Genomic DNA, 243,793 nt, shown 5'->3' on the forward strand with positions numbered 1-243,793 from the left:
CTACCCACTACACCAGACTTGCAACTAAACAGAAATTGTGCTCTAAAATGCACACTACTTTTGTTCCCTGTAGATGATATATTAATCTATTTTCACTTACAAGGCTAATACAGCTAACAAGCTAGCATGGAAGATTTTCTAGCTACAAATTAGCATAACTGCATGCCTAAATCATTACATTCTTGTCTCAAACCATGTAGAGTTGTTCAGTAATTTCTAATAGACTTGATTATGTGGCTTCAGACTCTGTATGACACAATTTTTAATAAATATGGACTGAAGTTTGTTAGCATAGCTAAAAACAGTAGTTTCTTGAAACCTGAATTTTATATCTGACAGATTTGTATACATTTGATTTTCTGTTATTCCTTTAAAAGAGGGTTTACTACTCTGTGCTAAATCTGGATTTTGCTGTTAAAAGGAAAATGATCTTGATAACATATGCTGTATAGTGGCAGAGAAACTAAAAGTAAAAAGTGAGCCAAAATGGCCAAATGTTTATCTGCGGTCGGTTTGGAGCCATTTTTGCTGATGCAGTCAGTTTGTTAGAACTACTGCCCAAATCCAAACGTGTATATTCACCAACCAGTTTCATCTCAACAATATGAAAGGTCCGAAATCCAATGCCACTTCCTAAATGTCACAACACACCCGGCTTGTTTGAATATATTTCTTATGAGATATCAGCTTGCTTGCATAATATTTGCAATAATTACACCTTAAAAATGACCCAAATTTTGTGAAAGCTTTCAACTATAAAAGTAGCCTCCCACAAATGCGCTGTGCTTGCATACCTCGAAAGAGAGCAGAGAATGGTAGACTGCTGTAATCGACCTGCACACGTATTACTTCTATTCACATTTGACTAATAAAACACTATGCACAAGGTAGGCTTTAACACATACACTGTCAGGGCGCCACCTACTGCCAGGATGACAAACACTCTTGACCATGTCAGGTATAAGAGTATGTAGACAAATTCACTCTCAGCTTTAGCCCTTTTCTCCACCTGGCATTAAAGACCATGTGAACATGGTTTTAGATGTTTAAATCTTTTTAAACATCTAAGTACAGAATAGGCGTCTACCAGTGGAATCTTCAAGAAATACATGATAATTAATATAATTAAATAGCAGATGAAAAATTCTGAGCTGCTGCCTGCTCAGAACTGATTGGGCATGTTAGGTTCAGCCCTACAGCCCTTTGTTCGCCCCATCTGTAAAGTTCCTACAGTTAAGGTGGACCGCTAGCCATTGAGTTTTCATAAATGAAGTTATCATAAGTGGTTAGCACAAGTAAGAAGCAGCGTCTACAACACTACAAACAGCGATATAATATACCTTCATAACAAGCACTTTTAACACCTATAGAAAAGCTGAAATAAGGTATTGCTGGGAGTTTTGGCAGGGACTAGGAGCAGCAGGAGAGCATTCCCTTTATGCGAAGGAGAGGAACGCAGGCAAGACATGTTTGGTCTCCAAATGTTGCCTCTTTCTTAGTAAACTAGAGCTACGAAGCTGCTAACAAACACTAGAAATCAATAGTCACCCAAACCTTTTCCATAAATACATCCCCAAAACTTCTCTCAACCTGTCCAAACCACATCCAGCTCTTCATTAAAATGGCACAGACTCATAGATGTGGTTGAGGACACACTATGACTTATTGTGAGGTATATAGAGGCACAAAATCTTACTGTATTGCTGAACACTGCAGGTAGCTATTTTAGACAGATGTTGTGCTGGATTCCGCCAACACTGAATCCTACACCCCTTCGTGTGCACACATGACATGCAGCCACATGGAGGCTAGATTGCAAGATATTTTTTATTATATAGTTTCAAACAGTATATCACCTTATCACCATAGATCCCATATCAACAACCTAGCAACACCCTAAAAACCACCTTGGTCACAATAGCAACCAAATAACAAAACCCTAGCAACCACCAGAGATACCACAGCAACCAGTTAGCAACACCCTAACAACTGTGTGGGATACCATAGCAACCATTTTGCAATACCCTAACTACCACCTAGCAACCACCTGGAATACCATAGCAACTGCCTAGTAAATGTCTAGCAACACCATAGCAACCACCTAGCAACACCCTAGCAAACACCTAAAACACCATAGTAACCGCCTGTCACCACCCTAGCAGCAGACTGGAAATTGTTGATCACTGCATTTTCTTCAGGAAATGCACTTTTTCTGGCTGTACCATATTTGGTTTAAAAGGGGAATTCCACCAATTTTTCAAAAGTTCTGCATAATTTAGAGGCTGCGATGTAAACCACTGCTTCATAATGTTTTGGTGAGAAATGGTTGACTATAGATACACCTACCATCCAGGGGTCGTGATGTCTACAGCACACATATAGCCATTTTATTTACTATCCAAAACCATCAGTGAACCTACATGTGTCTCCTGAGTTTTGATGGTGGTAAATCTGAAAAAAAAAATCTGTTTTCTTTGCTTAACAACGACCTGCATATACCCCTCTGTCATGAATCAGGCAGTGTATTCATAATTATTTTATAATAACTTTCTCTGAGGGAGCTTTTAGGACGTCTGGTTCTTATCACCACTACTGTAAACAATTCTGTCTCATTTCTGTAGAATAGAGAATTTAGAATAGAGCATTTCAGACCAAACCACTATGAGTTACTTTGTTTACACCTTTACCATTTAATTATGCAGAGGTTTTCGTTAAAAAAAAGGGATCTGGGGAGGGATAAGATTTTGGATTGGCACAAAAGGAGCACTACTCTATATCTACTTTGAAGCAAAGTAGGTGTCCTCTACACTGTCTAGTAGAGGGGGAAACTGCCTTGCAGACAGACGGTGAGGAGGGAAGGAGAGAAGAGATTTTGGCTCGGAGAGAAAGGTAAATATCATCCCACAGCTCAGAGCAGCGGCTGTCCAGTCTCAGAGTGGGTGGGGTTCATGGAAACTTCCAGGGAGATTTGTCAAGGCAATACATGCTGAGAGAGAGGGGTAGGCAGAGGATCCTTGTTCTCCATTGCAATGTGTGAATTACACAGTGTTTAACATTATCCATGTTAATATGGCTACAGGAACCTCTGTAGACTTTTTTCAACTGATCTCTCCAGGCTCTGCCCATAAATGTATTCTTTCATAGCTACTGTTCTGAGTTTGGACAAGCTTTACAACACACTGGTAAAAATCCCATTCAACCTAATGAGAAACTATAGAACACAACTCAGTTTATATCACAATACCTACATTTAGAGTGAGTTATTATTCAACCTAATGAGAAACTATAGAACACAACTCAGTTTATATCACAATACCTACATTTAGAGTGAGTTATTCATTCAACCTAATGAGAAACTGTAGAACACGACTCAGTTTATATCACAATACCTACATTTAGAGTGAGTTATTCATTCAAACATGACTTTATATCACAATACTTTTAGTGTATCTTGTGCATTAAAATGTGTGTGCTCTCTGCAGAGATGTGTTAACCCCATAAATGGACAGGGCCCACCAGCGGGCCCAAAGTGTCTAGGAGTTTCTATAACCTAAGAATTGTTCAGCCAGTTTGCAGTGACGTCCCTGTAGTTACTAAATAATGGGCCTTAGAATGTTATGTGCCTGGGATTTTAAGGGGTTCACTTATTATCACATAGAAATTCAACAAAACATGTAATTTGACCAAACATTTGCATATGACTATATGTAAATATTTTCATTTTTGTTAAATCACAAAAAGAACACCCTGTTTTTGTAGTTCAAATTTCACATGGACTGGGGAGTGAGAAGCGCAGTACATTTTGAAACTTCCGTAATGTCTTCATGTTACATGAAACTTTTTTTTTTTATCAGTTTTCCATGATATGGGCTCTTTAAAGTAACTGGCTCTGTGTAAAGGTATTCTGAGAAAAAGCCTTTCTTCCAGAAAGCCTTTCAGACTGTGTTTTATGGTATTTGCTGATTGGACTGTTCAGACTGTCCCACTCTGTTGACAGGAGGGTCCAAATGGCCCTCCTGCAAAGTTTGCACATCACGGGTTTATGATGAAATCTGCTGCCATCGTCCATTTGACCATGTGCTTCTCAAATGTTTAGACAGGCTCAGCATAAACATGAGCGAGCGTTGAGCTATAACACTGTAAAGTCTTGCTTTACTTTAGCCAAGCCAAGCTCACTAGCTCATTTTATACCTTTAATGAATATTCTGGAAACCTGAGATGGATAAAACGTACAAAGTGTCCGACTATCGGATAATCATTTCATCTCAGTTTTATAAAAACCTTAATAGGGAAAGGAATATTTTTCCTTAAAGGAGAACTCTATCGATTTTTCAGAATCTCTGCATGATTAAATGTTTAAAATATAAACAAAGTCATTCAGGGTGGTTTGGTGTGAAATGCTCTGTTCTATAAAAACTCGCCAAGTCAGAATATTTCACAGTGGTGGTGACAGGAACCAGACGGCCACCTCTAAAAGCTCCCTCACAGAAAGTTACTACATGAAATGGTTGTGAACACAGTGCCTGAGGCCAGAGATATCGCCTTATGATAATTTTGAGAAACATATTTTTAAAACCATTCATGATCTACAGGCTCCCTGAGTACATGCAAGGCGCTGTACATGCAGGGCGCTGTGAAAACAAGAAAAATGAAGTTGTGAACTGCACTGAAATTAAAATTAGTGCCCAAAACTGAAGTTCAAAAACTAAAAACTAAAACAAAATAAGCATTTGTTGTGCATAATTTGCAATTTCATTTATGCTTTTAGATTACAGTAATGTTGGCGATAATTCAAAGGCATGATGTTGGGAAAGAGAACTGAGAGAACTAATTTAGTTTTAAACAACTTGTTAAATAAAAATTCAATGGTAACACTTTCTATGAATGTCGCATTTGTAAGCATCTATAAGCACATTTATAACATGTTATAATGTATTCATAAGGCATTATAAACGTGGTTATAAATATTTATGAAAAAAGATTACACTGAATTACACTTTATAGCCATGTTTATTATACATTATGAATTGTTAATATAATGCATTATAAATAGTTTTAAAAACATGTTATAATGTCAGTGCCAAAGAAGTCAGTCCCAGCTTGGAGAGCGTAAAGTAAAAACAAATACCAAGCTAACGGTGGTGTACATTACCTTTCCCACACTGGGTAAAACACTGGTGGCAGCACTAGTTTAAAATCTGACATTTGAAGCCTGTAATGTGCTTTATTGTGTATGTTTTAGTGTTTCAGTAAATCCTTCAGGAAATACTTCAACTTGAAGCCTCACTCTTAACACTGGAGGTGGCTTTAGTACAGTATGCTTCACTTTACTTAGAGCGGACAAATACGACTTATGAGCTCTTATAATTTGTTATGATCAGTACTTATAACGCATAATGTTAACAATTCATAATGCATAATAAACATGGCTATAATGTATAATGCATTTTTATGAATATATATAGCTATGTTTATAATGTCTTATGAATGCATTATAACATGTTATGAATGTGTTTACAGATGCTTACAAAGGTGACATTCATAGAAAGTGTTACCAATTCAATGTTTAAAGTTGTAAAATTATGAAAATATAATATGTCATGGCTTCCCAAATGCAACCAAATTCCAGAGCACCTCTGCTATCACAACAGAAAATACCTCACTATCTAATATGTAAAAAGCACATGAAAGTGACCCTGGAAATGCCATCTAGCAGTTTCTCCAGCAGGGGGTGCTATTAGCACACAAATTGAAGAAACTGCAATGAACCCACACCAGCAGGATCTAGTAAACGCATGCATTTACAGTAAAAACTTTCAAAAGCAAAAATGAAAAAACTAATTACCAAAATATACTGAGTTACTCAGTGTTATTTTGTGAATTTCATTAAAGAACTTTACTGTAGTCTAAAAAGCATGTAAATTAAAGAGTGTATTGAGTGCAGCTTTTAGTTTCACTATTTATTTGCTGATGAAGCTGTTTGAACATGTTTGTGCTTACCGGGACAAAACACAGACAGAGTTTTAATCACTATTTCTCATTTTCATCATCATTCAGATTACTTGTGAAGTGACCCATTTTGATCAATTCATTGTAGACAGTGTTAGTATTTTGCTTCTTTTCAAACAAACCTATCTGCCTGTTTTCTCTCTGTGCCAAAAACTGAAAGTGCCACTTTCAGCTGCAAATTTTTAGTGGCCAAGTTTTCGGTGCATCATTATGTTGCACTTTCATTCTTAGTCAGGAATCTACTGAATTAAACTTAATTAAGCTAAGAAAGTTCATATGTAGGCTGGGCTGAACTGGGAACTAAATTCAACCCTGGACTTTTTTGACCTGCCCACTTCAACCACAGTGACCTTCTGCCTACCACGACCCCCGAAAACCACACCTTCTTGACCCTTATGCTTTTTGGAGATTTCTTTCATCTCTCTTTTGCTAGCCTTCATTGTTTAACCTCTCCTGGTTGTTATCACTATGCTTTGCTCTGGAGGCGGCGGCATTTGCATGATTGGCCAATAGCCACATGGGCAACTAACACTTGTAGATATGTACACTCCAGTATTTGCTGGGCACATGCCATTTGTTCCATGTGGTCTCTATTAATTTTATATAGGTCCACATTAGAAATCATGCATTTCTCTCTTTCTTACTCTCTCTGAGAATTGTCCTGGTCCTCCCAATGGCTTGTCCATTCCTGTATTTAGGCTAATAGAAGATGTCCTTCTGATGTCTATCAGTTTCTCTGATAAAGGATTAGCATTTGGCTAGCATTAGTTTCCAGCATGCAGGCTGGCATCAGTGATCTTCCTGGAGGAAGAGTTTGTTTTATTGCTAATTATGAGTTCAGTTATTTCACTGTAGAAGCAGGAGGATGCCTCAGTGATGTTTCTTATGAGGTGCTGATTCTTTCAGCTCTTCCTGGCCGGCTTTGAGTGTGTGTGTGTTTAGTCTCCTTGTCTCCTCTCACCGCTCTGTGAATACTCGCGTGTTTGCTGCACAAACAGGCCAAAGCAGTCAGCGCTGAAGGGCTTTGATCTACAAGCACTCGGGGCATATGAGGATGCAGAGCCACCACACTCCAAACCTATTTCAGCCCCCACACATGCCAAAACCTATCTATATTCTGTATTTCTTTTGTTTTCATAGCTACTGTTGCTGGGTTGGACAAACTTTACAGAACAGTTGAGAAATTCCCATTTAATATGATGAGAAACTGTAGAACACAACTCAGTTTATATCACAATACCTAAATTTAGAGAGAGTTATTCATTCAACTTAATGAGAAACTGTAGAACATGACTCAGTTTATATCACAATAACCTACATTTAGGCCCAATCCCATTTCACCCCTTGCCCCTACCACTTAGCCCATAGCCCTTTGTTTTGCGTATTCATGTCTAGGGTTAGGGTGTCCCAATTTTTGTTGAGATAGAGGGGTAGGGTGAAGTGTTAGGGCTACATGGCCCTCCAAATGGAGGTTTTTCAGAGGCACACTCCAAACAGAGTGTTATGAGAAAAAAAGAAAAACCAGCAAGATGGCTGCACGTGTGACCAAAGAAACCCACAAATGTGAGTATCTTCTCCGTAAAAAATATGATAACCATTGTATTATCTTAGTTAAATGTCATTTTAATGCATTAAGGTCATTTTTCCTAACAAGCATAAGAAAATCGCTAATAGCATGATAATGTCTCGGTAGCTAACTAGCTAACTTTCCTGTTCCACCTGAAATAGTCCAGCAGTATTGACGCCTGAAGTGCTAGAATGTAACTGCTGCACCATTTAAGGTGGAAATTCTAACAAAAAGCTCGTGAATAACTAACTTCAGCTTCATATCACCAAAGAATTAGCGGTGGGTGACAATAAATAATTGTCTCATACCCCTCTTTGAAGGCATATGATGCCCTAAATGTCACGGTTGCTGAACTTTTCCCTTCTCTGCTATCACTAAAGATGGGCTGGGTCACCTACAGAGCACTGCTAGTAGCCTGTTAATGAAGCAATTTTGTTTTTGTTTTTTTTTGTTTTTTTTTATTTGAGGGTTGTCCCATTTCGTAAGGCAAGATTTCAACCACTAACCCTTGTAACTCAGTTCCAATGGGTTAGGGTGGTACTCGAAAGCAAAGGGGTAGTGGTAAAAAGAAGAAATGGGATTGGGCCTGAGAGTGACTTGTTCATTCAACCTAATGAGAAACTGTAAATTATAACTCAGTTTATATCACAATACCTACATTTAGAGTGAACTATTCATTCAAACCAATGAGAAACTGTAGAGCATGACTAAGTACATATCACAATAACTACATTTAGAGTGAGTTATTCATTTAAACTAATGAGAAACTGTAGAACACGATTCAGTTTATATCACAATACCTACCTTTAAAGTGAGTTATTCATTCAACTTAAGAAGAATGAATGAACCTGTTGAGGTTTTAAAATATACCATTAATATATATACCATATATATGGTATATATATTAATGGTATATATGGTATATAAATATACCATAATAGTCCATATATGGAAAGTAAGCTGCAAAAACAACCCATTTTCAATTCATTTTTGTAATGTCACAAAAACCAAAACATTTACATGTGAGTTACATATTACACTGAAGTTAGGTGTTTCAGCTTGGGCTGCTTTTTGAATGAGACACATTCATATACAGATCAGCCAATCAGAGCAGAGCTTATTTACATATATCAGACTTAATTCTAAGTAATAAGGAGAGGTTAGAAAATGTATATATGTTATGCATAAATTACTGACTTTACATGATTTACATAGGATATAAGCCCTTTAAGAAATAATTTCAATGTTGATGAAAACATTAAACCAGCTGTCATAATGTTACACTACCTTTCAGCACATGATAGAAGAGTCATGTGATTTTCCAACCTAGGTGAAAACATGTGGGTTAGAGTTCTAAACGTTCGCTTTTAACACATTCAGGCCATCAGCGGCTAACTCCCGCACAGCTGGGCTGAAGCGTAAACATTCACAGACTCAACAGTCACATCACATGGATCCACTTTTCATGCACGGCTCGATGAGCCTTCAATGAAGCATCAACAAGCTAGACGCTAAACCCAAGCTAGCATGGAACAGTTAGACACATGCCAGACAAACGCCTAGAGGGCAAAGTTCATTTCAAATATGACACAGAAGGGATTTCCTCACGCAGAAGGCAGCCATGGAATTCACCTGTCGGACAAAAACAGGTTTCTTGGACACCTCCTTCAGTTCACAGTACGTTGAAAGATTCAGAAAGGAGTTCTACCAGCATGGCATCATGGAAAAAGACGACTTACAGTATGTTGTCATGATAAACCGGTAAATCTCAGTGCTGAAAATACACATTTCACATGTTCTTAAAAGAGTTGAGCTGTGGTGTCACATACAGGCCTGGCCCAGTTCTCTGTGCTGTTATAGACATCTCAGTTTCTGTTACAGCAAATCATCACTGGCTTATTAATCAACACTATCACATGTAAATATTCAGGCCAATATTAATGACATGCTACCTTGGGATTAAAGCCAAAGGCCACGTCCATTTTCTCCCCTTGCCGTGATATCAGCACTCATCAACACTCAAACCTTTCAGATGTTAAACCACCTTTGGACCAAAAAGAGGTTCAGTATGTACGGAAGCCCATACCCGCCAGGTAGAGGAGATAAATATCACCTGTGTTCTCTCTGTTTCTGACAACAATATTGACTTAATGTCTCAAAATAATGACTTATTTTTCAAAATGTTGACATAGTATCTTGAAATAATGACTCATTTTCTCGAAATATTGACTTAATATCTCGAAATAATGACTTCTTTTCTCAAAATATTGGCATAGTATCTGAAAAAATGACTTATTTCAAAATATTGACTTAGTATATTGAAATAATGATATATTTTCCCACGTTATTATTTAGTATCTAAAACTAATGACTTACTTTCTTGAAATATTGACGCCTTATATTTGAAATAATTACATATTTTATAACTATTGTCTTAGCATCTCAAAATAATGACTCATTGTTTTCAAAATATTGACTGAATATCTCAAAACAATGACTTAGTTTTTCTGAAAGTTGAATTCTTATCTCCAAATGACTTATTTTCTCAAAATATCTACATTTTATTCCAAAATAATGACTTATTTTATCAAATTATTGATTTAGTTTCTCAGAACAATCACTTGTTTTTCAAGACTTTAAGATACTATGTATAAATTTTATTTTTTTTCAACAATGTAAGTAATTATTTCAGAATAGTAAGACATTATTTTGACACAGAAAGTAATTTTGACATAAGTCATTATTATGATATAATAAGTCAATATTTAGCGAAATTTCAAAATTCTACTAGAATTAGACAAAAACCTGGAGGGAATAGGACTTTAACAAAAGTTTGGAAATCATTATTTAGACAAAACCTGCTCTTCATACCAAGGAAGACACTGTGATGAACATGAAGCTGAGTGTTGAAATAAGTATAAAGCATCAGGACAGAGCTATGTTATAATAAACCTCTACCTTTAAAGGGGCTTTTCAGTTTTCAAAAGAAGGAAAACTGTCCTTAAAGTTTAGCCAGACAGTGTAAAGAAACTTATACTCACTCCCACTCCCACAGCACTGCAGCCAGAAACCTGAACTTGACCTTAATGTTCTGCCAAAGCAAGGACAAGAATAATGTGAAAACAGATTAACCAGACATCTTCCTAGATAGTGCAGGACTGGGAAGGAAATGCATTAGCATAATGGGCAGTTACTGTCCAGCATTGTTTAATGAGTATCCCAGAGTTTCTCCTCATGCATAAAATTTCTTGGATTCATTACAAAATGGTTGATTTGACATAAGGAAATACAGGGCAGTAGATGTATTACATACATTCCTCTATATTCTCTACATACATATCTATATGGACTTTTATGCCGAATTAAATCAAATTGTGGTCCCACAGTACAATTAGATATTCAGATCTTACATATTTACAGGGGCTATGTAATAATCTATTTAACCCCAAGGCATTAATTGAGATAGTAATGAGTTAAACATATACAAAATCATTTTCAACTTAAAAAAATCAAAGAGACTGCCAAAGCTCTGCTCAGGTCATCATTAATGTGTTAGTGGTCATTATCACATGACAACCTTTACATGACAATGTTACCTAATGAAAAACTGTAGCAATTCTATTTAGAGCCTCTACATAATGTCGAGTTTCCAGTTTAAAATACTATGCTACTGTGCTGGACTGTGTTGTAGCCACTGAAAACTTGACTGGTACAAAACAACATAGAATTAGATACCATAGGGTTAATTTGCAAATGATGAAGGTATGAGAACACTGAGTAGGTCAATGGTGTGGGGGGAGGTCTTAGAACAGAAAAAAGGTGCATCAGCTCAAGAGTTTTATAGAGAGTTATACATAATAGAATTATATCCCCATAATGTTGGATCATATGACTAATGAGTCTGGTGCTGAGTAGTTCATAAATCAATGTCACAGGCAAGTGGTTTATCTCAGAATTACTGAGCTCCATTGAGGGATGAGCAATCACAGCAGTAGCAGCGCAATTGCGAGTGATAAACAGTGTTAGTGTTGCTCTTATCACTGTTTTTGTGACCACGTGGGAGCTGCTACATCAGCATTCTACTTTTTAGTTTTTCACATTTTGTTTTGTTATATATATATATATATATATATATATATATATCAAGCTAATTGTAGAAAATATTATTAATTTTCTTGATACATCTCTACAGATTGCCCCTTGAATGTATTTAATAAGTGAAAGATTCACTAGTAGGTGTCAGCTTCAATCTGGGAGGTGCTGGATTTGGATCCAACTTGTTCCAACACAAAATAGCTTTGGCCACCATGCTAATATTAGCTCAATTACATGACAAAAAAACTCACCTGATCTATCCACAAATCACATTAGCCTCATGAATTTAGATTGAGTTTAGAGTTTAGGTTTGCTACAATATGTTTATGTTGAGTTACCAGCTAATTAGCCACCATGCAAACATTAGCTTGATTGTGTAATAAAAAAAACTACCTCTGATTAGTTCTAACAGTGTGACCTTATACACTTCTGATTAGGTTGAATGAATAACTCACTCTAAATGTAGGTATTGTGATATAAACTGAGTCGTGTTCTACAGTTTCTCATTAGGTTGAATGAATAACTCACTCTAAATGTAGGTATTGTGATATAAACTGAGTCTGTTCTACAGTTTCTCATTAGGCTGAATGAATAACTCACTCTTAATTTAGGTATGGTGATATATACTTAGTTGTGTTCTACAGTTTCTCAATAGGTTGAATGAGTAACTCACACTAGATGTAGACAGAACACCGTTGTGGGCGGAGCCTGCATAGATCAATCACTAAGTATTAAAGGAAAATTATATACTCATCTCCTATCTGTAGTTATGGTTCTGTTTCCACAACAAGCCCATAGCCCACAGCACAGCTGATTAATTTACTATTTGCTGATTTCGGTTCTGCTTGAGGAACTCTTGGTCTCAGAAACAAATAGAGTTTGCTGAGGCTCCAAAGATAACAGCCATGCTTTCTTGGCTAAACTGGCTCTGGGCCCTTGGCTGCGTGCTGTGTTTGGCAGGAAACCCAGAATGCCTTTCATGGGCCTTTCATTATAGCCCATCAGTTCGTAATGAGGCTAATGACCGTGTGGAGTCCGACTCAAATCAATAGCACACACAATAGGCCGGGTGTGGAAAGCCTGAACTATGAACTGCACCCGCATTTGCGATCCATCAACATTATGGAGAAAGATGCCTCAGTGTTGATGTATGTAGCATTTCCCCTTAGCTTTGGATTAACTATCAAAATAGCTACCCTGAGGGGAAGATATAATGATGTAAATGTGGAAGACAAAGAAAAGAGAGACAGAGAAAAGTGGGTCAGTCTTTAACTTTGCATTTAACCCCTAGAAGTCAGGCTTAGTGCCAGTAATAACAAAACCATGCTGACTCATAGTTCATTGAAACAAGTGGAGAAATTGTGTGGAAAGTGCAGATTCTAAACGTTCAATCCATACCACGTGTGTTTGTAAACAGAAGAGGAAATACTTTTATTATGATTTATATTTGATAAAAATGTTATGTTGTGTGTACAGTTTTGTTTTGCAGAAAGACAAAAAGAAATTGTGCTGTTTTGCCTTTTTTGATGTCAAAACAACAGAAAAAAGTAAGAAGTACACACTCAATCCTGTTTATACAGAATCTAAACAAAGTTCATTATGTGATTAACAATGTGAAGAATTATGTTATTAAGTACTTGTTATCAGTTACCAGTATAGCAAAACAACAACTAGAAAAGGGAAAGTGTGTAAAAAAACATTATTGACTTGACAAATCCAGCTAAAAGCAAAAACAAAGCAGTTGCAGAACACTGTTGATTGTTTTTGATAACTTAATTGGGTTTATAATAATAACAATAATAAAAATAATAATAATAATTAAAAAAAAATAATAATAATAATCCATATAGTTGCTTTGGTGTTGCTGCAAGGTTGCTATGGCATTCCAGCTTGTTGTTAAGATGATGCTTGGTGGTTGTTAGGTGGTTACTAAGGTGTTGCTAAGCTGTCACTGTGGCATCCCAGGTGGTCGATAGGGTGTTGCTAGGCCGTTGCTTTGCTAGCTAAGATGGTTGCTAAGGTGTTGTCAGGCTGTTGCTATGACATCCCAGGGGGTTGTTAAGGTGTTGCCAGGTCATTGCTATGGTATCCCAGGTGGTTGCTGTAGTATTGCTAGGCTGTTACTGTGGTATCCCAGGTGGATGCAAAGGTGTTGCCAGGCTGTTGCTGTGTTATCCCAGGTGGTTGCTAAGGTGTTGCAAGCATACTTGTATGATGATGACTTAAAAAGTAGAGCTACAAGCATTATATACAAGTGCAGTCACTCAGGTTCAGGATGCTAAGCTTTCTCCAATGCATTACTAAGCGAAAAATGCATTTGAATGACGAACACTGTAGGTCAACTCAGTTAAAAAAGCACAAGCTACTTATTTGTGTATTGGCTCTACAATCTTGCAAAGTTTTGTGGTTCTAGTTTGAAAGCTGTAGGAGGAGTAGCGTTGCAAGTTTTTATTCTTTGATATCAACTTAATAATGACTCTAGACTTGTACAGGTTAAAGAAATGTGGGAGATTTCAAAATCAAGCTTTGGTCTTATTATTAAAACTTAGGTTTCAGACCTCTTAGCTAGTGAACAGTGCAGTCAACACAAACTGCAAGGGACAGGTGGAGGACAGATCAAAGAGAATGGTGCAAAGAAATCGAATGGAGCTGAAATCTCAGAAAACATGGTGATTCATCTTCGCAGGTTCGCTGGGTTAGTTTGATGTTTTGTGTGTTGAACTGCTCTTTTTTGGGTGATGCATGATTATTTTTAAGTCGAACGTGAGAACTTCTGTAAATATCTCTACATCTTCAAAGTTCAGAAGCACATTCCTGGACCTGTGGAAGGTCAAAGTCTCAGGCTTCACGGCTCAGTGTTAGAAATTCGGTCACTATCCTGAACGGAGATGAGATTTCTGTCATGACTCAAAATTTCTCATCAGTGACAGAACCTTTAGATTGTTTGTCAGTCATATATCAGTGTTACAATGCGTATTTCACTATTATGGTGAATATTTCAGTTACTGTGCATATTTTATCATTATAGTGTATAGTTCACCATTATAATATATATGTAGCATATTTCATAACTACAGCACTCATTTCACCATTGCATAAATTAGCGAAATGATGCATATTTCGTATTTATTTCACGGTTATAATGCAGATTTTGTGTTTATAGTGCACATTTAATAGTTATAATGCATAGATACATATTTTGCCTTTATAGTGCGTATTTCCCTGTCATAATTAATATTTCCACAGTATATAGTTCACCAATATAATGCAAATTTCACCGCTATAGTGAATATTTTACCTTAATCACGCACAATCGATCTTTATAGTGCATATTTCACCTGTTTAATGAGTAGTGCATTCCAACAATACAGTGCAAATTTTAATAATATTAATGTATAATTCACCATTTCAATGTATAGTTCACCATTATAATGCATAGTCCACGATTATAGTGCATATTTCGCTATTATAATGCGTAGTTCACTCTTATAATGCAAAGGTCACCATTATAATGCACATCACTGCCATTATGTATACTTCATAGTTATGAGGCGTTTTTCACTGTCATTATGCATATTTCAGCGATGAATTGTATAATCCTTAAAAATACTTTCTCGAGAAATCTTTCTTGATATTATTTCAGAGAAAGTTTAATCTATTGTAGAGATGATTCATATATTACATCAGCATGTGTATATATTTTACTCATGTGCAGTTGCACATACATGAATCAGGTAAGTAAGTCAGTGCATTATTTTTCTATTGAAAAGGATTGATTATGAGAGTGTTTTTTACAATTCATTTAAAAAAGATTAGACAAATATTATTCAGATTATTAAAAGAACAGACAAATGAGTCACTTTTTTATATGCAATTGAAAGCAATTAAAAAGGTCAATTATGAGCAATTATTTGCAGAAATAACATAATTTATCTGCCAATACAGTCTGAAACCACAAAAAAAATCCTTTTGGGTTTAAAAATATCCAGAGTCCTCCCACCAGTAAAATGTTTTACTTGATGTGCTCTGCATTATTAGTAAAAGGTTGTAAGCTGTTCTGATTCAGACAAGATCTGCTCTATAGGCCTAAAATGAAATACTCTATACTGAATGAAAATACTTATTATATTTTTTAATTATTAAATTGGCTTGAAAAGGCCAACTTAGCTGTTCTTTTCTTCTTCTTCTTCTTCTTATCATAATTATTATTATTATTATTATTATTATTATTATTATTATTATTCAACGGTCCAAAATTTGCAAATTCTCTTTCAACAGCTTTAAAACTAGATTTTTTCACAGGAATGAATGCAGGAATGTTTAACACTCTGAAACTGAATCATTCCAGTTCTATAATATATCATGTTTATATCTCTACCTCTTATTCCACCACAGTCAGTATACACTCTGTAGCCAAATGTTTTGGTACTCCTCTTATGTCATCGTTATACAAGTATGCCAGCAACACCTTAGCAACCTCCTGGGATGCCAAAGCAAAAGACTAGCAACACCTTAGCAACCATCTGGAATACCATAGCAACAGTCTAGCAACATTTAGCAATCACCTGAGATAAAACAGCAAAAGACTAGCAGCACCTTAGCAACCACCTGGGACAACATAGCAATAGTCTAACAACGTCTTAGCAACCGATTGGAATACAACAGCAACATCCTAGCAACACTTAAGCAACCAACTGGAATAACAACAGCCTAGCAACACCTTAGCAACCACCTGGGAAACCACAGCAATAGTCTAACAATGTCTTAGCAACCAGTTGGAATACAACAGCAACATCCTAGCAACACCTTAGCAGCCACCTGAAATAAAAACAGCAAAAGACTAGCAACACCTTAGCAACCACTGGGATAACATAGCAATAGTCTGACAACACTTTAGCAACCAACTGGAATAGCAACAGCCTAGCAACACCTTAGCAACCACCTGGGATACCACAGCAATAGTCTAACAACACTTTAGCAACCAACTGGAATACCATAGCAAAAGACTAGAAACATCTTAGCAACCACCTGGAATACCATAGCAGCCCACCATGCAACGTCCTTATGCCAAAAGGTTGGAATACCATAGCAACCTCATGGTAACACCATAGTAACTTCCTGGAATTACTATATAAATTACTATATTGATAAGTTATCAAAAACAATCAACAGTGTTCTGCAACTGCTTTACACTTTGAACTTTCTAATTTATTTATTATTTCTATTTAGTTCACTTTGTTGTTTTGGACAATAGACAAGCACAATATAGTTAGTTTAGTAAATATTCATATGTTTTTTTTCCAAGATATGCACATTATTCAGCATTTATAAAAGACACAGCTTTGCTGAAGTAGATGTTTTCTGATGACCTTTTTTAAGTGATTTAACTGCGTTCCAACCATGCTGACAACAAATGCTGAGTATATTTGCTTCCATGCTGGTTCTGTTCATAATTTAACTCATCAAAATCCCTTCTTTCAGCTTTTTTAGCTGATGCAGCGTTGCAGGAGGGCCACTGCGTAGGTAAGAGATTATTGTGTGGGTGTTTATATAGGGCAAGTTGGAAGCTTTGAAGCGCTATAAATGAGCTGAATGCACCTCTGAGCTGTAGTTAAAGTGGTTTAACAATTATTCACTGTAGCATTTGGATATTAAATAAGATGGCAGAGAGTTTTATTAACAGAAGGTATTTTCAAAGGAATACAATGTTTTCCTGTCACTTCGGCAATTTAGAACCCAACTTTTCCACTGTTGAACGTAAACCACCTTTTTCAACTGAATTTCTGTGTGAGTGGAGCTCAGAGACACCAACTTGCTAAACCAGTGGTTTAGCAATGTTATGTTGGGCCTTATTAACTGAGCACAATTGATCTATCTTTATCTTTATCTATCTTTAACCTGCCCAAATATGCATTCTTTACTTGATACTATTGCAAGGTTGGATATGCTACACAAATTATTCCAAATCCCAATGAAAGTTGGAGTTTAGAATCATTATAATGTCAATTTTCCTCTTTAAAATGCTGCACTACCAAGCTGAACTGTGCAAAAAACAATAACAGATTAGCCACCATGTTAACATTAGCTTGGTTACACAACAAAAAAACTACTCTTGGTCTGTCTTAACAGTATGATTTTCTACATACATATAAAATAAACAATCTTTTAAATTAATAACTAATAATCTAGGTATTGTGAAATAACTTAAGTTGTGTTCTACAGTTTCTCATTAGTTTGAATGAATAACTCACTCTAAATGTAGGTATTGTGATATAAACTGAGTTGTGTTCTATAGTTTCTCATTAGGTTGAATGAATAAGTAAGTATTGTGATATATAATCTCAGCAAGAACTAAATGCAGTCATTAGTCGACCAAAACATCAGTTTCTATTACTTTCCACCAGTTCTGGTCGGCTCCTCCGTACTGATATCCCTTACACTGGAACAGTGAGCTCTTTCTAATGGAAACCCAGATTAACACAAAGTTCTGCATAACTCACACTGTGTCAGCCTGCTGGCTAAATCAGAAGAGAATTAAGTAGTGCAACAGACTCCAAATTTCATTACACTTATAGCAAAACTCTTCTTGTTGCATGTGATTGATTATGGGTTTAGGTTTCATTCAGATCGTTCCGATTCAAATATCATTTAGGAAATGATGAAAATGTATGATTACTGTCATATAAAAAACTAATTTTGCTGAATTGACATTATATAATGAATCAACCAATGGTCCAACATTGCTTGTTACATTAACATACAGTACTGTGTAAAAGTCTGATCACTCTTCATTTACTTAATTCCCAGTCAAAACTGCCATTAGGTACAAGTTATTCATTTTTCAGGAGATATTTCTGGGGAGATTAGATGTAACCTCATCCGCTTTTATCAGGAAGGACAAAGTCATAGGAAAATAAATGGAAATAAAACAGGAGTTTTCAAAAAACGATTAAACCACCTGCAAGACCTGGTAGACCACCAAATTTGCCCCATCAGAAAAACAGCACTTAAAGATTTCATCTTTAAGAGACATGACTGAGAGATGAATGATTTTTATATTAAAATCATTATCTGAAAGAGTTCAGTTTTCAAATTGCAAGAGCTGCAATTTAGTTTATAGCCTATACTATCAATACTGTCATCTTTTGTTTCAAGTGGGGAAATTTAACCTAATAACATGGCACCTGTGAATTGCCTGTAGATGAGTCAGACCAATCAGAACTAACCAAACACCCACGTGCTGTGTATGTGACATCACTAACTTGCAGTGGCAGCGGTCAAAAAAGTGGATATCCAGTCTTCTTGGCCAAAATAACAGGTCTGGATCTTCATGATAAAAAAAATTAATTTGCAGTCACAATATTGATCAGAAAAATGGTAATTAGATATTTTCCCCAAATCACTCAGCCCTGTTTTGAGAGACTTTGGGAGAAAATCAAGCTCCACACCTGCTCCAGATCTGAAAAAATTCAGTTTTGTGTTTCTGTCCACCCTTCCACTGTGAGAAGACAACTCAACACTATGAGTCTGAAAGGATGCATAGCTGTCAAGAAGCTGTTACTGAGAAAAGGAAATAGACACATCAAACAAAGAAGCTGCTAGTGTTCTTAGAACAATGGACTGACCACCCCAGAGTCCAGACCTCAACATCACTGATTGTGTTTGGTATTACTTGGATGTTGAGAAGCAAAAAATGCAAAACCAAACCAAGACTGAACTATAGAAGTGTTGAAAAATATCCCTGCAGATTTCTTTGAGACACTGAAAGCAAGTCCCCTGAAAAGAATCAAAGCTGTAATGAAGATAAAGAACGGACATACTGAAAAATGTGATATTATATTTAGTTGATGAGCCCTGTGTAATTTTCTATTAAATGTATGATCCTTTTTTTCCTGATACTGAAACATTAATAACCTGAACTTAATGGCTGTTTTGACTAATAATTAAATAAATTTGGGATTGTCTGATTTGTGTACAGCACTGAATAGATAGGGGTTTTACAACAGCAGTGATATAGTTTTTGTTTCTTGTTTGTCTAACTTTTCAGAAGTTTGTTGATTCAGTGAATCAGAAAGTCCTATAAAAACACAGCCCACCGATTCGGGTTACTGAGGCTGATTGTTCAGGTTTCTTCACTAAAACATTCACAGCACATGCCAAGCTGGACGATCCTGGACGCAATTCCTCTCCTCTTTCCATCTGAAGGCAGTATGTCAGAGTATTTCTGTCTATTCTCTGCAGATTGGCACGCAGAAATATGGAGCACAGAGATTCCTAGGCAAATAAAATCATACAGAGGATTCAGACGGGATAAACTGCAGACCCTCTGAGGCCCACTGAGGATATACGCATTAACTGTGACTCATATAAACACTACTTATTTAACCTGTTTACACAAGAGCTTCAGGCACAGCAAAGGACATATTCAAAGTAAACAGTATTGATGAGGTTTAGATAGGTTCATATGTTTATGTTGCTTTTTAAACTTATTTATTAGGGGTGTATTGATTCACAATATTCATAATTCGATGGCCACTACAGCCATGGGCTAACAAGGTCTTAGTTCTAAGCAAACCACAAGCTGAAGGATGTAATCACATAAAATTTCTAAATATTTATTAATATAAATCAATTTTAGCAAACGTAAAACTGATGAAATCTTGCACACCAAATGTAATTTTTTTGATGGCAAAAATGCAACATTATTTTGTTCTCTCTCAGTTTGATTTTTGCAAACTTTGCTGGACTGATGACAACCAAGATGATGAATTGGCTGCGTACCAACAACTAGAACTTTCCCTTAAGTCAAAAGGACAATAATTTCCAAAAGCAGCTCAAACAGGGCTCAAATTGGGCTATAAACATCTGAGCTGCATGTGGAATCACTCAAAGTCTAATCTTCTGAATGAAGCGATGAAGCTCTTCATGTTACTTTCACTTTTCCAAAATGAAAATTAGCTCAATGTCACTGTTTGCCTGTTCTGTGAGGAGCAACACATACTTACACTTGAAGATATTCCGCCTGTTGGTTTTGTGCTTCGTACAGTGTGAAGCTGCATCACCTTTATGGAGGTTTCTTTTTCCGCGGCATGAATAACTTGCTGAAATTCCTAAAAAATCTGTCCAGTGTGCATTATTTTGACGCAAAGAAAAAAAAAATCCAAATATTTTGCATTTTTGGATCAAATTATTCATGTCGTGTTTGGTGTGTAACGGTCTTAAGGCCGTAGCCCTGAGCTAATACACTAACTAACTAATGCCCTAACCCCAAGCTAACACACTAACCATGTACAAAAACTCCAGCCCCAAATTGACATGCTAACCACAAACTAAGGCCCTAACATTAGGCTAACACGATAGCCATGAATTAACATGCTGGTTCCAAGCTAATGCCTTAACCCTGAGCTAACACGATAACCACAAATTAACACACTAGCTCCAAGCTAATGTTCTAACCACAGACTAACACCCCAGCCCTGGCCTAACACGATAACCATGAATTAAATGAATGTTTATCAGGAGGTCAAGCAGGCTGGTTGTTTCTGTTAAGAAATGCTAATCAGTGGAGGCACTGTGCAAACTCACATTTTGCATAGAACTTTTACTATGTATAGAGACTAATTACTTGAGTTTAGTTCACAAACTTCATTGTCGGCCAAACCAGTGGAAAATGATGTGTGGAGTCATTTATCTCAGGCCAACATAGTTTAATAATAGTGGCAAACCATGACGCTTAATGCTAGGTCTTCAATTCGGGCCATAAGCAACAAAACTCTGTCAAAAACCAAGAATAAAAACCCATTTCTATGATAATGCTAATCTCTGTTAGCTCACCTGTGGAAGTTCTAATAGTAAGTTAGCCTTAAGGTTTTTTTGGTCATTCTAGATTAAACATGGGCATTTTTGTAAAAAGACATTCCATATATTTTACTTGAAGCTTGTAACAGACATTAACATCTATTTTAGATTGTATGTATCAGTTTTACAGTGACTCTTTCAGTAAGTCAGTAAAAACTGACTGAAATCTGATTAGTCTAGGGCTTCTACTCACAGTCAGTAATGTATCTAGACCTTCCAGAAGGACTAGAGTGATGTTTTTTCTCATGAAATTGGTCTCACCCATTGTAAATTGATTGGTTGATTCCTCTGTCACTAATTGTGCTGGTAGTTTATCTAATGTATAAGGCCTTCAGTGCAGCTCATGAAGTTCTAATCAGTGGGAGAGAAAAGAAGCTTGGATAATTTTCTTTTGGACATTTAACACTTTTTTGTTCCCAGTCAAAACTTAACGATGAAATAAGACAATTACTATAACGCTTAGATTCTAATCAAAACAAGCATGATGATTCTACTAAATAAAAAATGAGCTAAAAATTACAGACTTGTATGTTTCCCAGCAATCATTTGGCCTTCTCTAAAGGCCTAGACGGCCCTGAGGGTTGCCAATAGACAGGAGTTAAGCTGGAAATACACAGTGAAGGCATAAAATACTCCAAAAACACATTCCTACTTCTTCCTATAGACATTTCATCTACCTTGGTCATAGGAAGATAGCAGAAAACCGCTTTATGCACTGTACTGCAGTTTACTGTTCCACAGATATTCAATGGCCTGTGCTATGTTTCAGATCACATGATCTGATCTCAGGCATGATTACTGCTGCAGAACGGTTAGCAAGCTGGGAGCTCTTATAACAGCAGGTGGTACTGTTTTTAAGTTTGACTACAAAATAACAGGGTCATAAACTGTTTCCCTTTATGAAATAGCAGAACACTCCATGAACAATTTGAACACAGATCATCTACACATCACATAATTTAAGCATTTGCTGTTTAATTAATTAAACATTTTGTTCAAATTGTTTAACAGTCTCAGAGAACCCATGTGAGGGCAGAAAGTAATATTGTGCTGATTCAGGATGCAGTGGCAATCTGAATAAACTCTGTGCCCTTGTGTTGACCACACTGCCAAGCTAGCTTTCAGTATAAGAGCATGCTGCTACTGCCAAAGAGAGCATGCTCATTAGCACATACACCTTTACAGCTGTAAGAGGACAGCAGCTCATTACTTCAATGAACATAATAATTCTGTTCATTTTAGCACATTTGGGGGCAGTGACACTGACCACAGTAATAGTACCCCATTCAGAGAAGGCCACAGACCAAACATTCGGTCATCTCCTCCCTCCTCAGTTTTTCAGCTTTTCCTACTGACACATCGCCCACACCAGCCCACAATGTTGTAGTTTTGGGTTCAGAAGACTGTGAAGTTGGAGCTAATGTTAGCTAACTGTCTCACCCCAATTCACTGTTTATCTGGTCATGTATAGCTAGAAAACTGTAATGTTATTTAGGTTAGTGCTGACAGAATGGACTGTCCTCTCATTAATGCCTTCCTTAATTCTATATCTGCTTTACAGTTCTGAATATTTCAAACTAATTTCACTGCCTCTTCATCTTCACTGTAACAGCATTCAGCTAGTAATGGGGCATGTCTTAGCCTTACCTAAAAACATGGACCAACTGCATGTTTCATTACAAAGAGAGCATAATTAGTCATGTTTGATTAGATTCAGTGAAAAATGAAATAAAAATCATTGCATTCATAGTATTTTTAAGGCTCTGCTGGCTCTTTTTTGTCTGTTCCAACTTGTCAAACCTCAGTGAAATATTCAACTCATTATTTCAATGAAATATTTTCATGCATATAAAAACATATCTTGATGTGACATGACAGAATCACTCAGATGCTCGCGGATAAAAAGACCAAAAAAGGCTTTACTGTTTGAATCATCAATCAAAATCGTTGTCAGGAAACAGGCACAGATCAAATCCAGAAAGGGCAGCAAGTAAAGAAACACAAACATAACAACAAGCAAAAACAATCCAAAAGGGGTCAGGCAAAAACGGGTGAGTCAAAATACAGATGAATAGTCAAAACCGGAAAACACAACACAGCAATACCTCGCACTGAACTGTTCTAAAAGCCCAGGCTTTATACTAAAGCTAATGAGAGGTCACATGTGTAACAGATCAGTACTCAGGAGAGAGAGACCTGTGATAGGAGCATGGTGGAGGGTCAGGAGTCATGTGATCCCCCAGAGGATTCTGGGAGATGGAGTCCAGGGAAACCTCTGAGCCATAGGGATGCATGACACTTGATGTATCATAATATGTGCTATATGCATCTTACAACTCATTACTGCTAGTGCAACCATGGAAATGGATGGAGCTTAACTACGGAAATAGGTGTAATGTAAACATGGAAATAGGTGGAGTGTTATAATGGAAATTGGTGTAGTGTAAGTATGGAAATATGTGTAGTACTGTGCAACCATGGAAATTGATGTAGTGTAACCATTAAAATGGGTTTAATGGTTGGGGGAGTAGTTAAGTAAAGTGCTACTTTTTGTCTTTTTCAACAAAAATCAAACCACCTTGAGAGCAACATCATTTTATGTCTGTTTTACCATCTTGGCTGTAAGTATGTCTCAGTATGTGCTGATGTGCTAGTACAGACTAAAGATATAATATAAACGCAAACGCAGACTTACTTCGCTCTGCTTTAACCTTTAGCTCAGCTATAGCCGCATTTCTTGCATCTCTGGCAGGAAACTTTTTCTCAGAAGTGAAATAGTGTCTTGTAAAATGTCTCTCAATGTTTGACTTTTTACGAGGTTGAAGTCGCTTCTTATTCGCCAGCTTCTTGTTCGAATTCTCCCGTTCCACCTTAAGTGGCGCCTGACGCTGCAGATCCGCCATTTAAGGTGGAATGAGAGAATTTGAACAAGAAGCTGACTTCAGCTTCATGACTTTTAATGTTTGACAGTTTCTTGTTGCACATTAAACATATCAGGAAAAAAGCTGGAGTGCTTATAAATGCATTAATAAGTCCATTCATCCCCAAATTATCGATGTTAGTCTTAAATCTTTCTCTATGCCATTTTCTTAGCTACTAGCTAGGCAAGACTCTTACCTGCATTGCTGTGACCAGCAGTCTGCGCATCAACCTTCAGGGTAAAAGGTCGGTGAATTAGCAGTTATGCGTTAACTCCAGCGTTTAAGACCATTTATTGTGAAAAGTCTCTTAGAACTGTGTGTTATAATGATCAGCAGAGCTTTATTTTACAGCAAAGGAGGATTATGTTATTTTACCTTTAAATCTAGTTCTGCTGCGGAGCCGCAACAGGGCAGTAAAAGAGTCGCATGTTGCCAACCCAAAGCGCAAAAAACATTTTCGTAATAGATTATTACTAACAGTACTGTGCAGAGCCAGGGTCACTGATGAGAGTTCTGAGTCTAAAGTGTTGCTGAAATTTAACAAAGGACTCTGAATATCATGTCTGTACACATCTTGCTGAAATGTTTAAATTGGAGCATTTTTATTTTAACAGTTGAAAATGCTTTGCACAAAATTGTTCGGTTTGTTTACAGTTATTTTTGTTGATTTTTGTTAGGAAAAACCTGGAATGATTGACTTTGCCTCAACTTAGTCTAAATTTTTTTGTTGGATATCACACCTTTGGTTGTGTAAATTTGATTGTTGGTTACACTTTTTGGTGATCTTTTTGTATATTTGCAGCTTTTCAGTCGTATGTTTCTTTCTAAATACAGTGTCTTGTTCACACTGTCACTTCTGACACTTCTGTCACATTCTGACAATCGCGCTTTGAAAGTAGCAAAAAAGTAGTGCACTACTTTTCAAAAAGTAGCTAAAAAGTATCCACTTCTTCTTCTGGAAAAGTAGCTAAATTGTAGCTAGCTACACATTTTGGGATAGTAGCTACAAAGTAGCTAACTACTAATTTTTCAGTAGCTATTCCAACCCTGATGTAACCATGGACATGGGTGTAGTGTAACCATGAAAATGGGTGTAATCATGGAAATTGTAGCATAACAGTTTACACTGGGAATAGTGTAACAATCATATAAACAGGTGTAATCCACTGTTCCATATATCAGTGGTGTAGTTCTGTTTCAGATTAATTTTTATCATCCAGCCCATGTTATAATTCTATTTCTATTATCCAGATTATGACTGCTGGTCAGTATGAGTACTGCACTATTTAGAGATATCCCCTCTAGATCACGTTCAAACCGTGACCACTTTTGCCACAATCCTGACCATTTTTGACCTCAGTGAGCTGGACAGAGACAAACCTGGAACCAAACTCCCTCTATAAAAAATGGTATGAAAAATTTACATTCACACAAATAACAGGTCATTGTACACTATGCTAGTGTTTTATGATTTGTTATTGAGTGAATGTTACAATACCTTATTAAGGTATTAAATATTAGAACAATATATTGTGGGGCTGGAAGTAGCAAGAGAAAAAGTGGACTGTTTGAGAGCCAGCAACATGTTTCTTTTACAGCGGTGTGGAAAAAAACTGGCCTAGCACAGTCCTTAGGAGAACAAATAAAATTACCTACAAAATTGATGTAACATTTTAAAATATGTTACATTAGTTTAAGTTGCAAATCAACAGCAATAAAAGCATTTTTTTACCAGAGGAAAAAGCTGTGACGTTAATTAGTGGTAGTGGGAATAGAACTTATCTGGGTTTTTGACAAGTGGCCATGATCTGCCCACACATAAAAGGTTCTCCAGATAACAGTGGATGATGTATTAAGTCGTGATGATGTCAGAGAGGTTCAGGCCAAAGGAGGGAGGATTATATTGAATAATAAGCCTTGGATGATCGTCTAATCCAACTTGTACCTTGAGCCCTCAAATTTTAAATCTAAAAGCCAGTCAGTTTCTCTATGCATTACCTACTGACATCCACTAAAATTATAAGGACAAAAACTCTGCACAGTTTGTTATTAATAGGATTAATTGAATTGTACTCTCATTTAATTTATGAAAATAAAACATGTTGGCAGGGATGGTGCCACACCTCCAAAAGTGGTGGGGCAAATTTTATTGGTGGAACAGCTAACAACCTGACAAAAAATAACTGTCACTGACTGACCTATTAAACTTTCAGCACTACATCTACACTATATCACAGCTATAACATATAATAACATCACTCTGTAAGATATTACATGAAAAGTGTCAGTGCTTGTTTTGGTCTTCAAGTTAAGGACTTCCCCATTCAGATAGCTAAGGTTGTTGCTAGCATCCCTGAACAAGTTTAGGTTAGTAAGGTAGGAAATACCGAGACTGAAATTCAATAAATTTCACACAATGTGGTAACAAACTACGTGCAAAAATTTGAACACCCCCAATCAAATTATGTGTTTTAACAATATATAAGTTGTTTAAAAGTGGTGGGTCATTGTTTTGGTGGCTATTTGTGTTTGTTATGTTTTATAAAAGCATACAGTCTCCTCATTTGTTTTCTACTCTTTCTCCTTTCGTTTTTACTATACACTGAAGATATTTGAGTATGAGATCAAAGGAAGAATATGAAATGACAGATCAGAATTTTAGCCTTTATTCCTTATATTTACGTCTAGATGTGTTAAACAACTTAGAACATGTCACTTTTGGTTTGAGGCCATCCATTTACAGAGTGAACAAAACTATCAGAAGATGTGACTGATAGATGTTTCTTGTTGCCCAGGTGTGATCTGTTAGACTGATTGTTTAAGCAGTTAATAGCTCTGAATGTCTACTTATGCCCTGGGTTTCACCAGTGAAGACTGCATATGCTATTAAAAAGGATAAATCAACACAAAGACCAAAGAGCTATCTAACTGAAAAAGAGAAAAGAGGGAAAATCGATCAGAGCCATCGCACAAGCATTGGGCATAGCCAATACAACAATCTGAAATGTCCGGAAAAAAAAAGAAACCACTAGTGTGCTAACAACCAGACATCAAACATGTCAGCCAAGGAAAACAACAGCAGTTGATGACAGTAACACTGTGAGCGCTATGAAGAAAAACCCAAAAACAGCAGTCAGTCACCAACAACCTCCATGAGTCAGCTGTGAAGATATCACATTCTGCCATTCAAAGAAGACTTTGAGAGCAGAGGACATACTACAAGATGCAAACCACTCATCAGCAATAAGAATTGAAAGGCCATGGTGGAATTTGCAAAGAAATACAGAGATGAATCACAAATGTTCTGAAACAGCGTTTTATGGACTGATGAGACCTCTACAAAAGTGATGGAAAGCCCAAGGTGTGTAGAAAGAAAGGACCTGTTCATGGTCCAATGAAGTTACTCTTGATTAGATTGGATGCATTTCCCTGTAAACTGGCAGACAGAATGTTTCTGTAGAAATCTGAATTTATTCTGAATTATTCTTCTGAATTTATTCTGCCCCTACCATCATCAATAAAGATTAGCAACCATACAAAGATTAGCAACCATGCTAATTGGTTAAGCATGGTGGAGGTAGTATTATGGCTTGGGCTTGCATCGTTGCTAATCTTTATTGATGATGGTAGAGGCAGAATAAATTCAGAAGTCTACAGAAACATTCTGTCTGCCAGTTTACAGAGAAATGCATCCAATCTAATCAGGAGTAACTTCATCATGCAGCAAGACAATGACCCAAAACACAACACAACAAAGGACTTCATCAGGGGAAAAAAGTGGAAGCCTTCAGAATGCCCAAGTCAATCACCAGACCTTACTAATGAGGAGAAACCCCTCAAAACAACAAATAAAAACAGAAAAAAGCTATGAGCTGGTGGCAGGGTGTTGGGACCCAAGGCTCATCAATGCACATGGGCAACAAAGGCTGTCCTGTCTGGTCCGAACCAACAAAAGACGAGTGCAACGAGTTCTGTTTTCTTTTACATCATGTGGAGGGCCAGGTAGGTGTGTGCCATTTACCTGGGGAAATGATGGCACCAGGATGCACTGTGGGAAGCAGACAAGCTGGGGAAAGGAGTGTGGTGCTCTGGGCAATGCTCTGCTGGGAAATCCTGGATCTGGGCATTCATGTGTATGTCAATCTGATACATGCCACCTTCCTAGACAGTGTTGCAGACCAGGTCCACCCCTTCATGGCAAAGATGACCCCAGATGGCAGTGGCCATTGCTCAGGAACGGTGTGGGGAACATGATGAAGAGTTTATGGTGTTGCCCTGGCCTCAAAACTCCCCAGATCTCAATCTGGTCAAGCATTGTGGGATGTGGGATGATCTATAACCACAAGTCCGATCTGTGGCTGCTCCGTTTCGCAACTGAGCCAGATACCACACAGGACCTTCAGAAGTCTTGTAGAGTCCATGCCTCGGCAGGTCAGAGCTGTTTTAGTGGCATGTGGAGGACCAACAGCATAATCAGCATAATGTTTTGGCTCATTGGTGTGGAGTTGTATCTACTTAGTTTGCTAAATTTCTTTATTTAATCCTGAATTACCATTTGGCTACTATTCTCTGGTAAATAGGAAAATATAAAATAAACATAGAACTATAAAATGTGCCATAACTGTTGCAAAGGCCACACTTTTTTCCTACAGACCAGATATTTCTATCCACAGTCACACTGGGCAAGATTTTTTGGCTTCATATCACTTTCAATGTTATTTCATTGTTACCCTGCTGAAAAAAAAAAATTGCTGGTCTGGTGCTGGTTTAGTTAGCTGTTTTTTCTAGTAGGGTCGGTTGATTGTTTCCATGCTAAAGTGTTTGCTAACCTGGCTAATTCCATTCTTCAGCCTATGATGCTAGCAGTTCAGAAATGACACAACTACAGTAAAATCAATGTTGATATATGTTTGGCAGCTCCACTGAGATACCAGCTGCTTTTCTTGTAGCGTTTTAGTGAAGCTTCTCTGCAGTTTGAAACTAGCTGTGGTTACCATCAATGGAGGTCATGGAGCCAAGGAACAACAGCTCCCATCAAAATGCCCTTGCAAAACAACAACTGTTCACTTTTACAACTCCATGAGGAGATTAAACAATGTGGGAATTCATTATCAAACACAATGAATGGTATTCACTATAGGAATGTAATAGTGGTACATTGGCATTTTTGAAACTTACATGTGAAAATAGAGTGCAGTTCATATGTTATGCACTATATGTTGATATACTGGGTTATTCAAAACGATTAATGGTGATGGTGTTGGTTAGGTCAGTAGCAGTTATCCACATTACATGGTGAAAGCAAGGGGGTTCAGAATGAATGGAATGTTGTTTTGGGGGGGTTAATAGTACGTTCTTTCAGTTCTTTTTACGTCACTGCCACCCACAGCTTTCCTCCACATATGGAGGAGTAAAGGCAGTGCGTTTTCTCGCCTGCCTCTTGATGACAAGGGTCACTTCACTCACAGCCTTTCTGCTGAAAGCACATGGTCAAAGACCCAGCAATGACACAGGCCTACAACAACAACAAAGGCTGACGGTAAAGAATGGCTGATTTTAGAGCATTTGCTGTGTCCCAGCTGTGTGCTAAAGACAAATACAATAGGGAACATATTGTCTAGTAATCTTGATAGATTTTGGTAGTTTAGTACACACAATATCAACATGCTGCAAAGTATGAATAAACATTTAAACATTTAACATATATTGTTTGAACAAGCTTTGAAATAAAGCTGTATGCTTTTTAATCTAAGCTGTAACTATAACATTTTTAAAAAAAAAATCCTTGAGAACAGAGAGAAAGGTGAAATAATGTTTATTAAATCTTCCCTGGATCTGTTTGCTGGTAAAAGTGAAGAGGTGTAAGCACCAGATGGTGAAGAAGTCAAGCTGGTAAAACAAAGAGCCAATCAAAACAAAGAGCCTGTCAGAGTATGTATTTCAACACAGATGCCAATTTTAAGCACTTGCTATTATTTATATTACTCTTACATGAATTACAATGCTGTTATATATTTACACTTCACTAAAGCTATGGCCATAGTGTAATGTTAGTAATAGACTTATACTCTTCAGTTTTTTGTTATTTTAGTCATTGGTCTGTTTTACAGTTAGTCATTGACTGTATGTTTTCACTCTGTTTTTCTGGGATGAGGTGGCGGAGAGAGTTTGGAGAGGATTTATTTGCTTTTCTGTAAGCAGAGAGGGATCTGAACAAACGAACCTGGACATCACTCAAATCGCGATAGTGAATTGGGATGATTTAAGCAGTTATTTTTAAGAGGGAGTCCTTCAGAAACGTGTGCAATGGATTACAGTTTTCCAGCCGATATGCCAGTGTTATGTGCCATTTTCAACAGCACACTCTGTAGTGAGTGATTGCTGGCACCTGCGACACGCTGTGTGTTCCACTAAAATCGTCTCATCCTGATTAATGCATCTTTATGGAATTCATGCTGGAAAAATACACTTTCAGAAACGACAAAGACTTAAGTCAAGGTCTACTATAACGATGCATGGTGCATCACTTAAGGCTCCTGCACGAGTGTGAAATGCGTGTAGAAATCTTTTTATACTCCAAATCCTATAAGGAGGCGTTTCTGAGCTGGAAAGACTAAGAGCTTGTGACTCAACTCAGCCTCACCCTTAAGTGATTCACGATTCCACTCAGACTCACCTTTAAATGACTCATGACCAGACTCACCTTTAAATTACTCTCAACTCAGACTTAAATGAAATACTTAAATGACTCAGGACTCAACACAGAAGTGTCTTAAATGACTTGCGACTCAACTCAGACTCACCCTTAAATGACTCATGACTCAACTCAGACTCACCTTTAAATGACTCATGACTCAATTCAGATTCACCCCTAAATGACTCTCAACTCAGACTAATCCTGAAATGGCTTATAACTCAAAACAGAATCGCCCTTAAATGACTTGTGACTCAACTTAGACTCACCCTTAAATGACTCAGGACTCAACTCAGACTCACCCGTAAATGACTCTCAACTCAGACTTACCCTTTAATGACTTATGACTTAACACAGAACTGCCCTTAAATGACTTGTTACTCAACTTGAACTCACCATTCAATGACTCATGATTCAATTTAGACTCACTCAGAAATAACTCGCAACTCAACTCAGACTTACCCTTAAATGCCTCATGATTCAGTTCAGACTCACCCTTAAATGACTCACAACTCAACTCAGACTCACCCTTAAATGACTCGCAACTCAACTCAGACTCACACTTCAATGACTCATGATTTAATTTAGACTCACTGTTAAATGACTCGCAACTCAACCCAGTCTTACCCTTAAATGAATTGTGATTCAACACAGAATCGCCCTTAAATGACTTGCAACACAATTAGTCAACGCAGACTTCAGTGACTCACAACTCAAGAGCTCAGACTCTGAGTTCTCTGGAGTGATGGAGCTCCATCAAATATGATGAGTTAAGGTGACGTTTGCGATCCAGAAGTAATCATCCAACATCTGTACCTGACCTCGATGATGCTCTTGTGGCTGAATGCAATCAAATCTTCGCAGCAATGTTCCAACATCTAGTGTAAAGCAGAGTAGTGGCTGTTACTTCAGCAAAGGGGGGAAAAACTCTTTTTTAATACTCTTGACTTTAAAAGAAACATTGGACGAGCAGGTGTCCGCAAACTTTTGGTCATATAGTGTGTCTTATGTAAACAGGGACACACATCTAATCTAGTAAATAATAGGTTTAATAAAAATTTAACATTTATTTTGTGATATTTTTGATGCAAATATGATGTCAGTCAATATGGACATTTGAAAATGGTCATGTGCGAACAAAAATAATTTAAAATATGTTACTTTTTAAGAATAGTATTTTCTCATATTTCATGTTAACAATTTGAATCAGTAGCTTTAAGCTTTGATAACACACTCTGTCACATTTTTGTGACTAATGCATCTCATCAAATGTTGCGAACACAAATGGCACCCATTTCGTAGAATGACCCAGCTAGCTTATTTGCTGTATAAACTATAGACTGACCAACTGTTTCAAGTTCTTTTGGCTCTTTCCTTATAACACTGCATTTACTGTGTGTAGCCCTTCAGTTCTTTCCTTCAGAGTAAAGGTTTTCTATAAGGCTTGTTATTTGAAGCCGTGTTGAACCTGGCAGGGTTTTAGGAGGTTTACTGTTGTAAAATGCAGCGCCTGCAGTTAATAATGAGACTAAACTAAAAAGCTCTAATAAGGACCCAAGACTTAGTTCACACTCACATGCTAAAGACTCAAGATGATCGACAACATACCAGTTCACCAAGAACTAACAGTGCAAAAACATGCTAAGGCTAACCCATTTAGCTGGATGACTCAGGGATGTTTTAGCAATCACTCACCTCTGGCTGTGTGGTCTGTCTGGGGCAACAATAATCGAACATTAGAAAGATATATAGAAGGAATGGTCTGTCTCTTGGGGTTAGCCTGTAGCTTAGCACAGACACAAGCCACTTTCTGCACTTCTGTTCCCTCTTACACCACTCACATCTGGGACTGAAAATATGAATAATGTGATATTTACCAAGCTCCACCAGTGTCTGGCACACATTCAAGCACTCCTTATTTAAGTTGTATTGAAAATTTGCTGTATCGAGATACCAAAGTATTGTATTGAATCTTTTAACACCTGGAGTATAGTCAATAACACAAGAAAAGCAAGCTAGCTAGAGACAGTTTCATGTGATGTCAGTCTAGTTTCAAGCCACTGAAAAGTGGCCAGCTTTGGTTTGATTTCATTGCTGTGTTCGTTTGAAAAAAAAATAAAGAATAATGGCTGCTGCAATGTTGAACCCTTCCTCCAGCGTCCTTCAAGAGCCCGGGGTAGCATAGGGCATGCTACACATACTTTCTTAAAACTTATCAAAATAATGACAAACCTTTCCATATTTTGTTCATCCACCAAGGTGGTTTTTCCCAGCCAAATCCAAGCCAAATCTGACCAATTTGTCAGGAACCCAGCCAATCTGGCAACACTAGTTGCCAACCGCACCAGTGCCCCCTACTTTACTCTCTGCCTTCACAAGGCCTTCGGACTGGTTTAGAAATCTCACACTCAGTTTGTTCTCACCCTAATAACTCTACGTTCCCGCACACATTTAGCCCAAATTTTCTCATGGTTGTACACACACACATTCTTGTTACAAGACCACAAGGCCCCTGGAAAAAAGCAAGCGAAAGTGTATTATTGTTATTTGTATTTAATCTAACACTAGTGTTTTTTTGTGCAAATAAACACTTACCAGAAAATAGATTTTTAAATAAAATGTACTTTGTCAACTTTTGCATAGTATTGCATGTAAAGAATAACCCCGAGCTTATGATGAGACAATTCATTTGTCTGTTGTAACCCACTATGTTGAGTCGTATTCAGACATGAGTTTGTTCTGCTGGATCTGAATGTGCTGAGGGAGTTTTCAACATTTCTCAACTGTTTTTCATTTATTTTTTTTATTGCACTATGGATCATAAGCAGCACAGATAGGGACTCCACTCCAATTACACCAAGTTCAATATTACACAGATGCTACGCAAGTGTGTTTATCCAATGACTAAAGCTTTTTGGGAAAGTCTCTGTTTGTCATGGGGTGAAAGGTCACCAGTAAACGTCAGTTTGTATGCCATTCAGCAAATTATGGGCCAGCCTCTGAAAAGGAACAACTCCCAAACCTTCTCTTATATTCCCTGATGAGCTCTTTCAATTTTATTATTGTGCTTTTACCATTTTTGGAGCCGCTTTCCTGGCACTGTGGAGGAGTACAGTAACCAAAGGTTTATTTAGCAATGGGAATGAGTTCAGAGAGCTTCTGCAAACGCCATCAACCGAGATAGCATCACCAGAAGGTCAGAAAGTGCTAGCTTTTCCTGAGAGCAATTGCTAATCAAAATATTCCACATGTAGGAGAGTGTCTAGTGCATAATGACTTCTGTGTTTTAACTCACTGGCTTACTTAAATCCTTTAATGCCTTTTTTAACCTTTAAATCTATGTTTCTTCTTTAGCAACATCATTTCCCATTGCTGTTGACAGATTGATTTTCATTTGTAAAGAAGATGATCTAAACAGAGCCACGATCTAAACAAAGCCAAATATTTGTAGAGTTTGACTTTGTTTGAGAATATATGTCACATTTACATGGCCTTCAATTGTTTCTCTGATGAAACAGATCAGTAAGTCATTTCTATAGTGATGTGAATTGAATCTCAGAAACTTTCGCAAACCATCCAACAATAAAAGTAGCAGCTTCTGTTATGCAGTGATAGGAAACAGTAGTTCACAGAAAGCTCCACTTCCACATGCTGATCCATTTGACTAAAACTTTGACATGTACGAGCAGTAAGGGTTGCATGGACTAGTCATCTACAGTCCCTGAAACAGAGCAGCAGAGAAAACAGCACTGAACAGACAGGAGAAGAAAACAGAAATCAGTTTTTTACTGAAAAAACCACATAAAACTGGTAAGTTAAGTCGTTAGATCAAATTAGGCTTAGTTAGCTGGATTGACGATAAATCCTGCTTTGAGAGATACATGTACGAGAAGTTTTATTAGGGGTCTGAGATTAAAAACCAAGAGAACAGAACAAGGTCCCAAAATACTAGAAAACACTAGAAACAGCCAAGAAAGTATGAAGAAGGAAACAACACATCAATGCACAGACTTCGCAAAGAGTGACACCAAACAAATTAATACATGCTAGAGTTAATCAGTCCAGAACAACTCAAGGTGATTGTGACTGTGAGTGGGTGGAGTCAGGCTGGAGCTGTCTCTGTGAGGTCCTAATATTCTAATGAACATGCTTGATTGACAGCACTCACCTCTTCTACACCACTGAAGCAGGACTGAACACAACAGCAAGAATGAAGTGGGGAGAAATGAGTAAACTGGGATCTACATATACAGGTGGTGTTAAAGACGCTGCTGTGTCCACTCACTAAAAAGATACACCAGCTTTTTCATAAAGACACCTGATTAAATGCACTGCTGGATGTGCATCCAGGGAATGCTGGCTGAACAAATGAACGGACGAACAAAGTAACAGTCAGATGACAGGCTGACAGATGAGCTGGTCTGATAGCTCAGTTATACCTCCTAATTTAGCTTTCGCTTGGTGGTTAGCTTTCTCTCAGTAAGTTCTTCCAGCTCGAACACAGAGAGGTTGCAGCCTTGTGATTGGACAGGATTGGACTGTGGGGGCAGTTGAATCAGCCTTGTGCCTGGAAGGTCGCTGGTTCGATCCCCTGAGCTGACGGTACATGACTGAGGTGCCCCTGAGCATGCGCCCAATCCCCAACTGCTCCCCGGGCGCTGCGGATAGGGCTGCCCACCACTCCGGGCAAGTGTGCTCACTGCCCCCTAGTGTGTGTCTTCACTAGTGTGTATGTGGTGTTTCACTGCACGGATGGGTTAGATTGCGGAGGTGAAATTTCTCCATTGTGGGACTAATAAGGGTCACTTAATCTTAATCAGATACTGCTTAAGTAGGCCCTACTCAAGATTAGTACCACCCAGTTTACGTCAAAGGTGAGAATTTTGGCAAAATACATCGGCCATTTGGTGGACGTAGGAAAGTCCAAGTCCATTCCCAGGACATACTTCGTACCTGTACATGGTGTACCACCAACAGTAAGATTAGCCTACTTAGAAAGATAACACAGATTTAGTCAGTGATGATTGTTAATAATACAGTGTGAATGATCAGATATAGCAGCCATGTTCCTGGAACTGCTGTATTTGCACCAACACTGATAAATCTGCATTGCTTGAATATCAATGGATAAGTTGGTCAGTGCTGCTAATGGATACTGACCCAAGTGGATTGTTTTTAATAAACATTTTTGTATGATGTAGGTGATTTAGGCAGAATAAATTCTTGTTTAGTTTAATGAGTATTCAACAAGCCCCAAAATTCTGCAAATTTATGTTTATTTATAGTTTAAGTTATTTAGGTAAACAATACTATAAAGTGCACTTTCTCTTTAACTGCATCAAATTTGCTATATATTCTGAGGGACTCCTCACATGTTAAAGGAATGAAGAGACACTGCAGTGCAGGAAAATGAATTATAACCACATGTTCTGGTGGAGGACAGTACAGACTGGAGTTTATATTCTACTCAAACATGCACTCATCCTATAGAGGAAATACCCTACTGCAGGCCTCAACCACAGAACGACACAAGACACTGAAATCCCTGCAGTTAGTCACCTGATCCCAATATACTATCCTGCTGTCACCTTCTGTCCACTTTATCTTTGGCATTTCCAATAAAATGGTCCTCTTTGCTTAATTAAGAGTGCCTTTAATATATAACAGTTTGCCCCACCAACATTCCAACTGTGTTGTTATATCTGACTTCTTTTTCAGATCTGATATAATTTATTATCAGCCAATGTTTGGAATATTGTTTGAGGATTGTTTGGTTTTTGCCTAACTTTGTATACATCTTAACCATTTAATTATGCATAAATTCTGCATTAAATATGCAGAAATTCTGTTTCGTTTTATAATGCACAATGATCTCCACTGTTTTTGATGTATTGAGCTCTCAAGAAGAGTACACTCTTCACTCGAGAAGAGTACACTCTTCACTCTTCAGTCTTTCTTTAACCAGTAAAATAAGTAATAATGCAATGCTGAAAACTAACCTGTTTATAATAACAGACAGCAATATGATAACATTGAAAGGGCAGTTCAGTTTGATCTAATAAGCTGATATGATGAAAACAGATGGTGTAATAATGGTGTAATGTATTGTGAAGCAGTAACAATGTCTGGCTGTTGACACAAGACTCAGGAGTCAGAAGGTGAAGCCGTGACACTGAAAGCTTATTGGCAGAATGAAGTGTTTTTCGGCAAATTGACGTAAGGCTGGTCCGCTAACTAACACAAAGAGAGTGGAAGCTTTTAGTAAAAAGTCCAAGAAGATCAAGTGCACTGCACACTACACAGATGTGATAAGATGATGCAATGTTTTTCAGTCTGCAAGACGTTAGAAGTCAAAATAAATCGGCCTAAGTAGTAAACTCTGAACAGAGAAACACACATGCAAATTCGTGACTACAAGTGATGCGATATTTCCATTCTCCTGAGTGAAGATTGTGGAGAGGAAATTACAGTCTAAAAGCACATTGTGCGTGAATAAGTGGGTGCTGTCAACCTTTAAATCCATTAGTAAATCCATTAGCATCTAAAATGCATTTGCAACCAGTCCAACAAGTACTGTTTCTGTTTGGCACAATGTTTAGAGAAGATTATTACAGTTTATTACACTGCTGTTAAAAAGTTGTCATATTTTCATATTAATAATGGGTTTTTAAAGATTGACTTGTACAGTGTGGATTGAAATGTTCAGTCACCAAAATGTAACCCAATAGTTTATTAACAAATTACATTATTTTGTGGAACAACAAGAATGACAAGGTGAAAATTAGCATTTTTTTTACATAATAAGTCATAACTATTTAGTTATAGTAATTTCTTGTCACAAAATTAGCTATTTGATCAGCATTCTGGATATTAATCATCTTATACAACAGTTAGTTCCGACCACACAATTTGATTGGTTGAGAACCCATTTTTCACAATAGTTGTATCAGTCCACTGAGCACTTGTTGCTAAGTAACAACTCACTTAACTCTGCAGCTAATTAGGCTGACTTTACACTGTGACACTTTCCAGCAACTTTAGTTGCTTGAAACCAAATGAAACTAAATTGCGCTTAAGTTGCATAGTGTAAAACATTCTGCAACTCATATAAAACTCAGCTGCAACAACTGCAACTGTCTCAACTTCATGAAAGAAGTTTCATGCAACAGCAAATCAAAACACTGATAACGCATCACAATGAATGACATACTTTAATCCTCTGGGGTCCACAAACTTGCCCACTCATCAAATTTGCTGTTCCTATATATGTTTCTCTATTTTTGGGATAATACAGTGGAGAATTACAGTTCAAACCTTTCCTGAACCTGTAAAGTCGCCCTTTTGATTCTATCTCATTGCAAGATCGTACATGACTCATATCCGGAGTTATGAGGCTATGAAGAGGGTTGAGAAACATGTCATCTGTCTCTCACCATGTTATGGTGGATATGTGTGTCAACATATTTTTTGTGTGAAAGTGACCAATGGACACTCAGGAAATCACTAATCATGCCGGAAACCTTCATTCTTCATTCAGTCGACATCGGAGACACGTGAAATGGCGGGCAAAGAGTTTACAACTGCTGAAGTTGCTGCAACAGTTTTGGAAAGTAGCAATGATGATAACAGAGCATTTTGATGTGAAACATATGGGTATCATGTTATATACAACTGCCTTTAAAGGTAAATTTAAGTCTGAATTTACACAGAGACATTCATGCAACTTTATTTGCTTGAAACTTACAATAAAATAAATTCCGCTTGAGTTGTATAATATAAAGCGTCCAAGAATGCACTTAAAACTCAGTCGCAACAGTTGCAAGCTTCACAACTTTTTGAAATACGTTTCATGAAACAGCCAATTAATATGGCAATCACATGATAGCAAAAAATGACATACTTTACAAACAACTGATATCATTGGCTCAGGACACAAGAAAATAAAAAAGAAAATTATTTATTGGGCAGGACAACGCTCCACTTAACTGACTCAAAGTTGGTGGTTTTCATTTCACAACAATAAATGTGAGTTTCTCAAAGCTAACATTTCTATAACCAGCTGCGTTTACTAGCCAGCTAACATTAACAGCTATTTAAACAACTTGTGCAGCATTTATTCTTCTTTAGCTGCAGTTATCGTGATGATTTACATGGCTAGATTTATTGTCTCCTCTTTCTACTCCCTTACACCAAGTACAAATTTATTTGGGACCCATACAATGAAAATTATTACAGAAAAGAAGACAGAGATGCGCTAATTGATGACTCAAATATACAGTAAAGAACCCTAGATAGATAGGTAAATAACATATCTAGGGAATATATATATATGGAGAGAGAAAAAAAGGAATAGCTGGAAAAAATGTACAAAGATGAATGCTAAAAATGCTAAATTGCGGCAAATATGTAAATTACACGATTTTATAGAGAGAACTATGCAGTGTATGTATCAAAGAATAGAAGCTACTAATATGGCTAAGTGGTTTATGTTTCACAAACATGTTAAATGGACACTCGATAACTAGATAACGTCAATAATACAAAATTTTACCTGCATCCCATTTGGTCAGATTCTGAACACTGACATACATCACATTCCGAACCTGTCAATCATAAGCAAACTTTTTGGATGGCAGCTGTGATGGAACAACTAAACAAACTGGAATTAAACTATTTTTGGGCATTTTATACATTGAGGGGCCCTCTGTTTACAAACATCTGGAATTGTTCTGTAGTGTCCGTATTACCTAATACCCAACTACTGCAAACAGTAGAACGGTAAACTTGCATTGCAGCTTGCATGACTACGCTTGTGCAGATGGCTTGGGTAGTTGGGTGTTTCATAATGGTGTTTGATAATTAAAACAGCACACAAACAACTGATTATGAACAACTGATTACAACTACCATGTAGACATGACAAAATATTGTGCTCAGAATGTGTCAACCACCCAAGTAATATCTGGTCAACAGCAGTCCTGTAGTCAGAAACTGACCGCTGATGGACAGGGTAGAGGCTGATGAACTGTGCAACAGCTGGACTACAGTCTGTAACTGTACACCTACAAAGTGCACTTATATGGTTAACTTTATAACCTGGAAACTCAGTGTAATGTAGGTCATTTGAGTGGGCGCCACCTTAAAACCCGCGCCATGTTCATGTCTACAGTGGTGAGATTCCAAACAGAACAGATGTGAATTAACAGCCTCCAGCCAAAAAGAAAGAGAGTGATTAACTTTAGCAGGAGTTGCATCAGACGGATGCCTCTGTGGTCATTTCTTTCAACAGTGAGAGAGAGAGAGAGAGAGAGAGAGAGAGAGAGCCATCACTGATAAGCAAATCCTGGCAATTTCTCCTTCACCACCGTCGGATCGTGATTGCGATGAAGAAGCGTGAGAACAAACCCTGTATGTGTCAGGGAGCATGGCTGAAAGCTCAGGACCTTTCAGCCCAAACCTGAAAAAACATTCTCATGTCCATCTCTGGCTTTAGGCCCATTTGCCGTGCCCAGATTTACTCGTCTCGTTAAACAGGCCAGGATCACAGCTTCTGTGTGATAGAAATTGGAGACAGAGAGACGCCCTGTCTGCTGTTTGTTCAAATGAGATACAGGGAGACTCCTTTATTTCATACAAAAACATTATCATATAGCTCAGGGAAGGTCAAGCAAGAGAGAAATACATGAACCACAGTTAGGACATCACCTCTAGGTAAACACGCTGCCTTGTAATATAGTTGTTAGGTCAACTTTGCTACTCGGTAGAACGCAATATTGTAGTAACTTCTCAATAATGTAATTACCCCACAAAGGTCATAAAATTGAAAGAAACATGAAAACATTTTGAACAGGCAGGTGCTGAATACAAGTGTGCAGGCTGTGGGCTCCGTATTTGGATTATAATTGTAAAATTGCACTAGTGATCTTACAAATGTACAGAATGTCTAGTTACAGTTTATGCATTTATTATTTATTATATTACATATTATTATTGTTGTTATTATGTTGTGTTTATATGTTTAATAAAGGCCTAAAATAGCATCGCATAGTGTTTTTGTCTGTTTTACATCCCCCAAAGACATTAATTTTAGGAAGAAAAAATAAATATAATGAATTCCCAATAATGTAATAAGGTATTACAAATGGTCAACCTGAAAAGTAATAAATTACTAACAATGTAATAAGGTATTACATTATTACTTTATCAGAAAGTTATTACATTATCAGTAAAAATATCATATTTAAAATATTGGGGAAATGATTACATTACTGGATTTTATTACAATTTGATGTACACACACACACAAACACACACATCATCTAAACCGCTTATCCTTCTGGCTAGCGGTGGGGTGCTGGAGCCTATCCTAGCTGTACAATTTGATGTAGTTATGTGCAAAATTTTATTACATTTCTTACCTTACATTATTGATAAATTACTACAATATAAGGTTCAACATACCTTTCAGTTTATCGATAGCTGATGTGAATTTTCATGAGATAAGAATGGACATGAGCATACTTGTTGGCCTTGATAGGAATATGGAGGTGGGTGACAGGGAGCCTGTACAATTTGATAAAAACCATGAGAGGTGTATAAAAAAAGCAAGGGGTTCTCACCCCTCCCTTTTCACCTATCACTACTCACTAGCAGTCACAACATCTCAAACAGAGAGAGACAACAGTGTACTAGTTAATCTGAGGGATAAAATATGTATTTGCTCATATTAACATATGAATTAAACATAATTTAAGTATCAGAGTAGACCTGCAGAATGGCCACTAGGAGCCAAAAGAGTTTCAATGTGTGCTTTTAACAATAGTTTGGAAAAGAAAACTGCCCAATCATTCTTTAGCGCAGAGCTGCTTTATGATCAACGTTTTACTTATCAAACATTATAGAAATTATAAAAAGAAGCCAAGATCAAGGTTGCTTTTATAGTTTTCCGTCAACCTATTAAAATACATGAAAAACTGCACAAAAAGCACATTGCATTAAACAATATACACAGCATTTTACTAACGTGATATTGCCTTTGAAAAATTGCAGACAAGTATTTAAGTTGTCACTAGATTGCACTGTAGATCTTTTAAATAAATGTGCTTATTTTATCACTGCTATGAACCAGTTTTTAACATAATTTTTTTGTATCCATTTCAAACATCTAAGAAATAGACCAATACAATAATTTCAATAAGGTAACTGTATATGATTTGTATGTGAATCTTATTTTAAAAATTTGCAAAGCTCATATAAACTCATTAATGTTTTCAGAGTATTAATATTTTCTACTGCGATGTATACAATAGAATGCCATGCAATCATAAAGGTAAATGAACAGCAATAACATAGCAAGCATAATTATTCCTCATACACATTTGTAAAACTCGTTTACCTTTATATTCTTTGCTTAACAGATCATGCATTGTTCCAATTTCCTATTATTACAGAACTACTATTACAGTACAGTCAGTAATGCAGAGTGAACTGGATAATCTATGACGTGTTCAGCCCAAATGCACATCCATTACACGAATAACAAACTGGGTATCTTAACTGCTGATGTCAATTACAAACAATACAGATGGGCAGGAAAACAGCCTCCTTTGAACAGGAGCAACTAAAATGTTAGTCATTCAAAGCTTTGATAACTGGTAGAATGAAAGCATTTTTTCCCCACCAAATGCAACCATTTGAATCCACCCTGTCTGGCAACACTGAGAAGGACGTCCCCAAACCTACAGGGTGAGACAATTCAGCAGTATAAGTCCAGTCTCATTCTGCCTTTCAGAGCTGGACCTGAAACAAGTGAAATTTCTGTTCATAACAAAGGCCTCTCAGTGCTGCTAAAAGCCCAGAGGAGTGTTTTTCTGGTAGCAGATGAGTCGGGCCATAAACTCCAGCAGGCACAGCACCTGTTCTGAATTACAGCCCACATTTTGGACGACTCTACTTTACACAAATTACAGCAACCCCAAATACCTCCACACTGGGATTGCTCTTACCACTAACACATCGTAAACCCAGATTGAGTCTGCGGCCAACCACAGTAACAGTTACAAATCAGCCGAAAAAACAACCCAGGAGGCTTTGACAAAAGTTTACTATGTTAAAAACGTACTATGTTAAAAGTTACTATGTTAAAAGCTTAAATTGAGTTACTGGAACTGGAAAACTATGCTTCAGTAACAAAGAGATACCATGTGGTACATTAATCCCATCACATTTTAACAGATACTGATGTCGACCTTTTATACTTGATTGGCCCAAAACAATCTTAACTTCACTAAAATCAATGTTAAACAAGTAGTAAGAGCAGAAAATTAAAGTAAATGTTTGGAAATTCTATGTTTGTTCTAACATTTGCAAATTAACTGATTCTGTGTTTGTATATATATATCGCTGCTGTCAGAACAAAACCTCGTATCTCCATTTTTGTCATACAGAATTTGAAAATACCAGCTGATCTTTACAATGTGTCAAAATTTCATGATGAACGGACCAACAGAAATGCTCCAAAAGTGCTTGGAAAAAAAATTAGTTCCATTAACTTCCATTCAGAATTAAGTATGTGTGTATATATATAAACATGTATGTGACAACAAATTCAATTTCTGTAGCTGTATTTTAGATGGATGTTCATCAATCAGCTAACGGATTTTGAAAAAGTATCCAAGCCGAAACAAATGGTTAGAACTAGAAAAGCAAAACTGTGCGGAGTAGGAGGGATCTGGAGGAGTGGAGGTGGGAAACCCCACAATACAGCAACTGTTCTTCCAGTTATTCTTTAGTCATTTGTCTTTCTAACTCTCCAGCTCGTAAAAATCATACGCAAAGCAAGCGGTTGCCTGGTCTGCAACTTCCCACAAAAATTTATATCACTTTTCTGCTGAGATGAATCATCTGGTCACAGCAAGAACCAGCTGTAAACCTCCACACTTTTCATTTCAACATTTGAAATACACTCTTTGCTAACTCTAAACCATAGCTCACAACACATCAATGCATATAACAATCTGTAGAATGAGCTTTCTACTTTAAGACTATTCTAAAACATTCTGATGCCGCTTTCAAGTGGTCTCAGTTTTAGAAAAAGCAATTTTTAAACATGAAGCACCACATGAGTGGCCTTCAACATCAAATGATGAAGTTGAGTACACCATAATTTTCAATGTAGTACGAAATGGACAGGTTGCAATGTTCACGAATCATCATGGCAGAAAATGGACGCGAACCATCATATAACAGAAAGCAATCATAAACTTTACAAATACAATAATTGGTAATGGTACAGTAAATTTTAAATGTTTATCTTAAAAAAGATGGTTCTGAGCGTTGGCCCTATCATCAGGAGATCGCGAGTTCGAGCCCTGGTGATGCTACAGCCATCCGTAGCCGGGAGTCCGAGAGAGCACAACTGGCCTCGCTCTCTCTGGGTGGGTAGGATGGCCCCTCCTTCTCCCCCCATCACTCAGCGCGATGCTAGTCAGCGCAGGCGTCTGTTAGCTGACGTAACAGATCTGGCGGTTGGCGCTTTCCTCCGAGCGCGTTCGGCTGTCCAGTGACGTTGCGTGAGCGGCAGTTCGAAAAGAAGCGGTGGTTGGCTTCACAGGTCTCGGAGGAAGCCTGTGTTAGCCTTCACCCTCCTAGCGTTGATAGCATCGTGTGATTGGGGGAGTCCTAACTAGCGGGTGGAATTGGAGACGACTAAATTGGGGAGAAAATCGGGTAAAAATAAAAAAAATGATGGTCCTTCAAAGATTCTTGTGAAGGGAGTAGTTCTATTTAGAACCATGAGTTCTATTTATCACCACTTCATGCTTAAATAGTTCTCTGCATGGTGAAATTCTTCTTCAGATTGATGGAGAATGTGTGTATATTTTTGAAAATGGTTCTATATAGCACCATAAAAGGGTTCTTCTATTGCCATGATCTTTTTTTTTTCAATAGAACCACATACAACACATTTTCCACCAATCTGAAGAACCATTTCACCCTGCAAAGAAGCACTAAGCATGAAATGGTTCTATATAGAACCATTACTTTTACTAAAGAACATTTGAAGAACCATCTTTTTTAAGAGTATAGATCAAAACCGACAGATGCCAGCTAGCTAATAAACATCCATTCCACAAACTCAGGGTTATGTTTATGAGAATGAGTTCCTCCTCGGAGAACCCTAGTAGAAACACCAGTGTATGTTGTGTTTTGGATGCTGATATGCTGGTCAACCAGCATGACCTTGCTGGGGGACCAACTAAACCAGCATCAGACCAGCATAAATGATACCAGCATGAATAGAATTCATGCTGGTCCAAGTTATTTTTTTTCAGCAGGGAAAATTATGGTCAAACTCACACTTGAATGCAGCATAAACAATATTGCAGCCAAATCAAATCAAATTAACACAAGTTACAATAAAACAGTAGCAGCAGCCAGAGTCAATACTTTTGTCCATTTTTTTAGATAACAATATGCCATACAGTGTCAGAAACCGAACATGCATATCTATTAGAGATTACTTCACAACTCCACACGGTTTGAGGCAAGCGTGTGATGATCTAAACCTACTGCTATTAGCTTTCATTACTTGCTAGCTAGCTTTGTATCTCCAATGTAAAACCAAACATGTTGTGGCTGGTCACCTAACATTTCTGGTGAGAGGGAAACTGAATACATTTGATGTCTGGCAGAGGTATTGCTGTTATTTTTTGCTCTTTATCTAGCTAAAGCTTAAAGTACAAGCTAGCATACATGTTACAGCTACATTCTTCTGTAGGTTACACTGAATAAGAGTGTCTGCTGAAATAATCAAGGCAAAATGTGAATGACAATCTCAATGCATAAATTCTTATGTCTTTCTCAGACAATAAGACTGACCAATGAAACCCAACACAGGATTTTCTTTGCCTTGCAAAAAGCCTAAAAAAATCCATAAAACATGCCAAATCAGCAAAGATGGATTTCAGAACCACCCACCGGTGTCCCTGCACAGATCGTTCTCATTGCCGCTTGTGCAGGGGCTGCCTGATGAAAAACACAGTGGCGGCATAAATCTCCAGAAACATTTGGACTATAGGAAAAGAATTTATGCAAGTCATGATTTTAAGGAGGAAAGGCCCATTCAGGGTTGAACCGAGGAGAATCAGCAAAGAGCAACCACATCTGCTGCATCAATCACTGCATCATGTAAATTAATTTCCAACTGAGTGAGAGAAACAGCAGGAACTTACATGGAAAGTTTTGGAGTGTGTTTTTTTTTCTGTCTAACATTGTTATCTCCAAATTATCAACCTTTATAACCCTCTCCGCCCTTATAACAGGGTCGTATAATCAGTCTGGGATGATAAAAACTGTAGGATTGGAGGTGAATCCTGCTGCTGCTGTATCTTTTATAGTTACACAAGTATTTCAGCATGATTAGAGGAGTCTCTTTAAAGTGATAGTTTGGGGGAAACTAAAATGTCACACTTTTCCCTTTATCCCTGTAGTTTGCCCTTTTAGTTTTGCAAGCAGCTCCATGATTATTGGCAACCTGGATAAAAAATGCATGGAAAGCATGGAAAATGTCTTTGTGGTTAATTAGATCAGTCTCACAATGAAAATATAACAAAAAATCTAGTTCATTAAAACAAAAGGTTTTTATTCTGTATGACATACTGTTATCTATAAACATACTCTCTAAAAAAAAAGGTTCTAAACCGTCACTGGGGTGGTACCCTCAAGGGTCTTCAGTACCTTTAGTTTGGGAACATAATTGTACCACATTTCTTTGCAATTATATTTTCAAGGTTGTATTGACTATACACACCCTGTCTAACCTCCAGCCTTTTTATTGTATTGTTCTGTTTTAAAACACAAGGTTATGAAAAGGTACCAATATGTACTTTTCCCCTGGGAAAAACCTTATTTAAGGTACATAGTCGGACCTTAAAACCACTCTTGTCCCTTTGTACATTTTTACATTTGTACCTTGATGAACAACAAATGTACACAGTACTTTATTTCCTGACAGCGTGTGGACTAAAGTGAAGATTAAATTTGGTCTTCAAGTGTGACGTACTTCAGTCCATTTATATAGATAATAGTCTGTCTTTGTGTATTATATCTGCAGGAGTGTGATTCAGATTTATTAAACCAAGAGTTTCTTGATTTCTTCTGCAGATGTTCCTACATTAATAAATCTCCTGCCTCTGGTTGAGATTCAAGACAGATTATTTTGGGTTAGCTGTATTAAAGCGACAGTTCAGCGAAAAATCAAGTTTACACAGTTATCCCCCCTACACCAAATGTAGTCAACTGTGTGATGATTTAGGTATACAGTTTTCACAATGCTAAATTGACAATACTAATAAGCTTCAATTACTTGTTAGCTACATTATTCTCATAGCTCCAGTGCTAAAGCTAAAGAAGTAAAATCCAGACATCAAACATATCTTGACTGATCAACTATATTTGAAGCCATGTAAATGAGATTTTACACCAAGCTATCACTTTAAGACAAATCTTTGGGCCTACAGAGTTCACTTTGTGTATAAGTGGTAAAACAATGGTAAAAAGTGGCAAGTGAAGAAGAGCTTGGGTCAAGAATGTGGTCAGAAGAGCCAGACTTGCACTCATCTTTCATCTGTCTAGACAGCCGTTCTCTTTCTACAGCCATAGAGCGCATTCACAACCGAGAGTGACCTGCAGATTCCAGCAAAACCCAAAGAGTGGCCATTCATACTGACCAAAACCTGTCCCAAGAGGAAACACATATGTTTAAAAACACTCTGGAGAACAGAACGTCCTGTCTTTTTACTCAGTGTACTACCAGAGTAACGCACCATGCAAGAACAGGACATGATAAACATTTCTGGATTCACTATTATAAATCTATTACTTCACAATAATTGGAATCGATTATGTTCGTTCAGAAAATGATTTAATGCATCATGAAATCTCATCACAATTCAATTTGATTCAATTATTTTGGTACAAGTTAGATGAATTGTTTAAAAAAATGTCTATATTTTATAAAAGAGAGATCTGTTTGTGCTTGTTAACCTGACTACCGTGGTTTAATAACATCTTCCAAAAAAAGCCCGGACAGCCAACTTTAGACCCGCAGTGCACTTCATGTTTGCTTGTTTCTGTGGCGTTTACATCAGAACCTCTTGTGAAATGTCTGAGTGAAGCTGCAAAGCTGACCGCCCTCCCTCACTTATAAGGCCCAGGCATCAAAGATGGCCATAAATGTCTTATATATGAGTGAGAATGTTTTGGTGGGAAAGGAATGTAGCATGTTAGAAATAGATACTGTACTGTGTGGGTGTGGTTGGGGGAGGGGATCTGACTTACTCCTGAGGTAAACTCTGTCCAGTAATGCATGGCGTAGCTAGAACATTTAGAATGGCGGGGTCAGGTAAGATCCAGAGTGGGGTGCTGCACTGCTGGGAAAAAACTATATGAATAATAAAATAAATAAAATGCTGTTACTGTATTAAAATCACGTAGAAATTGTGTTGTTTTTTTCTTTGTACATACTTAAATTGGTCCATCATTTTCACATAAAAAATATAAAATATTACAACTATTGCCGAAAGTAAAATGAAAGACAAAACTGTGTTGATGTACCATATTTTAGTCATTCATGAGGAAGTGATGTATATGAATCACCAGCCTGTTTGCTGAATAATTTGGTCTAATCACAGCAAGATATGCTATTTATTAAATGCAGCATCATCACACTCTCATGACTGAGTAGCAATGACCCCGATAGCAGATTTTCACCATAAACCATGACTGATGCTTTATTAATGATGTCTGACTGATGATGTCTGACTGTCTCACTTTTCATAACTGGGCTGGCCAGAAGGGTAGCCATGCTTCATTCCCTGGCCACCCCTTGGTTAAATTATGCTTATATTAGCCATATATTAGACTATATTAGAGCAATAAATGTCATGTTAACTGTTAGATTAAAGCAATTAAACCTGTGTGACATTATTATCTATCAAAAAGACCAAGTTAAGACTTCTAGATAGTTGCGTCTATTGTTGTAGCTATGCTAACATACCTTAGTCAATGTTTATAGATAACAATATATTATACAGTGTCCGAAACCGCATAATCAAGTATATTTTACTTAACAAGTGGACGTGGCAATCAGTTAGCTGATTCCAAATTCTAGCCATTAGCATAGATTACTTGTTAGCTACATTAGCTTTATAGCTCCTGTGCAAAACTAAAACAGCAAACTTGGCTAAGGGATTGAATTTAAGGTAAAGGAAAAATTCACACGAAGGCAAGTCACTTGATTGCATGATTGTCTGTGACATGACTGTTAAAAAGTGATATTTGTAGCAGAAGTCTATAATCTGGTAAAATGATGTGTGGCTTGATATCTGACAGCTATTTTTTCAGATTTCTCTCAGTGAGCCCAGGCTGCGGCTGCAACAGACACTGTGGCCCAATGTTTGCACTCCAGGGCTTCAATTTGTTTTGTGTACTTGACAAAGTAAAGCACAAAATCTCCTAAAGACCCCCCAGTGGGCTTCAAATGTCCACACAGGACACTGTATCTAGACAACAGAGTGGGAAAACATGCAGACTACTGCAAGCTGTGCATGTTTACTAATGCTAACTTTTAAAGGGGTGCTAAAATGCTTTAGAAAGAAACCATGTACAGCGCTAATACTGATTTAACAAGGCACCAAATTTTAGGAGTGCAAGCTAGATTTAAAAACGAAGTGTTAGCATATGCCTGTTGGATTTCTTTTTACTCTATCATTTGTAATTGTATTAATATTATTATTATTATTATTATTATTATTATTATTATAGACTTTCACAACAATAATATAGATTATTTGGATCACCAAATTCCCGTTTAACTAATTAATATGACACTATTAGATAACAGCCCATATGTGCCTTATAACCAAATATTAATACAGTCTTTACAAAATTTGCATGTTCTGTTGATTTTCTAAGTGAAAATAAGTTCACATCCTCTACAGAGAGCAAAATGAAATGGCATTTTTTCCTGCAAAATTTAGTGCACAATGGCATTTATTTATTTAGTTAGTTATTTATTTAGTTTTAGATAAAAAATGAAAAATAATACAAAATGCCATAATGTTTGGACAGGCTACGTTTCATGTTTAAATTCCCCCCTAAAATGTTAAATTCAGGAAATTAAATTCAGTGTTTCCCTTAGAAAATCAACAACACATGGAATTTGAACAGGGCGCCCAAACTTTAGCACATTGTATATTAACTAACATTATGTACTTAAATACCTTATTAGTCTTAAATACCTTAGTTTATCTTACTTAATTATAATGTAAACACTCCAAGATGCATTATAAATTGGCATTACTATGTGTCAATGACATAAGGAACCACATTTAAATCTAACTTATGTTCTAAATGTTTGATTTTACATGTTCGTTTGTGTATTTGCATATACTTCACATATTTCTGTTTCCAAATAGAATCAAAATGTCTCTATCTTTGTTCAAAAGGGGGCAGAATGTTTATATTTGGAAAAAGAGGTGTAATCTTTGAGAGTTGATGGGAATGCTATAAATTTGATGGCTTTGCGATTGCCTGCCTGTGGCTTTGAGGCTGAGCTGAAACTTTTACACTGCATTGTGAAACATACAAAGTCTGCACATCAATCTTATAGTGTGTTGGCTTTGATAGCGTGTTTAGCCAGAGGTTTCTGGTAAAGCTGAAGACAGTGGCTGGCAGGAAGCCACCATAAACCACAGAGGTCAGTCACACGGATTCTTTTTTGTTGCAAGGCCAACGACAACAAATAAGTGACCTCACCGGTTCGCTGTTAAGTTTCCAACAGACAAAGTCCCACAGTCTCCTGCAGAAACTCTACAGATGTCAATAAGACATGCCATACAGGGAGCAGAGGCTTACGGAGAGATAGAACAACTGAAAAAGACACAGATGTTGGCAGTGAAAAATGAATAAAATGTTTTACCAAAACACAGTTTTGTCTTTCAGCTTGATTTTGGCAATAGTGGTACTGATATAAAATATTTTATCCTTGATGTGCATATTTGAATCATGTAAATTCAGTGCACTTTTTTCATTTGCTCCATAAAAATATTTTTTTAAAAGATGATTCATCTCACAAACTTGCAATTCCCAATATCTTCTACACTTCTAATGGGAAGGATGCCTTCACCATTTCCTTACGTTGAAAAGTAGTTAAATTAAACATTTGTTTAAAGATGATTAATCTCACAACTAAGGCCTTATCCCATTCTTATTTTCACCCCTACCCCTTGTTTTCGAGTGTCACCTTGTCCCTTACAAGGCGTAGTGGTTGAAATCTTCCCCTATGAAATGGGACCCTCAAATAAAAAAGAACATTACTTCATTAACAGGCTGCTAGCGCTGCTCTGTAGGTGACCCTGCCAGTCTGCAGTGACAGCAGAGGAGAGTGAATTTCAGCAACCCCGCTGCTGGCCTTAGTTAAATTTAGGGCATCATATGCCTTCAAAGAGGGGAGATGAGATAATTATTTATCACCCACCCGTAATTCTTCCATGATATGAAGCTGAAGTCAGCTATTCACCAGCTTCTTGTTTGAATTTTCCCGTTTCAACTTCAATGGTACAGAAATTTAGCTAGCTAGCTACAGAGACATCAGCATACTACTAGCAATTTTTTATGCTTGTTATGAAGAAAAGGACCATAATATATTGAAATATATTTAAACTAGGATAACACAATGGTTATCATATTTTTTTGATGGAGAAATTACTTACATTTGTTCGTTTCTTTGGTCGCTTGCGCGGCCATTTTGCCCATTTTTCTTTTTTTCTCACTCAAAAGCCTCCATTTGGAGGGCCATGTAGTCTTGACACTTCGCCCTACCCCTCTATTTCAACAAAAATCGTGACACCCTACCCCTAGGCCTGAACACGCAAAACGGAGGGCTAAGGGCTAAGTGGTTGGGGCAAGGGGTGAAATGGGATCGGGCCTAAGACTTTCTGATATCTTATACATTTTTAAAGCTTTGGGTATTAATACAACTCAATTTCCCTTTTATCCTAAATGTAGTTGATCAACAACGACATGTTTGGTGTCTGAAGATTGCTTCTTTAGTTTTAGCATCGGAGCTATGAGGCTAATGTAGCTAACAAGTATTCAGCTAACTTAATAGATACCAGGTTAGCATTGAGCATGTGCCTCAAACCGTGTCCAGTTGTTAAGTGATCTAACATAGATTTGTTTATGTGATTTATGGCACTGTATCGTCTTGTGTGATCTGGTCATAAGTGGACAGTGAGATGTATAACTGTTCACACCTGGCATTTCCATGAGTCTTGAATGCATCTTCAGTGAACACTTATGATCAGATTTCATGACTGGAGGAAGAGTACCGCCCACATGTACTACGTCAGTCTAAAACAAAAATGTACCGCGGGTCCTTGTTGATGTAAATATACAAGCTGTTACAAAAGGTACTAACATAACTGATATGGACAAACACCTCCCAACAGAAAGTACCATATAAATGATGATTTAGTATATATTTAGCTAATTAATATCTCTATTAATGCCTTCATGGTTTAAATAGATCATGACATAACCCTTGTGAACATCTAAAGACTGAAGACTTAATTTTTTTTTCGTTTTTTATTGAGGGAAGGCCATTTGAACTAATTCAACTTTAGTAATGTCAGAGTAATGTCCTTCATCAGTGGTCACAGGATATTGCCCACAGGACACTGTTGGCTGGATACTTTTGGTTGATGGATTAGTTTCTGTCCTGCAGTAACAGTAAGGTGTTTAATAACTCCAGCACTGCTGTGCCTGATCCACCTGTACTAGTGCAACACACACTAACACTCCAGCACCACGTCAGTGTCACTGCAGTGCTGAGAATGATTCATCACCCAAATAATACCTTCTCTGTGGTGGTCTTGAAGAACAGCATAAAAAGGGGCTAACAAAGTATGCGGAGCAACAGATGGACTACAGTCTGTAATTGTAGAGCTACAAAGTGCACCTATATGGCAAGTGGAGCTGATAAAATGGACAATGAGTGTAGAAACAAGGAGCTGGTTATGGCTGATCGGTGTATATTTCCATAGCCTACATCAACAAACTTTTTAAAGAGTTAAAACATCCTATGGATGGAAATATATCTGCATTTTAGTGAAAAGGCTAAATAATATTCAGACACAACCCAGGCATGAAACCCATGTTAATGCAGCCTCATTGGACCCCGTTCATACTTAGCACTGTCCACTTATGATCAGTTAACCCAAGATGCATGTTAATGCCAGGTGTGAACAGGGTCTATAAAAATGGACTAACATACATTATATAGCCATCACACCTATATGAGCTTGTTGGACATCCCATTCCAAAACCATGCGTATTAATATGGAGTTGCCTCCCACCCCTTTGTGACGAAAACAGCCACTTTTCTGGGAAGTGTCTGTGGACATTTGTACCCATTCAGTCAAAAGAGCATTTGTAAGGTCATGCACCAATGTTGGTCAAGAAAACCTGGCTCACAATCAATGTTCCAGTTCATCCCAAAGGTGTTCAGTGGGGCTGAGGTCAGGGCTCTGTGCTCTGTCCACACCAAACTCGTCAAACTATGTCTTTATGGACATCGTTTTGTGTTCGAGGCAGAATCATGCTGAAACGGGAAAGGGCCTTCCCCTGTTGCCACAAGGTGAAGCATATAAATGTCTAAAATGTCTTTGTGCACTGTAGCATTAACATTACCCTTCACTGGAACAAAGGGGCCCAAACCCTGAAAAACAGTCCCAGACCATTATCCTTCCTCCACCAAACTTTACTGTTGACACTATGCATTCTGGTAGGCAGCATTCTCCTGGCATCCCCCAAACCCAGATTTGTCCATTAGACTGTCAAATAGTGAAGCGTGATTCATCACACCAGTGAACACATTTCCACTGCTCCATTGCTTGGCATTGCACATAGTCATCTTAGACTTGTGTGCAGCTGCTTGGCCATGGAAACCCATTTCACGAAGTTCCTGACGCACAGTTCTTGCGATGATGTTTCGCATGTTGTACCATGCCTTGTGGCTGAGATGTTGTTGCTAGTAGATGCTTGCATTTCTCAATAATAGCATTTACAGTCAACTGGGCCAGATCTAGCAGGACAGAAGCCTTACAGACTGACTTGTCACAAAGGTGGAATATTATGACAGTGCCACATTTAAAGTCACTGAGCTCTTCAACATGACCCACTCTACTATCAGCTTTGTCTATGGAAATTGTATGGCTGTGTATTTTATACACCTGTGAGCAATGGGTGTGGCTAAAACAGCTGAACTCAATAATTAGGAGGGGTATCCACTTTCAACCATATAAAGTGTACATTAGTATCGCTAAAACCAGTGGTGGCCATCTTGAGGTAAAAATTTTGTTAGTACTTTTCTCTATTTTTATAAAAAACAGTATGTCATAAGCAAGTTTATTTGAGATTGTTTAACAACATCAGGTCTTCATGATGATCACAAGCTTTGACTATTTGTTAGCCTCTGGTCTCAGGTCAGTGCTAAAACTAAAGGAGCAAACTTCAGACACCAAACATGGCTTGGATTATCGACTCCATTTGGGGAAAGTGGGGAGGTTGTGTAAATTTGACTGATGGCCAAACTATCAGCTCTCTTAAACAATTCTGTAAGCTTTGGCTTTTTAGTGGCTTTTTTGGCTTTTTAGTAGCAAAAAAAACAACCCCAACACGTGCTCAAAACCATAAGAGCTAAAACTCATTTCTGCTGATTTCTTTAGAGCCAAGGTTTTTCACTGTTCACACACGCAGATGACTCTTAAGTGATTTTCCTAGACACACTGCTCTGTGCCAGAAGAGAAAGCAAAACCTTCGGGTGGAGCTCACAGCTGTGAGTTTGGGTGAGTTCGGGTTTGATTGCTCGAGCTGATGGACGTTGCTGGAGCTGGAGATGTGTATTCTCTACGTCTGTTCTGTCCATGTTGGCGTTTGCTGGCCTTTCCGTGAGGCCACAGAGAGGGAGCGGGGGGTGAAATTAGAGCTGCGCTCCAAGTAAATAAATGTTCTGACTGAAAAAAGGCCTTTTTTACAGTGGAGCTGCACTCTTTGACCAGGCCTTTCCAATAAGAGCTGGTCTGGTCGTTTGTTTCTTTGCATGATAACACATGGCCTGTCAGGTTACTTATCAAGCAGAAGTGAATGCTGGTGTCAAAAACACACATCTGGATGTGAGAGTCAAGACAAATCGACTTGTTATGCTAACTCTAGGGTTCAGAAACTCAGATTAAGTTTGGAATCATACCAATAATAATTGGGGGAGGTCATGCAAAAACACACTAATAGAACCTCAGTTTATGTCCACTTTATTAGAAAATTACCTTGTAGTCTCCACTCACTGGCCACTTTATTTGACCTTGTACTTCATCTCTGGCCACTTTATTAGAAACCCCGACCTTATAGGTCCACTACCTAAGTGTACAATTGACCTATCACAAATACGTAAATTCGTAGCAACTGTTGCTAGGTTGGACAAGCTGTAAAATCACATTCAACCTAATGAGAAATGCAGTGATCTTTGTTTAGTTGCTATGTGGTGTTGAGCCTCCACTTTAAAATGATGCAGCACTGAGCTGGATTGTGTTCTTGTAGCTAATCGAAACTAGACATGATGAAAACTACATAGGATTTTCCACCATGCGATGTTAGATCAATTAAACGACAAAAAGAACTACACTTCATCTATCCAGTGTGACCTTTCACACAAATATAAAAGTTAAAAACTCACTGTAAATGTAGGTACTGCGATAAAAACTGACTTGAGTTCTACAGCTTCTCATTAGATTGAATGAATAGCTCAGTCTAAATGCGGTATGTTGTGTATAATGTGATTACTATACTATATTAAATCCAGATGGAGACCATTGTGGATGACATGTGACTTCAAATTTGTACTTAGAAAGGTGTCTAAAGTCTTTAAGATAAAAAGCATGTTAGACCTTATTTCACCATGTTTAGCTAGAAAACAGTGAGTATGTGAAGAGTTAGGTAGCTGATACATAATAATTCACCAGATGCTGAAAGTTTTATTCCATTAAATCAATACAAGCAAAAAGTAAAATGAGCTTGAGTTTTCTTGTTTATTGGCACTGCTCTGAGACACTTCCTATGTGCTACAGCTGTGCTTCTTGTCCAATGTGCGGTAGCCTTTAGACGGCTGCAGTAGTCTTCTTATGCTTCCTTCTTTGGAGTCAACAGATAAGGAACTCTGACCAAAATGTGAGATGCAGACTCTGCCCTCTGGAGCAGTATAGAGTTCAGATATCTCATGTTTCTGAGCTAAGCACATATAACCTTAGAAAAAAAATGATTGTCTTGAATTCTAATTCATATTCGATTTTTAAACTTCCATGACTTTTCACAACCATAGGCTCTGATAAAGTGGCCATGCAGTGTTTCAAGCACGTGCAGTTTCATTTGACATTGTCCTTTATTAATTTCAAGAAACATTCTGAAATCACGCCACACATCCTCTGTTTAGCATCGGGACAAAATCTCCTTAACATTTATTGAGCTGATCAAAACCATCTGGAGTTCATTGATCAGAATCAGAGCCTGTCCAGGTGTGTGCATCAGTAAAGTCGGAGCAGGTGTGGAGAGGTCAGAGAGGAGACAGTTTATGATTATGCTTCAGAGGGAGCGTGTTACAGGGTCAACCTGTCAGCGGAATAATCTGAGTTGGTCCACTGCTACAGCAGACTTGTTTTGAAGTATAAAGTGTAGTCGCATTATGACATGGAGTTATGCAATAAATGACTGGACCTGAAACTCTTTTTAAGGGATAATTTCTGTGAAAGCTGATGCACATATTAATAATGATAAAGCCTGTCGACAGTCAGATGTCTCTAATTCTAATTCTCTAATTCTCTAACTCTAATTCCAAGATACACTCACTTTAGACACAAACCACTCACCCCAATCACTCTTTACCAGGCTTGGCGAGGTTAATTTAATGTAAATGTAAATGTATTTCATTACAGATTACTAATTACCTGTAATGTAATTTGATTACATTACAGGCAATCAGGTAACTTTCCATTACTTTTGGATTACTTGTCTATTTAAACTCATATAATTAAAGACTGCACTGGTTTGTGAAACAGAATAATAGATTATTGATAACTTAAATATTGTGCCTCACACAAACTGATACTGATTTCACGTTAAGCAAAATAGCCAAATCTAAGTAGAGCAATATATGGAAATACTTCAAACATAAAGGTGCCAAAATTGTACAGTATCAATTGTTTGCGTTTAGACATGTATACTTGCGAGCAGTTAAAAATGTGGCAAGTTCAGAAATCAAGGCACAGCTCCCAGGAGAAAATCTGAGTGATGTTACCAGGATAATGAACAAATTTAACACAGACACTAAAGGCTCTGGGACAAAAACACAAGGAAAGTAGTAATCAACACAGAATGATCCAGTTCATTGAGTTCAATATGCAAATGTCCTGGGATTTTGCCTTATTTGTTAAAATCTGTTGTTTACCATATCAAAATCAAAAGATTAACTTGGTAGACATCTTCTTTTGAGACTCCTCATCAACAATAATTATAAACAGAGGCCATTCTAAAAACTTTTGACTGGCCATCATTTGTGTTCTAACTGTTAAAAGGCCTGTACTAGTTCAAAAGGATATTGGCACGTTGTGCTTGGATTTTGATGACCGTAATTTGTAGATAGTCTCTTAGCTCTCATCGGGTTCGGTAGTACACATAAATCTATGTGTCCTGAGTTTAAAAAGGGTATTAATTTCACACAAAAACTAAACAGGACCTGATTGTCTTAAATACAAATAATGATCATTCACACATATTAACATTTTGCACAAATCATTCAAAAACTATTGAAGAAAGAAATCATACACGCGAAAAAGAAACTTGAGACTTTGCTTTCTTTTCACATTGTAAAACTGTTAATGTCAGTTCACTTCAGCAATAAAATCTTGCATGTTAACATTAGCAAAGGTTAAATTTATAACTAGTCAAACTGTAGAATTTTATGGAGCAAATACAAGAATAACAGAGTTTACTTTCAGATCAGGTCAGTTTGATATTTTTCTGTCAACTGTAAGGGAATACAACGACAATACAACTTTTTTTATATCATAATTACGTAAAGCCATTGTAAATGTTCGTATTTAGGTACTGCCCAATGCTGCTACTTAAGAAATATAACTCCATTAATGTTAACTACACAATGAATGTAGCTTCCAACAAGGTATTTTTATGTGTGTATATATATATATATATACACGTACACACACACACACACACCCGTATATATATATATATATATATATATATATATATATATATATATATATATATAAAATGTAAATTTACTTGGGACAAAACCAACTAAAACCTTGTGCACTGAGCATCAAGCTAGCAGTGTAACAATGAAAATTCTTAAAACTGTTTGCATGACCCTAAAATTGGGTGTTATATTAAGTTTGAATGAAAATAAAAACAAGATAAAAATATAATAAAACACAGCTTTAAAAACACTGAACAGGCCTATCTAAGAAAAATTACAGGTGTGGCCTAAATATTCCCATATGCATACATGATTGACAGCCCTCAGTCCAACACTCCCAGCCTGTTACATCGCTGAAGCACAACTAAACATTGTGCTGAACTAACGAACAGACATTCTTGATAGCCCAGTTATGATTGCGAGGTTAGCTTCTGCTTGGTGGTTAGCTTTCTCTCAGTGGGATTCTCTAACTTGAACACAGAGAGACTGTACTGGAACACAAATGTGTGGGTGGGATAAAGCACATCAGCCTTGTGATTGATGAGGATACTCCTTATGTAAGATTAGGAGTGCTCAGTATAAATTAAAAATGGAGAATTTTGGAAAAATACACTGCTTATTTATGGGTCATTAGAAAGTTATTCACAAGACATACTTTGTTCATGTATATTGTGGCCCACAAAAGCAGGAATAACCTACTAAGAAAGCACACAGAGAGAAAAGAGAGAGTCTAATTATGTTATTACACGCTGAAGCATAAATCTTAGTACCGGTTTGTAAGATCATATGTAATGCTACTGTAACTGATAAAGATTCATTAATATGAAAGAAGGCAAATCTGTTGTCTTTTTTGACAGAAGTGAATAACGTTGCTTAATTTGCTTGTTGATTCTTATTGGTCAGCTTGCTTACCTGCTGCAGGTTCTCAGCTTTCTCTGGTATTCAACATGAGCAGCGATGGTAATGTGTTAATCCCTATACGGCAAGCATTTAGGGACTGATCAAAGAAGAATGCATCACTTTTTTGCATTTATCTACAGCTAACTTTTGAGGAGGCTCAGCCTCCCTTGCCTCCCCTGATGAACAACTGTTCATTTCCACATATAATTTTTCCGTTATTTGAAATCGCCAGTTTCCCATTACATTGTATGAACATTTCATGATGAATGGACAAATAGAAATGGTACAAAATGACTCAATAAATTGTCCAAAAGTCTCTAAAAAAAGTGTTTTTTCTTCTCCCTGAAAATTTCCATTTTGGAGATTGAGTTTCATCTCTTTGGTACTATGATGAATTTTCCCACACTGCCACCTCCCGTTCTCCTGCATGTTCTCCATCTTTCCACTCTCTATTAGAGTAAAACAGAAGCCCCCTGAAACATAGGCCCAAGTTCTCTCTGTTCTTTCCACCTTTTACAGTTCCTGATGCTAAAATTATTACTTTAAGGAATCGTTTACTTTTGCAACCACAGCTATGACAAGTGGCTCAACAGCACAAGTGAAAAACTGGCTTTGAAAATAGGCTTTCAGACTGACCACACAGATTCAGCCAACACGCTCACCACAACGTGTGTGTACCGTTACATTACTTCTCTTGGGATGAACCACTTTTTTAAATAACGCAGCTACAAAAGCAATAAGATATGGTACACAGTGTTATGTCTTGAATAGTAACTTTAAAGTACAATAATGTATTGCGTTGAATCATTCCATTTTGAATTCTGAGAAAATTCACAGTACAGGCAGATTATTGTCTTATTATATGGCTAATTTTACTGTAACAGTATTGTAATGCATCAAAACATTCAGTATCATCAGCTTTGCTGCAGAATAAAGTGTCAAAAGCACTTTTCTGAAGCAGCAAAGGATTATTGTCTCCGCTGCAATTTAATTTTTCTTCAGTTTTCCATTATTTTAAATGTTAAAGAGCTGCTGAGTTGCACTAACATCTAGAGTAAATGCAGCAAGTTTATACTTAACTCCTGGTAGTTAACTTTAGCCTCACTAGCTAACACTTGCTAGCTTTCTAATAGCATGCTAGCATACTTTACCATCATAAAAGCACAGGATATTGAAGTGATTTCATTTATATATATATATATAGATTATATGTGATTCTCACTGCTACGATAATGCTAACTTAGTTAGTTACGGGATTCAGTCTCAAGTGTCATGTTAGCACCAAGCTAATAGTTGTGAATATTACATAGTTGTGAATATGAGTACTTTACCATAATGAGTTTAAACTTAACTCTAGCTTCTTGGAATTTGTAAGACATGCATGTTACACATTTTTTACTTTGTATATCGCTATTTTATTCAAAATTTCAGTAAACACTTCAGAATAAAGCCTAACTTTGAGTATTATTGGAGAAGCTTGTCAGCTTTAAAATTTACTGAATAACTCATAGTCATGTTCTACAGTTTCTCATAAGGTTGAATGAATAACTCACTCTAAATGTAGGTATTGTGATATAAACTGAATCATGTTCTACAGTTTGTCATTAGGTTGGATGGGAATTTTGCAAACATTCTGTAAAGCTTGCCCAACCTAGCAACTGTTGGCATGAAAGCATGTGAGAGTGGATCATAAATAGGATGATTAATTGTGTTGCGTAAGCATTTGCACAATGATTAATTTTCATTATGTTCTTTCCCGTTGCACAAAAGCAGACATTTCCCATCAACATACAGATAAACTAATAGGCTGTAAGGCTTCAGTATACAGCAGCACAGAGAGTTTTCATCCTCTAATGGCCTCACTCCAGCGCCAAAAGTCCATCACTTCCAAGAAGGTTTGGAAACGGCTGTTTTTACAGAGAGAAACACACAGGGGGGGAGAGAAATCCTGCGTCACATTGTTTTAATTTGTTCGCCAGCTGCCAAAGAAAATGATGACCTGCTGAAGGGGCTCCACTGCTGGCACCGCAACCGTCCTGGCAAAGCCACAGCTGCTGGAGTCCAACACCGAACAAGTGTAATCTTTACAGTACAGTGAATTATAATAAATTCCACAAAGAAAATAAATAGAGGTGAGAGACCCAGCTCTAACCCCAAAGCTGTAAAAGCTGCTCAAATTTCTTCAAGTGTCCACAAATATTCAAATAACTGTTGTCTATTACAGATTTGTTACATTACTGAGTGATCATATGGAGCTTTATGTCATTGTGGGGTTTAATAAAGTTAACTACATCACAGCGTACCTAATAAATACAATCCAAATGTCATTTTCAGACAATTCCATGATCTTTACTTTGCACTGCAGCCTGTATGGAGGCATTTATGAAAGTGCAGACTAAGGGGTTGGCGATATGGCAAAAAACATCACGATACTTGAAGGCACGATACATGACATTTAGCTTGTGAAGAAGTTGGAAATAACAAAATTGTTAATTCGACATTTGTAAAATGAGAAAGATGATGTCATAATGGGCTGCCATCCAATCAGATACTTGTTTCTAGGCATTTTATACAGTGACTCACTGATTGTTGTTTACAAGCTCTCTGTAATTGGTCTAAATTTCTCTCTGTATGATCCATGCAGTTGTCCAGTGTTCTTAAGTACTGCTCATATACCCATCATATACATCATGTAATTTAACACCATAATGAGAATATATTATCATATCACCCAGCTTCAATGAATCCACTTGAAGGGGAACTGATTGCTCTTAAAATTTTCGGCATAATTAAATGGTTAAGATGTAAACAAAGCCATTCAGAGTGGTTTGGTATGAAATGCTCTGTTTTACAGAAACTTACCGAGTCAGAATTGTTTACAGTGGTGCTGATAGGAACCAGACATCCACCTCTAAAAGCTCCTTTACAGAAAGTTATTACATGAAATGGTTATGAATATGCTGCCTGACAAGTACATGTCTTAAGTTGAATGCCAAAGTGTGTGGCCCACAGCAAATGAGCTCCTTTTGCATCTTCTCCACAGTGTCTACACTTGTGCCATTATATATGTCATAATAAATGGATTACAAGCCATGCACAATGCACAAGCTTTCTTTTCTGTTCTGATCTTCACTGTCACATTTGGCACAAACTCAGCAAGTCTATAGTGCTGCTCCCTGTGCTGATCTGTACTTTCAGGGTCAACGGTTTATTCTCTTGCTTATCTTATGTTTTCTTTTCTAGTCTTGCCAGCTGTGCAAACCAAAAGCAGATGTTTTGATTAAGTCCACTCAAAATCTGCCAGGAAATGGATAAAAGAAACAAGGCATTACGTCTCCAAATGATGTGTTTCAGGTGATGGGGTGGGACTCCGTGCACCTTCAAAAGCAAGCCAAAAGACTTCCTGTGACCAGTACCTCGGGGGTATATAAAGCCTTCAGTCCCTCTCTGAAGGGGGAGTCATCCAGAGCTGTAGGACAGGAGGAGCTTTGCACAAGCCTTGCACATACACAGAGAAAGAGGAGAAAGAGATTGTATTCCTGCAAAACCAACAGACCTATCAGCATTTTAGTGAAGGTAGAGACTTTTATTTTGTAGCATCATTCATTATCCACAGATTAGGCCAATGCATGACATTTATTACTAATTAATTACTACTGAAACGATTTTGTCTTTGCACATTTATGATACATTTTCACAAAAACAGTACAAATGTCACAACACTCTTTCGTTTTGTATTGCATTGCAACACAGGCTTTTATAGAGCGGTATTTCAGTGATGAACTCGCAGATTAGATGCTTTTTTTGCAACTTTGCAGAAAAGTAAAGAATCCCTCTGGAGTCAAATCCAATGAAGCTGATGATGAATGAGACGTGTCTGGCTGTGGACGTGCTGCTCTTGTGCCTGTGGTGTGGAGTATGTGGAGCGTACGCCCTGAACTCCACCGCGGCTCCCTCGCTGACTCCGGCCGGCCTCGGCGCACCCTTGGCCGCCTCGGACACGGCGCTTTTCCCGCGCGGCAGAAAGAGGCGCGCCATCTCCCAGGAGGACATGCTAGCCATCCTGCACTACCACAACAAAGTCCGCGGAAAGGTTTTCCCTCCTGCTTCTAACATGGAGTACATGGTAAACAGCTCTTTTAGAGCTTTTTAAGCCTTTTTACTGAGGTTTATTTGCCAGTGTTGTTAGCTAAAATGAGACGGTGACGATTAGCACGTGTGCGCGCGGAGTGCTTGGCGACCTCGCTAAAGTTCACCGGGTTCAGATTCCTCCCATAGTGTGTGTGCCTTCGCGTTTGTATTTATCACTTTGTAGGGACCACATGTTCCAAAGGTGGTGAAAACACGAATGTTTTGACATCGTGAGGCTCTATCCCAAAAAGTAAAAGCTTTTAAGAAAGTTATTTATATATTTATTTGTTTTATTTTATTTATACATAGACAGGTTAGCCCACTGTGTCCAATGTCTCACGTAGGGTGCCCTGTAAGACACACAATAAAAGACAATGTAGTAATATATTAACAATTCAAACATCAATGTAAAGAAAACAAGGTAGAAAGTAGATATAAAAAAAATAAACAACTATAATAGAAAAAGATAAAAGATGAAGTAACAGCTTTCATCTAGGTTCAGGTTATTTGAAATGATTTTACATTGACTGGCAGGTGAAAGATAATGCATTTTAGGATTCTATGGGCATGAAAATGCTTGCTTATCTTGTAAATCCTGTAGTTGAGAATAATACATTCAGAACCAGCCAGTCATTTGTTCTGACTGTAAGGAAAGATGAAATGTAGGCTGGAAACTGTTTCAAACAAAGCTTTGTAAATAAAAACCAAATGTTGTTTCCTTTTTATGTACAAAGATGGCAAGCGAGCTTTGCAGTACAGCTCACAGTGATGGGCTTTAAGTCTAAGTGATAAAAAATTGCACTGTGATAGACAGTAAATATTTGCTGTAAAGCTGAATCTCAAATGGCTCACTACTTCCTATATAGTGCACTACATAGGTCAAGGAACTGTGTCAGTCTACAGCCACACAGCATACTAAATGTTAGACAAATGTTAGACTTGTGTGGCTTAGGCTGAATACAAATTTCTTTCCTTTAGACATATAATTCACTATTTGGGTGTCAAAGCCATTATTTCATGGCCTACATAGTGGGAGCAGGGAGCCTTTTGAGATTCAGCCTGGTTGTTTAGGTTTTGGTTTGGTTTGGTGCTACTCCAGTTATCTCGGCATTTGGAAGGTGCCTTCACTAATATCTCCTGGACTGTTGGAACAAGCAGGTAAATTTGGCATGCTGAAGTAGGCCTGGCCCACCATGAGAAAGTCCTTCCCTACAGAGATCTGATAGACTAAATGTAAATGTTGGAAAGCTGTGCAGTGGTGGGCTCTACCAACCATGCATTTACTTTATTAGTCTACGTTGGTCTTCACTGGAAAACCAATGGTGCAGATGATATCAGTGGATTTGGATTTTGGGAAGCAGTGGTCATTTCTTTTCATTTCATTGCTGTTGACTGTATTTTCAATCTCTTGGCCACATGTGGCTGATAATACAACCACAGGCAAGTTTTTAGGTTTCATTTTAAGGCTTGTGAATTTGGTAATGGTGAGGGCATGATTAAGTTACTCTAAGAAAGTAAGGTAGGATAGATTTAGCATATCCAGATGGTATCCTTTTCATCGCATAGCCAGATGCTGCCTTTTCATTTTGAGCCCTCCTGTGTCTACTAATGGTATATGTCTTGCCAATTTTGTCAGACTAAGCTACTAAGCTTGCCGGCTCCGCAACAGCTAGCATTACATCCTTAAAAATGCATGTCCAGACATCTACTGTAAGCAACGACACAAATTATCTTACTTTACACATGAAAATCAGACATTAGAATGTCTTTAATGGAGCAATGCTAAGTTTAAGGGCTAATACTGTATGTCAGTAGTGATTTCCTAATAAATGTCCACCTAGCAGTGCTGTTGCTAAGATTCTAAGCCGTACCCCTTAAAGCCTGAGCTTATTTTTCAGGTAATACATTTCTAAGGGCCCCATATCACTTTCGAAATAAAATAGTTTGATATAGTGTGTAACCATTGTTAAAGTTTTAAAACAAGCCACTCACTTTTCAGGTCTTACAGTCTATATCCAGAAGCCAAACTGCAAAAACAGCCCGTTTTGAATTGTTTTCCTACAGCAGTTTAGCCCCGCCCATTTATACTGAAGTTAAAAGGAGTGTTTCAGCCTGGACTGCTATTTGAACAAGGCACAATCCAGGACAGTCAATTAGAACAGAGCTCATTTACTTATATCTGTCTTAAAGGCACAGTAACAAAAACAAAAATTTGGAAAATGGTGATGTCAATGTCACATGAGCCCTTTAGGGCTTATAATTCATTAACTACTATGAGATTAATTTGTAGTTTTTGTAGTTATAAGACTGGGAAAACTCACATATGGACCCTTGAGTTTAAAGAGTTAAGAATCTCAAATATTTTGCATTTTATTTAGCTAACGCATTTTTTTTTTAAGGAACCCAAGAAACACGCATATAAAAAGTAATCAAAGTTACTGACTGCTCCAGTCTGAATAACTCTTAAGGCATGTTTTGGTGTATCTCATGTCTTTCAATACTTTCAGGTTTGGGATGAAACCCTGGCCAAGAGAGCAGAGCAGTGGGCCGCGACGTGTCTTTGGGAGCACGGACCTCAGAACCTTCTCAGGTTTTTGGGGCAGAACCTTTCTGTTCGAACCGGAAGGTTTGTGTGACATACTTACATAATTCCATTCATCCTAAAGAGATACTCATTTTTTCATAAAAATACATACATTTTAAGTGTAACGATATTATGTGTGAATGGTCTCTAGATTCGGTTTTATTTGGCGTGTAATCAAGGTTTCAGGGAAAAATGTGGTAAACAGGAACTAAAATAACTTCATTACCAGCCTGCTGTGGCCGAAGAAGGAGAATTGTCAGTGAAGTGGGATATTTGTCAATGTTCTGTAATGATTGTCCAATCTTGCTATTATTTTTATTATTATTTTTATGATGAGGAAGAAAATATGGCTCCATCAAGTAGTAATGGTGATTGGTATAATTTTTCTTTAAGCCAGTGCGGATTCTGTGTGAAAAGGCCTTAAGATTTTGTCGCCCCCCTTTGGCACAAATGGAAGCTGTCCTAGAGATACTGAATGTTACTGTTAATTACTCAAATCGGACTCACATATCCTTCAGCTGCAGAGACTTGACTTGGACTCACACCCCAGAGACTCTAAACTATGACTCGAAGCCCAGAGACTCAAGACTTGGACTCACACCCCAGAGACTCAAGACTCAGACCTAGAGACTTGACTCAGACAGTGACTCAAGATTTGGACTCGAACCCCAGAAACTTGACTCAGATTTGCACCCCAGAGACTTGAGACTCAGCTTGGACTTGCATCTTAAAGGCTCGAGATTAAACTGGGACTCGACACTTGACATTGACTCGCACCCCAGAGACTCAAGACTTGGACTCACACCCAAGAGACTCAAGACTCATCCTCGAACCCCAGAGACTCAAGATTCAGACTCATACCCCAGAGACTTGAGACTCAGCTTGGACTCAAAACCCCAGAGACTCAGGACTCAGACTCATACCCCAGAGACTCAAGATTCAGACTCAAACCCTAGAGACTTGACTCAGACAGAGACTTAAGATTTGACCCCCGATTTCGAACCCCAAAGCCTTGAGACTCAACTCGGTCTTGCACCCCAGAGACTCAAGACCAGACTCAGGCTTGCACCCCAGAGACTCGAGTTGGACTCGCACCCCAGAGACTTAAGACCCAACTCAGACTTGCACCCCAGAGACTCGACACTCCACATAAACTCCATATAAACTGAGTTGTGTTTTACAGTGTCTCATTACGTTGAACAGCATTTTGTAAAGCTGGTGTAACCTCACAACAGTAGCTACAAAAAAAAACATAGTTGTGGGGAGGGCTTGGATAGTGCAGTACTATTAAATGAACATCTGTTTCCTTAGTGGTGCTCAGTAACATTGTGGTTTGTGGATTGGATATAGGTACAGATCCATTCTGCAGCTGGTGAAGCCTTGGTATGATGAAGTGAAAGACTACTCCTTCCCCTACCCTCGTGACTGCAACCCCAGATGTCCTCTGAAATGCTACGGGCCCATGTGCACGCATTACACTCAAGTGAGTTGATTATGATAGTCTGTAACAAGGGTCTCAAACTCAGCCAGGTGGTCTTCTGTAAGGGTTGCCAGTTGGAAAAATGCAGGGAAAAGAAGCGTTCTGTATTTTTTTTAACTAGAAATTTTAACTACATAAAGTTTTCAAATGTGATTCATAAACAAAAATATGGGAAAAGGTGTCCAATATTTTTTTTACCAAGCATTAATTTTAACTACAAAACATACAGTCCTTTAAGTGCATCTTTGACTCTTATTTTGATAGCATTATCATTCCTGCTGAACATGAGTGAAGTTATTGTGAGTGAAGTGTTGAGCGGTTAAATCTGTGTTTTGAGTGAATTTCAGTGAGTTTGATCATTTTGTTCATTTCTTAATGCTGACATGCTGTATCGGTCCTGAGTGAATCCACAAATACATATTTAACTATTGATCTAAATTAGAATAATAGCTAAGTTAGTTGCAGCTAAATTAGTCAGGCATGCTCAATGTGCAGCATTCATGCTGTGTCAGGTTTTCATTTGAATAGTTCCTTTTGCATGCAGCACTCTATTTTTGCTTTTAACATCGTAATCATCAGTCTAAGCTGATTTTATAGAGCTTATATTATAATAACATTTGTTGTATAGTAGCCTCCATTGTTTTCCAGTGGTCTACAATTAATCAACTTTTATTCATGACTGTTTTTCTGATTATGTTTGGACAGATGGTGTGGGCAACATCAAATAAAATTGGATGCGCCATCCATACATGTCATAATATGAACGTGTGGGGTGCGGTATGGAAAAGAGCGACATATTTGGTGTGCAACTATTCACCAAAGTAAGTGTACACACAGACAATAACTTCTCATTAGGTTATATAGCAGATACACAGTTCACTTGTACCTCAAGTGCTCAAGTATAGCTCCAAAGCAAGATGAAATGACTTACAAAACACTTTGGCACAAACTTGTACAGCATGCTTTGGACTGAAAGCTCCTGGCACGAATGGAGTATCAGTGGAATTTCACCCCAGTTCTGGAATCACACCAATATTTATGTATAACCCCACTTATGACTGACTTCTGGCCTACTTATTTAAATCCCACTGAACTGCAGGCTTGAGAAAAGCATTGCAAAATAGTTTAGTCTGACTAAGAGCTTAGCCCTAGAGCAGAAAGCACCATCCAGTCCAGGGAAAGGCTGGACAATGTGGACGTTTGATTAGGTCCGCCAGAAAGTGTCCCCCTTCGCCCAATAAGAGAGCAAACATATTTTTATACTTGCTTATTTAAACTTTTTTTACTGAAAGTGTATTTTATTAACAAAATGAAGACAAACTGTAATGTCAAGTAAAATACCTTTTTGAAAACACAGCCACCATCACAAACATTAGCTTTAGTGCTCTCTAAACAAAAGGTTTTGGCACTACTTTACTCTATATCCAAAAATAAACATTACATGAAGAAGCTGTTTTTAAGTTTTTGAAGCTGTAACTGCAAGGACATTGTTCTAGTAGTAAACAGTGTCAACAACATCATAAATGAGCTTGACTAACTGTTAGGAGGCACCCTAAAATAGCTTACATTAAAAATATAATTTAATACTTAGAACATACACAATAGCAAAATATCTAGTAGAGCACATACAGTTAACAGTTAAATTATGCACAAAAAACAGGTAATTATTTTCACCTCAAGCTCACGTTGTTAACGTTGTTGCTGCTTCTGTGATTGTTTGCAGGGGTAACTGGATTGGTGAAGCTCCATATAAAGTTGGCGTGCCATGCTCCATGTGCCCCCCCAGCTATGGAGGGTCGTGCAGCAATAACATGTGTGTCCCTGCTGTGAACTCAAACTACCTGCACTGGTTCAAATAAACCAACAAGCAGGACGCATGTCACAAAGACGCTCTCCAGCACGGAGGTTTTTTTGCACAACATTCCTGAATTACCCTGATTTGTATATATGGTGCTATTTAAAATATACCCTTTTATGTTTTTTTTATCTTTTTTCAAGATCATAAATTATTTTCTTACTTTTTATACCAGGTACTGAGATTCATATCATTTTCATTCATAGGGATAAAACTGTCAGTTAGGGTTATGTGTATAATAACATGAACGGTGCTCATAGGCTTATTCATCATCATACTCTGTCATCATTAGCTCAGTTTTAAGGGTTGGTTTAAGTTTTTAATGGCTGCTTCAAATATTAAGTGGTGCTATGGACATTATACATGAACTCATTCTGATCAGTTCATTTTTTGGGGGGGTCCTGACAGTTCATGTTCAGTGAATGCATAGTAAAGTAGTATTAGTAGTATTAGTAGTATTATAGCGCATCTTGTCAGTCAGTCCAATTAGTTTCATAGTGTGTGACTTTAAAATGGTGTTTTGTTGCTCTAATGTGATTGCTATACATCTCTGCACTTAAACATAAAATGTTTAGATGTCAGCATAGCCATCCTTAAAGAGTAACGCCAATGAAATGACAGAAGAATGTAAGGAAAATACAGTCTGATACTTTATTATCTGTTCTTTTGATCACATAAACAAGAATACTGTCTTTACTGTAGTTTAATGCTAAAAAAGAGTTTTAGGGGTAGTGTTTGATTTAAGTCATGTGCTGTGACATCAGAACAATTTAAAACCATTATCAAAATCTCAGTAGGTAACATTAGCTACAGTAACTTGCTCCAGTTTTGTTTTGCTAATCTTAGCAAAACATATACCAGAAAAGGTTATATGACGTGTAAGAGTAGCAAAACCCTTTTTAGTGATATATAGAACCATTTTTTAAAAGGCGTTTTCCATCATAGCGAATAACCATTTAGCTGTACAGAGGAACTATTTATGCATTTGAGTGGTTCTTTAAGTTGTCATGGTTCTATATTTAACCATTGCCTTTAAAAAAAGACGGACTGAAGAACCAATTTTTATGGGGGTAGTGACTGTAGCTTGCCTAAAATTAATAGCAATAGGCAAGCTAGCTGGGTAGCTAAGGAAGCTAGCTAACTTGCGTTGCTACCTAGCTAGCTATTTCTGTGGTGCTGCTAGCTAATGTTAGTGCTAGCCAGTCATGTTATGGTTGTTGTAACCCAGAAAATGTGTCAACTGGTGTTGCTCTTTAACAACCTGTAACACCTATTATTTGAAGAACGCTACTGTGCACATTCATAGCATATACATAACTCACACATACATAACTCAATCATATATAGACATTTATGGCTACTTATATCAACAGACAACCCTGTCTGTGGTTAAGCTTATAAATATCTGTATATGCGTTCTAAGTGTTACACATTGGAGACAAAGGGCAAAAATAATAATAAAAAAATGTTCAAACATAAGCTAACTTTCCAAATACACACATCTTGTATTGTCATCACTATATATGGTGTTAAGAAGATCGTAATGCTTAACAAAACTATAAACCTATAAGTGCAATCTGATGTTTAAATCTAACTGCCCCGAGAGTTCAAACTATTTATCAGCTAAAATCACATGTAAATAGAATTCTGTATGATTTTTCTTTAAAGAATCTTTTATATGTATTTTGACATAAGCAAACTGATTGTGTTTCCATTCCTTTGTTATTTAAGTGTCTTTTTCATTGTAAGACTAGATTGTATTGTTACTGTTATAGCTATAGCACTCCCACAATACCTGTGACTAAGTGGAACAAGCTGCTTCGTTGTTCAGTCATTTCTGGCTTAGAGACATAGAAAAGGCCCTGTTTGCCCTGCCGTTGGACTCCAGTCAGAATCGGAGGAAGAGCTGAAAGGAAAACCGAACCAACACGTGCATCTATCGTTAATTGTGATTTTAGATTTTGTATAATGAAAGTTGTCATAGGTTCACTGGCACTGACTGAATTTCGATTCATTTTGTATTTATCATTTTATATCAAACTGTGCTTCCTGTTGTATTTTATACTGCTGAATAAAGCCAAAGATTTTTTTTGCTTATGCATTTGGCATTGTTTCTTGCCGAAGTGCTGAACATAGCGTTTCAAGAAATGTACTCTACCTTTACTGTGTTCTATGTAGTAAAAATTTACAGAAAAAAACGTAATTTGCAGTTTTTACCAAGACATATTTGCTTTCTAGATTTTCACAGGAGCTACAAAGCTAATGCTACATTCATGTTTGTGCATTTGTTTTGAAAAAAAATCTTCATTCCTCACCTTATAGCAGTACACAGCCAACAATAGCATGAAGCCACGCAAACGTTGGCCGGGGGCCCATGGTGTCGGTGAAAAGGGCTGATTATCAGTGGAGAGCTATAGTAGAGTAGATCGTTAAGGTGGAAAAAGGTATTTAAGGTGGAAAAAGGCAGGATGTGTTGTTTAATACTGTATTCTTCTGGAATTCAACAACGAAACGTTTGGCATCCATGGCTCCCAAAAAATCGACATCCGGTTTATTCCACTGTTGCGGTCAATGGCAAAAGATAGGAAAACGTAACTCTCGCGTGTTCCATGGAATGCTGCCAGTTGGGGTTCAACTGAAAACAATGGAATTTTTGGTTTGCCGTAATCCATTTACTGCACACATGTGAACGCAGCATTACCCCCAACCAGTTAGCATTAATTGCATTGACTTTTAACATTATAAATGTTAACTTTAACATTATTAACTTCAACATCATTAGTTTACCTGTGATGAAGTGTTTGCCACAGACGTGTGTGTTAACTGGCCAGTCCCTCAGTTTCATCCTCTCTGTGGATGGCCTGATGCCAAAGATCTCTCCTTTTACTGTCTTTCGCTCTTTGCGTAAGTAAAGAAAATCATAAACTGTGGCTGTGTTCAAAATATTATATTGTGTACTTTATACTGCATCAGTATATACTGTGTACTGCACACTACTTTTCCTCAGTACTATACAGTACATTATCCATTATACGATACATGCCATGTGCTGTGCTACTGGAAAGGGGCGGGATTAGCCTGCCAACATCAGGGACTGAGCCAATCCCATTTCCCCCGTCCCATTTTCCTCAGCCCTCCAGTTACTGCTTAGTAACCGTTGCTAACTACAAATAAACTTTTAAAAAAATGTCAGGTTTGGGCTCATCTGTGTGGTAAACCTTTGAGGTTTCCAAGCACATGTGTTTTTCTATGTTTGTGAGTCAATTAATTTTCATTACGCTTGTAGTTGGTAATATGAGCTAGTTTGACTGAATATAAATTCATTGTTCCATTTTTAATGTATAGAAGAAAAATAAAAAATATCCAGATGGGTATGTGGTTACGGTCGCATTGCATTTTGGGATGCAGTATATCTCGGAGATAACTCTGGCAGCGCACTGGAAAGATTTCCCAGAGCAATACACCATCCAGTTATCTTTGGTGTACTGCAGAATTTCATGTTGGTCACATACTACATACTGCTTACTACTTTGGGGCACATTCAGTACACGATCAGTACGTAGTAGGCTTTTTCGAACACAGCCTGGGTCCTTTTTTATTGTTAGATGGGCAAAATGTGATGCAGCAGCTTTTAGCCATGGTGCTACTAGCATTTTAAAATGGGCGCCTGCACTCTGATTGAGTTTTTCACATAGATATACATACATACGTACACCTGTTCAGTTCAGGCTACCTGGGTGCATCTGTAACACTTCTGCTAACAAACTAAGAGTTCAGTAGAACAGAGAATGAGGTGTTCAGGGCCGAAATACATGTTGAAGAAGTTGCAAAATGTGAATGTAGGTAAGTTTAGAGCTAACAAAAAGAGTTCTCGAAGGTTTACACTAATCAAACCAGGGAAATCATTTAGTCAGTCAACGTTAAAGCGGCAGGTTTTCATGTCTAATAAGGAGAACATTTTAGTGACAAAAGATAACCTAAGACGATAATGATTGGCTGAGAGGCATGTCGGTCATTATTTTGCAAATGGTCAATAAGTGCACAAGCTTTCACTATTCATGGTTCCAGCAGAAAACTGGAGAAGCAGACACCAAAACATGTCCTGGCTGATTGATTACATTTGGAGAAAATTGGGAAAATTTTTGCTGAACCGTTCTTTTAAACAATCAAATACTGCCTTTGTTTTCTTCTTCTCTAATCCATGTTTACAGTTGACAAATCTGATCAGAATTTTGCAAGCTGTTGAAAGACCTGGGAGCCTCATCTCTGCTTCTTCTATCGCCTGTTCCAGTTGAGCTTTGCTAACATTAGTGCCTGTCCTTGACATCTATAACTGGCTACAACTGAAAGTTATTAAGAAAACATTGGCTTTGGTAGATTACTGTCTAAACAAAGCACATTTATGTGATCCAGTGGAAGAACTCTACGACCCTTAGCTCCAGTTTTCTTTCTTTTGGGCGTGTCAGATACAGGCAGCACCCTCAGATACCTCAGTGTGTAAAAATCAGTGAGGAAATATGATGACAAATGTGATGACAAATATATTGATCCTTTGGACAGACATGACAGTTCTCCATTAGGTAAAATTAGTTAAGTTACTAATTTTGATTAGGTTTGTTCAAGCTTATAGACTTCTGAGGTCATGTTGTCATACTGTAGTTGGTGTCATGCCCAAATAAGGAGCTCCTGTTCTAAGCTGTTTTTCTCTATGCAGAAAAACAACCACTATCACACCCTGTAATGAAAACCCTTGAGGGTGCTTTCACACCTACCTTCTTTGGTCCGGAACTTTGGACTTTTCAGTTTGGTATGAACCAATGTAGCAGGTGTGGCCAAAGGACCAAAATTTCATCCAATCAGGAGAGGTGGTCTCAGTCTGGATCAAACTGCAACATGGTTTGGTTTGTTTGGAACGTGAAAACATTTTTTTGGATGGTTTGGACTTTTGGAACAATTATAGGAAGTTGAGGCAGGCTATCATCACCTGCTAAGCAATTTAGTAAGAAAAAGAACTGAAAGAGAAGTAAAATGAGCTACAGTAGAACATGGGGAGAGAAGAAGAGGAAATATTTAACTAGTTGCAGTTGAGTCCAATGAATAAGTCAACTTGAAAAAACACATAAAAATGCTGAAACATATACCTTATTTTCTGAGAGAATGATTAATTTTTTTTCATTCACACGAAAAAGGCTACCCCGCTGAATAAACCACTGTAGTCATGTGTCATTCTGTAGTCCCTTGTTATGCCCATATTAGGAACTCTGGGTCTAAGATCAATTTCTCTATGGCCAGAATGAATAGGAAATATGCTATTCCAAAATACATGGAAATACGCTACCACACTGGCAAAGCGTGCTTAAGGAGGCACAGTAGCATTAGCCTATGTGTGGCAATATTCACATTTCAACTCTTTAATGACCATCCAGTGAAGATCCAGTGATATTTGACCCTACCACAGGGTCGAGCTTTGACCCGGAGTTCCTAATATGCGCATGAGAGCATGGTGCTGAATACAAAATCACGTCATGACTACAGTGGTGTATTGACAACACGCTGTTGTCAGATGCATGCTCTTCTACAAACCAATTGGTGTTAAGTATAGGGAGACGCAGCATCATGCAGGTGATGACGACAGGATGTAGGTTTGTCATGCAAAGCTCTTTAGTGCGGTCACTAAATTGCAATGTGAAACCAAAACTAACTAGACCAAATGTATACAATGCAACAAGAACATGAAACCTGGTCCGGACTTTTAGGTGCGAAAAAGCCCTGAATTACGAGGTCATTAAGCAGATGACATCTTAGGATTGACCTCACCAAAATACCCCACACTGACAATGCTTCAAAGGCAGTAATTACCATGTTGCAAAATTGTGGAAATATTATCTGGCATGGTTTTCCAAATGTTTTTAAAGCTGAACTCCAGAGCTCCTCCATTATAATGATAGAAAACAGCTAGTTTTTTAATGCGTAAAGTGTGTGGGCTTGAAACTCCCATCAAGCAGTCTGAAGTTTCTCCAGCAGGGGGCAGTATTAGCACACAAGACACTTTAGTGTTCATCATTTTAGAGAAGAAACAGCCATGAACCCGCATACAGGATCTGTCAAACACATGTATTTACAAGAACAGCTTTCAAAACCAGACATGAAAAAGCTTGTCATCAAAAGGTTTTGAGTTACTCAGTCCTATTTATGTGATTTCTATTAAATAATTTCATTAAATCAGTTGCTAGAAGTTGAAGAGCATATAGAAGGCAACTGCAGTTTGAGTTTCACTATTTAGCTGCTGATCAAACTATTTAACCGTATCAAATATATCTGTGCTGACTGATGCACAGTTGTCCCTTATTTTGTCATTGCTAATTCTACTCACTAGTTAGGGCTCACACTTTCACACACGATGCTACCAAGCGGGGAGGATGAAGGCCAGTATATGCTTCTTTTAAGACATGTGAAGTTCCACTGCATGTGCACCTCCCACTTTGAGACTGCAAGTTCTCCTGCTTGAAGAAGAGTCATTGTTAATTAATAATTCTGCTGACATTGAGTAATTGGTCAGTAAGTGGTCAATATGCTCAGAAGAGAACGCTAACTGCTAATTCTGTTACCTAACAAAGGCCCATGCCAATTGATGAGGGAAGAGGGAGATTCACCTATAGACCGTGAGGTCAATATACTCTCAGCCATGGATGGCCGAGGCATCACCAAGAATTAAACTCATGATCTCCTGATGATTGGGCCACTCAGGAGCCCCTAGCTGATGTCAGAATCGGGCAGCACTCACAGCTACCTCAGACTGAGGAACAGTGTGTGAAAATCAGCATGAAATATGATGCCATTAATGTTTTGATCCGTTGGACAGACGGCAGTTCCTTTGCAGACTTGCAGCTGGGAAAGCAGCCAGCACCATACCAGGGCTAGCAGACCATCATACTGGCTGGAAACACGAAGGAATGCAGGGCCTGGGATTAGCATTTATGCAGAAAAAGAAGATAAAAAGCTGTCCATCATGAGAAAAGATGGTAATTATGTCCAAAAAGATGATTAGTAAGCATTCAGTGCACCTGGTCTGGGATACAGCAAGTGCAGATGATCTACCTGCTCGGAGAAAAGTCATTATTAATGAATTATTAACCTGAATTTTAGGCTCATTTCAGGCCTGCCTTGATTCCTCTCTTTATGCCTTATTTCACTTGCTAGTTCAGTCCTGTGCTCATTAGAGCTCTAATGAAATGGGTAAATTGAGAAATAAGCCGTGTAAAAACACGCAAATCATCTGAAAAAGAATGACCTTTTATACTGATACAATCTCAAGAACAACAACAAATTAATAGTGTAATTAAGCATTTACATTGACAGCTAATTATATTCTCCTAACCCCAAATGTAGTCAGTCAGCTGATTTGAGAAGTTTGCTTCTTCAGTTTTGCAGTGAAACTATGTTAATGTAGCTAACAAATAACAGAAGCTTTTACTCCACCAATTGGCATCAATCGTAAATCATCACAAACTGTGTGTTGTTAAGTAATCTCTAATAGACTAGTGTGGTTTCCAACACTGTATGAAAATGGACAAAAATATATACAAAATCCAGGCTTCAAGATGATAACAGTATTTCTTATAGTTTAATCATTTTAATATGGTGGTTTACACAATGCCAGTCTGGCGACTATCAGTTTAGTTTACTTGATAGATAGCTACATAAGCCTTGTAGCTCCAGTGCAAAACCACAAGGCTACAAAACTTTGTACAAACTTTGTACAAATGTTATACAAGCCACAAGCCTCAATTTCATTCATATGTTTGTCTATAATGAATCCTGATTTTCCTATCAGCTAATGTCAGCCATACAAGAGATACATCTGATCAGCTAATGTCAGCCATACAAGAGATACATCTGATCAGCTAATGTTAGCCATACAAGAGAGGTATTACTAACAGGGGTAGAGTGATGTTTCTGATTTTTTTCCTTCTGTGCTGCTAAATCAAAGCCAGGAAATAGTAAAGAAAACTACACAAAAGAGTGGCTAACTAATAACCTAATACCTACACACACCACAAAACATGTTTGATTCCCTCTGTTAATTCAACAACAGTCTCTCAACATGCTCTCAGATTCTTTATCTTCTAAACGGCTGTTATTTTGAGCAACAGTTACTGAAACTGAGCCTGTACTACAGTGGGTTGCACCTGTAGCTGGCTATATGCTAGCATTAATGGAGCCCAGCATTTTTTATCTTTCTACCACTTCAGCACCAGACATTTGAATTTGTGCTCTCAGACATGAGTTTATCCTGTAAATGGGTGTTTATTAAGCATCAGTTAGTTAGAAACGAGCCTGTGCTGTGGCTCTAAGCATTATACACTCCCGTTAGCCTAGCCAAGCAGTCTACACCTTAAAACAGTACAAAACAAGTTTGATTTCAGCTTTCTACCACTTCAGCACCAATCAGTCGACTTTGCTCTCGCTGATAAGTTTGACGTCTATACTTGTGATAGCAGAGCACCAGTTAGTCAAATTGAACCTGCATTGGTGTTTTGATCTCACTAGCTAAGTTAAGTTAGCTAGAATAAAGGAGCTGGCTAGCATTACCATAGCTAGGAGGCTGCAGGTCCAAACACCAGGTTTAATTTCAGCTTTCTGGCCAGGCACTGGACTTCGCTTTCTCAGATTTCAGCCATTATCACCTAAACTTCTGTCAGTAAGACTTTTATATACAATAGCTACTGCTAACAAGAGGACAGATCCTCCTGATCAGGTAAATCTTATTGCAAACATGTCCTGGCTCATCAATTTGGGGTTAAGGGAAATATGTCTGAATTAGACTTTTCACCAAACTATCACTTTAAAATGCCCATTGCAAAAAAAACTATACCACAGGTGAGGCACTAACTCTCACATTGAACTGTGGTATCAGTTAGCTTTCTAATTAGTGTTCTGTTAAATAAACTGTGAATGCTGAATCTATTACACAGCGTTCTCTCCGGTGAAAAAGCAGGCGAAGAGACATCTGTGGTTCCAAGCCGCAGAGAACAGGTGAATAATTGCCATGGGAGTACGTCAGCTTTCAGCAGCCCCTTTTTTTTCTTTTGACCCATGGTTCTTCCAACTAAACGTCAGGTGAACGTGGCTTATGGACGGCTGAGAGAGAAAGCCAAAAGAGAGATGGTGTCATCCTTCAGCCAGCCAGCAGACTGAGCCTGGGCTTAGGCCTGGATATGGCACTGCAACAGCTTACTAATGAAAACTTGGCTGCTATGGCCTTTTTTTCTCTCAGTCTCACGGGAGCTATAGCTAATATCGTTCTGCGGGTCTTTCTATGCTTCCTCCCTCTCTTTCTGCTACTCTTGCTCTATCCTCCCTTTTCCCTTTGCAAGAACCCACAACAAATCTGTTTGTCCGACACCCCCTCCCCCCAGCCCAAAAGCTGAGGTGTCTCGGTTCAGCCTGGACTCTGCTGTCCTCAAACTGCCCCTACAGTCTGACTCTTCTGTGTGAGTGTTGTGTATAAGAATATGACCACTGTTTGGTCAGACAAGACACTGCAGCTAAAGCTCAGTGTCTAATTATCTTGTGCCTACTTGCTGGGACGTGGGAATACTGTGGGTACAGCTAGCAACAGCCAAAAAACTTATCATTTTAAAGTAAATTAACTTAAAAAATAAAGTATTTTGAACAAATAATAGAAATGTGTGCTTGTATATTGTAGTGTAAAGGGGCTAAGCTGCTCCTTTGCTCCCTCCCATATTAGTAATGTATTCATGCTGCTTGCGTATTGATTGGTCAAGTCAGTTCAGTTATATGACTCTGTAGTAAGTTGCGGGGGAGTAGAAAAAGTTAAGTTGCTCGCTGCTCAACTGCAAGACCATAGAAGTTCTCTGTCACTTATCCTAATGTGTTGGTGAGTGCTGGCTGTTCTGCTTACCTGTTCTGAACGAAGATTTTCAGTAAACACTCGAGCTAATCGCATCTAAGTTGTCTTTTCGTGGCTGCTGCTTCACACATGCAAATATACTCCACAATATACTCCACAAGTAGTCAAGACCATGACAATATGTTTTATTTGTTCTTATTCTAACAAGCTCTACAACAGCTGTTCCTAACGAAAGAGGGAACAAAGTGAGCCTCGCGATCAACTAGCTAATGTTAACCCAACAAAAGCTGCTCGTAATGAGAGGGAGCAGAGTGAGCCTCCAGATCAGCTAGCTAATGTTAGCTATACATCAGCTATTCCTAACAGTCGTCTCGATCAGTTAACTTAAGTTAGTCAGAGCAGAGCGTTCCTGATCAGTTGACATCATCTAGCTAATCAGCTATTCATTTAGTCACCTCAATTACCATGTAACAGCTATTCCTGACAAATGAGAGTAGATTGATCATCCTAATCAGTTAGCTAACGTTAGCGCTACATCAGCTATTCCCAACGATCCTCTCGATCAGCTAACTTATGTTGGCCATATAACAACTATTCTTAACATAAGCACTGACGTTGTTTTGTTGTCTGCGTTATACCATATTTGGAACTCCGAGTCTAAGCTCAATTTCTCTATGGCCAAAATGAATGAGGTTTATGAAAATTATGTCTACATTTACAGTTACGTTTTCTTCTGTGTACAATGTTCTCTCGAATATCACTGGATCCTCTGAATTATGAGGTCCTTAAACAGTCATAATATTAATATTGCTACATGCAAGCTATCGATACTGTGCATCAATTCCACGTCACAAAGCTACACAAAAGTAAGGCATGGGCTATACCGGTGTTTTGACGGATTGTGCTACATTATTATAATGTCCTACCGTAGAGTATATTCATAGGTAGCTCTGTACAAACCTGTTGGCAAGACATTTTGATAGCCTTCAAAAAATACTACCAGCATTAAAACTATGAGACTGAAGTCAGCTTCCCCTTCACCAGCTTCTTGTTTGAATTTTCCTGGTCCAGCTCAAACGGTGCTGCAGTTGTGATTAGCTATCACAAACTGGACAAAACAATACTGACTTGTTGGTTCTGTAAAACAATAGCTGTAAAGCAAAAATAAGTTAATGTTACCCACGTGTCAATCAGAAACAGAGCAGCCTCCTCATCCCTTTTCATGCCTTTCAACTCGCCATGAAGCTGAAGTCAGCTTCTTTTTCGCAGCTGCTTGTTTGAATTTTCCTGTTACACCTTAAATGGCTCAGCTGCCAGAATATAACTGCCGCACCATTTAAAGTGGAATGGGAAGCTGGCAAATGTCCTTATCAGAAAATGTTACCAGCGTTAAAAGAATTATTAGGATGCTCTGATTCTGCCTAAATCAGCTTATCGGGGGGGTAAGTAGTAATATTCAGCTGAGTCTGTACTGAATTAGCCTGAGTGCAGGTAAGCTTGTAGAGCTTGTCAAAGCAAACTATGAACAGAAGTGAAAGATCTATCGTGTTTCAGTATCAGATGAAGAACAGATAACTGCATCGTAACCCTTTTTCTGTCTTCTTTTTATCTGCTCTCATTCTGCACAAGGACATACACTACTACACTGGCAAAGCATACTGGTTTGTGTGTGTTTTTAAGGAGTCTCCCAGTCTAAAGATGTCAATTCAGTGTGTAGTAGCATTAGCTTACATGCAGCTGTATTCACATTTCAACTCTTCAACGACCTCGTAATTCAGAGGATCCAGTGATATTTGAGAGAAAATGTTCATAGGACAAAACGTATCAGCTTTGGAAAATTTTTGATCACCAAAGGACATGACAGATGCAGTTTTTGAAAACTTGCGAAAACCATTCATTTTCCTTTTAGACCAGAAGTTCTTTCTATGGGCACAAGAGCATGGTGCCAACTACAGAATGACAACACAACTTCAGTGGTCTATTATAAAGAATACTAAGTTCACTTGTTGGAAGCAGAATGGAAAAGCTCATTATCCTCAACACGGCATCTTGTTGTCCTGCCCATCAATAAAAAGAGCCTGTTGACTTGCTGATAAACACTAATGGCACTTTCAATTTCAGGTCTCTCCCAATTCAAAGAGATAGGTGTATGTACTAGTATGACTAGATAATAACTGCTTGGGGGTGTTGCCAAGGACTCATCCTCATGATCAGCTGACTAACGTTAGCCATATAAGAGTTATTTTTTAATGAAAGAGAGTATAGATAGTGTTTGCAAAACCTGAAAAAAGCGTCTCACGGTTACATTGTTGTCATTTTGTCAGCATAATGTAAATAGGCAGTCATTGCCAGCTATGGCCTCCAAATCAAGATTTAATCTGTTTTAATCGGAGGTGTTGATCTGTACCAAATCACTAAGTCATCTTTGAGTACCAATTGTTTATTATTGCCTTTGACAACATATCCAGATATCTGTAATTACCTTACAAATACTGCATCAACATACACATAAAATTAGTTAAAAGCATATAAATTACTAGAATCATATGGAAGGGTCAGCGATATTCTTTCTTTACCATCAACTACACCATCAAATGTCATTGTGATCACAAACAGGAATAACAGCTATGTATCTATGTTTGATGGGGTTAATCAGTGTTAGCCTTACATTAGCATAAGTTACATGAGCCCTGCTAGTGTACTGTCAGTACCTGCATTCATTGTCTAGCTAAATCGTGAACAACTCTCGACACAATGATGAAAGACACTTTATCCTTCACCAAACTGTCTACCTTTGGCAGAATGATGAGAAAAGGAGAGCAGACTTTGGTGTGGGAGATGTTTTTTCTGTTTATTCTCACTTTCTTTATCGTTCACTGGCTCAGCTCTTAGGCCTCTTTCCCCTCATGATGTCACACAACCACATTGCTTAAACCATTTTGTTTTTTGTTGCTGTTGTTACTACAACCATGAACCACACCATGGCTATATATATGTATAAACAGTGGCTCTATGAGCTCTGCTGTTCCAGTGTCATAACCGGTGGTCAATGTCAACAATATGGCGGTGCCGATAAGTGTGATGTCAGCCAAATACTATCTAAGGTGTGTCTTCAAATCAGCCTTCTAACGTTAACTCTATACGATCAGAGTAATCCTTCAGGTCAGCTAGCTAACATCAGCCATATAAGAACTATTCTTTTACCTCTAGCTATCTCTAACTATTTACCAGCCTGCAAATTCACTCAGGGCTGCTGTCAATACTCACATCCTCATTCTTGAGGAAGGGCTAATATACAGCTCTTGTTGAAATGGAGGGTGACCACGGCTGCAGGGGAAACGTCCTGCATTTGGTCCACTACACACGCTGGATTCGGTTTGCAGCAAAGTAAATACACACCGTGAGCTGCTGAGAGCTGCCGCAAATTACTTTGGGTTCCGTCTTCTTGACTGCTCACTGCTGCTTCTTAAAGGAATAGTTCAGCAAAAAGTCAAATTTATGCAAATTTTCACCACACCCCAAGTGTAGCCAATCAGCCAATACATGTTTAGTGTTTATGTGTGTGATGATCCGTTATTAATCTCAGTGTTACTGAGCTCTGCTCAAGCCTGAGTAGACTGATAAATCAATGTGATGATCAGATAGTAATTTCAGTGTTACTGAGCACTTTGGAGGGATGATCAAACAATTAATCTCAGTAGTGGACATGTTTGCAAGTGATGAGTTTAGCATCATGTATAACTGGACTTCTGCTCGAGAGGTTGTGGGAGTAGCAGTGGACTGAAGTAAGCAATAAGACAGAAAAAAAGTTATGATAAAAATGATAAGCAAAAATTTTCATGAAACCTATTAACAGAAGAATTGCAGGAAGGAAACTGCCAGCGAGTAACAGTGTGAATTAAGTGAAATTTTTTTCACTTGTGCCTTATTAATATGTATTCTGAAAATATTGCTTTTTTATGTATCATGAATTCTTTACTGAATACATTTGAGACAGCGTGTTCAGTATTTGGCCATTACTATTAAATATTTTGCAGGACCCTGAGTGTGACTTTCTGGTTTAAAGACTACAAAAACCCATTTCTGATTATGCATTTTGAAGAAGGGAGGATCTTTTATAAAACTACAGCTGTTTTGGGGTGTAGAGGGAAGTTTTGATTTTTTTTTTTCTTTTCATTTGCCGACTAGTGTACAAGGAAGCCAGATAGCTGTCATTACTGCTAGGAAGCCCAATATCTCACAAAAGAGTGTGTACGTTGTTCAAATCATTGCTACAGTAGAGAGAGTAGATTGCTGACATAACAGAAATGATTGTCGTATGACATGGATGGTCATGTGAAGATGTTTTTTCAGAATACCCTGTTTGTTATCTAATAGACTTGTTTGTGTGGTTTCTAACACTCTATGACACACTTTTATCTTTAAACGTGGATCAAAGCACAGAGAAAATTCAGGCTTTGGTTTTTTTAGCTATGCTAACATATTTTAGTTCATGTTTATAGATAACAGTATATCATACAGTGTCAGAAACCACATAATGAAGTCTATTAAAGATTACTAAACAACTCTACATGGTTTGAAGCAAGTGCATGATGATTTAGGCATGCAGTTAGCACCATGCTAATTATTGAAGTACACCAGCTTCCATGCTAGCTTGTTTGCTACATTAGTTTTGTAGCTCCAGTGCAAAACTAAAGAAGCAAACTTACAGACTACATTTGGATAAGGAGACTGCATTTGGAGAAAGCAGGGAAAACTATACAACACTAATCATTTGCTGAACTGTTCTTTTAAAGAGGTGATGAGCTGCTGAAATCATAGCAGTGGAGACGTTTTCTTACAGTTTGAGTTTGCACTCACATCTGTTGGACAGAATATCTGATTGTAAGCATGTTTGGAGATTCTGACAGATGTTGGCCTGTGGACATTATTGTATTTGCAGCTGTAAATCTTTGGGATGTTGGTGAACCACCGGTTGCAACGAGTCTGGAGACACTTCCGAATGAGTTGGGTCAGTTTCAAACAGAAAAATAATCTGTGGCGGTGGCATGCCGAGCTCACATGATGACATGGTGTGTAAGTGAAAGTCTTGTTTATTTAGGCCAGATGTCCCATTGCTTTAAAGGAACTCCCTCGCCAATGTACTTTCTATAGTAGAAACAGCTCAACCTGCAACGCTTATCTACAATCTGGCTGTAGTTTTTATAGAGTAATATCAAGGGCATATTGAGGAATACTTAAGATTTTTTTTTTGCACTTCTGTGTAGTCTGTGTGGCCCACAAGTGCTTTATGTGTCTAAACGTACATTAAAGGGCCCATAATTTGGAAAAGTGAATATTCCTTGCATTTTTAAATAAAAGATGTACTATGTAAACATTGTTATAGTTTATAGTTTCAAAGTGTACTGTTCATACAGTCCATATATGGAAACTGAGCTGCAAAATCAGCCCACTTCGATGTCATTGTGGTTGTGACATCACATTCTTGAACACATTTAAATATGACCATATATTTAGCCTAGAGCAATTAGCCCTGCCCATTCAGCCTACAACAATTTAGTCTAGCCAATACAGGCTGCAGCAATTTAGCCCAGCCCACTCGGCCAACAGCAGTTCAACTCCATACTTTCAGCCTAGAGCTCTTTGGCCCCACATATTCTGTCTACAAGAGTTCAACATTTATCCTACAGCAGTTTAGCCCCACCCATTCAGCCTACAGTAGTTTAGCCCCACCCATTTAGCATACAGCAGTTTAGCCCCACCAATTCAGCCTACAGCAGTTTAGTCACACCCATTCATTCTACAGCAGTTTGGCCCCACTCATTCAGCCTACAGTAGTTTAGCCCTGCCCATTAAGCCTACAGCAGTTTAGCCACGTCCATTCGGCCTATGGAAGTTTAGCCCCACCCATTTATTCTACAGCACTTCAGCCCCACCAATTCAGCCTACAGCACTTTAGAGCTCAGTCTTAAAGACACAATAACAAAAAACAGCTGGTTTTATTTAAAACGAGTTTGGAAAATCATCACATAAAATGAATTAATTACACTGACTGTTTTTGTGTAATGTAAAACTACACAAATTATGAGTGAAAAAATTACAATGTGAAAAATGTAGAATATGGGTCTGTTAACATTTTTTTTTCATATTAAATCTAATGATTTTGTCTAGTAAAGGATCCATATTCTACATTTTCTTTGTACTAAAGTTTCCCCCCAATGTCCACTTATAACATTAGTGTGGTTTTATGTACCAAAAGCAGCCATAATTCATTTCACATGACCATTTTTCAATCTCTCTTTATCCCTTAGAATTGACCAGGCTGTTTTTGTTACTGTGCCTTTAAAACTGATATATGTAAATGACGGCTAGTGTTTACCTTGAATGTCTGCTGTATTCTTTGTCTTGGACGGCATTGTAGAGAGAAAAAACAGGGCTTACATTGGGAGAACATCACAGGTTTCCTGAAGTAACCAATCGCGCCAAAATCAATGTTCACGTAGTAACACTACACCAAAAGAGCGACAGTGGACCCTCATCATGCCTCTATAACGGAAACACCCTACGCTGGACGGCTTTGATACTGAATCTCCACATATGGTGTGGTGTCGCACGCTCGGCCTGTCACCTCCGAAATACATTCCCAGGCAGTATATCACATGCTTTAGATGAACAATACTGTCTCTGTGTCTCTTTGGATGGACTGCACTGGCAAAAGAAGTGCAGGTCTAAATACTTTCACTCTGCAGACTTTTCTGAGTACTGTGAGAATTTTTTTGTCATTTGAAGACCTCAGGATATCAGCCTTCATTTCAAATTCCAGTGTAATAAAAGCTAATGTGTCGTGGTTAATTAGTAGACTGCTCTTCTTACTCTTCTTGAGGATCAACTGTTTATTGTAGAATGTGTCAGTTTCTAGAATAAATTGTCCAATTTCCCCCGTTTTACTCCAGATGTAGTCAACCAGCCAAGACATGTTTGGTGTCTGAAGTTAGCTTCTTTAATTTTAAACTCTGGAGTTATCATTTTGATCAGGACAATAAAACATTAAAGAACTACATACAGAAGAAATACAGTAATTATATTGTATATGGACATAAATTAAGTAAGTATGTAAGTGAATAAATAAACAAATACTGCATGCTCAGGGGGGCCTAAGCGACTGCTTACACAGCTTATAGTTCTGAATATTACGTCCTAAGGGCCCACAAAAAGCCTTCTTGAAATCAAAAGTTTGCAAACACTGTTAAAATTTCACAATGTACCGTTCATTCCCCAGTCCATATATGGAAACTGAGCTGCAAAAACAGTCCATTTTAAATTCACTGTTTCTGTGATGTCACAAAACCAACACATTTATATATATATATATATATATATATATATATATATATATATATATATATATATATATATATATATATCCTCCTGTTCAGCCTACAGCAGCCACAATGAAGTTATAAAGAGTGTTTCAGCCTGGACTGCTTTTTGAATGTGGCACAACTCAGCGTAGCCAATCAGAACAACACTCATTTACATATACCAGTCTTAAAGCCGCAATAAGAAAAGCAGCATATCTAATTCCAAGGGACAAAGAAAGGTCAAAAAAAGAGTTATGACTGTTTTTGGCACATAACCGTACACAGATGTTGTAAGTGGAAGAATGCAAATGCAAGACAAATGTGGTGGCCCTTTAAGATTTACAAGGTGTTAGCAGAGCTAGTAATGACCAATCTAACTAAACTACACTCAATATACAAAATCTAATCTGGTATCAAGGTGACTAAGTACTGATTAATGCAGCTGAAACTAACTGCAGGGACAGAAACTGTAAGGCCTGTCACAGAAGAACCATGTCTGGAGAAAGACTGCCATCTGGTGGTGTTTTTAACATCAAATCTTTAAAAAAGTGGCAACAGCAAATTTGAATGTATAAAACTCATATACAGGATTTATATCCTATGTTTTTTGACATTCATTTTTATGAATGTTAATTTGTAAGAATAACTACATTTTTCTAACAACATAAGAGGAGTAGGCAATCCTGTGTTGTTTAGCTTTGGTGAACAGTGTAACGCCTGCCTCAGCCAATCATATCAGACCTCGTATGTTGTAAGCCAATCATATCAGACCTACTCGCCCTAAAGTAACATCAGAAGACAACCACTGAATTTGATTCAGGATTTCCTAAAAGCCAACTAAAATAAACATTAAACCTTATTCAGAAATGTGTAATATATAGAGTGAAACGGTAAGTATTTACAGAGTGAAGATCTCAACCTGCAGTATGGATTTGTGACAAATTATGGTAAATATAAGTTAGATGGTTAGGGAGTTTTTACTTGTTGCTTGTTAGCTAACCTAGCTAACTAGCTAGTTTTAGGTTTGTGTGAGGTTAGCTAATGAAAGGGGATATGCTAAGCTAGTTTCATTAGCCGACAATTTTAATACCGTTCACAGATACTGAGATTGTGAATGAGAAAAAGAGAAACAACGTTAATAATAGCTCTTTATATTCTTTGTTTTCATATATCTTTCAGTATTAGAAACGATCAAATTAGTAGACCTGAAGGTGTTTAGGACCTGCAGCTTATCTGAGAGGAGATAAATTGCTTGACCTCAGCATTTAAGTCATATTAGATCCATGCCTAATACGAACTGAAGAGACATAGATTTACCATATACTCATTTTTTTAATCAATTTAATACCTAATGCTACTCTAAAAGTTCATGATGGACATTTTGGGGCCATTAAAAATCTGTTAAAGGCTTAGCCCTTACAAGTGTCCGTCAATCTCTAGCGATGCCCCTGGTCCATATGGAAACTAAGCTGCAAAAGTGGCCCATTTAGAAAACAAGCTGTTTCGAAACATAATTAAGAATCTCAACTCATTTTAAAGATGAGCTCCAATTTTTCAAAAATTCTTTACATCAAACCACTCTGAATGACTGTTTACATCACAACGACAAATGGAAAGAAATCGTGCTCTCCATTAAAGTTTAGCTGTGCAGCCCTAAGCCCACCAGCAGGGGGCAGAAGTGAGACAAATGTGTTCCTGTTTAAGTTCATCCAGTACACACGGCAGTAAATAGACTCAGGACACTTATTTAAATACTTCACTGTCCTAATAGTCCAACATCATGTGCACACGTGCCTATGGTGCGGGGAAAGTTTGGGTCAACCAAAAGGACAGAAACATAATGACAGCATAAACTTTAACTGCAAAAGTTTGTACAGAAGGGCAGCCAGTATTAGTTACATATTTAATTAGTATTATAATGTTTCGCTGGCATTCAAACACAAAACATAATCAGAAACCCCCTAAACAGTAGATTAAAGCATCATTTTGAAATGCATCTCAAACTGTTAATACTGTATTATTTTTTACTTATTTAATATAACCTCATACTTTGCCTTCATCATTGTCTTTTCAAAAGGAATTCCATCAAAATTTCTGCATAATTCAGTGGCTCAAAGTCATTCAGCATGCTGGCTCGGATTTCTTTACAGTGGTGTTGATAGGAACCAGGAGTCACAATGTCTATAACACAAATATAGATATAGAGTTTTTATACATAATGTTGACAGTAGTAAAGTATTGTTGAAAAAAACTTTTCTTTGGGGACTGTTTCACCGTACAATACCCTGCATGTATCCCTCTACCATGAACTGATTTTGCAAATTACGTTTTAGCCTAAAACCATTTAATGTAATAACTTTCTGTGAAGGAGCTTTTAGGGGTGGACATCTGGTTCCTATCACCGCCAACAGTGAACAACTCTGGCTCAGTTTCTCTAGAGGGAAGCATTTCACACAAAACCACTCTGAATGACATTCTAACCATTTAATTGTGCTGAAATGTCAAAGAATTGGTGGAATTCCTCTTTAGTGTGTGTTACATTTTCCGGTAGGTGCCTTTTACTGCCTTTAAGTGGAACTAAAATGTTTGGTGGCTCTTATTTGGAAGTAAAAACATGGTGATCAGTCTGAATATACATATATACACTGTCCATCAAATATTTGGGGACACCTAGCAATACAAATGAGCATGTTTTCTTTATCGGTTAGTAATAAATTACCATATTAAAGCCTAATCAGGTTTATTTAGAGGAAATTCATACCACACGTGTAAATATTTGTGCCAATATTAGTGACAGTGGACAGTGCTACTTTGGGAATAAAGCCAAAGGCCACACCCACTTTGTTGTGATGTAGCTCTCATTAGCACTCAAACCTTTCAGGTGTTTAAACCAAAATTTGGCCAGAGGAGTTTCAACATGTGCTTTTAACAAGAGTTTGGAAAATAAAGCTGTCAAATAATTATTTAAATTTGCAAGTCAATACTAGAACCGATACTCCTGAAGTTGGTTCTCTGGCTGAGAGAACTGTGGTTGGATTGTAGGCTGAGTTTAGAGTTTTGTTAGTGTTATAGAGGACTGCAGAATGTAATCAAAGAGTGCAGCGCTCATAACTTAACATTTCCAAATCCTACTAGTCTAAATACAAATACTGTTTTCATTGGGGTGAACTGGCCTTTTGGTTTTTCGGAGTGACCGCTCTGCCTGGTTTGGGCACACATTGATCATAAGCGCTTGTGTGGAAAGATTCTGCAGTGGGAAAGGCTGATCATTACACTTTCCATCTTTAAAAATACACAAATCTGTTCGCCACCTTAAATAATGAACACAGACATTACACAGCTTTGGTTTGTTTAGAAATCCGAAGTAAATTTTGTGACGGCTGCAGCCATGCGTAAGCTACAGTGTGCACTGTAGTATAACTTATAATTCATGATTTACTGGAAATAAAGAACAATAATAATCACACTTTTGCTGAAATCTCTCCATTTGGGTCAGTTTTCAGGGTTCTTTGCATCTTGCATAGCAGTGCATGCGCCATTTGAGACTTTAAAACTAATAATAGTAGCAGATCATGGAGAATTATTTTACTACAAACACACAGAGTGACTTAAATCCAGCATACACACATAGACTTGTTTTAATACAGTTTCAGGATGTGAGATCATATATATAATAAGTATGTATCTGTAATTAGAATAAGAATCTAAACCTAATTCTAATCTTAATTCATTCATAGACAGGACATTTTTTGTCCCAAAAATATATGAAAACAAACACACACAAACACGTATTCCAGGTCAGTAGTGCTGTTGGTTTTAGTCCAGCTGAAGCCGAACAGGGTGGATACAGGGGCGTGGTTTCCATAGCAATTTGACACCAGAGGCACAACTCCAGCATAAAATGCAAACTTCATCCAGTGCTACTTTCTGAAGCAGTAACCGTGACTCTGAGCATTTTTTTTAGCAGATCAGAGGAGAACAAAGACCGTTTATTCACCTCTCCATTTTAAAGGCATCATTTAAATCTCCTGCCAGTCTACAGAACTTCTGTACTCACTGCTGGACATCAGATATTTGCTTCTAAGCTGCAAGCTGTTTCTGCTCATTCACTGAAGAGATAAGTGAGTATAATGTTATATACAGTCTTATAAATGGTAATTTTAGCAATTAAACACATCTGCTGCAAGAATGGACCATATGATCATGTTATTTCCAAACTTGCATCAGTTTCCTACATTATGATTCCATTGTAATGTTAACTGTATTAATGTCTCAACTCTGCAAACGTTTTTCACTGGGTTAGTACATGAAAGGATTCAAGTGGATGCAAATGCACATTTTCATTACATATTATGGCTGTTAATAAAAGTAACCGAAATTTAATGTTTGAAAAACAAAACTGGTAACTGGTAAATGTAATTAAAAAATGCATAGCCACCTGCTTTGACATTAAATCAGTATTCTACTTCTGGCTACCAAGGCTTTCTGTAATTGAACTCCAAGATGAGCCAAATGCTCCTCATACTCTTAGCTATTTTGAATAAACTCACCATGCACTTTATTAGAAACCCCTACCTTGCGCTTTCACTCACTTGCCGCTTTATTAGAAACATTAACATTGTACTTCCACTCACTGGCCAGTTTATTAGAAACACCCCCCTTGTGCTCTTAATCACTGTCCACTTTATTAGAATCACCAACCTTGTGCTTCCACTCACTGGCCAGTTTAGTAGAAACACTCACCTTGTGCTTTTACTTACTGACCACCATCCAAAAATATCCAGCCAAGAGCAGCTCTGTGGTCAGAAACTGACTGTACATGAAGGATCAGAGAATGGCTTATGGAAATTGTCCAGCAGCAGATGGACTACAAGTCTCTACCTGTACATCTGTAAGGTGGAGCTACAAGAGAGGGGTTTTCTGATAAAGTGGGCACATGACTAAATTGGCTGTGAATACTTTCAGTTTGTGCTTTGGGCCATTTAGAAATCTGTCTTCTCCACTTTCATCCACAGCTCTTGAGACAACTCCTTATCCAGTTCATCTCCAGGAGGTCAAAGATCACTCACTCATTATGAGTCTCTTAACACAGACATGGCTGACAGGACTAGCTTTAGTGTTTTTGTCTCCGAGCGTGCTCCTCATGTCCCTCTTTAACTCCACTGACCTGAGCGCTCTGCTGGAGAAGTATATGGATGAGGATGAGGATAGAGAAATTAGGCCGAGAAGAAAGAGAGCCATCGGCTCCAGCGATATGCAGGCCATCCTGGACCTTCACAACAAACTGCGGGCTCAGGTCTACCCTCCTGCATCTAATATGGAGTACATGGTAAGAAAATGCAGCAGAAACGTGAATGCTATTGTTATACTGTAGCTTAATGCTTAAATCAAGCATACACAGCAGTTAGCATCAAGCATCAAACTGTATTGAGTTGCTAAAAGGGCCTCCTATCCTCCAATTTTATTATATTTTATTTTTTTAACGTCCGTGGTCCATTTATAACAAAACAAACAAAACAGTCATGATTAATTTCTGCATGTCCTCTCTTTATCCTTTATAATAAAACAGGCTCTTTTTGCTGCTGCACCTATAAGGCTGATATATGTAAATGACCACTGTTCTGATTGGCTGCCTCATTTAAGAAGCAGTTCAGGCTGAAACATCTTTGTAACTTCAGCGTGAGTGGGTGGAGCCAAACTGCTGTAGGCCAGATATACAGATATATGTAAAGTGTTGGTTTTTGTGACATCACAAAAACAGTGGGCTTACTTTTTCGTATATGGACTGAATGGCACATTTTGAAACAACAGTGTTTACAAACTACATCAAACTCTTTTATTTTCAAAATATGGGCCCTAACAGATTTGATTATATGGTTTCTGACACTGCTATCAGCAAACAACAATAAATAGACTAAAGTATGTCACATACATAAAAACAGTATCAGTCAACTTTGAAGCCCGAGTTTAGTCCATCTGAATTCTCATAGATATAAGTGGTCAGAAAGCACATTTGGTTTGAAAGAGTTAACAGAGACATGGAAATAGGTGCATAGAAGTAGTGGCATAAGTATGATCTTATGGGCTCCACTGGAAAAACAGTGAATCCTCTCCCCTGTATAAAAATTGCTTCCAGTTAATAAAAAATGCTAATGTTACTTGAGTGTTTACTCGCTATTGCTATGTCTCATCCCAGTTGGTGCTTTAATGTAGTGCTTCTCAACTATGGTCCTGGAGGCCTACTTGTTTTTTATCCACGATATTCCTAAGCCCCATTTGCTTTGCACGAAATATGTGCAAAATGTCAGACGATCCATAAACAAATGCACTCGCTAAGAACAAAAACGTTGGGAGCATACCAACACAACGTTAAACCAAGGTGATTTTGTTTTACCTTATCCTTCTACTATAGAAGGATGGTAGGACGATATGAAAAAGTTGCAAGGCACTTATGGAAGTGTCCAACTATTTACTGTTAAGTGAGATTAAATCTTTATTTAATCTGCCAGCGTTTATTGGCAATGTTTATTGGCAGAGCTGTCGAATTTGTGATCACAGGATGTATGCAATAGGCATTACAGTAAATGGACTAGAGGAAGTTACATAAATTTGTATTTTGAACAAATCAATCAAAGAATGAACACTCGTAGTGGGCCAACTTTTGTACAATTGGGAAGCAATAAGTTGTCCTGTGATCTGAGAAACTGCTTTCACTACCGTTTTTGCAGTTGACAGTTGATGGAAGCAAAACCACTGTGGGGGGCACTGCGCCTCCTAGAGTGGTTTGTGATCGAAACATTCTGTCTCCAGCCACTGATTTAGCTTTGCTTGACTGTGGTGACAACCACGAACCGAGCGTGTAGCCCCTGAACTTCTAAAAGTCATTTAGCCTAAAATAAAACAACCATTTAACAAGCTAGCATTGCTACACTGGCTTTGCCAAAACAATGTTTAAAGATTTTTTTGTTCACAATCGTATGTTTCATACATTTTCACACATCTTGAAAATACAGAGATCACATGAAAAATATTGTGTATAGGCCATATCAGAATGTTTGTAAACTGTAAGCTGTACTTCTGGGTGAAAAACTAGCATCCAGTCAAAATGGAAACAGCTCAATTTATAATAAACACAAACATAGCAGACAAAACATTGGTAATGACGGTAAAATCTTGGTGTGTTTAAGGCTGTAATATCAAATTGACCCAAGTACGTAATAAATCTTACTTACATGTTTCCTGTTTTCCAGCTTTCAAAAGCAAGTAGAGCTGCTATAAGTAGTATTAACCCCACTGAAAGATCCTCTGTGTTTAGTAACACTTACAGCTGAAGATACTGACAATTTAGCAAATCCTTTACTCTTCCAGATGAAGATGAAGTCACCAAGCACTGTTACATGACCAGTAAGAGCACCAGAATGTAAATTAGGACAGTATGTTGATGTGTTGATTGCTGTTTTTAGAGTTATTACTTGCTGTTTGACATAAGAAGCTAACGATAGCACTTATGCTAATAGACAAGGATGAGTGTTATTACTCATATTTTTACATTTGACAGAGAAAATGTGAAGCTTCTTTTGATTCTGTACCTGATTGTGTTACTATAGACATTTATGTGAGTGTGTGTGCAGAACAGTGCAGTGCATTATTTCATATCAGCCAGTAGGTTAAACTAACTAGCAAGCACAGTAGCTACTTAGCCAAATTAGATGCTTTAAAGCAGGGATGTCCAATCATATTCACAAAGGGCTAGTGTTTTTGAACGTGCAACACTCTTTTAAAGCAAATTCTGTTTTAGTAACCCTACAATGAAATGTGTGCCTGGTGCAAGTTCATGATTATATGACATAAATTAACCACAGTGACCAGGGAAAAGTTTTAAAAAAGCTTTCTCGTTTTTTTCAATATCTTGGTTAAATAACTCTCAGTATTAGTACAAAATCCAGTTGTATCAGTGCAGTGCTACCAGTGTTATCCACACAGCATAGTAAGTTCTTTGCTGATGTGAGGTAACGTTGTCCTGTAGTGTTTTCCTGTTCTAACACACCCACTTTAACTCAATAAGGGCTTGTAAATTGGCTAATTAGTCGGATTAGGTGTGCTGAGAGGCAGAGGTGTAACTAGGATATTATGGTTCTCAGTGCATAAAAATAAAAAAAAAGTCCTTTTGGTGAATGCCATTTGCTTGTTCACTTACTATTGTTATTGCCTCAAACAAGTTGTTCTCCACCATACTACTTTCGAGTTCAGTGAATGAATATATGAATGTTGCAGGTTGTGAATGATCAGTTTGAGAGCAGTTATCATGGATGAGCTGCATTATAAGAATGAGGTAAAAAGACAGTTCTGTCTGGTAAAGATAACTGGTGAACAATGTTGGTAAGAAATTGAAGCTTTCTATTAGTCATGGGTGTGTAGTTCATGAATTTTTCAGTATCTATATGAGGGGCTAAAGATTTTAAGAGGCCTCGTCATCATGGACCCATCTGTGAATACCCCTCTCCACGCTACTAGTAGTTACAGCAGTGAACCTCTGGGATTATAAAGTTATTATAGCTACTTTGCATTACATAAATAGTGATATATTAGCTCCAATAAAAAAGATGTGTGGTCTGGTATTCCCATTCTGCTGGGCTGGTACCCACTGCGAGACACTTATGCTCATGCACACAGGTGTGCAGAGGTGTTCTCACAGAGCTGCATAGACATTTGCTTACTGAGATTTCTGTATCAATGCATCTCTTGCCTCTATCAACCCCTGCTTGCAAATTAAAGCTATTGTAGTACAGTTCGGAAAACCTCTATTGGCTTTGTGCAAAGCAAAGTAAACCCTGGCTCAGCACTCATGAATGTGCAGTATTGCATAATGTGGGTCATGAAACATTTAAAGACATACTCCTTGCCAAATCTGTACATGAATTAATAGAACAGATAATATGGCCTTATTCGTTTGCTCTTAACGTTGCTGTTAATAGTCTCTATTTAGCAGGCCAGGCCGTGCCAGAAGAGTCTGTTCTTTTTAAATGGGGAATTATCACACATTCATAACATAAATGAGCTTTATCTCCATTATGGGATGTTGTAAGAGGTGAAGAATAGCAGGGCCGGTGTGATTAGGCTCCATGGCTAGGTTAAATGGCTGCTAAAGGTAATGAAGTTGTAAAGGATTCTGGCTGAAAAGGTGAAGCAGCTTCAGTGAGAATTCTGCCTGTTATAAAGACTCTGAGGGGAAAAAAGAGAGGAAAAAAATGCTGAGTCAGCAAACCTCCAGTGATTTGTCTCCTATTACAACCGCTGGGATTTTTTTCCAAAAGGGTGGAGGAGTCAGTGGGGAAATATGGGCCATGATGGAGAAAAGAAAGAAAAAAAGGAGCGCATAGAGAGAGCACATCTTAAATGTAGGTCATATGCCTATTTTACTCATTGTGAGACTGTTATAAGAATAGGAGATTATTATATACACTGTATGTCCAACGGTATCTGGACAGTCCTTCTAATGAGTGAATTAAGCTAGTTTATAGTGCACCCATTACTGACACAGCTCATCTTCCAGAAAAGCACTGACCAATAGAATGGGACGCTCTGGTGCATCTGCACATGAGCCTAAGTTCACCATGCCTAATGCCAAATGTAAGCTAGAGAGGGCTGTGGAGCAGGAGAACTGCATTCTCTGGAGAGATGGAGCTCCATCTAGTGAGTTGGAGTGGCGTTTGTGATATAGAAATAATCATCCAACGTTGGTACCTGACCACAATAATGCTCACACTATCGAATGCAATCAAATTCTCACAGTAGTGTTCCAACAGCTAGTGTAAAGCCTTTCCAGAACTGTTAAGGCTGTTACAATGGGGCACAGACTCCCTAACACCCATAATTTCAGAAAAAATGTTGGTGTCTACAAACTTTTATAGACATATATTGTTCTGTGAAATTCTTGTGAGATTATTGAAGCCCATCACTGGCAGATAATTTTACTCCTGGAAAATACTATTTATAGAAACAATCAAAATTATCTGCCAATTCATTAAGATTATTTTACCTGATATCATTACTCAGTGAGTGAAAGTGCCATTATGCACAATGTTTAATGCTAGCCTGATAATAGGGATTTGCCTGTTACGTTAGCACTAAGCTAATTGTGGTGTGTTTGGGCATTTTATAGCGGTATTTTTTTCATTTCTTAATGCGTGAAATGTATTCAGTGGGTGACAGGTCTGGACTGCAGGCAGGTCAGTTTTGCACCCAGGCTCTTAATACAGAGCCACCCTGTTGTAATAAGTGCAGAATGTGGTTTGGCATTATCTTGCAGAAATAAGCAAGGCCTTCCCTGAAAAAGATGTTGTCTGGATGGCAGAATATGTTGTTCCAAAACCTGTACATATCGTTTAGCATGAATGGTGCCTTCACGGATGTGCAAGTCACCCATACCAAGTGCACTAATGCACCCCTATACCATCACTGATATGGGCCTTTGGACTGTGTGCTGATACTGAGTCAGATGGACCCTCTCCTCTTTAGCTTGGAAGACGTGGTGTCCATGATTTGTCCAACCACAGGACACTTTTCCACTTCACCTCAGTCCATCTTAAATGAGCTTGAGCCCAGAGAAGGTAGCAGCATTTCTGGATCATGTTTATATATGGTTTCTATTTGCGTTTTAGAGTTTTAATTTGCATTTGTGGATGCAGTGTTCACAGACAGTGGTTTTCAGAAGTGTTTCTGAGCCCATGCAGTGATTTCCACTACAGAATCATGACTGTTTTCAATGTAGTGCCGCCTAAGGGCCCAAAGATTACGGCCAGCCAGTATTAGTTTTCGGCCTTGTCCCTCACATACAGAGATTTCTCTGTTTTTTTGTTATACCCAATCATGTTACTGACCTGTTGCCAATAAACCTAATTAACTAATGCAAAAAAACACCTGGTGGAGCATCTTTACTTTGCCTTTTGTTGCCGCTGTCTCACGTTTTTTGAAACGTGTTACTGGCATTGAATTCATGACATGACATAGCAAGATCTTCATGATTTTACAAGTTTCACAGCATAAACAAAACTAAGCTGGTCATTAAAAAACACTGTAATATCCCATGATTTATGGTCAGTTCTGTTAGATCCATGCTAGCCCATTAGCAGTTGCCCTTACTCCTGAAAATGTCACTCAGCAGGTTTAAAAACAGGCTCATGTATGCTAAAATGTTCTCTCCTGCTGTTGTAGAGTAGGAGAACCAAGTGGGGAAAATTTCTCAGACAGTAGATACAATGACAAGTAATGTCTTGGTGAACTAGTAAGGAAAAGTGCATTTTTTTGTAATTCTCCTTTAATGCTGAACTGTGGATTAATATATTTAAGCTCGAAATACCCTTATTATAAGATTTTTGTCTCTTATTCACAGCATCAAATGCTGGGACTTGAACCACACTCTTTTCGTGGAAAGACTGTAGTCAGTCAGCTCGACTGATATCAGCTTCTCTTAAATGTTTACAGCTAATGGCTATGTGTGCTTGTGTTTAGTTCAGGGTGGCAGAGACCACACATACTTGTATTTTGACTGGTCTCCAGTCTCTGTGTACATCATATATAATAGCTAAGAATAAACAATATACATACACATACAGTTTATTATTTTAATATACACTAGGTTTACACATTGGTTTATGCAATATAATCTATGCTACACATAATACAGTATTCAGAACATAATAGATACACAGTATAATGTATGCCAGGTTTATACACAGTGTGGTTATTCAATGTAATGTGTGCTTACACATTGAACTGATTATGTATATTTAACATATACAAAGTGATTCAGGCGCTCAGAGGTTGTTATATTCTGTGGTTAACCAGCCATTTCAGCGCTGGCAGGACATTTCTAGATTTCACTGATAGCTTTGAACTGGTTCACCTCTCAAGATTTTCTTCCTGCTCTCTGCCCATTCTTTGAATATGTGTATATAAATGAGACACTTCTGGCTCTTCCAGTACAACAGAGGAATTCACTCAGCGAAATTACAAATAACCTGTTACTGTAGATGCGTTGTGGATGCTTTTAAAGGGGAATTTCACAGTATTTTTAAGATTTCTTCACAATTCAGTGGTTGAGATAGAAGCAAAGTGTTTTAATGTGAAGTAGTTTATTGTAGAGAAACATACTGACTCAGGTTTCTGTACAGTGGTGGTGAAAGTCTACAATGCAAATCTAACTGTTTTATTTATTATCCAAAGCCATTATATGTAATGATGATGATGGTAAAATAGTGGTCAATCTGAAAAAAAAAACACCCTTCTTATGTCTCTCCGCTATGACTGGATTAAAGGGAATTGATTAAAATTTATTTAAATCAAAACTTAAGCAAACAGAGTCTCGGGCATTGTATTCATAACCATTTCATGTAATAACTTTCTGTGAAGGAGCTTTTAGAAGCATTAAACTCCTCATCTGGTCCCCATCATCACCACTGTGAACAATTCTGACTTTGTAAGTTTCTTTAGAACAAAGCACTTCACATCAAACCACTCTGAATTACTTTGTTGACATGTTAACCGTTTAATTATGCAGAAATTTAGACAAATCAGTGTTCCTCTTTAAATTGACATTATACTACCTTTTAATCTAAATATCTAAATTATATATTAACCTATGCACAGTGCTGCACATGGAGATGTAGCAAAAACATGTGGATAACTCACAAAGTTGGTGGAGGTGGGGTAACCTGCATGTGCTTAACCAAAAGCTAACCTAGCAGTTAGCGTGCTGGCTAACTCTGCTTCCATATACAGTAAAAACATAAAAGTAGAGATAATAATACCAGGGCTTGACATTAAGCTTTCTAAAGACTTGTCCTTTGGACAAATAAATCAACATTTTACTTGCCCAAATGCCAAATTTACTTGTCCAGCTACTTAACAACTTCACATGGTTTGAGGCAAGTGTCTGATGATTTAGGTATGCGGTTAGCACTGTGCTAGTTGGTATCTATTAGCCAGCCAGATTGCTTAAACATAATTACTTTTAATGGGCCAATATAATAGAACACAGCATTATTCACACATTTCTTTTAAGTTTCAAAATGTTCACTTCCCAGTCTGTTCAGTCCATATGTGAAACTAAGCTGCAAAAACAGCCTGTTTTTAATGAACTGTTTTTGTGATGTCACAAAAACCAACAGTTTTGCATAATCCACTTATATCGTCTACAGCACTCTAGCTCCACCTGATCACTCTGAAGTTAGTTAGTATTTCAGCCTGGACTGCTTTTTGAATAAGCCACGATACAGGATAGGAAAACAATTTAGTACAAGAAAAATGTAGGATATAGACCCTTTAAAATCCATCTTTTATCTCTTTATATTTTGGCTGCTGTGTGGCTTTTTTTTACACACCTGCGCAGACACACACCTGTTCTCTCTGTGTAACTCTCATTCACTGGCTTGCTCACTGTTTCCTCTCTGAATGGAGAAACAAGCTCCCACGGGCTCTTGGGATTTTTTTACTTTCTTGGAATTTGACCAGACGACGAAACACTCGATGCAAATGAGGTGTTAAATGAAATAAACAGCAGTGTGTGAATGAGTGTGAGAGCCTGCAGTGAGGGGTTTGTTTTCTTTATAGTCCCAGGATAAGTGCCGGCAGGTTTTGGGGGGCCTCCCCTGCTGAGGCTGTGAAAACAATCATTTTACATCCACATTTCACTGTACAGACCGGACTACACGAACACTCATTCAAATCCTGTTCTTCAGACCATAAGCCAAATATAAAGCTGATATGAGCATTAAAATAAAGGTTAGCTATTAGCTATTGCTATTAGCAATCTGCAGTATTTGTACTGTTAGCAGGCTCATTTGAACTGTATTTATGTGTAAAACATCCAGTCCTTTTGCATTACTTCGCTTCCATTAACTCAATATCCAGATTGCAAATAAGCTATGTACATTAAAATAACTATAAACAAAACCTGTCTCAAAGACTTCACAGAAACCCTCAGAGGGAAGGCTGGTGTCAGAATTTGTGATTGAGGGGACAGAAATAGGATGAAGCTAGCATACATACAGTAAGTGCAAAAGTCAGAGACCACCCTTTATTTATGTAATTTTCAGTCAAAGCAAGTAAAAGTTATTCATTTTTCAGTGTTAGGACATGTATTTGGGAGAAAATTACACAGAAACCTTAACAACTAAATATATTATCAAAAATTACATTCCTTTATTCCAACTTCCATTCTTTTCAGGAGACTTGCTTTCATTTTATTCAAAGAAATGTGCAGGAATATTTTTCTACACCTCCAAAGTTCAGTCTTAGAAGTTGGTTTTACATTTTCTGCTTCTCTCAGTCACCAAGTAATCCCAAACATGTTCAGTAATGTCGAGGTCTGTACTCTGGGGTGGTCAGTCCATTGTTTTGAGAACACCAGCAGGTTCTTTATTTGATTTGTCTGTTTCCTTTTCTCAGTAAGAGCTTCTTAACAGCTACACATCCTTTCAGACCCATAGCATTGAGTTGTTTTCTCACAGTGGAAGGATGGACAGAAACACTTGCAGATTTTTTCATATCTGAATCAAGAGTGGAGCTTGATTTTTCTCCTCTCTCTCAAAGATGAAAGCTTTAAGTTTATCTAATGGGGAAAGTTTTGGTGGTCTTCCAGGTCTTGCATGTTTGTTAGTAATCTCATTTTGTCTGAAGCTTTTAATCATTTTTTGAGCTCCAGTTTTGGAAACACAAATTTTTTTCCACTTTGACTTTCTCTTTCTTTATACAAGTTCATTACCTTATATCTAATCTGCTCAGAAATGTCTCCTGAAAATAAACAATTGGTATTAATGGCCTTTTGACTGGAAATGAACTAAATGAAGGGGGGTCTCTGTCTTTAGCACAGTATTGTAGCAATAACATTAACATGAGCTACCTAGCTAACTTAGCAAATTCCTTAAAAAGTGCTTAAATGGTGCATATGGATGTGTGACACACTGAAACCAGAAAATATTTTATAATAAAAGTGAAGGCTAAAGAGAACCATGTTCAGTTTTTTATTTCAACATACAGTGCAAAGAGATGGTGTGAAAATGTAAAACTCGTGTTATAATAAATACAGCATGGAGTCGTTATTGTCAGCACTCGATTTAATACGTTCTGGTACAATGGAAGGCACTCAGCAGTTGCCACTTATGGTTGCAGTTGCGAGAGTGCAAACCAGCAGATTTCCTGTTACTAGGTGCTGGCTGCAGGACTAATGTTTTACGCAGGTCTTTATGGGGGGCAACAGCTATTTTAGAGAGAGTTATTAGCGTAGATTTACAATTGGTTTATGGTTTGGGACGTTAAGGGCCAAATGTGTGAAATTTGCACTGGGTGACCGCTCTGGTCTCTGCCTGCTCTGAAGAAAGTAAGAGTTTACCTTTAAAGTAAATGATCCCCAGAATAATTACAAGAACTCTTAAAACCTAAACGTTACAAATTGATAATATAATAAATGAGCAATAATAACTTTGGACTTCTAAGGGTTAATGAGGAAGGAGAGTGTTGGTCAGCTGTTTGAAGAAGCATATCTGTTCTTGAGTGGACCTGAACAGGAATGTGAAATTTACTTTTCAAAGAGAATCTATGCTTACAGAACAAACAAAAACTCGGAAGGACTCTCCATATGGTTAACATTAGAGAAAGGAAAGCTGCAGCGCATCTAAAATCAATGTGCAGGAAAGCTGAGGTCCAGTTTAAGGTGGACAATACAGATAGTACAGCGGCCTGGGCGAAAGATGCAAGTGTGCGCTTAAGTAAGTCTTGAGATTACTCAAAGAGACACTTGGCCAAAATCAAAAACAATTCTTCAGTGCCAGAGTGACCCAAATGCTTGGCTCAAAAACTGAATCAATCCTGAACTACTAGACTGAGAAAATGCTTAAAATGTGATGAGTCTCATTTCCAGAGTGAAGCAGTTTGCTTAAAGGAGAGGTTATTTAGATTTCTGTAAAAAGTCTGTACTTGCTGCACAACCAGTCAGAGCCACACTATTTTAATAATAATTTATCACTTATCACTTATAGTATTATTGAGATATCCAACAGGTTTATCAATGTATGTCCTTATTGGGCAGCCCTAATCTCATTGTTAGAGGTGAATCCCAGCGATTTTTAATGCATAATTAAATGGTTAAGATGTTAACAAAGTCATTCAGAGTGGTTTGGTGCAAAATGCTCTGTTTTAAAGAAACTTACAGAGTCAGAATTGTTCACAGTGGTGGTGTGACATAAACCAGACATCTGAAGTACGTATTGCCTGTTAAAGCTTCCTCATAGAATGTTATTTTAATTGTTTCCTGATATCAAGATACTCTTTTATGAAAGTTGAGAATATTTTAGCCTAAAAAGTATTTTTCTTTCTAAATAGATTCATGACAAAGGGGTGCACCCAAGGCAAAATGGTACTGAACAAAATTATCAACATTACATATAAAAGTCAGACATGTGCAGGTTCACTGGTGGTTTTGGATAGTAAATTCAGTCAGTCAATAAGTTTCTCTACAATTAACTATTTTACATCAAACCATCCTGAAAGACTATTTATCACAACCAGTGAATTAAACTGAAATTTTGAAAAATGGGTGGAATTCCCCTTTAATAAGTTGTATTGTTTATTGTATCTGGAAAATCTGCCTGTGAATTTAGGGCAGCTACATAATAAAAACTCCTTTTATAGCTTTACACTAGCAGATCTATGGTCAAGGTCACCACATTGTTGTTCTTAAATCACATAGCGTCCCCTTAAATAAAGTCTGCAGAGGAACTTGCTCATTTCCTAGCCTAACTGCAATAAAACCCGTCACACCCCAGCTGTCCTGGATAAGATTCTAGGGATATTAAGGAGAAATCAGGCTGGAAACAGTTGTTCTGTATCAATCTAGTGTCAATTTCTGTTTGTTCAGTTTATCAGTGGCACCCGCCAAATAAATATAACCTTTTAGCCTCCAGCTTTCTCTTACTGCCTTTCTTTTTGTAAGAGTAATAGCCTATCATCAGTAATATCAGGTGACGCTGTGCAGGGCTGGAACAGATACAACTGCAGCACTTTCCTTGATGGATCACATTAAGTGCCAGATACTAAACCACTATCTGCCTATGAGGAATGCATTACTCTCAATGTTACGCATGCTCAGCGCAAATCTACCAGCAAACTTGGTAGAGAATTTGATGATTTCAAACAATAGTCAAATTTACATGCTTTTTCCCCAGTACAACAGTAGCAGCCTTTTGAACTCTTGTCCATGTTTATAGTCAACAGTGTGTCATAGTGTCAGAAACCACATAATCAAGTCTATTAGAGGTTACAGCAAGGGGAAGTCCACTGATTTTTCAGAATCTCTGCCTAATTTAATGGTTAAGATGTCAACAAAGTAATTCAGAGTAGTTTGACGTAAAATGCTCTGTTCTTGAGAAACTTCTCAGAAGTGTTTCCAGTGGTGCTGATATGAACCAGACGTCCACTTTTAAAAGCTCCCTCACAGAAATGATAATGAATACTTTGCCCAATGCCTAAGACATTGTTTAATGATAGTTTGGATAAGATTTTGGCCAAAAACAATCCATTTATGGCTGAAAGGTACATACAGTGCACTGTGAGGCAATATAGTTCCCAAAGAATTTTTTTTTCATGATTTATCAATATTTTACCATCATCAACATTACATATAAAAAGACATGTAGGTTTACTGGTGGTTTTGGATAGTAAATGAAGAAATAATAAGGATTTTGACACAGTTTGAGGCAGGCATGTGGTGATTTAGGCATGCACTTAGCATACTGCTAATTAGTGGTGCCTAGGCTTCCATTGCTTGTTAGCTACATTCATAGCTCCAGTGCTAAAACTAAAGAAGCACATTTCAGACACTAAACATGTCTGGTCTGATTGACTACACTGGGGAAACTGTACTATGTTCAATGACTCTTCTTTGCTGCAGCTGAATTAAAGAAAGCCATTGTGTGTGTATGTGTGTGCAGGTGTGGGACACTGAGCTGGAGCGGACAGCGGAGGAATGGGCTGAGACGTGTCTGTGGGAACACGGCCCAGCGGGCCTACTGCCTCAGATTGGACAGAACCTGGGAGTTCACTGGGGGAGGTCTGTGTTACGCGCGCACAGATATATGTTTAAGTATATATATACAAACAAACACATACACATGGAGCTATAAATGTGTACAGTAAATGTTTTGCCACCCCTGGCAAAATTATATATGTTCTTGTATGAAAAAAAAAAAAGAAAACGTCTGCACCAAACTATTTATGTGCAATTGTTAATGCACAGTTACAATATTATAGATGAACTAAAGTCTCCAAACTTAATTAATCCGTTAAATAGTTCATTAGTCTACACACTTTATATTGTACCTTTGACAGACTAGCAGCACTACAAAAACTGACCAACGGTTCATTCACAGTGAATCATATTAATGAAACTAATGCAAGTACAAGATTAAAATGAATATAAAATAATGTTTTACTTTTATAATCCATGTAGAGCCCATGTGAACTGTTCATACTGCAGTGCTTTGAACCACTTTGACAACATTAAACAGTGTAATTTTGCTGAATTCTGAGGCTTATTTCATATCAAAGGCTCTTTGAAGTAGAACGCCTTTAGTAACAGTGAATTAGGAGCTCCAGCTGTGAGACAGTCAAATGTGCAAGCAAAAAAACCTTCATTTCTCACTCGGTATTCTCACTCATCCAGAATCTAAGGACCTCACTGGTGTTTTGCCAGAGCACAGGCACAACACTTCAGTTTCGGTGTTGCATGAGATGATGTGTTTTGTCTTTGTTTTCTCCTGGAAAAAAAAACCTAAAACTGATTGCAGTTATTTCCCACAGAATACACTGCCCTAAATATATATTTGTATGCAATAGTTTGAACATGTCTGGTCAAATGGCATGTTTTTTGTTGGTGTGAAAATAAGTTAACACATCCCCTACAAAGAATACAGTTAAACGCCATCTTCTGCATTTTAGTACACAATTTCTGTTTATGTTTTCTTCAGTATGTTAAATTTAGCAAACAGTAAACAGTAATTGTAAAGGATGTGTTCACTTATTTTCACTTAGAAAATCAACAAAACATGGAATTTGACCAGAATGTTACACAACTGTATTCAGTAACATATAAAAAAGTGTTCAGTTTGCATTTGCCATACATTAAGAATACATTTTGACATGAAAAAAAAAAACTTTTTACTTGAACGTGAAATTATATATATTCTTCTATACTCTTAATGCTGTAAGTTGAAATATTTGCTCATTTCAAGAATTCCGAAAAACAAGGATGTTTACTACACATTGTTCACAATTTTTAAAATAATACTTATGTTGCTTCTTTTAAAGAGTGTACTTTTATAATGCAGTATATTCTAATGGTATTTTTGCAGAAAAATGTAAAAAGTAACAGTATTCTGAATATGGCATTTACAAGAAAACCATGACCGAATACAGATACTTAAAGGCCAAAATTACAATTTAACCGTTGCTACATCTATTGGAACCATGCTTACGCTCCTCCTACTGTGGTGATGCAGTAGTCTTTCTGGTTGAAAGACTAGTAAAACCCTCTTCTGATGACGTATCTTGAAAGCGAGACACATATCTTATTGTATACCTGTTTTAACTGTCTTCAAACCATCATTACAGTTGACAGAATGGATTGCTCAAATGACAGAAATGATTTAGATGAGAAGGATAACAAGATAAAAGATAAGTTAACATAGTAGTTACCTGGCTGTGTAGATATCTCACCTCAGTTGTAGCTTCTTCTCTCTGACTTAAAGGATAAAAAGTAATTTTGTGCTGGATAAAGACAGAATCGACAGACAAAAGTTGAAGTGAATAACACCTTACACAAATTGCTGCTGTATATTTGGTAATCTAGGCTGTAGTGGACCTAGTGGAGGAAGCTAAACTTCATTTTGGCATGGCAATAAATGAATGAATGAATGAATGAATGAATGAATGAATGATTGATTTGAGCAGGTGATCAATGTGTCTGATTCATTATGTCATTTCTTTTGTGTGCATTTCTCTGCAGGTACCGCCCCCCCACTTCTCATGTTCAGGCATGGTACGACGAAGAGAAAGATTACTCTTTTCCTTACCCTCAGGAGTGTAACCCTCACTGTCCGTTCACCTGCACAGGCCCGGTCTGCACGCACTACACTCAGGTATGCTTTACCTCTTCAGCATTAAAGTGTGAGTAATCCCATTAGGGCAGAAATACAGCACTGCTCCACCTCATGTCAGTTATAACACCACAAATAATGCAGCGATTACCACATTTTAAATAAGATTACAGCATTATACACAGCTAAAAGCATGAGTAATCACACCGCCCACCAAGTGTTCTTTTGTATAGCATGCACCATGCCCATCAATAGTTTGGGACATTTTCAGAATGTTTTAATACAAATTAGCATGTTTTCATTGGCAGTTTGCAAAGTTAACACTAAAAAAAGCTGTTTAGATTTTGCTATTTTTCTTTGCTGAAGGAACAGCTGCCAAAATCCCCTTGTTGTGATGTCAGCACTCCTCAGCACTTGCACCTTTCAGATGTTTAAAACACCACCCTGGGATCAAAAGATTTTCGATATGTGCTTTTTTTTTGTTTTTTCTAAGTGAAGTATATTCCCATTGAGATTTTATGTTTTAAAGTTCATCTAAGTGATTAGGGAATATATATGGGATGAAACACAGGCCAAGTGCCCATCCATCCATCATCCAGAGAAAACCGCAGTGATGTGCCACAAAAGGTTGTCAAGCTGCACAAATCAGGAAATGGCTACAAGAAAATAACTAAACAGTTGAAGATGTTAAGAATCTGCTAAAAAGAGGACATATGTCTATACTGACCCCATGCACAGTGAGGAGGTTTGAGTGGACAAAAAATCTCCAAGGATCACAGATGGGAAATCAACATGTCTCAAAAATTAGTTATGTCTAATTAATAGAACTAATAACTAGTATTAATAATTTTGATGGCTGTTTTCAAATATGGTACTAATAGTGCACTATTAGTACCATATTTGAAAACAGCCATCAAAATTTCTTGCCACAATTTTATTTAGCATGGTACAGTTTGAAACTGTAACAAAGTACTTACATACATCAAAATCAAACTTTTAATGAAAAAAGTGAGGAAAATTCCTCTTGATATGGATCATTTATTAAGAATAGTAACAGTAAAATTCAATCATTATTGGCAAATTTTCAAAAGAAATTTTTATCTTCAAACTTTTGACAAGCATTATATGCCTAGAGTGAACAGTGTTTGACTTCTCTGCTGTTTGTTGTTATCCGCAGCTGGTGTGGGCGACAAGTAGTCGGATTGGCTGTGCCATCAACGTGTGCTACGATATGAACGTATGGGGACAAATCTGGGCAAAAGCTGTTTATTTGGTCTGCAATTACTCACCGAAGTAAGTGATTTTCCTGATTTGTAATGATTATTCATATCATTATTGCACTTTTATATTTGATTAATGATGGCGAATGATTAAAAATATAAAAATAACAGTAGGCTGGGGTTTATAATGAAGATAATTCAATTCATAGTGAAAAGGTTTTTAAAAAGTTGGTGCATTAATTGAGAATTCAGTTTATATGTGCAGTTTTATGTGTGTATTTTGAGTAATTTACCCACATAATTTGAATCTGAGCTCAGCTACTCAGAACCAGAACTATTTGTTTTTATAATGTACAATGAAACGTACAATCCCTTTTGTGGTTTGTGTAGAGGGAACTGGTGGGGACATGCACCATATAAACATGGCACCCCATGCTCAGCCTGCCCACCCAGCTACGGAGGAGGATGCAGAAACAATCTCTGTTACAAAGGTATGTTACTGCAGAATGCACTCACTGGCCACTTCATTAGAATCACCTACCATGTGTTTTCACTCAATGGCCACTTAATTAGAAACAACCACCTTATGCTTCCACTCACTGGCCACTTTATTAGAAACACCCACCTTGTGCTTCCACTAAGGACAATTGGGTTAAAAGAGAGGAAGTTATACACATTATGTATGTTTCATGACTTTGCTCATAACAATATTTGAATGAATTAAGTAAAGTTGCTCCATTTGGTTTGTATTTGATTTATAGATGATAGCAGATCTATAGAACGCTCTCGTGTTGAGACTGAGGAAAATAACTCTATAGAGCCTGAAGCCCCCCACAGCCCAAAAACACCCAGATGGCCCGAGACAGAGGGGGACAGGAACGTGGTGGAGAGCACAGAACAGATGTGTAAGCTTTGCTTCTCTAATGTATGTTTATTCTGTGTTGTATTTCAGCCTGACGGGGGGCCAACGCACCCCGAAACCCGAGCTGTTCAAACCCTGAACCAAACCTGAACCGTGCAAAAGCACAGAAACTCGACACATTCCTGGAAAGCAATTTTCTTTCAGCCAGAAACTGCCCCCCTCACATGTTCAGAGTGCCAGCTTGCAAATGTTTGGAGAAAACATACTGCCAGATCAGCACACATTTCCTTGATGTTTAGCAGTCATGCATCTGTAAAAGCTCAGTGGAGTGACATTATTCAAAAATCTTCTTTAACATTTAGAAATCGAGAGTTATTACTGTACTATAATATTCAAATTATAAGTAAGTTGGCTAGAAAAAGCCTATTTACTGTTTTTTATTTTCTTCTTATTCTGATTCTACTGTCAAAAATCCAGCACTAATCCTCTGACAGCTTTTGAGCTATATAAAAATTTTGCAGAATCTATACCTGAATACCTATACCGCCGTGTGTTATGAACTGAAAGTTTGGAATCTGCACTTCATGTACAAGTTCTCTGCTTGTTTCAGTGATCTATAATAATTTATTATGTATGTAAACATTGTTAAAGTTTCAGAACGTGACATTCACTCTCCAGTCCATACAGTCCTGGGTATATGGGAACTAAGCTGCAAAAACAGCCTGTTTTAAATTTGTTTTCTTGATGTCACAAAACTATACCTGCCTATTCAGCCTATAGCAGTTTTGCCCTGCTCATTCATATAGGGTTACTGCAGTCTTTGAGTAAGTTGAAATACAGCACAGCCAAACATAACAGAGATTTTTTACATACTGTATGCAAAAGTTTGGGCAAGTCTGGTCAAATTATGCATCGTTGATTTTCGAACTTAAAATAAGTTAAAACATCCACTACAGAGAACACACTTCTGCACGTTTTAACACACAATTACTGTTTATTTGCTGAATGCAACATATTGAAGAAAAAAATGTAACATAAATGTCGCCTGTGCAAACATTATGGCATATTTTATATTTTATTTCTTTCCAATATGTTAAACTCAGCAAATACATGGTAATTGTGCAATAAGATTTGCAGAAAAATGCCATGTTTGAGTTTGTTCCAGGTTTCAAAATAAAGGAAAAGAAAAGTAAGATATGGGCCATTTAATGCTGATCTCCTTGCACGGCGTGTTTGCTTGAGAAGTGGATTTAAAATTACTTCCTGCAAGACTGGATGACTGAGCGGCCTCTTCTGGTTTGTTTTGCAGCTCAGCTTGTTTCGTGTGATACAAAGCTACGGGACCAGTGTAAAGGCACCACCTGTAACAGGTATGAGCAACATTTCATCCTCTTTTACAAAAGCAGATATTTCATATACAGTACCAGTCAAAGGTTTGGACTAGGAATGTGGCAATTTAAAAATCTGGTAGCACGTTAAAATAAAGTGTTGCAGTGACAACACCTTAATCAAATGGGCAACAGTGACCTGTTGTGTGCCTACTAGTGAACCCTCATTCATTTATACGTTTAACCTTAGATTTTGACGCTTACTGATCTTACTTTGTCTTCTTCATCGGTCAGCATTAAACCTGTCAGCTTCATCACATATTCATAATTCATCAAATGTGACAGCTCACATTTGCCCTCTTTATTGATGTGTTATAACTGCTTATTAATGTTTTTTTAAATGTTTATGACCTAACTAATAACCATCAACAAATTTATTTTAAACCATTCATACATGCTTTATAGGGAGTCTTACTTAAAGTGGTACCAGAATTTGTATATCATTATATCTACTTAACCTTTTATCACATTTTACGATATTGTATGTAAAAAAATATTACTCTTCCATGAAATAATTCAAGCTGAAATTTTACGTTTCTGTGTTGCACTGTAACTTCTCTGTATCAGAGAATGTGTTGTGACGAGAATTACCAGCTAACAAACTCTAGAGGGCACTCCCGAACGTGTCAAAAACGGCTGCTATGGAGCCTTTGTGCAAAATCTGTTTGTAAATGCTTGAACATTTTTACAGAGACAAATACACTAATTTTCAGCACTCAGTAGAAGTAATGCCAGCCAATCAGCAGTCAGTAGAAGTCAAGCTAACTAATCAGCACTCACCAATCAGCTTTACTTAGCAGTTTTGCAAACCAATCAACGCTCAGTAACAGTAAAGCAAATGAGTCAGCGCTCAGTAGCAGTAATGCGAACCAATTACCACTCATTAGCAGTAATGCTAATTAATTAGCACTTAGTAGCATAACTGCAAAGCAATCAGTGCTCAGTAGCAGCAATGCTAACCAATGAGCATTCAGTAGCAGTAATGCTAACCAAGTAGCACCAAGTAGTATTATTTGTAGCAAATGAGCAGATTTGACAAGATTAGACAACTTTAGTGTCTATTTCTCACCTCATTTATTTAAGTACATTTAAGTGTACCATTTACTTTAAAAAGTACTGATAAATGTACAGCTCTTAGTCAGTAACCTCTACCACAGTGAATGATAGGACTCTCAGGTTGTTCTTGAAGGCGAGTCATGAAGTGATGCATCCTCAGTATTTGAGACGGATCAAGAACACATCCTGGTACTTTAACCCTTCTTGGTACACGTGTTCTTGAATATTGGAATGCGATTTGGGCAGTGGAAGATGACATTGAGCAAGTACATGAGGATGCAAGAACACACAAGAACCCCTATTGAAAAACAGCCTGTCTCTGTCAGTGTTTCCAAGCACACGCTGCATGCTGGGTAGTTTACTTGTCACCCCACTGCTAACAACTGCAGCAGAGAACGCTCCAGTCAAACAGGATTAAAATAGAAAACTGCACCTTCATTATGAGAGAGTGTATCTAGCTCAGGGCTGCCAACTTTTACATTTTGGAGATTCAGGCAGGCTTGATTAGGAGGGATTGGGGTGGGTCAAGTGTGTAGAGTAGAGAAAACACAGAAACGTGCCCAGGAGTCTCCAGGACTGAGACTGGGAACTCCCCTGTAAATCTGCAAATGCTATATTGTTGATGAAACAATAACTTTACAGTTTCAAAGCATGATATAATTTCTTGTGTTCTACTTAGAAACACAAATGTGGAATGAATTGAAAGTTTATAATCTGCTTTCTACACAATTTCTCTCCTTATGTCAATGAGCTACCAGTCGAAAGTAATTGATATGTATGTAAATACTGTAGTATGCAAGCAGTATAGTCTGTAATATGCATACTCTGTTGAAGTTTCAGAACGTATCATTCACTCCCCAGTCTATACAATCCTTATATGGAAACCAAGCTGCAAAATCAGACCGTTGTGAATTCACTGTTTTTGTGAGGTCACAAATACTGATTAATTTACATAAAAACCTTTTCAGCCTACAGCACATTAGCCTCACCCATTCATATTGAGTTACTATTTGAAGAAGGCTCAGTATAGGACACAATCAGAACAAAGACCATTTACAGTTCTTTATGTTTATTAATATTTAAATGTACAATAGCAAAAACGGCCTATGGGATATAGAGAGCTTAAAAAGTTAAGCTGCAAATGTTATATTGTAGAGTTCTCTCTTTATCTACAGATATGAGTGTCCAGCTGGATGTTTGGAAAGCACTGCGAAAGTGGTCGGAACGGTTTACTATGAAATGGTGAGCAGCTTGCAATTTATGTTTTTAAAGTCCAGTTTTCCAGAAGCTTTTTAACTGAAAATGTTGTTTTATTTTCTAGCAATCCAGCATCTGCAGAGCAGGCATCCATCACGGAGTGATCGACAATGAGGGAGGCTGGATGGATGTCACAAGACAAGGCAGGAAGGAGTTTTTCATCAAATCAAATAAAAATGGAGTCCAGTCTGTTGGGTAAGGCAGTCAGAAAATGATATTTAAAACAAGATATTTAAAACAAGTTGTTAATATGAGGCACTGTAATTTAATATAATGAATGTGCCACCCGCAGAAAGTACCAGAGTGCCAATGCCTTTACAGTGTCCAAAGTGACTGGTAAGTTTGATGTGACTCAGAGTCTTATTCAGATCCTTACTGTAGCTTATTTTACTCATTATACTTTTCTTATTCAGCCCATTATTATATTGATTTTTTCCCATAATTGTTTATTTTCCCTTTCATATCATTACTATATGTATATATTTATCCCCACAAAAAAGTTTCATTTTTCTGTCTTTTTTTGCAGTAAAAGTGATCACGTGTGAGACCACAGTAGCCATGCTATGTCCCTACCAGAAACCTGCCAGACACTGTCCCAGGTAACCACCTTTTAACCTGCTGTAAATCCAGTTCAGTAATAGTTCCAGTTCATAACATAAATTCATCATAGAAATAACATTTTTTTTTAGCTATGTTGTTTTTTTTAAAAGAAACATGAGAAGCCCATTAATATCTGCACCACCTCCTTCTAGAATCTACTGTCCTCAACACTGCCTGCAAGAAAATCATCAGATATCCAGAGTAATTGGGACCAGAACCTATTCAGATGTGAGTATTAAATAATATTTTTCTCTAAAATAATAAAACCAAATTGAAAAATGTCCATGACATCACTATCTTGTGGACCCTGTTGGTGACAATCCTTCTTATTAAACACAGTGTGGCCGCGCCTTACTAAGACCTGGGAGCGGAATTTTAGTGTGGGAGCTGTATAATTAAGGTGTAGCCACAACTTAGTAAGGCACAGGAACAACTTCATTATTACGACATAATTGTGACAAATGTGGCTTGACCAAAAATGACAAAAAACTGACAAAATTTGTGTCTGCTAGGGTGTCGCAGACCTTGTCGCGTACATCAAAAAAAATTGAAAAGGCGCAGACGTTGTCACGCACTCTGATTGGATAGAAACTGAAAGTTCTATGTTATGGATTGTTGCCATGGTCACGGTGTTCGGCTGTGTTTTTTTTTCTTGCTGCTCTGCTGCTTTCAGAGACAGACCAGTTTGCCAGCTACTAGGAACAATATACATTTCTAAGATGATTTGTTTTCATTTTCAAACCTTTTTCAGCAACTGTGATTACTTTAAAAAGTAGTCCAAGCAGAAAACACACCCCACAAAAGTGTAATTCCCCCCCGCACTGCACTTTCAAGCTAACTTGAATTTTTGGGAAAACCGCGAATTCGGCAACACTGCGTGACAGAGAAAGAACTTGTGAGTGAAACATGTATGTGAAAAACAAGTAGTATTTCTGGTAGCCGTCGCAACCCTGCAGCTTAAAATTCTACTGTTAATGCAGTTTCACTACAGCAGTTTTCAGGCTGTTCTGTGCTGTTTCACTGCTGTTTAATTAGCTGCATCGTCATACAAGTTTTCATGTAAACTACAGATAACGTTCTGACATTTTGTCTACAGCACTGCGACATCTGTCGACCACAGTTTCATTTGTCGAGTGACACTTGTCACCTAGATTAGAAACTGGCCTTATGATGTGGCTATGACTTAATTATATTGTTCCAACGGCTTACTAAGTCATGGCTACTGCTTAATTATATATTTTACTAGTCTTGTGGCTGCAACTTAATTCTGTTGTCCTCACACTTTACTAAGTTACAACTTAACTATCATGTTCGATCACCTTAAGTCATACATACATACATACATCATCTAAACCGCTTATCCTACTGGGTCACGGTGGGGTGCTGGAGCCTATCCCAGCTGTCATTGGGCGGAAGGCAGGATACACCCTGGACAGGTCGCCAGTCCATCGCAGGGCAGACAGACACACACTCACACCTAGGGGCAATTTTAGCACGTCCAATCGGCCTGACTGCATGTCTTTGGACTGTGGGAGGAAACCGGAGTACCTGGAGAAAACCCACGCAGACACGGGGAGAACAGGCAAACTCCACACAGAAATGACCCTGGTCGCCCGGCCGAGAATCAAACCCAGGCCATTCTTGCTGTGAGGCGACAGCGCTACCCACTGCGCCACCGTGCCGCCCACCTTAAGTCATGGCTTCGATTAAATTATTTAGTTCCCAAGCATTTGGATCCGGTATCGAGGCCTTAGTAAGCTGTGACCATGCTTTATTTTTATTAAGAAGTTATGTCACCAGTGTGGCTCTGTACTATTCTCATTTTATGGAACACAATCTGACTGGATTTTATAGTTGATAACAGCACGTTTTTTTCACCATACCACTAACATTCCACTGACCACAAGTAGCTAAACAACAACAATGTTCACTTTATTTTAAGCTGCTGAAACTAATTTTTAACAAAAGAAACCAGCAATATTAAAAATACATATTTCATCTCCTTGTAGATTGTGAATTCTGCTTATTTTCTCCAGAAATCCAGCATATGCAGATCAGCAGTGCATGCAGGTGTGATAAAGAATGAACTGGGAGGATACGTGGACGTGATGCCCACCAACAACAGAAACCAGTATATCAGCTCCTACCAGAATGGCATTTACTCAGAAAGGTAATACAGTAGTCTACAGTTAATTTAGTATTTAAATGTCATTAAATTTATATATATATATATATATATATATATATATATATATATATATATATAGTCTATCTATCTATCTATCTTATTTAAATGTCATTATATATAAAATATCTTCTACTCACAAACACCAATGTGGTTTGGATTGAAAGTTTAGAATCTACACATAAATTCTCCACAGTCAGAAATAATTCATATAAAATTACAGCAAGATTTTATTATTCTTAGGGTTTAACTCACAGACCATGTCTAACATTAAACCAGCAGCACCATAAGCACGTGAGGGCCTTCAAGGCTTTATTTGTAGTGCACTGTAAGTCAGGGTACAGCGTGGTTTCTTCTCTTAAGCCTCTGAAAGCACAGCTCTTTACCCACAAAGCTGATTAGAAAAGAGCAGTACCAGCCAGAGCAGCGGAGTAAAGCCAGAGGCCCAGTGTGCCCATATCACTGAAATGCCAATTCAGCATATTTACACCGACGGTCACAAGTTTGGGGACTTATCAAAAATTAAGTGAAGTAGTGAAGTAGTTCAAAACATACTGTTCACTCCCCAGACCATACAGCCCATATATGGAAACTAGTTATAAATTCAGTGTTTTTATGATGTCATACATTGGCCTATTCAGCCTACAGCACTTTAGCACCCCCATTCATGCTGAAGTTATAAGGAGTGTTGAATAAGACTCAATAGAGGGCAGCCAATCAAAGCTTATATATATATTCTCTTTACGTTTACTGACCTGCTCCACTGCTCTGGGTCAGATGTCACTTAGAGGTTGTGAAATGTTTGTAAAGTGTATTAAAACATTGTTTCTCTCTCATTATCTTCTTTCTCTCTCTCCATTTGTTCTCTCCAATTTCTGTCTCTGTCTCCATCCCTCTCTTTCCATGTCTCTCTGTCTTTCTCTCTTTTGCTGTCTCTCTGTATCTCCTCGCTTTTCTCCTCTTTCAATCCTCTTTTTCTCCTCTTTTCAATCTCTCTTTCTCCTCTCTCTCCTTCTCTCTCCTCTTTCAATCTCTTTCTCTACCCCCCGTCTCTCTCTCAGTCTACAGAATCCTCCCGGAGGAAAAGCGTTCCGTGTATTTGCTGTGATCTGATGTGCGTCTGTGCTGGATTCTCAGACTGCTGTTGATTAGACTCTTATTGTTCCAGTAGAGCATTTGTGCTGGAGCTGTAGATCCAGTCTGGGGTGCATTAACACAACAGCTTATTGAGCTAAGTACACTTAAAACACAGCAGGAGACTGTGTAGTTTTGCTTCATAGACGTTTTGTACCTGTTTAGTGATGCACACTGCTGTAAGAACTGGCAGTTTTGATTTATCATCTTCTTACCTTTAAGGCATGTAACTAGCGGAAAATACAGGGAATATGGTACGGAGATGTGTACATTAAATAACTTAAAGGAATAATTCCCTTTGTAGAGCTTATTATTCACTTACATGGGCAAGAAACTTTCAAAGTTGTAGTGAACAAGCATGTTACTTATAAACAGAAACAATTATACATCTATAGGATGGGGAACCCTCAGGGTCTTCTATTTCTTTAGAGAAAGCCCTATGATTTCTAGGTACTAAAAAAGTGGCCCTCATTAATATTCTTATTCATCATTATTCATAAAATGGGTGCACACAGATTTCATAGACAGTGTTATTATTCATCAGTTTCATCTTTGGCAAATCTGTACAACCTCACGTCTACTAGGAGTGCATGTAAATTTTAAGCATAATAGTTCAAAGACCTAAAAAAAAGTGTGTTTTGTGGTTAACTAACCAAAACTATTACCACTATCATCTGTAATGCCAGTAATAAGAATAAAAATAGAAAATAACAATAATACTACTAATAATTCCACATGGCAATCCAGTACAAAAGTGCATGTACTTGTTTTACATGTACATTAGTTTGAACAAATGCTGCAACTACTCCATGTTCTATTTAAAGATGAATTACACAGCGCTTTTGTTTTACACTACTGACACCGCCCAAAAAATAAACAATACAAAACACAGCTAGGGCAGAAACATGTCATACACTGCAATAATGCAGCATTTAAATATATTAATTTAGGAAAATAATCATATCATTCTACTAAGATGTTTTGTTTATTTCACATTTTATTCCTTTCCTTTTGCTGTAATTTGAACACTATAAAGTTGGGGCAGTAGGAGAGCAGTGCACTAACTGCCTCCCCTTTAAACTCCAACTACGAGCACAAGGCCTTAGACATTAGATTAAAGTCAACCTGAAATACTTAGTTCATCAAATCTTCATGGTATGGAAGAAAAACATGTTATGATTTCTCAGTTATGTTACCAACATACATAGGAATCAGCCAGTCATGTTTTGATTTATAATGGATGGAACCAATTTCATGAGAAAAAGCATCATTCTAGTCTAGGGCTGAATGATTGTTTTTATATTGAAATCGCAATTTGAAAGAGAGCAATTTTTAAAATCGCAAAAACTGCAATTTTAATTATATGATCCAACAATTGCATGATTCAACATTGTCTTAAGTTTTAAGTGGGGAAATTTAAACTAATAACATAGAGCTCATGAACTGGCAGTCTGGCGCACTACAGTCAGTGTTTCAAACCTCAGACCTGAACAAACATACGGGCCGGCCTTCACAAAAGAAAAGAATAGAAAATTAATGTATAAAAAATCACAATCACATTTAATTCACAATCGCAATATTGGTAATAAAAGTCAGTATTAGATATTTTCCTCAAATCAAATACTTTAGGCCTTCTGGCAGTTTAGTGAGATACGTCCCTGACTGTGAATAGAAGCTGCAGTCTAACCAGGTCTTTGTCAGTTGTTAAGAATGGAAAACAGCGGCGGCAGCTCTATGCCAAAACTCTATATTGAAAGAGTCACTGTAAAACTGATACATATGTTACCATCAGTTACAAGCTTCAAATGAAGCATATAGAATGTCTTTTATAAGCTTTAAATGATCGTGTTTAATGTAGAATGACCCGCAAATGTTCATGTGAATCACTGTTAGCTCAGAGCTAACATACTATTAGAATCCCACAGGGGTCCTACCAGAACTAAGCAATATTGTATAACGTGTGTCATTTTGAAAATAAAATGGACTTTTTTCTTACCTTGTTAATTCATGAGCTTATATTAAGCGTGATTCATTATATTTCACTTAACCCCTTAAATGGCCATAGCCCACCAGCAGGCCCAAAGTTTTATTACACACTTCTATAACCTAAGAATCGCTCAGTCAGTTTGCACTGAAATCCCTGTAGTAACTGAATAATAAGCCTTGGTATGTAATAAGCCTGGGATTTTAAGGGGTTTAAAAACTAAATTCTTGTTTTCCTTTAATCTATCAAAATGTAATGATTTTTGCCCCACCTCTAAAACATCATCTGATTTTTGATGACATCATCATGCACCAGTAAAATAACAATCTTAATTCTCTACAAGGTGAAGTATTCCTCTTACAGGGTTTGACTTTTTATATCAGATTGTATCTGTACAGATTGTAAAGTTTTTCTCTGTTGCTTTTGATATGTTAGTTCATACTTGTATTTTGGAGGATGTCTGTGTGGCACTCCCCAATTTCGGCACATGGTTAGAATTATTCTTAAACATACTTTGTCAAAAACTTTTGAATTTTTTTTTGTCATTATGTCATTGTTTATATATTTTTATATCAGGATAAGAAAAGGACAGCTGCTGAGATTTTTTTGTCTGGGGACTTTTGATTTTGAATATTTTGTATAAAAGAACATATTATGACCTGCAGGGCAGGATTCTATAGTTCAGTAATGTTCATCAATATAGAATTGGATTTCAAAAACATTAAAGCAATTGTAAATAATAGTATATATAATTATAATCTTACTTACGCGTTTTTATATGGTCACATATAATGAGGAAGAATTGCTCATTTATACTACAAACATTTGGTATTGATGTACTTTTTTACCCAATGCATATTCTACATAGCATTTTCTCACATGATGTTGTTCAATAAATGTTTTGTAATAAAACTTCAGTAATCCCAGGCATGGGTAGTTTTTTTTTTTCATTTAAAATATGTACACAACTGAGCATGATTATATATCAGAAATATATAGTGCTTAGAGAGGCAGAAGTGCCAGAAATGGGAAAAAACAGAAAACTGTTAAACAACAAGCCTAAAGTTAAAAGGAGCAAAACAGAGCAACAGCTTGCCAAGCTGTGGAGGAAAAGCTACTACATTTCCCCATATATTAATCAGTGTTTTGTCCACTTAAAGCAAAAGCTGGCCAAAATCGGTTTTAAACTTCCCCTTTCTTACTCCAAACTGATCAGCCAGGACTGTTTGAATTTTGCTTCTTTAGTTTTAGTGCTGGAGCTATGAGGCTAATGTAGTTAACAAGTAATGGAAGCTTAAACGCCACCAGCTAGCATTGTGCAAACTGCATGCCAAAATAACATACTGTTATTCAAGGTGTTTACTTTGCTAATATATTTTAGTTCATGTTTATAGATTACAGTGTGCCACGCAGTGTCACACGTGAGGACTCACTTAATCAAGTCTATTTGTAATTACTGAATGACTCCACATGGTTTGAGAACCTATGGAGAGGATTTAGTGCTGAAAGGGAATCATTACAGAAGAAAAAACATGAAGTGCAACACACACTTGATGTTACTTTTCAGTAGCAACATGCGGAACGTGCCACAATGAAAAGCAAAACCCCTATTACACTGTTTTCATGCTGCTTGACCTTTATACTGAAAAACAATACATGAAGATTTGCATTTCAACAATAAAATGCTGATTTGGTGTCCGAATTTAATCAAATTTACAATCATGAAATGTGATAAATACATAACTATATTTCCTTCCACCGCATGGCCAGTCAAGCAACATTAAATCAATGTATTGGATTTTTGCTTTTCATTTTGGCACATTTTCCACATATCACTGTTTAAACATAATCCTATGTGTGCATTGCATTTCACTTGTTTCACTGTAATGATTGCATTTAATACTCTTTTCTAGTTTAGTAATGCACTCTTCCACATAGTAAGATCTTACACATCTCTCTAGGAAATGAATTAAAATTCACTCTTTTTACCAATCTCTAGGCAAAATGGGCACGTTTTCAGATTTACAAATATGCATATTGTAAAGTATTTTAGATGTATCCTGAGCATAGTTACAGTTGCTAGACTATGAAGGACCAACTGGGTGAACCAATTTGCTACAGCGCCACCCTGAGGCAGAGCAGTGCTGCAGCTCTAGTTAGTTCAGAATACCAAAGATGAAGTTTGCTAATTCTGGGTGAAGCAGCTAAACAATGACCTTCCCCTGAATTTGTGTTTCAGCGTCTATTTTTCCCTAACAGATGAAAGATAACATGATTATCTATAAACATGGACTAAAGGGTATTATTTATTACATTTGGCGTAACTCTTTAAATCCTAACATACAGAAGATCTGTAGAATAGAAAGTTTACATTATTGAGTTTTGCAGTTCAGTAAGGAGGGCAGCCTAGATCTAACATAACTATTAGGTCAAACCCATAGAGTTCAGGGCACTGAGTTAAATAAAACAGCCAGCTTGTTTCATCACATAGCTCAGTCACATGTGGCATTAGAATTACAGTTCCACATTACTGCACTCGGTGGCCCTTTGTGTTTCCTGCTAAGCCATATCATATAAGACCACACTGCAAGACTGACCTCTGCTGACCTCTACTGAGCTTTCGTTCATGTTCAGTCAAAACACTGACAGCAGGGTTGCCAGATTTTTAGTTTCCAGCCAAAAAATGTTGAAAAACCCACCAAAATTCATGAAAAAATGGCCAAAAAGTACACATCAGAAATGGTCATTTTAACCATAATATGAAATAATACATTATTTATCTAACATGTCATTAATAATAAACATCAGGTTATGTTAACCGCTCATGTTTTGCTTACAAAAATTTGCGGATAAGTATTAGGGTTGTCACGAGATGGCACTCTCAGACCTCTAAACAAATGTGTTTATTGTATTACTGCTACAAAAAGCTTTTTACATATAATTTTAGATTACATGTTAATCATCTAAGAAGTGCCTGGACAAAGAAACTATACATAATTTCAATAAAGTAATTGAGCAAAGCAATGAGCAAAGCAAATTAATAACAATAAAAATATTTCTTCCTCATACACGTTTTTAGAACTTGTTTATCTTTATAGGCTCTGCTGAGCAGGTCACAATTCCATTTTCCTATTAAAGCAGAACTCTGTACAGTCAGTAATGCAGAGTAAACTGGATGATGTACACTGTGTTGGGCTGAACTCTTATCCATTACATCAATAGACTGGGTACATTACAGGGTTATTATAGTTCTGAAATTTTCCTTAGTTTTATTTTCATTTAGAATTATATTTTGGTTTTTGATTTTAGTTTAGTTTCAGTTTGTTTGAAGGGATGTTAGCTGTTTTAGTTAAGTTTTAATTTAGTTTCAGTGTTAGTTTTTCAGTATTATGATGAACACTGTGGGAGTAGGTACTTGCCCACTCAAATTTCAGCTGCATTATTAACTAATAGTATCGATTGTATGTTTTTTATAACCTGCCAAAATCACAACAAACCAGCCCAAATTTTGTTCACTTGCCAAAGCCATTTTTCTCCCTAGCCAAATCCATCCGACTCAGCCCAATTTTGTGGGAACCCTCCTAATCTGGCAACACTGACTGACAAGTACTGCACGGCCTTTCATAGATTTGAAGGAGAAATTCTAATTCGATTTTTCACAGTTTCTGCATTATTTAATTATTACAATGTAAACAAAATCACAACACAAAGTTTGATGTGAAATGTGCCATTCCAGAGAAACTAGAGTCAAAACTCTCCACAGCGTTGGTGATAGGAACTAGACATCTGAAGAATTTATTGCCTCTAAAAATGTCCTTACATGAAAAATATTACAAAAAATATACCACATGAATGACAAGCCTCATCTCAGCATGTCTCCACTTAGGTATAGATGTGCAGAAATAATTGCACATCATTGGGCATTTTGGCCTACAATGGAGTTTAATACGCTATTTGTCATGTTCTGCAGGATTCTGTAGAGCAGCTTTTCAGAATTTCATGTTTTCATTCATCAGTTCACTGACTACAACACCCAGCATGCATTATGCAAATACATCATATGACCATTGGGAATCTTTGTGGAGTCAACCAATTCTGACTGCTAGCCACCAAACTATAGGCTTATAAATACAAGAAAGCTAGCATTGTGGAATGCTAGCTTTGAATAAAACTGTAAAGAAAACAGCGATTCTACCTTTATTCAGCATAAAATGAACACTATGGATGAATTTTTACCCTTTCAGTCAGAGAAAAGGAGCCAAACTAAGGTAAGATATCTAGATAGCCAGGTAGCTCCTTACCAACTTTAGCTTATAGCTTGCTATCCTTTCTGTTAAGTAATCCCATTTTGAACGGTCCTCAAAAATTCAACCTAAAGCAGTTGTATTTTGCAGACATTCCTCCCACCTTCAAGACACGTCATCAGAAGGGAGGTTTTCTCATCTTTAAACAAGAAATCCTTGCTGCACCACTTAGTGCAGCACCACTGTAGGAGGAATCTAGGCATGTTTACGTCATATGTGATGTGATGGTTACATTTTTCATTTTGGTTGGAGTGTCCCTTTAATGCTAACACTTAGCTGGTATGATCACAGCTAAAATCTGCAGAGTTGCATTTATGCACACTGTGTAACTCACTCTTGTCACTGATTCCAAACAGCCCCAAACCGTGCTTTATTTTTATTTAATGTTTGCACTCTTGTATTTATTTACTGTGTTGACCTCAGCGTTAGACATTGGGCTGTTTGTGACGCTGCCTCAGAGCTGTCAGCACTGAGCTGAAATACTGTAGCGGCTTAAAGGTAATGTCTGCCTTTTCACTCCGGCCTTTACTTTGGCATCAGCATTCAGCACGTGTTTGAGGTGGAAAGTGCTTTTTCCCCTCACAGCACTAAAAATATCACACATGCTCATTGAATATATTTCATGTGGACAGAGAAGCTACTTTTGAATTTTAAAACGTTTACTCAGTCTCCCCCAAATGAGACATTATGCATGAGTTATTCTGGCTCTTTATGATATTTAGCTTTGAGCTTTCTGACAAATCTGAGTTACTGTAGTCATTTGAAATATCCTTTAATTACCACCTGGATCTCTTTTTCCTGGCCTTTGAAACAGCACTTATACTTGTTTCCAGAAAACCTGGTACAGGATGAATAAGAACTGAAGTAAGCTATTGAGTTTTTACTGTCTGACATCTGCCAATATGTTCAGTCTGAATATATGCTGCATGCAGTGGGGAACCTAATGACTCCTGCAAAAGACATTCATCTGCAATTTTTAGTTCATTTTTATTTAATAGAATCATCATGTCTGTTGTATTTAAACTCTGCAAGCATTGTATTAATAATAATAAGTTTTGGTTAGAAGCAAGTTAAAATCTTGAAATGCCTAACAAAACATTATCCAATCAGAATAGTTTTCTCTTCGCTATCTAAGGAGATGCACCCAAGCGAGCTCTCCCATTGGTTAGGACTTCAGAAGCTGCACTGAAGGCCTTACACTTCAGATTGACTACCAACATAATTAGGAAGTGATAGAGAAATCCACCAATCATGCTTTGGGACCAGTTTTTTTAAGAAATAAAGTCCCTGTTAAAGCCGTTGCAAGCTTCAAATAAAACATTTTTACAAGCTTCAGATGTTTGTGTTTAATCTGGAATGGCCATAAAATGTTCATGTGCAAGAGCAATAGCTTAGTGCTAACATATCATTAGAAATCCCACAGTAGTACTAGCAGAAAGTAGCATTCTTGCAGGGCTGTCTTTTTTCTTGTTTTTTGAGTTTTGATATTTATGGCTCAAATTGAAGGCCTAGATATAATAGTCACGGTTCGCCACTGACTATATGTACATACAAAGATGGCACATCAAAAGTAAAGTGTGAAAAAAAAAAATCCAAAACAGTGGACCACATTTAACACAAGTGTAAATGAAATGTGTTTCCGTTATCCATATACAATTACGTGAGCAAAAATGCGTCTGCTTAGTGCTGACTAGCAAGTTAGAGAATAAACAAGGCAAAGAAACATGGACGATATATGAGGCTGGGGTTCCCTAAACCAAGTGTCTTCTTGCACTCCGGGCCAATGAGCATGTCTAAGCCGAGCTTGTCAACTCTTATCGTAAAGGAGAAAAAATGAAACAAAACTAAAATGGAAACAACATGTGTTTATTTGATTTTACGTGGGAACAGTACAATCAGATCTCGTATGACCAAACTGGGGACGCATTTTAGTGAAAAGTGTAAACAGAATCCAGGCAAAGTACATCTAGATGCGATCCGGACACAAAACACATGGTAATGCAAGGTGTAAACAGTTCTACAGTTTCTCATTAGGTTAAATGAATAACGCACTTTAAATGTAGGTATTGTGATATAAACTGAGTCGTGTTCCACAGTTTCTCATTAGGTTGAATGAATAAACTGAAATTTGTGGGCGGAGCTTAGAGAGGTCAGTTGGTTGACAGTTTAAATGGTCTCTCTCTTCATTAACATGTCTATCAGTGTTTCTCTCTCTATGCATTTGATGTGATACAAAACACAAATGCATCATTCACTTTACAGAACCACATGTAAAGTTTGAGCACACAAAAGCATTTACTGAGTGGAGTTACGTTGAGAGTAATGTAGCATCCTGTGACTGGACGTCAGAAACTCTTACAAGCCTTGGTTTCAGGTGTGCACCACATGTAAACCCTTCTTAAAACAAGCAAGCTGGAATGCTAATGGGGCCGAGTCCAACTTTTGTGAAAACTGGGGCACGGCACAGTGAGTTCTGTGCTGAGAGCCATGCTAGCATACAGGCTAGGTAAGTAGTATTAGCAACCATGCTAGAAATTTGAATTTCTTGCTAATTTCAATCGAGAAGATAGAAAATGTGTACATTTTCACCCACACTAGCATGGCAAGCTATTGAAAGCCAAATACATTTTCAATACTGCAAACAACGTTCAGTTCTTTATTTGAACAAGCTAGCATATCATGGAAAACCGAATTTCCCTTGCTTTTTTTAAAAATAATGTAGTGTGTAAACATGGTTAAAATTTCAAAATGTGCTGTTCACTCTCCAGTCCATTCAGTCAATGAAAGCTAAAGTGAAAAAACAGTCCAATTTGAATCCATTGTTTCTGTAATGTCATGAGAACCATCTCATTTACATATATCTACCAATTCAGCCTACAGCAGGTTAGCCCCACCCACTCATGCTCAAGTTCTAAGGAATGGAGGGCAGCCAATCTGAACTCATTTGCATAAATGCTTAAAAACACAGTAACAAAAACATCCTGTTTAATTCTGAGAGATAAAGAGAGGTCATGTAAAAATGAATTCTGGCTGTTTTAGTATATAAAACCACACAAATATTGTATGTGGCCCTTAAGGAAAAGATAAAATACAAGAAAATTGTAGTATATGGCCCCTTTACAGTACATATTGTGGTGTAAATATGAAATCTGTAAAATCTCAGAGGTAATGTAACAACAACAAAGACTAAAAAATACAACACATTATACTGAAATGTGTGCAGTAAACTTTTTCAGTGAGAGGAAAATAGGTCACGTAAGAGCTGAACGTCTTCAGGCAGGTGGAGCTTCACAGAACTGCAGTGTTTAACCTTCTGCTTCATTAAGCACACCTGATTTAGCTCTTCAAAAGGCCAAAACATTCAGGAGCTGGATTCAGTCTTAGAAAGACAATATTCATCTGTACAGGACTCGAGCTTAGACTCTTAAAGGAACGGTTCAGTGGAAAATCAAATTCACACAACACTCCACTTACTCCAGATGCCATTTATCAGAAAAAACATTTTTGGTGTCCAAATTTTGCTTCTTCAGTAATAAGCTAGAGCTATGAGGCTAATGTAGCGCACAAACACTAAAAGTCAATAGTCACCCAAATGTTTTCCATAAATGCATCCCCAGAACTTCTTATTTCACATCAAACCACTCTGAATGATTTTGTTTACATCCAAACCACTGAACTGTGCAGAAATTTTGAAAAGTTGGTGGAATTCCTCTTTAAGCCTGTAAGGCCTAGATACTGTGTGTGTGTGTAGCCTGTGTTTGATTAGATTTTCACTTCAGGGCCCCCCCAAGCTCACACACACACACACACACACACACACATACGGTTTAAATTGCCCGTGCAGCTCGCTTGTGGTTTTGGGCCCATAGCCACGTTGTCCCCCATTTCCAGAGTCACAGCTCTACACACAGGGGTCAGGCAGTCTCATCCCACGTCATCACTGACCTTTCTGTGTTTGGAGAAGTTTTTTTTTTCACTTTAGCTCTTTCTTTTTTCTGCGCTGTGTAAGAAACAGGGGGGTGAAAGAGCAGCTTTGTTTTACTGAAGCTGCTCAGCTGAGCCGCTGCGTTCCCGCCTGCGGCCACCAGAGAGCGCCCAGCCTTCAGCTACATCACTTTAAAGGGGAATTCCATTGCTTTTTCAAAATTTATGCAAAATTGAATGGTTAAGATGTAATACCTTTAAACGTTTCTTTCATTAGTCTCTGCTTCATGACCATCTAAAAGCATATGCTCTTAAAAAATAAAGGTTTCTAAATGATTCTTGGCTTGGACATACATTTCTAAAAAAAAGTGGTGTAGAACCTTTACGTTGCGTAGAGGTGCTTTACATGTTTTTAAGAAAGGTGCTTCACCTGCATTTAAAAATATGGTCTGTTAAAGAACCATTCACTGAAAGGTTGTTTAGATAACCCAAATGAGTTCTTCTGTGGCATCGCTCCAGCGAATGTGACATCATAACCCATTCACCCTCACTGAACATCATGCTTACATGAATACAAAACAGATTTTTTTTCCGATAGTTTTAAGAAGATTTTGGCCTAAAACATATGTTAAGAATCCATTCATAGTGGAGGGGTACATACAGGAAATTGTGAGGCAAAATAGTCCCCAAAGTAAACATACTTTTTCAGATTTATGACTATTTTACCATCATCAACATTACATATATAACGGTTTTGGATAGTAAATGAAAATGGCTGTATTTGTGTTGTAGACATTACAACCCCTGGTTCCTATCACCATCACTGTAAAAAAAGTGCATCTACAATGAACTATTTCACATGAAACCACTTTGAATGACTTTGTTTACATCTCAACTACTGAATTATGCATAAATTTTAAAAATCATTGGAGTTCCCCTTTAACTCACACAGTCAGTAATTAATATACAATCCTACAAGAGCCGGTTCACTTTTCTGTTACAGTTAGTTCATTTAACTCATTCATACTCAACAAATACATTTAGCATGATGAGAAAATTGGCACATTGTGTTACTCCTCTCTCTCTTTCTCTCTCTCTTTCTTCCCTGTCTTTCTCTCTCTTCCCTTTCTTTCCATCTTATCCTCTCTCTCTCCCCCTCTCTCCCTTTCTTTTTCTCTTCTCCTCTCCCTTTCTGTTTCTCCTCTCACTGTCTCCTCTCTCCCTTTCTCTCTCTTACCCTCTCTCTTCTTCTCTCATTCTTTCCTCTTTTTTATCTTTCTTCTCTTTATCTTTCTCTTCCCATCTCTCTCTTCCTCTCTCTCTTTCCATCTTCCTTTCTCTCCCCACTCCCTTTTTCTTGCCTCTCTTTCTCTCTTCTCCTCTCCCTTTCTGTTTCTCCTCTCACTGCCTCCTTTCTCCCTTTCTCTCTCTCTCTCTCTCTCTCTCTCTCTCTCTCTCTCTCTCTCTCTCTCTCTCTTTAATGATAAAGTAAGTGACAAAAACTCACTTTTGGTTTGGTGTAATTGAAAATGTTTTTCAGATTTCTGCACATGCTCAGAACATCCAGATTTAAAATTTGGATATGAGTTAATCGTTTTATTTCCACATGTGATTCACTATTAAATCAAGCTCCATAATCTACTGCCCTGAAAATCACTTTTAAACTGACAGCTGTAAGGCACATTTACAGCAGCCGTCAGAATTTGAATGTTTTTCATAATCTTAATGACATTTTGATCTAAAAGCTTGAAATTTGTTTCTAAGACAAATATAAGTGGTGAATTTGACACCTCTGTAGTCATTTATTTCCAAAACAAACATTTTCAATGAAAGTGAAGGAACTGAAGCTGCTGCATATGTAGAGAGCCCAAGCAAAATCAGCACCACAGCACCCTCTGGTGGTCGCTTTCTGTGCTTGCTGTCTGCACTCACAACTAATTCAAACCTTTCGTTAAAGGGCCCATATCCTACATTTTTCCCCTGTTGTCCACTTTTAATGTGTGTGGGTTCATGTACCAAAAACAGTCATACTTCATGTTTCTGAGTGTTTTCCAGCCCCTCTTTATCCCTTAGAATAAAATAGGCTGCTTTTAAGACTGATATATGTAAATGAGCTCTGTTCCAATTGGCTGCCCTATATTGGCTCACATTCAAAAAGCAGTCTATTTCTTAACTTCAGTGCGAGTGGGCAGAGCCAAACTGCTGTAGGCTGAATACGTGGATATTTGTATATGAGATTTCGTGACATCACAAAAACACTGAATTCAAAACGGGCAACGTAGTTTTCACATATGGACTGTAAGTTCTAGTGACTAAATGAACCTTTGAAATTTTATGAATGTTTACAAACGACTTCAAACTTCAAAAAAGCGAGGAACATGATGTCAACCCTTTAACAGTCCTTTCATTATAATAATGTTCTTTAAAAGCAGTTACAGTAACTTTGTCCTTTATTTCCCCACATAGGAAAACAAAATGTTACAGTGTCTCATATATTCAGTCAGGTGTCATCAGTGATCCATAAAAATAAAAGACATTTAAAAAAAAAGAGAAGAAATATCACCTCACCACTTTCTCCTTTCCTCCCTCTCTCTCTCTCTCTCTCTCTCTTTTTCTTGCCTCACTTTCTCTCTTCTCCTTTCCCTGTGTCGTCTCTCATTCTGTCTCCTCTCTCTTTCTCTCTTCGCCTCTCTCTTTCTTCCCTCTCTTTCTCTTTCTCTCTCTTCCCATCTCTCTCTTCCTCTCTCTTTCTTCTTTCTTTCTATTTCCCCTTCTCTCTTTACCCCTCCCTATCTCTCTTTCTCCCTCTCTCTTTTTCTTCCCCCTCTTTCTCTCTTCTTCTCTCCCTTTCTGTTTTTCCTCTCTCTCTTTTTCTCTTATCCCCTCTCTCTTCTTTTCACTTTTTCTTCCCTTTCTGTCTTTTTATTTATCTTCACTCTATTTCTTTGTCTATTTCTCTTTTTCCCTCTCTCTTTTTCTCTTTTTCTCTATTTCCCTCTCTTTTTCTCTTTTTCTCTCTCTCTTTCTTCTCTCTTTCTCTGTCTTTCCCTCTCTTTGTTTCCCTCTTTCTCTCAATTCCCCTCTCTTACTTTCTTTCTCTTTCGTCCCTCTCTTTCTCTGTCTTGCCCTCTCTTTTTCTCTTTCCCTTTCCCTCACTTTTTTCTTTCATGTCTCTCTTCTTTCTCTCTCTTTTTTCTCTCATTTGCAGCACTTACAAATAAGATCACACAGAAGTGGCACCTGAGACTTTATCAGTGGTGAACGAAGACTATTAGAGCTAGGCCTTCAGTTCAGACCATAAATTTCAAAACGCAGCCAAAAATCAAGAAAGAAGCACCTCTATAATAATGCTAATGTCCGCAAGTGTCTAATTGTACTGTAGCGTGTTCAGGAAATGTTGACATGTTAGGTTTAGGTTGGTGTTCTTCAGCACTTTTTCACTGGGTTTATTTTGCTAAGGTCTCTTATTGAGAAAGAAACTCTGCTTATGCACGGCGTAGCCGTGGCCAAAAACAGCTGAAAAACAAAGCACCACAACTTGTGCGAAGCTGTGTGTTTTTATTAGCAGTGAACACTACAGTATGTTAGCGCTAAGCTAATGCTGCATGTGAACAATTTTTGGCCATTCTAGATTAAAAAGCTTTTGAAAGTCTTTACATATATTTTATCTGAAATTTGTTTTCACAGTCACTGATGTATCTTGAACTCCCAGAAGGTCTAGAGTGATGTTTTTTGGTTCCTGCTATAAATCGAAGTGTGATTGGTTGATTCCTCTGTCACTTCCTAGTTATGTTGGTAGTTAAAATAACATGCAAGGCCTTCAGTCCAGCTCCTGAAGTCCTAACCAATGGGAGAGCTCACTTAGCTGTATCTACCTGGATACCACAGAGAAAACAATCCTGATTGGATAATTTTCTGTTGGGCGTTTTGTTTCTGACCAAAACTTGGAAACAAGTATACTTGAAACAAGTATTACTGCAATACTTGCAGAGTTTAAATACAAAAAGCATGATGATTCTATAAAAGATGATTCTACAAGCAGTTGGACATATAGTGCACTTCATATAGTGAACAAATTTTCTTGAAATATTTACTTATTATCTCAAAAAAATACTATTTTCCTCAAAATTTTGACTTTCTCTTTCTCACATCCCTTCTCTCTCTCTCTCTCTCTCTCTCTCTCTCTTTCTCTTCACTTCTTTCTGTTTCTCTCTTCCCTTTTCTCTTTCTTTCTCTCTTTATGCTCTCTCTCTCTCTCTCTCTCTCTCTCTATCTATCCCTCTCTTTCTTTTTCTCTCCTTCTCCCCCCTCTCTTTCTCTCTCAAAATGCTGAAATAATGAGTTATTAAATTTCAAGAAACTACGTAGTGATTTTCACATAATAATAAACATATTACATCATTATTTTACATAGTAAGTCAAAATTTTAAGAAAATAAGTCATTATTTTGACATACTAAGTCAGATTTTTGACATACTATTGCCTGATTCAGAGAAGAGGAAAAGACGCTGATGAAGGGCTGGAGGATGACTGTGCATCTGTGTATCAGATGAGCTACAGTCTTTCACTGAACAGCAGCAAAGTGGAGCTTAAAGTAAGGGGTTTCTGATAAAGTGGCCGGGAATGAGTAGCAATGTTGTCACTTCTTCTCTTACACTGAGTTAAAGCCATCTTCAGAGAAACCTGTGGCTCTAACAGCTGACTTCAGTGCTGAGTGTGAACGGTTTGCTCCCATTTCCATCAAACCGGACCCTCAGACAGACGCCATGTGTTTACACCATTCACTCTGTTCTTAAATTACATCTTAAATAAACACACACACACACACACACACACACACACACACACCCACACCACACACACACACACTTCGCTGGTTGGTTCACTCTGACAGGACGAGGACGGGAGTGTGCGTGTGTGTGTGTGTGTGTGTGTGTGTGTGTGTGTTGTACGATGGGATTAAACAGACAAAGCAGCGCTGACAGCTTCATAACTGGAAGAGACCCCCAGGGAGAGATGACAAACAAGCCTGGCTTTTTATTCTGAGGAAACATCCGGAGATACCAGCAGACAGAAGACAAGAAGAAAAGGATAAAAAGAAGAACAACAACAAAAAAAATCAGAATCAGGGCTGAAAAAAGGACAACAAATTAATAAATAAAACAAAACAAAACCAAAAAAAAAACAAAAAACAGAAAATCAACCAGACTCAATGACCTGATGCTATTTTTAAAATAGAAATTTAGAAATGATGAAATAGCCCATCCTTGGACAATCAAGGATGTGAAAATGTTGTAAAGTAGGGGAGAAAATGGGATATGATTACATTGGGATGTTTATTTCTGTTTCTTTTTCTTAGATTAATGAAAATGTTTGAAAAAAAACAGGAACAGAACCAAAAATGGACAAACAGATACATGGCTGGAAAAAGGGCCAAAAATAAACAAAAACTGAATCAGGGACTTTAAAAGGAGAAAGGGAAAACAACAATGACGAAATAATGGAAAAGGGGACAAAATAACAGAAACATGGAAAAAACAGTAATGGGGACAAAAAAAAAACAAGACTAAAAATGGAAAGGGGGACAAAATAACATAAACAAGGTGGGAAAACAAAAACACTGAGCTTTCACTGTCTTCTTAAAGTTAAACAATGAAAAATTACACTTCTCAGTGTCAATCAAGGAGAATTCCAGCAATTTTTCAGAATTTCAGCATTAAACAGTTATTCAGAGTGGTTTGAGCATTTAAATATTACTGACTATTCATACTGAAGCTATAAGGAGTGTTTCAGCTTGGACTGCTTTTTGAATGAGGCTAAACACAAGAAGACCAATCAGAACAGAGATCACTTACATATATCTGTATTGAAGGTACAATAACATAAACAGGCTGTTTAATTCTAAGGGGTAGAATTGGTGCATAAAACCACATAAAATGTTGCAAGGGGGCTTCAGGGGAAAAAAATAAATACAAGGAAAAGGTAAGCTATGGGCCCCGCAGTGGATACGTTTAAAAAAAGTACGGAAACAAAGTTAAGGTCTACATTTTAATTTACAATTATGGATTTTTTCACTTTTCACTCTGAAGAGAAATGTTTAAAAAAGGAAATACTTAAGGCCAAAGTTCACTTAAGATGTTTTATGCAAGCGGCCACTGATCCTTATTCACATGCAGAGTGAAACAGTTTGCTCTCAATGGTTGAATTCTTATTTTACATATTCATCCCAGGTGCTATAAAAAATAGAACTATAGCTTTATATATACATGTAACATACATGGGCGGCATGGTGGTGCAGTGGTTAGTGCTGTCGCCTCACGGCAAGAAGGGCCTGGGTCCAGCTGGGCAACCAGCGTCCTTTCTGTGTGGAGTTTGCATGTTCTCCCCGTGTCTGCATGGGTTTCCTCCAGGTGCTCTGGTTTCCTCCCACAGTCCAAAGACATGCAGTCAGGCCAACTGGACATGCTAAATTGCCCCTAGGTGTGAGTGTGTGTGAATGTATATGTCTGTCTGTCTGCCCTGCAATGGACTGGCGACCTGTCCTGGGTGATTCCTGCCTTCTGCCCAATGGCTGCTGAGATAGGCTCCAGCAACCCCCACGACCCAGAAGGATAAGCGGCTTAGACAATATGTCTAATATATATATATATATATATATATATATATATATATATATATATATATATATTTATATATATATATATTTATATATATATATATATATATATATATATGTATATATATATTCTTAAATACATATATTCTTAAACAGTTAGACTACATGTTAATGAATTTTTGGCAAAGTGCCGAGCCTCGACCCATTTTTGCTCATTAAGTATTATGCCTTTCCTCAACGCTACTTTCATACTGAAGCATGATTATATTGTTTAGGGTGTTTTCTCAACATTTCACAATGTTCCTAGTCTTAAACTGCCCCTGTCCCAACTTTTATGGAGCATGTTGCAGGTGTAAACTTCAGAATAAGCATGTATTTACAAAAAAACAATAAAGTTAATAAGATAAAACATTACATTACATATCTTGTACTGTTTTTATTCAAAAATAAGTCAATTTATAAATCACTGCTCTATGTCTTTATTACCATTTCACATACTGTCCCACTTTGTTTGGAACTGTATTTGTAGTACAATTAGCTTGAAAACTGTAGGAAGATGTTTCAGGATGTTTCAGGATACTTGAAAAATAAAATAAAGCTACTCTTTTTATTGATGTCGTTTCCATCAGAGAGATAGAAGCAGATTTTGGAATGGAGAACAAATGAGCAAGCGAATGAATTAATGCAAACGCAGTGAAATCAATAAAAACAGTGAGCTTGAAGTTGTGCAAAATAAAATAAATGTATAAAATGTGATGTATTGTAATAAAAGATACAGCATGTATGGTTTAAATACTAACATTAGTCGTGATTCAGTTTTACATGACCATTTTATAACCTCTGTTTATCCCTTAGACTTGTTAGAGGCTGTTTATGTTACTGTGCCTTTAAGACTGATATATGCCAATGAGCTCTGTTCTGATTCACTGCCCTGCATTATATCTCACTCAGAAAGCTACTGAAACACTCCTTCCACACATAACTTGCATGAACGGACAGGGCTGAACTGCTGTGGGATGAATAGGTGTTTATATGTATATGTTGGTTTTTGTGACATCACAAAAACAATGAATTCAAAATGTGCTGTTTTTCCCATTTAATTTCCATATTTGGACTGAATAAATGAACTGTATTTTTTGAAACATGAAACACTTTTACTTGAAATAAAGTTTCATGATACAGGCCCTTTAAATCTTATTGTACGTTTACAGCACAGAATCAGACACGCTGGAAAAGATTAGAGTGAGGAAAGGGAACCGAATCCCTGGTAGATTTTTGCTTTTTAAGGAAAACCCCTCAGCCTCCAACCAAAGCAGAGCTATCAGAGCTGAAGAGAAGAAAAGGAAGTGTTCAGAGAGTTCCCATGCACTGGGATTTAATGTAAGATATTTTTTACCAGATATATGATATAACTTTGGTTATGCAAAAGACTTTTATCCTCCATAAACCTCTACACAGTATATACACCATCTGCTAGCTTTCAACACTCAAGTGTAAAAGGCAGGATTAGACACATCAATATTATTTTATTCCAGAAGGATAAAATGGCTTTAACTTCTGGTCATCGTCATCCACTTCTCCGCCTCCCCTCATTCGCTTCTGATTCACGTCACTCAATAATTTTAATCCCAAAGATCCAATCACAAAGCAGCGCAGAAGCCCATGAGCCCTATTCATCAACACCTTATTACTGAGCAGAGTGAACACAAGTGCAATTTAATATGAATAACAGGAAGCTCAAAAGGGTGGAAATGCAAAGCAGATTCAAGCAATAACACAATGCACAACAAAGAGTTTAAATTAGAGAACTGAAATTGCATTGGCCACTTTGAGCATGTTGGATTTGGGAGGGAAAATATAATAAAGGAGCTTAAATGTGTTCATATCTGGTTACAGTTTTCCTTTAAAGGGCCCATATCCTACATTTTTCTTCTATATTTCTTTTTTGTGAGGTCCACTCGTGATATTTATATAGTTTAATCTGCCAAAAATCATTCATCTTTCATGTTTATGTGAACATTTTCCAAAACAGGCTGTTTTTATTACTGTGCCTGAAAGACTTATATATGTAAATGAGCTATGTTTTGATTGGTTGTACCTCATTCCAAAAGTCTGGTTGAAACACTCCTTTTAACTTCAGCTTTTATGGGTGGAGCTAAACTGCTGTGGACCTAATAGGTGTTTATGTGTACATGCATTATTTTTGTGACATCACAAAAACAATGAACCACTTCCAGCTCTCTACAACTAAATATAGTAATACTTATAATATGTTCAATATATTCTTCTAAATTCATCATGTTTAGGCCAGAACTGGCACTGAAATCAATTATAAGGTATACTTTCATGTTATAGGATTGCTGAACATCATACATGAACATTTTATGTTCACATTAAGTTATATTCTACAAGATTCACATTCAGACCTGCATTTTGTGACCCTTTATTATGTTAATGTTCTTATTCTAAATACAAATACAAATAATAAATATATTACCTAATATAAATATATTACCTTTTTATCAGAACTGGCACTTTATCTGGAATAGTATTGTTATATAAAATCCAGTAACATATAGGCTATGTTCATTTTTTTTTATTTTACATCCTTGCTAATACTTGCTAAAACTCTCTATTTGAATTTTTAAAAACAAATAACAAAAACAAAACACATTTTAAAAGCAGTATTTGCTTTTCAAAACCCCCCTCTGATGCAGTGAGAGTAGTACGATCCAGGAAACTGCGCTCTACTGAATGAAATCAGCTGACTGCTTTTATTCCCACTTGTTTTCAGGACAGCCACGCCCACTACCACAAAGATTGGATAATAGCATTGTCCATCGTGCTGGGATTGGCTAATAGGAGTGGGATCCCGCCTCCTGTACCACGATTGGCTAGTACTTCATGAACTCACGAGCCAATCCTAACAGAGTTGGGCGTGGTTTATCGGAATACGGGTGGGAAAGTTAAACCCAACGCTTTCCCTTCAAATCTTCGGATGGAATAAACCACTGGAGCCGGTTTGCTCAACAGTGTCTGTAGCAGGTTTGCCTAAAGGAGACCGGGACTGACTTGCAAGGGACTTAACGACCAGAATAAAGCTAGAAAAAGCAAAAGAAAGACATGGCTTCTAACTTCAACGACATAGTGAAGCAGGGCTACGTTAGAATCCGGAGTAAGAAACTGGGGGTGAGTTACCTGTTTGTGTTTTTTTTTTGCTTGCTTAGCTGGAGACCAAGTGCTCGCAACAGCTGCCGCAGTAGCATCTGGATTTAAAAAAGCCTTAATGGGTCTTAGAGGCATGGGCATCCCGCTGGGCATCCTGCTGGGCATCCTCAGTGCCAAAGAAAATGCCCTCAGCATAAGCTACACAGGCAGGGGTTCGTTTTATTCATTTCATTACTGGGCTTCTTTGGTAGCTGTTTTTTAAAGACTCATAACATATATATGTATATAAACCAATACCTTAAAGCCAGTGAACAAATAGCAAACTATCTTCTGTCATATTTCAGTTGTGGTTGCCTGTTTTTTTGTCATTTTTATGGTGCACATAGGTAAGGCTGGCATGGCAAACACAGCAGAATTGACAGAAAACAGGTTGTGAGCTTGGCTTTTGGTTTTATAGCACCCATGCAATTAAAACTGTAAAGTCTACTCATAGAATTAAAGTCATATGTAACCGTGAGTTATTTTCATAATTTATTTTCATAATTTACAGCAGAACTTTGAGTTCACTCTGGACTGAAATTTTTCTGAAATGTGCATCCAAGCAGCACTAGCTGCGTTTGAAAAGACCGATCAGGACAGGAAGTCTGATAAATCTGATGCTGGATCCGTGATTACAGGGATTCATTTGGGGAGAGGTTTACTTAAAGAAATACTTCCTGACCTGTTTATTACTTTAGTTACTGATTGCACATTGATCCCTGGGCTTATTGTTTAGTTATAAATCTTAACACAGTATGTACTGAGAATTATTCAGTTACCACTATGTATTATTCAGCATCTACTATGAATTATTCACTGTCTACTATAAATACTTAAGTAACAAATATGAATTATTCAGGAACTACTGTGAATTATTAAGTTGCCACTATGATTTATTCAGCATCTACTTTGAATTATTCAGTAACTACTATGAATTTATTATTTAGCAACTACTATGAATTGTAAGGTTACCAGTATGTATTATCCAGCAACTACAATGGATTATTCAGTAAGTACTATAAATTATTCAGTAACTACTATGAATCGTTCAGCATCTACTATGATGTATTCAGTATCATCTACAATAAATTATTCTGAAACCACTATAAATTATTCAGGAACCATCCTGAATTGTTACCTACTATGAGTTATTTAATATATATTATGAATTATTCAATAACTGCTTTGAAATATTCAGTTACCATTATACGTTATTTAGCATCTACTTTGAATTATTCAGCAGTCACTATAAATTAAGTTACCACTATGTATTATTCAGTAACTACTTTGACTTATTCAGTAACTACTATAAATTTATAACCACTGTGAATTATTCAGCATCTACTATGAATTATTCAGTAACCATTATGAATTAGTCTCTACTATGATTTATTCAATATACAATAAATATTCTGAAACCGCTTTAAATTATTCTTATTATGAATTGTTATCTACTTTGAGTTATTTAATATATATTATGAATTATTCAGTAACTACTATGAAAAAATATGCAAGTTATGTTAGTGAGGGTTTGAAGTTGGCCTACCCTTATGACAACAGAATATATTGCAGTAATTGTGACGCTCCAAAACTCCAAAGTTTAATAGTGATGGTATAATTTTTCAATGTTTTACTGTGTATTTGTATGGGCACATACAGGACTTTAAGGCGTTACATAGTTCTGTGTCATTAAACAAGAATGTTTTGTTTTTAGTTTGTTTCCACAAGTGAGAAAAGTTAGCTAATAATAGCTGAGGGTAGTAGATGCATGCTGGGTAATAGATCAAAGCTTCAGCAGCATCATCTGATCTATTTATCATCCACTCAGTCTGTTATGAATGGGCTGCTGCAGTTACACTGGCAGGGTACCGCAGGCTCTGGAGCTGAACTCAGCTGTCTGTGTGCTCGTACGTGAACTGGCTTCCTTGGCTGCTACCACTATTCACTCTGAAGAAAAGCTGTTGCACAACTTTGAGCTATTCTATTCACTTTTAATACAATATAGCAGAGAAAGCATAAATGAGGAGGCGCAACTGCTGCTCTAATCCAGCGCTGCCTCAGCTGCCAGAGATTTTATAACATACATAAGAGGAGACAGCGATCCTCCGATGGGGACAGTCCTGGCTCAGCCAATCATATAAGATCTCAGAAGTTGAAAGCCAATCATATAAGACCTTGTATGTTGTTTGCCAATCATATCAGACATATCAGGGCCTCTGTTGCTGCTCGCTCTGCAAAGTAATGTCGGTCGGCAACTGCTGAAATTGATGACAGGATTATATCTAACAGCTAACTAAATAAACATTAAACCTTATTCTATATGTACATATATGAAGAGTTCATTAGCAAAAAACAATAAAAAACAAGCTGACAGTCGTGAGTTATTTTTAACACAAATACGGTTTAACACAAATACGGTTTGTCAGTCCTGTACTTGAGCAAGACCTAATAAATCTGTTCAGCGAATCAGCACGTAGTATTCAGGTCCGGTGACGCAGCACTGCCACAAACTTTTTTAGGCGTAATCTACGAAGTGCAGTACGTAGGTCTTAAAATAACTGCTACTGCATCTAAACAGAGCACAGTGTGTCCACTTTGGATTCAGCCATGTGAGCACAATTCCATACTGAACTTAAAAATTAAAACTTGGGAGTCAATTTCATGACTCACTCAGTGCACTATATGAGGAGCATTATGCCATTTGAGATTCAGCTTTAGGATTTTCCAAGGTATGATCTTATAGATGTTTAATATTGCCTATTTTTGTTGCAACTGTCAGCACTTTACTTGCTTGTTTTATGTTAAAGAATGTTAAATATTGCACTTAAAAGAACTTTGTGTCCATTAAATGGCTTTGTTTAACATGAAATGACCATTGGAGTTACCCGCTTTTGCCAAAAAACAAAATTTAAATTCAGTAAAGTTACATTTTGTAAGTTACTTGTATTTTGTTTAGTTATTTATACTTCAAAACAACCCAACTGCAGTTTGATTGATATTACAAAAAGAAATATATGATTTATGAAAATTCATTAAAATATCTTCAAATATATACATATATGTATAAGTAGTTTCAAACTGAAGATCCCTACGTACAGTATGGATTTGTGAAACATTCTGGTCAATATAGCTGTTTTTACTTGTCGCTTAGTTAACTAAATTAACTAGCTCGTTAATATTTATGTGAGGCAAGTAATTGGGGATTAGGCTATATTTACTAAAGGTAACCAGCTGATGAGCTACTATTTTAACCTAGTCTAAGGCTGAATCTCAAATGGCTTCTTACTCCCTACGTAGTGCACTATGTAAATCATGAAATAACAGTTTCTGCTCCCAAATAACACATTATATGTCTAATAGAAAGCCATTTATATTCAGCCATAGGCTTTAAGGCTCCATATTTAACATTTATTGCGCTATTTGGGTGCAGAAGGCACAGTGTCAAGACTAATGTGACTTATGCAGCTAGTGCACTATATAGGGAGTAAGCCATTTGACATTGAGCCCAAACATAAATTAGCTTATCGCCTTTGGTTTGTGCATGTGACCAGATTTCAGTCGTGATGTTATTCGCTAAGATCTATTGCTTAATTTTCCTTCTGTAGATGGAGATATGAAATTAAGAGGAGGCAGCTCCCGAGGTGAGAGGATTTAGCCAGTTCAAAGAAAAAAAAGAATGCTTTTAATGTTTTTAATTTTTAATGTCTTTAATTAAGCCCAGAGCTCTTGTAAATCTGAGTTTAATAAAACATAAGCTGTTACTAAACACAGGCAGGGGGAGAGAAAGAAGCTGAAGGAGACTGACAGGGCTGGAGGAGCAGGTCTGATGAATGGTAATGGTCAGGCAGTAAGCGAGTGTGAGTTGTTTAAGCGTTCAGTTTAAATGAATACTTTATTTGTAGAAACATTATTTCCGTCTCAAGTTTATACTTAATGCTAAACTTTAATGAGGAACAGATATTTTGGGGGTATTTAAAAATGAAACATTCTCCATGGGGCCATGCCCCCCAGACCCCCTTACTCAAGGCCCCCCTGTCTGTTAATTTGCTAGTGACACCCCTGTTGCGACCCCTGGTTTCTGTCATTACCACTGTAAACAAAGTTCTTTTCTCTACAAAGAACTATGTAATTATTTAGATATTTTGAAAAAGTGGTTGAATTCCCCTTATGGATGGCACAATAGTATTGTTATTCCTGCCTATGCCCAGTATAGTGCTACAAACTGACTATGCGAGATAAAATATGTGAGACATTTCTGTGTTATTTTGCCATATGTTATCATTTTAAATGCTATTTTTTTTCTCCTAGCGTGTAGCATTCCTGCTAATATCTGTGGCCTCTATTTCACGACTGCATTAGCTCACACGTATTCAGTAAAGGTCACATCTGACAGAAACTGAGATGAAGAAGAGATGAGGAAAGAAATCTGTACATCAGTGTGATATTTAGAGCATTTTAGTTATATAATGACACACATGGGGAGCAGAAAAGGGTTCAGTGTCTGTAGTGTAAATGACTGATGACACTGCCTTTACTGTAATTAATTGGAGAAAATAAATGCTCTTTTTCAGTTTTTTTTTTTTCTATTTAAAATCCTGTCATGGTGCGTTTACATCTCAGCGCCCGTGACATTAACTGACCTTCTCACACAGACGTTACTGCCCTTTCAACCTGCTGTCCGTCCACCTCTGACATTTATTTACTTCACTCAGTTCTGTATTTAAAGTGTAATATAGTACGACAGCACTCAGATCAGTGAAATGAAAAGTGCGTCATTGTGCATGTTGGTCTAAAAACTGGCTTCGTATCTCCAAAATGATAACTTTACAGGAGAAGGAAAAAACGTACTTTACTTTTAATGTAAGTTAATGGAACCAGACTTCTTTACAAGTAATTTTGGGCCATTTCTTTTGGTCCATTCTTCATTAAATTTACACACAAAGTAAAGGGCAACATGTATTTTCAAATTATGTCAAAAACTGAAAAATGGCAAAAATGGAGATATGAGGTTTTGTTCCAAGAGCAGCAATATAAATCTTTAAAACTCAGTAAAAAATAATGTAAATTGCATATACATCTTAAATATGTGGTTAAAAATCTAATGAAACTAATAAACTCAAATAAAAAATCTCATAAACCCATCAACAAGCATAACATAATATAAACCAGCAAGATTTGTCACCTTTAAAGGGCTAATAAAGGCTTATTACGGTACAGTATTAGTAATAATGATAATAAAAACAGCAGTAGAATACCAACTATTATTATTTTTTAAATTATTACTATTATATTAAGTGTATATGCCATTTAGAGTTAACAAATGAAACATGATAATAATAATGTTTTTGTATATCATAATATCATATTGTTATTGTCCATATAGTGGAAAATATTGTGATATACATTTGATGATATTATTTTCACTATTTTCAACACATTCAGCAAAGATATACATTTTCCATGTGTAGTTAAAGAGGTAATCTGAACTTTTTTTCAGATGTTGTTTGGATCTGTCACTGTTTTCTCCTCTGTTTTGTACAAGTGTTGTCTCGGATTTACAGATCAATAATCACCTTCAGCAGCTTCAGCAGCGAGATTAGCTTTTAGCTTCCCTCTGATCTCTCTCTCTCGCTCTCTCTCTCTCTCTGTCTTCCCCCTCCCCGGCATGTCTCTCGTCTTTCGTTCTTTCAGATTTGCCTTTTTTATGTCTGGTTTTGAGAACAGTAGAGTGGAGATGGAAAGCTTCTATCCATCTGAATAGTTTATTGTTGAACTGATGAACTTTTTCTCCTTGTAGATCAGTTTTTTGCCAGTTTTTGACAGTTTTTTTCAGAAGAAAAGTTTGTAAATGGGTCCACTATTAAATTCCAATAGTGAAATAGCTTTCAAACATTATGATGTTACTCGATATTATATTATTTAATATGTTATTTTCATTAAATCAGCTAATGTAACAACAGAGACTCGAACATAGTTGGATCCAATTGCGGTGTTGTATTTGAAAATCCAAAACAGTAGTCAAGAACAGTCCAGGTTGAAATGTGTAGGGTAACACCCTTTAACATGGCAGCCAAAACAAATCCAAAAGACCCTTTCCACATTTCTGCATTTTTCTGCTAGAAGTACTCGTTGCATGGTAATGCTGCTTCCACTAAAGCAACACCACTAACAACGAAGGCGAGTAGAATGTGTACAGCTTGACGACCTGGCACTCCCCCCCGCAGGTATATGTGTGCGCGTTTAGCTTTTTGCCAACTAGTTGTTAGCAAGCTGTTTCAATATCTCCAGCTAACATGGCTAATTTAACATTTCGGTTATAATTATTTTCACCATTCATCGATTTATCACTCTGTAGACGATAGCTGACGTGATTGTACTCTGAAACTATGAAGGAATTTTTCATAAAAATATCCTTTATTTAGTTTGGACTCCCACATTGTTGTGTGTTTGATGTTCTTGGCAGTATTTCTGAGGATAATAACTGTCTGTAAGGCATTAGCGGAACTTACAACATCACAACCTCTTGAATTTATAAGCTCTTCAGAAAAAAAGAACAGTGTGGATGTGTCCATAACGTAAGTCCCACCCCATCCCCACCTGCATTACTCTGTTACGCTGCACTCAGCTGCCCAGTTTTGATCGCTGACAGTGGAAAGGCAGCGAATAAGAGACACTTAGATGAGAGTGAGGGGTGTATCAGCTGTACAGATTCACATTTCAGTGCACTGTTGCAAGTGTTCATTTTTTCAGCAACTGCCCATTGCTTTGTATTATAAGCAGAGGAGGCAGAAGTACACAAGTTTCTTACTCAGCTCATCTGCTGCTTCTCTTTTCATAATTTTCCTATGTTCTTGGTAGCTGTGGAAGCAGCCAGTCACAGGTGATCTGCAGAAATGTGCAGACTTATCTCAAGGGATCACCTGCCCGCCCCCGTTCTGGTTCACATCCTGTTGGATTTCGATTTGCGAGCACTTTGGCACTTGATGAGGCACCTGAATACAATGTCTGGTTGAAAAAAATATACATATAGAAAAAAAGGAACAAGCCTGGTTTGAAAATATAGTGAGTTGAAAGTACAGATTTTTCTTCTGGAATGTAGTGAGTAAAATGAAAAAGTATTAAATGCGAGTAATCTTCAAGTAAAGCACAGATTAGGGCCAGGGACGTGGGAAGTGGGGGGTGCAGAGGGTGCGACAGCACCCCCAGATTTCAGAGTTGGTTGATTTCGCGATTTGCATGACGTCATCATTCACATCATACATATGCTGCTCAAAATTTCAGCACCCCAACTTAAAACACCTTCCCGCATCCCTGATTAGGGCTGTCACCATCATGAAATTTTAGCTGTTGATTAAGTGATGTATAAATAATTGTGATTAATGATTTAATTAAGTTTTCTTGTTCATTATTTGCAAGTATTTAAATACAAGCCTAAAGTGGCCAAACCTTACTTGCTAGCTGTATTTATTTAGTAGTTAACACTGGTTGTACTGTCGAATCAGCACTGATCAATACTGCACACACACAAGTAGCTACGGTTACACAGAATTATGTGTTGAGTGCAAGTATAAGCAAAACAGCTCATTGTTTTAGCATACATGCTAAACACATTAGAATTAGCTACCTAGCTAACAAATAAACAAGTATTACTCAGTGTTGCCCTTTAAACATCTAAGCACCAAGTTAGAAAGTTTTTTTTTTTGTTTTTTTAAGCCTCATAATGTCTGAATAAATGCATTCTCTGCTTCCATTTATTAACATTTATTTCTCGCATCCCATCAAACCCAGTGCACATTGTGGTTGTTGTAGCATAATATGACTGTGAAACCTAATGAGTGTGAAATACAATGTTTGTAATCAGCTTAAATAATTGCAATGACCTCAGAAAACTGTTTGTGATTAGGCAATTATGTAATAACTGTGACAGGCCGAGTACAGACGCCTAAAATTTTACTTACGTACAGTAGCAAAGTACTTATACTTTGTTAATTCCCACCCTTGATTATGAGTGAGTTTCAAAATAGTGATGGGTGATATGGCAAAAATATATCACTTCAAGACATTTTTACAATACACGATATGCGTTGCAATATTTAGTTTTTCTGAAATTTAATATCTTGGAACAGATACAATAGAAGCTGTAGTGCCTCTAATAATAATAATCATTTTATTCCAGATTTTAAAAACTAAGTTCAGTTAAACAGGCCTATAAACTATGCTCACTTCTCAGAAAAGTATATTGTGACATGATTTATCAAGATAACGATAAAATATTATCATATTGCCCACCCTTATTTCAAAATAACAGGTTTCTGTTCTTCTCTAAGTTCAGAGCACCTAAACTATTGTCCTTAAAATTCACTATATGCTACAGATGCAGCAGACAGATATCAGGCTGAAAAATGCTGTAGTTTTCCTTTAACGTGAACTCAGCACATTTTAGCACATTCAGATCGACGCGAGTGCTCTAACTCCACAGAGACTAAACTCGGCTTACCCACGAGAAGACAAGTTAAGCCCTGCTTGCTTCTTAACACTTCTGATGGAAGTGTAATCTTATTTGTGCCGTTGTTGCTGGCCTGCACTTGACCCACATTCGGTATGTTTTATCACCATGCTGTAAAAGCAGATGCTATACATTCAGCCACAGATTAATGCAGAGCAGAGATTTACCGTCTTCCATCTATAAAATAAAAACGTCAGCACGAGTAACAAAGCCCATCTGCCTGCTGTGAGCTGATGTAGTCCCATTTAATGCTTATTAGTGGAGAATATGTTGTGTTTCGTAATGCGTCTGCCGTTATGCTGTCACCATCAGAGGCTTGTGATTGGAGAACAATTGAAGTATTGAACTCTTTTGGTGCGCTTTTGTGCTTTGGTGAGTTTTAATGATTGTAGTGCTGATTGTTAAGGTGCCCAAGAGAGAAAATGAATAATGCAAGAGGTTCTTGAGTTTGGAGAGATGAAAGAATGAAAAATGATTTTGATGAGGAAAAAGGTGGTATGTGCTTGTCTTTTGGTGTCCACAAGCTACAGCGTTTGTTCTGAAATGAAGAGTATTAATAGTGAGTTTGGCCCTCTTTGCTGTAGTAACAGCGTCTACTCTTCTGGGAAGGCTTTACACTAGATGTTGGAACATTGCTGTGAGGATTTGATTGCTTTCACCCACAAGTGAGGTCAGGTACTGAGGTTGTATGATTGGTTCTGGATCACTCCAACTCATGCCAAAGGTAATGGAAGGAGCTCCATCACTCCAGACAACGCAGTTCCACTGCTCCACAGCCCTGTGCTGGGAGGCTTTATACCCCAGGCATGACCTTAGTCTTCAGCTGCTCCAGAGGGTCCCATTCTACTGGTCAGTGCTTTTCTACGGAGTATATTGAGATGTCAGTGTGAGCATTTCCAAACTTCTCCTTAAGGAAGCCCAGTATAAATTGTAGTTATCATCCAACGCCTTGTTTCTCTAATCAGTCCTCTTTTTAAAGGGAAATTACACCAATTTTTAAAATTTTCTACATAATGTCATTCAGAGTGGTTTGGTGTGAAAAGCTGAATGACTTTGTTTACATTTCAATTATGCAGAAACTTAGAAAAATCAGTGGAATTCCCCCCTTAAATTAAATCAGGTTTGCGGGACCTGGATCTCAAACCTGAAACCCAGTTTTAGAACAAACATCTGCTTTTACTCAATAAAATCTTCTGACTTTTGCATATATTTATTTGTGGCTGGCCAGGAGACCCATCATTCATCGTGGCGCCAGCGCTGTGGATGCATAGGCTGCCCGATAGCAGCTGTTGTTGTTAAATGTGAGTGACATTCTATAATCCAATCGCTGACGTTTCTGCCCATTAGGAACAACTGGATTAGACTTTGGAAAAAAGAATTCAGCCTTACCTTCACTTTCATAAATAAATCACTGCTCAGCTGCTCTTACATCACTGAGACCAAACCCTCTCAATCATTAGGAGCCCAGCCCACAGAAAACCGAATGTTCTTCACTTTTTAAAAGAAGGGTTTATCATATGTGAACGTTTTAAAACTGACCATTTTCTTTTTTTCATTTATATGACATTGTAAATGATTGTGTCAGGGCTTTGAGAATAGAACTATACATTTGTCCAAAAAGTCTTGAATTGAATTAAGAGAGAGAGTAGAGAGATGGAAAAGTGAAAGAGCAGTAGGGAGAACACTACTGAAAGAGGAAAGAGAGAGAGAGAGAGATGGAAAAAGATCAATAGGGAGAGAGGGACAGAAAGAGAAAAGAGAGAGAGCAATTGGGAGAGAAAGAGACAGAAAGAGAAAAAAGAGAGAGAAACGCAAAGATAGAAAGAGGAGAGAGAGATATGCTAAAAACACAGCCTCCCTTAGCTAGAAGATAGAAAACACACCAAGCCCCCCCACCACTCCACTCGTATTAGTGCCTTTCAAAATAAGAGTCATTGTCTAAACGAACCTAAAACACCCCAACATAAACATTTTTTTCATTGAACTACAAACAGCAGCACGTGATGCCACAATATGAATGAAAGCAAAAGTCAAAGTAATTATATAATAATTTATATTAATTAAAAACTAATATTAAATGTTTTTAAATGTTATGTTGGACACTGTATACTGTCAGATAAAAATATATGGTTATAAAAATAGCAATCACTAATAATACTACATTAAAAGGTTTGTACTTCATTAACAAACCAGCTAAGTAAATTATACTCTTATAAATAACATTTTAATAATATTTATTTATAACTATTACGCAACATACCAGTGAGCTTAAACCATACATACATCAACGCAATTAAGTTGATGACATCATAATGGATGACACTTCTGTTCTGTAGTCTGTTAGCCCAAGTGCTACAGATACTACCAGGTGGCCTGACCTCGAAGTTTGACTGGCAAAGCAACATTAACTAGGGGAGACAGATCTTGATGACATCACAATGGATGACACGTGTATAAACAGTGTGGGCTGTGCTGGAAAATTCATTTCTGTGTTGAGCAGAGCGCGAGAGGTTTGTGGAGATTAGCGGCATTAAAAAATCATCTACAACAGCAAAAGAATTTGCTTTCTATGGTAAGAGTAAGAGGAAAAAGAATCAGCATTGGCTAAAAGTAAGTAACCTCTTTCTTAACTGAAGTTCTTTTTTTATCGTATTGAAGTTTTGCAGGACAGTTTTTTAAAATACCAAATTTGTTTCTCTTTAACCAGAGATGTCACACGATAAGCTGCTGGTTGAGAATCAAATTAAAGAGGTGAAGACATGGGTCCTCACGAAATTGCTGAAAGAGAGAGAATTTAACAGGACTGAAATTGAACTCCAGTCCAAAGAAATTCTCAAAGACTGCTACAGAGAGAGTGAGAGAAAGATGACAAAGGAGAAAGACTCCTGGATGGAGGACATGAGAACAAGCGCAGACTCCGTGAGGGATGTGAAGAATGAGATGATGATGATGAAAGAGGAACACCTCAGAGAGAGGGAGAAGTTGATGAAGGAGAAGAAGAACCTGAGGATGGAGGACGAGAGACGAAAGAAAGATGAGAAAATCTGCAGGAAGGAACAAAGGGCGCTGGAGGAGAGGTTGAAGGAGATGGAGAAAAAGATCTCTGAGATAGAGAAAGCCAGGGAGAGGATGGAAAAGGAGAGAGAAAGAGAGAGAAAGGAGATGAGAGAATGCAGGAGCAGGCTGCAGATGGAGCGAGAGAAAGAGAGAGAGGAGATGAAGGAATACAGGGAGAGGATGGAGAGAGAAAGAGCAGAAGAGAGAAAGGAGATGGCTAAATATTTAAAGAAAGCAGAGGAGAAACAGAGGGAACTGAAGAAGGAGAGCAGGACTATGATGGAGGAGAGGAAACAGATGGAGGAGGAGAGGATGAAAGAGAAGAAATGGTTGGAGCAATACAAGCAGGAGGAGGAGGCTGAGAAGCTGGAGCTGAGGAGAATGATTTGGTGGATGAGGACAGAGAGGAATGAGTATAAGAAACAACTAAAGGTCCACCAAGAAAGTCAGGAAGTGTGGATGAGGGAGATGGAGGAGCTGAGGAGAGAGGTGGATGAAAAGCTGGAGATACAGAAAGAGAAGATAGAGAGTGAATTCAAAGAGAGAGAGAGCAGGCGAGAGTGGGAGAGAGAGAAAGAGTTGATAAGGATGGAGAGTCAGATAGAGGTGGAGAAGATCAGAATGGAGGTAGCGAAAGAAAGGAGGAGGATGAAGGAGGAAAGTGAGAAAGAGCAACAGAAACTGGCGAGAAGCAAGAGATTACACCAACTGCAGCTACAGGCAAAGTTTGTAAAGGTGTTTACTGAAGTTGAGGCAGACACTGAGGAATCACGCAGACGAATGCTGGCGGGATGGAGGGAGAGAACCTGTGAGAAGCAGAGGAGAAAAGAGAGGAGGATCAAAGAGGACAGAGAGAGCCCTGAAAGTGTGAACCTCAGAGCAAGAGAAGACCAGCAGAGCCAGAGCAGAAGCTCCATGGAGGCATGCAGTGGAAAAGATAAGAAAGAGAAGAATAAGTGGAAGAATGTGTTCAGAAGATGGTGGAGGAAGTGAGATGTATGAGGAGAGAGGTAGAGGGAGTGAGAGCAAGAAAGTATCATTATTATTATGATTATAATAAGAAACTTGTTATTAATAAATAAAACACGTTTTAGCCAAATCATTTGTACTTTCTTATGGCCTGACATTCAAACACAACACCATTTAAGAAAGATTTAATTTATTTAATTTGTATTCTGAGATGTTGCACGGTGGTTGCTATTGTATCCTAGTTGGTTGCTATGGTTTCCCACATGGTTAATAGGGTGTTGCTAATAGACTTGTATCAACATAAGTTGGGTGCACAAACTTTTGCACCCCATTCATTGCTATGGGAAGATATTTGTCATTTAGGCTCACGATGATTGTTTGAAAACCATACATCAAAAAGCTGTATGTAACCCCACCATTCTGGAGTTGGAATGGTGTTAATATCTCGAAAACTGCAGGATGAGTTAGTGAACAACCTGGCAGAAAAGTAATAAGAAGAAGCTGAAGAAGAATAATATGCCTAACATGCTAAGTGCGAACTAACGTGCCAAGCGCGAACTAACGCCCTAGTTCTGACCTAACGTGCTATTCGCGAACTAACACCCTAGCTCTGAGCAAACATGCTAACTGCAGACAAAACCAGAGAACTTTTTACTTTTTAAAACTTGTAGTGAATAAAAACTCAAAAACCGGCTCTGACAAAACCCCTGGCTCCGAACTTACATGCTAACTGCAAAGCATGGACCATGTAACCAGAGAATTTGTAGAGATGAGAATTACCACTCTGCAATGCCGGTTTTCTCAAACGCTAGAGGGCGCTCCCGAGTGAGTCCAAAATGAATGGGTTGATAGGGAGCATTTGAGCAAAATCATAGTTTATAAATGCTTAAACATTTTTAATGTAAAAGAATGCAGTCATTTCCTGAACACTGAATATCATAAAACATTTTAACACTGCTGATATATTTTTAAGAGCTTTTAAACTGGAGTTATAGGAGTTTAAAACAGCACCTCATGTATGTTCATGACGTCTGTGAGCACGAACAATCATCACGCTCTAGCAGTAATGCAAGCCTTCTGCTGCTCAAAACCTGTTTGCTGTAGAAAAAAAGAAATATATAAGTAAGATTTCTTAGTTTTCTTTGTGAAATACATCCTTCTACTTTCTAAAATTAAAGAAACGTTCTGGGCGAGTGATTAGAAACTATTTTAACTTTTCGATTTTAGCCGTTGAGCACCATTTACTCCCATTCATTGAGGACTCAGTCACAGGCGCCCTCTGCTGTTTAGAAGTCCTGTTTTGGATATAACGGGGGGAATAGGAAGTGGCCAGGGTCCTCATAAACCGGCTCTGGTGTAACACCCTTTCTCCGAGTTAACGTGCTAACCGCAAACTATTGTTAGTTACGAGCAGTTTGATTTACTCCAGCCTGTTGAGTTTGTTATTCAATGGTTGTGTGTTTTGACCTGAGTGTGTTCTCCTGAATGCTGCGCTATGCTGTTACTGCTTGTGTTTTGTACTGAAAACATATAGCAATATATTTATTTTTCATAGAGGCAGTCCTTGAATGTCATGCAACGTGCAGGTAGAAGTTACTAAATGTTATTGTTTGGAATTTAGGTATGGGGCCTAAATGGGACCTTAGATAAGGTCGGCACAAAAGGTAAGTTAAACTTTTAAGTAGTTACAGCCTGCCTCTGAGATTTTACATTTAGAATCTATTTAAAATCATTGTATGACATTTATAAGACAAAACCGTGTGGAGTTGCTGAGCAATCTCAGGCTTATGCGGTTTCTTCACGAGACACTGTTTTCTATTAACTAAAGTTTCTCTCCTTAATCAGCGGTAGCAGCATCATGGAGGCTGAATTTCCACACTTTTTTTTTTTTTATAAATTTAGGGGACTAATATACAAGGTTTCCCCCAGCTTAGTCCAGATCTGTCCTGCTTCCAGGCACTGAGGACACATCAGAAGGATTGAAGGTGAAATTGCGTGCCTTTGCATAATAAATAGGCCGCGCTGTGATATAATATGGACACACTTGAGATTTACATGGAAAAAATCCAACTGCAGATGAATCTATCATAACTGCATTTACTCAGCCTTTTATCCCCTCATCATTCGGCAGATATTAATCATCAACCAATCCCCTGGACTCTATTCCCCCTCTTCTTTCTTTCTCCCTCTCTCTCTATCACTTTCACTCTCTCTGTCTCTCATCTCTTTCTTTCTCTCCTCACTTTCTCTTCTTTCTCCTTATTTCTCTCTTCCTATTCTCAATCTTGCCTTTCTTTTCTCTCTCTCTCTTCTTTTGCTCTCTCCTCTCTCTTTCTCTCTCTGTTTTTTACTATATCTCTCTCCTCTCTCTCTATGTTCTCTCTTCTGTTTCTATGTCTTTTTCTCCCTCTCTCTTTCTGTTTTCTCCATCTGTCTTTCATTCCTTCTTTCTCTCAGGCATGCCTTTCCCTCTCTTTCTATCACTTCATTTTTCTCTCTGTCTCTCATCTCTTTTTTCTCTCTATCATTGCTCTCATCTCTTTCTTTCTTCCTGTCTCTCTGTCTCTCTCTCTCTGTCTCTCTCTCTCTCTCTCTCTCTCTCTCTCTCCCGTTGACCTCAACATTAGGTTTTATTTTAGGTTTTATTTCCTAGGTTTTATTTCCTCTCTCTCTGTCTCTCTCTCTCTCTCTCTCCCGTTGACCTCAACATTAGGTTTTATTTTAGGTTTTATTTTAGGTTTTATTTTCTCTCTCTCTCTCTCTCTCTCTCTCTCTCTCTCTCTCTCTCTCTCTCTGTGTGTCTCTCTGACAAGTCACTTACTTTCTATTTCATGCTCACGTTTTATTTTATTTTCCAGGCTAAAGAGATTTCTTCTTATTCTTAGTCACTGAATCCAGCTTCTCCACTAACAGCAGTTTAGCCTCGCCTATTTAGCCTCTCCCATTCACACTGACGTTATAAGAAGTGTTTCAGCCTGCTTTTTGAGGCACAGCCAGTCAGAACAGAGCTCATTTACATATATCAGTAAAGGCACAGTAACAACAACACAGCCTGTTTAATTCTAAAAGATAGAAGCTGGAAAATGGAAAAATGAATTATGACTGTTTTGGGTACATAAAGTCACGTAAATGTGAAGGAAAGAAATAAGTAGATATTTAAGAAATGTAATGTAAAGTGACTCCAGTGCTGCTGAGTATATATAACGGGCACAGTGAATACTTCTAACTGAACCCCTGCATGGATAACAAAAAGACCCAATTATAGACAGCCTGTAAACACCATTGTCATTGTCTTGTTTTATTAAAAAATGAAAATAACGATAATAGCAACACTTTTTTTGAGACAGTCTCTAGTGTTTATGGTTTAACCGTTTATTTCCTGTAAGTTTCCCCACAGAGGACTCGCAGATCTAAATCACTGTTTTCAGGTACTGTGATAACATTTTCTTACGACATCGCCCACGCTTTAATTTGCACCATGTTGAACTGTATGTAGAATCCTGTTAATATTGTTTTTTTTGCATTTGCTAAAGTGAAATGTGTTCAGTAATGTGGTGTAGATTAGTGAGAGAGTGTGTGTGTGTGGGAGTTCTCCAGCTCTGCTGTAATTGGAGTGTGTTCACTAAGCACCTGATCCCTCAGTAAGTTATGCAAACAGCTTTTCTCCAAATCCATAATGCTGTCAGTAAGGCTCGGATTTGAGGGCGCTCTCCGACGCCCTTACTCACGCTCAATAGAAGCCTAAACCAGCTGCAGAAATGTTGTCCAACCATTTAAAACACATTATTTACACGCAGCAAGGGGCTTTGTGCCTCTTCAAGGAGTTCACAAGCGTTCAGCAGCTTTTTTTTACATTCACAGCCCACACGGAAACTTAACATAAAAACATAAAAATTCAAATTCCCCTTTAATTTCTCACTGCACATTTTATGGAGCGTTCTGCAGTGTAAAGAAAGTGTGGGGATGCCTGTTTTAATGCAGACGATTATATTTTCGTTTGTCATTTTGCAATAACGTAAAGGGCCAATATCATGATAAACTGAATTTGCCTCCCTGTTGTGAAATGTGTTGTTGTAGCATGTGAACATTATTAAAAGTTTAAAGCATATCGTTCACTCCTCAAACAATATAAGGAAACTAAGCTGACAAAAACAGCCTATTTTAAAATTATTTCAAACCGGTTTGTTTACATATATTCACATATTCTGATTATACCAGTTTAGCCCCACCCATTCATTTACATATATCAATCTGAAATCTGAAAGTTCTAAGGGATTAAGAGAGATTGTAAAAATAAATAATGACCGTTTTTGCAGCATAAAACCACACTAAGTTTGTAAGTGGACCTCAGGGGAAAAAAATAAAACACAAGAAAAATGCAGGATATGGGACGTTTAACATATTCAATAGAAATCTGGCAATTTTTGTTTGCAAAAAATTGTTAAACCTAAGGTTCATCTTAGACATAATCCCAAACGTCATAGTTTAATCCCCTTGTTGTCATGCAAATACTTTGAACTAGTTTCCCTTAAATCCTCAGGGAACATAAACCGTGTTTGTTAATTAGATTAATCTTGCATTGTGGAATGCAAGTATAATACATCCATCCATCATGCAAGTATAATACAGTACTGTGAAAAAATATCTTCTAGTTTTGCTAATTATCAAATTTAAATGTTTCAGATCATCCAACTAATTTTAAAAGAAGACAAATACAACGTGAGTAAACATAAAATGCAGCTTTTAAATGATCATTCCATTTATTGAAGATAAAGATTTATTCAAAACCTATATCACAGCCGATATGAAAAAGTAATTGCACACCTAAACCTAATGACCGGTTGGGCCACTCTTGGCAGTAACAACTGCAATCATAAAATTTGCGATAACTTGCAATTAATAGTCTTTTATATCACCGTGGAGGATTTTTGGCCCACTCTGCTTTGTTGAATTGTTTTAATTCGGCTACATTGGAGGGTTTTGAAGCATGAACTGCCTGTTTATGGTCTTGTCACAGCATCTCAATGGGATTCAAGTGAAGACTTTGACTTGGCCACTTCAGAACCTTAAATTTGTTTCTTTCATTCACTGAGTCATTCAGTGGTGGACTTGCTTGTGTGCTTCGGATCATTGTCCTACTGCATAACCCAACTGCACTTCAGCTTTAGGTCACAAACTGACAGGCGGACATTCTCCTTCAGGATTTTCTGATAGAGAGCAGAATTCATGGTTCCATAAATTGTGACAAGTCGTCCACGTCCTGCAGAAGCAAAGCAGCTCCAGACCATCACACTACCACCACCATGTTTGACAGTTGGTATGATGCTCTCGTGGTGGAATGCGGTGTTAGCTTTACGCCAAATGTTATGGGACCCATGTCTTCCGAAAAGTTCCACCTTTTACTCATCAGTCCACAGAATATTATCCTAAACGTCTTGGGGGTCATCTAGATGTTTTTTGGCAAGTGTGAGACGAGTTTTTGTGTTCTGTTTGGTCAGCAGTGGTTTGCAACATGCAACTCTCCCATGAATGCCATTTTTGCCCAGTGTCTTTCTTATTGTGCAATCGTGTATAATAACCTTAACTGAGGCAAGTGAGACTTTAGATGTTCGACTTTGGCAACTGTATTTTAATCTCTTTAGAATGTGGAATCATGTATTGCTTTTTGAGAAATTCTAGCCTGCTTCACATTGCCAGACAGGTTCTATTTAATTGATGTTTAGATTCAACAGGTCTGGCAGTAATGTCTGGGTGTGGCTAGTGAAATTGAGCCCAGTAGTCAATTGAATTTGATTAACTGGTTGATTTAGTCACTAAGGGGGCAACATAGGGCCAGGTAGGGCTAAATGTAATTGGGTTATCTTTGCCTAATATTAAAAGTAAGTGATCTGAAACATTCAAGTGTGACAAACATGCAAAAATAGAAGAAATTGGGAAGGGGCAAATACTTTTTCACAGCACTGTATATGCTCAGTAAATGCTGTTCCATTTAATAAATGATTGCTGACTGTACAGCTTTAGCAAAAATATGCGTTTCACTACAATCATTTTCTGTTCAAGTTGGAGAAACTTGCTGCACAATAGCTAACAACTAAGCGAAAGATAACCTAGGTTGCATAACCACCTTGGATTCCATGATAACAGCTTGGCATTACCTTAGCAACCTCCTGGGATTCCATAGCAGTGGCTTAGCAATATCTTAGCAACCACCTGGGATAATGGATCAACACCTTGGTTAACACCTAGAATTTCACAACAACGGCTTTGCGAAGCCAACTCAAAGTTTGTGAATTTCTCGTTTACTCTGTGTTTACTTGGACTTTAAAGGGCCCGTATGATAAAAAAACGAAATACAGAGTGGATATAAAATTGATATAGTAGTGCTAAAGTTTCAAAACATACCCTTTGCTCCCAGTCCATATGGAAATGAAGCTGTAAATACAGCCCTTTTTGAATTTATTGTATTTGTAATGTCAGAAAAACCAACACCTTTACATCTGTTAAGCCCTGTCCATTCATGACTAGAATAGAGCTTATTTACATACCTCCATCATAAAGGCTTAGTCTGTTTAATTGTACTGGAAAACAAGGGAATGAAAAATGGTCACATAAAAATGAATTATGACTGTTTTTGATACATGAAACAACATAAGTGTTATAAGTGGAGCTCAGGAAAAAATAAAATAGAAGAAAAAATAAAACATGTGCCCTTTAATTGCAGAATAACAGAAAAATAGTTAGATAAAAGGCAGGTTGTCCCCAAACTTCTGACAGGCAGTGTAAGCTTACTTTAAAAAATGATGCTGTGGTCAGACACGTATCAGACTGTTCAGCTCTTTAAAAAATGCAGTGGGCTCATTAAGTACGTTGTATCCTCAGGAGTGGAGTTTTCATTCAGAGAAATGAATTTTGGAGAAAGGTTCCAGCTGAATAGGCTGTAAGTGCAGAGCCAATTTTGGCAGAAGCACTTTTGAAAATCACTTTTTTTGTCATAAAGGTGGAGAAGAATTGCTCTTATATAATAATGACAACATGCAATTCATGGGTCCATTCTGGAGAATGAAATGAAATGTTTTGCATATTATGAAATAGATTGTCTAGAATGGAAATCATTTGAAAGTATGGTTTGCAGAAATTTAGACATATAGACCTGGAGATTTTCTTTAAAGAAGGTTATGTTTTTTGTGGGGTCGTCTCTCTCTCACCGTCCATCTTTCTGTCTTCCTCTGGCTGCGTATCTGACCGCGCTGCTCTTATTGATAAACAGATGATTGCAGTGAATTGCCCTCATTGTCTTTTGTGTTTTCTTCCGTCGGCTTTCAGAGCCTTTCAGCTGTGCTCGCACTTCCATTCTTCCTGATGCTGTTATGTCAGAATTGTCAAATCTGTCGCTTTTATTTGAATGCCTTCCAAATTAGTCACAAATGATACTCAATTAAAACGTCTCTCAGTGTGTCACTACAGTGTGTTGTGAAGCTGTAAAAAACAGCTTTCTGTTGCTGAATGTTAGTGTGCACTGTAAACTAACATTTTATTTGGTTTACAGTCAGCAGAACTCAAAATAATGAAAGCAGTCATTTACCGTAAAGGGGAAGTCCACCAGTTTTTCAACATTTTTGCATAATTAAATGGTTAAGTCATTCAGAGTGGTTTGGTGGGAAATGCGTGAGCCAGAAGTCCACCTCTAAAAGCTTCTTCTTGTTACTGGGGTGGTACCCTCAAGGGTACATCTCAGTACCTTTAATCAGGGAACATAATTGTACCAAAATCCATTGAAATTATATTGTCTAAGTTGTATTGACTCCACACACCCCGTCTCGTGTCCAGGCTTTTTATTTTATTGTTCTGTTTTAAAACATTAAGTTATGAAGAGAAAAACTTATTAAGGTACACAGTTGGACCTTCAAACCACTGTTATACCTTTGAGGGTACATTTACATTGTTTGTACCTTGATGTGTATGTTTGTGTACAGTGTATGTATGTGTTGTAGACATCATGACCCCTGCTTCCTGTCACCACCACTGTATAAAAAGCTCAGTCTAAAAGTTTCTCCAGAATTCACGAGACAATTCAGAGTGACTTTGTCTACATTTGAACAATTTAATTATACACAAATTTAGAAAAATCGATGGAGTTCCCCTTAAATATTTTTAAGTTCTTAGAAGTTTAATAATCTTTTGAACTCCAGATCAACTTGCACTTAATGCCCATTTTAAATGGAAATTAAAGCTGTACTTTGTAAGATGTGGGGATTTGGAGACCTCTCTGGTGGAAATGTGTAATTGCAGGCAAAGTGCGGAAGGACATTTTGTAAGGGGGCTTGTGCTTTGCGCTCCCTTCCCGGAACAGATTAATTTAATGATTGCAAGGACATTAAAAGAGAATTAAAAAGAACTCAGTCAAAACTTGATGAAGCATGTGTCTTCAGAGGATGCAGGTGAATTATCTATTATTGTCATCATATCTTCATCAGTATAATGTTGTGGTCCAATAAAACTCATAGCCCCTGACTTTAAAATTATTATTTCAGGCTTTACAAAGTCACAGCAGCACACACACACCATATTTTAGCCTGTTTCTATTCTCCTGACTCAGTAATGCTACTTCTTTTAGTTTTAACAAAGAAATCTTACAAAGCGCAGCTTTGACTTTTACACAATGCTGTAGGTGTAGTATTTATCAAATAAAGAAGCTGCTGGTGTTCTCAAAAGCATAGACTGACCACCCCAGAGTCCAGACCTCACCAACAATGAATGAACCAACTTCTAAGACTGGACTTTGGAGGTGGAAGAATATCCTGAAAAGAATGATGGAACCTGTAATAATGGCAACGAGTGGACACACTAAGTACTGAAAACTCTGATATTATGTGTAGCTATTGAGGCTTCTGTGTTTCTTAAATATGTTTTCTGCTTTTTTCCTGCCAGTGAATAATGAATAATTTGCCCTTAATGGCCATTTTATGGCTAATACTGATAAATTATTGAGAAAAGTAAAAAATTCAGTTGATTCTTTCTGCAGTTACCCACTGACAGACATTTTAACTTTTCATTTATGACTGAACTCGGAAGGTTCTCTTTTATTTATCTTTTATTTTTCAGAGCAAAACTGATCTGTGTAGCATATAATTACAGCTTCGTTGCAGAATCACAATATTTTTAACACAGAAAATAATTCTCGACCTCAGAATGGAAAATCAAACCTGAAAGAATGTGTATCATTAACTTAAGTTACCCAAATAAACACGACTTGCCTCACGCTCTCCTGTATCACAGTCAAAGACATTAAGTCTAAGGTGTTAAGGGTAGAGCATGTACAGCTGGTCCAAAAATAGCATGAACAGCCTCGTCCCAGTGCACCTCGTCAGCACTAACATCTGATCACAAACACAAGGGAAATGAGTGTCATAGCAGCGTTGAAACAAACAACATCATTATGTTTGAACTTATGAAGCGCACACTGCTGACTGTTCTACATAAAGACGTCTTCAAAATTAAAATGTTCTCCGTTCTCAGACTAGAACTGATACTATTAATAAAACAATATTCAATAGCACAATATTTTCCAAATATATTACTGTATCAGACGATGTTTCAGTTAACATTAGTAAACTTTAGTGCACTAATAAAGTTAAGTTAGCAATAATGAAGTTAATATTGAGTTAGTATTGATAAATACTTGTATGGCTGGAAATAACTGCCCGGAGGCGTTGCCAAGATGGCCATTGAGTGGACAGAGTTTCCCATAAGGACTTTGGCTGTTCATTCTAGGTCATGTAGTTCAACAAACAGTGTTCTTACATGGGGTATGTTTAGCTTGTCTTCAGCTGTTTACCTAATATGTAGGTAATTTGTAGCTGCAAAACATCAGTGAGATCCCGCTGGTGTATCGTTTTCTTCTATGTCAGTGATGTACAATAAAGATACTTGAGTGCTTAAAGCTCCTCCTTGTGGGGAAAGTTGTCAACCATCTGTGTTGAGCATGCGAGTTATATGTTTTCTGAGGTGCTTTATACACAGTTTTACTTAGAGAGAGAGAAATTGTCTGCAAACACCCATGTTTTGTTCATTTAAACCACCTGTTGAAAGTTTAAATTTATCATTGAATGAAGTTCAAATGTTAAGTTTAAAGTAGTGGTAAAACAGGATTAAATTTATATAAAATAATCCAGGATTAAAACCTTGACATAGTGGTGGCATCTCAAGCACATTCTTGATTTATAAAGTTAATAAGTTAGCATTAATAAAATAAATGAGCCCTTTTGTTCTGAGTGCTGCTACTCTGCACAAATGCCTTATAATGTCTTAGAAACCTGACAGAGGTGTTCTGATGGGACTGTTTCCTTCTGTTTTCTTCTCTCAGAATTACACTAAAGGGAATCATATGCAGGACTGTAAACATTAACCAAGCAGAATGCACATTTAAAGAAGGAAAACACTGTTTATTTGTTTTTAATGATTTTAAACTGATATTTTAATACTATCTGAAGCTCCCTGAAAATGACACAGTGCAGTTTACTATCTGTTATTGATCAATAATGCTAACTAAAATATTGTCAATATTGTTATGTGACACTAATACCTGTATACCAGCATAGGTAACATAGCTCAGATTATTCAAGAAACGAGTCTTAATTCTGCTTTTTCTTCTCTAAAAACTCTTTTATTATGGATGATTTATTTGCTTTTGTTTTAGTCACTGTTTATTTAGTTCAGACAGAGTGGAATATATTATTCATAAAATTTCTGTAAACCCTTGGCCTGTGTATTTTGTCGCTGATCTGTGAAATCTTAGCCTGTAAATTAAAAGGAGATTGGGTTTTTTTGTGGGATTACAGACCAAAGACCACTTCACTGAGAACAGTGGGAGGGAGAGAAGCAAATTCCACTGAAAAAGAACCTCTATGGTGCAGATATACTAACAACTCATGGATTTAAAGGGGAATTCCACTGATTTTTCAAAGCTCCTGCATAATTCAGTGGTTTGGATGTAAACAGAGTAATTCAGAGTGGTTTGATGTGAAATGGTTCATTATAGAAAAACTTAACAACTCATTTCTTTACAGTGGTGGTGATAGGAACCAGAGGTCATGATGTCTACAGCATAAATATAGCCATATTATTTACTATCCAAAACCACCAGTGAACTTACATGTGTCTTCTGAGCTTTTATATATAATGTTGATGATTATAAAATAGTGTGGAATCTAAAAAATAAGAGTTTTTTGGGGACTATTTTGTCTCACAATGTACCTCCATGTACCCTTTGACCCTGAATGGATTATTGGTTTCATTCATTGGCTTTTTGAAGTATTTTCTTGTGAAACCTCTTTTCAAGTGATTGTGGACTAGTGTGATATATTTGGAAGCAGAGGTTCATGATGTTGACCATACACTTGTATTGTGATTACATTGCTACTACGGCTGAAAAATTGATTGTTTTCATATCAATATTGCAATTTGAAAAAGTGCAATTTTCAAATCGCAATAGCTGTCATTTTTATTATAGTCGTATAATCTACCATCAACACCATTGATTCGTTGCAAGTTTTAAGTAGGGAAATTGATCTGTTAACATGGAGCTTGTGAACTGCTTTTAGATTAATTTGACAAATCAGAACCAACCAAACACCCTGGCACACTGTGTTAAGCACTCAAGCCTCAAGCCAGAAAAGTTTACACTGGTCTTCTTAGCCAAAAAAGGCCTGTACCTCACTTTATAGAAAACAGTCACAGTTTAAATCGTAGTTGCAATATTGGTCAGAAAAATCGCAATTAGATATTTTGCCAAGATCGTTCAGCCCTAATTGCTACACAAAGATAGTATTACAGATAGTAACCTGGAAAAAAGATCCCACAGGCGTATTGTTGATATTTTGTCAAAATGTGTGTCAAAATATGTCAAAGTTCTCTAATTCCATGTTCATTTCCACCCACTAGCCCCATCATGCAAGGGTACCCACGCTGAGGGTGAAGGCCAGCACATGCTTTCTCTGAATCATGTAATGCCAACTGTATCTTTAGTCACTAACACAAAGTCCTTAGAACTCAACACACTTGGAGGAGAGTGTTTACCGCCAATTCTGTTACGTCAACTAACAGACACCTGTCTTGGCTAGCATCATGCTGAGTGACGGGGAGAAGGAGCGCCATCCTACCCACTTAAAGAGCGCGAGGGAGGAAAGTCACTTTAATCTGAGGTTTTGATCTGAACCCAAATGATAAGTTATCTTTGAGTCTTGATTATGCGTTATTGCCTGTGACAATATAACAGGACATCTATAATGCTCTATAAATACTGAATTAGCATACACATTTTTGTATTTTATCTGTCAGGATGTTAATTAACGCTGTACAAACGTTGGCTCTATAAGTGCCGCTGGTGCAATAAGTTTGATGTCAATTAAAGACTATCTGTTTGACTTTTTCAGGCATTTATTGAAAAATATCAAAACAAAACATAAAAGTCCCACATACTCTTAAGAGGCCGTAGGATAGCGCATGCTTCAGGAAGATGACATACACTGACCAAAAAAAGCACTATTCAGCATCTATCATTGCATTATATTAAACCCAGAACTAAAATCCACAGTAGGTAATATTGCTTGAACATTACCGTTACTAGCCTAGCCAACACAATTGGAATCAACCAGGTTATTATTTTCATTTTGGTGTTCAGTTTTATGAGGTAAATTAATGAGGCAAGTGAATGCTGCTGCTACAATTGCACCGATGTGTCATAATCATACATAACTAAAGAGCCAGTCACTTCTTATTTTAATGTAGGACTTCAATTCAGTTAAGAAATGAAAACAACATGATGGCTTATTACAGAGCAAAAAATATTTATTTATGTCGTGATTTTGGCTAATGGAAAGTTCTGGAAATGTGCTGCTGTGTTTCAAATCTATTTCACACAATGTGAGTTGGATTATAGAGTTCAGACATCTCATGCTTCCTAAAGGTGCAGTATGTAAGTTTTGGGGAATTTTGTCACATTTTGTATTTGATGATTGCGAGCCTGCTGAAGGAGAATTCTAAGAACTTAGTCTTGGTGAAGGATGTGTCTTCTGAGGATGTGAGTGAATTAGCTACTATTCTCACCATAACTTCATCAGTAGGATGTTGATTTTGTGTTTGAGACCTAAACATTGATCCAAACCCTCTTTTTGAGTCTGTGCATGTGACCTAATCTGAATCGTGGTCCTAAAAATCTGGCTCAGCAATTCTGACTTTTAAATTATTATTTCAGGCTTTACAGGGCGACTCATGGCAGCCTGTTTTTATTCTCCTGACTAGTAATGCTACTTCTTTCAATTTTAGCAAAAAAAAGGAGCATACATTCATATTTATTCATATTTATTCATTGCCTCGTAAAAATTCAGATTTCTATTTCCTTTTCATGTTCATGACCATTTGAGAATTCTGACTCATTCCTAATTGCGATTGTGAAACCTTTGCAGTACATCGGAAACACATTGGTGAATCAGTAATGATGTGATGTGGTTGCCATTAATTTCACCAAAATAGTTTCTTATTGTTGAATTACATGAATACACTGATTCATCAAAATGCCCAGAGAAACTCATTTGGAGCTGTGATTGTGATAAAAACTTTGTGATTGGTTCGAGGCTCATTTGTATACAATCACCAGTACCGCAATAACAATTAACAAATGATGTATTGTGCAGCTCTTATTATTATAATATCTGTTTTATTATAACATCATAACATTATACCACCAAAATATCTCATAATATCCTTTATTTCTCCCTTAATGATGACATGCTTTAGCACCCAAACATTCTCCAGCACTGCTGCTTTTCCTTTAATATAGAGAAACTCCAATATTGACCTACATTTGCTTTTTGACATTATTTTTGCTGCTATTTTTGTAATGTGCCTGTGTGTGCAGAGCCTGCTTCGTATTTGACATTTTAACTAATGTTCCTTGCAAAAGGTTATTGTGACCTACATGCTCCCTGTAGAGTATTTTTTTTAGCCATGGGCTTCGTCTGCAGCTAAACAATTCGTTACAGTGGAGGGGGGAAAAAGCTACTTAGCATTTAAATTAAGTGGCTCTGTTGAGGGTGTAGTAGAACAAAATGCATGAGTGTTGGTTCAGGTAGAGTGAATTTAAGCCCTCCGTGCTTTAATAGGCTGGACGGGCCATATAACATGACCTTCCAGTAACGACATTAGCAGCAAGGAAGTGGGTGTAATATCAGAAGTTAATGAGTCATGCTTACCTGCTGAATGTGACCTGAGTTTCTGACCGCCGTGGCCACGCCCACTTTGGATGAGAGAGTGCAAATTGAAACTGAATACCATTTGTGTTAGCGTCTACAATTAGTGGCCACTTTATTAGAAATTCCTACTTTGTAGCTCCATCTTGATGCACTGTGTAATTGTACATCTATATAATGGAGCTGCACTAAGTGTACAGTTTATCATGTCCATAGCCCCTACCATGTACAGACCACAAGTATATACCTATATATCATTTTTTAAGTATTTTGCACAATAAAAATATTTTGCATTTACTTCAGTTGTTAAATATGGTTCTTATTAATAATTACATAATAGTGTAATTGTGTGCTAATTGCTACTATATATATATATATATATATATATATATATATATATATATATATATATATATACACATACATACTATGGCAAGCCAAACAGGAAATATTTAATGAACATTGATATATATACAATGAACTTTCATATATATACAATGAACTTTGATACATATGGAATGAACATTGATATATATTGAATGAAAGTTGCTGTTGAAGGGTTGAGAATGGCCAAGAAAAACTGTACATCAATAAATGGGCATTAACAAACTCCAGGTGGATCTTAAAGGAAGGGAATTCTGATAAAGTGACCAGTATGTGTACACAGTGATCCCTTGGACAGAGTGATCTGAGAGTGGCGGATATATGATGTGAAGACACAGATGGGTGGAGCTTCAATATATGCATAATTTGACATGGTGCAGAAGAAGAGTCAGATGAGGCCATAACTTCTGTTTGAAAAATGCTCTTTTATTGAGAGCAAGGGAAAACAGTGCCACTTGAAAAGCAACTGAAAATTGGGGTAGGTCACTCCTAGCCCTACTTTTTCTTCTGATGGTCACCAAACACAAACACACTCACTAACTCTGAGCTGGACACAAAATAACACAGTAAACACAAACACACACTGAAACTGAAGAACAACAACATAGCAACATTACGTAACATTGTAAACAGTCTGTTTGGGAGCCGGGGGTGCAAGGCCACAACACACACAACCCCAAAAGTCCCTCTCTGTCTGAACAAAACATTTCATGAATTATATTATTTATTTTTTTAATGTGTATATATATATATGTGTGTGTGTGTGTGTGTGTGTGTATATGTATATGTGTGTGTATATATATATATATATATTTACAGTGGTATGAAAAAGTGTTTGCCCCCTTCCTGATTTCTTATTCTTTTGCACTTTTGCATGTTTGTCACACTTAAATGTTTCAGATCACCAAACAAACCTAAATGTTATACAAAGATAACACAAGTAAACACAAAATGCAGTTTATAAATGAAGATCTTTATTATTAAGGGAAAAAGAAATCCAAACCTACAGGGCCCTGTGTGAAAAAGTGATTGCCCCCCCGTTAAAACATAAACTAACTGTAGTTTGTCACATCTTTGGAAAGCGAGTTCAATTTCCCCAGCCACAGCCAGGCCTGATTACTGCCACACCTGTTCTCAATCAAGAAATCACTTAGATAGGACCTGCCTGACAAAGTGAAGTAGACCAAAAGATCCTCAAAAGCCATCATGCTGCAATCCAAAGAAATTCAGGAACAAATGAGAAACAAAGTATTCGAGATCTATCAGTCTGGAAAAGGTTATAAAGCCTTTTCTAAAGCTTTGAGACTTCAGCGAACCACAGTGAGAGCCATTATCCACAAATGGCGAAAACATGGAACAGCGGTGAACCTTCCCAGGAGTGGCCGGCCGACCAAAATTACCCCAAGAGCGCAACGACGACTCATCCAAGAGGTCACAAAAGACCCCACAACAACATCCAAAGAACTGCAGGCCTCACTTGCCTCAGTTAAGGTCAGTGTTCATGACTCCACCATAAGAAAGAGACTGGGCAAAAATGGCCTGCATGGCAGAGTTCCAAGACAAAAACCACTGCTGAGCAAAAAGAACATAAAGGCTCATCTCAGTTTTGCCAGAAAACATCTTGATGATCCCCAAGACTTTTGGGAGAATACTCTGTGGACTGACGAGACAAAAGTTTAACTTTTTGGAAGGTGTATGTCCCATTACATCTGACGTAGAAGTAACACAGCATTTCAGAAAAGGAACATCATACCAACAGTAAAATATGGTGGTGGTAGTGTGGTGGTCTGGGGCTGTTTTGCTGCTTCAGGACCTGTAAGACTTGCTGTTTTAAACAGAACCATGAATTCTGCTGTCTACCAAAAAATCCTGAAGGAGCAGGAAGCAGCAGGTCCACCTCTGAATGGCTTAAGAAAAACAAAATTCAGACTTTGGAGTGACCCAGTCAAAGTCCTGACCTGAATCCGATTGAGATGCTGTGGCATGACCTTAAAAAGGCAGTTCATGCTCGGAAACCCTCCAGTGTGGCTGAATTACAGCAATTCTGCAAAGATGAGTGGGCCAAAATTCCTCCACAGCACTGTAAAAGACTCATTGCCAGTTATCGCAAATGCTTGATAGCAGATGTTGCTGCTAAGGGTGGCCCAACCAGTTATTAGGTTTAGGGGGCAATCACTTTTTCACACAGGGCCCTGTAGGTTTGGATTTCTTTTTCCCTTAATAATAAAGATCTTCATTTATAAACTGCATTTTGTGTTTACTTGTGTTATCTTTGTCTAATATTTAAGTTTGTTTGGTGATTTGAAACATTTAAGTGTGACAAACATGCAAAAGAATAAGAAATCAGGAAGGGGCAAACACTTTTTCACACCACTGTATATATATATATATCTCCATTACATACATACATATTCATTACATATAAAAACTCAGATGTGTAGGTTCACTGGTGGTTTAGAGTAGTAAATAAAACGGCTATATTTGTGTTGTAGACATCAAGACCTCTGGTTCCTATCATCACCACTGTAAAGAAATCTGAATTAGTAAGATTCTCTACATTGAAATATATCACATTAAACCACTCTGAATGACTTTGTTTACATATTACACATTACATTCTGAATTATACAGAAATTATAAAAAATGGTGGAATTTCCCTTTATCAGGACAGTAGTACTGATGGTGGACTAACTGTCAAATGTTCAGTGATTTCCTACAGATCTCTAGTGACTCTCCAGCCGTTTTTGTAGATGTTAGAAAGTCTTGGTGTTGTATTAGACCTTCGCTGTCACAGCGTGACCTCATTAGGCTGTGTGTGAGAGTGTGTGTAGTGTAAGATAGAGGCACAGAGTGTCTGGTGTGTGTATGTACTGCTGTGTCACAGTAACTTCTTTTTTCCCCATCATTTCTATTAGATTTACAGCCTGGTTGGTGAGTCTGTGATGGTTTATTAAATGAAGAGTGTGTGCTGGAGGGAATACTGTGATTACGGATCGCGGAGGTGCAGCAGTTTTTTTTTTACATTTAGAATGCCCCAGATACTGTAATCTGTGATTAACTCTGTTGAATCTGTCACACTTTCCACAAACAGCTGTAGATACAGACCAAATAACTCAATAAACACTATACACACTGCTACCGCACGCTCTCTCTCTCTCTCTCCTCTCTCTCTCTCTCTATATATATATATATGTATATATATATATATTTATATATTTATATATACATAAAAATGTGTGTGTGTGTGTGTGATGTATGTGTAGGTATTTTATTATTGTCATGTCAAATATGTAATATATATTTTTAGAGAAATGGACAGGTATTATACATACATGTAAATAAAATATGTTGCACCCCCCCCCATCCACACCAAACTGACCTTCCACAACAAAACCACAGACCCTCCCTCTACCCACAGCTGTTCTCATTGCATTTCACAACTCTTTTTATTATCCACTGAAAAAAAAAAGATTGGTATTTTTCAAATAAAACCATGCTTGAATGCTTAAATAAACCTTTAATAGAACCTTTTGTAGATTAACAATGGTGTGTTATTCTGAATGTTCCTTTATGTTTAATAAGAACAAATACTATTTAAATATGAAGAATTAATAACTTAATATTTAACAACTGAGGTAAATCTAAAGTATTTTTATTGGGCTAAATAGTAAAAAGAAATGAACAATATTTAGCCAGAAGTCAATATTGCTTTCTAACCCTAATGAGATACAGGTGAGCAAATGTATAGCCCATAGCGGCTTCTGTGAGTGTGGCAAAAATGGTGCTGAATATTGTTTAACGTCCGAAAGTCATTTGTCTTGTATGTGTGTCTCTTATACTTGAGCTTTATTCTACAACCATCAGACGCTGCTGGAATTTAGTAAATATTACAAGCTGATCACACTATCAGATTTAGCTGAGAAGGTGTGGAGCCTCTTGGCTTGGAGGCTGAGTCCGCAGCATCGCCTGAAGCAGCTGACGGAGTGAGGAGCGCCATAGGTGGTGCACACGGAAAGCCAGCTGGTATTCATGCTAGGCTAATGGCTAACAGCTAACCCCAAGAGACTGGCTTTTCCTTCCACTCTCTTTTCGCCCTATTAACAAATAGTAATGACAAAACTAATGCCTTAAGTATAATATATATATATATATATGTGTGTGCTGGAGGCCTTTACATCCCTCTAGCCCAAGCATGGCATTGGACAGGGTAACCTTGGGCTCATGTGCGACTGCTCCAATGCTTTTCTATGGAGATTGTACAAGCTGGGTGAGCAATGGGTACACCTTAAAGTTGAATCATGCTTCTTTTAAAAAAATGAATTTTAGACATGATTGCACTAATGATAACCGTTATTACTGCCCTACTAGATAACAAATCAAATTATGCCCCATGCGTGGTTGATCAGAAGAAACCACAGGCTCGCTGATGAAATTTTGGTCAGTAAGACAGCACCACACGCATACAATCATGACTTACTATTTATCAACCATTGCGTCCAATAATCGGTGGAAGCTGGACGTGTTTCATGTTTTTAACACATCTTCTGCATTACTGGTTGTCTGTGTAGTTCCTTTCATCCCTCCCTTGTTGCTTCTCAGTTAACAAATTCTCACTTCAGTCGTAAATGCAATCTATTTTAAGAGCTGGGGTGATTCATCTTGGCTGAAAGGCTTTGAAATATATGAATGTGTTTAATAGGTAATGCACTGTATTATAGTATAATAATAAATGACTAATTCAATCTGGGCATATCCTGGTGATTCACTCGCTGTTAATTTATTTTCACAGCTATGTTTTCTCATTGAGATTGTAAAAAATGTGCCACTCTATGCTGTTGAAGCTAAAAATTCTCTCGTCTTTTTGACTATCTGTGTGTCTGTGTTGCTATGCCATCTTCTGTTTGCATGTCTGCAAAATAATGAGTATAAATGTACGAAAGGGAAAAAAATATTGTCTTTATGAAATATTTAAATAGGATACAACATATTTGCTAAAAGTGCATATTTTAAAATATAATGGCACTACATTAAAATAAAAACAGTGCAAATACATTTACATTCTCCATCCACTTTAGAGACACCTACCTTGTGGTTCCACTCAATAGCCACTTTATTAGAAACATCTACTTTGTGTTTCCACTCACTGGTCACTTTATTAAAAACACCTACCTTTTGGTTCCACTCACTGGCCACTTTATTAGAAACACCTACCTTGTGCTTTCTCTCACTGGCCACTTCACTAGAAACACCTACCTTGTACTTCCACACGCTGGCCACTTTATTAGAAAAACTGACCTTGCTCTTCTACTCATTTGCTACTTTATTGGAAACAGCTACCTTGTGCTTCCACTCACTGGCCACTTTATTAGAAACACTAACTTTGTACTTCTTCTCACTGGCCACTTTATTAAAAACACCTACTTTTGCTCTTCCAGTCAATGGCCACTTTATTGGAAATGCCTACCTTGTACTTCCCATTGATTAGGACATCAGAATTTGGTCTAAAGGCCTTAGTTAGATTAACTACCAACATAATTAGGAACAGACACTCTGTCACTCTAATTCTTCTGGAAGTTCTAGATGCATCACTAACTGTGAATACAGTCAAGCTGAGTCTAAGCAGGTTTCAGTCAGTTGTTAGGAATGGAAAACAGTGTCTGCAGCTGTCTGTTACAAGCTTCACGTTAAACTTATGGAAGCTTCAGACATCCTTCTTTAATCTAGAACAGACAAAAAAATGTTGATGTGAATCGCTGTTTGCTTTGCATAAAACTAACATCCCACAGAGGTGCTAGCAGGAATTAGCATTGTCATAAAGATGTTTTGACATTTATGACCTAAACTGATGACCTAACTCTAGTAGTCACAGTTTGCCACTGGAGTAGATTATTAAAGACAGTAATTAATGATAACAGCTCTTTGTTCACCAGATGTGGGCGAGGTTGAGGCTTTCCACGTTATAAGAAATAATGTGAGGACCACTGCTGTTCAGTGTAGAGTGTTATGTAACTAATGAGATACGTTCACCTGTAGCAGCTGGTGGATCACAGCACACACAGGTTTGCAGGTGTTGGCAGATGCAAAGGTCATTCAGCTCCCTCGCTGTGTGCTGTTATCTGTCCATTGGCAAAAAATATATCTTAGGAAGTGAAATGATCTTAAAGGGCCCAAATCTTACATTTGTATTGTATTTTATTTTTTTCCCCATAGGTCCATTTATAAACATTTGTGTGGCTTATTTACCAAAGGCAGTCATAATTTATTTTTACATGACCATTTTCCAACCTCTCTTTATGCCTTAAACAGGCTGTTTTTTTACTGTGCCTTGAAGACTGATATATGTAAATGAGCTCTGTTCTGATTGGCTGCCTTGTGTTGTACTTAATTCTAAAAGCAGTCCAAGATAATACACTCCTTGTGAATGGTTTGAATAAGCAGGGGCTAAACTACTATTGGCTGAATAGGTGGGTTTATGTGAATACTTCACTTTATGTGACGTCACAAAAACAGTGGATTCAAAACAGGCTGTTTTTGTACAAGCCCTTTTCTAAAAAAGTTGGGACAATTTTTAAAATGGAAATCAAAACAGAAGGCAGTGATTTGTAAATTCATTTTGACCTGTGTTTAAACATATTTTCTTTTCTATTTTCATTTAATGTTGTACCTTTGATTGATGCAACACATTCCAAAAAAGCTGGGACAGGAGCAAGACCAGGAACGCTGTGAACTGTTCCTAAAACCATTGTAAATCGTGCTTGGGTATTAACGGAGCATCCAGGAAAGGCTTCGTTCTTTATGAATGAGGATGGGTCGAGGCTCACACTTTGTCAAAAAATGTATCAGTAGTTTAAGAATAAAGTTGCTCACTGAATTTGCCAGGATTTTAGGTATTTCTGCAAAGTGGAAGTCTTGTGCGTCATTGACATGATGTGCATTTTTGTGTCCAAGTCCATTATTTTCCCAAAAAACAGTTTTAATAAATACATGACATAAATTATTCAGCAATACCTCTTTTATGTGAAAAAAAGGTTTCTGTGCATCCATATAAAATTAATTTTAGTTTTTGCCTCCAAAAGTATAAAAATGTGAGGTGGTGCAACCCAACCATATACATTGATTAAGTAATCTATAAAAAGGGAAAACTTTAAAAAGAAAGACCATGTTGCAAAATTGGGCAACTTGAAAAGTGCTCAACTCACTGAAAAACTTTTGTACACAAAGTTCTTACTACTTCAAATGTCAGGTGGCACAACCAAAAACAAAGGACCTTTATTTTGACATGCTTTTAAGAAATCAGGGAATTACATTATAAAAAGACCCCAAGTAACCTTGTAAAAATGTTTATTTGTTTGAAAAAATGTATGTCTTAACTCATGTTCAAGGACAAAGTTTTCTATGGGTGTCTAAGTAGATGTCTGTTTAATTTGAAATTAGTCTGAAAAGTCAGGTGGCACAACCAGTAAATGTCAAATGATTCAACCAGACCAGTACAGTTTTAATAAGTGAAATAGGCAATTAAAAGCTTTGATAAAACTAACTATATTTACAATTTAAAATGCACAGATATAAATTATATAAATACAAATATGTATGCAGATATACAAATGCGCATCATTTGTCCATTTTAATAAGATTTTTAAAGAACTTAGTTTTTGAAAACCTTATTTGTCATTGTCTCATATATCAACAAGATCCAGAAACGCCACCAAGTTTTCTGGACTGACACAAACTAAAAGCATGTGCTGTGGTCTAGCGAGTCCACCTTTCAAATTGTGTCTTGGAAACAATAGGCATCATATTCTTCAGGCCTAAGCAGAAAAAGACCATTCCAATTGTTGTCACCACAAAGTTCAAAAGCCAGCAGAAGACATCTGTCATGGTATAGAATTGTGTGAGATTGTACTGCTGAGGGGTACATATGCATTTTGGAACAGCATATGCTGCTTTCTAGACAGGTTTTTTCTGGGATGTCCCTGCTTGTTTCAGCAGGTGCTAGACTGGCCTGCCTGCAGTCCAGACCTGTCTTCCATTGAAAACATGTGGTACATTATGAAGCAAAATATATGACAACGGAGACCCGGGACAGAGCAGCCGAAGCAAGAATGGGGAAAAAAGTCTACTTGCACAACTACAACAATTGGTGTCCTCAGTTCCTAAATGATTACATCATTAAAAGGAAAGGTGATGTAACACTGTGGTAAATATGCCCCTGTGCCAACTCTTTTGGAACATTATGTAGGCTTCAAATTTAGGACTGAAGGAGTGTATACAAAAAAAAGTGAATTCATTCAAACATTACATATCTCATCTTTGTACTGTTCTTAATTGAAAACAGGTCAAAAAGGATTTTGAAATCATTCCCTTTTTTGCATTTTACCTCTCTCATTTTATTTTGGAGCTGGGTTTATTGTTTAGTTTCCTTAGGTAGACTGTATGGACTGAGCTACTCTGTGGAACTTTAGACATCAAACTCTGTATTTATAAAAAGTGATATTTTCCATGCCCTTTAAAATCTAGTCAGGGATAATATTGATTCTGTTTCAAGACATTCATTCTTAAAACAAAAGTATCTTCTGGTGGAATGAGATCTTTTTTCTTGATAAATTTACTCATAGAAATAAGTGGAATAATGAGAAATATTACATCACCTTTTTTGTTTTTGTTGATTCTTTTTCTTTTGAAAGAAGACAGTGTGAAAAATCCAGCTGCACTTTACATTAACAATTACATTACACTAATCGAATACAATTACTTGGAATTAAAACTTCTTACATTTCATTTTACGTCCATTAAAAGTTAGGAAGTTTTATTTTTCCTTCTCCTGTAAAGTGACCATTCTGGAGATATGAGGTGTTATTCCGACAGTGACAGTATGTTGGGTGAATTTAAGATGATTTCTCTTGGAAAACAGTGTTTTGTGCAGTGTATCAAAACGTGGCTGCTTATTCTGAAGGTCACGCCATGGATCATTTCTGCTGAAACCCATCAGAGCCGTCTGCTGTGAAGGAGGAACGTTTGCTATTTCTGTCCAAAAACTCCCCGACATTCTTTGTGAAAAAGTAGCTTCAGTTTAGAGGACAGTATTTATAAGTACTGATGCACAGTATATGGTTTGTTAATCACTATCAAAATGAATCTCTAGTCAATCACAGTGTTTGTTTACAGTGTGCTGTCATCACCCAGACTGTTCACGGCTCCAGATGACTCTCTGGGTGTTTTGATGAATCAGCATGTTTGTGTAATCCAACAAAAGGAAATTATGTTTTTATTGTTGTGCAGAATTGTTTAATATGAAGAAGCTGTAGCTGTGCTGTCCGTTTTATCTTGGCATGGCCGTCTATGGAATAAGAGTAGGTATGAGTAGTTTTCACCCCTCCCTTTCACTCCTCATTGCTCACCAGCAGCTCAACATAGAGTGATGACATTTCACACAGAGAGCCTGTTACACCTTGCATTAACATATGTTTGGTGTCTGGATCGTGTCTGGAGGTACTTTGGCTGGATCCCATTTATACTTTTTGCTCACAGTTTGACTAGATGAGATCCGATTTTACTTTTTCCATGAAAAAGCACCTCAACACGTGCATCATTTTCATTTTATGTTTGTTTACTTTTTTCCTCGTTACAATACGAGTCAACAAGCTCGGCTTGAACGATTTCATCAGCCTGGAGTGCAAGAAGGCTCTTGGTTTAGGGAACATAAGCCTCATATATCCTCCATCTTTCGTTTTATTGTTTATCCTTTCACCTGCTAGTCAGGACTTGAGAGCCACATTTCCACTCTCGTAATTGTACACAGATAACAACAACACATTCATTGTGTTAATTGGGGTCTAGATCTATCACTTTCCACCTCCAAATATGGGTTGAATGATTGTAATCTGTTCACAATACATCCTGGGAGTGATTACACCTGGCTTTCCAAGCGGTCACATGAAATCCGAATGTGATCTGAGCTCCAAACACATGTTGATGTTGAAGGTGTAAACAGGCCCAGAGAGACAACAGTGTTCTAGCTAATCTGATAACAATTATAGGGAGCAATTATTTTATTTGGTTATTAGAGATGCATCAAATTTTTTTTTTTTTTTCAGATCAAGTACATGTTTTGATTTTAAAAGAAGTGCATTAGCTGCTGATCTCACATCAGTTACCTTCGAAGAACACTGCAGTGGAGAAGAGCGAGTTGCCCCAGCAGCAGCAATGCTAAAAATGGTTTTGCATATAAAATAGTTTTACATATAAAATCTAAAATATTTTTACATATTTATGGACCAAATTATTTTAAACTGCAGTCCCACAGTTAAAAAACTATTAAACAGAACAATCAAGTGTTCAGACCTTAGATATGTACAAGAATTATGTTCTGATCTATTTACATCTAAGACATTAATTGAGATTGTACTAACTAAATGAATAATAAGCTAAATATAAAAAAGCATCATTTATAGGGTACTTTTTATAGGGAGGTGGCTGATCCAAACCCTAACCCCTAAATTTTAACTTATGAATTTTTTTTTGTATTTTTTCAGTGACTTTTCTTGCAGTTAACCTAAAGGATTTAGATTTATTATGTGTTTGATTTTTATGACTGTTCAAAACTGGGTTTGCTAGTCATGTTCTGGCTAATGTTTTTGACTTCTACTCAAAATTAGCTCAAAGTTTAGCTATTTTGGTAAGGTTTTACTACTGTAATGAATGTTTTGGTTTTGACATAATGTAATGTTATTTATTATAATAAAAGAAACAAAATAAATTTAATTAAACAATTAAAGCAAAATGATTTAGTCTGAAGTCCAGTTCAATTAAAAGTCCAAAATGCATTGTGAACACAGGGTATCAGCTGATACTTAACGATCAGGTATCAGAATCGTGGTATCGGTGCATGTCTAGTAACAGAGCTGGTCAATTTCTAACAATGTAGCTACAGTGAAGTTGGCAAGTTGGTACTGTTCCTTCTAACTAAGTAGTCTCTGGGACATAATGCTTTCAGGTACCCTCAGCCTATAACCAGGCCCCCCAAGATGAAAATGTGGCTGTGCCACTGCCACAAAGTCAGATTGCGTTGTTCATAGATGCTGATTCTGATTCTATGCCCCACTTGGGCCCCCTCTCTAAAATGCTATTCACTGTGTTGTGGTATGGCCACAGTATGCCATTTGCACATTTGTGAGTTAATTCATCTCTTATTTACAGTCACATTATGAGGGTTTTCTCAGAGGAAGCCCAATATTTAAAGTCTATTAGCTGTGATGTGGAGCAGTCCTGTCTTTATTACCCCATCCTTCAGTGTCTGGGTGTTCTGTGTTTCATATGATTTATATCAAAGCAGTTTCACCTGATGTAAACACTGTCTGTTTTGTGTAGTTTTAATTAAGTGACTAAATTTACCTGCCTCTGAAGGGCCCTCGTGGATGTCTCTCGATTCTGCTGTTTTTGGAGGGAATGTTGCCGTCAGATTCATAATTAAATAGTCTTCTACAGAGAAAAGGGCTTTTATTCATTAATCAGGCTTTGAAATTTCAGTATGCAATCAGTGTTCTCTCAGAGATACGGTCCGTCTTTAGTGCTGAAGAGCGAGCGAGAGAGAGGCTAATTACACATTCATTTACAGTCACTCTGTCATGTTACCTTGGTGAGGTGGGTTTGGCAACAGTACAGCACTATAAAAGCTATGAAATGAGTCAGTATTAGCCTGAAAGAAATGTTCCATTACAAGTATAAAGGAAGGACCCACCTAGTAGTCAGAAGCTGCCTCTGAAACCCAATGATGTCTGTACATTTTATTTGAAATATCCACTGATAGATGTTTTTTTGAGGTTGCAAGCCAGCCTACACTGTACTAAAAAGGGTAAATTAAAATGAAGTCAACAAAGCAGTCAGATCTACAGTACTGTGCAAAAACCGGAGGCTAGCTTTCATCAGGAGTTTCTAAAACTGGAGTTCAAAAAGCTACAGAGAAAATGGGACAACCACCTGCAAGACCTAGGAGACCACCAAAACTGTCCCCATCAGATAAACAGCACTTAAAGCTTTCATCTTTGAGAGAGAGGAGAAAATCAAGCTCCATTCTGACTTCAGATCTGAACAAAATCCACAGGTGTTTCTGTCCATCCTTCCACTGAGAGAAGACAACTCAACACTATGGGTCTGAAAGGATGTGTAGCTGTCAAGAAGCTCTTACTGAGAAAAGGAAACAGACAAATTAAACAAAGAATCTGCTGGTGTTCTCAGAACAGTGGACTGACCACCCCAGAGTCCAAACCTGAATGTGTTTGGGATGGTGAGAAGCAGAAAATGCAAAACCAACTTCTAACACTCTTAAAAAGAAAGATCAAAGGGTTATTTATAAAGAAAACACCCAAAGAACCCTTTGCATGATTTCTTTCCATTGTGAAACAATCTTCAAACTGATGGAGAATGTGCTATAGACAGTGCTATATAGAATGTTTTGAAAAGGTTCTATGTAGTACCAAATAGGTCTATTGTGATAATGTCAAGCTTGTAACAGTAGAAGAACCAAATAGGGTTCTTCTATTGTTACAAGCTTGACATTATCACAATAGCAGAACCCTTTTTGATGCTATATAGAACCACTTTCAAAGGAAGGTTAAGGTTCTATATAGTACTGTCTACAGCACATTCTCCATCAGTCTGAGGAATCGTTTCATGATGGAAAGAACCCTTTAATCATGCAAAGGGTTCTTTGAGTGTTCATGGTTCTATATAGAACCATTTCTTTACAAAAGAAATGGAAAGAATAGAAAGATGTAATAAAGGTAAAGAGTGGATACAATGAAAAATTATATATATATAATGTATATATATATAATTTTTCAGCACCAGGAAAAAAAGACATATATTTAACAAAAAATAACACAGGAGCCTCAATGACCATACACACACACACACACACACACACATACACACACACACACACACACACACACACACACACATATATATATATATATATATATATGTAGATAGTATATAAGATAGTTTTCTGAAGTAAACAGAAAGAACTTAGTAAAACCACAGTAAGAATCGTCAGAGTTCAAAACACATTTAGGACTTATAACTGACTTTACACTAAAATCCTTTTGCTATGACTGACCTTATGTCTTAATTATGTCTATTTTATTAAAACAAATGATTGAGCATTATATTTTGTTCCTATTAAAAGAATCATAACACTACTGATGTAATGTTTCATTAGTGAATGTTTCAGTAGTGACAGTTTTTAACTCAGAAATGCTAACCAGTACATGACTAGCAAAAACAGCTTTGAACAGCTGTACACACATAAAATCATAATGTTTTTCATTAACATACAATAAAGTTTACTTAACTGCAGAAAATATGTGATTGGGTCATGACAATTTTTAATGTTTCACTCTGATTTTCAGACTTTGGGACACACTTACTTCAAAACAGTGGGATCTAACTGCTCACCATGTGGCCCAAAAATGCAGGGGTGTGGCTAAAATAAGGCTCCTTCTATGGATTCAAAGTCTTTGTATTTCTGTAGTGACATAAAAAAGTGGGACAGCATTTTTTGAAAAATGTTTTTTATATGTACTTAAAAATCAAACCCATAATAAATCTAAATCATTCAACTTCACTTTAAAAGAAATAAAAAATACCAAAAAATGACAGCCACTTACCAACAGAAAGTAAAATAATGATTTCGTAGATATCTACAGTGCTGTGAAAAAGTATTTGCCCCTCACCCGATTTCTATTTTTGCTAATTTGTCACATGTAAATGTTTCACATCATCCAACTAATTTTACAACCCCAAAATGCAAATAAAAACAGAATTCATAGATTTGCAAATCTCATAGACCCATATTTTATTCACAATAGAACACATATTAGATGTTGAAAGTGAGGCATTTTACCATTTCATGAAAAATATTAACTCATTTAGAACTTGATGGCAACAACGCATTTCAAAAAAGTTGGTACAGGGGCAACAAAAGGCTGGAAAAGTAAGTGGTACTAATAAAAAAACTTAACCTTAACTGAGGCAAGTGAGGCCTGCAGTTCTTTAGATGTTCATCTGGGTTCTTTTGTGACCTCCTGGATGTGTTGTCAGTGTGCTCTTGGTGAAATTTTGGTAGGCCAGACACTCCTGAGAAGGTTCACCACTGTTCCAAGTTTTCTACGTTCATGAATAATGGCTCTCACTGTGGTTCACTGGAGTCCCAGAGCCTTAGCAATGGCTTTCCAAACTGGTAGATTTCAGTGACTTTGTTTCGCATCTGTATCTGAATCACTTTAAAATGTGGTATCATGTCCTGCTTTTTGAGACCTTCTAGCCTGCTTCACATTGTCAGACAGGTTCTATTTAAGTGATGTTTAGATTTAGCACTTCTGGCGGTAATCATGCCTGGGTGTGGCCAGTGAAATTGAATCCGATAGTTAATTGAATTTGATTAACTGGTTGATTTAGTAGCTAAGGGGGCAGTTACTTTTCACATAGGGCCAGGTAGGGCTGAACAGCATTTGTCCTTCAATAAATGAAATCATGACTTATTTATTTAATTCATATTTATTTGGGTTCTTTGTCTCATATTAGCAGTAGTTTGATGACCTGAAACATTCAAGTGTGACGAATATCCAAAAATAAAAGAAACTGTGAAGGGTGTTTATACTTTTTCATGGTACCATAGCTTAATACTATCTCCATTAATATCTTGGGTTTAAGTACATTAGAATTAAATCATTGTAAATATCTAACTATCTGCAACTTTTTACCCAAAATAATTACACAGTGCTGTAGAGTTTATACTGCATACTTACCCAATTAATATCTAGAACCTGTTGGGCATTTCAGTGTAATTTAGTTAGAGTGCTTTGGAACATACCATCATGTGACTCAAAATAATTACCTAGTACTTTGAAGTTTGTACCTCACACTTTCCTGGTTAATAACTAGATCCTAAGGTACTGTAAAAGAGTTGTAGGAGGAGAATCAGTCCGAAATTTACGTCAGAAATCTAGAACATCCTGTTTTGATTAGAAAGTTGTGTTTACTCCTGCCTCGACGTATATGTACAATAGTGCAGACATCATTTGGTATTCATCTATGCTGACATTCATCAGAATACTCATACATGCAGTAAAACAGCAAATCAATTAATCTTAATTGCACTAATCTCCATTATGTTATGTCATTAAATACTGGTAAAATATGGCGGTGGTAAAACAGATTAGGAGCCATAGGTAGAGAAATTCACCTAGATCAATTATACTGCATGCCAACAAAGGCATTGTTCCTGTTTTATGCTCTGTACCAGCTGGGTAAACAAATTAATCTTAGCCATGGATACAAATCCTGTTGAAGCGCAGCGGAAAACGCACATATATCACGCAAATGAATATTGGCTGTCAGCTCCAGGAAATGGAGAATCCCCCTGAAAATTAATCCTCCTAAAAGGTACCACACATTTATAGTATAGTCTCTTGCTGTCCTGCAGCACGAGTAGGTGGACAGAGGTTCTGTTTTAATTTGTTTTCCAGCCTAAATCAGGCCATGTGGGTTATTTACAAAACTATTCTCCTGCTATGTTTTTGTAAATAGCCATCTGACAACATTTCCATTATCTAAAGCCGCTAATGGCTGATTTAATACTTTCCCAGAGCTTCAGTTTCAGGTCACTGCGCAGCTAGAGGAGGCCTTAAAGAAATCTCGGTTAGTTGACGAGGGAAGTACTTGATATCATCTACACAACAAGAAAAAAAGCCATAGACAGAAGATGGTCAATCTTCACTTTCATTAAAATGTCTGAACATCTACAGTGCTAAAGTCAGAGACCACCATTATTTATTTTTATTATTAGTCAAAACAGCCCCCTTCTATTCAGGAGACTCACTTTCAGTTTTTAAAGAAATCTGCAAGGATATTTTTTCTACACCTCAAGTTCAGTCTTAGAAATTGGCTTTACATTTTCTGTTTGTCATCATCCTGATAATCCCAAACACATTTGGTGATGTTGAGGTCTAGACTCTGGGGTGGTCAGTCCATTGCTCTAGCTTTAAGTGCTGTTTATCTGATAGAGAGTGGTCTAACAGGTCTTGCAGTTGAGTTCTGTTTTTTCACTTATTTTCCTTTGACTTTCTCCTCCCTTACGCAAGCAGATTATCGCGATGTTATGTCAATGTTTTGACAGGAAATTAAAATGATGGGTGGTCTGGATATATTGTAAGAATGTATTATTTGTTAATAGTAAATGTATGGGACTTGTCAAAGAAGAACTGTCCATTACATTTCTGTTAGGTCAGTTGACATTTGTAAATTATGTAAAAAGAGATTTTGATGACAGCAACAATATATAGATATGTATGTAGATATGTAGATATATTTACACAGATGGTATGGATGGTGTATCTTGTGGATTGGTGGAGGTACTTTTCAAAGGAGCATTAGTTAAATTGGAGTTGAAAGGGTTAAAGTAGTAAAAATACTGAGATATTAAAGCCTGGCTGTCATCCAGATCATCTCTTATTCAGCCTCCTCCCCCAGTGCATCATAAACGGCTTTAGTGGAAATGGATGCCAGTCTTAATGTATGACATTTCATTATATAAATAAATCAGAGATGTTAAACAGATGCTAACAGTCCTTCTGAAAAACAGTGGTTCAAACCTCATCTTTAATTATGATAGTGTTCATTTATTGATTGGCCAAGACTAAGACTGAGACCATGGCTAAGAGGACCCTGCTGATTAGCTTTTAGGTCTAAATGACTTTGGTGAAAAGTCACATTGCGATAATATTTTTGCAATAATGTTTGAAGGGAGTGAAAAAGCTGTTCTGGACACCAGCAGCAGCTTGTTTGTTTGATTTGTTTGACCCAAATTAACTGTTTTTTCAAATTGAGCTAATTATCTAGCAATGGAAAAGGGTCTGCAGGCAGTAGCTTGTGGTAGCAAAGTACTTAAATTTAATTCAAATAAAACAGTTTCTTTTACTGTTTTAATCCCTTTATTTTATAAAGAGATGGAGAACATAGTCTGCAGAGTGCGTACCCACTTAAGGCACAGCATGCATGAGTTTTTATAGGCTCCCTGTTGGATAGAGCTGGACAGCAAAGACAAAAAGAACACTGTTGTGTTCATATTGCTACATGCCGCGTTTGCAGTTTTCTTTCCGATATATTAACAACACACTGGTGAATTAGTAATGTGACATGGTTTAAGGTTGGCATTATTTTGAACAAAATAATGTCCTTTTTGTTGGATTACATGAATATGTTAATTTATGAAACGTGGGACTGTGATTTGTAAGTATACTCACAGCACAATGTGATTGGTTACAGCCTCCTGTGCTATCAGTATTGCAAAGGCCTGTATTGTGATAATGATTAGCAAACGATATATTCCAGAAACACATCACTTGAACAGGTGTGAATAAACTACCGCTGGCTAAACGGGTGGGGCCATAGGAAGAATGGGCATGGCTAAACTGCTGTTGGGTGAATGGGCAGGGCTAAAATGCTGTAGGCTGAATGAGTGGGGATTAAATGCTGTAGGCCAATCAGGCAGTGCTAAACTGCTGTAGACCAAATGGGCGGGGCTAAACTGTTGTAGGCTGAACATGTGGGGCTAATATGGTGTAGTCCAATCAGTCAGGGCCAAACCGCTGCAGACCAAATGGGCAGGGCTAAAATGCTGTAGCCTGAAGCAGGGTGGGGCCAAAATGCTGTAAAGCAAATGGGTGGGGCTAAACCGCTGTAGGCTGAATGCGTAGTGCTCAACTGCTATAGGCTGAATAGAGATGTGTTTATCGTTATGATATCACAATCGTAACGAATTCAAAACTATTTTGGAAGCTTAGTTTTCATATATGAACTGCAGAAGTGAGAAGTACATTTACTATAACTCTATAGTGCAATGTGTACATAAACCACTTTCTCAGAAACCATGTCCGACTTTGACCTTGAAGTGAGTCTTTGATCTATGTAAATCTCAGACCCTGCATAAGTGATGGTTCTAGGCTGAATTTGGGGTTTTAATTTTTTTTTGTTTTTTTTGCTTTAATCGATAAGGGATCAAACTCACAGAAATGAAAGACGACGGAAGTCAGAGTCAAAGCCGAATCAATAATCTTTCGCCCTGCTGGAGGTTTTTTTTTATGCCTATGAGGTTCAGTCGTGTTGTTCTGTGTCTTATTCTTTGTTGAAGTGTTGGTTGTATTTGTGTTCCAAAATGATTTAACATCTGTATTATGAAGTTCCACTGTTAATTAGGGTTAATCACTGTTATATACTGATGCTACTCTGGTGGGTGCTCCACATTGCACTGGCCATATTAATAGCTTAATGACTGATATTAACTATAGCCTAGGTTAAAATTATACAACTATAAAATGTGCTGTTTTTTTTGACAGATTTTCAGACGATGCTGGCTTGTATTCAAAAAGGCGTCCAGTAAAGGGCCACGTCGGTTAGAGAAATATCCTGACGAAAAAGCAGCCTACTTTCGAAGTTTTCATAAGGTAAGAAAAGCTGCTACCTATATTTTACAATCAATTTTTAAAAAGGGCCCACATTCTACATTTTTCTTGTATTTTATTGTTTTCCTCTGTTGAATGTGTATGGATTTTTGGTCCAAAGACAGTCATAATTCAGTTTTGCATCCTCTCTTTATCGCTTAAACAGGCTATTTTTTTCTTACTGTACCTTTAAGAATGATTGGCGGTCCTGTGTTGTGCTTCATTCAAAAAGCAGTCCGGTGTAACAAATGTAGTTGGCGCTGTTCTTGCAGGGTCAGGTCCTCAAAAGTAGAACTGTAAATGTTAAAAGTTGATGTTGAAAAAGGTCACCATACACCGTACTACTTACTACTGTATATTACTTTACTTTACTAACATTACTACAAAACATTATTGCCTTAAGGTGCCACAGACATGACTGAGTCTGCAGTAACTTAGTGCAGCTAGACGAACCATCATAACTGAAGTTAGAAAAGATATTTTTCTGTTCTCAGTGTTTCCTCAACAAGCCAACATGTGTCCACATCATTCACTGAACAGAAAACGTTAAATTGTTAACATTAACATAACTCTAACGTAGCTCATCTGCTGAATTAACCCACAGTGACTTGACTTTTGAATGACAGAGGCAGTTTATTTTTGAATAAAAATCATGTTTATAAAGGTGCTCTTTAGTCTGAAATGTTCTCAGACTAAAAATGATAAAAAATTAAAGCATAAAATTTGTTCTCAGCACATTTGGTGGGAGTGCAAACATTACAACTTACCCCGTATGTGGGGTTGATTGTAACTGAGGGGCTAGTTGTGACAGTTGCTAAAAAGTCTGTTAAAATCTGTTAAAGATGTAAAACCCAAAACACAGTGAATTAAATATGGCTCTGTTTTATTTAAACCAGACAAGTTTTCCAACCTAAATACATAAAAATAAATTCATCAAAATAAATGTGGCCATTGAAATTTGTCACGTGTCAAATTTATTTATATGTTTATAAAGTATAACACTTCAGAAAAGCATATGAAATCTTAAATCTAGTAGATATATCTAATATTTCTCACTTTAGTGTGGTTGTAGGAATATTATAAGATTATTTAACTTATTTCAAAATGTTTTTTTACTTGTTTTAAGTCATTTTAGAAGAATTGAGAAGTAATAATTATCTCACTATAGTGGCACATAATTTTGATTGTTTTAAGCATATTTCATGAAATAAGCAAAATGTTCTGGCAATAAAGTGAGATGATTTTACTAGACAAAATTACTTCAAACAAATGAAAATTGTCTAGAACGCTTACAACAGTCTCAAAATGAGAAATATTAGATATATATTACCAACTAAATTGAAGATAATTTCACTTGCCAAGATAGCATTTTTTTTCAGTGAAGAGCAAATATCCAAACCATAAAATGTATTTTGTGAACAAAACATTATTTGAATGTATAAAGAGGATATTGAGTTCTCTCATTGTTTCCTTTGGGGGTCTTAGTTGTAACAGTGGGTTAAACTAACCCTGTCTTCAGCTGCTCCTTTTAGATTTGTGGATCCTTTGGAAGCTGCAATGTTCCATTTGCTTCCTGACAGCCAGGAACAACGTTTAATCGTCTTCCCGCACCTTACACTCCTATGAACTTCCTGTAGCCTGAGTTAGTGGGTCTAAACCACTTGGATTTCCACATGGAGATGTGTTCATGGTGGTGATGTCGCAACCATGATGAATTTAAAATGAGGAGCGAATGGTTCATTTTGAAAATATAACAGTTTAAGAAAAAAAGCAAGGCAAGTTTCTTTTTTTGGGCCCTTTATGGTTGGATATACGTGGTTTTATGGCTGTTTTTAAAGGGGTTTTTGACCTTTGTAATTTTAGAAAGTGGAACATTTGTTCCATCCTTTTCAGGAATACTGATTAATATTTTCCATTTACTGTATTGTTCACTTGTATGTCTATAGTGAAGAGCTCTCAGTAAGCGATTTCTCTGAAGCTGTTGCTTATTTATTTCTTCATATAATGCTTTCGGCGGGGGGATATAATCTTATCTTACACTCACTGATAGCAGTGTTATTATTCTGCTGGTGGAGTTTGATATCCTGTTCAGCGTTTGTGTAGTGACAGTGATTTTGGGAAGAGAGGAATGATGGGAATTTGTTCCGTCTCATGAAGGAGAGATGATAGCAGTGTATGTTTATTGATCGCCCTGTGAGAGAGAGAGAGAGAGAGAGAAAGCATGATGAGAAATCTCAGGTTGGCATTGCCAGCCAAAATAAGCAAGATAAAAGAAATTTGATGTTGAATTGAGCTTGAGAAGTCTATGGTAAATAAATTTTTTTAGAAATGCTTAATTTGAGTAGCGTATTATTTTATATTATTGCTTTGAATATTATTAAATATTATTGGTGTTTTTTGAATGTAATTACTTTTTTGTTCTCTATTTGAGCTTTTACAGGAGTTGTACCTTCTCTGCAGAATGCGCAGCGACACTTGTCAGTTTTAGCTCTGCTATTTATATCTGAAATTGGCTCGCTGTGGTGGAGGCACAGGCGGAGGATGCAGGAGCTGAGTTTATTTGGGCTACTCCAAAAATTAGCATCATTACAAATAGTAGGGGTCAAAAGTGGGGCAGGCAGATACATACGGGCTGATCTAGGCTGAAAAGTTCAGAAAATATACAAGGAACCAACAACGAAGCAAAGAAAACACAGAAAACCTTGGCATAGCAATACAGATAGCTTGGTACCCTGTATGATACTAAACTGGAGCGTAAGATTAAATATAATATAATATAATATATAATATAAATAAAAAGATAATAATAAATAAAAGAAATATAAAAAAAATTAAAAACACAGATCAGACCTCTCTGATGACTCTCTGGGCATGACCTAGTATTCTAATGAGCACCTGTGATTGACAGCCCTCAGATCAACGTTCCTAATCTGCTACAACTGAGCAGAACTAAACAGAATAGCGTGAGTGAAGTGGAGAGAAATGAGTGAAATGGGCTCTGCATATATAAGTGGGGTTGTAGAGCAGGGGGTTCCCGTTCCCAATCCCAGTCCTGGCCACTCCACTCTGCACATTTTTATGTTTTGTCTCATCTAGCACACCTGATTCAACTCATTAACTAATTAATAAGCTCCTTGTTGGTCTGGGTCAGGTGTGCAGAGTAGCGAAAAAACAAAAATATTCAGAGCATGGGGTCTCAGGGGCTGGGACCAGAAACCTCTGCTGTAGACTGTCCCCACTGTGGTTATGACTGACTAGAAACATTATCCAGCTTTTATGTGGCGACATATTAATGTAGGTTGCTTGACAAAGCCAAATTACTGTTCCTCATTTGAATGTTGAGAAAATTAAATCTAACTGACACAAATAATGTCACAAAGGACATCTCAGATGCTGCCCCTCATAGACATTACATACAGACTCACATACATGCTATCACCTGTATAGACACATATTAGCAACTTGTGATAAATAGCAATGGCCTAACAACAATTTAGCAACCACCTGGGACACCATAGTAACACCCTAGCACCTACCTGGGATTTGATAGCAACAGTGTTGTCAAGCCAATTTAAAGGTTGCTCACAAACTTTCCCCTTGTAGTTCACTTCACTGCTGCATCTGCATTCAGGAAATGCTGACGTAGCCTGTTGAATAAATGGACAAATAGACAGCTTATCTTTCTTTCATGTATGTTTCTCCAACTCTTAAGGGAGTTTTTTTTTTCGCCACTGTCACCATTGGCTTGCTCACTGGGGCTTGGACCTGGATTTTCTGTAAACCTACTTTGTGACAACACCTGTTGTAAAAAACACTATATAAATAAACTGATTTTGAGTCACAGTCACTTAAAGACAGAGACCGCAGGGGAACACAGGTTTGTTAAAGACGTATGAGTGGGACATACCAATCAGCCTTGTGATTGGTGAGGATACTGCTTATCTGTGCATGACCCAAGATTAGGAATGTTCAATTTACATCAGAAGAGGAGAATTTTGTCAAAATACATCATCCATTTATTGGGCATTAGGAAGTTATTTGCATGACAACAAATGTATAAATGCACCTGGCCCTGAATATGACATCTTTCTTTTATTCTTTCATTATTTCAGTGTTTTTCACTTAAGGCTCATTATCCATGCAATATCTGATGAACATGTGGGGTGTTGTAGGATAATGAGCTGCAGATCTGAACTGTGATATCCCACTTTAGAGCTGCTGCTTTGTGTAAATGTCCTGTTATCAGATCAACAAGTCTCTAATTAGATTATTCATTAGACATGCAGAAGATTATCAAGTGTAGAACAAAAGCGACAAGCGCTCTTATCAGCAGGAGTGTATAAGAACGGATATCCAGACTTTATCTGACTTTAATGTGAGATGTCTGATGGGTCTCTATAAGCTAAAGTGGTTGAAAACTCTCTTACTTTCATCTCACTGAAGTTTGGCATGTAGTCAGCAGTCAGCAACTCTAATCGAATGTTTACTCTGACATATTATAATTTCACAAATGTAAATGTTTGGATGCATAAATATATCTCTTCTTTATTTATTCATTATGCACTGAAAGCAATATTACATAATGAAGAGTGCAGGGTTTAATGTATTAATGTGATCATTTAAATTCCTGCCAGTCTTGTTGTAATGTTGCATCATTTCTCTCTTGCATCAGTGCGATGTCTTGCATTTGAAGTGCTTTGAATTAGAGCTTGAAATATTTGGGGGTTAATTTCGTTCTCTGTGTTTTTTCTCACCTCTCAAGACGTTAAAACGTAGTCAGATAGCTCTTTCAGCCTGGAAGTGGTTGCAGTTAAGGTGTCAAATTATGAATTATTCCATACGAGAACAAAACAGTGCCACTCCATGATACAACTTAGGTGGACAGTTTTTGAAGACTGTAAATTAACTGGCACTAATGCAGTCACCTAATCTGCAAAATGTAAAACCCCATTCTTTTTTAATTTAATGAGGTGACCATGGTAATGAGTGTAGTGTCACCATCTAAATAAGTGTAACGTAACTATGGAAACAGATGTAGCAAATTAATGGGAATGACCATAACGTAGCCTTGGGAAGTATAGTGTAACCGTGGTAATGAGTGTAGTGTCACCATCTAAATGAGTGTAACCATGGAAATGGATGTAGCCTGTTAATGGAAATTACCATAACGTAACCAAGGAAGTTATAGTAAAACGGTGGAAATGAATGTAGCGTAACCATGATAATGAGTGTAGTGTCACTATCTAAATGAGTGTAACCATGAAAATGGATGTAGTATATCAATGGAAATGACCATAACGTAACCATGGGAAGTATAGTGTGACCGTGGTAATGAGTGTAGTGTCACCATCTAAATGAGTGAAACCATGGAAATGGATGTAGCATATTAATGGAAATGACCATAACGTAACCAAGGAAAGTATAGTATAACGGTGGAAATGAATGTAGCGTAACCATGGTAATGAGTGTAGTGTCACTATCTAAATGTGTGTAATGTAACCATGGAAATGGGCATTGCATAACCACGGACATGGTAGTAGTGTAACCATGGAAATGGATATAGTGTCACCATCTAAATTAGAAAAGCATAATCATGGAAATGAGTGTAGCGTAACCATGGCAACAGGTGTGGCCCACTGATCCATATATCAGTGGAGTTGTACTTCAGATGGATTTTTATCAATCAGCTCATGATTTAATTATATGTCTATCATCTGGATTCTGAGAGCTGGGCAGTAGGAGTACTGCACTATTCACAGACTTCCCCTCTAGATCAGTTTGAAAGTGGAGGGATGAAAATAGTCTGAGTGGAAACAATGCTTATGCCGAGCTCAGAATCACCCAAGAAACAGAGTACAAGACAAATGTGAAGTATCGTCCAGCACAGCAGATTCTGCTTTACAAAAAAGAGCTAAATATAAGAGTGATGCAGACTGGAGGAAAGCAATAGATGCAAATATGACATTTCTGTCTTGTAAAGTTTTTTGCTTCAGAAATAGATGGGCCGCTCCTGCAGGCATCCTGCTTAGCAGCACATTTCTCCGAGGGTGGCTCTCAGTAATGCTGTAATGCAGCTCACTTCAAAAGTAAAAGTAGATTCCTCAAAGCTGTTGTCAGTTTGGATCTAAAAGAAGTGAATAAACTGCTTCCAGTTTTTGGCAGATATTTACAGGAAAGTTTTGTTGTTGGAGAATTTTATGCAGATGGTTAATTTTCTTCAGCAATAGCGAAAGCTCCCGCAGGCGAGCTTAGGATAAAGCTGCAGTGAGGGGAAGGAGAAAAGTCTTTTGCCGTTCCCGTTGACAGGCAGGATTGCCAGTTCCTACCAAGAAGATGGCAAAGAAACCTAATCTACAGCACATCACAAACACAATCTTTTAGCTGTTCTGGTTTCTTCTAAAGCTGTACTATTTAAATTCACCTGTCCTAATTTACTTAGTTCAGTTCAGTCTTATTTGTAGAGTGCTTTGTACAATAAACACCAACGATGTTCACATGCACACAATAGCCCGACCAAGTTCTTAGTTTAAGAAACAGGACCAAACCAAGACCAAAGCTGTTTTCACACTTGGTTTGTCTTCTAAAGTCTTCTTCTTAAAGTTCTTTTTTTCTTTTTTTCATTTGGTTTGGTTGGTTTCACATTGCAGTGGCTAAAGCGTACCAGTTACACGTTTTCGCTGGTGAACTGATCAGATGTTTGGCGAGGAAACGAGCTTAGTTACTTTCGTATTACGGCATTTGAACTGAACCAGTCAGGTTACTGATGCTTGGCCCATGATCCACATACTGAAATCAAATGCACTGCTTTACTAATGTATTATTGCTCCCCTGTCGTTATTAGCAGCAGCTTGTGCTGTAGGAATGAAATGAACATCTGTAACAAGTTGGACGTTAAAACTGGCACATTAGGTGGACAATACACCACTGATGTGTTGCTAGAAGAAGAGGAAATCATGCTCTGATGTTGAATTCCCTTGTTTGGATGCGGACCATCGTAAAAAAAGGCCAGTGGAACCAGGGTTCACTTGAAAGCAGACCGAGGCCTGCGATTTTTTGCAGACCATGGGTCAGTTGTTATTTTGTGCACTGGAGTTTGAGTGGAATGTTCACACATGTCAAAACAAACTGTCCTAAAGAGAAGGTTTGATTGGTCGTCACCACACAAGGTGGGTGTGAAAGCGCCCTTTGTGTTTACATTCATACTAGCATGTGTGAACTGAACTACAGCATGAAATGCCCCCTTCAGGATGCACTTATGAGTTTTCCTATGTCAAAAAAACTGTGAATTATGTGTCTTTATATAAAGGTATAATTAAAATTTCTGATGGTTCCAATATATATTATAGTACATGGTATATATACATAAATGCCCCTGGTCACATTCCATGTGTTGTTGATTTTGTAAAAATAATAAAAAAGTGAAAATAAGTTAACACATGCTCTACAGAGTACACACCTCTACATGTTTTAATGCACAATTACTGGAAAAAAATGAGGCATGTACTAAAGGTGTGGCACATTTTATATTCTAGTTTTCTCTTTCCAACAATGTTAGACTCATCAAATGAATGGAAACTGTGCAGTAAAATTTGCAAATTAGAATGCCATATTTAAGTTTTTCACTTAGAAAATCAACAAAACTGATAATTTGATCTGGTATTTCGACCACTACCTTGTAGAAAATGTACCTCTCCATGATCGGATTTAACTTGTATGTTTTAGGCCAAAAACCTTCTTATAAAACAATGTCTCAGACATCAGGCAGTGTCTTCATAACTGTTTCATATAATAACTTTCTGTTAGGGAGCTTTTAGAGGATGCCTGGTTCCTATCACCACCACTGTGAACAATTCGGTAAGTCAGTAATTTTCTCTAGGACCAAGCATTTCACACCAAACCACTCTGAATGACTTTGTTTACATCTCAACCATTTAATTATGCAGAATTTTTGAAAGATCAGTGGAATTCCCCCTTTGCCGTCTCAAGCTTGACAAATATGTGCTAAAATGTTCTGCTTCTCCTTTCTGACTGAAAATGTGGAACTCCAGGTTTGGAGAGATGGGCTTTTTGTTTATTGCAGCTGCAGTGCAGAATAAACCTGTGTTGTGCTTATAAAGATATTTAAGTGCTGGTGTTCCAGGTTCTGAAACTGCTTGAGGCAAATGGCTCTGTTGCAGAGGAGGGACCAGTTTATTCAGAATGAATAAGTATGAGTGGGATGAAATGGTGTGCCGCTGAATATAAACATCAGGGAAGAACACAACACTACAGGATATACACTGCCCATCAAAAGTTTGGGGACACCCAGAGATTCATGGTTTAAAAAATCGCATGTTTTCTTTATTAGTTTGCAACAGCTTGTTATATGGAAAGTTGTTTTGATTTCATGCCATTTTCTTTTGCTAAAAACTGCCAAGACAGGCTTTTGCTTTCTCAGATCAATTATCAATTATTAATAATAGAGGACTGAGCATGAAAGAAATATGACAGAAGTTGGCACTCGGCCGAGCAAAAGAATGAAAGAAATTGAAAAGATCAAATGCAGTGGACAAAATCAAGCCTTGCTTCTTAGTCAAAGCCCAGATCACCAAACTAAAGCTGTCTTATTTTGGACATAGTCTAAGAAGAACCAATTCATTGGGAAAGACCATTATGCTTAGATGAGTTGAAGGTAAAAGAGGGAGAGGACCACCAGCAACAAGATGGATGTAGACAATCAGAGAAATCATGAACCAGCCATTCAGAAGCCTGAAGGCCCAAAAAGAAGACAAGTAAATCTAGAGAAAGACTATCCATAGGGTCGCCAGGAATCAGAAACGACATGATGGCACTTAATACTACTACTACTACTACTACTACTAGTACTACTACTTATAAGCTCTACATTGGGAATAAAGCAAAGGCCATGCCCATTTTATCCCCTGGTTGTAACATCAGCACTCGTCAGCACTCAAATCTTGCAGGTGTTTAAACCACCCTCGGGCCAAAAGAGATGTGAACATGTGATTTTAACAATAGTTCGGAAAACTGTTAAATAATTATTCATGCAAAACCTGTTATCAACCTGTTACTAACATGCAAGGCCTGTTATTTCAGCCAAGAAGACCAGCATATCCACTTTTTCTGTCTTGAGCTTGAATCTAGGATGTACTGCCAGTTTGTCATGGTTGTGATGTCACAGCACATGGGTATTTGGTAGCTTTTGATTGGTCACCTACAGGCAGTTCACCAGCTCTGTGTTATTGGGTTAAACAAAAAAGATAAGTTAAGATAACTTTGTTGATTATATAAACTATAGTTTAGCAACAGTTTTTGCGATTTGAAAATTGCGATTTCAATATAAAAACGATTCATCTTAGCCTTAGCATGGCTAGGCGCTGCTTCCTACTTGCATTAGCCACCTGTTGCAGGATCCTAGTATAAGCAATTAAATTCATTTATGAGAGTGTCATAGCTAGTGATCTACTTTAGAAATGAATCATATACTAGCTTAGTATTACGTTAGCTACCCCTGCAAAATCAAGGCTCACGAGAAAGGCACTCATAAGGCACATGAGAAATATCTCCACTGCAAATATGACCACATCGACTCATAATTGGAGCTTGTGTGACCTCTGTTTCAGAAGCTAGCTAGTTATACGTTACAGATATGATGTAAGTGCTGATCATTCAAAAAACGGACATGACCCATCATATGGTGAAAGCCTGAACTTTCCAACATTAGCTGCAAAAATGAATTAGATCTCTGACCATTAGACAGCTTGTTCTCTGTCCTGCACTTTTTACTTTTTACTTTTTTACGAAAAGAGTGAAGGAAACGCTTTTTCTACAGCATATCTTTACTGTATACAAAATTTAGAATAAAATTAAAACCATGTTGACAGGGGCTTTAAGAGGTACTAAATGCTTCAAAGAAGTCTCTTGAATAGCTTTTAAAGCTATTGCTGTGAACTTTTTATGCAATCTAGCGATTATATCTCTCTTTGAAAGGCTCATTCTTGCTCTTCAGATTAAAAAAAAGACACATTGATGAGCATGAAGCATAGAAGATAAATATGTTGAAGATAAATATATACAGAGCATTAGCACAGCACTGATTTACGATCATGAAAGATTTACAGGGTTTTTTTTGTCTTTCATAGAAAAATAACTGGACAGGTTAGAGTACTAGCTCCAGCTCTTCTGTGGACTTCTTGAGGCTTCTGCAAGCCAAGATGGCAATGAACAGAACATTCAGTTTCTCAGACCCACATTAAGCCTAAGCCTGGACTAAAAGAGATTTTTGAACACTGCTGACATTACAGTTTAGTTTGAGGCAAGGCTTAAACCATTTTGAAGAAACCAGCCCTATAAAGATACTGTATTTAAGCGAAGCCTGATCCTTAAGTCTTGACCAATACTGAGTATCGATACTGATACTAACTGTAACCTAACTAGTGTTCTGTGTCACAAATAAAACATACCAGGCTTCAATGAATGGCATTGTACATATACATACCTACATATATATGTGTGTGTATGTGTATACCTGCATATATATATATATATATATATATATATATATATATATATATATATATATATATATATATATATATATATATATAATATGCTAAAGAGTAAACCAAGGCTAAAGGCATCATTACCCCCAACAGAATGGCAGGTCCTTTCACATGTCTCTAACTTTTGCTCCCTCAGTAACAACCTGTACTAACATTAACTCAGACCATAACTGACTACACAGCAGGAGATGAGGGATTACTGAAACATTCCTGACTCAGACGTTCAGGTAAAGGGAAACTGTTAGCATATTTTACACTGTATGCATGTTGTGTTGGCTTATTCATGGCAGAACAGTGAAACTAATAATATTGGTGTCACTCAGCAGCTTGCTTCGAGGTATCGGTCACAGGTATCGGTATCCCCATAAAAATATTAAAAATGTGCATTTTTATAAGCCAAACATATTGTATAGCTTTATTGTAAAAGGTTTCAAAAATTAAATTAGACATGCAAAGAATCAACCAGCATGAATGGAAATAGCTGGAAAAGTATAAATCTGGCAACCATATTTATTCTTTCTCCCAGTCAAAAACCTCATGAATTCTTTATTCTTTTAAAAGTGCCCACAACTTTTCTCTTTCAAGGCAGAATCAGCATGCATTAATGCAGTTAGCTTTAAGGGCGTAAATCAGGGCAGTGTGAGTTGAAATATGTTACTTTTTTTTTACAAGTTTATTTATTGTATAGGTTTATTGTAAATCTCAATGAGAAAATGCAAAGAATAAACCAGCGCTGATGGAATTAGCTGGAAAAGTATGTATCTGACAACTGTGTTTATAGCCTTTTTATTATTTTCTCCCAGTCAAAAAACCTCACTAATCCTTTATTCTCTCAAAAATCTTTACAGTGAGTCTGGTTTGGTGGCTGGAATAATGATATTTCTCCGCCGTAGGCAGCGGTCCTCAGGCTGAGGCCATGAGTTTGTGTTTTTGAAGGTGTTTTGAAGTAGGTTGCCGATGCCGGTCAGGCGCGAGCTCTCGGCACGCAGCAGCGGGATGTTTCTGAGGTGGGTAGTTCGGTGGCCATTTAGTTTCCAACAGGAGGGTGAAGATAACTCCCTGGAGGTGCCACAAACACCATAACAACTCAGCCAAAAATAAAAGAGCAGTCACATGCAGGTTAGCAGAAAGAAAGGAAAAGCAGATGAGTCGGAGTCTGCTTCAGCAGGAAGAGCTTTAGAAAGGCTTTTGAATAGAAAGAGTTTGAAGATCACTAGGGTTGGACACAAAGAGAGTTCTGAATAATAATAAGAGTAATAGTAATAAAACATTTTTTCAAATGCCATCACATTTCTGTAGGACCAATGAATAATGCAGTAATCATTATATTATTGTAAGAAGTGCAATAAATAATCAACCTTTTATAAACAGTCATATGCAGAAGTTTGGACACCCCTGGTCAAACTATATTTTGTTAGTTTTCTAAGTGAAAATAAGTGAACCCGTCCTCTACAGAGAACACACTTCTGCACATTATACATCTATACAAAAGTATTCACTCACCCATCCAAATCACTGAATTCAGGTGTTCCAACCACTGGACTCTAGGGCAGTGGAGACGTGTTCTCTTGAATGACGAATCACGCTTCTCCATCTGGAAATCCAAGGGACGAGTCTGGGTTTGGCGGTTGCCAGGAAAACGGTACTTGTCTGACTGCATTGTGCCAAGTGTAAAGTATGGTGGAGGGGGGGATTATGGTGTGGGGTTGTTTTTCAGGAGTTGGGCTGAGTCCCAACATGACTGCGCACCAGTGCACAAAGCAAGGTCCATAAAGACATGGATGAGCGTGTTTGGTGTGGAAGAACTTGACTGGCCTGCACAGAGTCCTGACCTCAACCTGATAGAACACCTTTGCGATGAATTAGAGCGGAGACTGCGAGCCAGGCCTTCTCGTCCAACATCAGTGTCTGACCTCACAAATGCGCTTCTGAAATAATGGTCAAAAATTCCCATAAACACTCCTAAACCTTGTGGAAAGCCTTCCCAGAAGAGTTCAAGCTGTTATAGCTGCAAAGGGTGGGCTGACATCACATTAAACCCTATGGATTAAGAATGGGATGTCACTCGAGTTCATATGCGTGTGAAGGCAGACGAGCGAATACTTTTGGCAATATAGTGTATGTTAACTTACTTTTTGACTGGGGTGTTAAAATTTTTGCATGCGACTGTATATTCATATTTATATAACAGAAACATCCTAACTCTGAAATCTCATCTGTTTAGTCACCATGGCAGCTTCAGTTAGTATTACATTTAGGACAGTAGCTATTACAGAATAGCAGTTCCTAAGTTCCTCTTATCTAAAGATGGTAAAGATTATTACAGAAGCTTCTTAACCCAATAAAATGTATTAAATACTGTCTTACATTCTGATTTCAGTTTTATTTTATACTGTTAGCCGATCTAGCATTTGTTTGTCTAATTACCACTGCTGTGATAAGACTAATTTCCACCAACACCTTTGTGAGATTTGCAATGTCATGTTAGTGCAAAGCCAGCAGTGATGTACATTGGGAGCCTGGCCACTTCCTGTTTCTTCCATAAAAAAAAAGACTGCCAAACTCTAAAGGGTGTCTGTGAGCTAATCCTAAGAATAGGGGTGAATGGAGCCATGGTCTAGCCAGGATTCAGCCAGGTGTTAGAAATGAAAAACAGCAGTGTCGTCTCTATGCCCGGATTCTTTACTGTGAGAGTCAATGTAAACCTGATACATACAAGCTCATATATATGCGAACCAGCTCTGCATTTCACTGTAAAAGCTGTGGACGGCTGTGAGATGAGGTGGGATGAGGTTAAATGAGGTGAATTCTGACAGAAAACCATGTTTGACATGGATTACATTTTAGATGGTTATTTTGTTTTTTTAATCAAACTATTACAGTTTTCAATCTGTAATAAAACATTTTACACATTTATACATATCTTTTTGCAAAGAATCACCCAACAAGGGCAAGACTTAGTTTTTGAAAGTGGAGACAGAGCAGTCTGACAGGATTTCAACTCTGCTAGTCAGCAACAATGATATGGAAATAAATTCAAGAGGCAAATCTTTAACAGTCTTAGTTTTGCAAAGTGTTCCAAAGTTATTTTAGCCAGGTTCGTGCTCTAATGCGAGTGAGAAAACTTTGGAACATTAATCTTGTTCAGTATCAATGACTTAGCGTTTTATTTCCGTGTTTGATACTAATTTGTTTCAACGTATAGGAGCATTTTGTAGCCTTTACTAATCAGATAAACTGGTTAGATAGCCTGATATCTCTGTTTTCCAATTTCTAGTTAGTCTTAGTTTCTCAGCTACACTGACCAAACAAGAGACTGAGAACAATTAGCTTCCTCACACTGAGTGTCATTCAGTTCTCACAACTAGATCCAAACAAATTGTATAAACTTGTATTTGCTTATATCTTCCTGATTGGTTATCATTACTGCTACTGAGTGCTGATTGGTTGGTATTATTGCTACTGAGTGCTGATTGTTTAGCGTTACTGCTACTGAGTGCTGATTGGTTGGCATTGCTGCTACTGAGTGCTGATTGGTTAGCATTGCTGCTACTGAGTGCTGATTGTTTAGCATTACTGCTACTGAGTGCTGATTATTTGCCATTGCTGCTACTGAGTGCTGCTTGGTTGGCATTGCTGTTATTGACCGCTGATTGGTCATCATAATTGTACGTAGTGCTGATTGGTTGGTTAGCTGATTGGTTGAGTAAAGTGGTTCATACTCACTGATGTCATGAATGTACATATGAGACTGTTAAAAGGACCCATAACTTGTGTTCAAAAAGTCAAAAAAGTATTATAGCAGTTCTGTGTTGAGTAAAGTGCATTTTTCAGTATAGAAATTATTTATAGACTACAATTTTGTACAAAGGCTCCATAGGAACCCATTTATTTTGGACTCATTATTTTGGAGCATCCTCTAGTGTCTGACCAACCTGGGAGACATTATTGAGTGTCAGTTGTCCTCACAAGACATTCTCTGACGCTTGCACCATGTTACCAGGAAAAATAGTTAAATTAATAGTTTTGCTACTTTTAGCATCAGGAAAGAGGAGGAAGAGGACGAGGTAGACACCCTGCGGCCGTTCAGTCTCCGCTGCCTAAACGCTTGATTAAGAAGAGTTTCAGCGAATTAGAGCTGAAACGGATGTTTTCCCCAAAAGAACTGAGAGCTCTGCTGCTTTCTGAGAGAAACCAATATAGAAACAGGCGCTCACTCACAGCCTCTAAATCCCCCACCGGCAGGCTCTGAGGGGAGAGAGTACAATGCCTGCTGTCAGAATGTTCCTTTAGCAGAGCTAGCGAAGAAGTGTTCGTAAACTTGTGGCTTTGAGAGGAGTTAAGGAGATTTTTTTGTCACTTCCTGTCCCGAAGGAAGTCATGACACCGGATACGAAGAAAGCTTCTTACTCTTTTATGTTGTAGCTGTCAGTATCAAGGCTGCTGTGTATTTTCATGAAGGTTACAGTGTTTATTATGGAAGTAGTTCATGTTGAATCATGAATGACGAACCTTCATACTGCATATATTCCATCTGTTAACCTTCTTCATTAAAGCAGTTGCGATATCGCTAGGGTCGACCACATTTATGACACATTTATAAATGCCCTACATTTTTTGCTTTCAGCTTGTTATCTCAGGACTTTTATTTTGACAGGCTTGTTTTGCTTGAATCAAAAGTTAATAAAAGTTTTGACTAATACATTTTCCCTCTCATTTCCTTTGTCTTACAAGCAGTTAAAGATTTGCGCAGTTGCAAATCTTCCAAAAAGTGTTTCATCATCAACTCATCATAGCAGATTGTGCTGGGTCAAATAGAATTTATTATTTTGATACAGAGTTGTGTATAAAAGTTTGATTTTCTAAGTGAAAATAAGGTAACATATGCTCTACAGAGAACACACTTCTGCATATTTTAGTGCACAATTACTGTAAATTTGCTGTGTTTAACTGAGTCTGTGCAAAGGTTATGGCACATAATGTTTTATGGCACATAAGGTTTTGTTCTGACAACAGCAAATTATATATATATATATATATATATATATATATATATATATATATATATATATATATATATATATATAGAGGGTGTACTTGTAATGACTGTTAAAACATTACAGAAGATCATGGAGGAACTCCTTTAGCCGCTGTGTGACATATTTAAACCTCTGATATCTGCTCTAGTTTGTTCTTTGTTATTGGAGTGTGTGGTATCATCATGCCTAGATCAAAAGAGCTTTCTGAGGCCTTCAGAAAGAAAATTGTAGATGCCTGTGAGTCTGGGAAGCATTTAAGAAGATAACCAAAATATTGGAAATCAATCATTCCACTGTCTGGAAGATCATCTACAAGTGGAGATTTAAACCACTGCCAACATGTCCAGGCCAGGTCACCCCAGCAAATTTAAACTCCAAAGCAGACTGTAAGATGCTAACAGAATTCTTAAAGAGCCCCAAAATGTCATCACAGGGTCTGCAGGTAGGTCTTGTCACTGTTGATGTAAACGTGCATGCGTTGACCGTTAGAAAAAAACTTGACCTACAAGGCAGGTGTGCCAGGAGGAAGACTTTGCTGTCTTAAAAGAACATCGGGGCAAGATTAAAGTTTGCTAATCAAATCTTGGCAAGCACCAGGACTTCTAGAACAGACAGGTCAAAGATAGAGTTGTTTGGCCTGGCCAACTTGCAATCATAGAATTGACTATGAAGTCTCTTTCATACCAGAGAGTGCTTGAGGAGAATGTTAGACCATCTGTAAAATGTTGGAGCTGAAAAAGTGGACCTTTCAACAAAATAATGATCCCAAACATACAAGTAAATCCACCAAAGAATGACCCAAAAGGAAGAAATGGAGGGTTGTGGAATGGCCTAGTCAAACCCCAGACCTAAATTCTCTAGAAATGCTGTGGGGGATTTAAAATGGGCTGTACGTGCATGAAACCCCTCATACATTGCACAGAATTCTGCATGGAGGAATGGACAAAAATTTCTCCAATTAGATGTCAGAAACTATAGTAAATGCCTACGTAAAGTTGGTCTGTTACTCTGTCTCAGTATTTCATACAGTTATTCGGACAGGTGGGAAAAAACTTGAGTGTTACCTTTCAAATGAGACAAAGATCAGTACTGTAGCCCAAAGTGTGTGGGAACAGTGCTCCTTTTACTTTGGGCATGCCATTTTAGGGAGAAAAGGGCGACACTTAAAAGGTTAAATTATATTTTATTGTACGTATTAACAATGTTAAAAATTTTAAAGCTCCTGTCTACTCAATTTCATGATTTTCCTCTAACTGTTATCTATATTTTTGTGGTGTTTTTACTATAAACTGTCAGAGAAAGAATGCTGTTGGTCTTTTCTGTTGAGAGATTTTTGAAATGATATTTCTGCTGTTTACTTCTGTTCGATTTGAGTTGTGTGGGACCAAATTTGGCACAGGTGACATCAGACCTGCCTAAGTACCAATGAGAGTTAGCAATATGTACACGTCAGCTACTCGCTTTCCCCTCCCTCGCATAAAGTGACCGCTCTCCCGCTGCTCCGAGTCCCAGCCAAAACTCCAAGTAGCTTATTTAAGCTTTTTTTAAAGGTGTTAACAGTGCTTGTTATGAAGGTTTATTACACTGTTGTCTATAAATCTGTGGATTTACATGATTTGTGTGGGGAAAACAATGGAAATAAGCCTTTAGGCTTTTTATGTTATACCTGACTGTTTCTGTTTTTTTTATATATTATTAAAGGCATAACCTTTTAAAGTGTGTACACTTCTGTTTGTTTTAAAAACATGAAGTGGATCATTAAAAATGAATAAATTCTGTTGCCCCATGTGAGGACCGGCGCGACACAGGCTGTTTAAACTGAAGTAAAGTCAGGTTGGGGTAGATTGTAGGAAATAGATTTAATTTTCAATGTTTTTATTACCTCTGTGTGAACAAAACTGTCTCCATTTCAGTTGTATTTATTTCTTTGAAAGTAATTTGAAAGTGCCAGCTGACCTTACATTGTGTCAACATTTAAAGACAAACCAATCAACAGAAACTGTCCAATAATATGTGGTATAAAATCTTGTTACTTTAACTTACAGTTGCATGTAAAAGTTAAATATGGCATTTTCGGCAAGTACAGCACAGTTAGTGTACATGTATAACATACATTCTGTGGTTTAGAGTTTTGGATGTTTCTTTGGCGTGTAGGCGATTTACTCTGAGCTCTTGTTTCTCTCTTCTAGCAGGCAGTCATTTCATTTGGTGGAGCGTTTTTGTTTTTCAGCAGATAACAATACACGCATTACTTTGGCATCTTCTTTCTTTTGTCGTTCCCTTTTGTTCCTTCTTTCGTCCTCATTCATTTGGGTAATGAGTTTTGTCTTTTATTTCTGTAGATAACCGAGCTGCACAACATCAAGAACATTACCAGAATGCCTCGGGAGACCAAAAAACATGCAGTGGCAATTATTTTCTGCGATGAAACGTCAAAGACATTTGCCTGTGAGTCAGGTAAGTGTTCTCTCTTCATCCTCGGAAAGTTTCATTCAGTCCCGTTCAGCTGCAGAGAGAGAGAGAAAGGTACAGGTGAGTATCTAAGATGACCTCAATCTGTTCTTGTTATAAAAGCGGTAGTTTGTGGATGCGATTCTTTATATATGCACAAAAGTGCAGACAAAAATCATACTTCAGGATGGTATCACTGTTTTTGGATATGTGGTGTACTTAGTCCATGTTTGTAGATAACATTATGTCATACAGTGACCACATAAACATGTCTGTTTACTGGAGTAAATGTGCAGATAAAAGTGGTTTTTTCGCTGATCAGTTTGTTGAGTCCTTGAAAAACAGTTTGTGTAGAAAGTATTGGCTGTTCCTAGATGAGAAGATCTTTAAGCTCAACTCGAAATCATCTTTTTTTATCTTGTTAGCATGTTCAAGGCTAAACTCTTGTTTTCCTGTTATCTTCAACCAAAATGTAATGACTGTTGTCCACGTCTGAAACATCTTTTTTTGACATCACTGTGCACCGTGAGTGAGAAAATAAATTCAACCAATATTATCATGTTTCATCCTGAGTTAAGATTTCAAATTCACACTGACTTTTATATAGAAACTGTTTTATCCCATAATGTTCTTGCTTAAGTTTGCTTAGTTAAGCGATATTACAGACACATCCTAACTCTGAAATCTTATCTGTTTAGTCGTCATGACAACTTCAGCTAGGACTGAATTTAGGACAGAAGCTATTACAGAACAACAGTACATAAGTTCATAATATAATCCAAACTCCAGACAAGAAAACAGTATCACAGAAACATCCTAACCTGACAACATTTCCTAAATTCTGTCCTAACTTCAAATAAACCCCAGCGATGTCTTAACTTCTCTTTTAACCATCTGTTTTTGTCTATTTGCTGTGACACACGGCATAGTTCACTACTAGCATGACGTTACATTTATCTATATTGCTTTAAAAGACCAACACTGCAGACATGATCTCCTCCATCCCCTCATATTACCTTTGTGTGTTAATGTTAATGAAAACTCATCAAATAAACTATTGCAGCACTGGTGTTGAATAATGAGGAGACAGATTTGAAAGTGTGGCTGTTTATTAAAAGGAATGACATAGTGCAGCTCACACAGCGACTAAAGTGTTTGGGAAACTGAAACTGAAACTGAGGAGCAGTGATGCCCTGATAAACAGCGGGAGGTGCTGTTACAATGTTATTTACATCCAGTTAATTGAACTTTAGTTTTATTTTGAGCTTTTTTACATTGGTAACTAACTTAGATTTTAACATTATTTTGATCATGGGTTTACGTTTCAGCTGTGTACATATTGTTGGTTGCTTGGTAACAGACATGACAGTTGATTATCTCGATCAAGTAGTTTAAGATTTGCTAACTTGAAATAAGATGCTGTGAGATGAGATAAAATTCAGAAAAGATTAAGAAAAGATTTGCTTCTGTAATAAGAATTTGTGAAAAATCTTACAGTGATCTGTCAGATCTTAGTTTAAAACAAAAAGATAGAATTTCTGTAGTACGGCTCCAGGTTTCTACTGTTTTTAGCTATGCTAATCTACTTTATTTCATCTATACATATAACAGTGTGTCATACAGTGTCAGAAACCACATAATCAAGTCCATAAAAGATTACCAAACGATTCTACATGGTTTGAGGCAAGCGTGTGTTGATTTAGGCATGCAGTTAGCACCATGCTAATTGCTAATAAGCTTCAATTACTAGTTGTCTACATTAGCCTTGTAGCTCCAGTGCTAAAGCTAAAGAAACAAACTTAGTCTTGGCTGATCAATTACATACAGTGTAAGTGGGGAAATCTGTGCATTTTTCTTCCCAAAATATCACTGGTGTCCTGAGATTTCAACATAAACTACCTTAAAAACATGAATAATAAAGCCACTGTGGAAAACAGAGAGGATTTATTAGACTGTGTCATGGGTTAGAACAAATATGGCCAAAGGCATTGGTCAGAATAGAAGAAAACAAAACAAGCATCAGCATTTGAATGAAATATGAATGATTCTTTGCTGCTCATTAGCCGGGCTCTGAATCCACACGCTCAGGTCCTCAGGCAAAGCATTCAGTCCACTTTCATTCTCTGACACGAGCTGAAAACAGAGGAGAACAGATTGTAGGGCTGCAGGTTTGGGGCTATTTGGGGATGCCTTAAATAGAGATGGCACCAATCCAGTACTGCGTAAAGTGCTGGATCAGCAGGGGTGGAAAATACTTAAAAAGGGCATTCCAGCCTAGAACTAGAGTTTAAATCTAATATTTGTGGTGTTATTCATATTGTGTAGTGCAGCATTGTATCCTTCATCCTAAACAGTTTGACAGAAATCACAGATTTATATCTTTTTCATGTTTACATTCATCAGTGTTCTCACAAATACAATACTCAGCATACATTATGCTAATACTTCATATAACAATTGGCAATTCTCACCCAGTTCTTACTGCAAGCCTAGAAACTGAGCTATATGCCAATAACCCTGCTGAAAAAACAGCCTGACCAACTCAAGCTGGTTAAGTTGATTAAGCTGGTAGACCTTCTGAATTCCTTCTGAAGTTGATGGTTTAGCTGGCCTAAAAGCATGACCAACTTGAAAAAGCTGGTCGACCAACATGACCAAGCATTACTAGCATGGCCAGCTTGACCAAGCTCATTGACTACCATTACACGGTTTGGAAGATGATGGAAAACTGGGTTCAATTTGTCAACAACCCCTGACTATTTGCAATGGGCGTGTTAGAGCAGAGAAAGCACTAAAAATGTGCAAGGCACACTCCAAGACCTCCGACAGTCCAGCGAGCCTCTGCCTGAAGTCAGTCACGATGTCGCTAACATTGGAGTGTGTGACAGCCACAAGCTCTCCTGTTCAGTCAAGAATCGCTTCTGCACAAAACAACAGGAAATCACTTTTGACAGAATTATCCTCGGCCTTGTTGGCGAGTGTTAAAATGTCACTAGCAGAGTTTGCTATTGCTACCTCTGTATTGTATACAAGCATCTAGCTCTGTGCCAGAACTGCCCAGGTTTAGACTTTTTGTCACTGCCTCTTAAAACATGCTTTGCTTTAAAAGGTTCCTCCTCACATCCCACCCCCAGGGCTTGACTGACCGGATTGCCCAGTTGACAGTGAAAATGCAATTGCAAACAGGGTTGCAAATAAGTTTTAAGTTTGGCACTGCTGAAGTGCGACAGTGTAGGAAATGCAATTGCAAATGAGCAATTGTTATTCTGTTTTAGGAGTCAGACTGTCAGGCCATTAAGACAATGAAAATGCAATTTCAAAAGCACTTTGCTTTCCATATTAATTTTTTTCCAGCTATTATACACAGAAATGCTAATGCAAATAGACATTTTGCACTTGAATTATGTCTCAAATAATGCCCTCTCACATGAGAAATGCAATCATGAATGCATCTTTAATGTACAATTTTAAAATTTGCATTTTAATTTGAAAAATGTCCAGAATAGGTAGCTCTCTGCCTTCCTTCAGCTTTCACTAATTAATGAAAAAAGAGCATTTTAAACAAACCCACCCTAAAGCAGTTATAGTTTTAGTTATAGTGTTATAGTTCCCACCTTCAAAATACATCATCAGAAGGGGAGATTGCCTAGTCTTTAAACTGGAAAATCTCACTCTAGAGGGTTCTGCAGCACCACCGGAGAAGGCAAATAGCCATGTTTACTACAGATGTAGTGAAGGTAACTTTAATCATTTTGGCTGAAGTGTCTCTTTAAGTAACTGTACTTCACTACTAAAGTATTTTTTTGGATGATTTGTACTTTAGAAGCACAATCAAAATTGAATACTTTTACGTTGATCACATTTCCAAGAGCTTCTAAGTACTCATTACAAATCTCAAAGGCCAGGACATTTCTTTCTTGCCTGTTGAGTTCCTGCCCATTTTTATTCAGTGTCAAAATAAAAGTGCCCCTAGCAATGCTAATTCATCTTTGTGCAAGAAACAGTACTGCTTATTAGTCACCACACCACTCCAAGTCTGCTGAAAGGAGTCTGGGTTATGTAGATCAGAGAATCACTGAAGAAATATGACGCTTAGTAACGTCTCCCAGGTTTGTCAAACACTAGAGGGTGCTCCTTAGCTCCAGAGTCCAACATGAATGGGTTAATAATATGGAGAATTTGAGCAAAATCATAGTCATCAATGATTCAGCGCTCAGTAGCAGTAATGCTAGGGTTCTACTGCCCAAAACCTGTTTGCTGTAGAAATAAAGGAAACAAAAAGGTACTTTTTCTTAGCTTTTTTAGTGAAATACATCCTTCTAAACTTAAAGGAAGGTCCTGGTCACGTGGTGAGAAACTGTTTTAACTTTTCGTTTTTAGCCGTTTAGCTCCATTCACCCCCAATCATTTAGGGCACTTCTGGCATTTTGCAGTCATGTTTTTGATATAACGGGAGAAATAGGAAGTGGCCAGGCTTCCTTTAAACCAGCTCTGTTGTAGATCATGCAGAGCGTGCTACTTTTAGATTGTTACCTTAAATTAAGTGTTCCAATTAAAAGTAGCTCATTTTTTGGCCAGGAGCTGTCTCTGAATGGGAGCAAAAACTTGTCGATTCTAGAAAAAGTACCAAATAAATATGTGGTACATGGTTGTGACATCACAGTAATAAATTAAAGTTTTGCAGCTTAGTTTCCATATTGTTGCTGTCCAAAAAAAAAAAACATGTATCTTTAGTAACTTTACAGGAGAAGGCAAAATCAAAAAAAAGACTTTTTTGGACACAATGTATAGACTGGGAGGTGAATGCTGTTTTAAAATTCCTTTATTAAAAAAAGAACAGTTTGCCATGATATTGGCTCTTTAATGTTGTTGGTACTGCACTGAGTCTGTGTCTGTAAGCCTGGGTCAGTAGGACGGGGGGGTTGTGTGGGAGGGGGGTGTTGAGGGGGAGCGGATGCGTTCGAAAGAGGGGAGGACGCCGGGTGGGACACCTGCTGGGTTTATCATTAGCACCTCTCGGGTCTTCCGTTCTGCTGCAGCGTGGAGAGGAATGTTCTCCTGAATCCGTTTAACACAATAACCTCTCCTCCATCTGAGCCACAGGGAGTCCATCCATCCTGAGAAAGGGATATTAATGAGAACTGGGCGGAACGGTCATCAACACAGCACTATGAAGGACACGAATCTGAGCTGTGTGGAATAAGAGCTATCAGTAAAAAGTCATTTAGATGGATATATTTACATCTATAAATAGTGTTATATGAGTTATTTAGATACACTGCCAGTTAAGATTGGGGGCACCTCGCATTTCAAACAAATTTTAATACAAATGATAATGTTTTCTTTGTCAGACATAACATATTGGAGGCCTATTTAGAGTAAAACAATGCCACACTTGTAAATGAAGGGTTTCATTTCAAAATGCATTAAACACCGATTTCAAGATTTTTTTTTCATGATATATGTTGTTGGGCACATACAAGAAATATTTGTATTACTTTATTTTAAGGAGCGCATATTTGGGGCTTTATTAAGCTCTTTGTTCAGTCAACCCTAAACTAGACACTTATAGACAGTTCGTTCACTGTACATTAGGCTTTATTACTGGAAAAGTCTGTGAAATTCACTAATAACTGCATAATTAGTAATTTTGAACAATAAACACTTTGTTAACACCTTATAATGCAGGTTAGTGAGCATGAATTATCATCTTATTTCACATACTATTAGTGTGTAGTCGGCAGCATTTTATTCCTATAGGTTCTAGGTAATGTCAAGTTCATTGCCTTATTGCAGTTTATTACTTATTACATTTTTCTTGTATTTTATCAAGTCCACTTATGATGTATGTCTGGGTTTAGATTTTGAAAACAGTCATAATTCATGATGACCATCCAACCTCTCTTTATCGCTTAGAATTAAACAGGCTGTTTTTGTTACTGGGCCTTTAAGACTGATATATGTAAATGAGCTATGTTCTGGTTGGCTGTGCCTCATTCAAAAAGCAGTTCAGACTGAAACGTTCCTTATACAACCCTGTTCACAAAAAAGTTGTGACGCTGTGCAAAATGTGAATAAAAATAGAATGCAAAGACAACATATCAAATGTTGAAAAGTTTTTGTTGAAACTTTATAGTTTTTGGAAAAAAATGTATGCCCATTTTGAATTTGATGTCAGCAACATGTTCCAAAAATGCTGGGACAGGGGCATGTTTACCACTGTGTTGCATGTTTACCACTGTGTTGCATCACCTCTTCTTTGAACAGCACTCTGCAAGGGCTTGGGAACTGAGGATACCAACTGCTGTAGTTTTGAAAGTGAAATGTTTTCTCATTCTTGCTTGATATAGGATTTTGGCTGTTCAACGGTTCAGGGGTGTCCTTTGTCAGATTTTTGTTTCATAGTGCACCAAATGTTTTCAGTGGGTGACAGACAGGTCTGGACAGTAAAGTTTAGTACCCGGACTCTTTTACCACAAAACCATTCAGCTATAATACGTGCAGAATGTAATTTGACACTGTCTTGCTGAAATAAGCAAGGCCTTCTCTGAAAAAGGCATCTGGATGGCGGCATATGTTGCTCCAAAACTTGTATATATCGTTCGGCATTATTGGTGCCGTCACAGACGTGCAAGTCACCCATGCCATGTACACTAATGCACCCCCATGCCATCACAGATGCTGGCTTTTGAGCTCTGCGTTGATAACGCAGATGGATAGTCTTCAGCCTGGAGGACGCAGCATCATGATTTCCAAAAAGGATTTCAGATTTTGATTCATCAGACAACAAGACATTTTTCCACTTCGACTCAGTCCATTTTAAATGAGCTTGAGCCCAGAGAAGGTGGCGGCATTTCTGTGATCTTGTTTATATATGGTTTCTTATTTGCATTCTTGGTAGTTTTAATTTGCATTTGTGGATGTAGCGACAAACTGTGTTCACAGACAGTGGTTTTCAGAAGTGTTCCTGAGCCCATGCAATGATTTTCACTACAGAATCATGTCTGTTTTTAATGCATGGCTGCCTGAGGGCCTGAAGATCACAGCCAGCCAATATTGGTTTTCTTGTCCCTTGCATACAGAGACTTCTCTGGAATCTTTTAATGATATTATGTACTGCAAACGATAAACCCCAAGTTCTTTATGTTAGGAAATGTTATTCTTGAATTGTTACACTATTTTCCTGTGCAGTCTTTCACAGAGTGTTGACCCCACCCCACCTTTACTTCTGAAAGACTCAGCCTCTCTGAGATGCTCTTTTTATACCCAATCATGTTACTGACCTGTTGACAATTAACCATCAGATGTTATTTTAGCATTACACAACTTTACCAGTGTTTTGTTGCCCCAGTCCCAACTATTTTGAAATGTGTTGCTGGCATCAAATTCAAAATGGGCATATATGTTTTCAAAAAAGAGTAAAATATCTGTGATATGTTGTTTTTATACTTTTTTCAATTAAATATAGGGTTTAAATGGTTTGCACAGGATTGTATTCTGTTTTTATTTACATTTTGCACAGTGTCACAACATTTTGGGGACAGGGTTATAACTTCAGTGTGAATGGGTGTAGCTGAATTGCTGTAGGCTGAACAGTTGGATATACACCGATCAGGCATTACATTATTACATTATCCACCACCCAAATAGTACCTGCTCTGTGTGGGTCAATGGGGGTCCCGACCCCTGAAGAACAGGGTAAAAGGGGGCTAACAAAGTATGCAGAGAAACAGATAGACTACAGTCTGTAATTGTAGAACTACAGCGTGCACCTATATAGTAAGTGGAGCTGATAAAATGGACAATGAGCTTAGAAACAAGGAGGTGGTCATAATGTTATATCTGATCGATGTATGTTAGTGTCTTGCTTTTTGTGAGATCACAAAAAAGTGGATTCAAAATGGGCTGGTTTTTGCAGCTTAGTTCCCATATATGGAATGTAAATGAACGTAGGTAGGTTTTAAAACTTTATCAGTGTTTAGATACTGGTCAAACTTTTCAAACAAGCAACGAAAATTTGTTTTCCATGATATTGACCCTTTAAGAGCTAGGGTTTAATAAATCACTGATACTCTACCAGTGAACTCTTGTATAGAACACATACTGACATGATAGTGAAGTATTCAGTCTTTTATGGCAACCAAATCATCATGAATAGGTGTTGAATTTGTGATGCTAACTGACTTAATGAAACGCTGTTTTGCAATGTTTAATTAGTGATCCCTAAGAAAGTACTTTAGAATAAGGAACATATCTTTAAGTATTATTAGTTTATTTGCAAAGTGTTTATTGAACATACCTCCAGTTATGCAGATCGTAGTGAATAAAGCTTAAAGCGGTGAATAAACAATTTAGATTAGATTAAACTAATGTGGGCTTTAACTGAGCAAAGAACAAAACCTTAATAAAACCTCTAAATATGTTCCTTAAAGTTTCTTAAAGTAAAATGTAAATATCAATGTTATATTAGGATTAATACAACCTTTATTAGCAAAATAAAAAGGTGTTTTCTGTTACACATCAGCTATTATTGTTTTTGAAAACTCTAAAACAGTTATACAGTTCAGTATCATTGCAAATTATACAGCAATTTGGAATGAAACAAAGGCCACACCCATTTTCTCCCAGTGTGGTGATGTCAGCACCCATCAGCTCTTAAACCTTTCATGTGTTTAAAACGCCTTTAGACTGAAAGAACATCAGTATGTTTCAATATGTGCTTTTAGCAATGATTTTGAAAAGAAAAACTGTCCAATCATTATTTAGAGTTTGCTCAGAAAATTAAAGTACAAGGCAAGGTGTGCCGAGATGTTTGTAAGCCATAAATGTCGAGGCAGTCACTGTAAAGGACAGGTTAGCATACTTCATTCTGAAAGAGCGCCAGCTCCTCAGTGACCTTTTTTAGGCTTCTCTAAGTCTAGACAGATGAAAATGAATTAAACATTATCAGACAGTTTCTCTGTCCCAGCTTAACCCTAAGCCTGGGCTAAATGATATGTTTAATGGTGAAACACCACTGACATCACAGTTTAGGAATAGGCTTAGTCCATGTCTACGAAACCAGCTCGATAAAATATGCTATCTGTGTGAGGACTGTTGCTGCAGATACATGTGGTGAATTCTAACCTAAAACACAAAGATAAATCACTAAACCAGTCTAAAACACAAAGATCAATCACTAAACCAGTCCAAACACAAAGATAAATCACTAAACCAGTCTAAAACACAAAGATCAATCACTAAACCAGTCCAAACACAAAGATAAATCACTAAACCAGTCTAAAGCACAAAGATAAATCACTAAACCAGTCTAAAACACAAAGATCAATCACTAAACCAGTCCAAAGCACAAAGATAAATCACTAAACCAGTCTAAAGCACAAAGATAAATCACTAAACCAGTCTAAAGCACAAAGATAAATCACTAAACCAGTCCAAAACACAAAGATCAATCACTAAACCAGTCTAAAGCACAAAGATAAATCACTAAACCAGTCCAAAACACAAAGATAAAACCAGTCTAAAGCACAAAGATAAATCACTAAACCAGTCTAAAACACAAAGATAAATCACTAAACCAGTCCAAAACACAAAGATAAAACCAGTCTAAAGCACAAAGATAAATCACTAAACCAGCCTAAAACACAAAGATAAATCACTTAATTGGCCTGACCAATGGGTACGGCTCACCATGCTAGCTGCATGCAATAAATAAATGTTCAACCAATTGTGTTTTTTTTTTTTAGTTCAATTTGCATTTTATTCATAACAGTATAAAATTTTCTCACTGTGATATTTAAATACTGTCTGTTAAAAATAAAATAAAAAAAAAACCCAGAAAAGCAGAAATGGTTAAAATGCCCGTCTGTAGTGTTAATTATGCTGACCTGTGTGTTTCTCTTGGCTCTGCTGTGCGTCCATATGGAGCTCAGGTCACTCACATGTTCCAAACAAGCAGAAATGATTTTCCCACAATGTTTGACTTCCTCACCTCCCTCTGAGGCTGTCAAGGTCTAACACCTCCAACCCTCAGAACACACACACACACACACAGATACAAACTCGGTGGCCTTTATCAGAAACACCTATCATATTGGTGTAAATTATAGTTATAGACTGTAGCTTATCTGTCACTGCATGGTTTATCACCCCCGCTCAACCCTAATTTTTAACAGAAAGGGACCACCATAGGACCACCACTGACCAGGTGATATTTGGATGAGGGACCCATCCCAGGACAGCAGTAACATTGACATAGTAGTGTCACTAGATGAGCTACACTCTCTTACACAGCCTCGACTACAATTCAGCAAACAGAATGGGGTTGTGAAATGCTCTATTTGTTTGTAAATAACACTGAGTAACTCAACATAGTTGAACTTTTTCACCTCTAGTTTTAAAAGTTACTACAAATAGGTGAGTTGGTTGGATCCTGCTGGGGTGGGTTCATGACTGTTTCTTCTCTGAATAGTGAACACTAAAGGGACTTGTGTGCTAATAGAGCCCCCCGCTGGAGAAGACTGCTAAGACAGAACTTCCAAAACCACGCCCACATGCTTTACATAAAAAAACAAGGTGTTTTCTATTGTTATATTGGATGCACTCTAGAATTCAGCTTTAGAGACATTTGGGAAAACATAAAGTATTTAGTAAACTGTTTAGTATTAAATTTGTTTTATAGTACTCTCAGTTCTCCTTCCCAACATGACAGCTATTGCCTTTGAAGCATCATCAGCATTAAGCTCATTCAAATGCATAAATAAAATTACAAATTATATATTATATATATATCTTTCATTTTTGTGTATCAGTGTTTGGCCCCAATGTCGTGAAGTTACTGTTCTAGTGTAGAAATAAAAATTCAACAATAACGTAAATCAGCATATGGTTCTGAACTAATTTCCCAAGCCGAAATTGCGATTTTGATTAATACGATTAATTGTGCAGCTCCAGCACGTCGCAGTGGAGAAGCAGATGATGAAGTGTTTGTTTATCCAATTTTCCACTCAGTGAGTCCTAACAGAGTGTGTGTTCATTTACGCTCACTTAAAGGTCAGTGTGTCGGTGAGGGAGTCGCGATGGGAACCAGTGCTGAGATTTATTTGTATTCGGCAGTACGGAGGTGGATTAGCTTAGCATTATCTATTATCAGAGCTGTATTGATGACTCGTCTGTTGTTTGAGAAGATGCTAATCGGAGCATGAGCAAATGAATTCAGTCTCGACAAACTTCACATTTTTGCCTGTGAAGGATGGAGACCCATTTCCGCCAGGGATCAGAACAAGATATATAAATATACTGAATCATTTCAGGCCTCGCTAACTACAGCGAAAACATACAGAACTAAATATAGACAGCAGGAAGGAATTCAGACAGGAAGATGATGGGGTCATGTTAACAAGCTCAGCATGTGTGATTTAACCAGAGGGGAATCCTCCTTGAGTAGTCAAGGTTCATCTCTCAATTTAACAAATATAACATCTGTCAGTTTCTTTTATCCAAATGAAAGTGAAAGATTTCAAGACAGTGGTTTTATATGCATTAGACTAAAATAGGTCTTTTTCTTTTAGTAGGGTTAATAGAGAAACATGGGCAGCTTACACTAGATGACCAGAAGTATATAGACACCTCACCATCATACCTATATGAGCTTGATGGACATCCCATTCCTAAACCATTGGCATTAATATGGAGTCATTTGTGGCTATAACAGCCTCCACTCCTCTGGAAAGGCTTTCGACAAGATTCTGAAGTGTGTCTGTACCGATTCATTCAAAAGAACCTTTGGGAAGTCAGGCACTGATGTTGAATGAGAGGGCCTGGCTCACAATCGATGTTCCAATTCATCCCAAAGGTGTTCAGTGGAGTTGAAGTCAGGGCTCTGTGAAGACCACTGGATTTCTTTCACACACAAAAAACCTGTCTGTATGGAGTTTGCTTTGTGCACAGGGGCAGTCATGCTGGAACAGGAACGGACCTTCCCCAAACTGTTGCCACAAAAATGAAAGCATATAATTGTCTAAAATGTCTTCATATGCTGTAGCACTATCTTTACCCTTCACTAAGAACTAAGGATCCCAAACCATGAAAAACAGCCCCAGACCATTATCCCTCCTCCACCAAACTTTACTCTTGGCTTTATGCATTTCAGTAGGTAGTGCTTTTCTGGCATTCACCAAAACAGATTCATCAATCAGACTGACAGATAGTGAAGCATGATTCATCACTCCAGAGAACTCCAGAGTCCAGTGGTGATGTGCTTTACACCACTCCAGCCGACTCTTGTTGTTGTGCATAGTGATCTTAGGCTTGTGAGCAGCTACTTGGCTATGAAAACCCATTTCATGAAGCCCACAGTTCACAGTTCTTGTGCTGATGTTGCTTTTAGAGGCAACTACTGAGTGATACAACAGAGGATGTGCGAATTCTTTTTGTGCTTCAGCACTCAGCGGTCTGGCTCTGTGAGTTTGCATGGTCTACCACTTCGTGGCTGAGCTGTTGTTGCTGTTGCTGCTCTTTAGATGCTTATATTTCACAATGATAGCACTTACAGTTGACTGGGGCACATCTAGCAGGGCAGAAATTTCACACACTGACTTGTGGCAAAGGTAGCAACCTATAACATTGCAATGTTTAAAGTTACTGAACTCTTCAGTACAACCCATTCTACTGTCAATGATTATGGTTTTATAGTACCGTTAGCAATAACTCAATAATTAGGAGGGGTATCCACATACTTTTGGCCATATAGTGTATGTGGGGTTTAGACTTTGAACTCAGATATATCCCAATTTCTTCTTCTTCCTCTTTTTCTTCTTCTTATTATTATTATAATTATTATTATTATCATGGCAGATGTTTTTCTTATTGTTATTTTTTTAGCAGCACTGCTATCAGAGAAAATTTTATGAGCCTCTCATTAAGTGGTGCAAAGTTCCTTCTCAACCTTCCAAAAAACATAGTTAGGCACAGTTAACAACAGAAAAGCTGTCAAACTGTGAAATGCTAGCTGCTGTTGTGCAAATGCTAACTGTTATATGCTAACTGCTATTGTCCAATGCTCGCTGCTATTGTGTAAATGCTAACTGCTATATGCTAATTTAGTTAACAAATACAACAACCAAACCTACAGTACAAACCTACAGTAATGTACACTGACTGACCACTTCATTAAAACCACCTTCTTGTTTCTACACTCATTGTCCATTTAATTAGCTTCACTTACCATATTGGTGCACTTTGTATTTCTACAGTTACAGACTGTAGTCCATCTCTTTCTAGGCATACTTGTAGCCCCTGTTCACCCTGTTCTTCAGTGGTCAGGACCCTTACAGGACCACCACAGAGCAGGTATTATTTGGGTGGTGGATCATTTTCAGCACTGCAGTGACACTGACGTGGTGGTGGTGTGTTAGTGTGTGTTGTGCTGGTACGAGTGGATCAGATACAGCAGTGCTGCTGGACTTTTTAAACACTGTGTCCACTCACTGTCCACTGTTGGACACTCCTGCCCTGTTGGTCCACCTTGTAGATGTAAATTCAGAGACAGTAGCTCACCTGTTGCTGCACAGTTTGTGTTCCTGTAGTTCTTCATCAGTGGTCACAGGACGCTGCCCACAGGACACTGTTGCCTGGATATTTTTGGTTGGTGGACTTCCAGCAGTGACATCGAGGTGTTTAAATACTCTGTCTGATCCACTCATACCAGCGCAACACACACCAATACACCACCACCACGTCAATGTCACTGCAGTGCTGAGAATGATCCACCACCCAAATAATACCTGCTGGTGGTCCTGTGGGGGTCCCGACCACTGAAACACAGGGTAAAAGGGGGCTAACAAAGTATGCAGAGAAACAGATGGACTACAGTCTGTAATTGTTGAACTACAAATTGCACCTATATGGTACATGGAGCTGATAAAATGGGCAATGAGTGTAGAAACAAGGAGGTGGTTTTAATGAAGTGGCCAGTCAGTGTATATTAATATAGTAATGTATACAATAATAATAATAATAATAATAATAATAATAATAATAAATGTCAACAATACAAAATACATAACAACACAAATAACCACTATTATTAGTAATATCATTTATTATAATATTGCTAATTATTATTAATAAATAGTATTATTATCATTATTTAAAACAGGTTAACAGAGACTAATGCTGAACTCAGCTGACCTCGCTGGTTGGACGTTGCCTTTTGCAGGAAGCCTTGTGTTCCCGCATGTATTCCAAGAATGCATGTTTAAAAATGCTGCTGTAATGAATGAGGACATGTCAGAGCAGGATGGCTCTGTGTTACTAATGAGGCCATGTTTATTAAAGTGACAGCAGGCAGGCAGCATTGGGGTAGACAGGCCGACCCACCCCGGGGTTTAAAACGCTTTGAACACCCTGCTGACTCATACAGCGAGTGAGTGATGTTTCTAGGAGTGAGCAATACAAACTCAGACTTGAATTATGATAATTTACACTATTAAGGCAATAACTGTGTGTTGTCAGGAGGTGCAAAATGTACTATTACTGCTACTAATAATATTTATTTCATTAATTTATTTTTGTGCTTCATTTGCTCTTACATAGCAATTTTTGGCAGGTTAGGTTAAGCATTGTGCACCCTAGAGTGTAATGTAACGATTAGCATTTTGTACAACAGAGTACAATAAGAGTGCAAAAGTAAAAAGAAACTTATTCACTATAACAAAGTAAACTGCCCCCACATCATAAACAGTGGGGTAAATGTTTAAATGGTGTATTATGCTTTTTGTTGAGTTCATAAAAACTGTTTAAGGGAATTAAAGGGCGCATATTCTACATTTTTCTTTTTTTTTTCCTCCCCAATGTTCATTTATAACATTAGTGTGGTTTTATGTATCAAAAACAGTAATGACTATTTTCCAAACCTCACTTTATCCCTTAGAATTAAACAGGTTGTTTTTGTTACTTGTTTAAGACTCATATATGTAAATAAGCTCTGTTTTGATTGGCTGTCCTGTTTTGTACTGCATTCAAAAAACAGTCCAGGCTGAAACACTCCTTATAAACTAAGCCTGAATTCAAACATTTTCTTCTGTGTCTTTTCTGAGTTTGCCTGAGCACAAATTTAGAGAAATCCATCATACCATATTAAAAAAGTTTTGTTATCATTAAGTTGTCTTTTGGTGACATGGGACAACTGATTTTAACAAACAGTAGAAAATCCCATTTTTATTCAGAATAAGGGGCAGATTACAAACATCTTGCTCTGTCGCAAACCCTGTTTGGCGCCTGTAATAAAATGGAAGAGACAGAGCTGATCTTCAGCTTAATGAGTTACAGTTCAGACCAGAATCAGAGGATTAAAAAACATTTTGGCTGTGTCCCAAACGTGCCCTCTCTGTATTTACATGCAGCACTAATGAATGTACTTCTAATGGTGGTGAGCTACTTTTTATATAATGCTTGTCCGAGTCCGAGTCCGAGTCCAATACATGGTTACACTCAGAAATATAGGTTACACTCAGAAATATAGCTAGTAAACTGTCACTGGGGTGGTACCCCTCTTGTCACTAGGGTGGTACCCTCAAGGTACCACACACCCCATCTCGTCTCCAGGCTTTTTATTTTATTATTCTGTTTTAAAACATTAGTTTATGAAAAGGTACAAATATGTAATTTTGACCTGGAAAAACCTATTTAAGGTACACAATTGAACCTTAAACCCGCTGTTGTACCTTTGAAGAAGTATGAATGTCTGGTGAAGAAGTGTGCACTGACCACTCATCACTTCCTTAATGTGTTTTCATTTACAGACATATGCAACTTTGTCATTCTCTCTCACCGTCTCTCTCTCTCTCTTACGCTCTCTCGGATAATAGACTATTGATTGTTCTGAATTTAATGCACAAGCCAGTCTTTTGTCTCATGTGTATGTAAAAAGGTAATGTACAGCATTTTATATGTGTAAGAGACAGCAAAGTAGAAGGAAGAAAAAAAATCAACATTCATCAAAAAGTTTTGCTGTTCATAAAGTACTTTCCATCAGCGTTCAGTCGATGATATTGATTTTTTTCTACTGCTCTTGTTACCTGTGCATGGTTTGTTGCTGTCTGCTCTGAATGACCTGTAGGAGAACCAGAGAAAAACAGGACTATACTACTGGAATCTTTACTACATCCTCACTAAAGAGCCGTTCCTTTTTGATCTTTGTTTACTCACAGATGATATATATCTATTTATTTTCATTTGTATTAAATTTTTTTTATCTATGTATTTATTAATGGCTGTATGTATTTCCTTGTTTAAGTTCTATTTGCAGAATATAAAAATCCAAAAATCCACCATTTTTTTCCAGGTGGCAGGGGAAGGGGGTTGTGTGGGGGGATGGGGATGTTCCATGATTTATTGCAGCCTATAAACCGTGATGTATACTATGCCAAAGAAAGCAATACAACTATTGATCATACACAAGAAAAACAAGGATAACATACAGGACCAACAAATGCTACTGACTTTGTAAAGTACTTTTTTTTGCTGAAGCTCCCTGTTTCATTTAGTACAACTGAAAGGGCAAAACCATTTCTTTTTGCTTCCTGAAGTTAAAGCGGTGATTTCTCAAAAGTTTCTGCAGATTTTTTTCAGATGTTCGACTATTTTAACAGCATTATCTTTAAAAACACAGAAGACACATGTATGTTCACTGTTAGTTTTGTAAATAAAATGGCTACACATCTCTACAAAGTCTCTACAATGAACCATTTCACATTAAACCACTTTGAATGACTTTGTTTCCCCTTTAGGATTAGGATTATGATTAGAAACACAATTTAGCACATTCTTAGATACTTACATATCGCTGCTGTCGGACCAAAACCTTCTATCTCCATTTTTGTCGTTTTTCAGTTTTTGACATAGTTTGAAAATGCCTGATGGACTGGTCAAAAGAAATGGCCTAAAATGAGGTGTAAAAAAGTCTGGTTCCATTGACGTACGTTAAAAGTAAAGTATGTTTTTTCCTTCTCCTGTAAAGTTACTATTTTGGAGATATGAGGTTTTGATCCAACAGCAGCGATATGTATGATACATATATGGCATTACATACAGATGCTCACATAAAGTACTGTACAAAAGTCACAGATCACCCATCATTTATTTAATTTCCAGTCAGAATAGCTAGTAAGTACAAGTTAAATAATGTTTCAGAAGATAATTCCGAAGAGATTAGATATAACATAATCCCCTTGCATAAAGAAAGAGAAAGTCAAAATGAAAGCTACAGAGAAAATGGGACTCCTGCAAGTCCTGGTAGACCGCCAAAACCATCTTTGAGAGAGGAGAGAAAATTAAGCTCCACTCTTGTTCAGATCTGTTTGGAGGTGTAGAAAAATATTCCTGCAGATTTCTTTGAAAAACTGAAAGCAAGTCTCCTGAAATGAATGAACGGTCTAATAAAGGCAAAGGGTGGACACACTAAATACTGAAACATGCTGAAAAATGAATAATTTGTACTTAACTCATACCTAAATGCCATTTTGACTTGAAGTTACGTAACTGAAGGGTGGTCTCTGACCTTGCGCAGCACTGTATATATAATACATTTGGGAGATATTATAATCATTATTATGGAAAGGTAGTTATATATGACCCACAACCTGACTCTGTATAAAAACAAGCCTGTATGTGTTTTTATGTTTTTCTCCTCAGAGCTGGAGGCAGAGGAGTGGTGTAAGTTGCTGTGTTTGGAGTGTTTGGGCAGCAGGCTTAATGACATCAGCCTGGGCGAGCCGGACCTGTTAGCAGCGGGAGTTCAGAGGGAACAGAACGGTCAGTGTCCAATTAGACGCACTCTTTTTTTTAGGCAGTTTTTTTTCCCCCTGTACTCACTAATTGTTTCTGTTACGAGCTCCAGAACGTGTTTGTTAAACACAGTCCCGGCCGGCGGTGTTTGTGTGCTGTCCGGAGGTTCTGTCCTGGATGCTAATGAAAGCGGCAGCGCTTCAGTGGGTCAGACCGTAATGAAGCCTGTCACAGAAATGGATGAGATTATGGGCCTTAAACAAAGCAGAATAAATATGCAGGGCTGCATGGAAAGAAACAACAAATAACACATGAAAGAAAACAGAGACGACACACGCTTTCCTTTCCTTGTTTTGTAAATGTATTTAAACACATAGTGTAGCTGTCCAGTAAACTCCCAAATATCTCAATTTTTGACCATTTTTATTTTCCTACATTATTTGAGCACAGCAACATTGCTCATTCTGTTTTTACCCTTTTCTGTATTTTAATATTTTATTCTAATGGTAAAACCTTATTTTCTGTTCATATTGCTCCTGTGTTACTGTTTGTTATCCGGTGTCGACCAGAGGAGGATGGGTTCACCTTTTGAGTCTTGGTTCCTCTCAAGGTTTCTTCCTCTTGCCCTTAGGGAGTTTTTCTTGCCACTGTTGCCATTGGCTGGCTCATGGGGGCTCGGACCTGGATTGTTCTATAAAGCTTCTTTTCGACAATGCCTGTTGTAAAAACACTATATAAATAAACTTTGGCTTCATTGGACTTGACTTGGATCAATAGGTTCCAGAATTAGTTGCAATAAAATCTCTTTACATCAACTTACATTAAAAGTGAAGAACATTTTTGCCTTCTCCTGTAAAGTTACAGTGTTGACAAGTACTTAAATTAGATTAAATTAAATTTGTGTATATTACTGTGCAAAGATTGGAGACCACCGTTCATTTAATTTCCAGTCAAAACAGTAATTTTGTATAAGTTATTCATTTTTCAGCATCAGGAAAAAGCACAAAATACACAGAAGCATCAGAAACTAAATATAATATCAGAATGTTCAGTGTGTTCACCTGTGTTTTACCTTAATTTCAGTTGTTCAAAGAAATCAGATGCACCACCAAAGTACAGTCTTAGAAGTTGGTAGTAGTTTCTGCTTCAAACAATTTGAGTAATCCCAATAACAAACTTTGTTCTCATCACTCCATAAAACCTCACTCCACATTGCAGATGTCCAGATTCTGTGTTTTACTTTTTCCCATTAAATGTTTCTTGACAGCTGCACATCCTTTCAGACTCATAGCTCTGTGCTTTCTTCTCTCAGTGGTAGGATGGACAGAAACACCTGTGGATTTTTTCAGATCTGATGCAAGAGTGGAGCTTGATTTTCTCCTCTCTCTCTCAAAGATGAAAGCTTTAAGTGTTGTTTATCTGATGGGGACAGTTTTGGTGGTCTGCCAGGTCTTGCAGGTGGTTATTAGGAGTCCCATTTTCTCTGTAGCTGTTTATCATTTTTTGAACTTCGGTTTTGGAAACTCCTGTTTTTTTCCTTTCCTTTTGAATTTCTGCTTGCTTATTCAAGTGGGTTATTTTACATCTAATCTCCTCAGAAATATCTTCTGAAAAATGAATAACTTGTGCTTAATGGCTGTTTTGCCTGAAAATTTAATAAAGTAAGAGTGGTCTCTGACTTTTGCACAGTAATGTACATTTATTTGTGTGCACGCTTTTAACATAATCTAGTAAAATCAATAGAACATGTACAGAACTCATCCGAGCATTAACCTCCAGATGATATTTTTCTGTCCCCTTTGAGACGTTTTTTTTTCTACGGTTGGAAAATATTGATTTGCTTTCATAACAAAACCTCATGTGTCTGCTGGAAGTTCAGGCTGACGGTCATTTTCTTTCATTCTGCAGAAGAGAGGGAGGCTTTAGCACTTTGCGCTCGAAGTAGACGTCCCTAATGTTGGGGCTTTGATAATTATATCAGATTTCATTTTCACAATTCACCAAAAATAGCTCCTATATTACGTTGCCTTTCTGTGGAAAGACACATAGCTTATTTTGAAACATTAGGGATAATTAGCAGCGATTAATTTGGATTATGAAGTGCGCTCTATTCTTTTCTGAGCTAATTGATATGGCGTGATGAGTCTGGTATGGTTCGCTGCATTTTTTAACATTTTTCCTCCCCCACGGAAGCTCCATGGCAACAGTTCGCTGACCTTCACTATTTGTTGTCCGCGTAAGGGCCACTTTTCGAGACGGGGGTAATATTACAACAAAAAAATAATCATGTTTGATTAGTTGGTTTTCTGAGGAAACGCTGTGTGGAGAGTCGTCAAAGGAGGTGACTCTTCACGTTTTCTCTGCAATTCTCCTGCTCTCTCTTTTCTACAGTTCACTGCAGCTGATTTAGTAGGGCTTCCTGGGTAAATATGAACATCAATAGAAGGTTTTCTGCCACTCAATTTGTTTTGTTCTCAAAACAGTTTAACAGTATGAGAAGATTACACTGTGTGTTCCAATTGGAGAGAAAATACTTAAGAGTTAAACTGATAGGCAGAAAGACAGACACACAGATAGACAGACAGACAGACAGACAGACAGACAGACAGACAAATAGACAAAAAGATAGATAGATAGATAGATAGATAGATAGATAGATAGATAGATAGACACACACATAGATAGACACACACATAGATAGATAGATAGATAGATAGATAGATAGATAGATAGATAGACAGACAGACACACATTGATAGACAGATAGATAGATAGATAGATAGACAGACAGACACACACATCAATAGATAGATAGACAGATAGACAAACAGGCACACATTGATAGACAGATAGATAGATAGATAGATAGATAGATAGATAGATAGATAGATAGATAGATAGACAAACAGACAGACCCACACACATCAATAGATAGATAGACAGACAGACAGATAGACACACACATCAATAGATGGATAGATAGATAGACAGACAAACAGACAGACAGACAGACAGCTCTGGACCTGGACATACAATGCAAAACTAGAAAACAAAAACATTTTTTGTTGTTAAGGAAACTGTCAGTGTTGTTGACTGTGAGTTTTGTTTGTTTTCCAGAGAGATTTAATGTATACCTGATGCCCACTCCAAACCTGGACATCTACGGAGAGTGCACTATGCAAATCACACACGAGAACATCTACCTGTGGGACATTCACAACGCCAGAGTTAAATTAGTCATGTGGCCGCTCAGCTCACTACGACGGTACGGCCGAGATTCCACCTGGTTCACCTTCGAGTCTGGCAGGTACAGTATACACAGTCCAAACCTCATATCATCAATTTTCTAAGAAGACCTTGTAACTCCTCCACTGCAATAAAGCTAATTGTCACTAGTGCTCCTGTTTGATTTACAACGCTATGTTAGCATTAAGCTGAATAAACAAACAGGCTAAAGTTGGCTAGCGGTATGTAAGTCATAAAGGGAACATTAGATAGTTGAGTAACTCAGGCTGTCTTAGTCTCACGGAGCCAGTTGTGGTCTCTTAACATGAACGTCTGGGGAATTAACCCTTTAAAATCCCAGGATATTTACATATTAGGCTTATCGTTCAGTAACAATTTTTTCAGTCCACTTATAAAAGTTGTGTGATTTTATGTAACAAAACAGTCATAATGCATGAGAGAGTGCTGAATTTACATAGGCACATTCCTTCAAATCAAATCAAATCTACAACCTCACTCATTAGAAAACAGTGACATTAGGACAGACTACATGAAGCTGCTTTTTCTCCTGTTTTTAAGTATTAAATCACTGCTGAGCGACGTAGTGTCATAACGATCTTTCAAACCAGTTTAGGGGCACTTGAGGGGAAGAGGGACAGAATATTAAACGCTAGGATGAAGGAGCAGCGCAGTAAAGGCACTGCTGAATGAAGCCGCTCTGATATGAGCTCATTTTCTGTGTTATGATGTGAAGACGGCATAAATTATCTGACCTTGCTCAACCCTCGGGCCAAGAGCCGACTCCACTACGCTTTATCTGGAGTGTAAATGAACTGCACGTCACAATAAATAGACCCTCTGTGGTGTTAGTAAGCTGTGCAGCCTCATTCTGAGCAATGCTTCCAGAGCTTGTGTGATTTTTGTCACTTGAAGAAACGCCACCTCTGTGCTGGCTTAAGGAGGAGGTGTAAATTTGTGCTGTAGCGCTTGCCTTTCTTGCATATGTTTTGCAGGATGTGCGATACGGGAGAAGGATTGTTCACGTTCCAGACGCGAGAGGGAGAGGTGATATATCAGAGAGTTCATGCCGCCACACTGAGCATCGCCGAACAGCACGAGAGAATGATGCTGGAGATGGAGAAAAATGCGCAGGTTACAGCAAATATTACAGATATTCACCATTTAGGGCCTCATGCAACTAGATATTATGTAGGCCTACGCTGCCCATCAAATGTTTGGGGACACCTACCTTTCCAAACAATACAAATGAGTGTAACAAAGGAGAACTTGAGACAACAGTCAGCTTTGCTGAAAGTTACTGAATACTGAAGAAATTTCTAAAGTTACTGTATAATAATAATAATATAATAAATAATTCATAACAGATACAGAATCATTCGGTGACACTTTATTTGGCTGAATTGATTATAGTACATACTGAATCACTCACAGTAGATACTGTATTGATCATAGTAGATACGGAATCATTCATAGTAAATACTGAAATGTTCCTAATAGATACTAAATAATACATACTAGATACTGAATTGTGACTGAATAATTCATTATAGATACTGAAACATTTATGATAGGCACCGAGTTATTCATAGTAGATACTGCATAATTCATAGCAGATACTGAATCATTCATAGTAGCTACTGAATCATTCATACTAGATACTGAATTGTTCCTAATAGAGACTGCTTAATTCATAGTGGATTCTCAATTGTTCATCATTTGTAGTAGATACTGAATAATTCACACAATATAAAACATATTTCAAATATGTTCCAAATTGTATTCCAAACACTAACATACAACAAGACTAAAACTATTTTGGCCATTATTGTACATGTTTGTATGCATTTGATAAACACACTTATGTATTTGATAAATACATTTATTTTCTGCATGGGTATTTACAACTTTTGATGTGTTAAATAGCAGAAGAAAGTAAAAAATAAATAAAAATTTTTCTGTCATGTAACTACTCTGCAGCTTCTTCTAAGACGTGATCAAAGCAGCCTAATGGAGGGATATTGAGTGTCTGATGGTTTTTGAAATCACTCCAGTGCTGGCTCAGAAGCTGATGTGACTAGAGATGCAATTAATGCGATGTAATGATTTTATGCTTCTGTTTCTAGACCCTTTCGAGCGAGAACACATTAACGAAGTCGATATCTCTTCCTCGGAGCGCTTACTGGCATCATATCACGCGCCAGAACAGCGTAGGAGACATCTACAGTTACCAAGGTAAGACTGACTAAAAGTAACTCACAGACACCTGCGTCATGTCTTTAGGCGTCAGCAGCACTTTATAAGAGCGTTAATTGCTTCTCTAGTTCTGTTTATTATATCTTTAAAAAAGAAATGCAGCACTGCCGTTGCTGGATTTGATGTCAGTCTCTTGCTTTCCAAAGGTTAGCTCTGACGCTATAGAGCATTACAGTCACAGATAGTGTTGGCGATATCAAAATCATGCTGTAATTTTATATGAATTACTTCTGACTCGTAGCTCATTGAAACAAGCAGAGAAATTGTGTGGAAGCCCGAATCCATATTACATTTGTGTTTGTACAGATTACAGAAACAAGGAAAAAACATCGAAAAAAAAAGCCCAGTATGAGGGCTAAACCTCTCTCTCCTCTACCTCTCCCTCTCTCTCCTCCCCCTCCCACTCATGCTGTCTCTCTTTCCCAGCTCTCACTGTTTCTCTCTCATTCTCTTTCTCCCCACTCTATTTCTCTCTCACTATTCACTTTGTGTTTTGCTGTTCTCTCTTTATTCACCATTCACTATTCTCTCTCTCTCACTCTCTCTCTCTCTCCCTCTCCCTCTCTCTCTCTCACTCTCTCTCTCTCACTCTCTCTCTCTCTCTCCCTCTCCCTCTCTCTCTCTCACTCTCTCTCTCTCTCACTCTCTCTCTCTCTCTCGCTCTCTCTCTCTCGCTGTCTCTCTCTCTCTCTCTCTCTCTCTCTCTCTCTCTCTCGCTCTCTCTCTCTCGCTGTCTCTCTCTCTCTGTGCTTATAGGGATTAGAGTTATTTAGCTGATTGAGGATCTGTCCTGGCTCTGCTGGCCTGTTTGGAATTACACAGATTGTGATTTCATTATAGAGAATTGTGTACGTTCAGGCAGAGAGGTTTAGAGAGAGAGGACAGTGGAGCTTTTTGTACTTTATGGATTTTGATGAAAATCTCATATTTGGAGAGATTTATCAATTACACATTTACACAAGTGTTCCCCTGTATATACAGTTACAGTGATGAGCAGTGACTATTAGAGCTAGGCGTTCAGTTCGGGCCAAAAATGTCTCTACAATAATGCTAATTTCTGCTAGCGCCCACCTAATAGTTTGTTAGTGCTCAACTATCGCTGGTGCACATTAACACATTTTGTCCTCTCTAGATTAAACACAGACGTGTCAAGCTTGCAAAAGACATTCCATATGATTTATTTGAAGGTTGTAACCGACATTAATATATATTTGAGCTTGTACGTATCAGCTTTAGGGTGACTCTTTCACTAAAGAGGTCTGGCTCAGGGCAGCAGCCACTGTTTTCGACTTCTAACAATTAACAAAAATGTGCTTAGACTGTGACTCTTATTCACAGTCAGAGGCTTATCTAGAACCTCCAGAAGGCCTGTAAATTGGCCCCATTGTGAATCAAAGCATGACTGGCTGATTCCTCTGTCACTTCCTAATTATAAAGGTTGTGTAAGGCCTTCTATCCTGCTCCTGAAGTCCTAACCAATGGGAAAGCTCGCTGGGCTGTATCTACGTAGATACCACATTACTAATATTCAAATTGTTAATATTATCAAGTAAATACTTGCAGAGTTTAAATACAACAGATATGATTATATTACTGTTTCTTACAATCTCTAAGAAGCATTTTTCAGTGCCAGGTTCACTTTTTCAAAACTCTTCACACCCCCCTCAGCAGAAGCATGCAGTTCGGCGCGACAGTTCATTTTACCCAAAATGCTCTACAGTTAGAAAAAAACTGTAGAAACGTCTCAAAATGAATTACTTCCATAAAAATATCAACAGTACTGTTCAACAGGAATACTCTGTCAACCACAGCACCATCACCTCAGAAACACTTAGAGTTATTTGACTTTCAGAGTTATTTGCTGTGTAATTTTGTGTTGTGATTAGTTTGTTGTTATTTAGCTGATCATGTAAACTATATTGTAAAAAGTGGAAAAGGACAGAAGTTGATATGACTTGATATAAAACATTCATTTTGTTCATCTAAAATTAAATTTGAATTGTTTCATTAAAAGTGTTTATTTGAGTTGAATAAAACCAGTTTAACCCCTTAAATCCCAGGCTTATTAGATACAAAGGGATTATTCAGTAAGTGCAGAGACTTCAGTGCAAACTGGCTGAGCTATTCTTAGGTTATCGAAGTGTGTAATAAAACTGTGGGCCTGCCAGCAGGCGCATGGCCTGTTAAGGGGTTAATTACTTGTTACCACATGAATTGTTTATTTTTTTTATTTGAACTGACCACCCAATTTTTAACCCTTTAAAATCCCAGACCTACTACAAACTAAGACTTATTATTCAGTAACTACAGGGACTTCAATGCAAAGTGGTGGAGCTATTTGTTAGGTTATAGAATTGTGTAATAAAACTTTGGGCCCTGCCTTTTTAAGGGGTTAAAGTGAACTTAAAGAATCATTACATCAGAAAAAAAACATACAAAACAGAATGGTTTATCTTTATTGTATAAGAACAAATGAAGAAACAAAGAACAAAGAGAGAAAGAACAAAAGAAACTAAACAAATCCAGTACTTCACATAATCTAGCAAAGAAAATGTCACAGATACTGAAAATGCTCACTCTACCTGGTTTGGTTTATTCGACTACTCCCACACCTAAATCCTCTCTTGTCTATACATTGTTCTGGGCCCATAATGGACCATCCAGACCATCCATTGTAAACAAAAAGTGGCCCCTTTTATAGATGGTCAGCACCTGGGTAGAACTTCAGCACAGATGGGAATCAGTTGTGACTGACCTATTTACACACATTCCACCAGCAGTTTGTTTCAATAAGTATTAACATTATTTGGGCTTTGGCTGTTGTCCAATATAGTATTTGTAATTTAGCAAATTGGTCTGCAGTTTATTTTCAGTTTATATTCTGTTTTGGAGTTTTTCTAAATGTCTGTATAATTCAGTAGTTGAGATGCAAACAAAGTCATTTGGAGTGGTTTGATGTAGTTTATTCTGGAGACACAGATTTCTTTACAGTAGTGGTGATACGAACCAGGGGTCGTAATGTCTACAATACAAATATAGCCATTTTATTTACTATCCAAAACCACCAGTGAACCTACACAAGTCTTCTGAGTTTTTATATGTAATGTTGATGATGATGAGGTCTGTTTTGCCTTAAAATGCCCTGTATGTACCTCTCCAGCATGAATAGACAACAACCTTCTCAAAACAATGTCTCAGACATCAGGAAGTGTATTCATAACCATTTTACGTAGTAACTTTCTGTGAGGGAGCTTTTAGAGGTGGACGTCTGGTTCCTATCATTACCACTGTGAACCATTCTGACTCTGTAAGTTTTTCTAAACTGGAGCATTTCACACCTTTTTTTACATCTTAATCATTTAATTATGCGGAACCTTTGGAAAATCTGGGGAGTTCCCCTTTAAGGCTTACTGGTTTGTAACAAGCATTTGCAGTTTGAGCTCCAGAAATACACAGGTTTGGTAAAGGCTGAGACTTATGGTCCAAACAGAGTGTTGTTGTGCTAACTGAGTGAAGAGTTTTGAGGAAGAGAACTCAGCATGGGAAATGCTTGTTAACCGTTGTTAAAAAAAATATAAATAAAAGTGGCCTAAACATTACAAACATGTATTTTTATTTCCTAGAAATAATTAGACTTTTTCTGAAGACGTAGGAGGATTCCCCTCTGTTCAGTTATGCATATTGACTTCTGTTCCAGCGGTACTGTTTTCTAACAGCAGCGTGAATTCAAGTCGTAACATTTTCCACTGAAAGGTCATGTTGCGATTACTGTAAGTTATTTGATTTACTAATCAGAGAAAGATGGTGGTAAAGTCTGACTGAACCGAAAGGGCTTTTCAAACTGGCTGCTTTAAAATGCCTTTAAAACGTCTCCTCATTCATCATCGTGGCATTTCTATTGTAGAGACGTTAGCATTTGATGTAGTGAGCATTCGTCCATCTCATTTACTCGCCCCAGAAATACCAATTCAGCACAATGCTGTTGCTGTTTTATTTCTTTTTCAATGAATAAATTGAATGCATCAGAATGTTAAAGGACGATATGGATGTTAGCGAGGACCGGGTTGGCATGCTTGTTCTTACAGTGGATGGAAAAAAAAATATTGTAGTAATAATAAACATCACTGCAAGAGGCATGTTCAAGCATGAAGGGTGCACATTTTTGTCTGAGGGTGACTAAAGGGGAATTCCACTAATTTTTCAGAATTTCTGCATAATTAAATGGTTGAGATGTAAACAAAGTCATTCAGAGTGGTTTGGTGTGAAATGCTCTGTTCTAGAGAAACCAAGTCAGAATTGTTCACAGTGGTGGTGATGGGAACCAGACGTCCACCTCTAAAAGCTCCCTCATAGAATGTTATTACATTGTTCTAAACCATATTTATATTTGTTTTAATTCTTTAAACAAATGTCTTACAACACCATGTACGTCTCCAAAGAAAACTTATTTTTTCAGATTTTCCACTATTTTACCATCATTATTATATATAAAAGCTCAGAAGATACATCTCGGTTCACTGCTGGTTTTGGATAGTGAATAAAATGGCTATATTTGTGTTGTAGATATTGTGACCCCTGGTTCCCATCACCACCACTGGAAAGGTATCTGACTCAATAAGTTTCTCTAGAATAGAGCATTTCACATCCAACCACTCTGAATCACTTTGATGACATCTCAAGCACTGAAAGCTCACAATTCTAGGAAGAGTTTGAAGCATTTACTGAATGGCTGTAGTTTAGTTTAGTTTGCAATTACTTCTGGATCACTGCATTTTTGGGATTTATTCCCCAGAAGCTTTCTGGGGTCAAATTGTTTGTCTTTATATTTATACTAAGTTGTACAAGAAAAGTTACTGTTTTTTTTAAATGTATGATGTTTGGGGAGGTGGTTGTGTAGAGCGGTACATTTTATTCTTTCAGTGTGAAAATGTAAAATTAGATCTTTGGGGTAAGATGTCTGCATGAACACAGGGCAAAAGCATATCTGCACAAGTGTAATATTTTGATTTTCATGAAAAAAAATCAAACACCTGATCTGATCTTTCATGTACAGTAATCATTTTCACTGAACAATTCAGTGTTTAATGCTATTGCTTTATTTGAATTGCTGTCATTATTGTTTCAATGATAATAATAATAATAATAATAATAATAATAATAATAATAATGTCATTGAATACATGTACCTAAAATAATCACAGTAAGTATTCAATTCATAAACTAAATTGACATTTCTATTTGACGTTTCTTTTCTTACTGCAATTTTTCTTAGCCTGTTAAAGTCATAGCTTATTAAACGAAGTGTCATCATTAATTAATTAGTTCATTTAATTTGCTCTGATAGTAGGACAAAGTGCCACTTTACAAGATTGTCATTTTTGTGCTATAAGAGCAAAACTTTCTGCTGTCCCAGTTTATTTTTGCCTCATCATCCTGTACATAATACACTCAGCACAGATCTGGTTTATCTTTACAGTAAATAGGACTTTTCTTAACGGAGGGCTTCTTTTCCAGTTCACTCCATAGGTAATGTGTCACACATGACTAATGAGTTTTGAGCTCCGCCCAAAACATCTGGGTAAAACCAAGTACTGAGACATAAAAAAAATCTTTAGTTATTTAAAATAAAAATAATAAGAAAGAGAGCAAAACACATCAGGTGAGATCTGAGTCTGACTGGTTTGTTGCACACCCATAATGCACAGCAGAGGTCCAAGTTCTGGTGGTATTTTGTAAACCTTAACATCAGTTGAGAACAGCTCCTTGTGCAGTAAGTGCTTAAAACATCAGTTAAGGGTGTGCAATATGGTAAAAATATAATATCACCATACTATAAGAAATGTTTTTTCATTCATGATATGTGATAATATTTTTTCTAACATCTGATAAGTTGGAATGGACATAAAGAACCAGTGGTGTCAGTACAGTGGTTTTTATTCAGCATTTCACATACTATGCTGCACTAAATCCAGTCAACAGGACTGATTATGCTCTCTTTATAGTGCAACATGCAGTTAGTCAGTGTTCTAGAAGTACTGTTGATGTATACTGGATCCCAAAATGCAAAGCAATCATTTAAGGAGGATGTAACCTATGACGTAACCGCTTGGATATTTTAAATAGCTCTAGATTCAGCCTTTCAATAGATCAATAACGACAAAATGAAAGAAATTTGTCCAAACGTTGAAGCCAAACCAGCTCTCTCTGCTGGTCTTGAGGTGGGTTTGTTTACTCCATCTATTTAATAAAGTTAACTAACTAACTTACTAAAGTTGGTCTCGATCAAACAATCCACTTAGCATCAGCTATTCAGGCTCACGTGTGGAGACACACTGATTATTATTCAGTCAAACTAATCCATATTACCCACTACGAGTGTAATGAAAGTGCAAACTTTCCTCGCAAACAGAGGAAACCAGGTGTGTTTGGAAACCACAAAGGTTTACTACACAGATCAGTCCAAAGCTGACATTTTTACAGTTTATTTGTGGCTTTGGAGATGAGTGAAAACAGCATCCTGCCCTCTGTGGTGTATGGGGTGTATTTTAAAAGTCACACAGGCCCATCTCTTGAATACAAACTACTATACTACATAAATACAAACTAACACATTGAAAGGAGGCCATCAGTGGTTGCTAAGCAGTGATTAGAGGGCTTAGGAAAGTGAGGTGGGTCTTGAGATGGTCTGACTGGCTCAGTCCCTGATGTTGGCAGGCTAATCGTGGCCTTCCTGGTAGAAAGGCACATGGAGACTAGTCATTATACTACTACGAGTAGCATGCAGTTTTCAGTATATACTAGTGCAGTATACAGTATACAGTACACAGAATGCTATTTCAAACACAGTCATTGTGTCATATTCTGACAATTTATCACAGTATTGATAAATACCATCATGCTGCCCATGTGCCCATAGCTCTTATGTGCATGAACATGTTTGATGTCAGCCAGCACCAAACTAGCATTCATTAGCTACCCAGCTGTCTGCCATCCACTGCTGGGCTAAACTGTACTCACACACTAAAACATTCTCCAAAGGGCTCATAAACAAGCCCTATTAACACTGATGTTTCGTTTTCATGTGGTGGTTTAGAGCAGTGTTTCTCAGGCCTGGTCCTAGAGGCCCACTGCCCTGTACATTTTAGTGTTTTCTCTGCTCCCAACACACCTGATCCAACTAATCAGCTCATTCACAGCCCATTATTGAGGTAAAGTGGCAGGAAAATCACTAAAATGTGAAGGACAGTGGGCCTCTAGGACCAGGTTTAAGAAAACACTGGGTTAGAGCTTTGATCGTGGCCAGGGTCAGTTCTTCTCAACCTAAAGTGGTCGTTCACTGTTTATCCTCCTTCTCAAGCATGTCAGGAGGATAAACATGCAGTAACCAAATTTATAGTTCATAGTGATTACAGGCTTTTTCTACTGTTTACGCTCCCTAAATTAGGTACACTAATTAGTTGGAGAGATATTTTTCCTCTATTGCATGACTATATTTCATGGTTCAGTGTTTATCGGACTCTACAGTCAGGTTATTATCATATTAGTGATAATGATTAGCACTATTCCTTACCACAAGAGATATGAGCTGTATACACACCTCCACCCCCAGAAGAGGCAAAGATGGAATTGTTATGAATAAATAATAATAAAATAATAGTTGTTTCTTACATGTACGGCTTGTCATAATTTAAAAAAGGGTATTGAAAAAAGTATCATGTTGGCATCAGTAGAAAATTCAGGGTATCGTGTATGAGTTTGCAGTTCTGATACAGTTCTGTTCATGTTATTGTTCTCTGTATTCGTCTCTCAGAGTTTGCTTGCTGACACTGAGCCTTGTCCTGTGCCTGTGTGTCAAGTTTGCTGAGGATCATGCAAAGCATTAAGGATTTGGAGCTATTCGTGACACTTAGCCATGCCTACGAATCAAAATTCACGTTATCGTGAGCCCAAAGTTGAAGAAACTGGATAGTTTCTGGAGTACTTTTTTTGGAAAATGTGCATGTTTTTGAAAAAAAAAAAAGGTAGTATGAATGAATATACCAATCAGGATAGTCTTAGAGATACCTCAAACTCAATTCAAATTCAAAACTATTGTTTTTTTTTTTTTATGAAGATGCACATACCGGCATTGATATTCAGCATTGGCATGACACATGGCGACGCTTGGCGACTCTGGGCACTGTTCAGTTTCTCAGTACACTATAGCGCACCACTCAGCAGTTTACCTTTACTGCGTTAAATGAATGTCATATCAAGACAACAGAAATCCCCAATAGATGAAACTGAAATCTACAGAGAAAGAGAGTTAGCCTCTTAGACGAACAGACAAGTGCTAATGGTATGTTACCTCAGCCTAGTCTTATTTTCGCCTCGTATTGATAGTGGACAGATTCCAAACATGATTCAAAATTATGTATATAGTTCTTTTTACAATGAGGGTTGCTACAAAGCAGCTTTACGGAAAATCCAGGTATACAGGAACACAGAAAATGAGTGTTGCCCAGGGTGACAGAGGCAAGAAAGTCTCCCTAAGAGTAAGAGGATGAAACATTGAGAGGAACCAAGACTCAAAAGGGGATCCCATCCTGCCATGTTTGACACCGGATAGCAAAACAATAACACAAAAAAGAGGGTTATGAATAAATTATAAGATCTTACATTTAATATACCATATTAAATATAAAGAAAGCAGAACAAAGACAGAAGCATTTAGATTAAACAATAATGGCTGATACTTACTGTAATAGGCCTATCATAGTAACAAATGAGAGTTAGACCAATAAAAAACAGTTGTTTTTACTGCAAAAGCAATGAGAAATAGATTTATAAAAAAAAACTTTCACTGACTAGTAAGCATTACAGTGTTACTGTTAGACTCACTGGGACCATCAGTGACTGCTGTTAGAGGCGTATCAGAGTAACCAATGAGAAATAGATCTATACAAAAACAGTCACTGTTACTGACTAGTGTTACAGTGTTATACTCACTGTTACTGTCACTCACTGCAGTTAGAGGCGTATCAGAGTAACCAATAAGAAATTGATTCATGAAAAACTGTCAGTGAAAGTGAAAGTGAATCATGATGCCTATCATGATGATATGTTAATATGAATATGTGAAGAACTCTGTATATATTGAGGCAGGAGGTACATTGTCTATGTTTAAATATTTACATTTTTAGGAGTAGAGTGTAAAAATGAACTTGAAACTGACATTTTCTTGGAGCTCTCACTGGAACATATTCTATGTAGCATAGCACTGTATCTTTCTGGCATAATGTGTCCATTGTGCAGTGGCCTTTACAGTGCTGTTCACAAGTGCAATCACAGTTTTCAGTGGAATAAAACCAATTTGGTTGCAGATAAATACAAAAATATTCAAATAAGTAGTAAATTACTAGCTATAAAAAAAAGTTGTAGATGATTCTAACACGACTGAAAATGCTGTAGCACATGATAGAACATGAAGAATTAAGTTCTAATTAAATTAACTTCCAAAATTCATCATATTTCAAAAGTGGAGATAAAAGTGGAGAGAATTTCAAGACAGATACAGATGACAAAAAGTCTATGCAAAACGATAATTATAGTATATTACTTATCATTTAATAAATTCTTATTCACTGAATTCCTGGAACACTGAATTATATATAATTATATATAAAATGCCAAAAATTGTTAATATAGCAAGTACTTGGATGCTACCAAGGAAAAGTAGCGAGGGGCAAGTTGGCACACTTGGTTTTTGAGTGAGTGGGAAAAAATCTAGCTGTGTAATACAGTGAAGGTGCCATTATAGCCATACTGAACAGTGTAGTGTCCTATGAACTGCACAAAGAATGAAGAAACGGAGGACTAAAGCAGTTCCATCAGCTCCTCTACAGCGGCGTACATTAATGAAGCCCACTTTTCATTGTGTCAGAGCTGCTCATTAATACTGACGACAGGCTACAGTGATTAGAGCTACAGTTCTGACTCTGTGTTTCATCTTAACTTCATTCGTATATGAACAGACACTAATAATGCATAAACAATACGTGTGGTAGAACGTTCCACAGATTACTGATGACCGTCTGAACCAAAAACGGATGCTGGATTAGCCACCAGTAAATGAATTAGTAATCAGTGGAGAGGATTTTGCTGACTCATGCTTTGTCGAAGATGGACGGTGCAGATGTAGAAGATAATGAAAGTGCCCTGTTTCTGCTGATATACGATCTGTGCACTTTCTACACACTTTATCACTTTAAACAGTGAGAAAATGGGGCAGCCGTACTATATTACACAGTCATGTGCAAAAGTTTGCATGCCCTAGGTCTAATCACATGCGTTGTTGATTTTCTAAGTGAAAGTAAGTTAATACGTCCCTTATAGAGAGCACACATTTTAATACACAATTACTGTTTATTTGCTGAATTTAACATACACGTGGCTTGTGTGAAAGTTATGGCACGTATTTTATTTCACTTGGAAAATCAACAAAACTTTTGGATACAGCTGTACTTTCTCAAGGTATTGTGTGTCTTGGGAATCTTTAGTTGGACTAGTCTATCCAGGATTGGTCTTGCCCTGTCATCATTGTTTCCACCTGTGCATCTCCATAGTTATGCCTGTTTGTTTGTGTTTAGCTTTCTTGCCATAGTTTTTAAGTGTTTCCAAGCCTTCTTTATTTATATTTTAGTTTTCTAATCAAGTTTTTACCAGCTGTCTGTTTTTGGATTCCTTCTTCTAGTTTTTGCCTGTTTTGTCTGTTTCTGTTTTTGTGATGTTCATCATGCTGTGGAATATTCTGCCTTCATATGTTTTGACCCCTGCTTGTACTGAAGACCATGTTTTTTGGAAAAACCCTTTAAATAAAGCGCCAGTCATGCACTTGTGTCCTGCCTCCTCCTCACCTGTGTTACATGATGAGACAAAAATAGTATTGCAGTAAACTTGATATTCTACTTTAAGTAGAAAGAAAAGCCATCCTTTACATTTTTGCCATGTTTTTGTCATTTTTTGGTGTTGCAAACTCGAACCTGTCAGAATATAAATATAATTCATTCTGTAACAAACAATGCAGTTTATGCACTTACATAAATACTGTGAGCAGGAGAAAAAATAATATAATATTGGTATCACAATATGTTGGGATTAAAAATAGTATTGATACATGGAGGACAGAGTATCACTGTTTTTATTATTTAATTATGAAAACGTGCTTATGCAGTGATAAAAGAAAATTAATTTTTAAATTAATTTTTTAAAATACTACTTCTCATTTTTATTTCCATTAAGATGATTTATAAAGTCTTACATTTTGATCACTTGGTTTTATAAAGTGTCAAAATATATATAAAAGGTTTTTTTTGGCCAAAATTTCAGGCCATTTTAAATTACCAATAGATTACTGTCTTGATCCTTAAGATGGTGTTGTTTCTTTCTGATTAAACCACGTTGCTATTAATGAAGTAATAATGAGCCAGTAAATAGAATAGTGTAGAACATGCTCGTCCTGCACACCAGGCACTGGGGATTTATCCCACCCTTGATACGCCAATGCCAATAAAAGACATTGGCAAGACTGATAACATTACGTTCATCTTTTGTTGATTTATGTACTTCACAGTTCTGTGTGACTTTAATAAAAAACTAAAGTGATGTGGTGTAAACTTCATTAGACATTATATTGCAGTGCTAAGCATTGCAGTGCTAAGTCTTTAAATAATACAATAGAGTCACATGTGATATTGTGTCATGGGTTCTGCAGCAATCCCCGCCCTCATCTTCATTGTAAAGCTACAGTTATAGCTGTAAGGGTTACAGAGAGAGATCCTATTTCTGTGGTTTGTGTTTGTGTAAATTGTGAGCAGTCTTCATTAGACCGCACTAATCTCCCAGTCTGTACACAGACTCGTTTCAGCTCCTCACTTTAATCATCCCCTCAATTATCAGATACATTACAGCAGCACTCTGTTTAGAACTGCACTACAGGCAAAAAGGTTCAGAAGAAATGTTAACTTCATGAAAAAATATATGATAAATATATATAAAATAAATAGAATGTTGAATGTCCGCTAAAGCCAGACATAGACTGTAAGATTTTATAGATCTTTTTCTTTGGTGAATCACACAATATGTTTGATTAGACTATTATATGAAACAGTCACCTCTGCCTATGGACAATTTCCAGTAAAGCTGTTTTATTCCAAACAACACGCTGCAAACCTGAGTACCGATTTAGCTTTGCTTACTTGTGCCACACTGTGCCCTGAAACTAAAACCAGGTTGTGATGTACTTCAGTATAATGATATGACCTCTCTACAGCCTATTTTACAAAAACAATTTAAAAAATCAACAGATTAACGTTTAGATCTTGCAATTTACAGTTACCAAAGACCTTGGACTTTTTCGCCTCCGTTTTGTTAGCTTACATGTCTCCACCCGAATTAGGGAAATGGTTGTGACTGTGTTTTTTACTGTGGAAATATGCCATGGCAGGACGTTAAAAGTGACCACAACTTTGTGTCTGACTGCTGCGGCGGCAGCGACACCTCACTTTGTGAGCAGACTCTCGTTCACTGAGTAGTTTGTTCATTAGTGCAGCAGCGCACACTAAGCTTACATCATAGTATTAGGTGCATCAGATGTTAGTATTGGTGCATTATTTGCGAGTATGAGTAAATAAGCCCTGAATCTGACTCATACCCCATACCAGTATCAGTATTGATACATCCCTAATCAGTAATGCATACTGTGATAAACCACTTCACTGAGCAAATCGGTGAGAATGCTGGTCGAAACCTTAGAGCTGGTCTTGTTCATTTTGCTTAATGAAGCAGCATACATTTTTACTCATTTAACATCTACACCAATATAGTACAGTATTTGCTTTGTGGTTGTGTTCTGTGTGGATCACGTGAAGGTAGCAGTAGTTGTTAGTTTCATTTTTTGCATGTGTCCATAGCGAAACTTTCTTTTTGACTGAAGATCCTCGAGGCTCACTAAATACACAGCTGTACAGTCAGTGGGTAACGACGATGTTGAGATCTCATCAATGAGAACCTAAAAGAGAACTTAGTTCCCTTTAAAGTCTATCTAAACACAAAAACACTGAGGTCATTTGCTGTCCCTTTAAAGTTAGAGTTTGGTCCATTTAAAAAAGAAAGTCAAATGAAACCCCAGGTCACCTAAAACGACTGAGGTGCTTTGAAATCAAGTGTTTATAAGTTGCTTAAAAGGTTTATATTTTTGTGTCTCCAGTGGAAAGCTAGGAAATCAAATGTCCAAACACAAAAGTTGGTCATGAGGCTGAATAGTTTAAAGGTATGAGCTGCGTATCAGGGTCAGAAGCTTGTTGGTTCAAAATCTTTTTTTTTGTTTTTTTTTTACATTTATTATAAACATAGAGGTCTGTTTTAGTGTTTTTAAAGTAGCTGACGTCCATATGAGGAACTCTGGGTCTATACGTTTTTTTTCCTCTGTAGGAAAAGTGGATGCCATTTTTGAAAATTGCTCCTGTGGTGAGCAAAAATGTTAGACTGGATACATTCTGTCCAACATAAATTTTGACCCCAAATGTCGCTGGATCCTCTCAAAAATCTCGAGCTTGTTAATAAATATGAATATTGCTACATCCATAATGAGAGATTACAGGAGGGGTTATGCAGCAGGAAACAGGGGGTTTGACTTAGTTTTAAGTAGAGGCCTCTGTATTTTAAAAACTAGCACCCCACTTTTGTGTTCACTCTATTTAGGTGTGAGACTATGCTGGATTTAATCCAACAATCTCCTTAACAGGAGGCAAGGCTTTTTCGAAAAGCAACAAGGTCTCACATTGAACAGCCTTTTTTTTAAGGGGTTATGTCTCGAACAACGAAAAACAAGAACACTTTGATGTTTTGAACAAGAATGGGCACTCAGCCATTCTTTTCTAAGTGGTCCTGGCTTAAGATGCTTTACAAGTAAAATAAACACTTAAGGAACAATCAAATCTTTGTTAATTGGAGGGAGTACTTAGTTTGTACCTGTCTGCATCTTTATTGATTTGAGCTAGTGATGAGCCGTTTGCAAAGAGCTGGCCTTTTTAGGTGACCGTTGGGAGCTGACTTGCATTAAAGAGACATTGGGCCTCATTCACTGTTCTTAAGAAGAAATTTCTCCTTAAAACCCACTTACAGTTTTCACAAAGATTCTGACATTCACTTGGTTTCTTATTTGGGATTTAGTCTTGGGCAAGAACAGAATGTACACACTCAAGAGCACAGTGGCGAACAATTCTGCCATTTAAGAACACGTCATGAATCTGACTTTTTCTAAAGAACACATTTAAGAAAAAAACTTAGGAAGGCATTGGTGAATGAGGCCCAATGATTTTTGGTACATCGAGTGATGAATGATAAAAAATAGCAAGCCAGGTAGCTGTAGGTGTCTTTCTTTCCATCCGTATGCTCCAGGTATCCCTTCTTTATCAAATGTCTTCACTATGTGATTTATTCTTATTTTCCTATTCTCTTTTGCAACTGTGTCATATTACTGGCTTTATGTGTACAGCCAGTGAGTGGCAGTGAGAACTGGCAACTTCAGGAGTGACGGAAATCAGAAAACTTTTTCATGTCAATGTCTTTCAACAAGCTTCAAACGTCTGTTTAATCTAAAATGGCCAAAAATGTTTATTACTGTTAGCTTAGTGCTAACATACTACTAGAATCCCATAGGGATGCTAGGAGAAATTAGCATTATCATAAAGTTGTTTTTCTCTCATTTTGACCGAGTTTTGATATTTACGGCCTGAACTGAAGGCCGAATATTCACGGTTCACCCTTGCCTGCACAGAATTTTAGGGTCGGTCTGTATTATATTATATGTAAAATACATATATAATATATATTAAATAGAATTAGGGCTTGCCTAGTGTTGTAGGCATATTGCTCATTTCTGTACCTTCCTTACTTTACTTTCTCTTTCTTCTCCCTCTCTCGTACGTGGCAGCTGGTGTGTAAGATAAGATGGTGTGACCTTGTGCTGTAATGATGAGGCTGAGAGAGATCAGTCATTTTTCAGGAGGGACTGAGTGTGTGTGAGTGACAGATGAGCCTGTTTACGGCTTTAGTTAATGATTTTATTTGTTGTCTCTCAGATCAGCTCTGTTATTCAGCAGCTGTTTAATAATGTCTATTAAACTGGTCTTTCACGGTCCGACAGCAGAGCTATGAAGTCCTACTCTCATGTCAAACAAACTAATGATGAATTGGAAAACGATTATCTTTCTCTTTTTTCGTTCTTTGTCTTTGTATTTGCACTAAAAAGCTGCATCATCAAACTGCGAATAACAGAGTGTTTTTTACTGTATATATGAAGTAACTGAAAAGATTAAAAGTTTGGACTCGCTGTTTTCAAGAGTAGAAAAACAATTTAGTTGCAGATAAATATATATGATTTTTATGTGTAAAAATAAATACAAAAAAGTTAGATTTTATCTTTATATAAAATATAAAATGTGCTATAACTTTAGAACAGGCCACATTTTATGTTTTATTTTTTTCACAACACATTAAATTCAGTAAATAAACAGTAATTGTGCATTAGAATGTGCAGAAGTGTGTTCCCTGTAGAGGGTGTGTAACTTATTTTCACTTAGAAAATCAACAACACGTGGAAAGTGACCGGCGGTGCCCAAACTTTCGCACATGACTGTAGAAACAGTTTCCCTTTCCTGATTTTTTGTTTCCCCACATTTGTTTTTTAAACATTCTCATATGTAGGACTTCACTCTTATTAAGCATTATTAATACTGTATTAATTCAAATTTGTGTGTTGCTTAAATGTCATTTATTTATTTATTTATTGTCATTTCACCTTCAGTTTCTTTATGAAAATGACCTTAATTTCTCCTTTAGTTTTTCTATGAAAATGACCTTAATCTATCCATTAAAATGATCGCGTATGAGCTGGGTTTTGCTACTTCTGTATTTAAAGAAATGACTGGGTTCAGCTTATCGTTCAGAAATATGTCTAAACGCACAATTAATTATGTCATGATTTTTTTCTTTTCACAAACCAGACTGAGCACTACAATAACAAATATCTCCTCTTCTACTTACAAATACAGATGTGGTAATGGAATCCATACAATATCTCTGCTTGTTTCAGTGGGCTGTAAAAGGGCCCATATCTTTCATTTTCTTTTATTGTAATTCCCTTGAGCTTCACTTATAATGTTTATGTTTTTGTACGTGTGCTGTTTTTGGTACCACAAACAGTCATAATTCATTTTTACTTGACCATTTTCCAACCTTACTTTAATCCTTTAAAGTAAACAGACTTACGCAAAAGTTTGAACAACAAAAGATGTAATTTGACCAGGGGCGCCCAAACTTTTGCATATGACTGTAAGTATCTTATGTATATTTAATAAGATGTCCCATATATATATATATATTTATGTCAAAATATGTAATATGTCCCATTTATATATATATATATATATATATATATATATATATATATATATATATATATGTTAGTATCCATATATGATAACATGCCCCATACTATGATTATATTTATGTAAGTATCTATACATTATTATAGACTAGTCCTACACCCGTCTCTACTCTTGACTTTAAAAAAGCTTTTGAGCTTTTGTTTTTTTGGGGTTTTTTTTTGTCCAGAAAATGTAAGAACACACATCCACACAGCCCTGACTGTGTGTGAGCTGACTTAAGTGTGGGTCAGTGTTATTCTAAGAGAGCTGACCTTGGTTCAGTGTTGAGCAGTTTAACACTCTGACCAGTCAGTGCATAATGTACTTTTTTTTTGGAAATTGGAAATAAATTGGAAATAAATGAAATCCTTAAACTATAAGCTTACTGTTCAGTTGTTAATCCTAAAGAAACAGCTCAACCATACATGCTAATGTTGCCAACAAAGGATGGAAGATAGTAGCCAGCAATGGGCATTAAATCATTTTCATAATTAATTAATAACTACTGTTTTAGCTATGCTAATGTACTGTAGTCCATGTACACATAACAGTGTCATACAGTGTGAAGTCTATTAGACAACACTGAACAATATGACACAGTGTGTGATGATTCAGGTACGCAGTTAGCACCATGCTAATTGGTGTAGGCCACACAAACTTGTTAGCTACATTAGCCTTGTAGCTTCTGTGCTAAAACAAAGGAAACAAACAGCAAGTATGTTTTAGCTGATCATCTACATTCGGATAAGTTTGATTTTTTGCCAAACTGTTTCTCAGAATAAGTGTCTTAGTATAAAGTGTAATGGTTGTAGCAGTTTTTGCAGCTGGTTGGTAGATTTTGATGGCGAAGTTACTTAGTCCTGAGATATTTAGCATTTTCTTGTTCTAGTCTGTGCCGTAATGGCCTTTCTAATGACTTCACTTTCTCTCCTCCAGGCACGAGCACCAAAATGACACTCATTCCTCGAGCACAGACTTTCCAAAGCTTTCTGAACGAGCAGAGCGAAGAGGAGAGCAGTGAGAGAGCAGCCTCGCCCTCTAGTGGACACGGAAAGCATTACAGCACCACAATGCTGCATTGACGCGCACTTACTAGGAGAAAAGAAGGAGAAAAAACAAAGACATTTCACAGCTTTAGACAACTGATAGACACATGTACAGTATAGGGCCGATGTATAATGAATTACTCCCTGTAGAGCTGTATGTATTCAGAACTCTGAGAAATATAGGAGCCTCTTTTTTGTACATGCTGTAAAACTACAAATGCCTAAATTTTGCACTTTTTCATTTCTTCTTTTTTCATATTTCTGTTGTAGTGGAAATAAGCACTGGAAAGTTTTCTGCAGATCAGGTTGATTGTATCTCTGTGTTTTTACTCCTAGATGTGCACAGTTAGCGTCTCGCTAAAGAAACGGTTTGTGTGGTTTTGCACCCGGCACTTTTAAATCAGGCGTTGCACCTTTGGTTTTCTGTTCTTTGTGTTTGTGTTCTGTCGTGCTGTCACAGCTCCGTGGTGTGTGAAGTAATATTGAAAATGTTTCCTTTTGTTCCTTTACTTTCGTCATGTTTCAAAGGAATAGTCTGAACAAACATGCTACTCTGGCTAACAGTGACAGGAAACTAGCAGCCACCAACTCACTTATGCTAATTGGTGGCTTTTCACTTTCATTGATTCCTAGAAACAATAGTTTTTCCTCAGAGCCCTGTTCAGAAATCAACAACCAAGCAGCAACGCTGTCAAAACCAAACCTGCTGTAGTTCACACTATATTCTGCGTCTGTAAATTTGAGTTTGTCTGCGCTGAGTGAGTGGCTACGCTGCCGTTTTGGCACCACCTCAGTGTGACTGTAAACTGAATTAAAAGGGGAATTACACCTTTTTTTCCTTCAAAAAAAGATGTAAACAAAGTCATTTCTTTACAATGGTTCATTGTAGAGACTTTTTCTTTGCAGTGGTGGTGATAGGCACCAGGGGTCGCAATGTCTACAACACAATTATAGCCACTTCACTTACTATCCAAAACCAGCAGTGAACCTTCTTTGGGGAGTAGGCCAAAACCTTCTCAAAACTACCGTAAAACAATGTATCAGGCATCAGGCAGTGCATTCACAATCATTCCATGTAATAACCTTCAGTGAGAGAGCTTTTAGAGGTGGATATCTGGTTCCTGTCACCACCACTGTTAACAATTCTGACTCACTAAGTTTCTCTAGAACGTCAGACCGTTATGAATGACTTTCCATTGTAATCATTGAATTATACATTGTTTCACTTCAAACTGAAATGTGACTGGAAATTGGGCAGATGTTTCAGTCAGACTCAGTAGTACTAATTATTATGACTAGCGATGCACAGATATTAGAAATGCCAATGTTGATACAAACATTTATTAAAAAAATAGAAATTGAGACTAAATCAACCTGGATTAACATTACAGAACATAACGTATGTCTGTAGACTTCTGTAGATTTTACACAGTAAAATGGATAAAATGCAGTAACTCATCACCTAAACATTCTGCTCTTCAATAAGTACATTATCAAATATCAGTTTGAAATATTGGTCAAATTTAAATATCTGTCTGATGTAGTTATCTGCTGGTATTGATATGATTCTGTTATCATTGTACATCTATAATTATGACTGTGCGCCCTAATATGACAGAGCTGAAATATCCAGAGATCTGAAGCAGTGCTGTGTGTAATTCTACATTGTTTACAGTGTCAGCTATTATTAGAGCTGAACAATATTGGAGAAAAAGTCACATTAAGATATTTTAAGTTTTCACAATATTAAAAATTGGGTAGGGCTTTCTTTTACAGTCCCTTAAGCTCTAGATATTAACCAGGTGAGTGTGAGGTACAAACTCCAAAGTGCTACATAATTATTTATATATATTTATATGTATGTATATGTTTATTATCTATACACAAAACTGATTTTGAGCTGTTTACTTCAGAAAGACTTCAGAAATCTTTGTATTTTGTGCCATCAACTTACCCAGTACTTGGAAATGTTTACCATTTACTTTCTTGCTTAAACATGTGACATTAAAATTGATATTTGGTGTACATTTGTATTTACAACCTTGTTATTCCAAATAACAATGATACACTACTGATTTACTACATCCTTGATCACTTTAACAGCTAGAACCTGTCATTTCAGTGTAATTTCTCTGAACCTACCATCCTGTTACCCAAAATAATTATCTAGTACTTTGGAGTTTGTACCTCACACCCTCCTGGTTAATATCTAGAACTAAGGGGACTGTAAAAGAAAGCACTTACTCAAAATTGCAATATTTGAAAGTCAGAAAGAAAGTACAAAATTCACCAAGATTAATGATCCCCAAATAGTTCTAATTATCATTCCAGCAGTGGAAACAGTGACTTTTTTGGGGGGACAAGGGGGGTGTTGGATTTAATTAAGGCAGGCGTTCAATATTCTGATTAGAGCTAAACACTTCAGACAAAATACCCATATTGCAATTAAACTGCTGCATACTGTGACTGTAATAGATCTTCCAGTACAAACAGTGAACATGGTAGAAAGACAGACCTGCATCATTTTTACTCTAATTATTTACTTTTGTTGATTCATATAAAGATGGTGATTCGTCCAGACACCCTCACAGACATCTGTGATTGGTCAAGATACTCAGTGCACCCTGTGAAACATTCCGTGATTGGTTAGAGACATATTGCAGTATCAGTATATATATAGTGTAGTCCTAATGTCTATATATAACAATGTACTTTGGCTTGCACAGTTTTTTTG

The 243,793-nt window shown here is 37.4% G+C and overlaps 3 protein-coding genes across 3 annotated transcripts; all 3 read left to right on the forward strand.

Moving 5' to 3' along the window:
• Positions 1 to 62,796: 62,796 nt before the first annotated feature.
• pi15a (peptidase inhibitor 15a) lies at positions 62,797 to 69,426 on the forward strand. Its single transcript, XM_036558906.1, has 6 exons — positions 62,797 to 62,948; positions 63,191 to 63,498; positions 66,011 to 66,129; positions 67,438 to 67,570; positions 68,273 to 68,388; positions 69,291 to 69,426. Exons 2-6 carry the CDS (start codon positions 63,223 to 63,225, stop codon positions 69,424 to 69,426), a joined length of 780 nt encoding a protein of 259 aa, XP_036414799.1. The 5' UTR covers positions 62,797 to 62,948; positions 63,191 to 63,222.
• A 21,166-nt stretch (positions 69,427 to 90,592) lies between these two features.
• On the forward strand, positions 90,593 to 117,398 carry crispld1a (cysteine-rich secretory protein LCCL domain containing 1a). The gene is made up of 15 exons (XM_036558356.1): positions 90,593 to 90,778; positions 91,673 to 91,986; positions 104,645 to 104,763; positions 106,717 to 106,849; positions 107,985 to 108,100; positions 108,418 to 108,518; positions 108,789 to 108,932; positions 110,199 to 110,259; positions 112,509 to 112,575; positions 112,655 to 112,785; positions 112,883 to 112,926; positions 113,117 to 113,189; positions 113,343 to 113,418; positions 115,227 to 115,360; positions 116,437 to 117,398. Exons 2-15 carry the CDS (start codon positions 91,732 to 91,734, stop codon positions 116,486 to 116,488), a joined length of 1,506 nt encoding a protein of 501 aa, XP_036414249.1. The 5' UTR covers positions 90,593 to 90,778; positions 91,673 to 91,731; the 3' UTR covers positions 116,489 to 117,398.
• A 19,029-nt stretch (positions 117,399 to 136,427) lies between these two features.
• dok6 (docking protein 6) lies at positions 136,428 to 241,095 on the forward strand. The gene is made up of 8 exons (XM_036558940.1): positions 136,428 to 136,526; positions 182,102 to 182,209; positions 200,150 to 200,264; positions 217,953 to 218,072; positions 221,163 to 221,352; positions 222,284 to 222,422; positions 223,415 to 223,523; positions 240,950 to 241,095. Exons 1-8 carry the CDS (start codon positions 136,461 to 136,463, stop codon positions 241,093 to 241,095), a joined length of 993 nt encoding a protein of 330 aa, XP_036414833.1. The 5' UTR covers positions 136,428 to 136,460.
• The last annotated feature ends 2,698 nt before the right edge of the window (positions 241,096 to 243,793 follow it).

The sequence above is a fragment of the Colossoma macropomum genome, unplaced genomic scaffold (genome assembly GCF_904425465.1).
Source record: "Colossoma macropomum unplaced genomic scaffold, Colossoma_macropomum, whole genome shotgun sequence".
NCBI classification, from domain to species: Eukaryota; Metazoa; Chordata; class Actinopteri; order Characiformes; family Serrasalmidae; genus Colossoma; species Colossoma macropomum.

What these genes read in the sequence shown, in the direction of transcription:
- pi15a (XM_036558906.1), top strand. Translation starts at nt 63,223, where the DNA reads ATGAAGCTGATGATGAATGAGACGTGTCTGGCTGTGGACGTGCTGCTC. An exon ending in TGTGCACGCATTACACTCAA is followed by an intron (nt 67,571 to 68,272) that starts GTGAGTTGATTA and finishes ATGTTTGGACAG; the next exon opens with ATGGTGTGGGCAACATCAAA. An exon ending in GTGTGCAACTATTCACCAAA is followed by an intron (nt 68,389 to 69,290) that starts GTAAGTGTACAC and finishes GATTGTTTGCAG; the next exon opens with GGGTAACTGGATTGGTGAAG.
- crispld1a (XM_036558356.1), top strand. Translation starts at nt 91,732, where the DNA reads ATGAGTCTCTTAACACAGACATGGCTGACAGGACTAGCTTTAGTGTTT. An exon ending in AAAGGCACCACCTGTAACAG is followed by an intron (nt 110,260 to 112,508) that starts GTATGAGCAACA and finishes CTTTATCTACAG; the next exon opens with ATATGAGTGTCCAGCTGGAT. An exon ending in TACAGTGTCCAAAGTGACTG is followed by an intron (nt 112,927 to 113,116) that starts GTAAGTTTGATG and finishes CTTTTTTTGCAG; the next exon opens with TAAAAGTGATCACGTGTGAG.
- dok6 (XM_036558940.1), top strand. Translation starts at nt 136,461, where the DNA reads ATGGCTTCTAACTTCAACGACATAGTGAAGCAGGGCTACGTTAGAATC. An exon ending in GACATTTGCCTGTGAGTCAG is followed by an intron (nt 200,265 to 217,952) that starts GTAAGTGTTCTC and finishes TTTTCTCCTCAG; the next exon opens with AGCTGGAGGCAGAGGAGTGG. An exon ending in AGTTCAGAGGGAACAGAACG is followed by an intron (nt 218,073 to 221,162) that starts GTCAGTGTCCAA and finishes TTTGTTTTCCAG; the next exon opens with AGAGATTTAATGTATACCTG.